This window comes from Panthera leo, chromosome A1 (assembly GCF_018350215.1).
Source record: "Panthera leo isolate Ple1 chromosome A1, P.leo_Ple1_pat1.1, whole genome shotgun sequence".
In the NCBI taxonomy this organism is placed as follows: domain Eukaryota; kingdom Metazoa; phylum Chordata; class Mammalia; order Carnivora; family Felidae; genus Panthera; species Panthera leo.
This window is the reverse complement of record NC_056679.1, coordinates 157041590-157276513: the sequence shown is the minus strand read 5'-3', so window position 1 is coordinate 157276513 and position 234924 is coordinate 157041590. Positions and strand designations below refer to the sequence as shown.

Here is a 234924-nt window from a genome sequence, read left to right as displayed (position 1 = left end):
CTTTTTTCCCTGCCTGAATTTGGAACCAACTCAGAGATATAGTAAGAGATCAAAGTGTAAATTTTAGTTAATGATAAAAATCTAGATTGGGATAGCTTAGATGTGCAGTCAAATAGATTAACATCACCTGCACTAAATTTATGTGCCCAAATTGCTGCCCTCTACCTTCGAGCTATCCATCTTGAGAGGATGGACCACATTGTACTCTCTTTAGGCACACAGATTTGTAGAAAGGAGAAGGGAAGGACTGAACTGAGTATACAGAAGAAGGGAGTGAAGGTTGTAGATTTTAAAGATTTCTTGTTCACTCTGAATTTTATCTTCCAAGTGGAACTCCAAGTCTTGGGCATCCAGCAAATGATACACATGCTGACCCTAACTCTAAGTAGGCAGTAGAGAAGGGAGTGTGGTCAGTGAACACCAGGTTGTCTGCAGTGAGCCTCAAGCAAAACACTCGCCATTAGTAGTACCAAGCCAGGCTAAGCAAATAGGCACAGGCCAAAGGGCCTTCAGTGATGTGAGCTTCAGAGTGTAGGTTGCCGCTCCTTGACCTTGAAGCATGTTTACAACATCTTCATTCCACTCCATTCATTCTCAGTAAAGGTAGGAAGGCCAAAAAGACCTCAGAAAGCAGGCATAGCTAAGGCAAGGATTAAATTGCAGAAAAAATGCCTTTTGGTACATTGACCTTTCAGACGGTACTGCTTAGAATATTTGCTGCAATTAGAGATAGTGAAGTTAATGAAACATAACTTCAGGTCCCCTCACACGTGTGGGCCCTTTCCAAGGTCCTGAGCAACCCTAGTAACGTGTTCATATGGTCATCCTTTATATCCTTTTAATATAATTTGGAAGCACTCAAAATTACAGAAAAGTAGTACAGGGAACTCTATCCCAACAGCCATTTAAGAGTATGTTGCCAATCTGATGCCACATCAGCCCTTCATGCTCTAGTATGTATTTCCTGCAAGCAAGGACATTCTTCTACGTAACCACCATACAACCCTCAAAATCAGGAATTTAACACTGACATGTTTCTACCATCTAATCCTCAAATCCAGTTCAGAATCAAGTTACATTTAGTTGTGATGTATGTTTAGCTTCCTTGTGTGGGACAGTTTCTCAGTCCTTCACCAACATTCATGACATTCACGTTTAAAGATTATGGCCATATATTTTATAGAATGTTCCCTAACTGAGGTTTGTCTGACACTTCTCTATGATGAGATTCAGATTGTGCATCTTTGGCAGGAACTTCACATAGATGGGGGCCGGAGCCCCTGTACGGCTGTACTTCTGTTCCCTTCTCACTCAGCTTGAGCCAACTCACTACACTACCATGTTGTCATCTACCCCACCGGGGCTCTGTCACTTCTCTCTAAGCCACTGCATGTCCTGCCAGTCCCCTAGCCAGCATAGATGTCTATCTATCCTGCTCTGTCCTTTCCTGCTGGCTTTAGGACTGAATTGTTCATGAAGGAAAGAGAAGAAAGAAAGGAATAATTGTCATATGTTTTTGTAAAAATGTGCAAAAGTAAGACAATTTAACTTCAGTGGATTAAGGCCATTGTCTCTTTTCCTTCTGTCACACAAGCATTTTGGGAATTTGGCTAAGAGGCATTTGAATTGGAAATGCATTTAGTTTGTGTTTGGTGGGGTATATTTATATGGTTTGCAGCCAGTTGTGGTGTATAGCTAAGTTTCTGCTGGCTGTCCCAGTGTAAAAACAACCTCCAAATATATTCCCAGTGCCCATTGTGATGGCTATCCTTATATGCTAGATGCAGGCTACGGTTCTATCAAAATGTGAGTATGGGCTCTGGTGTCTGGAACAGGGAATATGAAAGTCCTGGAGGAGAAATAAGATTTGAACAGGTAGAGCTAGAAACTATTCTATGGAAATTTTTATCTTATCATTACATTTTTGGTAAAATGGTAAGCCCAGGATTCTGTTCTCATAGATAGTACACATGAGAGATGCTCAATAATACAACATTAAAAACTACAAATTCATATATCTTTCTTGATGGGAAGCATATGACATAGAATTTATCATGATTCCCATAAATACACAAACCTGTACCAGGATTACCGTTTGTTTTATGCTTTCTGTCAATTAAAAAAAAAAAAAGATTGTGTTATAAGAAAGATCGAGTTATCGTTCTATTCTCTTTATGTAAAATGTTTTAAAATTGTTGTCATGTGAACAAATGAGTAAAGAGTAGGGAGCCAAAACTTGTAGGCAGAAAGTATGATAGTGGTGTGTGTAGCAATTAATTAATAAATGTCTGCTATTCTGTTAGGTTTTTAGTATTTGTGTTTTTTTGTGATTATTTGCCCATTCTGAATATTCACTTTAATACCTAATTATTTATTTATTATTTTGTATTCTTTTTCTTAAAGAGAGCCTCCCCCTCCCACCCATTGTGACCTAGATCTACCCTGAGCTACATTTAAACTGCAAGGCGGCTGAGCTCTGTGCCCGCTACAGAGCGCTAATGAGTATCTAACTGGAAATTGTCCATGACAGCGTGGGCAGGCGGCACTGCCTGGGCTGCTCCAAGTTCCATTTGCATTCTGGTCCAGAAAGAGAAGCATGGTAGAACTAGCCTTGGATTCATGTAGATGTCACATGCTCAGAGTCATTCCACACCATCTCTTTCAGTCCAGATGGTGCTGGAGAAAGCATACCTAGAGGCAGATTGCTTAGCCAAAGTCGCTGAAAACAGGCACTGAGGCACAGGAGTGAAAATACATGCTCCAAGAGAGCTCCATGGCACGACATAGAGGCCCTGTTCCATGAAGTAGGAGGATTCAGAATGGAAATGGCAATGAAGAGATTTTTAATTTGTAAGAAGAGAAAGACTCCTGGAGACTGGGACCTCCATCTCTGCAAATTTCTAAACTTGTGAGAAGGTGGATTCACTTGCTTCTTTTTTATTTTATTTTATTTTTTATTTTTTAAAATTTACATCCAAATTAGTTAGCATTTAGTGAAACAATGATTTCAGGAGTAGATTCCTTAGTGCCCCTTACCCATTTAGCCCATCCCCCCTCCCACAACCCCTCCAGCAACCCTCAGTTTGTTCTCCATATTTATTAGTCTCCTCTGTTTTGTCCCCCTCCCTGTTTTTATATTATTTTTGTTTCCCTTCTCTTATCTTCATCTTTTTTGCCTCCTAAATTCCTCATATGAGTGAAGTCATATGATTTTTGTCTTTCTCTGACTGGCTGATTTCACTTAGCATAATACTCTCCAGTTCCATCCACACAGTTGCAAATGGCAAGATTTCATTCTTTTTGATTGCCAAGTAATACTCCATTGTGTGTGTGTGTGTGTGTGTGTGTGTGTGTGTGTGTGTGTGTATATATATATATATATATATATATATACCACTTCTTCTTTATCCATTAATCCATCAATGGACATTTGGGCTCTTTGCATACTTTGGCTATTGTTGATAGTGCTGCTCTAAACATGGGGGTGCATGTGTCCCTTCGAAACAGCACACCTGTATCCCTTGGATAAATGCCTAGTAGTGCAATTGCTGGGTCGTAGGGTAGTTCTATTTTCAGTTTTTTGAGGAACCTCCATACTGTTTTCTAGAGTGGCTGCACCAGTTTGCATTCCCACCAGCAGTGCAAAAGAGATCCTCTTTTTCCGCATCCTCGCCAACATCTGTTGTTGCCTGCGTTGTTAATGTTAGCCATTCTGACAGGTGTAAGGTGGTATCTCATTGTGGTTTTATTTGTGTTTCCCTGATGATGAGTCATGTTGAGCATTTTTCCATGTGTCAGCTGGCCATCTGGATGTCTTCCTTGGAGAAGTGTCTATTCATGTCTTTAGCCCATTTCTTCACTGGATTATTTGTTTTTTGGGGTTTAGTTTGATAAGTTCTTTATAGATTTTGGATACTAACCCTTTATCTGACTAACCCTTTATCATTTGCAAATATCTTCTCCCATTCTGTCGGTTGCCTTTTAGTTTTGCTGATTGTTTCCTTCGCTGTGCAGAAGCTTTTTATTTTGATGAGGTCCCAGTAGTTCATTTTTACACTTGCTTCTGTCTTAGGCAAATGCATAGATGGATCTTCTCCCCACCCCCAGGGTTAACATGATGCCAAAGTAACCTTTTATGAGAAGATGTCTCCCGATTGTTATAGATTTGGACCTGCATCCACCAACTGACAGCCATCCTGGGTAGCCGAGACTAGGGTGTTTCTTATCTCATATCCTAAACCTATTCTAAAGAGTCTTTGGTGATACCAAGTACTGGGTTCTGGGAGTACAGTTTTGCTTGGCCATTGTTCCAGGAGTGGGGAGTGGGTTGTTTCCTAACTTAAGTAGGTAGATGAGGAACCAGTACTACAATACAGTTCTGCTTCCTCTTAGCACTTTGAACTCTTTAAAAGAGTGAGGCTCATCATGAAATGAGAACTGATCAAGAGAACCTGAGAGGTCCTAAAGGACTACTCTGTTTCAAGGAGAGCAGTCTGCAGCTACCTCTACTGAAGGAAGGATTCACAAATCCTCATGCTTCAGGGAACTTGCCAGCAGAGGCTATGTGGAATAGGCAATCAAGGAGGTCTTTAAGTTTTTCAGATGAGATAGGAAATTTTGCTTTTTGAACCACAGTTCTTTGGATTTTGTTATCTTTGGGCTTTAACCTGCAAGAGGATTTAAACTCTGAACCTCAGCTTCTCCCCTAGACATTGGTTTAGAACTCAAATAAGGAGAATGTTTGTTTTGTTTTTATTTTTTGTTTTGTCTTTAATTTGGCCCCTCCAACCCCAACAGTGGAGGTAGTCCAGCAGTGCTGGTCTAATTGAAGTCCCTTCATGTAAGGCCAAAGGGTAAGGGCTGTGCGGTCCCCTCTAACACTCTGCTGAGCCTGATATTTCTGGCATGTGTGTGTTGCACTAAAGGTGGCTCTATCTAGTGTCAAAATCCCCATATCCCTTGTGAGCAGCATTTTAAGTCTTGAACATAGTGTCTGACTTCTCCCCATCTTGTTACAGAATTGATTAGGTTCATGCAAAATGCTGCCAGGGATGATTCCCCAGTATTCCTTACCTCTGCTCCACCTCAGGTATCCCTTGTGGCACTGTTCTGACACTGCTGTTGATGCTTCTGGTCTAGTTCCCTCAGGTCTTAGGCAGCAAGAATACCTCTGCCACATGCTCTTCAAAACACTGCCTTATTTCAAATCTGGAATATTCCAGGCTTTCCAAAGTGAAATATATCTTCAATGCTTCCATCCCCTCAGCTGTGCCCCTGTTCCTTCTAGGGAAGCTTGGGTGAGTTTCTAACAGGTTAATTTGCTTCTTAGGTCGGTCTCTTTATCTGCCATATGCACTGCTTGCCAAAACTGAGTGCCTTCTTTCCTTCCTTTTACTTTCTCCTTGCTTTCTAGCCTAGATTCCACCCCCCCCCCCCCGGATCTTCCCATAAGAAGCACTGTACAAAAACAAATGTTCTGGATGCCAAGAGAAGATAACCTTCCATCAGATCAACATCTAAGCCAGACCTGTGCTTGCTCTGGTATTGTCCAACCTGGCTCTACTTTAGCATGTGTCATCATGGTTGTGCCTTTTCTAGGGCCCTTACTCAACACATTTCTGTTGCCCACTCCCTCGAGTTGTAGGCCTTACCAATATCCACAAGTGCAATAACTGTATCACTTCTGATACACTTCCCATGGTTCTACATAGAACCATGTAGAGGTCAGGCCAGAAAGTCCATATGTGACTGCTGGAAGCCCTGTGTGTGTGTGTGTGTGTGTGTGTGTGTTGATGGTGGGGACAATTCCCAAAGAAAAGGTTATTGTGAAGAGGGCAGAGGTTCCTAAAAGGTGTTCACTTAGAGGGTCATTTTGCACTAAGCATATTGAAGCCTCTGACAGGTACTGCTTTAACAAACCTGGTTTTGAAGAGAGGAATCAGATAGAAGATATCTCTAAGGCAATACTCAGAAAAATGCAGAATGTGGGATATTCTGCAAGACAACTGACTTGGTCTTCTCAAAAAACAGTAGTTTTTTTTTAAAAAGATCATGGAAGCTGTTTTAGAATGGAGGGGACTAAAGAGACATAACAATCAGAGACAATGTATATACTGTAATTAGATTTTGGTTCAAAAGTAAAAAATCTATTCAAGTTATGTTGAGAAAATTTGAATATGGACGGAGTATTAGATGATCTCAGGGAATTGTTAATTTCCTTAAGTGTGGTATTGCTCTTGTGGTTATGCAAGAATGTCTTAGGAGATGTATGCTCAAGTATTCAGAGATGAAGTGTAATGATATCATGTTTGCAGCTAGTTTTCAAGTTATTCAAAAACAACAATATATACTGATGTATAAAAGCAAAGATGGCAAAACGTTAGCAACTGTTGAATCTCGGTGAATATGTGGGTGTTCTTTTGTATCCTTCAACTTTTCTGAGTATTTTATAATAATAAAAAACTAAAAAGAAAGACCGATTTAACCTAGTGTTCTAAACATTTAACTCTGAAACTCTTTTTTCCCTGATGATATATTAATATGGAAGCATCTGTTGCTTCACAAAATATACTCTGGAACATGTTGGCCTAGGTCAGGCTTTCAATGGCTACATTTAAAAAATATTCAGTAATGATAAATGCTCAGTGAAGAATACAGATCTTTTTTAAAAAATTCAGAATGCACTTAAAAAATTCCATCTGGGGGTACCTGAGTGGCTCAGTCAGTTAAGCGCCCAACTCTTCACTTCATCTTAGCCAAAAGGCTGAGAAGCGATAAGCACCCAACTCTTGATCTCAGTTCAGGTCATGATCTCACTGTTCCTGAGATCAAGCCCCGTGTTGGGCTCTGTGCTGACAGTGTGGAGCCTGCTTGGGATTCTCTCCCTCCCTCTCTCTCTCTGCCCTTCCCCTGCACACACACACTCTGTCTGTCTCTCAAAATAAATAAATAAACTTAAAAACAAACAAACAAACCATGAAACTCCATCCAGCTAGCTGAAGAAACGTTTGCTACCTGTTTGCTACATCGTCTACAATGGGGCAGTTCTCATACTCTGTTAACACAGTGGTGTGACTGGCCAGAGGAAGGGAAGTTCACAGCTTGCATAGGCATTCTTGAATGTCTAGAATTGCACTGTCCAAATCCTTATAGTATAACCTCATGGTTGATGATCCAGGCTAAATTTTCAATCATCTGTATCCTTCTGTGCTTAAAGAATTAGCTTAAATAATAGATAGCTTAGAGCACTTTCAGGAATAGAGAGAAACAAAAATTTGCATGCATAATTGACAGTTCCTATCTGGGATGAAGTTTTAAGGAAACCCAATAGCTTCTTGTGATACTTCATTTTATGTATCAAGTTGAGCCATGGAGTGCCCAGATATTTGGTTAAACATTATTTTGGGGTATATCTGAGGGTGTTTCTGGATGAGATTAGCATTTGAATTGGTAGAATGAGTAAAGCAAATTGCCTTCCCCTGATTTGGCTGGTCATCATCTAATCAACTGAAGGCTTCAATAGAACAAAAGAAGACAGAGGGAGAATTCACTCTATTTGCCTGTTTGTGCTGGGATATTGGTCTCCTGTTCTCCAACTGGAACTTTATCACCTGATCTCCTGGGTCTCCAGAATGTAGATAGCAGATCGTGGGGCTTCTTAGCCTCTATAATTGCTTGAGCCAGTTCCTTATAATAAATATGTGTGTACACACACACTGTTGTTTTTGTTTCTTTGGAGAACCCTGACAAATACATTCCTTATTTCCATTTGGATGACTTTAGAGAAAACAACAACTCAAACTTATTAAACAATGAGTAAATTTACTATTTCACATAGGACAGTCAGATTGGATGGCTTAAACTTTGCTTATTTCAGCTGCTCAACTACATAATCAAAGACTTGAGTTTTTTTACCTTTCCACTCTTTGAGCCACAGATGTTGGCCTTCTCTTAACATTATCTCCCCTTTGTGGGTTACAAGATGGCTATAGAAGCTTTAGGTCACATGTACAAGCTACACCCTCCAGAGGAAGGTAAAGAATGGCCTCTACTGATATCTCCTATTTAAGGTTACAAAACCTTTGCCAGAAGCCCTTACTTCTAGTTTCATTGTCCAGAACCAATCAACCAATCAATCCCAGGCATAATGGGATTATCATGGTTGATTTACGTATCTCCCAGAACAGGGGCAGGGAGGGTAAGGGTAAGGTTATCTTCCTTGATGGCTGGTATGGCAGCTGTGAAATATGACAAAGTCTTTGACACTTCTTCCATTAGAAGGTGGGGTTTATGTCTTTGAATCTGGGCAGGTTTGTGACTGCTTCAGCCAGTTGAGTACAGAGGAATCCATGTGACTTGTGCCACAAGACCACACAAAGCCATGTGGCTTCTGCCTTGCCCATTAAAACATTTGCCCTTGGAACCTTGAGCTGCCTTAGGAGAAGTTTGACTGCTCTAAGGCTGCCATACAGTAAGAAAGCCAAAGCCACATGGAGGGCCAAGTTTAGGCACTCTGATCAATAGTTCTTGATGAGCCCGGCTTTTGAATATTCCAGCCAAGGCAGCAGACATAGGAGTAGAGAAGCTCCCAGATGATTGTGGACCCCAGTCATTTGAGTCTCCCGCTAAGGCTCCAGGTCATGGAAGAGACACAAGCCAGCCCTCCTATACTCTATCGAAATCCTGACCCACAAAATTCATAAGCATAATTAGATGGTTGTTATTTTATACCACAAAATTTGGGATAGTTTGTTGCATAACAATAGGTAATTAGAACATGTTAATTTTGAGCAAAATTTGGATTCTTTTAGTAAGGCAAGAGAATAATCAGTGTAATTGCAGGCAACCACGGAGCCTGCTCCTTTTTTGATACCTGCTCTTCTACTGATGTCCATGGATATCAGGTTTCTCTAACATACTCAACTTTTAGCTTTTTTAGAAAACAAAAAGTGTTCCCTAAGGCTAAATGACTTCCTTTGGGGCAAATAAAGGACATCCTACAGGCATGATTTGGCTTGGAATTCTTGGACCCAGGGTCCCTCCTCAAGCTTCTTAAGAGTTTCACATTCTAGACTTGGTCTAGATGCTACCATCGTTGCATTAATCTTCCATAGATTGATTCCCCAGGATCCCCTGCTTCCCTTCATGTAATATTACTGGACTTTATCCCTCACTGCCCAGTGTTAGAAAATAATACTATCATATATTGAGTACTAGGGTGAATCTGAAGGCTGACAGGATTCCCCACCCCCACCAATCAAGTATTTTACATACATTAATCCTATGAAGTAGATAACATAAACCCCATTTTAAAAAAAATTTTTTTTAATGTTTATTTATTTTTGAGACAGAGAGAGACACAGCATGAGCAGGGAAGGGGCAGAGAGAGAGGGAGACACAGAATGTGAAGCAGGCTCCAGGCTCTGAGCTGTCAGCACAGAGCCCGACGTGGGGCTCCAACTCACGAACTGTGAGATCATGCCCTGAGCCGAAGTCGGACGCTTAACCGACTGAGCCACCCAGGTGCCCCTAAACCCCATTTTTATTGATAAGAAAACCAAGACTCAGAAAGATTCAGCAAACAGCCTAAAGTCACACAGCTACTAAGTGGTAGAGATGAAATTCAAGTCTAGGTCTGTAAGCTCTACAGACTACTCTTTTCTTCATTATACTGCCTCACAACTCAGCAAATTTAATTAGACTTCATTTTCTTTATAATATCTTTCCTTTGATCAATCAGAACATTTTAGGAATAAGAGGGAAGCTCCTCCAATTTTCTACTTTCTTTTGTGTTTCCTAGGAAGTGGCTTAGAAAAAAATCCACCTCCTCTTCCACAAATGAGCTAGACTCTTCTATTTTTAGTAAATGAGTTATAGCTAGTCACTAATTGTAGTTTTAGTTACACTTCTGGCTGTTTTCTTCATACTCTCTGCTTCAAATTATGTAATAGGTCATATTTACTTATTTTAGCTGTATGTTACCATGTGGCTATTTTTTTTTTTTTAATATAGAATTCTTTGTATTTAAGCTTTAAAGTTCAGGTGCTGACATTTATATTGTCATCTATATGAATAGTGCCTCCTGGAGTCCTGCAGTCTAGGCCTGTGTGTGGCAGCTTAGTTAAAATCAAATTCCAAGGGGAACTGTGTGAGGGAAGTGGGCGAGATGTAATTTGATTCCTCCCAAACTCCAGTTTAATTTCTCCTCTGGTCATATCTTATTTGAGTGATACCTAGAAAAGAGATCAAGTCAGGGTCAACCATTCATTTACCTTTGCTGTGAAGTTTGAATGGTATGTCCCACTCAACTGAGAGTGTAATTTTAGAATAACCCTTGGGGCTTCCTCTATGGGGACAGAACTCAATCTCTGAGTTGTCTATAGCAATGCAGCTTCCTGGGATTGATGCTGATCATTCTGAGGGAATGCTTCAAATTTCTTAATCTACAAATGCCACTAGAGATGGGAACTAAATCACCTCGATCTACCTTCAAGTGTCAGATTTAATTAAGGTTAGAGAAAGCTCCTTAGCCATAGAAGTATTTCAGTATGAATTGGGCTTAACCAAATCTTCCACAAAATCTAGGGAAAGTACAGTTTAATTTCAAATTAACTACATGAATATGTATTCTGTATTTGTTTTTAATGTTTCATTTATTTTTGATAGAGAGACAGAGCATAAGTGGGAGAGGAGCAGAGAGAGAGGGAGACACAGAATCCAAAGCAGGCTCCAGGCTCTGAGCTGTCAGCACAGAGCCCCACGCGGGGCTTGAACTCACAGACCACAAGATCATGACCTGAGCCGAAGTCAGATGCTCAACCGACTGAGCCACCCAGGCGCCCCTGTATTCTGTATTTTTGACCTAGAGGGAGATTTCTCATAATTTCTAGATGGCACAGATTAAAAGTTCTAATAGATTATAAAACTCATCTCTTTAGCAGTTTGGCAATTATATAAAAGTTTAGTCTTGTCCTCATACACATTTCCCCTTCATTTTTCTTCTTAAAAGAAAAAAAAAATGGAAGTCTCATTTTTTTCACCCCTTTCCTGTGCAGCTTATATCTTCAGCTCCAGGTCTAAACCATTATGGTGGCCCCATTTCTCTTGCAATGGTCTAGATATGGATATATGATATAGTTCTGGCCAATGAGCCATGCAGGAACATCTGCTTGGGACTTCTGAGAAATGTTTCTTCATTCCTATAGAGTGAAGAAAAAAAAAAAAAAAACAAACGAGAAATTCTTCTTTTTCTGGATATTGACACATTTGAGTGTGATGCCTGGAACCGTAGCAGTCATTCTGTGACTTCAAGGGATATCAACCTTAATGTCAAGTCCACCAGCTCAGGATGGCAGAATAGAAAACTGAAAAGGAGCTAGGTCTTTGATTGTGAAGTTATGAAGCTACTCAACTAACCACCTTTGGAGCAGCCCTACCACTGGACTTATGCAAGAGAGCAGATTTAAACCAGCTGACTTCATTTTTCTGTTAGGGTGCTCTCAAATTACAGATGACAGAAAAGGTGACTTAGCTGGCTTAAATTATCTCAGTTGCAAGCATTCAAAGTGATACAACATACCAGGTCATATTTTGAGGTCTCTCTGAGCTTCTGTCTGATCCCTCCCTTTACGCATTCCCCCCTTCCCATTACTTGGTCCTTCATACCATCATTGGAATGACGGCTTCAGTCTCCTGAGGTTGTCAGATGTTCTTTTTCATGGTGACGTGACACCATGACTGGGGCCCTTGTTAAAACATATGTGATACTGTGTGGTAATTTTCAGATTGTCTCCTACATACGATTATAGGATCTTTGAGGGAAAAGATGTGTGTTATTCATCTTAGCATGTTCAACCCCTAAAACATTGCTTGGCACAAAATAAGGAATTGATGTTTATTAATGAAGAAAAATAATGATGATGAATAAAAATGTCATGAAGACCACTGTGTTCTCTCTTTGACTGACTTATTCCCGGTATATTACACCCCATGGTATCCTAAGCAGGGTGGGGATGATTAAAAAGATGAAGAAAACCTGTAACTCTAACATTTTTTGACAAAACTTTGGAGGAAGGTAAATCAAGCTTAATGAAGATTTTTGTAAATCTTGTATACATTCTATCTTTGCCTGACTCATATTATGAGTCATTCAACATATATGTGTTGAGTGCCTAGTACACATTAAGCATTGTTTAAGTGTTGGGGATACATATGGGGTGCCTGGGTGGCTCAGTCGGTTAAGCGTCCGACTTCGGCTCAGGGCATGATCTAGCAGTTTGTGGGTTCGAGCCCCGCGTCGGACTATGTGCTGACAGCTCAGAGCCTGGAGCCTGCTTCGGATTCTGTGTCTCCCTCTCTCTCTGTTCCTCCCCTGCTCACGCTCTGTCTCTCTCTCTCTCAAAAATAAAGATTTAAAAAAAAATTTTTTTTTTTTTAAAAAGAGTTTGGGATACATAGGCGAAGTAAACAAAGAAAGCCCTCAGAGAGCATTGGCCCTACAAGTGAACTCCAGCAATCATTTCCCCTTTCTGCATTTTAGTTTGACATTTGTGCTTAAACAGGAAACACTATCATGGAAAGCATGCTGATTCTCAGATGAAAGGCAATGGTAAACACATGGATATATTGTTGATAAGTGCTGCCACTTCTCTCTAGGACCAAGGACAGTTAAAAGGAGAAGGTCATCAATTAAATCTGCTTCTTTACCTTGTTCTTAGCAGCCCACACCAATAGGCATTGCCTTCATTTTTTTAAAGGTAGTTTTCTGCGTACATGCAACATTGGGTGGTTGCAGCGCCATCCGGGACAGTGAGCCCCGCCCATATGCACCACCTTGGTGTTTCCCTTCGCTAGTTTGCTGGGGACTCTGCTGAGAGGCTACACCCGAGCACAGCGTCTCAGCTGTAGAGGCTCGTGTGGGTAAGGGCACAATTTCCTACAGAAACTGGGCAAATTTGAAAGAGGGGAAAAGGGAAGCGTTTTTGTGTCCCTCCAAAACCCCAGCTTCTATTGAAGGGAAGACTGGAAATAAGTGCCTCACTGCTTTTCTTCTGTGAAAACGCATTAACATGTAACAAAAAGTACTAATTGCTCTGTGGGAAATGTTTTTATTTTACAAATACTCTGTGGCTCTGAAGTGACAGCACGATTATAGTTCTGACAGTATCGCTGGTACAATTTCCAGGCTCCTCAGGGAGAGCAATGTGGGGATTTTCCTCCTGGAAGCCAAGGCAAATTCTCTGGTCTGGAAGGTACACTTGATTTAAACACGATTCAAAATAAGTAAAAACAGATGATAACACAGCAAATAATGAAAGCTTGGCAATTTAGCTAAAACAAATTATCTTATCCAGAACACTATGGGAGCGTCAAAGAGAAATGCAAAAATAACTCTGTGTATCTTTGACTGTTCTTACAATTTCCAGTGGCTCAAACTCTCATCTCCAAACTGGGAAATGTGAGAGGAACTGAAAGGGAGAGAAGAAACTGGAAAAGTGTAGGGAAATGTAAACATTAGAAAGAGTGTAGGAAGGGGACAGCTTCAGGGTCAATCTGAGACTCTCCTGCCCGTTGTGATCTGGATAGACCCGGGCCCGCCGCGTGTTCTGTAGAGGCCGTGCGGCGGCGACGGTGACCTGAGTGGCCATCAAGCAGCTAGAAAGCGCTTTCGCAGGAGCAGGGCAGCGGCCGGGGGCGAGGCGGAGGTGGGCGCCAGCAGCCCTCTACTGGCTGCTCGCGTCTAGCGTGGTGATAATGGGGGTGGGGCCAGCGGTGGCGGTGAAGCGCTTGGTGGCCCCCCGTCCCCTCATCGTCCTCCGCTGTTCCCTCCCACGAACAGCAGACTGCGCCCAGGCGCCTCCGCAGCCGCCGCAGGAGCCGGCAGTCGCCTGCCTGGAAGAAGAGGTAAACGAAGGGATCGAGAGCGCTGTTGGCCACTCCCACGAGGTGCAGCGCGGCCGCCACTTCCTCGGCCTCCCAGTCTCCCACCTGTCCCGACGACCACACGGCCGCCAGCCGGGCAGCGAAGTAGGGAAGCTCGCAGCTCACGAACAGCAGCGCCAGCGCCAGGCTCATCTTCAGACTCTGTACCTTAGCGCGTGGCAGCGCGCTGGGCGCAGGGGCTCGGCCGGGACTCGCCCACCAGGGCGCTGAAGGCTGCGGGGCCTGGGGCGGGCGCTGCCACCAGGCGCAGAGCAGGCGACTGCAAGCTACGCCCATGACCGCGACCGGCGCCACGAAGCCCGCGACGGCCTCGTAAAGCGCATAGACCTGCAGGTGCCAGCGCGGCAGAGGCGCGAAGATGTCACGGCAGCGACGCTCCCCGGGCCAAGCGCGGGGGGCCGAGGGCGCGGCGGGTGGCGGCGAGGGGGCGCCCCCGCGCACCACGAAGGCCGGGGGCAGCGCCAGCAGCAGTGCCAGCAGCCAGCCCAGGGCGGCGAGGGCGCGCGCTGGCAGCGGCGGGCCCTGCGGCCGGCGCACGGTGCGCTGGCGTTCGAGGGCAATGAGTACCACGAGGTGGGCCGAGGCGCCTCGGCCGGACGCCTGCAGCAGCTGCACGAAGCGGCACGACAGGTCTCCCGCCGCCCGGCGCGGCTCGCCCAGCAGCTCCCAGGCCAGCTGCGACAGCGCGGTGCCTCCGCACGCGTACAGGTCAGCGAGGGCCAGCTGCACGAGCAGGAAGTCCATCTTGCGACGCTTGGGGCCGGCCCACGGCCCGGCACCCCCGCACAGGCGACACAGCACAGTGCTGTTGCCGGCCACCGCCACCACCAAGATGACCCCCAGGAAGACCAGGCGGACGCGGCGGCCGGGCGGTCCGGGAGGCGGCGGAGGCGGCGGCGGCGGCCCCGGGGCCGGGGCTCCCTGTTCCGAAGTGAAGTTGAGACCCCAGCCGGGAGAGACGGGTACGGAGACGTTGGGCGCCAGCGAGAAAGTTGAGGGGCTGAAGGGATCCTCCATCCTTAGCCTGGGGGGAGCGGAGGTAGGAAGCGAGGGAAACCCAGGTGGAGGCGAGGCTGCGAGGGGCGCTCAAAGTTTGTTGAAAACGCACACGCAACAGAGAGGGAAATGGATTCGGGTAGACTCGCGCTTAGTTGTTTTTATAGGTTGTCCTCGTCATTTGTCACTCAAATGTGGGTTGTACACTCGAGGAACACACATGATTCCTATTCTCCACCTTCTCCGTGGCTCTCCTCCCAGTCCTGGTGGATGCCCTTCCAATCTCTGCCGCGGCTCCCACAGCGCGCTCGCAGTAGCGGCGGGGACCACTGAGTTCTGGGTGCCTCTCCCGTTCGCTATTAAATTTACAGGAAGAGCACAAAACAGGGCAGAAGGTCGCTTTGCCCGGACTTTGCAAAAGCAAAAGCGCATGCAACCGGGACTAACAGACCAGAGAGGAGGGTCCTGACAGAGACTGTACCTCTCAAAAACGGTTACGGATTACGGTTACGGATTGCTAGTAGGAAAAACAAAAAACAAAAAAACACTAGTTTTGATTTAAAAAAAATATCAGGAATGGCATGGATCTACATGCACTAGCATGAGAAAAACAGGAACACAAGAAACCCAACAGCGTTTTGGGCAAAGAGGAGCCCAAGAGATGAATCTTTGATAAAGATGTATCTTCCTCTGGCCATTAGTGAGAGTATTTACTTGGAGAGAACTAAAGTAATGATGTTGCTTGGCAATTAGGAGGAGCAGTGATTTGCAGATGTTTCAAATACTCCTCATTACTTGAAGCCACGGTTCACAGCTGCTCTCTCCGTGATGTAAAATTTGCTGCATTAGTCTGAAGGGGACATTCATAGGTTTTATGCATATGGTAGTGCATTTATTGATTTTCTCCTAATATTTCCATCCAGTGGAGGATGTGTCATCATGGCTTTTCATTCTCTTGATTCTGTTTTCCAAGCAGATGGAGGTTGCTGGGAGGGAGTACGCCCCCAATAAGCCTAGAGAAAAGGTGACTAAGAGAACGATAAGGCGGCCAATTTTCAAAAAAGAAATTCAAGTCACAGGAAATGGTTTAGATTAAATGCTGTCTTTTATTTTAGTCCTATCTCCTCCTCACAAACAAATTTTACTTTTCCTGTTGGAAACATCAATTTGTCTTTTATGTACCCTCTTATATTATTTTTTTAAAATTTTTCTCAATGCTTTATTTTTAATCTGAGAGAGAGAGAGAGAGAGAGAGAGCGCGCAGAGGAGCAGTGAGAAAGGGAGACACAGAATCCGAAGCAGGCTCCAGGCTCTGAGCTGTCAGCACAGAGCCCAACGCAGGGCTTGAATTCTCAAACTGTGAGATCAAGACCTGAGCAGAAGTCAGACACTTAACTAACTGAGCCACCCTCTTACATTATTACAGTGTAAGTACATTTCCTGTGTTTCTGGCCTGGGCATCTGCTGGGGTTCATAGTCCCAGACTGAGGACACATTTGGCACTTTAAGATGCTCAGGATAAGAGGGGTTGGTAGATGCAGATGATAGTGCTGTTAGTTGCCTGGAGGAATCCTAATTCCTAAACTGTTGTCCTTTGGCCAGAGACCTTTGTCATTTTTATTATTCCTATCTCCAGTGGCTAGCACTGGGCCTGATACAGGTTAGGTATCAGTAAATATGTTTTGAATTACTGAACTAGACGATATATGACACATTTCAGATAATTTTGAGCAAATGTTCCTGCTTTGACTATAAATCCATCAACCTAAGGTAAGAAAAAACTACCTTTCATACCTATGCCAGTATCATCCAGAGGAGCCCAAGGAAGCTCTGGAAGAGGTGTAGGGATAGCCATTCTTGATGGAACACTTAAGAGAGAGGAAGAGCAATAGTCTTGGGAAATCAGACTCTTGGTTTAATTTTCACATTCTCCCCTCAGAGGATTTTGCTGGGGCCTTTTTCTTTCTAACATACACCATCCCAGCTTATGATCCACTTCTTCCAAGGAGCCGTCTCTGAGCAATACCCATAATTCAGTGATTCCTCTAAGCAATATCAGTTTAATATTTCTCAAGGTAATTCTATAATTTGTCTCAAATTTGTTGAAATGCTCTTGTATAGCAAAATAAGACTCTACCAGTGACATTACATTTCACAGAACTTTACTAAGACCTGATAAATCATTGATTAAAGAAAATGATTCTCAAAATAACACATGCACATAGTTTGGAAAGTCTAACAGAACTGGAGGGCCAACAACAATATCGTTTCCTGCACACACATCCTCACTCCTCCTTCTAGAGGGAAGCAATTTAGAATCTATTTGCTGTTTCTTCTGGCATTTACTTAATTCCAGAATTCTAAATCACAAATGTGTAATGCTATTTATTGACTCAGTGATTTCAGACACGATTACCTTCTCATGAGATACAATAATCTTGTAATTTCAGGTTAGATCTATGTTTAGTGTTTACATTATTATGAAATGAAAATATTCTCAGCTGAATGTTATAGTATATTTTGAATATCATTTTTTTGTTTTCTTGAAGTTAATAACTGCCTTAATTTTCCTTGTTATACAGCTAATTCTTCCTTTAAATGGTCCCTCAGTTCGATTTCCATAAGTTTGGTTTTGTAACATAATGTAGCAATTCCAATTTTTTTTTTTTTTGGAAACCTTCTTATCAGAGACTCCCTTCTCTCTCCTATGTGGGCTGGTTTCTTTCCAGGCCTGCTACACACTTATCATCCTGAAATATGTTTGTTGTCATCACTGAAACTCTCTGCCCTTCTCTTGGGTTGGAATTCCTGCCTCTTGGGTTTCTGGTCTTTTTTCTTGGTTTCTTCCTTTTTGGTAGAAAACATCACCTGACATGTTGTAAGGTTAAAAAGACTGTGCAGAGGCTGAGGACGTAGCTGCGGGAGTCTCACTGTGCCTATTATACCTGAGTCACATAGATTCAATCACGTTTGCCCTCCAGGACACCTGTTACCCAGGCATCTCCCTTTGCCATCATCCTAGAGACTCCTTTCATTATCTCATGCTGTTTTTCCTGCTTTCTAATTTCATGGGTATTTTTTGTTCTTTATTTCCCTCCTTGGGTGGAAAGCATCTTCAGTGGCTTCTTGAGAAAGGGTATATTTGGGGGATCTTGTATGTCTGAAAATTTCTTTATTTTACCATCATGCTTAACCGAAGTCTTGGCTGGGGTTAGAATTCTATATTGGAAACATTTTCCTTCTGAATTTTGATGGCATTGTTTCATTACCTTCTGGATTTTAAGTGTGTTGAGAAGCTTAAAGCCACTCTGGATCCTCATTGGTGTAAACATGATCATTGTTTTTTCCATTTTAGAAGTTTGATTCTTTTCTTCTCTCTGAAAAATTTCACAAGGATGTGTTTATTTGATCCACTGCTGGGCATAATCAAGGGTCATGGGTTGTATTTAATTGCGTTATGCCTCTAGTGGCCTTTAATCTAGAATGGTTTCCCAGCCTTTCTTTTTCCTTTCATGATTCTGACAGGTCTGAAGGGTCCACGATACATATTTAGTAGAATGTCTCTAACGTTGCTTTTTGTTTCCACATAATTAAATCTGAGTCAGAGTTTTTGGGCTGAAATACTACCTAGGTAATAATGTGTCCGTAGTATATCATTTCAGGGGCGTATATAGTGCTAGTTTGTCTCAATACCAGTGATGTTAAACTTGACGTGTTTTTAAAACCTAAGGTTCTAGGTTCTGTGCTTGTCCTCCAGAGGTAGCCACTCTGCATTTGTACACCTGTCCCACTGAGGGGCTCCATTAGGTCTCCAGCCCTGCCCCCAATCTTTCTCATGAGTGCTGCTTGAGGTCTATGAAAAAAAGTTCATGAGTGGAGGTGGTTTCCCTTGTGTGGGGGCTCCCAGAATTTGTGTTGTTATTTTCACCCACATTGGGCTTTAAGAATTTGTCAAAGTATCTGTTGTTTTGTTATCCACTCTTTGGGCTACTGGTTTCCACCTCCACCTCCTCTGATGTTCTGCCAAAGGTGGACCAGTTTGAGTGTATCACCTTCTCAGAGGGACTTGCCACCCTTTTGAATTCAGTTTACCAGTTGCCTTGCAACCTTAGTCACTGATAGGCTCAAAAAAAGTTTAGATGATCTAGCCTTTTTTTCTTGATTTTTGTTAATGTGGGAGGAATATTCCTTGCAACTTTCCCTTTCCTATGGGAAAGCAAGACTCTCAAAATATTATTGAAGGATGGCAATCCTTTACTATAAATATTACAAAATTGATACTTATTTTGTTGTTTAACTTCTTGAACAGTTTATTTTTATTTCCTCTTAATAATTAAAAGCCTAAGGCTAAAAATATTCTTCTGAATATAGTTCTGATTGTGTCATATGTTCTACGTTTTCTTATTTTCATTTTAAAAGTAGCATAGGGGCACCTGGGTGGCTCAGTCGCTTAAGCATCTGACTTTGGCTCAGGTCATGATCTCAAGGTTCTGAGTTTGAGCGCTGGTTTGGACTCTCTGCTGTCAGCACAGAGCCTGGAGCCTGCTTCAGATTCTGTGTCTCCCTCTCTCTCCTCCCCTTCCCCACTCGTGCTTTGTCTCTCTTCATCTCTCAAAAATAAATAAACATTAAAAAGTATTATAAAAATAGCATAGAAGTATAATTTTTTGACCTAAGAATTCTTTAGGATGCTGCCTTATAACTTTATTTTTTTAAATGTTTATTGAGTTTTTTGTTTTGTTTTGTTTTGAGAGAGAGAGACAAACCACAAGTGGGGGACAGGGAGAGACAGAGAGGGAGATGCAGAATCTGAAACAGGCTCCAGGATCTGAGCTGTCAGCACAGAGCCAGATGCAGCGCTCGAACCCACGAACTGTGAGATCATGACCTGAGCCGAAGTTGAACGCACAATGTGACTGAGCCACCCAGGTGCCCCTAAAAAAGAAACTCTTACTGAGATTAAAATCAGGATTATATGAAATTTCTACATTAGTTCTGGAGCAGTGACATTTTAAGATCTTCCTGTTCAAGAACATACTATCATTCCATGTTCATATCTTGTTTGTACACTTCAGTAGAACTTTATAATTTTTTTTATCTAGGTTTGGGCCTCTTGCTAAAATTTATTTTATAGACTCTCCTAATGTGAGTGAGATATTTTTCCTAATTCCCATTTTTATCTAGTGATTATTCTTATGTATTGATTTTTATATATGTAGCCATTTAACAAGTTTCATCATTTCTAGTAGTTTTTATTAGGGTGCCCTAGGTTTAATGAGATGGAGACCTACAAAGAGTAGAAAGGATAAATACAAAATCCACCATTTTATTTTACTTCTTTTTTTAACAGAGACAAATAAAAATGTATAAGGCTTCCAGTTGATGTGGATGTTTCTGGACTATGGTTTGAAGAACAAGTTTTCAGAACCTTGTTTCCCAAATCTCACTGCACATTAGACTCACATGGGGCGCTTTGAAAACTCTCAGTGGTTGGAGGTGGGAGCCAGTCATTAATAGATTTTAAATAGCCTCTGGTAAATCCAGTTTGCAGTAAAGTTGTGAACCATTGTTCTACACTAGCCTTAGCAAACTATGGCCCGCAGGTCCAATCCTATGTTTTTGTAAACAAAGTTTCATTCTAAAGTAGCCAGGCTCCTCTGTTTACATATTGTCTGTTGCTGTTTTCATGCTACTAGCACAGTACTGAGTAGTTGTGAAAAAGACCATATGGTTCACAAAGCCTAAAATAATTCAGTATCTGGCCTTTTTCATAGAAAAAGACAAACATAGAGGGATAGAAAGTCCCTCTGTTGACCCTTTTGTTCAGGTTTTTGCTAGAATTTACTGTTTTTGGAAGGCTCTGCTTTATTGAGAAGGGTACTCCTTTTCAGCTCTGCCCTGCCATGGCCTAACGTGTTGGTTTTCTAATCCATTGTGTTATCTGAAAAACTCAAATTCCTAGAAAATTAATTCGACAAGTATTTACTAATCTTCTACTATGTGTCAGGCACTTCGGATACCTTAAGCAACAAAAAGGACAAAAATCTGCGCCTGTATGGAACTTTCATCCTAGTGGGGTAGGAGGGGTAGGGGACAGTATAAGCAAATCATATATATAAAACATATACTATGTTGGGTGGTAATAATTTCTATGGAGAAAAATAAAGCAGGGAAGTCTGTGTGAGAAGGTAGCATTGGGGCAATGACCTGAAAGATGTAGCAAAGACAGTCGTACGGAAATCTGGAGAACCGTATGCCAAGCAGGAAGTATTGACAAGCACGAAGGTCTTGAGGTGGTACATGCCTGGCATGCTGGAAAACAACAGGGATGCCAGTGTGGCCAGAACAGAGTGAACAAAGTGGGAATGTGGGAGGAGAGCCGGTCCGTGAGGTAACATGCAGCGAGGTAGTTCAGGTGCTGTAGGCCTTTGTAAGGATTTTGGCTCTTAGAGAGTTAAGATGGGACACCAGTGGAAGGTTTGGAGTATCCAGTGAAGGGATGTGATGTATCTTAATAGAATCACTCTGGCTGCTCTGCTGAGTACAGACTGAAGAAAGTTCAGGGGCAGACTCTGGGAGACTTCTTAGGAGGCTGTTGCAAAATTCCAAACAAGAGACTATGGCTGACAGGAATTAGGGCGGTAGAGGTTATAAAAAGGAAGCCCAAAGATTGTCTTCAATCTAGTTTATAATTGGTGTGGGTTTCTCTCAGATTCTGGCATTAAGTTTTTCTTCTTTTTCTGTTTTCATGGTTGTTAGATACCATTTTGAATTAGCTTTTGTCCTTAAACACTCAGTTATACCTAAGTATGATTCTGTATCTAATATGCTTAAAACAATGTGTATGCTTGGTATATCATAACAATGAATGTATCTTGAAGAGTTTGGGTAGGACAAGATGGATTATATTTATCTTTACATGCCTATGTTTCCAGAACCACACTGCTATTATTATTGCTTTATTTTTCCCCTATAATTAGCATATTCACCCACACAGTAGCTATTTCATGTTCTTTAGGCTTAACTAGGGAGGTAGATTTGTGTATTTTCATTTTAATTGCAACAGTTTAATATTGAGATCTTTTCCATACTTCGAATGTATCTGAAGTGAAGTTTATTTCTCAGAAATTCATACATAACTGCAAAGATAAGTTCATACAAAGTCACTGAAGAATAGCAAACAAAGGAGATGAACTGGCTTATTAAGAAAACTTCAAAGGCAGTTTGAAAAGGAAGTTAGGTAAAATTATTATTTGCAGATCAGCTTTTTAACTGAAAAAAAATAAGATACCAATTGAAAAACTATTGGTACCAAAAAATATCATATTTTTGGCATAAAATAAATATATAGAAATAGAATTTGTATACATAAACAACCAGTTAGAAAAGATAATGGAAGAAAGGTCCACTTAAAATAGCATACCACCAACAAATGATGAAGCAACTAGGAATAAATTCATCTCTGCCTACACTTCAGGATCATCAGCTGGAGAGCTTCACAGAACAATAAGAATAAAACAGTGCCCAGGTGCCTTCCCTAGAATTCTAATTCTATCGGTGTGGGGTGGGGCCTAGGCAGTATTTTTTTTTAAAAGTTCCTACTTTTCTAAAAATCTCTGAAAAAAATCGATCCACATGAAGAACACTTGCATATTATGAGAGAGAGCAAAGAAGCCTTGAAGAAAGGGAAAAGTGTGCTATAGTCTTTAAAGTAACTGAGGATTATAAAGAGGTCAGTTCTCTCTAAACTAGGTGACAAATTTAATATGATTTCATAAAAAGACTAAAAAGATTTTTCACTTTTGAATTGGACAAACTTATTCTAAATTTGTGTGGGAAGCATAAGTTAGCAAGAGTATCCAGGGAAACTCTGAAAAAGTGTTGGAAAAGGACTAGTTTGGCCAGATATTGACTACCACATTAGTAAACAAAGTAGTCGACTGGAAGATAAAAAATGTTCTGAAAGGACACAAATATAAATGAGACTTTGGAATATGATAAAATGGCATTTCAAATCAATAGAGAAAAAGATGATTTCAATAAAAGGTGTTATATAATGAAGTGGCATTTTTTTAACTAATGGGACAAATGTTAGTTTACTCAATAACAGGTCATTTGGGTTGCCATCTTAAACAACAAACTAAAGTTAGATCTCTACTATGGAAGACATTCCAGATGGGGTGCAGATCTAAGGTCAAAAAATAAAACTCTAAAAGAAGGTAAATGGGGAAAGTGGAGAATACCATTCAGAATATGTATGACATAAAATCCCAAAGCCATAAAAGCAAAGATTCATAAATTTGATTGCATGAAAATACCAATTTCCACAGGTTGAAAATACCAATTTCCACAAGTAAAAAACACCAGAACTCCATCAAAAGACAAATTACAAAAATGAAAAAAAAAAATTTGCAGCTTCTCTTACAAGAAGCTAATATCTAAAAGCATGCCTAAAATAAAAAAGACCAATAACCAATTGAAAAATAGGCAAAGAATAGAAATAGAAAGATCACAGTACAGTAAAGGAAATTCAAATGGCTATGAAATATATGAAAACATGATCTTACTCATAATTTAAAAAATTAAAAATAATATATATTTTTATCAGGTTGGCAAAGGATGTGAGGAAGTGCATTGCTGGTGAGAATTTTAATGGGTACAACTTGTTTAGGGGTAATTTGCTGTAATTTTGCTAGATACAATCCTGCCCCAGCAATTTCACTTTTAGGTATTTTTAAATGGGAGAGAAAAAAAACAGAGCAATATGAAGAACATTTTGTATAGTAAGCTACTTTATGTGTGGGGGGAAAAATACAAAGTTTGTTTATAGATGTATGGTATGTCTCTAAAAGGATACTTAGGAAGATGGTTACAGTAGTTGCCCCAGGAAGGGGACCTGGGAAAGGAGGGAGACTTCATGCTCATTGTTAACTCTTTTGTGCCTTTTAAAACTTTTACCTTGTGTATATATTACCTATTAAAAACAAACAAACAGTAATAAAGTCAGCCATATCCAAGATCTGTGTCCCACCACATACTCTAAATACTCCCACCACATACATCTAAATGGTCTATGTCCCATCAGATACAAATAACTCATCAGACACCATCAGATACTCATAGATAACTATTTAATGGTTTGTAAGTAATTCTAATTGTTAAGATACTCTATATTCCATATTATTCACAGGAACATAACTTTATATTATACTACTTGCTTCCATCTTTTTAATACCTCCATTAAGTTGTTAAAAGTTGTTAAGAATGAGGTCTGGATAGTAATCATTTTTGAAAATATATAATTCTATAATGGTTAGTATTTTATTTTAAAATAGAATGCATTCTTAATTTTTTTTAATGTTTATTTATTTTGAGAGAGAGAGAGAGAGAGAGAGCACGCACATGAGAGGGGGAGGGGAGAGAGAGGGAGACACAGAATCCGAAGCAGGCTCCAGGCTCCAAGCTGTCAGCACAGAGCCTTGATGTGGGGCTTGAACCCACAGATCGCGAGATCACGACCTGAGCCAAAGTCGGACGCTTCGCCGACTGAGCCACCCAGGTGCCCCTAAAATAGAATACATTCTTTAAAAGTAACCAAAAATCAGTAAGTATTAGAACAAACATAAAAATTAATCACGACCTCTTAGCATATCTCCGTATGTTGCTCTAGAACATTATTTTCTAACTTTTGTTCAGATTTTTTTTGGGATTAGAGTGGGTGTTAAGCCACTGATCAATTGCACTTTCATACTTCCTTGGTTTTTTCAGCCAGTCCTGATGCCACCTGAGGTTCCCTATAACATTTGAATAGTTTTGCCCTACACTTCGTCTCCACTTGAGAAACTGTTCTTTGTTGTATTGGTGGACAGAAGCAGAAACCTTAGGGTAGTTGATAATGGAACGAAGCTTTTGATCCAAAGAATAAGTAATCTCTGGAAATTTTGTAGCAATATTTGTTAGTTCATCTGGATCCGAGGAAAGATCTGAAAGAAAAAAATTAAATACCGGTCAAAATATTTATCTGCTACAGAAACATTTTTTAGAATGTCATTACTCTATGACAGATAATGTATTTGAATTTATTTTTATTTTCAGTTCATTTTAGTATAAGATGAAAGATAGTATTAATGGTAAAATAATATACCAAAAGTTAAACACTCCTCTAAATGCATGTCCAGATTATCTTCCTACCACCATCCTACTGTCCCAATTTTTTTCTTATCCATTCCTGGATGGCAGAAATAAGTCAAACTCTTATCACTAGTAAGCTGGCTTAGCCCTAATTCTTCCTGGTTTTCATGCCTTGCTTACTTTGACATACATAGAAAAAAATAATAATAATGCTTATATTGTCCCATTTCAACAGTCCCAAACTTGCCAGATATAAGAATTCTTTATATGGTCAAGGCCTATTTTTCCCAACTTCACTTACTCCTAGTTTTCTATATATTTTAGCATCTCTTGTGCTCCGAGTTTTGAAAGTTAGATTTGTCAATACTGTCCACTGAGCAAATAGCCATGGAAATACGAATGTATCTTAACTGCTACCATGAAGAAAATAATGATAAATATTTTCAGAACACAAACATCCTTTTTACCTAGGTAAAAGGAAGACAAAACTGGGATGCCGATCTAATTGGAAAAATACCAAGTCAAAGATCTTATGACAATTTACTTGAGATAATAAATGAACATTACATGTTGAGGAAAAAACCTCTCTGGGCCTATTTGAGTGCATTTGCCAGAAGAGCCCTAATGACATTTGTGACTTTGTTAGGTGACTTCAGATGACACCTCTTTGGTCAGGGAAAGCAGTCAATAAACCCCAGAGAATATAGAAAAGGCAGGCTCACTCACTGATCCTTTGACTGTTACATCTGCTTTTTGCAGAACATGGCCAATGAATGAGCAAGACATGCCCAAGACTCATCAGGATAAAAATTTAAGGACTTCCTTTTGAAGCCGAGAATCTCCTGCTCTTACAGTTATGGGGAGAGGCATAGGCCAATCAGTTTGGTCCCTGAAGAATTATTTGGAATTAATAATTTTGACATTTGTAACTGGAAAGGAAACTTAGGGAGAAAAGAATATTAATAATGGTGTATTTTGTGTGAAAAGGGGGCGAAGGGTGAGTAAAGCCTAAATTTAATAATGTTGTTTTAAGATTAATTCATAGAGTAGTGAAGCTAGCAGGCATCTTTGTGGACTGGAAGGAGCATGGATGTTGAAACTTAGACCTGGGTTAAAATCCCAGCCCTGCCACTTAGCTATGAAATTTTTCATTGGTATCTGAGTCCATTTAACCCCTAGTCTTCTCTACAAAATAAGGATAATGGTGTCATCTTGTAGAGTTGAGGCAAACATTAAATGATAGATGTAGAATGTCAGGCTCCACAACATATAAGGGTTATTTCTCCAGAATAGCTGAAACCATGGTATAATGAGAGGGTGATGACCACTGTTTGAGACAGATAAGCATGAATATGAGAAGACACCTTGATCAGAGAAAACAGTGGTTTCAATCTTGAAACTCAGATCAGAAGTTTTAGGGCACTTGCTGTGGAATTCAGATGACTTACAAAGAAGCTTCACCTCAAATGGGCAACCATTTGTAGACTGTCCTGCCACAAAAAGCAGCAGAGATTTATGCATTTAACTAAAGATTACTAGATCTCTTGAACAACACTGTATAGGTCAACTCATTACATACAATACCACACTTACAAAAACATATCAACAGATTTACCAAAGAGTTGAGGCAATACTGAAGTACCATCAGAGTATGCTATATACTTCCACTGGTTAGTCCGAAGCATGTAGGTGGAAGCATTCACATTGCATCCATGGAATTCACTTAGAATCCAGGGTGGATGTAGGTTTCTGAATTCATGTTCATTCTTAAACGTTTCTGATGATAATGGCAACAACGAGTATCCACTCAGGTTCTGAGGCAGAGGAACTCTAGCAATATCTATGTAACAAAATAACACAATATTTTAAAATAACTTATTCTTTTATTAGTTATTAGTTGAAACATTCACATATGACATCATCAAAGGTTGCAGAGACAAAAGACCATATATGGATTTTGTAAATAGACTGCGTAGGTCTATTTGAAGTAAATGCTTACTTCACTACCCATGTGACCTTGGGCATGATATTAACCACTCCAAAACTCAATCTCCTCATTTGTAAAAGGGGAATAATAATCACACCCGTACTTCAAAGACTTATATTAGGTGTAAATGTGATACTTACGTAAAATTCTGAGAACAGTGCCTGATAGGAAATCCTCAACAGATATTATTTAATCAGTCATTTATTTCTGAATGATAAATGCTCACAGTTGCTTCTCACATTTGTTCTACCAGATATTAATAAGACCTATATGAAAAAGGGGCTTAGTAGTCATACATGTTTACAAACAAGGATTAAAATCAAATAGGTAAATTTTTTGTAGATGTAAATGTATTGCTGATGTATCTCATAAACCTTTAATAGTGGTATGCCATGTGTCTCAAAGTTATTTGATGACATAATATTTTACTCTCATGTAGCATCTTCAGGGGCTAGTATTTTGCAGAACATATGTTGGAAATCCTGGATTATACTGATTTAGGAAAAAAATAATTTATTTTTCCCTTATCAAATATAAATATATAAGGCATGAGAGATGTCTAATTTAAAAAGAAGTCTTTTTCGGGCATCTGGGTGGCTCAGTCAGTTGAGCGTCCGACTTTGGTTCAGGTCATGATCTCATAGTCGGTGAGTTCGAGCCCCATGTTGGGCTCTGTGCTGACAGCTCAGAGCCTGGAGCCTTCTTCAGATTCTGTGTCTCATTCTCTCTCTGCCCCTCCCTCACTCATGCTCTGTGTGTCTCTCTTTCTCTTAAGGTATTTGGAACTCAAACTGTCTTTTTCCTATAGAAAAATTACCATTAATTATGGCTGGGTACTTGGGACAGTTCCAAAATGATTTGTGCTTGCCTCTCCACCCCTTTTCTAGTTTCCATGTTCCATGGTTTTTAGGTATAATTAAATATATTCAATAAAAAATAGGAAGTAATTTATCAGCAATTCTAGGAGTTAAGCAAAATTGAATAGGAAAATTAACTTGACTGTAAGTATTTGAGGAAAAATAGGTTAATTAAAGGAGAATAAGGAAGTAGACAAAAACCTCTATAAATTTTCTGAAGGTGCATGTTTTACATATGACGTAATTTAAAAATCTGTATCCTCCATTTCCTTGGGAGGGGCATTTTATAAGTACCAATCTTCTGCCAACCAATCATAATTATGGATTTTTTTGAGGAAGAAAGAAAGAAAGAAAAAGAAAGAGAAAGAAAGATCAGAGATAACTGGTTAAAAACAAAAGGAACAAAGACATTAAAGAGGATGTGCATGAGACAAAGGAACAGCCTGAGATAAAACTCACTTGAGCTACAAGACAGTAGGCTACTACTGTGAGGTCTTACCATAAGGAACCCAAGTATTGAGGGAACAGGCTGGGTCAGGCTGGTCTGCATGGCAGCCGTTGGGAGGCAACAGAAGAGGACTTGGAAGATGATTGGAAAGCAAGGACCAATTGGCATATACCTAGGCCCATGAAGTCCCTGCATTCAGCATTTTAATAACCTTTGATACTTAGAAATACCTTGTTTCAGGGGTGCTTGGGTGGCTCAGTTGGTTGAGCGTCTGACTCTTGATTTCAGCTCAGGTCATGATCTCATGGTCGTGAGGTCAAGCCCCACATTGGGCTCTGTGCTGACTGTGGAGCCTGCTTGGGATTCTCTCCCTCTCTCTCTCTCTCTGCCCCTCCGCTGATGCAAGCATGCGCGCGCGTGTGTGTGTGTGTCTGTGCGCACGCGTGCGTGCACATGCGCACGCTCTCGCTCTCTCTCAAATAAAGTTAAAAAAAAAAAAAAGAAATACTTTATTTCAGATTTATTCCAGGCTGAATTCTCCTAAAGAAGCTCATAAGACTAAGAAAATTTACATGGGTCTCCTATGTTTATGAGAAGTCAGTAATAAACTGAGATAAGAGTGCATTTAAATATTTTTTAAATTCATTCGATAAACTAGGTGCTATTCCAGGTGTAAGGAAGCAACAGAGGACAAAGCAGTTAGCTCTCCTGGAGCTTACCTTCTAACATGGTGAGACAAATAAACATGTCAGATGGTGCTAAGTGCAATGAAGAAGAAGAAGAAAGCAGAGGAAAGGAGACAGAGAAGGATGTCGAGTATGTGTTCAGGTGCTATTTTATATAGTGTGTTCAGGGAAGCCTCTCTGAGGAGGTGCCATTTAAACCCTGAGGAAGGGCTAGGCTGAGTCCTAAAGATATCTGGGGGTGGGGGTGGGGTGGGGGATGGGGGTGGTAGAGCAACCCCTGAGGGAATAGCATATGTATAGACCCTGAGGCAGGAACCTGCTTAGTTCATTCCCCAGACACCAAGGAGCCCTGAATGGCTGCAGCAGAGTCTAAGTGATGGATGAGATTGTAAAAGAGGAGTTAGGAGAGGGAAGATATCATGTTAGAATCTCAAGCGCAATAAGAGATTTTGAATTTTTACTCTGTGTGAAATGGGAAGCCAGTAGAGGATTCTGAGTAGAAGCATGACATGTCTGATGGTGACTACTACGTGGTGAAATGACTGAAGGTGGTATGAGCAGGAGGTAGGTAGGCATCGGGAAGCTACTGTAGGAGTCCAGGAAAGAGAGAATGGCAAATTATTTCCAATCTATTAGTAGTAGTATAATATACCTTTGTAAACTGGTGAAGAATAAAAGCCATATCAAATATCCACCGTATTTAATAAATACATATTTATTTACTTTTCTGTGCTTCAGGAAACTGGGTATCCACTTCTCATATATTAATGATTTCCTCAAAAGCACTTTAGTTTAAACTGCATTTCCAAAAGCTCTTTGATCTTTGCTTAAAACTATTTTTCGTAATTTTTTTTTCTTCTAGCAAATCTGTCGTTCTAATTACATTTTAGTAAGTTTCATCTTTCTTGGTAGCGTAAGAAAGATTAAAAGTAACTGCAGGATTCTTAATAAAGTGCCTTAAAATTAAAATAATAAATAAATGGGGAAAAATGCAGACCTGGATATATATATATAATGGTCTCCTGAAGAGAGATAAGATTATATTTCTTTTTTTTTTTCAAGTTTATTTATTTATTTTGAGAGAGAGAGAGCGAGCACACACACTTGAATGTAGGAGGGGCATAGAGAGGAGGAGAGACAGAATCCCAAGCAGGCTCTGCACTGAGCATGGAGCTGGATGAGGGGCTCGATCCCATGACCATGAGATTATGACCTGAGCGGAAATCAAGAGTTGGATGTTTAACCAACTGAGCCACCCAGGCGACCCAATATATTTCTTCCTGACCATATGAGTAGATAAAGTTTTAGACTGGTATGGCAATGATGCCAACCGTGTACATTTTTGAGGGCATACCTAAGAATAAAAAATACTAATGATGATAATGTCTAACATCTAATTGTTTACAGTGTTCCAGTCATTGTTCTAAGCTATGCATTACCCACTATTATTTACATTTTATTGATAAGAAAACTGTAGACCACAGATGTTAAGTAACTTGCCCCAGGCCAACACTGAAGGAGGGATTTGAATTTAGGCAGTCTGACTCCAGGATCTCTGGATTCTTCAGGACTACAACACAAGTCTTACTTTACTGTAGTTATTCAACTTTGCAATATTTTTTAGGTAAAAAAAAAAAAAAAAAAAAAAAAGCCTGTGTAGAATGCTTCTCCCAACCCTCCATTAAGATCTTGTAACAAGGACGGGTTTGCAGTTTGAATCCTTAGCAATTAAGTATTCTTTCAAACACAACCGCATTTTTATATAATTATATTTTCACAATCCAAAAAACATGGATTTATCTTTCATATGAGAGGAAGGCAGGTGTTTTACAAAAAAGATCAACTTTTAAAAGAAAAAAATTCACATGAAAATAAGTTTAAAGTTAAAACAATTTTAATTTACTTTCATTTCTAACTGAGCCAAAAGATGTTGGTACTAGGTTATTAGAGAAGAAAATATTGGGGGAGTAATTTTTAAAGAATAATCTCTGAAATGGTATCAACTTTAATAGTATAAAGACTTCTTGTCCATAAAAATGGCACTTTTCTGCCAGTATTAGAAAATGATAATGTGAGAGTATACCACAAAGCACCTACTAAGATAAACACACTAAGAATACCCACTTTATCATAAAATATCATTTTATAGAAAAGAAAAAACTCTTTTAAAGTAACTTTTATGTTTTTCCAAGTTTTAATTTAAATTCCAGCTAGTTAACATAGAGTGCAATATTAGTTTCAGGTGTAATTAAATGCCTTTTAAAAACTATTTGTATATTCAGACTTTTTAATAAAAGCATTGTAGCCTATTAAATTTGAACAGCCTCTTCATAGTAAGGTAGGTTTATTAAAACAGGAAACCCAGCTGGTTTTTCCTATTCAATATCCTATTTGAGGTTTTTTGAATCACCAACTTTTATATGATATTTATGAGATCCAATAGACTGGAAGGGAAGAGGATGTCTGGCTTGAGGCTTTGATCTAAAAATTTAATCCCATACTCTGGGTGTAATTTAGATTCATGCAAGATAATACAGCTATGGTTAAGCTAATAAAGTGAGGGCTTTTCGAATTCTAAGAATAGATTGTCTTGTATCTATTGTAAACTCCTAATTGGTTAGCAGAATCACAAAATAAGAAGTGACTTGTAGATATGTTATTCCAATTTGTGTATATTATTTATTAAGCAGAGGTGAAATAGAATTTACTGTCCCCACAAATCTAATTTTTAAGTTAATTCTCACTGAGGTAGCTTTAAACTCTTCTAGGCCTGACCAATTTCATTTTAATTTTTTAAATTTTATTTTACTATTTTTTGATATTTATTTATTTTGGGAGAGAGAGCATCTACATGAGTGGAGGAGGGGCAGAGAGAGAGGGAGAGAGAGAATCCCAAGCAGGCTCTGTGCTGCCAGTGGAGCCCCCCGTGGGGCTTGATCCCATGACTGTGAGATCATGATCTGAGCTGAAACCAAGAGTCGATTGATTAACCAAGTGAACCACCCAGGTGCTCCGATAAATCTTTGTATATAGTTATAGGTTACTTTCTAAAATTGGAATTTTTAGGTCAAAAAGTATGCACATCTCTGAGTAATTTGGAACATAATGCCACATTGCCTCCAGAAAATCTGTGCCAGTTTATACTCCCAAAAGCAGAATAAGAGAAGGCCTATTTCCAAAATAAGATTTTCTAATTCTTTTTAAACTTTGCAAACTCTATATGTGAAAGAAAATTGATATCTTTTCGTTTTAATATTTTTCTACCAAGTTTTAATCTTTAAAGTATCTTGGCCATTTGTGTATCTTCTATTGTGAGTTGTTTGTTTATATCTTTTGGTCAATTTTTTAGTAGGGTATTTCTCTTTTTCCTATAGATTTGTAACAGCTCTATAAATATTAACCTTTTATCATTTGTAAAAAGGTTAATCTTAGATAAATGCTAATGTTGCCGTGTTGTTTCCTGGCTCCAACATAAGATTCTTCCTGTACATCTATGCATCATTCTCTTTCTACCTTATCTCTGGCTAACATCCAGTCCGTAGGATGTTTCAGTGTTTTATATAAAAAGACACATACACAGATATTCTCCTTCCTGTCTCAACCACATAAATGTAACTTTTCCCTTTTGATAATAAAAATATTTGTAATGACACATATTATAAACTGTGCTAAGCCTTAAGATGTTAATTTCCACTTTAGAATTAGACACTGATTTTTGCCTTCATTTCCTTTACTCTAGTTGGGCAGGTCTAATCAACACATGATCTAAATGCTGTTAATAAAATATATTCTGTAGGGAAATGTGATTCAGAAGGAGTCTATCACGAAGAATCAGTAAAAGATAAAAATAAGTATAAATCTACACAGAACAGTAAGTTTTAAAAAACTGTACTAACTGACAAATAGTAGGGAAAAAGCTTGCAATCAGAGAGAACTTACATAATTTCCAGAAGAGTAGGGAAGGAATGAATGCAAGGAGTTTCTGGGAATGTTTGGTTTTGGAAATGCTTATTGTCATGCAATACAAAGTAGCCAGGGATAGGCAGGTGTTCCTCTAAGTGGGTAATAAATTCCCTCATTCTAACCAAATTTATTTAGTGTTTTCTTATATAATCTGTTAGGTAAATACATTGTGAAATCCTGCAGATGACTTTTAACTTCTATGATGCATGAAATGGCAGGTAGTAATAATGGTGTATCAAAAATTATAAAGTAGAAAATTTGTGCTGTAGGCAAATGTAAAAGAATGTTTAAAGAAAATTGAATTAAGCAAAGCATATTAACCAACTAATATATTGGATGATAGAGTGACTAAGCATAGATTAAGACTCACTGCAGATAGTTTCCTATGCTTAATGGTCTATTGAACTGCTAGAGTCCAAAAGACAAACAAAATGTCAAATATCACTATGAAACATGTTGAGGGAACACTGATAACGAATCATCCCAACCTTTCATAATCATTTGGACTTTTGATCACTGTACTTCAGGAAAACAGAGAAGGCAAATTTGGAAGTGGGGTGGGGAGACCTCTGCAGGAGAGAAAACTAGATGAGGAAACTATAAAGATGTCACCATCAAGAAGCACATATTCACAAAACTATAAAGATGATAAAAAGACAGACACAAATATACATAATCATACATACATTTCTTGTCAAAACAGAAATGAGCAAGTAATAAGGGTTGCCTGAAAACTGATAGAGCAAGAAAGTGGCAGAGATATGACTAAGTGTGATAATTGCTTTGGGATAAAGGGGAGCCAGCAAATGACAACTAAGAAACTGAAGAGATTAAAAATATCACCAGACAAAGGGACAACAAAGAAGGGTGTTCAGATACAAGAAGTGATGTGAAATAAAAGAGAAAAGAAAACGATGAAAACAACTGTAAAGAAATTTAAGACCCTGGAGTAGCGTTTACTTAAATGAAGGGAAATACTCTGTACCAGAAGGAAGGAGAAAAAAAGAACTTTTCTTCTGTCTTTGCTTTTCAGATATATGTTTCTTTCACATTTTGATATATACATATTAAACATATGTTGTGTTATCTTTTTCTTTCACCAAAATCTATTTATAAATAGATGGTACTTTTTGCAATTGATGGTGCCTTAGAACAGAAGAATTTCAGTATTTAAATGTTATTTAATTTAAAGTACTCTGCTAAATTAGAAGAGACTAACAGTTCTATATAATTTCCTCTGAATTTGATGATGGTGTTGTTCTGTTATCTTCACAAAAACTGTTAACTACCTCTATTCAAATGTTGCTGTTCTTGACCTATCATTATGCTTATAGACATTAAGAAGCTAGTAAAGCACATAGCACAGAACAATCTAAAGATTCCGAGGAGAAATATGTGCATACATTAGAATTAAGAGACTTTTCTATAATACTGAACAAAATTAGTAGTTTCAAAGTGGATGGAATAATCCAGAAGGGAAATGCTTATACTTTTGAGAGGTAGTGGTAGAGAATCAAATGATACACAAATCATATCTAAAAGTTATGAACCTGAATATCTTTGGTGCCTACTGTATAGTCATGTCCTGATTGTGAATCTTTTGAAGGGAAAAATAACTGTAGAGTATGAAGGTTACAGGATCCTGAGGAGTATTATCCTCATTTTTCAGATGTGGATTTGACTCACTTAAAATTGCTCAAGGTTATGAACAAGTCAGCAAAGCCTGTATTTTTGCTTAATCATTTTCCAATATCATTACAAATAAATATTTACAGAATTGTGTTACTTACCAAGCATAGTAGGGTAAATATCCACAAGAGAAACCACATTTGATACTTGTAGGTTGGCCTTAATTCTTGGTCCCATTATCAACAGTGGAACATGAGCACTAGCTTCATACATACTCATTTTATAAAACTGACGATGTTCCATGGCCAGTTCTCCATGGTCTGAGGTGTATATGACAATGGTTTTCTGAAGAAGGTCTAACTGGTGAAGAGCTAAAATAATTTCTCCTACAATACAAATCAAGTCTTAATTAGCTTTTAGTTTGTGTCTTATCACAATAAGTTTATAACAACCCTAACTTGCAGGAAGGAGTTTGTTAGGATAACTCTTAACATCTGAGTGTCATCTAGTAAGTTATGCCAAGTTTCATGTTCCTGCTCCTCAGCTGACAGACTAGAGAGAGGAAGGAGAAAATATAGAACCAATAGAATAAGATTCTTTATCTGGAGATTATGCTGGCTTGCTTTCTATGTTTCTGTCAGAGATTGGGCAATTTTTTCCCTCTTAGTGACTTGAATGAAAAAAGAGAAACAACTCTAGATGTCAGCACTGCACATGTCTCAGACAATGAAAGGACTGATATTACCGCCACTCCGCAATTTCTGCCCAGTGGAAAATCAGAACTCCCTGCTACCCTTTCTCGAAATCCCCAATTTGCAGGTCAGACTTAGCATATTCTTGGATAGGGAATAACTGGACAGTAAAATTCCTATGACTAGTCCCTGTCTATTAGTGTCCTCTTAATCATAGATCACTGTTTTTTGAGAGAGAGAGAGAGAGAGAGAGAGAGAGAGAGAGAGAGAGAGAAAGAGAATATCCCACAAGGGGCAGAGGAAGGGAGGGGGAGAAAGAGAGAAAGAGAAAGAGAGAAAGAGAAAGAGAGAGAAAGAAAGAGAAAGAGAAGCAGGGCTCAAGCTCACCGGATGTGGGACTCAAACTCAACGAACCATGAAATCATGACCTGAACCAAAGTCAGATGCTTAACCGACTGAGCCACCCAGGTGCCCCCTCTCCTCTTCATTGTAATTAAGAGAATCCCAGTAAGGCATAGTCCAGGGAGGAATCCTCCTTCTTTTGACAGTTCCTGAATCTGGCCTACAGGGGTCTGTATTATTAAAAACAAAATCCACAGGTGATTTTGAAGTCCAGTCAGAACTGAGACCCACTGCTGTATGGAGTTATTTACCGAATACAGACCATCAGGATCTTTCAACTGGACAACTGTAATGGCTTCCTAATTGGTCTCCTTTGCCCCCATCCCCCTGCCCCCCACCTTGTACCACTCTGGTGGCTATCTTTCTAAAATATCTGATCATGTCACACCTCACCTTAAAACTTTTTCAAAACTTTCCATTGTGTAATTCCTGAGCAAGCTCAGCACCTTCAGCTACCCCTAAGCCTTTACCTTTTATAGTCCTAAATTACTTAGAATTCCCTGAACTAATAATAATTAGTTAAGACTTTCTTGCACACACTCTGCCTTCATCTGTGTTGAATGCCTTTTCTCCTGCCAGCTACTTGGCAGATTCCCATTCTTCTTTTATGACCTAATTCAAGTATTATCTTCCTGGTGAAACATTCCCTGCTCCTCCAGGTAGACTGAATTGCTCTCCTCCAAGGCCCCAACAACTTGTATATAACCGTAGTTACAACAACAGGTTATAAATGATGTTTATCCTCATTCAGTAAATGTTTCCTGAGTTCTTACTATGTGCCAGGCATCATGGATACAAAGCTAGGCATGGATGTTGCAATTCTGAATAAGACTGAAGTCACGGCCCTCATGAGGCTCTCATTGTTCAAGGGAAGCAGATGTAAACAAGTAAATAAACTTAATAATTAAAGATTATATAAACAATCAGGATGATAAGGTATAGAATAAGCAGGATGGTGGGGCTGGTATACTAACTTATGGTGGTGGGGAAGACATCCCTGAGGAGGTGATACTTGAACTGAGAACTTAAGACTGAGAATAGCCAGCCATGTAAAAAACAAATGGAGGGGCACCTGGGTGGCTCAGTCGGTTAAGGGTCCAACTTTGGCTTAGGTCATGATCTTGAGGTTCGTGAATTTGAGCCCCACATTGGGCTCTGTGCTGACAGCTCAGCACCTGGAGCCTGCTTTGGATTCTGTGTCTCCTCTCTCTCTGCCCCCTCCCCCGCTCATGTTCTGTCTCTCTGTCTCAAAAATAAATAAACACTAAAAAAAAAATTTTTTTTTTAAAACAAATGGAAAAGTATTCCAGGCAGAGGTGAAAAGCAAATATAAAGGCCCTGAGGTGGAAAAAAAGCTTAGTGTTTTTTGTTTTAAGTTTATTTATTTATTTTGAGAGAGAAAGTATGAGCACATATGGGGGAGGGGCAGAGAGAGAGAGGAAGAGAGAGAATCTCAAGTAGGCTCCGAGCTGTCAGGGCAGGGCCTGACACAGGGCTGGAACTCACAAACTGTGAGATAATGACCTGAACCGAAATCAGGAGTCGGTGGCTTAACTGACTGAGCCACCCAGGTGTCCCAAGAGCTTAGTGTTTTTTGTGGATTTAACAAGATACACCATATTCCATAAACTTTGTAACTAGAAGTGAGCTGCTGCTGCATTTTTTTTCTCTGAAGAGACTTCAAGAGGTATTCCCACACTCCCTGCAGCAACATTATATATATAAAGTATTTCACCTTAGTAGATACAGATGAATGGATAGCTGCAACCTTTAAGAAGCAATTTCCAGGGTGCAAATGGGTCAATATTCACAAACATCAGAAAATGTGAGGATGAAAGAAATTTACTTAAAATCTCATTTACATTTAAGATTGAGTAGTTGGAAGATCCTTAGGACTTTTAAATCATATTATACTCACTATATATAAATAATTTACCCATATCTTTTTTGCTTTCTGTTTTATACTTTTCTATTTTTGCCCAATGAATGCTTTTTAAGAAACAGCCACTCCTTCACTCTCAAAGTATACTTTGTACAGAAGAGGTGCTTCCCACATTTCACTAAAGCAATTCTGCTCCACTCCACAGTATAGCAAAATATGAAAAATAACTTGTTAGAAAAATAATTTTTTTTTTTAAACCAAGGGTTCTCCAATCTAAATTAGAAATGGCCATCAAGTAACTCTACAAATGAGTAGACAAAACACTTTCTTGTTAGGCATCTTATGGAACCAGGTAGGGTCTTGAGATGAGCTAGGGAAGGAAACTCCGTATGATTCTGGACCAGAATACACTGATGGGAAACTGATGTCAGGTTTAGTTAAACCTTGCTCTAAAGCGCCTGGGAAGAATGGTTTTGTTTTGAAGTTATTACAAGCTTGGGAGAAGTCACAAGAATCTGTGACTAAACACTTAGGGCCACTTAGAACCTAAGCTGTCTTACAATTACCTGTCACATGGGTCCCTCTGTTCGGTTAAACACTGATTCCTGTTTAAAGCAGGTAAAAAGTTTTATTTCAAGCAGATACTAGCCTTGTATGCTCCTATCTTTATGAACAAATCTGAGCATTTCTTAATTTATGAATAATCAAGATAGAAAAGGCTTTTCCACAATTAATAATGCACATTATCCAATTTTTATATGTGCCAAGATTTTTATAATTTTAAGTTTTTAGCATCTAAGCAACTGTTATAAAACACTGTCTAAGTTCATACAAGTCACCAACCAGCATGATCACAATTTATTGGAAAAATATTATACATTTTCTTCATTTAATTGCTTATTAAATATACCACCTACCAAGCATGGCATCTGTCTCGGCACACATAGCATAATAAAAGGCCCTAATATTCTTAATTTCTTTTTCTGTAAACTTTCCAGTGCAGTTTTTTGTATAAGAAGAGTAATAATCTACAGGGTGCATTTCAGACAGAGGCAACCATTTGGGGATTTTGATGGCATCATAAGATACCTAAAAAGGAGAGAAAAACAAGGTAGTAAATATTCTTCTCCTCCAACAAGTATGTATGGTGAACTAGACTGAGTTAATTACTTAGGATAGTAGAAGAGAATACTTATGAGTTATGTAAAAGTAAATCAAATACATAATTAGGAACAAATTGTTAATATTCATAGTAACAACAAAAGGTGTATACTAATACTTGCATATATAGTGAGACAGTTATAAAAATTATTTTATAATTATACATGACAATAATAAACATGAGCTATATTAGGCATTATTCTAGCCCAGAAAAAGTATTCAAGCTTTTTAACATAGTGTGTGATCAACTCAAAATTCCAGAATCAGCAACCTGAGAATCTAGATCATTTTCCCAGCAGTTCACTAGAAAAATGCAAATATCGAGTGAGAGAGCCAAATGTTTGCTAAAAACAAATACAACTTTTTAATACATATAAATGCTTACAGTTTTGGTGAAAAGATAGACCTAAGTCATACATTTCTTTTTTTAGTCATGTAACTAAAAAATCTCAAATTTCTACTTGCAATTTACTTAAAAGTTATTTGATTCAGTTCATTAGGCTAGTACTAATTCTAGACAAAATTTTCAAGATAGAGCTAGATACAAGTTTTTCAGAAGACATAAAGTATCTAAAAATTTTACATTGTTTCCTTTGAAACAGGGTTCACTAAACATTCCTTTTTTTTTTTTTTTTAAAGATTTTAGTTTTAAGTAATCTCTACACCCAATGTGGGACTTGAACTTACAATACCAAGATCAAGAGTCACATGCTCTACTGACTGAGCCAGCCAGGTGCCCCTAGCATTTTTGATTAGAGATTTTGTTTTTGTTTTTTAATTTTAGAGAGTGAGAGCCAGGAGGGGCAGAGGGACAGACAGAATCTTAAGCAGGCTCCATGCTCAGTGCAAAGCCTGACATGAGGCTCGATCCTATGAGCCTGGGATCAGGACCTACGCCAAAATCAAGAGTCGGACTCTTAACTGACTAAGCCACCCAGGTACCCCCTGATTAGGTACGAACTTAAATTTAACTTGACACGTTTCATAACACAGGTAGTCCTCATTTGCATGGTTCAGATGTGTATGGATTTCAGTTACCACAGTTTAAGGAACACCAGTCCCTCAACAACACAGTTTAAATTTTAGTTACCAAAGTACATTAACTGTAATTATACTGAATAAAGCACAAAATTTCACAAATACTGCTAGCTCTTCAGTCTACAAATCACTATGTAAATTACAGATGTGTATCAAGTCAGTGACTAATCAGGTCATTTTTAAAAGCGTCTGTCAGTGATTGGTCACTGCATATCTTTTCTTCAGTTATGTACCCTCAGCAAAGTGTATCCTTGTGCTGCCTCCTTGCCTCCCAGCGATAAATCCACGTGACGTTTTACAAAAATGGATAATCAAAAGAGGGGACTTACCAAAAAAGATAAATGTAGAGTAAAAAAAACAAAAATGAAAAAGTGGTAACACTAGACATGAGATTTGAATCAAACATTAATTAGAGTTATAGAAAAAGTAGCCAATCTGAGAATGCTGACACTGCTGCCATTTGATACACTCTAGCTGTGCAGCCAGAGGAGCTTGGCCAAGACACACTCGTGGATATAAAGGAGGAAGGCCGTTGCAAAAAAGGATGAGCGTGTCCTAGGGAAAGTGACACTAGCAAAAATCTGTACCTTAAAGGAACTCTCAGAAATTTATCATGACATTGAAAGTGCAAAGGGTAAAATGTTGGAAGGTGATCCATGTTTAGAAAGGAATATGACAATCTGCCAAGACGTAGAGCTGCTTGCTCCATGTCTTCTTATACAATGAGCAGGCAAGCACTGTTCAAACCCTGATTTGTTTTTTTTTTTTACAAAGACACAAAATACTTTAATTCTCAGTTTCTAGTGTTTTTAGTTATTAAACATTAGTGCATTAAACATTAGTGTCACTGTTTTTTTTTTTTTTTTTTCCATTTCCCCATATATTTAACCCAGAAGAAGAGAGGTTTAATGTTTTGACAAATGTATTTAGGAGTCCTAGAAAAATAGTCATTTTCTCAGTTGATTATTGAGATCTCTTTGTACAGTTTCAGCTTGCATGGTCACTTTTACCACCCTGACCTGTGGCAGGTGAGGACTGCCTGCACTCTTAAGACAGTATCTTTTAGTTTCTCTCTCTCTCTCTTTTTAATGTTTATTTTTATTTTTGAGAAAGACAGAGACAGAGACAGAGCGTGAATGGGGGAAGGGCAGAGAGAAAGAGGGAGACACAGAATCTGAAGCAAGCTCCAGGCTCCCAGCTGTCAGCACAGGGCCTGACTGGGGCTCAAACTCATGCACTGCAAGATTGTGACCTGAGCAGAAGTCAGACGCTTAACCTACTGAGCCACCCAGATGCCCCTAGTTTCTCTTTTTATAGGTAAATTATATGCAAATGTGATCAACTCAGAAGTAGTTTCCTGAGTTTTAATATTTATTTCTGTAAAATTGTCCCTTTGGTTTTTGTGAACCAATTATTGGTCAAGTTTGATTTACTAAGGTAAACAATTTTTAAATTTTTCTTTAAAAGTGATAATAAAAAAAACCCCTGGGCAGGTACCAATAACATACAGCTTCTAATGTTAACTTGTACTTTTGAGCACACAATAGTGTACTTACCTTTTTAAGCCAGTAAAGAGATGTGTGAAATGTTGAAGATCCAAAATTTTCTCCTGACGATGGTGAAGGATATGGATGTGGTAAATTTAATCCCAAGTATAGAACAAATGGTTGAGTGTAATTACTTGCTTCCTTTCTTAACCAATTTACTGCTCTGTCTGTATTCTTCCAGTCTTCTTCCATTATTCTGACTTTAGTCTTTTTAGGGATAAGATTAACCATAGGCCTGCCTTCTTGTCTGAGTAAGAAAGCAACATCTCTTGTCCATGCTTCAACACGATTGCTGAAGAGGTCAAAAGACAGGTGTGTTAGAAGGTACTAAAAAAGATTTTAAAAAACTGACTAAACATAAATATAAGAAATCAATATGGAAAACAACTTTTAGACTCAGTCATGTAAAGAATCAGGCTCACTACACTAGATCTCATTAAGAGGGTTACTGAGGCTTGCAAATACAAAAACCAGGAAAAAAAATGACAAAACGCAAATATTCACCCGTGTGTTCTTTAAACTAAGATAGATTATTTAGAAGGGTTACTTTTTCTTTTTTTTTTTTTTTTCATTTTAAGTGTACAATTGACTTTTAGTAGATTTGCAAAGTTATGCAACCATCACAACAATCCAAATTTTTTTTTTTTTTTTTTTTTTTTTTTTTTTTTTTTTTTAGTGTTTATTTATTTTTGAGGCAGAGAGAGACAGAGCATGAGTGGGGAACAGGCAGAGAGACAGAAAGAGACACAGAATGCAAAGCAGGCTCCAGTCTTTGAGCTGTCAGCACAGAGCCTGATGCCGGGCTTGAACTCACGAACCCATAATACCAAGACCTGAGCTGAAGTTGATGCTTAACCGACTGAGCCACCCAGGTGCCCCACAACAATCCAATTTTTTAAAGTAATTTCTATGCCAAATGTGGGGCTTGAATTCACAACCCTAGATCAAGAGTCACATGCTGTACTGACCTAGCCAGCCAGGCACGCAAACAATAATTTTAGAACATTTCCATCAGCTCCCAAGCAATTTTTGCTTTACTTGAAGTAACTCCTCATTTTCAACCCCAGCCCCAAAGTCTCCAAAGCCCATCATCAGCCCAGTTGTTTCATCTCTGACCTTAACCAGGATAACCTTATTGCACAGCTCCAGGGGATAACATTCACTTGTAGAAGGGTTACTTTTTCATGTAAGATATTTAGTAAAATAAAAAATGTTTCAAGTTCCTAATATCTCTCCTAAATTTTCTAGCATTTTGTTTTTTTTTCTGTCAAAAGAAGAGAGGATTTTATTTTTATTTTTGTTCCAGTGTAGTTAACATAAAGTTTTGTTTCAGGTGTATAATATAGTGATTCAACATTTCCATATATAACTCAGTGCTCATCAAGATCAGTGTACTCTTTAATCCCCTTCACCCATTTCACCCATCTCCCTACCCACCTCCCCTCTGGTAACTGTGTGCTTGTTCTCTATAGTTAACAGTCTGCTTTTTTGTTTCTTTCTCTCTCTCTTTTTTTTCCCTTTGTTGATTTGTTTTTTAAATTCCACATATGGGTGAAATCATAGGCTATTTGTCTTTTTCTGATGGGCTTATCTTGCTTAGCATTATACTCTCTAGCTCCATCCATGTTGTTGCAAATGGCAAGATTTCATTCCTTTCTGTGGCTGAATAATATTCCATTGTATATATATATATACCACTTCCTTTTTATCCATTCATCTATCAATGGACACTTAGGTTGTTTCCATAATTTCACTATTGTAAAGCTTCAATAAACATAGGAGTACATGTTTCCCTTTGAATTAGCTTTTTGGTTTTTGGGTAAATACTCAGTAGTGTGATTACTAAATCATATGGTGGTTCCATTTTTAACTTTTTGAACCTCTACACTGCCTTCCACAGAGGCTACACCAGTTTGCATTCCTACCAACAGTGCACCAGGTTTCCTATTTCTCCACATCCTCACCAACACTTGTTTCTTGTGTTTTGTTTTAGCCATTCTGACAGGTGTAAGGTGATATCTCATTATGGTTTTGATTTGCGTTTCCCTGATGATGAGTGATGATGAGCATCTTTTCATGCGTCTGTTTGGCCAACTGGATGTCTTCTTTGGAGAAATGGATACTAGAAATGGATACTAACCCACAGATTTTGGATATGTCATTTGCAAATATCTTCTCCCATTGAGTAGTTTGTTTTTGTTGGTTGTTCTTTTGCTGTGAGAAGCTGTTTATTTTGATGCAGTACCAATAGTTTATTTTTGCTTTTGTTTCTCTTGTCTCAGGAGACATATCTAGAAAGATGTTCTTATGGCAATGTCAGAGATATTATTGCCTGTGCGGTCTTCCAGGATTTTTATGGTTTCAGGTCTCACATTTAGATCTTTGATCCATTTTGGGTTTATTTTTGTGTATGATGTAACAAATTGGTCCAGTATTATTCTTGTGCATGTAGCTGTCCATTTTTCCCAGCACCATTTGTCAAAGAGACTGCCTTTTTCTTATTGCATATTCTTGCATCCTTTATCAAAGATTGTGGGTCTATTTCTGGGCTTTCTATTCTGTTGATCTATGTGTCTATTTTTGTGCCAGTACCATATTATTTTGATTACTACAGCTTTGTAATGTAACGTAAGTCTGCAATTATGATACCTCCAGTTTTGTTTTTCTTTTCCAAGATGCTTTGGCTATTCAGGGTCTTTTGTGGTTCCATACAAATTTTTTGATAGTTCTAGCTCTGTGAAAAATGCTGTTGGTATTTTGATAGGGATTGTATTAAATCTGTATACTGCTTTGGGTAGTACAGATATTTTAATAATATCTGTGGTTTCAATCCATGAGCATGGAATGTCATCCCATTTCTTTCACCATTGTCACCTTCAATTTCTTTCATCAGTGTTTTATAGTTTTTGGAATATAGGTCTTTCACCTCTTCAGTTACATTTATTCCTAGGAATTTTATTATTTTTGGTGCAACTGTAAATGGGATTGTTTTCTTAATTTCTCTTTTCCTGCTTTATTATTAGTGTATAGAAATACAATGGATTTCTGTACAGTGATTTTGTACCCTGAAACCTTACTGAATTCATTTATCAGTTCTAGTAGTTTTTTGGTGGAGTCTTTGGAGTTTTCTATATATAGTACCATGTCATCTGCAAATAGTGAAAATTTTTCTTCTTCTTTACCAATTTGGATGCCTTTTATTCCTTTCTTTTTTTTCTGGCTGCTGGGGCTAGAACTTCCAGTACTAAGTTAAGTAACAATGGTGAGAGTGGATATCCCTGTCTTGTTCCTGACCATAAAGGAAAAACTCTTAGTTTTTCACCATTAAGTATGATGTTTGCTGTGGGTTTTTCACATAAGGCATTTATTATGTTGAAGTAAATAAATAATAAAGTAAATTTTTTTTTTTACTTTACAAGTAAAAGTACTTTACTTTACAAGTACTTTACTTTACAAAAAAATGAAGTAAATAAAGTTTAAATCTACTTTGTTGAAGGTTTTTAAAATAATGAATGGATGCCATACTTTGTTATGTGCTTTTTCTGCATCTACTAAAAATGATCACGTGGCTTTTGTCCTTTCTCCTATTGGTGTGATGTATCATGTTGACTGATTTGCAAATATTGAACCATCCTTGCATTCCATGAATAAATCTCAGTTGATTGTGGTGAATTATTTTTTAAAATGTATTGTTGGATTTGGTTTGCTAATTTTTTTGTTGAGGATTTTTGCATCTATATTAATCAGAGATATTGGCCTGTAGTTTGTTGTTGTTGTTGTTGTTGTTGTGCCTTTATATGGTTTTGGTTATCAGGGTAATGCTGGCCTCATAGAATTAATTTGGAAATTTTACTTCCACTTCTATTTGTTGGAAAAAGTTTGAGAATCGTTATTAACTCTTTAAATGTTCAGTAGAATTCACCTATGAAGATGTCTGGTCCTAGACTTTTGTTTGTTGGGAGGTTTTTTGTTTGTTTGTTTGTTTGATTCAATTTCATTGCTGGTAATTGGTTTGTTCAAATTTTCTATTTCCTCTGGTTTCAGTTTTAATGTGTGTTTCTAGAAATTTATCCATTTCTTCTAGGTTGCCCAGTTTTTTGGCATGTAATTTTTCAAAATATTCTCTGATAGTCCTTTGTATTTGTGTGACGTTGGTTGTTAATTCTCATCTTTTGTTTCTGATTTTGTTTATTTGAGTCCTCTCCCTCTCTCTCTCTTTTCTTTTTTGATGAGTGTGGCTAGAGGTTTATCAATTTTGTTGATGTTATCAAAGGGCCAGCTCCTGGTTTCATTGATCTATTCTATTGTTTTTTTAGTTTCTATATCATTTATTTCTGTTCTAATCTTTTTTTTTTTTTTTTTAACGTTTATTTTTGAGACAGAGAGAGACAGAGCATGAACAGGGGAGGGGCAGAGAGAGAGGGAGACGCAGAATCTGAAGCAGACTCCAGGCTCTGAGCTGTCAGCACAGAGCCCAACATGGGGCTCAAACCGCTAGATCATGACCTGAGCCAAAGTGGGACACCCAACCGACACCCACCCAGGAGTCCCTCATCTAGTGTATTTTTAATTGGAATTATTTTGTTCTTTATTTCTGATTCTTTTTTTTTTATGTTTATTTTTGAGATAGAGAGCATGTAAGTGCACATGTGCACATGAGTCAGGGAGGGGCAGAGAGGGAGACAGAAGATCCAAAGTGGCTCTGCATTGACAGCAGCAAACTTGATACAGGGCTTGAACTCATAAACCGTGAGATGATGACATAAGCTGAAGTTGGATGCTCAAGTGACTGAGCCACCCAGGTGCCCCATGATTTGTTATTTTTTTTTTTTTTTATCATTTTGAATTTTTTAATGGTCTCACTGATGTCCTCTACTCTTTTCTCAAGTCCAGTGAGTATCTTTATGATCATTACCTTAAATTCTCCATCAGGTGTAATACTTGGCTCTGTTTCACTTAGGTTTCTTGTTTCTCTTGCTGTGATTTTTGTCCTTTTCTTTCATTTGGTACATATTCCTCTGTCTCCTCATTTTGCCTAACTCTCTGTCTGTTTCTCTTTGTTAGGAAAGTCAGCTATGTCTCTTGCTCTTAAAAGTAGTGGTTGGGGTGTGCACTTTTAACAAGATGGTTCTGGATCTCTTCCACAGGGTATTTACGGCTGATCCCAGAGACCCTGAAGGGCTGTCGGGGGGGGTCCACGAGGTCAAAACTACTGCCATAACAGTAAGATGTTATTTGCTTTTTTCACATTCAATCTCACATGAGTGGACAAAGGGACACAAAATTATCATGTTTCTGATAAAGGCATTCACAATATGTTATAACTTGTCCATCCTCTACCTGAGGTCTAGTTCTTTATATCCTCACTACTCCAAAGTGGTCTATGGACCAACAGCATCAGCATCACCTGGGAGCTTGATACAGATGCAGAATTTCACGTCCCTCCCAGACTCAATGAATCAAAAAGGATATTTAACATGATGCCCAGGTGATATGTATGCATATTAAAGTTTGAGATGTGTTGTTCTACATACCAGTCTAAGAATTCTTTTATGCAAAAACTTCTCAGTTTTTAGACAGGATAATCAAAATAGTATCTTCAGTAGCCCATCAATGGACTACCTTGGTTCAGTTCCAGAAACAAGGTGACGGCTAAATGCAGTATCCAATTAGCAGTTTGGTTAATTCTTTTTAACAATAAAATATCCTCCAGTATGCATGGAAAAAGAAAACCCTAACACAATACCAACAAATTTTTGCAGAAATGTACATGTGTGCCATTGCTGTGCAGGTTTTCTGTGCCAATATGCCAAATTATGCTGCAGCACTGGATACAGTCTGTCTGCAGGTAGCACAAAATTAATTAACATAGCAATCACATGTGAAAAAATATGACACACTACAATTGATTCCATGACTGTTTTCCTTCAAGATGAATTTGGAGAGGTTAGACTAACCTGCAGCTACCTAAGATAATTAACTCTCAGACTTCAAGAGTTCTATGGAGATCTCTTTTTCTCTCTCTCTCACATACACATACAATTATTGTTTCTGATGGGATTTAAACAGCTAGATGTATCTCAGATAAGTCTCCTGAACAAAAACATTACAATTGTGAATAATCCCCTTGCAAATTTTGGTATCAGCCTAACATATTCTGTAAAAGAAAAAGAAACCCATATTCCTTTCCATTAAATGTTCTTCTCTCAAACTTGTAAGAAATACACATACCATCTCTTAAAGGACTATTATAAGGCTGTCATATATCTTCCTCACATATACAAAAGCTCAAAAAACAGTCTGTTTTAGTGTAATGAATAAACTCTGGCAAATTCAGGTTGGAACATTCCTTTCCAATATATGTTATTTAAATGCTGAATATATGCATGTTTTCTCATTTGATTACTTTTATTAATTCCAACCATTTTACTTTTTTGGTGAAATCAAAGTATCTAGTGCTCCTTAATCTTTTATTCATAGAGCTATTTGTAAATAAGATGAAAATTATAGATTTTTTTTGCCACTAAATAATATTATTTTTATTAATATTTATTATATGTAACATGAAATACTGATTTAATAATGTTAACATAATACTGTACTTTATATTCTAAATAATTTCATAATTACAGTTTTTATTATCAACACATTTTATACTAATAATACTAAATAGTCAATAAATTCTCTATTTTTCATGGCTAACTGCAACAGAGTGTAGACAATATAAAAGACAACTGGAAGGATGGAAATACTTAAAGGAACACAAGGAAACTTGGAACAGATGACAAATTAGATCAATCAAGAAATTACATGAGGGGCACCTGGATGGTTCAATCAGTTGAGCATCTGACTTCGGTTCAGGTCACGACCTCATGGTTCATGAGTTCGAGCTCTGAATCGGGCTCTGTGCTGACAGCTCAGAGCCTGGAGCCTGCTTCGGATAGAGTGTCTCCCTCTCTTTCTGCCCCTCCCCTGCGTGTGATCTGTCTCTCTCTCAAAAATAAATAAACATGAAAAAAAAAAATTAAAAAAAAAAGAAATTACATGAACTCCAAAAAAATTCATGTAAAATAATCATGGGACTTGATCAGCAAGCAAAAAATCTGTTCAAGAATGAAAAGAAAAAAAAGCAGAACCATTCCAAAATAGTTGTTGTTGTTGTGTTGTTGTTGTTGTTGTTATTTACAGAACCACACCTGTATGGAGATTCTCAAATTTAGCTTACCAGATGATGAAACATGCAGGCTATTTTCTGTCAGCTGCCTGAACCTGTTTCTGAAGCCTTTCTCACATATGAAAGCTTTACCTTTCACTGCTTCCCTGCAAGAATTATGGTTTATCCAAAGTTCTCCAAAAGGTTTGTACCTTCCTACTTAGATGGCTTTGTTCAGAAGTTTCTCCCTCCTGTCCATTTTAGTCTAGTAATGTTCTACTTCTATGAGTTTATTAAATTTAAAATGCTATTAAAACTATACTGTTTATGTGTGTATGTGTGTGTCTATATACACATATACACTATTAAAAGTATTGCCAATTAAACTAAACAGAATTTTGTAATCAATAGTAAGATAAATTGCAATTTCAGAGATAAATTAAATACAGTACTTTACAGCCTTTATTCCCATCCCCTGAAAAAACATTTGAATGTGATCACTTCCTCTTTTAAACAGAAGACAACATATTTTGCCTGTACTTTAGTTATCTAGGCTTTTTTTTTTTTTTTAACCTCCTTATTTTGAGTCTCTTCAGCTAGGTCATATCTGGCTAATGCTAATGTTAAATTGAAAAGTTAAATCTCCACATTATTAGAGAGCTTTAGGCTCTTCTCAAATAGATTGAGATAAATTTCCACAAATGGCTAACGCTGGCCAAAGAAGGAGACATAAACTTCATTACAGGCAGCTAAATACATAGTGCATTAAAATTTAGTAATTAAATAGGAAAAAATCCAAGAACAGTAATGAAGTTGTAGGCTCAGAGGTATCACTAGTGTTTCAAGAAACTGATCTAGGAGTTATGGTAGATAGCATTCTGAAGATAGCTCTAGGGGCTGCCTCAGCCCAGTTAGTCATCAGAAGACTCTTCCATTATCATAAATTAATCTGGGAATGCATCCAGAATAATGCAAAGTGTTCTAGATAGTAAATTTCATTAAAGATAATAAGATGGTGGTAGTGGTAGTGTGGGTTCTACAAAGGCTTCTAAGATGACCAAAGGAATAGATGCCTTTCTCCGTTATAAGAATAAAACACTTCTTTGATATGGAGAAAACCAATGTAAAGATATATGTGATCTTAGGTTATAAAATAATAGTGGATATGAATGAGATATACACATGCTTACCACTAGGCTACAGAATTGAAAGGGGCTGAGAGAGGGCTCTACAGTTGCTATTCTGAGTTCTATCTCTTCCTTCTTAGTCGCTCTGATTCTGTTGAGAAAGTCTGTGCTTCTGATCTGAAAGCCTAACTGGGGACAGGAAGGGTGATTTCATCAGCTCATGATTTGCTTCACTTTGCTGTTTGCCAAGAGGTTCAAGCTTAAGAATTTTGCAAAGCGAGTCTCTCATTTTGGAAGTAGGACTTTATTTTTCATTTGTTTCAGAGGAATGAAAATTGCCTATTCTGACTTGGCTTCAGAAAAACATGAAGTTACATGAATTGAGAATGTAGATAAATTCTAGTAGTAGTAAGATAATAGAGGCTTTGATTTTAGGTTTTAAACTTTTAAACTTTTAGCTAGGAAAGAGAAGACAGCAGCTTGTTTAAATTGGCTTGTGATGCCTTTAGAATGTAAGTTCCACGAGTTTAGAGATTTTTGTGTTTTGATCACTACTCTACTCCCATCATTTAAAAATAGAGTCTGGCGTTCCTGGGTGGCTCAGTTAGTTAAGCATCTGTTTCTTGGTTTCACTCACATCATGATCTCATGGTTTGTGGGATCGAGCCCCATGCTGGGCTCTGCACTGACAGGGCATGGGATTCTCTCTCTCTGCCCCTACCCTGATTTCTGTTTGGAAAGTGGGGTGTCAAAACTGCCCTTGGTTGAGAATCACTGTGTTTGATATTGAGAATATACTGGCAAACAGTTTTACCTGATAGTAAAAATTACCAAAACACCCTATGAATTAAATACAAATGTTTCGGTTCAGTTGCTAATAAGATACAGCATATTTGAACTTAATCAAACATATTATAGGTATAATACATACCATGTGAGGGGTGTTAAGGAGATACATAACTTGCATAAAGTCTTATAATTAGTAAGTAGAATCTTAATGAGTACTACCACCACTACTTGTTTAACAGTTGTCTGGAAGATACAAGTGTGAAGCCTTTAAAGATCCCAGGATGGTGTAGTATATTATATACAGAAGGGACACATAGCTGGACTAGTGTTCCTAAACTGATACAAGAAGAAAGTATTACTTGATGCCTAAAAAAGAAAGATGGGATATTGTAGTAATAAACTAAAGAAATTTGTAATGCTGCCTGAAAATACAAGTAGGTTAAAAAATGGCCAATTTCAGTGGGAAAGGCAGCAGAGTTATAAAAACAAGTTTTGACTTTGAGAGTCAGTCTATCAAAATAGTAAATACCCCTATTAAATTTGACATTGAGAGACTTTTTTTTCCTGAGACCAATTTTTAAAATGGAATGGAAAATATAAAAGATAATGTGGCATAATTCATATAATTTTTGCAGATACGCTATTAACAGCTACCTTGACCTATCTGTCAGCGAAATGACTGTGTGGGTACATACAGCACTAACACAAATAATCCTGAGAGGTTATTTCAATTTTCTAAGCTCTGGTGAGATATGAAAATTAGCTACAAGCAATTATTTTACTGGAAACCATCTTTGATGTCCTAAATATCAACAGTGAAGTGGCTCTTTTCCTTTTACTGATTTTAAACCATAATTTAAACAAAACATCAATGTTTATCAAATAATAAGCTATATAGATCAATGTAACTTTCTATCTCATTCATTTCAACAATTAATTCTGTGCCTACAATGCACTGGCACCATATTGGCAGTGGGAATAAAGCAATGAAAAAGAGAAACGGTCTTTATTATCCCACTGAGGAGTAAAATTAAGATCATATTTTAACTGTGTCACATACAGAATGATAGTTACAGGGAGTATGAGGCATTCAATCTTAGATTCTTTTTATTATGGGATTGGCTGAGGAAACTGAGAAAACAAGAGGACAATAGGATAGGATAGGATAATAAGAATAGTTACATTTTACTTTGGATTAAGCTTACTTTCTAGAAAGTAGAAGAATTTTAAAAAGAAATTTGTGAAACTGCACCAAATAATTAGCAGTGCAACACACTTTAGAAAAAAGAAAGCATTATGTAAATATTAAACTATAATTCTAGTTAAGCCATTTTTATAATAATAATTTTCCTCTTGATTAAACACTTATTCTGTGCCAGGCATTGTTAAATACTTCATATTACCTCATTGCATCTTTTTAAAAATTTTTTTAATGTTTTATTTATTTATTTTTGAGACAGAGAGCATGTGCATGTGTGTACACAGAGGGGGAGGGGAAGAGAGAGAGAGAGACAGAGAATCTGAAGCAGGCTCCAGGCTTCAAGTTCTCAGTGCAGAGCCCGATGCAGGGGCTAGAACTCATGAACAGTGAGATCATGACCAAAGTTGGATGCTTGACTGACGGAGCCACCCAGGCACCCACCCCCCCCCCTTATTTAATCTTTTTACATGATCTCTTATATTAACTCATTTAAAACCCTAATCATCCAATGAGATAGGTATTATTATTAGTTTTTTAAGATTTAAAAAAGTTTGTTAGTAATCTCTATACTCAACATGGGGCTCAAATTCATGATCATGAGATCAAGAGTCACATGCTCCCCCAACCGAGCCAGCGGGGTGCACTCAGGTGTTTATTATTAATTCCAGTTTTCAGAGAAGCACACTGACACTTAGAGAAGTAACTCTCCCATGGTCACAAGGATGATAGGCGGGGAAGTTGGAGGTTTAACAGTTCTGGTGGGACTCAAAGTCTGTGCTCCTTCCACTACATTTACCTCTGCTTCTACCCTTTTCTTCTGCCGCATTACTGGACAGAGTGGGGGAGGAGCTCTGTGCACAGACTTGTGCGGTGGTCCAGAGCTAGTGAAGACACGTGAAAGAAATGAAGGAGAAACTGCATACTGAGGAGGAGAGCATGAGGTATGAAATGAGACAGGAGGCATGCAGGGACTGGATCATGTAAGGTCTTACAAACCATGTTGTGGATTTGGGATTTTAGCCTACTTACAGAGGAAAAAAAAAAACAAAAAACAAAACACTGAAAGATTTTAAGCAGATAAGTCACTCGATCAGATGTTTATTTTAAAAAGATCACTCTGGCTGCCTACAAAAGGGTGAGGTAGGGGAAACGTTAGAGGGCCACTTCAATATTTTAGGCAGGAGAGGCTAGTGGCTTGATAGAGATTGTAAGTGAATAAGCTGGAGATCTATTTTAGAAGTAGAACTGACAACATCTGGTGATGGATTACAAGACAGAGGTGGGGAGGAGATGTGAGGGTCCCTTCTGGGTTTTCAGGATGGGTATCTTTCAGATTTTGGAGGACAGAAAAGGAAAGAAATTTGACATTACCCAGAAGAGCAAGACTAATAATACTCAGATTATTCTATTTTAGTATCTGTTTACCCAAAACTCACTGTATTAGTTTCCTAGGGCTGCAGTAGCAAATTACTGCAAAAAGTGTGGCTTAAAACAACAAACTTATTTTCTCACGGTTCTAGAGGCTAGAAATCATAAATCAAGGTATTGGCTGGGCCATGCTCCCTCTGAAGGCTCTTGGGAAGAATTATTCCTTTTTTTTTCCTCTTCTCTGGTTTATAGCTGTGATCATCCCAGTCTCTGCTTCCATCTTCATTCACACTGCCTTCTGTGTGTATTTATGTCCTTTTCTTTTCTAATGAGAACACTAGTCATTGGATGTAGGGCTCACTTTTAAATTCAAGATGACTTCATCTTGAACCGTTAATTAATTGCATCTGTAAACAGGATCTATTTCCAAATAAGGTCACATTCTGAAGTTCCAGGGGGACATGAAGTTTTGGGTAACACTATTTACCTCACTATATTCACTATTATTTTATTTAATTTATTTTCTGGTTCTTACCATAATCCTTAGAATTATCATCATCACTACTACCACTGCCATAATCCTCAATTAGCACCTGTTAGGCAAGAGGTACTGCTCTAAGCCTTTAATAGGTATTTATGCCAGGGGTGACAGTGTTGGAAGACTCTAAGATCATACCCAAGTTCGCTAGGAGGATTCACAAGACTCAGCATGTAGTTGTTCACATGGCTATGATTTATTATAGTGAAAGGACACAAAGCAAAATCAGCAAAGGGAAAGGTATTTAGGGTAAGTCCATAGCAAACCACTTACAAGTTTCCAAGTAGAGTCACAAAGAGCACACTTAATTCATCCAGCATCAAACATGACAATGCATGTGAAGTGTTGTCTATCAGGGAAGCTCATTAGTACCCAAGTTGTTATTGAGGCCGATCACCCTCTGCCTACCACATACCAAAATCCCAGACTCTCAGAAGGAAAGCAGGTGTTCAGCACAAATCACATTTTACACTCTAGGTACATAATAAGTCACTTTTATCAGGGAATAGAGGGAATACTCCTGAAATTCAAGTTACCAGATATAAGCCAAGGGCCATTCTTGAAAGCAGGCCTTTCTAAGGATAGCCATCTCAAATCTGCTGTGTTAGCCTTTTTTTTTTTTTTCTGCAGATCTCATTCCATTTAATCCTCACAATAAAGAAATTAAAGTTAAGTTAGCTTAGATAATGTTCCCAAGATTGTACTACTAGAGGTCAGCAGTAAACAGAGAAACAAAGATTTATAAGTAGGGAATCCGATTCCAGATTTCTGCTCTTACCCACTATGCTTGGCTACCTGGTTTTTGAGGACTTAATAAAATGGAAAAAAAAAAGTTATAATAGGCTGACATTGGAGATAACTGACAAAAGCAAGTACCAAGAAGATTATGGTCTTTAAAAAAGATTGTATAGTGAATAAGAAAGTAGACATTGTATAACAAAAACTCAGAATAAATTTTGGACTAAACAATTTTAAAGACCTTTGATGTTTAAGAAAACAAAATTACTAGCGTATTAGCAACTTTGATATTTTAAGAAGATTAAAGAAAGGTGAGATATTAGCCAAATTAACACAATCAAGGGATTGAGAGATTTACTTTCACCTTTGTAGAAAAATAAAAAACGAAAGTCAAAAAAGAGTACATGTATGTGCTATAGCAGAGGGTAGCATATTAGATTATTTTGTTATGTATTTTTTTTACCTAATGGAGTGATGTCCTGAAGTGTAGTCCAGTTTTCCAAACTTTTGTGTTCGGTAGCCATGCTTCTGCATGATATCCATCCATGTTGTATAATTTGGATCCAGGCCCTTAAAGTTATTCCATGATTCTGTTAAGTGAGTGAAGAGGCCACTCCACATTGCTGGGGGGAAACAAAGAAATTGGGACTGGTGTAAAGCTTATTGATTTGTTTTAATTATTAAGACAATTATAGCAAGAGAAAGAATCTACTACTTTAGAGCTCATGCTGTGGAGTCAGACATAACCTGTATTAGGTGCTTTGCATAACATCTCTGGTTGTTATCTCGTATTATCAAGTGGAGAATTCTGCAAGGAGTTACTATTTCCATTTTACAGGTGAGTGTCTAAGGCTTACAGGTTAAGTTGTTTAAGGCAAATACAGCTGGAATTATGGATAAGGCCTGTTGGACTATAAAGTCTTCTTTCAATCATAAAAGTAATCACTAAGTATTTATTTTCCAAGTCAGTCAATTGAAGTATAGATCTTTTTCCAACATCATGATGGATTTTCCCCCATCCTTGTCTATGTACTGGCTTTCTATGAAAAATTTAAGTGTACTATGTCTTTGCTCTTAATTTCTACAACTATGATTGTAACCAATAAATCCTTTTTCAAGTATTAACAGACCTAAAAGGAGAAATAGGCAGCAATACAATAAGAGCAGGGACTTCAATGCACCAGTTTCAACAATGTATGGATCATCCAGACAGAAAATCAATAAAGTAGCACTGGACTTCAGAATTACACATTAGACCAGATGGACTTAAAAGACATTTACAGAACATTCCATCTAAAAGCAACAGAATATATACTCTTATTAAGTGCATGTGGAACATTCTCTAGGACAGATCATATGATAGACCACAAAAAAGTCAATAAATTCAGAAGGTGAAATGTCAAGCATCTTTTCTGACCACAAAGGTATGAAACTGGAAGTCATTTATAAGAAGAAAATCAGAAAATTCACAAATATGTGAAGATTAAACCACATGCTACTGAACAACCAATGGGTCAAAGAAGAAATCAAAAGAGAAATTAAACAATATCTTGAGACAAATCAAAATGGAAGTATAAACTATCAAAACTAATGGCATGCAGAAAAAGCATTCTAAGAGGGAAGTTCGTAGGAGTTAAATGCCTACATTAAGAAAAAAGAGCTCAAATAAACAACTTAACTTTATATCTCTAGGAACTAGAAAAAGAACAAACTAAGCCCAATGTTAGTAGAAGAAAGGAAATAACAGAGATTAGAGTGAAGATAAATAAAATAGATACTAAAAAAGAAAATGGAAAAGATCAATAAAATTAAGATAAACATTTAGGTCAATAAACAAAAGATCAATAAAACAAAAAGATAAACATTTAGCTAGATCTACCAGGAAAAGAGACGACTGAAATGAATAAAATCAGAAATGAAAGAGAAGTTACAACTGATGACACAAAAATATAAACAATTAATTATAAGGCCACTATGGACAATTATATGCCAATAAATTGGAAGACCTAGAAGTGATATATTCCTATAAGTATACAACCTACCAAGACTGAATCATGAAGATATAGAAAATCCAACAGACCAATTATGAATAAGGAGATAGAATCAGTAATCAAATGCCTCCCAACAAAGAAAAGTCCAGGACCAGAAAGCTTTACTGGTGAATTCTACCAAACATTTATAGAAGAATTAATAACAATCCCTTTCTCCAAACTCTTCTAAAAAAGAGAAGAGGAAGAAACACTTCCACGCTCATTTTATGATGCCAACATTACCCGGATACCAAAACCAGAGGAGGACACCACAAAAGAAGAAAATGACAGGCCAATATTCCTGATGAATATAGTGCAAAATCATCTACAAAATATCAGCAAACTTATTTCAACAATACATTAGAAGGGTCATATACCATGATCAACTGGGATTTATTCCAGGGATAAAAAGATGATTCAACATCTGTAAATCAATCAACATAATATACCACATTAACAAAATGAAGGACAAAAATCATATGCTCATCTCAATAGATGCAGAGAAAGCATTTGACAAAATTGAATATTCATTCATGATAAAAACTCTCAACAAACTGGGTATAGAGGTATAGAATGAACGTAGCTCAATGTAATAAAATCCATGTATGGCAAGTCCACAGCTAACATTATATTTAGTGGTGAAAAGCTGAAAGTTTTTCTTCTAAGTTCAGGAACAAGACAAGGATGCCCACTCTCACAGTTCTTATTCAACACAGTAGAAGTCCTAGATAGAGCGATTAGGCAAGAAGAAGAAATAGAAGGCATCCAAATTGAAAGAGGTAAAACAGTCTCTATTTGCAGATTATATACATATAATATATATATAAAACCCCAAAGATTCCACCAAGAAACTGTTGGAACTATTCAATGCATTTAGTAAAGTTGCAGGATACAAAATCAATATACAAAAATCACTTACGTTTCTATATACTAATGACAGACTATCAGAGAAGTTAAAACAATCCCACGTATAATTGCATCAAAAAGAATACATTACCTAGAAAAACTTTAACCAAGGAGGAAAAGATCTGTAACCTAAAAACTTTAAGACACTGATGAAAGAAACTGAAGACACAAATAAATGGAAAGATGTTCTGTGCTCACAGATAGGAAGAATTGATATTATTAAAACGTCTGTATCACCCAATGCAACCTACAGATTCAAGGCAATCCTTATCAAAATTCCAATGGCATTTTTCCCAGAAATAGAATAAACAATGCTAAAATTTGTATGAAACCACATAAGACACCAAATAGCCAAAGCAATCTTGAGAAAGAAGACTAAAGCTGGAAGCATTGCAGTTCTCAATTTCAAACTATATTACAAAGGTATAACCATGAAAAAAGCATGCTGGCATAAAAACAGACACACAGATCAGTGAAACAGAATAGAGAGCCCAGAAATAAGCCCACCCACATAAGTTAATTAATTTAAAATAAAGGAGCCAAGACTATATAATAGGGAAAGGACCGTCTCTTCAATAAATTGTGATGGGAAAACTGGACCCTTGTCTTACGCCATACACAAAATAAACTCAAAATGGATTAAACACTGAAAGTAAGACTTGAAACCATGAAACTACTAGAAGAAAACAGGGGGTAAGCTCCTTGACATCAGAATTGACAATAAGTTTTTTGCATTTCACACTAAAAGCAAAGGCAAAACAAGTAATAACAACAAGTGGAACTACATTAAACTTGAAAGCTTCTGCACAGCAAAGGAAACCATCAACAAAATGAAAAGGCAATCTGTGGAATGGGAGAAAATATTTGCAAATCATACATCTGATAATTAATATCCAAAATATAAAAAGAACTCATATAACTGAATAGCAAAAAAAAAAAAAAAAAGAGAGAGATTAAAAAATGGGCAGAGGAAATGAATAGTTTTACAAAGACATAGAAATGGTCAACCAGCTACATGAAGATATGCTCAGTATCAGTAATCATCAGGGAAATGCAAATCAAGACCACAATGAGGTATTACCTCACCCCTGTTAGAATGACTGCCAAAAATAACAAGAGATAACAAGTCATGGTGAAGATGTGGAGACAAGAGAACCCAGTGCAATGTTGTTGGAAATGAAAATTGATGAGGCCACTGTGGAAAACAGTATGGAGGTTCCTCAAGAACATTAGAACTAGAAGTACCATGCAGTCCCGCAGTCCCCACTTCTAGGTATATACCCAAAGGAGAAAATCATTATCTCAAAAAGATATCTGTACCCCTATGTTCATTGGAGCACTACTCATAATAGTCAAGACATGGAAGCAACCTAAGTGTCCATTGATAGATGAATGCATAAATGCCATGTATCTATATCTACCTCATATATATATGTGTGTGTGTGTGTGTATACATACACACACACACACACACACACACACACACACACACACACACACACATATATACAGGGATAAATATTAGTCATGAAAAAAGGAAACCCTGTCTTTTTCAACAACATGGATGGAACTTTAGTTCATTGTGTTAAGTGAAAGAAGTCATACAGAGAAAAACAAGTAGTGTATGATCTTACATGTGGAATCTAAAAAGATGGAACAAACAGAAACATAAAAGACTATGATGGTCAAAAGTAGGGGTGGGGATGGGAAAATGCATGAAAGTGGTAAACATGTACAAATTCACAGTAATAAGTAAGTTCTGGGGATATAATGTATAGCATGGCAACTACAGCTAACAATACCGGATATTTAAAAGTTGCTAAGAGAATTGGTGTTAAAAGATCTCATCAAAAGAAAACTTTTTAATTATAGGAGGTGATGAATATTAATGACATTTATTATGATAATCATTTCACAATATATACATATATGAAGTTGTTATATTGTATACACCTTAATTAATACAATGTTATATGTCAATTATCTCAAAACTGGGGGGAAAATCCTTTTCTCTTTCCATTTTTGTGTACACATGGTAGGGTTAAATAAGCTTTCTGTTCTCATCCTACACAATGCTTTCTTTTTGAGAAGTGGGATGAGGGTTACCTGGGTTTGAATCTGAATAATGCCAATGACTGAGTGACCTTTGACAAGTTACTTAACCTTTTAGTACTTTTGTTTTCATATGCAAAAGGGAGGTAGTAACAATATCTACTTCATGGAAATGTTATTATTGTATAAATTAAGACATGTAAGGCACTTAGAATATTGGCAGGCACAGGGTAATAATGCAACAAACATTAGTTTGTATTACTATTGTTCCTTCTCTGTGTTCAAACTATTCAAAATATAGTTCTTTTAGGAAAAGCATCAGCTAACATTTCTGAAACCTTTAGAGTTCATTAATTGCCATTTTATTCATTATTTTATTCATTATTTGATGCAGGGAACAACCCTGTGAGGTACACAGCATATACAACCTTTTGTAGATAAGGAAACTAAGTGACTTGCTTGGCCCACTGAAGATTATAATCTAGGACAACACCTCACCCTAGTCCATTGCTCATTCCACTTGCTCAATAGAGAAAAAAAAAAAAAAAAAAAACATACAAAACTGTTTTAATATACCTGGGCCTTCACTGAAATATCATTTAGAGTACTGGGTTTCCTTTAACCTGGGTTTCTTTTAATCACTGGTGATTACATAGGTGATTGTGCTGGCAGTGAACGTGAAGGGACTTGGGACTCAAATCACAGAGAAGATCATGTCAGGAATGTCCTGACAGATGCAAACAGTTGCGTGTGTTTTGTGTACCCCAAAGCAAACAACTGTAATCAGTTGTTTTCAGTCTGTAATCTGAAATAATATGGAAAAATTCAGAGAAACCTGATGTATGAAAATTCTAACTACTTTGTGTATGCTCTGAAGTCCCTCCCAACCCCCTCTATTCTTACTGAAAATTTTCTTAAAGATACAACTTTTCTAGGAAATAGGAGTATTTCCTCCTTGCTTGGATAGTCCAGAGATTCTTAGTCACCAGTCATAAGGAAATGAAACAGTAACACATGAACTCAACACCACTTTGGATAATAAAAATTACTACGCCTGAAAAATAAATTAGAAATTCCAATAACCTCAATACATACCTTAAAATACACATCAGTTAAATTAAAAAAAAAATTTTTTTAATTAGATGAAAAATATAACTTACTATACTACTTTTGGGCATAATCTTTTAAATTGTGAGAACATTTTTATGTGTGTGGCCACTTCCATTAATCTTGAGCGTGTTCATACCTGCACGTGATGGGCAACAGATTGGAGAGTTTGTGTAAGCATTCAGAAAGGAGGTGCCATGTGCTTTCATGAAGTTGATAAAAGGAAGTTTCACTACCTGACTTTCTGGATAAAATGTCAGCCTTCCATCCTGGAATAAAGAAATTTAATTAATACTGATTGTGTTAGAAAAGAATAAAATTATTTCCTTTAATTTTAACCATAAAATTCACAAGTAAGCAAAAGACTTCAATATGATCCTAAGGATCCTCAAAAGATAAACCAAGCATAGTGTTACTAGTATCATAATATTAAGAATTTAGTGTTGTACTCAGATTCATTTGAATATAATAAAGGACTCTCTGGAAAGTTCTTTTGGGGCATGATGGATTGATGGAATCAATATTTACTTAGCATTTACTGTGTGTCAGGTACTGTGAAAGATCCGGAAATTGAATGGTGAAAAAAAACAGAGTCCCTGGCCCTTGAAGCTTATGGTTTAGTGGGAGAAGCAAAAAATATACTGGTAAACAAACCATTAATAATTATAAATTGTGGGGGCACCTGGGTGGCTCAGTCGGTTAAGCATTTGACTTTGGCTCAGGTCATGATCTCATGGTTCATGAGTTTGAACCCCACATTGGGCTCTGTACTAACAGTGTGGAGCCTGCTTGGGATTCTCTCTCTCTCTCCATCTCTCTGCCCCTCCACTCATCCTCTCTCCCTCTCTCTCTCTCAAAATAAGTAAACTTAAAAAAAAATTACAAATTGTGGTATGTGCTTTGAAAAAAAACCCCTAAGATACAGAATAATGAGGGATATATATTTTAAATGGAGTGAACAGGGAAAGTTTCTCTGGGAAGTGCAAGAATGAGAAAAGTCCAGCAATTCTTTAGGCTGGACAAAAGTGAAGATGTCTTGGCCACTGTGGATAAATAGGCATGAAGATTAGAAGAGGTGTTATGCTTTTTGGAATTGAAGAAATCTTCTTGGTAAAGAGCAAAGACAGAAAAAAGAATATTTTAGGCCTGGAGATGTATTTATTATATATTTTCACTATGATTATAAGTAAAAATATACTTTTAAAAATGAGTTCATCCAAATATGGGATATACATAAACCCTTGATATGTCTGAGATTTCCAAATGGGTATATAAAGTAGGCTGTTGGTTACAGAGAGGAATCTGGAGCTTGGAAAATCTACTCTGGTGAAATAAACTTGGGAATCTTAAGCATATTCATGGTATTGAAAACGATGTTACTGAATGAAAGCTTTTAGGAAAAAAGTGAAAAGGAGGAAAGCAAGGAACCCTGGGGATTCCCAAATAAGAGGAGGTGGGAAACAAAGAATGGCCAAAAAGGGAGGGAGATGATACAAGACCATGAAAACCAAGAGAAAACAGTGTGTCAAGAAAGAGGTAATGTCAGCTGTGTTGAGAGGCTACCTAAAATAAGGCCAGAAAGTGCACAGTGGTATTGGTTGTATGGAGACAGGTGGTGATCTGAAGGGCACCTTAAGTGGTGGGAATGGCCAGCTAAACTAGAATGGGGAAGAGAATGGAAGGTGAGACAGCAGGTAAATAAAGCTCTTCTAAGAAATGATTTTGCAAAGGTGAACAGAAAAATAGGATGGATGTCAGGAAATGGACTATTGGCTATAGGAGAATGGGGGATTAAAGTTCATTTTTTTTTTTAAGATGTAAAAAATTAGAGCATACTTGTATCTTGAAATAAAGAACCACTTCCAGCAGGAGTATCACTGAATTCTAAGCAAATAACTGCTGATTTCCTGAACGATGAAAATGAGGAGGCCCAAGATAAAAGTGTATATTCTTCCCTCATAAGACTTTCTTTAAATCCACAAATTTAAATTCTTAGAAACTTATCTTCAGAAATCCGAAATGCCTACATGTTTTATTCTTATAATCTTTTGGACATAGGGGATAACAACCATTTGCGATCACTTCTTGGAATCTAGACAAATCCAGGCTAATCTGGTGGGAGGACTGGAGCAGGAGATCACATGGCAGATGCACTGTGATGCTATATAATTCAAAGATTGAGGACTCCCAAGTTCTGTAGGCACCATTTAAACTGGTGTAACTACCACTGCAGATGACTACTGCAGTTTACCAGTAATTCATGCATCATATTAAAATCCGTGTTAGTGATTTCTTTATGCATTTCTGTGACTGGCACAAGGACTTCATCTGTATTGAAAGTGTAGAGTGGTGGGGATGGGCAAGAGGGGGAAAGGATAACTGACCCATTTGGGGAAGTTTCTAATATGGAATGTGTTTAAAGTGATTAGAGCTATGGTGTCTTTGCAGATGCCCTTTACAGGTCAAGAATATTCTATTTCTAGTTGGTTGAGTGCTTTCATCATGAAGGGTTGTTGAATTTTGTCAAGTGTTCTTTCTGTATTTACTGACATGATCAGCGGCTTTTGCCCTTTATTCAATTAACATGGTGTATTATAAAACAACTGATTTTCAGATATTAAACCAACCTTACATTCTGGGGATAAATCCCATTTGGTTATGGTATATAATGCTTTATATATATTGCTAAATTTGACTAGCTAGTGTTTTTTAAACAAATTGTAGTATTTTATTTTTATTTATTTTTTTAGACAGCAAGAAAGAGCGAACAGTAGAGGGAGAGAAAGAATCCTAAGCAGGGTCCATGCCCAGTGTGGAGCCCTGTGTGGGGCTCAATCTCACAACTGTGAGACCATGACCTGAGCTGAAATAAAGAGTCGGACACTTAATTGACTGAGCCACCCAGGCACCCCTGACTTGCTAGTATTTTTGTTGTGGAGCTTCTATATTAAGAAGATATATTAGTCTGTAGTTTTCTTGTGATGTTATTTGTCTGGCTTTGAAATCAGCTACACACTGATCTCATAGAAATAATTTGGAAGCATTCTTCTATTTTTTGGAAGAGTTTATAAAGAATTAGTATTAATTCTTCTTTTTTTTATTTTTAAAAATATTTTTAACATTTTTATTTATTTTTGAGAGACAGAGCATGAGTGGGGAAGGGGCAGAGAGAGACAGGGAGACACAGAATCCGAAGCAGGCTCCAGGCTCCGAGCTGTCAGCACAGAGAGCCCAACGTGGGGCTTGAACTCACAAACTGACCTGAGCCAAAGTCAGACATCCAACCAACTGAGCCACCCAGGTGCCCCAGTATTAATTCTTCTTAAAATGTTTGGTTGAATTAACCAGTGAAGACATTTGGGTCTGAGCTTTTCTTTGTGGGTGTCTTAAAATCACCAACTCAATCTCTTTACTTGTTATAGGTCTGTCAGATTGTTTTTATTTTTGAGTTAGTTTCAGTAGTTTGTGCCTTTCTGGAAATTTGTTCATTTTATCTAAATTACCTAATTTGTTGACGTACAGTTGTTCACAGTATTCCCTGAGAATTCTTTATTTCTGCAAGGTAATATTCCCTCTTTTTCTTCTGATTTTAGTAAGTCAGGTCTTGTCTCTTTTTTTCTAGGTCAGTTTAGCCAAAGGTTTGTCAATTTTGTTGATGTTTTCAGTAAATCAACTTTTGGTTTCATTGTTTTTCTCTATTGTTATAATACTCTTTTTTTTTAAATTAATTTTTTTGTTTTAACGTTTATTTATTTTTGAGACAAGGAGAGACAGAGCATGAACAGGGGAGGGGCAGAGAGAGAAGGAGACACAGAATCTGAAATGGGCTCCAGGCTCTGAGCCATCAGCACACAGCCCGACGCGGGGCTCGAACTCACGGACCGTGAGATCATGACCTGAGCCGAAGTCGGACGCTTAACTGACCAAGCCACCCAGGCGCCCCGTTATAATACTCTTTAACTCATTAATTTCTGCTATTATTTCCTTCCTTCTGCTTGCTTTGCAGAAACTTGTCTGGCCTTTTGGATTGTCTCTCCTGGGATTAAACCTTTCCCCTACTAGTGATCTAGAGTAAGGGTGATTGGAGCCCTAGATACTATGTATATGCTTATATATTATACATTTTTACCCAAATATGTATAAAATATGTGTAAGTATATATAAAATATACATATATTTAATAAAGTAAACAATTACATTAATGTAGCTAGAAACCAAAATAGTATAAAACAGATAAAAGTGCAAAAATCAAATTAAATACATATACTTTCGGGGCGCCTGGGTGGCTCAGTCGGTTGAGCGTCCGACTTCGGCTCAGGTCATGATCTCACGGTTTGTGAGTTCGAGCCCCACGTCGGGCTCTGTGCTGACAGGTCAGAGCCTGAAGCCTGCTTCGGATTTTGTGTCTCCTCCTCTCTCTGCCCCTCCCCTGCTCATGGTCTGTCTCTCTGTCTCTCAATAATAAATAAACGTTAAAAAATTTTTAATAAAAAATAAAAATAAATAAATACATATACTTTCTAGATCTGTCCATTGGAAAGGTCTAAAAGCAATGAAAAATGGGAATACCTGGATTCTAGTCTCTACACACAAGATACTACAGGAAATACACAAGAAGGATGTGGAAGTCTATCAAAGGAAGCTGCTAAAGATTATTTTGAATGGGTCAAAAGGACTCAGGAACAACCTGAAGTGTCTTTCACAAACCAAATATAGGACAGTTTGAACATTAGTAAGTATAATGAATGCAAAGGATTTAAACACAAATATATAAAAACCTATGTATTCATACTATAGTGGAAAAAATATTTCAGTCATCTTTGGAAGTTTCTAGAATTCTGTGATACACCACGCGAATTCCCTTTAGGAAAGAAAGATTGCCGCTGCTAAAGACAGTTGCCTGGACCAAAATCATGTCCCTTTCGGGGAGCAGCGCACAACTAATGGCCATCCAACATGAGGGTATAAGGGCCTGGATCCCCTCACCCCAAATGGAAACAGTTCTGAAACATTTTACTAGTTTGAGAATTACCCATAAAGTCATCTGAGGCTTCTATTGAGACAGTAACAGAACTGAAACTTCTCTACACAATCCTTCTTTCTTCCTTTCCCTTTGATCTCAGGAGCACTCTCTAAGAAACCTCTTTCATGTTAATCTCCAATATTGCCTGTTCCCTAAATTTAGATAATCATAAAGATTACTTTTAATAATTTTCTCAGCAAGTCCTACGGGCATATCCAGATTATGTGACTTTAATCTTCACAGGTTAATCAATGAGAAAACCAATAGAATACAGTGATTAAAAGCACTCTTTGGTGCAGACATGCTTAATACCAACAATCTATGTGACCACAGTAACACCCAGTGATAATAAACTAGATTTATCACTTTTAACCTAATATTTGTCCAAGCAGTAGTTTTTAAATCATGGATTATACTAAAAGTTTCAGGGAATGTTGACAGTAGTATTCTTTCTGATGATGGCTTGGGGAAGTACCAAAAACTGTTGAAGTCTGGGAGTAAACAACAGCAATAACACACGCACACAATATCTTTGTTAAAATGGGGAGTGGATCAAATGACAACTATTGCACTTAAATCAGCACTAACAGGATTATCAGATAACCTGGGTGATAAAAGTATTGACATTCCTGCAAACTTGAGATGAAGTGGGAAACGACCGCTAGGAAGCTAACACCTTTTTATGGAGATGCAGAATGTTACTTTCCCCCACTATCGAAACAAACGAGAGTATGGACAGAAAGTATATTAGTAGTCGTAAAATAATTATGTGGGTCGAGGCCAGCATTAATTTTTTTTTTTTTTTGCAAAGATTCTATCAGAGTACATTTTATTTACTAGAGTATTGTTTTAAATGTATGTGGTGTACGTGCATACGTGGGACCTCAAAATAAAATGGAATTGTTACTCTGCCTCGGGGAAAATACGTTTGGAAGTCTCAGATTCTGCTCCTCAAAGCTTGCATCACAGGAAAAGCTGTAGGACGGTCGCTAGTCTGGAGCGGGACGCCCCCTCCCTTGCCTCTCCGTACTTACGAAGGAGTCGCTCGCGACTAGCACCACGTTGGGTGCAACGGGCCAAACCCCAGCAGCTCCTCGCCTCTGCCCACCTGCCCCGGGGTCTGGGGCTGCCAGCGCTGTGGCTGCAACCACCGACATCCACAGCACCAGCATTGCAGAGAGCGGCTCAGCGGCGCTGGGCCGCCGCCTCCCTCTAGGCACGCCTCTGGAGAGAGGTGGGCGGGGATCACACAGTTCACAGTTTGGTTTCCTTCTAGCGTTTTACTGGCAGAACTACAATTCCCAGCGGGCTGCGCATGGACACATGCGCACAGGGGGCATTCCTTAACTCACATTAAGACCTTTTAAGCAAATACCGAGCGTGCTAAAACTCAGCCACTTTCAGTCACGTGAGCGATGCCTGCGGAATGCGCATGCGCTCGGACTGCTGCCTTGGCGTTTGGAGGAGAAGCATCTGTCCCAGGTGGGTTTGGGTCGCTCGCTGTAGCTTTTGCAGAAGTTGGAGGCAGTACGCGGTTGAAATGATAACTGGCGAGAGATAGTGTCAGGGGCCGGGGCTGCTCATTTTGTGTCGCGCAGGCATGACTGAGTATCAGCCGAGACCGTGAACTAGGCGATGATGAGGTGGCAGCGCGTCTGTCACTTAAGTTAGATGGGGCGGTTCTTTGTGGGGCTTCTGACTCTACAGCCTCAGGTACGATGTGGATTCGTGGGGCTCTCGAATGTATTCCCTTGAGGAAGTTGCTAGCCTGCCACATCTTATTGTCAGTGCAGTAGGATTGATCGTGCTCCGTGGAGTGGGGAGCGGGGCGCGGGGCCTAGTAATCATGTTCTAGACGGGGAAAAGCTTAGGTGCATCTTGCCTTCAAAGTGCAAAGGAGAGAAGGGGAACAGGTTCTCGCAGGAAGAAATGTTGAGCTGTGTGACTAGTTGGATTAATCGGCACAGGTTCAGAATACCATTGTTCTGCTGCAGAAAAATCACTGGTCTCTCTTGACTGTTGAGCTACTTTGGAGAATTCTGGAAGAAGCCAATTTCTGCCCCAGAGCCAAATTTTTATTTCATTATCATAGTTTCAGTTATATAATTTGTTCGTCACGTTAGTCGTGTTAATGTTTTGATAGGAAAAGGAGAAATTGCGGTACTTAACATAGAATCAACTCAATTTAATATTCTCTGTGATCCTCACTTTCATCATTTTGCAGATAGGAGAACTGAGGCTTGGACAGGTTAAATGATTTACCCCAGATTATACAGGGAGCCAGTCTGAGCAGGATTTGAACTTCAGTAGTCTGTGCCCTAACTCACTGCAGTTCTCTGTTCCTAGTTATAAAATTTCATGACCTTCTGTTGAGCCTAAACTCTATTTGTATACACAAATTCTTTTTTTAAAATTTTTTTAACGTTTATTTATTTTTGAGACAGAGAGAGACAGAGCATGAACATGGGAGGGGCAGAGAGAGAGGGAGACACAGAATCTGAAACAGGCTTCAGGCTCTGAGCTGTCAGCACAGAGCCCGAAGCGGGGCTTGAACTCACGGACCGTGAGATCATGACCTGAGCTGAAGTCGGACGCTCAACCGACCGAGCCACCCAGGCGTCCCTGTATAGACAAATTCTTAAGAAGCATTCTAAAGCCCTGTGTGAGAATACAAACATAAACAGTAGTTCCCTTCCACAAGGAACTTACGCTATAGGGAAACAAAACTAACATCCATGAAATTGTAGTTGTATGGTACGGGAGGTAATGTACATAGGCTACCTCAGGATCAGGATATGTTTCAAAAATTTGTTTCGAGTTAATTCTGAATGTGGAATGCATCTTATCATAGAAACATTGTCAACTGACCTTTAGATTTGTAAAAGCTATATTTATCTGTGGTGTGGTACTATTTCTGTGAACAGTGTTTACTCTCTATGGCCTTGTTTTCACAGGACATATATTCTGAAGTCCTGGTTAGAATGACAGGAACACATCTCTTTTTTCCTCTCTCTCCCTTTGGCAGTGCCCATAGGAGCAGGTGCTGCAGTGAGTTGGAGCAAGATGGATATTTTAGGGCCCCAGAGATACAGTGCTGGAAAAATCTTAAGAGGCTTCTAGTCCTACTTCCCATCTGACATTCACTTTTTCTTGCAACATTCCTGCCAAGTGAATTGTCCAGTCTGTGCTTTTTTATCTGTAGTGATGGGAATGCACTTCCTTTGAGCAGCCCGTTCCACATTTGTCATGTTTAATTATTAAAAGTTCTTATTTTGAGCTGAAGTCAGTCTCCCTCTTCTTTTAATCATTCATTGGTCCATTTCTCTTCATTTTTACCTGGGTAATCTCCTTTTCAACAATACTTCTTGTTTCTTTCTTCACCAATTTTTTTTTTTTCCCAAGGCCTTCCCCATTTCCTTCGGCTCATTATATAACTGTAACGTTTCTTCGTCATTTTGATTACTCTTTTGTGGACATAAAGCATTTTTACAAATCAGTAACTATCCGAAAAGGTACTTTTGTGGGGTGTTTGTGCATGTCTTTATGTGTGCATATGCCTATATATGTGTCGCAGTGAGGGTAAGCATTCCATTACATGTATGTTTAAATCATCAGTTAAAGATTTGTATGTTAGAGATTTCTTACTTTTGTGAGATAGTTAACTGCAGTTCTGAAAGATCTTCAATTGAAAGGTCTTGGTATAGATTATGATTCTTTATAGTTCTTTTAATATCCATTGTACCCCCAGCACTATATTCTGCCTTAGGAAAAGGAGGCCAAGTGTGAAGTTAGTGAGTACATGGAATAAATTCAGGATTGTCTTCACCATTTGTGATTCTGTGAATATTTGTTGATTATCTACAATGTATTAGACACTGTAGGAAATAAAAGAGAGTAATAGAAATAGTCTTTGCCTCTAAGGAACTTCCAGTTTAGTTGTGGAAAACAAGCACATTACCTTTAAATTTAATGACAGTATAAAAGGTATAAAAAATATAGTTATTTGCCAAGCATACAAAAATAAAACCCAGACTATCCCAAATTATGCTTTGGAGGATGCTCATGTGCTTCAAAATTGCTGTTTGTTAAAGTAAATGTTCCATCATAACAAGTTTTAGAAATGCTAGGTTAAAATATCTTTGGGCCTTTTGGACTTCTCAGAACCTTTAGAGTGCTAATATACATTTAGAATAACTGTAAAAGACTGAGATATATAATGTGTAGTATTAACAAAATTAGTAAATGGTGTATTAATACCTTTAAGCATAGGAATATTCCTTGGAATACTTTTTGGAAATGTTAGTATAGATTAAAAGTGTTAGAAGTTCAGGGGTGCCTGGTTGGCTCAGTTGGTTAAGTGTCTGACTCTTGATTTTGGCTCAGGTTGTTACCTTATGATTTGTGACATCTAACCCCAGGTCGGGCTCTGTGCTGACAGTGCTGAGTCTGCTTGTGATGCTCTCTCTCCCTCTCTCTCTGCCCCTCCCCTACTCATGCTCGTTCTCGCTCTCTCTCTCTCTCTCTCAAAATAAGTAAATAAACTTAAAAAAATAAAAATAAAAGTGTTAGAAGTTCAAACTAGTGAGATTCATCTGAGAAGCTTTTATGCTTGACACTTGAATTTGGCTTTGATTACATGTACCATTTGAGTAGATAGAAGCAAGTATGAACAGGCTGAATGAGAGAAGCAAAGATGTATAAGTGGAAAGTATTGGGGGATAGTGAAAAAAGTAATGTGAGCTGATACTGAAAAGAGTTACTTCCTTTCTTATTTTAGCAAATTGAGAACTACTGCCTTTTGGAAGGGGGAAAACTAAATGTTTAGAGTAGGCCTTCGGAGCTGGATAATCCACCATTTATTGAGTACGTATTACTCAATACTTGTTGGGATGTAAGGAGCTCCGAAGATATAATACTTTTGTTTGGGGATTTATTGATCTGGGAGTCAGGAGACATCAGTATAGCATAGTAAAAAAATATTGGCTAAGTTTGAATTGAATAGCTCAAATAATAAATGTTTCAGTCGTTCAGAGGATGGAGTGATCTCTTTTGCAGGCTTTACTCTGGACTAGTATTCATGTGCTTCAAAGAAGATACTTGTGTTTGGTGATAGCATCTTTTGAGGAACATTGGTGAGAAAGTTACTTCTTGATACACATTAGGGTTTTTAAATGTGTAGAGAAAGTTTGTAGTAACCATGTGGGTTACGAATAGAAAAAAAAGTAGTGAAGTTGATTGATAAGGACATAAGTAGATAAGGAGAATAGAACTAATATGTAGTTGACCCTTCAACTATGTAGGAATTAGGAGTGCTGATCCCTACCAAGCAGTCAAAAATCCATGTGTAACTTTTACTCCTCAAAAACCTAATTACTAGTAGCCTACTGTTGATTAGAAGCCTTATTGATAATACAAAGTTAACACATAATTTTGTATGTTATATATATTGTATACTGTATTCTTACAATAAAGTAAGCTAGAGAAAAGGTTATTAAGAAATCATAAGAAAGAGAAAAAAATCAATTTCTAAGTGGACCTCAAACCAGTGTTATTTGAGGGTCAACTGTGTAACATATTCAGGCACTGCATTTACATACATATGAAGTAAGTGATATAATCCTCACTTTACCAATAAGGAAATAGGCTTGGAGTAGTTAAGTAAGGTGTCCAAGGTCGGGTTGTACTGGAGTCCAGATGTTTCTGATTAAGTTGTGGTTTTGTGAGTGGGTATGGTATCATGAAGGGGCTGACAAAATCTAGGGTATTTTGTAAGAACAGTGTTGAAGTGACTGAGTAATAAATTACAGTCAGGTTGGTTTGGAGCTCAGAGAAGTTAGTATAATGGATAGAATCAGGTTTTTACTTTTATTTTACTTTCCCTCCTTGCCCCTCTTATTTTAACTTTTATTTTACTTTCTTAAACATTATTTAGATCACAATACTTTTGTTTTTGTTTTACATTGAGGCATTTTATTTGCATGCTTGTATTACATCCCTAGAAAAAGAATCTCAGAATTTTACCCTCCTGTGTGTTTTCCTCTTGCTTCTTCCTGGTCCCTGATGCCAACTGAGGTTGTCAGTACAGTGAAATCAAATTGGCAGGATGGAAGCAGATTATTCTGCCGTTTTTCTAGATCTTTGAGTTGTACATCAAATCTGGAACTGATCACTCCACACTTGTTTAACCTGCTGGTGAGGTTCACAACAGTTTTCCCAGCTCAGTGATCATCAGTGATTTCAAATTTGCCAATGTAATCATGCTTCATCATCAGAGTTAGAAACCAGATGATGACTTTGGAGCATGGCCTAGTAACAACCTGGCGTTTGCCTCTCTTTTGTCATTGTTAATGCTCTTGAGCATCTGCCAGGACATTCATGAGCACCATTGTGGTGGCATGGAAAGATGGAGGAAAGAGAAGGCCCCAGTACTTTTTTTCTTAATAGTAAGACTGTTTTCTCTGGAACTAACCACTCTATTTAAGTATACTGCCAGTAAACTCACTTTCTCTTTTTTGTTCACCCCCACCTGCTTCACTTAAATTTTATTTCCTTGTTTAAAGTAGCATGGCTTTTTTTTTTTCTTTTCAGTTCTTTGAAGCCACTTCCATTCTGTCCATGAAACATTCTGAGTTAATTTTGATAGAATTTATTCCAGAGAGCCCATCAAAAGATACTTAGAATTATATCATGTTGAATTTGTGTGAATATTTCAGATGGTTATTTAGATGGGATTTTTGACATTTTAAAAAGTGCTCTCTAGTTTCATTAGATTATAAATTTAGTTACATGATGTGGGCAACGTTTTACGTATTTATAATTTTATTTTTATTTTTATTTATTAAAAAAATTTTTTTACATTTATTTATTTTTTTTAAGAAACAGAGTGAGACAAAGTGTGAGCAGGGGAGGGGCAGAGAGAGAAAGAGACACAGAATCTGAAGCAGGCTCCAGGCTGTGGCAAGTGGTCATCACAGAGCCTGATGCGGGGCTTGAACCCACAAACTGTGAGATCATGACCTGAGCCGAAGTCGGACGCCCAACCAACTGAGCCACCCAGGGGCCCCTATAATTTGATTTTTAATTTATTTTTTTAATGTTTATTTATTTTTGAGAAAGAGAGAGAGAGAGCACGAGTAGAGGAGGGGCAGATTGAGGGAGACATGGAATCCAAAGCAGGCTCCAGGCTCTGAGCTGTCAGCACAGAGCCCAACATTAGGCTCAAACCTATGAACATCGAGATCATGACCTGAGCTGAGGTCAAATGCTCAACTGAGTCACCCAGGCATCCCTACATATTTATAATTCTTTACATGGCATAAAACAGGGTCACTTTAGTGTAGTTGGGCTCCACATAGGGAGTAAATAAGTGGTATTAATTGTCCTTGATTCAAAATAAAGTAGCATAGAGATAGTTGATACTCTTGTTTTGGCTCAATTTTTTATACTGTGGTTAATGTATTTTGAGTTTCTGGAATGTTTTTTGAGCATTTTTCTGATTGCTTATGGATGTTCCTTTTATCACCAGAGTCTGTGGGAACACGGACCAATTCAGAAAAATGGGGAAAGAAGAAAAGATGAAAAATTATACCTAATTATTTCTTGTGTTTTAAATTATGAATTATGAAAATTAAACCTGAATTTGGTATGTTAAAAAATTCATAGTTTTGGGTTATCATCCTTTTTATTTGCTTAACTATTTGATGTTTTACTTTATTTAGGTGGATAATGGTCAAGGAACAATCTGAAATTCAAGTCAAAAAGAAGGTAGAAGATAATAGGTAAAAGGTAAGTGTCCAGAATGCTAAATATGTAACAGGTAATTGGAGTCTGTTTTTACTTAATGATTGTTTTTACCAATTCCTTTCAGAGGAAGTGTGGGATGATATACCTCTAGGCTGTTACTCCAGACTATAGGTCATCACAAAATACCTTTGGACTTTTGTTACTAGATTTAAAAGTATCATGTTTTGCTTTTGTGTAATTTGTTTCCATTGTCATTATTATTATTATTTATTGTTTTGTTGTTGTTACTTTTGCTGTATGGAGTCTTTGTATGTGCACAACAGAATGTAGTTGAAGGTTCCATAGCTTTAGCTGGGGTGTGTAGCAATTCATCCACCTACATTTGTTAGTTTTGAGGTTTAACATTTTGGCATGTTTGATACTTTCTAACTTTTTTAAGTGCAGCTGTTGCTACTTTCTATGCTTGATATGTTGAATAAAAACCCTTTTGGTTTGGTACTATAAACCCTTTAACTGAGTGAAAGTGTGCAAAAACGAATGCTTTTTTTTTTTTTTTTTTTTTTAAAAGAATGACATGAGATTGAGAAGAAAAAAATAGGAGAGATTGTCAGGGGAAAGTGGGTGCGGCTGTGGATGACCATTAAACACACTTTGTGGAAGAATATTAAAGACACTTAAGAGAGCTAGATTTTACTTTGACATCTTGGATGTGCTTGAAACAGAGGGAAATGTCCCAAATACAGGTGTATGTGGTTACATGGAATCATTTTTTAAGTAGATTTTTACCTTTGTTTGTTGATACCTTGTAGAAGGTTAGTACTTAGGAAAACTTTTTTTAGAAAATGAATGGATGAGCCTCTCTCTTCTCCACCCCAGCTCCCAAAATAGGAAGAAGGTTTTAGGCCTAGAAAGGGACAGATTATTTTGTCTTTTCAAAAATAGGTTAATCTCCTGAAACTGATCTATGTCTATATATCTACCTTGTCCATGTCTGTATATCTCTACCTGTATAAATGTTTTGTGAAGAGAGAGGGCCTCAGTGCTAGCATATTATGCTAAATTCCAAATCACGTGAAGGATTAGGAAGAGAAGAATAGCGATTCCACTGCAGCAAGAGTAATTGTAATTACCTGTAGGGACATATAGGGATATGGAAGGGTATTAAACATTAATTGGTTACCAATGGAACAATGGAGTTTATCTATTGTGGTCTTTAAAAATAACTCATGTAGAGGCATTTAACAGCTCTGTGTTGGCTGCTGTATTTAAATCTAAACTTGTCTGTCTGTCTGACGTTTAAGGTCTTCTGTAGTCTCGTGCTCTACATTATCCACCAAGCCTCGTTTTCTTCTTGTCCTCAGCAAGTCCCTTTTGTTCCACACTGCTCAGTTTTCTCATTGTTTCCTACACGTGTTCATTCCTATTTCTCTGCCTTGGCTAATGCAGTTGCTTCTGACTGGAGCAATCTCTTTCCTCCCAACATTCTTAAATTCTGTGTTTTCCTAGTACCCCTTAATTACTTCACATCACACTTTTCCTTCTTTGAACTCCTATTGCAGTTGTACTCATTATCCACAGTTAGTGTTTGATTCTCTAATGACTCATATGTCTTAGGTCTTTCTTTTGATTTAGATTATATTCTTTAGAACAAGAGCCCTTTTTTCTGTGTGTGTGTGTGTGTGTGTGTGTGTGTGTGTGTGTGTCATTTGCAGTGCATAGTTTGGGAGTTGCATGTAGGATAAGTGATGGCTGGTCTTACCTTGTTTTTATTGTCTTTTTAAATGTATTATTGTGAGAGACAGAGACAGACAGAGAAAGCAAGCAGGAGAGGGGCAGAGAGAGCAGGAGACACAGAATCCGAAGCAGGCTCCAGGCTCTGAGCTATCAGCACAGAGCCCAACAAGGGGCTCAACCCACAAACTGTGAGATAATGACCTGAGCCCAAGTTGGCCACTTAACCAACTGAGCCACCCAGGCACCCCAGTTTTACCTTGTTTGAACGTGCTTCCACTCAAGTGTTGGATGATAGAAAAGATGGTGATCCTTTTCCTTGTAAAGTTGAATTCTTCCGTTTGCTTTTGTTTAGACTTAAAACTGTTTTTGTTCCTTTTTAATTTTTTTTTTTCCCTCCTTGGATGTCTCTTGTAATCCCTTGCTGTTGGTCCAGATTAGTTGTTATCATCATTGATTTATCTTCTGTTTTAATCTGCAGAGTTACCTAGCCAAGATAACTTTGGTGTGAGAAAATTTGAAATCAGCATTGAAATTTATTGCCTGTTCCGGTCAAAGTCTGTAGGCTATAGAAAAAAGAAATACTGAAGTTTGCATCTATAAATGTATACCAAGATAAACTCAGGTAAGAGAGCAGTTTCTAAAATAAGAGCATATGAAATATGCTGCTTTAATGTGTAATTAACATAATTAGGCAAAAAGTCATTTTTCTGTGTATTTAAGGAACCTGATTCTAGTTGCAGATAAATTGATTTATGATATGTTAATTTTTGTATTACTTTCCACCTAACATTTTTTAAGTCAAAAGGATTGGGTTTTGTTGTTGTTGTTGTTGTTGTTGTTGTTGTTGTTGTTCTTTTGCTTTTTATTCCTTACTTTCTTAAACTCCTTTGATCTGCACTTCTGCTTTAGCCTCTTTGGGTATACAGGGTGTCACTGTACCATGTCAGTGAGCCATCTTCTTGGTTCATCTTGCTACTGTGAACATCTGCAGTCTATAATGACTTCATATTTACCCAGGTTTGTTTCCTGATGAGATTGGAGTTCAGTGGAGTTATCAAAAAATACAAGTGTTTCTTTTTTTCAACATTTAGTTGTGATTGAATTTGACTTGTTTACCCGATATCAGAGTAAGTTGTGAAATCTTAAGGTACGTTAGTTCATTTAAAATTAAATTAACTAGGGGCGCCAGGGTGGCTCAGTTAAGCGTCCGGCTTCAGCTCAGGTCATGATCTCACAGTTTGTGAGTTCAAGCCCCACGTCAGGCTCTGTGCTGACAGCTCAGAGCCGGGAGCCTGATTCAGATTCTCTGTCTCCCTCTCTCTCTCTTCCCCTTCCCTGTTTGTGCTCTGTCTCTCTCTCTTTCAAAAACAAACATTAAAAAAAGTTTTTTTAAATTAAATTAACTAGCTTTTGAGGTACCCGAGTGGCTCAGTTGATTAAGTGGCCGACTTGGGCTCAGGTCATTATCTCACAGTTTGTGAGTTTGAGCCCTGCATCGGACTCTGTGCTGACAGCTCAGAGCCTGGAGTCTGCTTTGGATTCTGTGTTTCCCCCCTCTCTACCCCTCCCCTGCTCACACTCTGTCTCTCTCTGTCTCTCAAAAATTAATAAATGTCAAAATAATTTAAAATTAAATTAACACAGCTTAAATTTAAATGAAGAAATATTTTACCTACCACTTGAAATATCTTTTTATGGTTCAAATTAGTGCATAATCCTCTAGCATTTTCATTGCCTTCATTTAAATGTGAACATCGCATTTATTCTCTCACAGAATTTATACTACTATAACTCTGCATGACACTTACCATGAAGAAAGTTAATTTATAATTTATAGAAACCAGTGTTAAAACAATATTTTCTCACACTCTTACATCATGGTTACTGAAATTTGTTTATGTTCATATTTTTATGTTGTAATTTGGGCTTATTCTACTAAATCTTGCTTAATGTAGAATTGGATTGAGGTTGATGTGTATTTTGGGTCCTGGTACATTACATCATCTGTGTTTTATCCTACTATATGAAGAATGAGTATAACTCAAGTACAACTCAATTTTAACAAGTATCTATTAATGTGTCCAACTTGTCAGATAATAGGTGCTGGCAATAATACAAAGTAGTACACAACACAACTACAGACAAAAATCCCTGCCTCCATGGAACTTATATTCTGCTGGGTTTGGGGGAACAGATAGTAAATAAAATAAGTAAAATATATAGTGTATAAGATGCTAAATGTTAGGGATGCAGTTAAGGCAATATTGAGGTTGGGTGTTGGGGGTGAGGAAGTGTTGAAATTTTAATTAGCTTGGCTAACCAAGGTTTCACCAAGCAATGACATTTGAATAAAAATCTGAAGAGGTAGGGGAATATGCTATATGTACCTTAAGGTGGAAAGAATCTTCCAGGGAGAAGGAATTGCATATGCCTTTTTCAGATAATTAAGTTTGTTGGAACTATTATAATTAGGCAGGTATTATTATAGGTTCACTCAGGGTTTTTATTTTGACAGAATGTCCAGCAAGGAAGTAAAGACTGCTCTAAAAAGTGCTAGAGATGCAATCAGAAACAAAGAATACAAAGAAGCTTTGAAACATTGTAAGGTAACCAATGTTTTGTTTTGTTTTGTTTTTCCTTCCACGGTGAAAGCGTGTTTCCCATTCACAAGCATTATGGATGTAATAAGTGTATCATTTATTGTCTAAATATAACAAAATGCCTGGGTTGTTTAGTAGCACCATTAGAATGGTTGTGCTAGGACAAACTACTTCACCATTCTTAATTTTGTCTCTCTCTGTATTGGTAACTTATCAAAGTCATGTTCTTAAAACCTGAATACCTCTGTGGTATCTTTTGATGGGGTGTACTATGGAGCACTACTGTATCATAAAGTTCTTCTTTTTTAATGGTATGTTGACATTGTGATTCTATTTGGTTTGTGAATGGGAGACTCAAGATTCTAAACCCCTTTGTATGCTGCTGATGGGAATGTGCCTGTCCAGAGGGAGGAATTGTATGTGCAGGAAGGAGAAGTAGTGGTGGAAGTGAAGTCCTTGGGAAGGGAAGAGAGGATGGGATCCCAAGTTTGATAGGAGAGTCTTGATACTTCTTCCATCTTAGCAGGAGGAAAGATAGGTGTAAATCCAGATTTGTAGATTGTCAGACTTATAGATTTGGGGGTAGGAAGAGGGGCATGTTCCCCTCCGATGTCTTCTATTTTCTTAGTGAGGTATAAGCTGAGAGTGGAAGAGCAATTGCATAGGAGGTTTGAGACGAAGGAAGGTATGAAGTAGTTGTTATTTATTGGGAAAACGAACTTACTAGTAAGGTTTGGAAAGGATTGCCAGGCCCTACTGAATGTCCATTTGAAGTTTCATGTTATTGAAGGGACATCAGTGAAGTCAGTTGTGTAGCTTCTCCCTTCATGTTCAACTTCTTAGGCTTAGAAATGGGCATGTTGTGGGTCAAGTATGAATGTTGAGAAAGATGATGGAGAAGAGAGGAGAAGGAGTTGAGGATGTTTACAAGGGAGTGATGACAGTGATGGGTCAGGGGAGTCTAAGCTGGGGAAGGAGGAATGAGAATTGAGAAGTGGGGCAGTAGTAGAAAAGAGGGTGGGGTCAACTAATCGGACATATCAGAGGTTAAAGCATTGTTAGCTTTGGTAGTTACCCCATTTGTTGGGTTTTTGGGAGGCAGCATTGTTGGATAGAATGGAATTTGTGCTATATAGATTGGTGACAGATTGCTAGAAGTGTTATGTGGATGTGTATAAAAATAATCTGGCTCAACTCATGTCAATATTCTTTTTTTCTCTAGAATATGTAAAATCTTAACTGATTTCATTTTAGCTACTAGTTTTGTTTTCTTACACTAGAACCTATTGGTTTTCTGTTTCAAACTTTTACCTTAGCAAATAGCTGTTATTTCTGAAAGCAGTAGCTCTACATATAATTTTTATTCCTGTTGACAGGTGGTGTTTAAACATTCATCACCACTATTTATTTTGAACATATTTGATATAGTTACATTGGGGTCAGTCTGCTTTCTTACCCTACAGTTTCAGTGAAAACTCTCATCTGTCTAAGAGAGGGCAATGTTGTCATAGTGAAAGAAAATGTGGGAATTGGTTAGGGTGAAATGATATGGAAAACAGTTTTGTGAATTGACCCTAAACAGTGTGGAGTGGAAGCAGGCAGGATGGTTGGGTGGTATGAATACTTTTACTCTTTTTACACAGCATTTTCAGGGAGCATGGGGAGGCATTTGATGGAGGCATCAGGATTACTTGGGCAGCTTTTAAAAAATATGACTCATATTTTTGACCTGTTACATTTATTGATCTAGTTGCACTCCTCCTCTCCTTGAGGAAACTGAAGACCAGAGACGTTAAGTGGCTTTCTTAAGATTGCTCAATGGCAGGTCCAGATTTCCTTACGCTCAAGTAGACTGTCTTTAGTTGCTTTTTACCCATTAGCTTCCAAAATTTAATGACCTGCTCTTTTAATTTTTTTAATCAGACAGTGTTAAAACAAGAGAAAAATAACTATAATGCCTGGGTTTTTATTGGTGTTGCTGCAGCCGAGCTAGAACAACCTGATCAGGCCCAGGGTGCCTATAAGAAAGCTGCTGAACTAGAGCCAGACCAATTGCTGGCTTGGCAGGTATGTACAAATTTCGTGCCCTATATTACAGTAAAGAAGTTTTTCCCCTTTTTTAAAAATATAGGTAACAGCTTTAAACTAGGCATTTAAACCTTTATTTAACCCTCAGAAGAAAAAAAAATTAAATAGGTTGGTTTTCTAAACCAGCAAGTTAGTTAAAAAAAAAAAAAAAAAAAAGATGCCAGTGATGCTGTTTTCCATTATTTAACATCCAAGCCAATGGATTATTTCTAAATGTGAGGATTAGAATTGAAATATGATTATGTAAATCTCTAACTTAATTATGTGTGTATATGAAAGACTTATCAAGAATATTCTTTATGCTTGAGGGAAACATGTATATTAATATGTTTCCTAAAAGTAAAGTATAAAAAATGTGCAGTCTGTTTTGAATACAAGTGAAATTCTTTTTTCTTATTTAATGGTCTTCATGTTTTTTGTTGGCTTCTCCAACTTCTTCATATTTAATAACTTTGTTTCCTATCTCAACCACATCTTAGAAACTGTGATTTCTAATATGTAGTAGGAGAACATGAACCTGTTTGCCTCATGTTATGTGAACAAGAACATGAGTGGGGATATCTGGTGACACACTTAGGGAGATGCCTGCTTTTATTATGTATTGATTGATTTAGGATATGTGATCTTTAATTGAACCAAAAATTACAGTCTCCACAAAACGCTTGGATTTTTTTTATTTGGCCATATAAAAGTAGTGTCATCTGGTAATGTCTTAAGAGTTAAGATTATATAATCATTCAGAAATATTTTTTGTTGTGAAACACTTCAGATGTATTTTCAGAAGTAAAGAGAATGGTATAATGAGCCCCCCTGGCTATCACCTAGCTTCATTAAAAATCCACACATTTCAGTATTTTTTCATCTATACTTTCATATATTTTCCCTCACCCTTAATTATTTGGAGGCAAATCCCAGACATATTGTTTCATTTGTAAATTATATTTTTTAATCACAAATAATCTTTATAGATTGTCACTTTGTTTAGCAAAATGAATGTGAGAATGTTGTACTTTTTGGAAGAGTAATCTCTATTGTTTCCTATTTTAGGGGTTAGCAAGTTTATATGAGAAATGTAATCACATAAATGCTAAGGAAGACTTACCTGGTGTTTACCAAAAGCTCCTGGATCTTTATGAAAGGTAATCGCTGTATGGGGAAAGGCAGTGTCTTTAAAGTTTTAATTGGAATAAACTGATAAAAACTTATATAGAAGTACTCCAGACATTTACTGGGAATTGAGAAGCATTTTTCTTTCATACTTTGGTTATAGAATTCCTTGATTGTGACTGAAACAGAATCAAAACACGATTAATAAGAGGACTGATTAATCTGGGAACTTTGATATAATTTTCAGTTAAGACCATGGAAGATATTATTTCTTAAACCTTTTATTTTTTAATGGGAGGCTCATTTTATAAAATTTTCTTGTGGTATGAAAGAAGATATGTTCTAATTTAAAGAAGATACGTTCTAATTTAAAATAATGCCTGACTGTATTACTGGGATTTATTAATTTTAGTATCTTAAGTCCTTGGTTGTTTTCAATAATCAGATTCAAAATCCTTTTTTTTTTTTTTATTCTAAGTGTTGACAAACAGAAGTGGTGTGATGTCTGTAAGAAACTTGTGGATCTATATTACCAAGAAAAGAAACACCTAGAGGTTGGTAAATGATTTGCTGGACTGGTAGACTTCTTTTAATGAAACCATTATTTAAAAAAAGCTTTCAGGGTGCCTGAGTGGCTCATTGGTTAAAGGTCCAACTCTTGATTTCAGCTCAGGTCATGATCTCACTAGTTTGTGAAATTGAGCCCCATGCATCCGGCTCTGTTCGGTATTCTCTCTCTCTCCCTCTCTCTCTGCCCCTCCCCCACTTGTGAGTACGCACTCTCTCTCTGTCTCTCTCTCTCAAAATAAATAAATAAACATTAAAAAAAAGAAAACTTTGATTTTAGCTTGAGAGAAAATTTAAAAAATTACTATGTAGTATGATATTAAAAGAATATAGACAGATAATACCAATTACAGTATTTTGGAACTTTGAAATTTTAGTTGTCATAACTTCCAAACCCTTTTGAAACTAGGCAGGGATAAATAAATAAACAAAGGCATCATCTGTAGAATTTAGTGACGTGTTTGTAGTGCACCCATAGTGGATGCTCTAAGTTAGGAAGTTTGGGGCGTGTAGTCTTATTCCAGTTTCTACTCTGGTATCTCAGTCGTACTTCTAAAGTAAGGGCTGTGTGGATTTACCTAGTCACCTTTTTTGTAGAATTCAGAGTAAATGGAGTTCTGGGCTTTTGCTGTTTTATGTATTAGCAGATGAAAGTATTGCTATGTATAGATTTTATATTTTTTGCACTGGCGTTTTTGATATTTAAGATAAAATAATGATTTAAATCTCCCTCTTCATAGGTGGCCCGAACATGGCACAAATTGATAAAGACACGGCAGGAGGAAGGTGCAGACAACCAAGAGCTTCATCAGCTGTGGAGGAGATTGACTCAGTTGCTGGCTGAGAGTACTGAGGATCAGAATAATGAGACCCAGCAATTGGTATTGACCCATTTATTCCCTACAGTTTGTGTCATGAAAATTGATCATTGTGAATTGAATTTAGCAAATGGAAACATACTAGTGTAATATAGAAAAGTGCCGTATGTCAAAATTGTTATCAGAGTTCAGTTTTAAATTGACAGAAGTTCTTGCTGACACCGTCAGAATTGTTGGCCTGCAGTCTCATACTAAGTCCGGACAGAGTGGAATTGGTACTTAGGGTATCATAATTTCCTTCCTTGTATTCATAAGAATCCACAATAAATCAGTTATGCCATCACTGTGAAAAAGAAACTATGAGCTTGGCTTTCACAAAACTACGGTAATTTCTAAAGTTGTACTTACTTAAAGATATGTTTCTTCATATTTTTGAAATAAGAGTACTGAATTATTTTGAGGCTTAGCAACTTGAGTATTTTGCTTATGGTATTTATTTAGGGTACTTATATCTAGAAATATTCCTTTTTGGTGTACAGTGTAGGGCACAGTGAAGTAATTGAAAAGAATTTTTAAAAAGATTAAAACAATTCATTGATTTTGAACTGTAGTTGGAAAATATCTTATTCTACTTTTTTATACTTCTAAGTTTAAAAGTAAACTTAATTTCTTATAATAAATAATCATTCACTGTACACTTGTAACTTGAATGGACTATTTATTTTAATTTTTTAAAAGTTTATTTTTGAGAGAGAGAGAACGTGCACAGTGGGAAAGGGGCAGAGAGAGAGGGAGACACAGAATCCAAAGCAGGCTCCAGGCTTTGAGCTGTCAGCTCAGAGCCCCATGTGGGGCTCGAACCCACAGACTGTGAGATCATGACCTGAGCCCAAGTTGGATGCTCAACCAAATGAGCCACCCAGGCACCCGAATGGACTTTTTAAATATAAGCAGTTATAGGGGCGCCTGGGTGGCTCAGTTGGTTAAGCATCCGACCTCGGCTCAGGTCATGATCTCACGGTTTGTGGGTTCGAGCCCCGCATCAGGCTCTGTGCTGACAGCTCGGAGCCTGGAGCCTGCTTCTGATTCTGTGTCTCCCTCTCTCTCTGCCCCTCCCCTGCTCATCCTGTTTCTCTTTGTCTCTCAAAAATAAATAAATGTAAAAAAAATTTTTTTTTTTAAATATATAAGCAGTTATAGACTGTAAAGGATGGGAAGTTCATTTTTTTTTTTTTGTATGTTTGTTCATTTGTTCACTCATTAATTTATTCCTTTATTCAGAAAATACTTATTAAGAACCTACTATATTTGTCAGGCAGTGTCCTAAATGCTGGAGATAAAAATAACAAAAATAAGATTTGCATTTGTCTGTGTGTTGGTTTATCTGTGTATAGATTTAGTTGTGGAAAAAATTGAGCAGTGACAAAATTAAGTGGTTTGCCAACTTCTCTCTCTCTTTTTTTTAATGTTTATTTATTTTGAGAGAGAGAGAGACAGAGACAGAGCGTGAGTGGGGGAGGGGCAGAGAGCGAGGGAGACATAGAATCCTAAGCAGGCTTCAGGCTCCAAGCTGTCAGCACAGAGCCTGATGTGGGGCTCGAACCCACCCACTGGGAGATCACAACCTGAGCCGAAGCCAGATGCTTAACCAACTGAGCACCCAGGCACCCTGCCAACTTCTCTTAAATGATATCTTTATATTATGACATCATGTAAGTATAGGTTACCAGAATATCAAACATATACCAAAATAAGTAAAAAAAAAAATTTTTTTTAATTATCTGTTTTCTCCTCTATGAAAGAGAACTAATTATACTTGCTATGTTAAGACTTGATTCTTAACTGTTAAAATATGAAAAGAGGATTTTGGCGGTGGGGTTATTTTCACCTTGAATTCTAATGATAATTTCGTTTTATTTAAATGTGTTCATGAAAAAAGACATCACTTGTTTTCCAGATGATAATTTCATTGCTATTTTTTTAAACCCCTTGTGCTAAACACCATAAGTTAGCCTTCCTTTTTTGCAAGATCATTAACTTAATCAGAACAGTAAAATTTTACTTATTTATGTAGACTTTATACCATACTGTACAAAGAAAATTGGAAGTAGTGAACTGTATTATGAGTTTTCATTATGAAGTCATGGAGATTCATCTTTAAAAGTGGTAGAACTTCTGTAATTAATTGAATAGTATCCTTTAAAATGCTTGATTTGGGTTCTAGTATTGCTTTTCTTGCTCAAATACATTTAGAAAACTTCTTTTGGTATTTTCTTCAAAATCACTTAGTAATACCAGATAAAAAGTGATTTTATTATAGTTCAGTCATATTTCTGGTTTTATTTTGATAAACTTCATAACATTTTATTTTGATAACTTCATAAAATTTGTTTTTTAAGACTGAGGATTTCCTACCACTGAAGATGTTCCAAAGGACATGCTGGTGATTTTGGTAGAGATATTTTAAAAATGATCTGAGCAGTAGCAGTTACACTGCTATTCATGATTATACCTCTCCAGTTAACTACTTTATAGGGAATAGCAAGCACTTACAAGAATGTTTTGTTAAATTCATAATGCTGATTTATATAGTTACCCTCATTAGTTCAGTGCAGTCTCCTGGCCAGTTGGGGTTAAACTGTATTCAAAAACCTACGTGCCATTTTTTTTTTTTCTTCATGAAATTGTCAAGGCCAGATAATAAAATACATTTGCAATTAGTTGAAGTTGTATCTTGTATAAGAGAGTCTTACATGTTCAACTGTTTACTACATTTGTCATTTCAATATGCTACAGATGATAGGTTTTTTTGTTTGTTTCAGCTTTTAACTGCTTTTGAGAATGCACTGGGCTTATCAGAAAATATTCCTAGTGAAGATCACCAAGTACTTTATAGACATTTCATTCAGTGTTTATCCAAAGTAAGTTGATTTTAAAAATCTCTGATGTGATGTTTATATTCTAATTAGGAAAGTGTTCACAAGTATATTTTACTATTACTTAGTTTATTTTACTTTGATATTTTCTAGTTTCCTCATGAAACTGCTAGGTTGAAGAAGGCCTGTGAAGGAATGATAAACATCTATCCCACTGTACAATATCCATTAGAAGTGCTTTGTTTGCATTTGATTGAATCAGGTAATTTCTTCTTTATTATATTGTGGGTCCTAAAAGTGTATGAGCATGTGAGAGTGATGTTGCTATCAATAAAAAAATTGTTTCAGTGCCTACAGTGTGCCAATGTATTGTTTGAATATTTCTGGACATAAAAGGAAGTACAGTATGTTGCCTTTACGCACATGAAGAGGCTAATAAATGTAGAAAAGTATAGTGACACAGAGGAATTATGAATTCCTGAGTTCATTGTAGATCATTGAAGTCTTTTGGAAGGTGGGAATTGAGGAGAGTCTTAAATTTTCCATACAAATTAGAAAAACTGGAGGAGGTGAAAGGAGCTCTGAGGGCATGAACAGAAGTATGGAGAGAGCTAGGTTGCAATTTTTCAGAATAGTAAGATAGTTTCACTTGCTCTACTGGAAGGAATAACTTAAGATAGATTTTGGTTGAATAGGTTGGACCATATTGCATAGGGCTATGAATGTCACGCAAAGGGTTTTGTGAACTATGCACATTCTCAGTGTTGATGTTATGTTGCAGTGTCACAGGTACATAGTTACACATGCTGTAATACTGTAAAGTAATGGAGCTTGTAAATGATCTCCTTTTTTAATGAAATAGAGTAGATTCAAATCAGAGATTATGTCTTAACGTATGCCTCTCCTTTCCTGAGGAGAGGAGAGAGAACTGATGACACCTAGCTTGCTAGGAGTTGTCAGAACCTGTGTCTGCCGACATCTTGTGCCCAGGGCTGGTGTTCAGTCTGTTTACAAGAGGTTAACCCAGTTGGTTTTCACACCAGTCTCTGTCCTTTCTGTCAGTATCTGTGCTAAATAGATTGTTTTTCATATAATTTGACCATCACTTTTGTCCATGCCTGTATTCAACTGATGTGAACAAAGTTCATAGAAATTAGTCACTGAAATGGAAGTAATTTGTGTTAGTGATTATAAATTATTGCAGAGCTTTACTAATTGTTTTTACTTTGTTGCTAAATGAGTAGACCTGTGGGAATGCTTTATGTATGAATAACCATCACATGTTTCATTATAGAAAAATTGTTGAAAACTAGGGCTAGAGGTAACCGAGGGAAAATGCCTGTTGGAAAAATATCATTGCCTCTATCTTGGCTCTCCACTTTAAGTTTCCCTTCTAGTTCTACTTATACTTTTTCCCGGCTGGTGTCTGAATTTAAATTCAGAACTGTTACCTTCAGTCTTATATTTTTTTGGTGAGAATTAAGCAGATCCCCTTTTCTTTAACTGACTCAGAAACAGACTTGCAAGAGCACTTTTCACTATTGTGAGAGAAGAGCTACTAATTGTTTCAGTCAGTCAACTTATGAAGTATAAAATCAAACTAATACGGTAGTATGCAGGATAGATTGTATAGAAGATAGACTAGATTGGGTAGACTAAATGATCTTGGGAATGAATGAACTGTGAACATATGTGAATATGTTCTACTGTAACAATAGAAAGTAACACCTGGATGAAAAAAAAAATAGAAGAGATTTGTTAGAGGTAAATGGAGGAAGAATATAATTTTACTTTTAGCTCTCTTGAAAAGTTGGTCTAGGGGCGCCTGGGTGGCGCAGTCGGTTAAGCGTCCGACTTCAGCCAGGTCACGATCTCACGGTCCGTGAGTTCGAGCCCCGCGTCGGGCTCTGGGCTGATGGCTCGGAGCCTGGAGCCTGTTTCCGATTCTGTGTCTCCCTCTCTCTCTGTCCCTCCCCCGTTCATGCTCTGTCTCTCTCTGTCCCAAAAATAAAATAAACGTTGAAAAAAAAAAAAAAAAAAAAAAAAAAAAAAGAAAAGTTGGTCTAATATAGAATGATCATCTGTAAGAAAGTTGAGTGGTGGAGAGGAGATGTTAGTGGACAAAGGGAAATGTCCATCTGGCTTGCAGATGAGAGATCTGTACTAAGACTAGACATAAGGTTTAGAGATCACTCGCATGTTGGTTAAAGTGAAGTGTGTGACTTCAGAGGATGACTAAAGTACAAAAAGCTGAAAATTGTCTCGGGTGGTGCTGGATGGCTTAAAGGGAAAGGGAGGAAGAAAGCAAAGAGGAAAGTAGAAAACAGAGATGCAGAGAAGTCTCACAGGAACATGGAGGAAACTGATGTGAAGTAACAGAGAAGGCTCAAGGAAAGAGCATTTCAGAAAGATCTTCATTGACATATTGAACAGCTAATTTTATGATTGGGAGGCCTTTATTTAGGGCTATTTTTTCTAACCAAGGTGATTGAATTGGAACTTAGATTTCAATGGGAAAAGAGTCCAAAGAAGTGGTTAGCAGATATTAAAAGAAGCAATCTAGGGATTTGACCGATTGTGTTTAAGGGAAAGGAGGAGGAAGGATACAAAGGGGATGGTAAACTTTTAGAGGAGTAGGAGGATTATAGTCGTGTTGCCTGCGAGGAGAGTTTCAAGAAGAAAGGGCTAGTTAACATTGTTAATTTGTATTGAGGTCAAGGAAGATGAGGCATAATAAGAGACTTTCAGTATGAGGAGCATACTTGTGAATTTTTATGGGTTTTCTTTTTCCACTGACAGGAAACATAATTCCAAAATTCACCTAGTTTCTTCAGATTTTAACATGAGACCCAATAGGTTCCCAAGATAAATGGGCTGATTTTTGTAGTTGGCCTCTGGTACCCATCCCTCCACCCCTTTTTCTACTCTTACAATTGCTATTGAGAAAGTAATGGCTGTTGTTCACCCTTTTCTCTCTATTTTCTTTCAGCTATTAATGGTTTTTACTATTCCCTTATTCTTGACCTGCTCATGGGCCAAATGGCACAAGACAATACTTGAAATTTCTTTTTGAAGACTGATTGAAAGCTTTCTCAATAAGCACATGTATGCCTATAATGTAGATTTGTTGAATAAACATGGCCCCTGTATTTCAAAAAGATTACAAAATTATAGAAGAAATTAGATCAACAAAGTCTGCAGTTTTGCACGTAAATTCAGTATTTGACAAAGCATTCTAGTAAAGAGAGCAAGTGGGTTATGCTAAATGATTAGAGAGTGTGTTGGTTTACGTGAAAAAAATCATCCTTGGTGAGGGTATTTTGTAGAACTGAAAGAAAGAGAGGTTTATATCCTGGTAAAGGGGAGTGGGTAGGTGGATATTCACACATATGGTACGTCAAGGAAGAGTTTTTTCTTTGTGGCATCTTTGGCTGTAAGAATTTGTGGGATGGAGTGGTTCAGGCTTAGGTACATTCTAAGGTAAAGCATCATTCTTGGCATAGAACTTTGACAGTTAATGCAGGACAGTAGGGAGCTGTGGTGAAAGATTTCTTGTTTTCTTTTCATTGCTTCTCTAAACCAAACTTTCTGTGTATTAAGAACTTGTGAAAATCTGTAAGGTCTTTCAAGACTGACCTATCCTCCTCCAGTGTGCTTTAGTATCTGCAGAATGTGGTACTTCACAGCAGTTAATCACTGGGTTCTCTTACACTGGGGACAAATATATTTGGTTCTCTTTTGTCCTCCTTTGCATGTTGAGACTTGAAGATTCATTTTCAAAATGACTCAGTTTATAAAGCTTCACATAACAAGTAGTGAATAGCTTTTACAGTTGTCAGCTGGTAAAATGTTATTTTGTGCTAAATGACCTCAATTTATTTTATTTTGCTTTATAGCTGAAATGGGGGAGGATGAGAAAGCTTGGTTCTTCAAATCCAAACATGAAAAAGCTCAAGATTGTGTGCTCTGGAAATATTAGAAAATCTGTATGCAAATAAATAAATGAGTACATGCTGTTTTGTTTTGTTTTTTTCCCCAAGCTAGGTTTATTTAAAAGAAAAATTCTATAGTAGTGATCAGTTTCTTTGTGATGTCAGCAATTGATTAGTTATTTTTAAAAATCACCTTGTTTTGGTGGTAAACTTTAGGAAACGGAATTCTCATCGGTATTACTGAGCATCTATCCTGAACCTCTTCAGAACACCTTTTATTCTTGGAGATTTAGCATTCATTGGCCCCAAATCTAACTTGTTTTATTGGCAAATAAAAATAATATTGTCAGACTTGTTTTCAGGTTGTTAAATCTGGGATCTTAGGCTCTTTTAAATGTTAAAAAAAGCAGATAAATAAATGATTTTCTATTCAAAAGAATTCAAGTTTATTTCCTGTTTCTAGTCTCCGCCTATTATTCAGCTAGTATTCTCAACAAGAGTTAGTATGGAGAAGAGGGGTGAGGATTGAAGCTTTGGAATATCCCTCATTTCTACATAGGATCAGTGATGTTGTTACTACCGTTGATGGTTTGGGGGAACACTAGAGAAAATTCCTCTTTGTCATATGTAGAGAATATGTTTCCCAGGGCTAGAACATAGTCTGCCCAAATCTCTTGATTTCTGTAATTGTGCTCCCAGATGTTAAGGAAAGTTTATCTTGTTTTAAAAGTTTCTCTTGTTCATCTTAGCCTTTTAGAAACTGTTTTCATCTACCTACCCATACTTTGTTTACCTTTGTAAGTTTTTAGGTACCGTGCTTATGGATGATCTTGAAAGATGCATGGTTGGCTTCTCTTCTTTCCATCACAGGTGTGTTTTCTGTAATAAGGGCAGTTTATGTGGCCAAGGTAGTCTGTCACGAATTACATTTCTATGGAATAAGAGAGTTTTGATTCAGATGGGTAGAAATTTAAGAATTTATTTTTTAAAAATGTTTTATGCATTTTTTGAGACAGAGACTTACAGAGAGAGAGTGTGAGCATGGGAGGGGCAGACAAAGAGAGGAAGACACAGAATCCTAAGCAGGTTCCACGCTGTCAGCACAGAGCCTGACAGGGGGCTCGAACTCATGATCCGTGAAATCATGACCTGAGCTGTAGTCAGACGATTAATTGACTGAGCCACCCAGGCGCCCCAGTAAAAATTTTTTTTAAAATATTTGTTTATTTTTGAGAGGAAGAAAGAGAGAGAGAGAGAGAGAGCAAGAGTGTGCATGGGGGAGGGACAGAGAGAGAATGGGACAGAGACTCCAAAGCAGGCTCTCTGCGCTGGCAGTACGGAGCCATATGCAGGACTCGAACTCAGCAACCATGAGATCATGACCTGAGCAGAAGTCGGAAGCTTATCTAAGCCACCTAGGTGCCCCTAAAGGAAAAATTTTAATAGCTATTTTATTTTCTTTTCTAGAAGGGTGAACATTTTTATTTTTCCATAGTAATTCTCAGCTACTACTTATTAGCAGACTAAGTCTTTTGGAGGATCAGTTCATAATGGTGTTCTTAAAGGACCATTACAATATTTAATGGATGTCTATTGTATACAAGATACTATGCTAGTCCCTACCCTCCAGAAGTTACTGTTTAGCTACAGGTGTAGAAACACAGGAGATATATATACATATGTATGTATATGTGTATATATGACTAATAATAAAGGTGGTCTATGGTATTGATGAATTCTATAGGCCTGTGGTTCTTAAAGTATTGTCTCTGAACCAGTAATATCAGTATCACCTGAGAACTTAGAAATGCCAACTTTCAGGTAGACCTACTGAAGTCGGAAACTTTGACAGTGGGGCTTAGCATTCTGTGTTTTATTTTTTTTTTATTTTTTAATTTTTTTTAACGTTTATTTATTTTTGAGACAGAGAGACAGAGCATGAATGGGGGAGGGGCAGAGAGAGAGGGAGACACAGAATCGGAAGCAGGCTCCAGGCTCTGAGCCATCAGCCCAGAGCCCGACTTTGAGCTCGAACTCACGGACCGCGAGATCGTGACTTGAGCTGAAGTCGGACGCTTAACCGACTGAGCCACCCAGGCGCCCCATCATTCTGTGTTTTAACAAGTCTTTTGGGTGATTCTGATTCTGATGTCTCAAGCACTGGTGTGCTTGAGAGGAATAGGGTATATGGAATGAGGCATGTCTGTTTTTGGAAATTAACATTTATGGAAGCAATAGTGAGAACACATTGGGAAAAGAAAATTCATATCTAGAAGCATAATAATAGCTGGCTCAAGTCTTTTTTTATAAGCTAACAAGAGTAGTATTTCTTCCAATTTGCTTTCATATCTCACAAACAGTACTGAAGTTTTAATTCTTTAGCTGTTATGAATTTTTTTACTAACTTGGACTGCTAAATCAATATATAATATCATGGATTATGTATTGCTGTGTATCTGGTTTTGAAAAATTTGAAACAGATAACCTAAATGGTAATATGCAAAGAATTTATCTTTGACATCTGTGACTGAAAGGGTGGCTCCACATGGGGGTATGTGTTTTAAATAGATTTCAAAAAAAAGCATCAGGCTGCTTTTTCAAATAAATTAGTTTAATTTAATTGTTTCAAATAAATTAGTTTAATATTTATTCTTCAGGTTGTAGTTTGTTGTAATTAGTTTTTAAGAATTTTCCTGTGTGATTAAACAATTTATCAAAGTGGTGAATACTATGCACAGTTTATTCTCAAGCAGAAGTCACATTTTCCACATGTTTTTATGCTTTTCTGGGAATGGAAATCCTGAGATTGAGGTTGGAGAAAATGGAAATAAAACAAAATAAATGATATTTTCTAAACTAAATTATTTTACCAGAATAAATTTGAAATTAATATAGGCATTACATGATTGTTACATAAGCTTAACCATTAACGTATATAGGAAAATAAAATTTTTGAAAGAATGCAGAAAGGTGCTACTGGACTTGTAGACTTAAGAAGAATGTGACTAAGTTTTTGTATAGTGTCTTGACAAGAAGACTGTCTTTTAATCCCAGATTCTGGAAGAACACTAGATAGGGCATCCTGGCTGTCACATCTCTAGCAGCACATGGTTGCCCAGGGAGAGAGACTGGTGAAGACACTGTCCTTAGGGATTCCTTCATTTAACAACCGAAATTGTTAGTGCTGAACAGCAAAAGGAGAGCTGGCAAGCAGGAGGCTGTGTGTTTTAGCCTAATGGCAAGTAGCAGTAGGTTTCCTGTTTGAAACCTTGAGTATGACTACAGGTTCAGTTTACCCATACTGCAGTGGGTGAAGTGGTTTCTACTGCCAAAATTTAAGATGAAGAGCATAAGTTTTTAATGAAATGTTAAAATTTTTGGTGTTTGTTGGTCTATTTAAGTTTTGAATTCCTGGAATTGATATGGTGGAAGATATGTAAAATGGTATTCGAGATTTAAGTATGTATGCTTTGGCAATTAGAAATTTGAAGTATGAGAGCCTCTGGGTGGCTCAGTCAGTTAAGCACCCCACTTTGGCTCAGGTCATGATCTCGCAGTCTGTGAGTTTAAGCCGCACGTCAGGCTCTGTGCTGATGGCTCGGAGCCTGGAGCCTGCTGTGGATTCTGTGTCTCCCTCTCTCTCTGCCCCTCCCCAACTCAGGCTCTGTGTCTCTCTCAAAAATAAATAAACATTAAACTTTTTAAAAAAGTTTGGAGTACGTATGCTAATCATTTTTCCCTTTTAATTCCAGGCAGTCTTACTGATGAAGGACAGCAGTATTGTCGCAGACTAGTGGAAATGGATTCAAAAAGTGGTCCAGGCTTCATTGGTTTGGGGATTAAAGCATTACAAGACAGAAAGTATGAAGAGGCTGTTAGGAACCTAACTGAAGGCAAGTGTACAGCATAGAGCATGTAACATGAGGTGTAGCTGTAACCAAACTCAAGGGTCTCACTGCTTGGGTTGCTTTAAATTGACCACAATCCAAGGAAGTGTTGAAAGCAAAGAACTTTTATTATTTATCACAGTAAGGAGACAGGGAGATAGCTTTCAAGGCGGTGTCTCCCCATGGGCTTTGTACAGAAAGTGTTTATTCAGTGTATTGGGCAGGGGCAGAGAGCTGGTGTAGACATTAATTTAATGTACACATATTCTCTTCCCCAACTTAAAGCTTTTCATGGGTTTCTGACTGCCCTTAGGATAACATCCAAACTTCTTCACAGGGTTTGCAACCTTCTCGAGTCTGATTTCTTGCCCCTTCCTTCATACTTTGCTAGCTCCCATGCTTCATTTTCAAATATAATGAATCCATATGCTGTTACTTAGGCACTTTGGTCGCGGTGTGTATGCCCAGTATATCAGCATGCTAGTACACACATTGTATGTTCAAAAAATGGCAGAAAATCCCATTCGAGGAAAAAAATCTTAGTATTACAATGAGCTCAAGGTAACTTCAGGATCACTCAGGTGGGCTTTGGTACAGGTCTGCAGCTCCATATCTGCTCAGACTGGCTCATGCCATGGGCTGTCAGGTAAAACACCTAGCAGACTCCTGGGTAGGTAGGAACCACTGGTTCTGCAAAACAAAACACATTCCCTCCCTGATTTTGTCCCTTCCCCTCCTCTCTTCTGCTGATAGCTTTCAGCCCTCTGATCTGAGTAACTCCGCCTTGCATCCTAGCTAACACAGTCAGTAGGTGGTTATCTTTGGGCCTTTCCTTAAGGAGTGGATATTTAAGGGGCATCTAGATGGCTCAGTCAGTTAAGCATTTGACCCTTGATCTTGGCTCAGGTCATGATCTCATGGTTCCTGAGATCAAGCCTTTTGTCGACCTCTGCACTGACAACACAGAGCCTGCTTAGGATTCTCTCTCCCTCTCTCTCTGCCTCTCCCCTGCATGCTCTCTGTCTCTCTCTCAAAATAAATAAACAAAAACATTAAAAACAAAAAGGAACATATATTTAAGATAGAAGTGGAAGAAATATGCTTATATATTCTGGATCTGCTTAGGTCTGAATTCCAAAACTGTCACTCACTAATTCCCAGACCATTAGAAAACTAATTAAATTATCTGTGTCTCATTTGTAAAATAAGGATAATTATATATGTTTTCACCCTGCTGCCGCCCTTAGGAATCTTTAACTTAGTTTTGCCAGGAAACTTTAACTTAGTTTTAGCATTTGTCACAATGGATAGACTTACATTCAAGTAGAGATCTGAAAGACAAATGTAAGCTTGGGGTGGGAGGAGCTTTTCAAGCCAAGAGCTGAAATAGCCTGAGAGGAGAGCACAGCTGGAATTCAAGGTGGTTCAGCAAGATGTGAGAAGGATGTATGGGAGCAGGAAGAGTTAAGAAATGGTAGTGGAGAGGGGCCTTGCACACCTTGTGAAAGAGTTTGCATGTTAAGGGCAGCCAGGAACCTGTGGAATGTTTTGAGCAGAGGAATTTTATAATTCCGTTTGTATTTTTAGAGACATTCTGGCTGCAGTGTAAAGAATGAATTGGAATGGGTGGCAAGCACTTGCAGTGATCTGGGATAAAGATGGTGATGTGAACTGAAGTAGCGATGGTAGAGAAATGGATTGGGGCGTGGAGTCAATGTAGGGAATGATCATGTATGAGAGACAAGGGAGAGGGGAGGGATCTGATTTGGGGGAGTAGATGGCGGTGCCATTCACCTCATTGGTCATAGTAAGTTTGGATTTTGTGATTGCTTTTTTCCTTTTAGGGTTAAAGGAAAGCCCTCTTTGCACAACGGGGTGGTATCATCTGGCCGAAGCCCAAGTTAAAATGCATAGACCTAAGGAAGCTGTTCTTTCATGCAGTCAAGGTATTCCTGATATCTGCATTGGTGGCCAACTGTTTCTTTTCATGTTAAAGGAGAAAATTGGTGGTTTAAAAAAACTCACATGCTTTATTTTGTATTTTAAGTTACTCACTAATTTAAATTTCATTGAGATGGTTAAATAATGCCTAGTGTGTATTTACTTTTAAACTAACCATGAGTATTTTTCAAAGGATTCCTTGGAATTTTGACATAGCCAGTTTAGGCTTGTGTGGAGGTGGTCTGTCTTTGTAATAAGGAAGTTTCTGGTGCATCCAGGACTTCAGGAGTTTTTGATTCCTCTCATGTAGATAAGAGCAGTCTTAGGCATCTTGGAGCCTATTTGAATGTGGTCAGATGGGTCAGGCGAGGGATAGGAAATCATAAAAAGTGATTCACTGCTCTTGACACAGCTGGTGGCCTACCTTCTGTAGTTGAGACACAGTTCACCCTGGTCCTTTTGAATCCAGCTTCTTTCCCATTCCGGTGTGCCTAATTTGCTAAGTTTGTTACCAATGGTTTGGCTAACTTTTGTTATGTAGCAGATACAGATATAGATAGCCATTGTGTTTCAGGATGTTCACTTTTATTATATGTTATGTAAAGATAGAGATTTTAAATTCAGATGTATTCTGTTTTAAATTCAGATATTTCCTTAAAGAATTCAGGGAATAATCTATCTTTAGCTCGGAATTATTCTTCATGTATATTATTTTGGCAATTTATTCTTACTGTATCTCCAATTTATTATTTTTTACCCTTAACAAGAAGAAATAAGTGAAGTAATATGGTTGTCTTCATTCAGATGTCCTTAATTTTGTCAGCTCTGAAGAACATAGATAATCTTGGTGTGTCTGGTGGCAGTCTTCATCAGAAGAATCTTTGTCTCCGTTTGAAAGCAGAGGCTTTGATTAAACTCTCAGATTATGAATCTTCAGTGGAAGCAATCTGTACTCTTGATCAGGTAGTCTTATCATCAGGTTTTTCCCTTCGACTTTACTTTTTCCAGTCAAATGGGCACCAACCACTCCCTCCTTCCACAAATACTTAATCAAATTTTGTGTTCGAGGTATGAATTCACCACATCTGCCTTTTCCACATCACACACTTGGAAACTTCCAAAGTTATTTGTTTGCCTCTTGGTTAAGTACTTACAATGTTTTTCATAGGTGTGATTTCTTTCTTTAGTATTGTTCTTATTCTCCTTTTCTCTTTTTGCCTTAAGTTATTACAACTTGATTATTTTTAATTTGGGACTCTAAATTTTTGCCTCCAGAAAAGATTTCATAGATTATTGACAAGAACAGTTAAGGACTCAAGTAGCTTCATAGTAGACAATATTATTTATTTGTTTTTCAATTTAATAAAATAGAAGGAGAATGATATTTAAGAAGGAATCCTATTTCTTAATGTTTTTAATTCAAACATTTAGAAATTCTGTGTCAAAAAACTATAAATTATGAATTATAACAACATGGTATTTTTAAACAGTTTTTTCAGATAAAGGCTATTTTTTATCCAAAATTAAAATTCTATTACCCAGTGTATCGTAGGATTTTGAATTTTTAAAATATCATTGTTTGATATATTTCAAAGGGCTTTACATTTCATTAAAATTAGAACAGTTGTTAGCATCCTTCAATAACCAATATGTTAATTTCTTATTTTCTACTTGCCTTCTACCAATAGTGTGTTTTTTAAATGCTTTGAGGTTTTTCCAATCTTTCCCCTGCCACACACACACACACACACACACACACACAAAGAAAAGTTTCTTAGAGAGCTGGTGAAGTCCAGGTATGAAACAGAAGATGTATAGGATGAGCCCAGAACATCTTAGAATGCTAGAAAGCAAGGAAACTATATAAGGCTACTAGAATTATGTTAGAAAGGCTTAGGAATTATCATGGGTTGATTGTCACTGGCTAAAGGGGAGTTTGAGCACCAGTAACTGCAGTAGATTGAAAAATACCAAATATGTTTAAATCCATGTATTCAAGATGTAAAAAATAAACAAAACATTCTCAATAAAAAAAAAAAAATCTTTGGAGGGTGCTGAGGAACCATTTGGAAAGAATCAAAATATCTTACCTTTCCTTTATGAACTGTTCCTCAGGATAATCAAATAGATAATGAGGGGAGGGAAATTTTGTTGTTGTTGAAGTATTCCATTGAATAAGGAAAACCGCCATTTTGCAATCTGATCTAACGCATTGAGGATCAGTGGTTGCTAACATTACCAAAAGAAAGTACCATACATAACAAGTGCATGTACACATGATGTAGTCTTGCCAAAGCATTAAAATGGAATCAGATTAAGCTTTCAGGCCTAACTACTAATTTACAGAAGATATAGGGGACCAAGGAACACGTCAGGACCATGAGACTCCATTCGGTAAAATCCAGACTGTGTGAAAACTGTGACAATTGGCCCATATTTTTCAACAGTTAAATTGTGAGGGAGGAAAAAAGAATGGAAGGGAGCCCTATAGATTAAAAGAGACTTAATAGACATATCAGCCTTTTGAAATGTATGTACCTTATTCGGATTTGATTAAAACAAATGAATTATTCAAATATTTTCTGAGCCAACTGAGAAATTTGAACACTTGCTAATTTTTTTGATGATACTAAGGATGTATTGTTGGTTTTGTCTAGGTGTTTATAATGGTAGTATGACTGTGTTATATAACAATGAACTTAATTTTTAGATATTCGTACTAAAGCATTGATGAGAAGTTATCTGGGATAATCTAAGCAGGTGTGTAGTGAATTGAGTGTAGATATGGATGAGAAAAGATTGGATTTGAGTTAATTTTGAAGATAGATAATGAGTATATGTGGGATTATTATACTATTTCCTAATTTTTTGAAATGCATTTGCAATTTTCTCTAATAAAAAGTTACAAAAATGAATGTGTTCATACTGATAGAAATCACTATGTCTTTATTTTGTGCTCTTCTATGGTCATTCTTTAATTAAAGCAAATATTGATGATCTGTGTTGAAAGAGACTTAACAGCAGTTCTTTACAATCATTTTCTAGGTTTCTGATGCAAATAATATCCCAGGACTTTTGGTTCTTAAAAGCTTGGCCTATCTGAATAAAGGCTCATTAGAGGAAGCTTCAAAGGTTGGTTTTTTCCATTCAAACTGGGAATTTTTTTAAGTTACAAGTTACTTTATTTGAATAAGGAATTGACAGATATCTACTTTGTAGATTATGGAAGACCTTCTCTCTTCTTACCCTGACCTAGCTGAAGTTCATGCCCTGGAGGCTTTGATTCATTTTACCAAAAAGGACTATCCACAAGCAGAGAAATGGTAAAAATACATATAGATTGCTCATAGATCTAGTCATATCTCAATTTATTATATTTCTCAAAAATTCAAAATGTGTGGATTTGATACAGATCCATTGTGTATAAATTTGATCTGTGTATGCGTGAATATTTTTAAGAAATGTATTTAGCATGTAGCGCAGTACCTGTGAGAAAATTCTCTGAGATGGATTTGAATTCTGACTAGCTGATCATAATGGTCAGTGAGCATATATAATGTTTGGTGTGTGCTCCTAAACACTTAGCACATTGGTTAAGCTGAAAGGCCATGTGCTTTTATAAACTCCTTTTCAAATAATTTCCTCTCTCATTATAATCTAAATTATAAAGTAATAACTTGTTTCTGGTTTAGCATCTTTGAATCACTCAAACTTTGTCCCAACTAAGTTTCCTACATTGTGTGTATGCATATCTTTTTACTTCCCTTTGGTGACTTAGTTTCCAGAGAGCTCTTGAGAAAGATGCTGAAGTTGCTGAATATCATTACCAACTTGGGTTAACATATTGGTTCATGGGTGAAGAAACAAGAAAAGATAAAACAAAGGCTCTTACTCACTTTCTAAAGGTAAAACATGTGCTACTATTTAATTCTTAGTTGAAATGGATTCATTGTAAAATCATAAATAATAATCTTATAAGTTAGGTACTTAAAATTACTGTTTGTTGAATTGCTTTTTTTTTAAACTGAAGTTTTTGGTGTTTGATCTCTGTCACATAAGTTTTGTGAGAATGTTATATGGGTAAGGAGAAAATAAAAATATAAAAGATACTTATCTAACTTTTTATATTTTAAAGTTTATTTATTTTGAGAGAGAGAGAGAGAGAGAGTGTGAGAGAGCGAGCGAGCACTTGAGCAAGCACAACCGGGGAAGGGCAGAGAGAGTGGGAGAGAGAGAGAATCCCAGGCTGGCTTCATGCTTAGCACAAAGAATGTGGGGCTTGATCCCACAACCATGAGATCATGACCTGAGTCAAAATCAAGAGTCGGCTACCTAACTGACTGAGCCATCCAGGCACCCCTAAAAGTTACTTATGTAAGAAACAGACATTATACAAAATGAGACATAATTATCTTTGGAAAAGACTATTGTTTTTAAGTAATTTCTACTGTAGTTTTATGGCCATGTATACTTCCAGATGTATAATTTCTCATATTTAAAATGTTTAACAAGTACCAGTGTCACATTCTTACCTTGATGCATAAAAGAGGGTGAATATAATAATAACTCTAATTTCACATTTCTTTTTAATAAAGAAATAATATTTTTGCACTTGTTTTTTATAAGCAGTGATGACTAGGTTTCCTGTTGCTTTAAATCTTACATTAAAGGACGTGTTGGCATCTTTTTCTATGTTTAATGAAAGTGTTCCATTTTTCTTTTAATCTGTGTATTTATCTTTTGTGTTTTTAAAGAGACCCACTCAAACAAACTTTAATTTTGTGTTGCTATCCATCTCTGTTTCAAAGGCTGCCAGACTGGATACATACATGGGCAAAGTTTTCTGCTATTTAGGTCATTACTACAGAGATGTAGTAGGAGATAAAAACAGAGCCCGTGGCTGTTACAGGAAAGCGTTTGAGTTAGATGATACTGATGCTGAATCTGGAGCTGCAGCAGTTGACTTAAGTGTGGAGCTTGAAGAGATGGTATGTCTAATAATCTAATAACTTAAATACCTTTTTCTTTTTATCCTGAGTATAGAAATAGAAATATTTTTATATTTGTATACTTGGAAGTTATTATTTCTTTAAATTTTTCTTTGGAGGTACAATAGAAATATTTTTGCCACTGTTTATGGAGAAACTTTTCTTTTCATTGACAGACATTACATCACTCCTCACTTATTGTTGAAACTGTAGTTCAGTATAAACTAGTATAAGTTTAAAGAATCAAAAGTGGTAGATGAAAATATATTTGGGTACTATACATAGGTGGTCTGTATTTTTATGATATTCACTATCTCTAATATTAGTCTTTCTTAATCAGTCTTTTCCTCCTTTTTTGAGGAAACTGCCTTAGCCATCCTAACGACAGTAACTCAAAAGGCAAGTGCTGGAACAGCGAAATGGGCCTGGCTGAGGCGCGGACTGTACTATTTGAAAGCTGGTCAGCATTCTCAAGCAGTGGCTGAGTAAGGCACCTTATTATATTTAAACTGTTAGACAGCCTGTTGGTTCCTTAAATTAAACTCCTGTTTATACCCAAAATGGACCTGACAAGTTTCCTCATTCCAGATTATATTTTGAGAGAAGAAATAGCAAAATTTATTTATAGTTGATTGGTTCTTATTATCTGCAAGGCACTGGAGAATGCAAAAATAGGTTAAATGATGTCCTGTTGTTAAGGGAATAGCCATTCTAATGAAGTGAAGTCTTCCTAGTGTTGTACATGTAATAGGTTCTCAGTGGAAACTTAAGGAATGATAAAAAGCCAAGGCTGATACCTTTGTTGTTCTTCCAGTGACATGCTTTATATATCCCCTGGGGGCAGGGGATACATTTGACACCTTGAAGTCCATCTGGAGCAGCTCATTTTCAGTTATTTGGTTTGAAATATACTTGAGAATAGAGGCACCTGGCTGCCTCAGTTGGTAGAGCATGCAACTCTTGATCTCAGGGTTGTGAGCTGAAGCCCCATGTTAGGCACCGAGTTTACCTTAAAAAAAAAAAAAAAAAAAAAAAGAATAAAATATATTTAATTAATAGTAAATATATAATAATAAAATATTGTAATAACTTTGTGTGATGACAGATGGTAATTACACTTACCATGGTGAATATTTCATAGTGTCTGTAAAATTCAAATCAGTATGTTATACACCCAAAACTAATATAATATTGTATGTCAACTGTACTTCAGTTCAAAAAAAAATGAAAAAGGCAAGACTTTCTGTTTATAAGGAAGTGTAACAGAGCATTGGCATTTCCTAGTAATGAGATTATAATATCTGTCAACTTAATTAGGTTTATAAGCCTTTATATAAGTTTTTTTGGTTATGCTACAAGTGATAAAATTTGTTTATTACTACAATCACCCCCAAAACTTAAAATGAATACTTAAACGTGAATGCCCACAATTAACTATAAGCCTTGTATGTTTTCTTTTTTAGAAAGGATTAGAAAGTGCCTTTTTTCTGAACCTAACAAATTGTTGTAAACAGTTATTTTTTTCTTCTATTTGTGAAAACATTAACAAATATATATATATATATATATATATATATATATATATATATATATTTGGATCAAGATAAAGTTTCTGATTTATGTAAATACCTAGGCTGCTGTGATATTTCTGTTTTGGTAACAGGATCAGTGGGAGATTACTAATTGTCATGAGGCATACTGAGATATATAGCTATTCTGGTAGGAAACTGGGATTCTTTCAGATAGTCAAGGAAGAAAATTCTGGTCAGCTCTTGTGCAAAAAAGTATTCTTATTCATTCCAAATTTGTAATAAAATTTCTTAGTATTAAAATATGAAAGTTATAAAAAAATTCAAGTTATAAAAGGAACAGGTATACCTGCTTTAAATAGCACTTTGATAAATAGAAGTAACCATGGTTGTATGTGATTCAACTGAATTCTTTATTTTATATTGTCTTGTCAAATGTGGAAGTAGTTCTTTTACATTTAGTTGTCTTACGGTTTACTGAAATTTTAGTTTACAGGCAGCATTAAGGGCAGACCCAAAGGACTTCAATTGTTGGGAGTCATTAGGAGAGGCATACTTAAGCAGAGGTGGCTATACCACAGCCTTGAAATCCTTCACAAAAGCCAGTGAGCTGAACCCAGAATCCACATACAGTGTGTTTAAGGTTGCAGCAATACAGCAAATCCTAGGCAAATATAAGGAGGCGATAGCTCAATACCAGCTGATCATTAAAAAGAAAGAAGATTATGTGCCAGCTTTGAAAGGTAATTTTTTCATAGCTCCTTTGACTTTTGTGATACTAGAGTATAAAATCCTTGTGTAAATTTCCTAAATGTATTTCATAACCTGAAAAGGACTTCTTAGTCAACAGTGGCTTCTTTCATGAACCTCTTATAATATGGCTTGTTATATAGATTTGAATATAGAGAGATCAAATCTTATTTCCTAACAGTTAATCAATAGTAGTATGATATTTAACTTTTAGACAAACAGCATGATAGCTATTTGATCTAAAAATGGATCTCTAAAACAAGAGTTTTCCTCCTGTTATATTTTGGTAATTAATTTACCATATCTTCAAAATATCTCAATACCTTTTAATTACTTTTTAAGTTACAGAAGATTTTTTTTTCACTTTTTGTTTTGTTTTGTTTTGTAATTTAAATCAGAAATAGTGGGGGCGTCTGGGTGGCTTGGTTGGTTGAGCATCCAACTTCCGCTCAGGTCATGATCTCACGGTCCGTGGGTTCAAGCCCTGCGTCGGGCTCTGTGCTGACAGCTCAGAGCCTGGAGCCTGTTTCAGATTCTGTGTTTCCCTCTCTCTCTGCCCCCCCCCCCCCACCCCGTTCATGCTCTGTCTCTGTCTCAAAAATAAATAAACGTTAAAAAAAAAAAATCAGAAATAGTGTATGTTGTAAGCAATGCATAACTTAGGCCTTGAAAACTTTTGTTTTAATTTTGTAAAACTTTCCTCAAAAGAATTCACGTTTATTAGATCTTTATTGGGTACTTTAGGAAATTGCTGTTTCATTTATTACATTTTTACTGTGTAGTTTGCTATCTAGTTTTGAATATAAAAAGATGAAATCTTGCTTCACAACAGTTAATAAATAGTAATATGATGGAGAATAGCATTTAGGTAATATCACCATTTTCAAGGCTGAGGTTTTAAGAGTTAAGTAATCTGCCCAAAGTCAAGGAAATTCTTTCTATAGATTTTTATCACTTTTAGCGCATGTTACTGCAACAGTACTAAGTGTATGCGAGACCATACTTAAAGATAATTTTTATAAAATACCGTTAAGTTTTGTTTTCTGAAAAGTGGCTTTAAAATAACACCGCTACATTTTTTAAAGTTTATTCTAAGTGTTTCTGTATGTGTTTTAATAACTATAAACTAACTGGTTTTAGGTTTGGGCGAATGCCATCTTATGATGGCAAAAGCAGCTCTAGTGGATTATCTTGATGGGAAAGCTGTGGACTACATAGAAAAAGCACTGGAATATTTTACTTGGTTAGTGTTATTCTTATTATTCATTGTGTTTATTTTCTTAGCATTATCTTAAAGCCAAATTTAGAAAATCTTCCTGTATTTTTTTCTGTGAGATACAGCAATCAGTACTCAGAATATTAAACATAAAGAATAACGGAGTAGCCAATGAATTCTGACATATTGTATTAACGTGGCACTGGGGAACAGATACAGTTTCTTGCTCTTGTTGACCTGCTGGCTGCATAGGGAAGGGTGGGAAGAAAGAAGCATTCTGCTAGAGGAGCAGCAGCTTGAATACTGTGCATCAGTGTTCCCTTGCAGGAGACCTAGAAATGCCAGTACCTCCAATTGAACTGATTGGGAACTAGGACTTGCGGTGAACAGTATGATTTATATTCAATGGTAAGGGCCGCTTCTAGGTATCTTGGTAGGGTTGAAGGTGAGGGGAAACGAGCAATCTGCTCCTGGAGAGAATCTGTGTAGTAAGAAAAAGTGATGTGTAATATTAAGGGAATCAGAAAAATTTGAGTAAACCTGGTATTTTTATTGAACTGTAAATTCACCAGCTAAGTAGAAGTGCTGTTTGTGGTAGATGATTTTAAGAAGTCCACATGTTGCACATACGTTTGAAATTTTTTTTCTTAAACACCTTTCTTGTGCTTCCTTTCCTTTCTTTTCCGACTTGTCTTCTCTTCTGTTTCCTGTTGATTTAGTTGCTCCAGAATATGAACCAAATATGAAAAGAAAACCTGAGCCTTTTTTCTCCCGAAGGTTTTTATTGCTGCTTTTCAAGTCTCACATTATATAGATCTTTCCAAAGAGGAAAGGGTATTGTGAACAGGGCATGCTTTGAACTAGTATTTAAGAGTAATTGTGAACCTTTGATGATACTTGAGATACAAAAACTGCCTTTCTGAGAATGGGAAATTTTGTTCTGGGTAGCCCATAGCTTGTAGCATTCACAGCCAATTATATGGAGGTATATAAAACTCTTAAAGTGATAATCCCCAAATTTATATTTACTTCTGGATGTAAAAGTTCGTACCACCACAATTCTTGTGTAAAGGTGATAGAAGTTATTTCACCTTACGGATACTTTATTTTTTTATTGAAAGAGTTTAGGCTATTAAAATGGCCTCTGTTTCTCTTTTCTCCTTCTATTTTCTTCTTTCACGTTGTAGATTTTATTTACTTTTATTTTGTTTTATTTTATTTTATTTTACTCTTTTCATCACAACAAGTATACTCTTTAACTCCCATTCTCTTTTCCCCCTCATCTCCCGCCCTCCTCCCCTCTGGTAACCATTGTGTGTTCTGTATAGTTAAGAGTCTGTTTCTTGTTTCTTGGTTTATGTCTCTTTTTTTCTTTTATTTTTCCTTTGCTCGTTTGTTTTGTTTCTTAAATTTCACATATGAGTGAGATCATATGGTATTTGCCTTTCTCCAACTGACTTATTTCGCTTAGCATTATCCTATCATGCTGTCATTTTTAGATGTTATGCTAAGATATTTAAGCAGAGGAACTACAAATAGTGTTGTCCTTCCTCCTGATTCTCACAGTGGGCTCTCAGTGATGACTGCAATAATTAATCTTATCTCTCAGAAAGATACTGGAAAATGATTTTTGGCTGGACTCTTTTAGTAGAAAAGGCTATGAGAAATGTTCCATCTGCTTGTCCATCTGCCAGTAACATAGCTGTTTGTGATAGCTGGTTATTGAGACTTGGCTTAAGTGAAATTGTCATGTTTTATTTATAAGATCTTGAGAAGAGAAAAATGAAGAGAAATAGTGAGATTTTTCTCATTTTAAGAAGAGGTGACCTTTATCACCATAATTAATACTTTTATTTACTCTTTTAAATTTGTGCATTCAGTCATATTTCTTCAATAAATCATGAGTTTTCACGTTTTCATATTTAGCTTTTTGGTAATCTTGGTCTTAGTAAAAATCCTTTGGACCACCAAATATATTTAACATATCACACATTTACTAGTCATTTTTATTTGACCAAAGACCAACAAGCAAAAACGTGAGTTTACAATAATTAACTGAGAGAGAGCTACCAACTTTACTACTTTGGTTACTGTTTAAAAGACAAACACAGACAGCACAGTTCAAAAAAAATTCAGTTAAAGGTGAATTGGTCCTGGAAAATGTATTGGTTTATTTATGTGATTTCTGCTACTTCTAATAAAAATGATGAAGAGTACCAAAGAGGTGTTTGCAAAATTTCTGGCATTTGAAATAATCACTTCTTTCTCCTTCCCCCCTTCCTTTCTTCTTCCTAATAAGGGAGTGATAACATGTAATTTATTTAGAAAGAATTTAGTAAAGCATTCACTGCACTTAACCAAGGAAGTAATTCTTAATCAAGATTGTAATGAGAGAGATAAACTTCCTAGGTTTTGGAAATAACTTGTAAGTATAAAAATAAAATAAACACTGTTTATTTTTTTAGGGCTCTGCAGCATCGAGCTGATGTGTCTTGCCTTTGGAAGCTAGTTGGGGATGCTTGTACCAGTCTGTATGCTGTCTCACCATCTAAAGTAAATGTTAATGTTTTAGGAGTCCTCCTAGGTCAGAAAGAAGGAAAACAAGTATTAAAGAAGAATGAGCTCCTCCATCTTGGAGGAAGGTAATTTACAAAGTTTGCTAGTTAATGACATTTACTTTGAATTAGGACATTTTAACAGAACATAACATTTATTTTTGTATTTCCACAGGTGTTATGGTCGTGCATTAAAACTGATGTCCACATCTAATACATGGTGTGATCTCGGAATTAATTATTACCGTCAAGCACAACATCTAGCAGAAACAGGCAACAACACAAATGATCTTAAAGAGTTGTTGGAGAAATCTTTACAGGTGGGGTTTTGAGAAATTTTTTATAACCTTTTAAAAAAAGAAAAGCTTTTCTGATGTTTTTGATAAATACTATCATGTTTTTACATAAAACCACATTTATCTTGATATAAATACTGATGTTCCAAGATACCAAAATTAATCTAATTTTACTTTTTCAGTGTCTGAAAAAGGCGGTGAGACTCGACAGTAAAAACCATTTATACTGGAATGCTCTTGGTGTGGTTTCATGTTACAGTGGTAAGAATTGCATAACACTTCAATATTATTAGAAGATTGCCTGTTTCAGGTAATAAAGTTCAGTTTCATCACACTCTGTTATTTTTTAGGTATTGGAAATTACGCCCTTGCTCAGCATTGTTTCATCAAGTCAATCCAATCAGAACAAATTGTGAGTGTTTTATGTGTCTGTGAAAAAGAACTTCAAAATTTCATGTTAATAACTTTCTCAGGCTGCCATGTAGACAGGGACCTAATTTTATATATACATCTTTTAGAATCCTGTTGCATGGACCAACTTGGGAGTCTTATACCTTGCAAATGAAAACATTGAGGTAAATGTGTTGTCTGTTTTGTCATGTTAAAGGACATTCTTTATATATGAATGTTACCTCTTTGTAATAGCTTTATATATGAATTTTTTATATGTGAATATTACTTCTTTGTAATAGCTTAGCTTCTTGTGGAGAAATACTTTGGATATTGTTACCTATTCAGTATGCTCACCTATATGCTAGATAATTGATGGCATTCCATTTATTATATTAAATAATGAACGTGTAAGATTTATTTTCCTTTTCATATCACTGAAGAAATTTTGGATTTATAATTATGTTTTTCATTTAAAGATTAGAACAATTTTGTTATGGTTTATTGGGGTGTTTTTCTTTTTATCTGTACATGTATAAGAAGAGTCCTGTGTGGGCTGTGTTAGGGGTGGGGTGATGAAGTAAAAGAGGTGATTAGTAATGTCTAGCAGATTAAGTTTAGCCTATGTTGGGTGATTTAGATTTGGCTTTAGTGGATATTAATTCTTTTATATGCCACAATGTAATTTGTCATACTTTAACAGTTATATATTGGAGAATTAGAAATACAGTAAGTAATTGGAAGCATGCTTGTAGGTCATGTTTAGTAGTTTCCATAAATCTATAGATAATAGAATATCTGTACTATTTTGTGTTTCAGCCATTATACTGAATATCATCCTTTTAAAATAGTTTCAGTAATACTCTCAGGGATAAAGTAAGTCAGTGCCAAGATTGCTTCAAAAGCCTGTAAATAGAATGAAGGAGAATATAAGTTAGATCTTAAGATATGTGAAAATATTTTTAAAAATTTAAACATAGCTAGATCTCAGTTAAAAAACTCTGAATGTAGTTTTATGATAGTACAACTCAGTTGCTGTCCAGGAGTTGTTGTTTTCATAAGAAAAATAAGACTGTTTCCTGTCACACATTGATTTTTGAGAAAACAGTATAAGGCAGCATATAATAAGTTTTTGTAGTAGAAAAATAAACATGCAATTTAATGGGTCCAAGTGAGGTATCTTTAAGGTTTCCTCACTGCTTAGCACATATTCATGCTGTCCATTCTTTTTTTGCCAAGTTTCAGGTACGTCTCTTTGACCTCCTTGCCGTTAGTTCAGGCCAATTAAGCTTCAGGAGAGGGCAAAAGATACTTCTGTCAAACCTGTGGCTAGCAAATGCATGGGTGATTGGTTAAAAGTTCTACGGACTATGAGGTGCATCCCTATTGCCCTTTCACTGGGGACCAAAACCCCTAAGCCTGTAGAGAGAGCTGTTGTACCCAGGAGTTTTCTAGGACTATGTAGTTAAAACACTGTTTTAAGCGTTGCTAATTGTGTTTAAACAATGAAGTTTTGGACTTGTAAGTATTTATGTTGACAAGTCTGACTTACCTTCTTCTCTTATGCTTTTTAAACATAAGCAATTTAATACTAAATTAATAAAATGACATGACATGTTAATTTTTGCCTTTTTTTTTCCTAGCAAGCTCATGAAGCTTTCAAAATGGCTCAGTCCCTTGATCCATCTTACTTAATGTGCTGGATTGGACAAGTAAGATATATAACATATAGTTATTAATAATCCTAGGGTATAAACAACCAGTTAATATAAAATGATACAAGTAACCTGTTAATAGAAATAGCAATGATAATGTTGGATAACAGGTAACATACGAGGACTTCCTTTGTGCCAGTAATTGTGATAGTCTCTTTGTATATAATTATTTCGGTTAATCTTTCATTGATCCTTTGCGATGGTGGTGGTTGTTAAACTCTTTTCACAGATGGGGAAATTGAAGATTAGAGATCCTTAGTATTGTGCCCAAGGGCATACAGCTTATAATGATTAAGCCTTGATTTGGGGGGCTTTGGGCTCCATCAGCCTGACATTATTATGCTAAAAAACCCTGGAACTCTGTTGTTTAAAGCACATTTACCAAAAATATAAACATCGACAAAGATCATTTTGATTATGTTTTCCCATTTTCTGTAAAATCTTTATATTTGATTTGGTGCTTGTTTATGAGTATTCTTCCTCTGCTTCCCCAAAGTTCAGAGTTTTGTACTGCCAGATAGGAATCCAGATACTTGGTTATGAGTGTGAGTCTGTCACTGACTGATTTTTAACATATCACTGCTGGATTTCATTTTCTTTACCTGAAAAAGATTGGACTGAGTGGTCTTCAAGGTCTTTCTAGTTGAGAAATTGTAATGAATTAGTAAGTAGTTGATTGTTTTGGTTCAGAGAATAGCAGGAGCATCACCCATATCAGAAAACCACTCATCAGAGTTTAGAATCTTTTATTCTACCTTTGACTCTTGGATCTAATTCTAGTTAATTGGTGAAGCAAGCAGAGTTAGAAAAGTAACTCCTTTCTCTATGAATTGTGGTTAGCATCTGGGCGCTAACAGCATTACTACTAATCTCTGTGTAAGTTGGATGCAGGAGGCCCAAGAATTTGCGTTTCTAACTGCTTCCAAGTGATGATGCTGATGCTGCTCCAGGGACTTGACTCTGAGTAGCACTGCTCTAGATCAGTAGATTTTGGATGCTAATCAGAGCCACCTAGTATTCTTTTTTTAATTTTTCAAGTATTTTATTCTTTTTTTTTAATGTTTATTTTTGAGAGAGTGTGTCTATGCAAGTGGAGAAGGGACGGAGAGAGAGGGAGACAGAGAATCAATCGGAAGCAGGCTCCATGCTGCAGGTGCAAACCCTGATATGAGGCTTGAACCCACAAACTGTGAGATCATGACCTGAGCTGAAGGCGGATGCTCAACCTACTAAGCCACCCAGGCGCCCTTCAGTTCTTTTTATCTAAAAATAATTTATTTCAGGAGTTAACTGGTAGATTTAATCAAAATGGTAACAACAGAAGTGAGACTTTATATTAATTTTTTAATAATATTAGTAATGTATGATAACTAAAAAAAAACCCTGATTTTTAAATAAAAGATATAGGAGCTTGAAAGTACTTTTATTTCATAGTCTATAAAGTTAAAGGCATAGGTATATTATTTAAATTCCTGACACACTTTTGAAAAATAAATATGTTGAGACTGTACTCCAGGTCTGTGGAAACTAGAAATCTAGAGGTAAGGACTTCCTTTTTTAAAAAGCTTACCCAGGTGAATCCAAGATGATCGTGTGATTAAGAACCCCAGTCCAGACAAATACCAGTATGAATGGATCAAGGGTGAAAGGGAAGGGAGAAGGTAGCACAGCTTTATCAGTGTTCTGAGGAATTTTATGTGGATTATTGCATCACTGCCTGGTTGCAGAGGGGATTCGGAAAGCATTTGTCAGTTTAAGGGCCAATTTGACAAGTTATTCTGGTCCTCTGAGCCATGGGAATGTAGTAGCCAAGATTGGAAAATAAATTAGCTGTGCTTTGAAGCACAGCTAGTAAACCTTTGGTTCTGCCAAATAATTTCACTTTAAGAACCTGTTTTTTCCTTTTATAGGCTCTTATCGCAGAGACAGTTGGAAGTTATGACACCATGGATCTTTTCAGGCACACTACAGAGCTTAGTATGCATGTAAGAATTTGAACATTATTGAGGATTCATTCATGAATAAAGTATTATTCTTGTTAAGAAAATGAATAGAGTGGTATCAGATGTTGATAACAGCAGTTGTCTCTATTCTTTATTCTATCTTAGAAATAGATTATCTTTAAAGAACTTCTCATTTTCATCTTGTGTTATCTTTCATAAGCTCAGGAAGAAGTGACATGGGATTCAATAGATACAGTAGTCATTTAGAATAGAAACTGAGACCCTAGAGAAAAATCAACATGAGATAAGGAGTAGGCCGGCATTTCTTGATTATTTACAAATGTGTTTTAGAACTCCTTTGGTAATTATTGGTTTAATCTCTAAAAATGGTGCTTAGAGAAGGAAATCAACCCATTGGGTGGGGCTCTGTTTTTTTGCACTTTATTTAATCCCATGTGATTCTTCTACTTAGGGTTGAAGCAAGTGATTTAAATATGCTCTGAGCTGTGTTGTATCACAGTGACTCTTTAATTAGAGACACTTTGCAGTTGACTTAAGACTAAAATGTGATATTTACTGTATTGAAACTTGCTGTTTTATAATTATTGGTATATTTATTATCTTATATTCACTTGTTAACTTTGTCATTTTTAAAGACCGAGGGAGCAATAGGTTATGCTTATTGGGTCTGTACAACATTGCAAGATAAAAGCAACAGAGATACTGAGCTGTACCGGTACAATATCATTCAGATGAATGCTATTCCAGCCGCACAAGTTGTTTTGAGTAAATACATAGGTAAGGTGTTCAATATTTGAATAACTCAATATCTGAATAAATTGTTGAAACAGTGGAAAGAAGTTTTAAAATTAGTTAATTCCAAGTAAAATATTAGTGTTCCTTAAGACATGAATTTGCCTTTTTTTTTTTTTCTCCAATGATCAGTCTCCTTTTCAAAATGTATAAGGCCTTTTGAAGAGTGATGAAAATTGCTGCTACCTAATGATCACAATAAAACCGATTTCCATGTTGTAGTGGAAAGCATTTTGGAGTGTAATGGGCCTGAGTTGTTGCTGTTCTGTCTCTGCCATTTATTTCTCTACAGTCTTAGGCCAAGGATTTTACTTCTTTTAACTTCTATTAACCTTGGAAAGTGGAGTTAGTTAATAATATCTAGATGGTAGAGATGTGAAAATTAAATGAGATAATATGCTTTAAATTCCAAAATTAGTGTGTTTAATCTCCCACTTTAACACCTGATTTTTCTTCAGAATACTGGAAAAATACATGTAGCCTCAGGAAAAGGACAGAATAGTGAAGTTTCATTAACCATCTATTGTAAAATTTTCCTTTCTTCCTTACTAAAACTAATAGTTTTATTACCAGTTTAATCTTGCCATTTGTAGCAACATGGATGGAGCTAGAGTGTAATAAGTCAAATTAAATGAAACAAGTCAAATAGAGACAATAGAGTCAAGTAAGTCCAAAAAGAATAAGTCAATAGAGTCAAATAAGTCCAAAAATACCATATGATTTCACTCATATGTGGAATTTAAGAAACAAAACAAACTAGCAAAGTTTAAAAAATAAGAGAGGTGACAAACCAAGAAACACACTCTTAACTATACAGAACAAACTGATGGTTACCATAGGGAACGTGGGTGGGTGAATGGGTGAGGCAGGTGATGTGGATTAATTAAGGAATGCACTTGTGGTCATGGGAGGTGGGGGGTGGAAAACTACCAGTGGCTTTTAGTCTCTGCTCCTCCTCTTAGCTATGGTGAAACCTTTGTCATATTACCGAATTGGATTTTAGTTTTCTCATCTGTAATACAGGAATAAAAGCATCTATTGCTTAGAGTTTAAATGGGATGATTTATACAAAATGATATGCAAAGTACCCTGGATGCTCAAGAAATGTTAGTTTTGCTAGCCTTTTATTTATCCCTTGAGAAATTCTAATAAAGAAGAAAGAAGTTTAAGCAGGTATATGGGCAGTTTAGTATTATGAAGAAACAGATAAACTGAAAAGCAGAAGAGAAAATTTCTCATCATAGGTATGGAGAGGATTGTAATACTCTTCCTGCATTGAGCCTGGGATACTTGAGCAGAAGGCAGTTAGTTTATAAACATCAGCACATCAGAGCACTAACATCTTACGCCATTTCCCAAAATGAATGACTCCAATAAATATCTAGAGCCTCTGTGAGAGTGTATGGATCAGAAGTTTTATTGATAAATTTCCATAAGAATGGGTAACATTTATAAAGAATTTACACAGGGGTAAATATTTACCTTTCTACAAAATTTGGATCCCTAGAACAATGAACACATAATTCCCTGATAGTTATGCGTACTCTGGTTTTTTACCCTAGAGTGGAGTCATATCTATTTGTCTGGCTGACAGTTTGCCTTAGGGTGAGTGTACTTGGAAGGCATGAATCTCTTTTTAGTGTGATTCAGTTTTGGTATTCCTCTCTTTTGTGACGTTAGGATTTTTCAAGAATAAGGTTGATTATGTGATTTTCACTTTATGCTTTGACGTTAGAGCCTAACTATCATATAAATTGTGGTTACACTGTACTTTGTTAAGCAATTTTAAGGGATTTTAAGTGATGGTTTGTTTCCCAATACTACTTTTAAGTTTTTTAATGTTTAATTATTTTTGAGAGAGAGACAGAGACAGAGACAGAGACAGAGCATGAGCAGGGGAGGGGCAGAGAGAGAGGGAGGCACAGAACCTGAAGCAGGATCCAGACTGTCAGCTGTCAGCACAGAGCCCAACCAAGGCTTGACCTTGTAGACCACGAGATCATGACCTGAGCTGTAGTCGAACGCTTGATCAACTGAGCCACCCAGGCACCCCTCTCAATACTGCTTTTAAATAAATCAGATGTGTTTCTTCTTTGTGCATTAGTAGATAGATGATGTTTTTTGACATTAAAATTTCAAAGTTCTGCACTGAAAGTGCCCAAGTCATCCCGTGTTTCCAGTGTATAATACTGAGTGAATTTTTTAAAAACACATAGAAATTGGAAGCAAACCACCAAGAAAATTGCAGGAAAGATTAAGTGATTAGCCAAAAAACTGAATTTCCTTATGAATCTCATGACTAGTGTTAATGTAAGCTACAATTTCAAATTATTACACCTTTGGGGATAAAAATGTTTAGACTTTAAGCATAACGAGAAACTATAAATACTTATAAAATATTCAATAACTTAAAACAGTTATAAAATGATTACTAGTACTTTATAGTCAAGATAAAAATGAAACCATTCTTAATAGCTGTGATCTCAGGAAGTAATCTGGTGTTAAAGGCATTGAAAATAAGACTCACATTTTACAAATACGATCAACATGCACATGTAAAGAAAAGATATTTTTGGATTTCCAGAAAGAATTCAGAATTATGCTCCAGCTTTCACAATGTTGGGTTACTTAAATGAACATCTACAACTGAGAAAGGAAGCAGCAGGTGCATACCAAAGGTAAACTCTACATTTAATTAAGAGTCGTCTGTATTTATCACTTGGCTTTTTAAAATTTGTTTTCATTTCATGAAGAAGGTGCTACACAAATGTTCTGATTCCTTTCCTGATCTCTAATTATCTATCATTACATTTTTAAAAATTCAGTTTTAAATTTTCAGCTATATTTTGGTTTCTGTTGCTCTATCCGAGAGAGACAGACAGGAGAAAAAACAAAAATCAAACTGAAAAGTCTCCCAGATTCTGTTTTAGAAAAATCTGTCTCTTTATTTTAAAAATGTGTAGGCTCATTCAGAGAAGAAATAAGAACATTATATTTGTCTGAATCGCTTTAAGATCTACTGTATTTTATTCATTCAATACATAGTTTTTGAATTGCTATGTGCCAAACATTGTCCTTGACACTAGCAATTGAGCAGTGAAATAAAACAGACACAGACTCCATTTTCATGGAGCTTCTGACCTGGTGGTGGGGAGGCATATCATAAGCTTATAGACATCTGTGATGGTAATTGCTAAGAAAGAAAATCAAAATGGGGTAGAGGGCCAGGGAGTGTTAAGGCAGGCAGTGAATTTGAGACAGGTTTAACAAGCATAGGCTTACTAAAGAGGCAGTTGAGGCTTGGGCTGCATGAAGTGAGGCTATAAGCCATTCAAGAGGGCAACAGCATTCCAGGCAGAGGAACAGTGAGAGCAAGTGCTCTGAAACAGGAATGCACTTGCCATGTTGAGAAAACAAGGACTGTGTGCTCGAGTGAAATGACCAACCAAGAGGGTGGTAGACAATGAAATCAACTTGCAGGTTTATTCTCTGCAAATTAATTGATTGGTGAATAAAAAAATGACAATGTTGGGGATACTAGTTGAAAAGTTAAAAGACCTAACTGCATGTATCATTCCCTTAAAAGTAAAAAATAGATACTTAGAAGAAACTTTGTCAGATACAAAGTCATTGAGGTGTCCCAAATGCTTTGCCATGCCCTTTCATGGATCTCCTGGCAGTTCAAAGGAGTTATCACTAGATGGTACTGGAGGCTATATAATCAAGAAGTTCTTTTTTATTTTATTTTTTATTTTTATTTTTTAACATTTATTTATTTTTGAGAGACAGAGAGAGACAGAGCATGAGCAGGGGAGGGGCAGAGAGAGAGAGAGAGGGAGACACAGAATCTGAAACAGGCTCCAGGCTCTGAGCTGTCAGCACAGAGCCTGACGTGGGGCTGGAACTCACAACCTGCGAGATCATGACCTGAGCAGAAGTCGGACGCTTAACCGACAGAGCCACCCAGGCGCCCCAGGAAGTTCTTTTTTAAAGGTATATGTGGAAGTTCATGAAAAGCAACAATTCTGTGTCTTTCAATGGCATGATAAGCTTAATAGTAAACAAATTGTAGAAATATGGTAGAATACAACAGTGAGCAGGATTTTTAAACAAAGAAGATTAACTTCAGAGTGCTTGCCATTTTATTGTATATACTCTAATCACAAATAGTGTGAATCTAACAACTAGTTACGCCTTCAAGTTAAAATAGCAACTCCACAGTCATGTGGATATGCACCAGTCTTCCTTGACCAATCACTGCTGTTGTTTTCTGCCTTAGACAAGTATTTGAGGCTTGAAACCACAAATTAGGTATAAATCTAACCAGTATAGTATAGTATAGTATAGTATAGTATAGTATATTAATGTGTAATACGGCCTTAGACTTCTTTGGCAAATATTTGTTTTTCATGTAACATCACTTGAGTGTTTCTCCCTAGATCATCCTTTTTAAACAGAAAAGAAAATAAAAAAACAACAAAATCTTACTAAATATCCAACTCCTATTAGTTGTTAAGACATTTTTCTGCTTTCCCAAAGGGGACTGAACACAAGATAAAAATGAGACATGTCACATGTTGATGTATTTATTCTAAGCCTTTAGGGACTCCTGATAAATCTTTTCTTTCTTAACTAAGTATTGCTTAAATATTTTTCTATATGTAAAAGGTAAGTGCACATGAAAGCACTCAGTTTCCTGGCTTCCTAACTTAAACCACTAGTATATAAATATTTTTAAGATTGTTTGCTGTATACTTGAGTTAATGTCAAAACTTAAAATAGTGATACCATTGTTTCCTGTATTTAGATTAAGTTTTTTTGGAATATTTAAAACTCACGTGTGATGAATGATTTCACTAAATAAGAGATCACCTTATTCAAGTTCCTTTCCTGATAGTCTAAAATCTACATATTGTTTTTGGTGTACCAACTTATTAATATGTGAAAAACTTGTTATAGCTGACATTAAAGAATTAGATGAATGAAATGAAGAAAACAAGAATCTGTAGATTCAGTTAAAGAAGAAGAGTAAAAGAATGCTGTTTCACAGAGCTAATTTAAAATACATGCCCCCCCCCTTTTTTTTCCCAGGGCAATGTTATTGTTACAAAGTGTGGAAGACCAAGATACTTATAATGTTACAGTAAGAAATTATGGCAGATTATTATGGTAAGCATATTTTTTCCCCATTAATTCTGTGAATCTGTTAGACTTTTCTGGTGAAAGCTATGGGACTAGTGAGGTGGTGATGAATCCAGAGTAATGGAACATGTAGAGATGAGTGGGCTGATGATTATGTCCTCTGGATACATAATCTCCTCAATACTGGGCTCTGTTAATACTTTCCTGTTTCTCTAACGGTACCTAGTGGCACTGTGCTTTAGTGAGAAGCAGATTTAGAACTGATGGTTGTAGACTATACAAGAGAACATTTCAAAGAGAGGCGTTGCTGTCTGTATAGTAGAACCCTTGTTAATTGGAAGAGAAATTGGACTTATTCTCATTTGCATGCTATATATATTTACACTGGGAATGGACTTTAGAGATCCATTAATATATGTATTAATGTATGTATTACATACCTTAAATAAATTAATATATTTCATTAATTTTTAATTAATATTAAATAAATAAGTATTAAATAATATATGTATGTATCCATAAACAATTTAAGGTAGCCAGCCCTCTTTCCTTCCATCAAAAAAGAAAAAAAAAAAGCCCTTTTAAAATTTTACAAAGGGGCGCCTGGGTGGCTCAGTCGGTTGATCATCCGACTTCCTCAGGTCATGGTCTCGTGGTTCATGGGTTCGAGTCCTGTGTTGGGCTCTGAGCTGACAGCTCGGAGCCTGGAGCCTACTTCAGATTCTGTGTCTCCCCCTCTCTCTCTGCCCCTCCTCTGCTCATGCTCTCACTCTTTCTCTCTCAAAAATAAATAAACATTCAAAAAATAAAATTGTGCAAAAAATTTTTTGTGTATGTATATTTTGGGATGGAGAGAGAGCTGTATAGCTTTTTCAGATTCTCAAAGACTTTTGACTGAAAAATAATTAAAAAAAAAAGATTAAAACCTAGGTATTTTAGAGAATAGAATTAGGTCTGGAGAATAGAAGTGTTATGGGGCAGTGGGGGGAAGGTTTTTGGCTTCAGTTAGAGAGGTGTTCCTCAAGCTGAAAACTGCCCCCAAATTGAATGATCAAAACTGTAGTTTGATATTTTGAGGTTAGTGCCTACATCTTTTAAAGAGGTACATACTAGAGATCTGAGGTAGCCAGTTATTTTCTTTTATATTTGTGTAACTGAAAAATATCCATAGACAGGAAAATACTATTGTTCTGACTGCTCTTCCTTCCATTTATCTTAAACTGTTTTGTTTAGGAGTTCATGGAGTTTTGTTATTTCTAAGATTTTGTTGTAGCAGAAGATAGGTTATAAGAAATTATATGGAACAAGTATCTGTTCTCTTTAGTTTTGATGTAATGTAAATATTTTAGAAGAAAATCTCTATCTCCTATTGAAAATAGATCATCTTTTTAATTTGTTTTATTATGAAATACATTAAACATGCAAAATGCAGTAAGTAGTATAGAACGTAATTTAATGAATATGAATAGTCACTGCTCAAATATAACAGATCTTAAAATTGTCCATTGTCTTCAGGGTGTTTTTTTTTCTTTTCTCTTCCCAAAGAAAAAATTACAAGTAAAGTTGAAGCCCCTTGTGCCCTTTCTAGTTCTATTCTTTTCTCTACAAAAGTAATCACATGTTTGAAGATAGTGTTTTTTTTTAAATTAATATATGTATATATCCATGAACAATTTAAGGTAGCCCTCTTTCCTTCATCAAAATATTTACCAAAATTTGAGGGTTTTTTTTTTTATTTTAACAAATTTTTTTTAAAAATTTTTTTAACGTTTATTTATTTTTGAGACAGAGAGAGACAGAGCATGAACGGGGGAGGGTGAGAAAGAGGGAGACACAGAATCTGAAACAGGCTCCAGGCTTTGAGCTGTCAGCACACAGCCCGACGCGGGGCTCGAACTCACGGACTGCGAGATCATGACCTGAGCCGAAGTCGGCCACTCAACTGACTGAGCCACCCAGGCGCCCTGGGTTTTTTTTTATTTTAAAAACCTTAAATTTTTTTGCTTTTTAAAATCTTTCACCTTTATGAGAACTAATTTTAGAACCAAAGATTGTATTTTTAGCTCCCACACACACTCCTCAAGATTAAAAGGATTTTCTAAAAAGATTTCCAATAACACATTAAAAATAGAAACAGCTTGTGATTATAGTGATGGATACCAAAAATAAGAATCTCAAAGCCACAGTGTATCATTTCCAGGTGATGGCAGCTACTCTTCATCTTTAAATAAGCAAAACAATTATTTTTTTGTTGTTAAAAAGTATTGTACTTTTATCATATGTAACAAGTTTTACTTTTCTTCCTATTAAATACAGAAAAGGTAATCTATAGTTTTATCTGTGGAATTTAGTGTATCTTTATACTTCCAAAAAAAGGATGTGCAGGTAAACACTTTACACAAAGGCTAGGTTTGATTTTGACTAGGTATTTTATGACTTTAGTTAAGCTTGTCAAAGATGCTCGGACAATACTCATAGGGTAATATTCAACCCACATATGTAGCTTAAAGAGTTCTGTATAGAAGTTAACTTCAAATTATTTTTTATAACTTGGGATTTTAGTTCAAGTTCGTTAATAAGAAAGACTCTGTAATTTAGCCAAACTAATCACTTTCACATGTAATTTAAAGGAAGCAAATTTTGAAGTTAAATTACCCCAGTGCATCTTATTTGAAATAAACAATACGCCTTTTATTTTATCTTTTCTATAGCCTTAACAGTGATAGATGAGGTAGGTGAAGGTATTAAAAGAACCTTAGTATCTCTCTGTATTTTTATGATGTAAACCAAAAAATTTTTTAATATTAAAAGTAAGTTATGTTTTGCTTCTTAGTTCCATTGGTGAATATGATAAAGCTATCCAGGCTTTTAAGTCAACACCTCTTGAAGAGTTAGAAGACATCATAGGTTTTGCATTGGCTTTATTTATGAAAGGTCTATATAAGGAAAGCAGCAAAGGTGAGTATGTTGCTTGATGCTAAAGGGCACATCTTACTTTTCTAGGGCTGAGTGGAATTTAATTACAACAAACTTACATATAGAAAGATGGAACATTGAAATGGGAACAGGACTTGCAATGTTTATTTAAATCTGACTAGTAACCAGGAATGACACTAGGTACTTTTTATCTGTTTCCTTATTTAATACATTATTTTGATGAATAGGCCTTATAGCAGTGTTATGAGCTGAGTATTTATCTTTATTATTTACGTGAGGAAACTGAGGCCAAAGATCACTTAAGGTAGAAATACACGTTACCACCTGAAAGCAGGTCTTTGCTTAAGTGTAAATTTCTGATAAATGAAGACCTTAACCGTTGTTAGTAATAGTGTGTTTTATTTTCTCCAGAAATGCTCATTGAGTACATTCTCATGTATATATAAAGACCCAATCTATGTGTGTGCAGCTCATTTTAAGTATCTACAGCTTGATGGAGTTACTGGTATGCATGTGAGAATTTTCATGATATCTCAATGGCTACAAGTCTTCACATCTCTTAAAGACTTCCCTGTAAAGATAGAAGTTGGGGAATGTCCCACAATAATCCTAACGATATGCCCAGTATCACCTTGAGCCAGTTAAACCAAGTTAGATTATTATAAATGTTTGTTCTGTGCACTTGAAAATAAGGGAACAATAACATGTAATTATAGTTAGACCTTTAAAAAATAAGATTAGAAAGGGAGAAATTTCACTATTTGTCAATCAAAATTGTGTTTATATTGTTTTGTTTCTGTTTCCAACTCTGTGTAATAGCCTATGAGAGAGCCTTGTCTGTTGTTGAATCAGAGCAGGACAAAGCGCATATCTTGACAGCTCTAGCAATAACAGAGTATAAACAAGGAAAAATGGATGTAGCCAAGACATTGCTATTTAAATGGTATGTATGGTTGACATCAACACTTCATGAGACCAGATACTTAAACATTGGATTAAAAATTGGAATAATGTAAAATGAGGCTTTTAATGTTGGATCTTTTTGGTGAACAAAAAAGATGGGACTGAACCAGTTGTGAACTGAAAATCATAGGTGGAGCTAGAGATCATGGCTTAATTCTTAGCTCTGGATCCATCCAGTCCTTCAAAAGCATCCTGTACTCTCTGTGTATTATTTTTTTGTTTAAAAGAGTAATCGAGGGGCTCCTGGGCCTCGGTTAAGCTTCCACTTCAACTCAGGCCATGATCTCACGCTTCGGGAGTTCGAGCCCCACCCACATCGGCCTCTCTGCTGACAGCTCAGAGCCTGGAGCCTGCTTCAGATTCTGTGTCTCCCTCTCTCTTGCCCCTCCCCCTCTCACACTCTTTCTCTCTCTCAAAAATGTTTATGTTTATAAAAAAAAAAAAAAGAGTAATTGATCACTTGATCTAATAAGATGTTAAATCTTTAATGAAGGCATTTCTAACTGGCTTTTTTTTGTTGGCCTCTTTGGTCCCCAAAGAGATTTCTTTCTCTTTCTTTTTCAAGTTAACCTGATAAAATAAAATTCATTTAAAATTAAAACTTAAAAAAAAAAAATCATAGCAGGGGTGCCTGGGTGGCTCAGTTGGTTAAGTGTCTTAGCTCTTGATTTCAGCTCAGATTGTGATCTCATGATCATGAGTTCGAGCCCTGCATCAGGCTTCTGCTGAGTATGGAGCCTGCTTGGTATTCTCTCTCTCCCTCTGTCTTGCCTCGTCCGTGTTCACACTCTCTCTCCCTCTTTGTCTCAAAATAAATAAATATTTTAAAAAAGTAAATAATAAATAAAAATAGAAAAATTATATCAATATATTGTACCTATTTCTATATTTTTTGGAATAAATTAATAAAATAACAGCCTATGGTATCTATGGTTATTTACATGGTTATATGGTTAATTATCTAAAACTCAAACCACAAAACGCTATTTGTACTTGTTTCTAAAACTTAGATATAGGGGCGCCTGGGTGGCTCAGTCGGTTAAGCGTCCGACTTCAGCTCAGGTCACGATCTCACGGTCTGTGAGTTCGAGCCCCGCGTCGGGCTCTGGGCTGACGATGGCCCAGAGCCTGGAGCCTGCTTCCGATTCTGTGTCTCCCTCTCTCTCTGACCCTCCCCCGTTCATGCTCTGTCTCTCTCTGTCTCAAAAATAAATAAACATTAAAAAATAAAAATAAAAAAAAAAAATAAATAAATAAAACTTAGATATAATGAACAGAAAAGAAATTTGGCTGTTGCACTGTGGAAAGCTCTTGGTATTTTTAATGCTTTAGACATTCAGGGAAATTGCTGTCCCTAGAAGCCAAGGAATCTGTTTTATGTTTATCTTAAATTTGAACTAAGTTTGGTGAATCTTTAAGTAAATTGCTTTTTTACTAAATGTTAAATATGTTTTAATACTTAGAGACTAGTGTACTTTGGCTAATAGTTAAAAATGTTTACAGCTCTATCTTAAAGGAACCAACCACAGAAAGCCTTCAAGCCTTGTGTGCTCTAGGATTGACAATGCAGGATCCTACACTGTCAAAAGCGGCACTTAATGAATTACTGAAGCACATCAAACAGAAAGACAGTAATTATCACAAGTGCCTTCTTTCTTCAGCAATTTATGCACTGCAAGGCCGCAGTGTGGCAGTGCAGAGACAAGCATCTAAAGCTGTTCACAGGTAAGTTCTGTGCTTGTGAACTTGGAATAACTATACTTGATGAGCTGATCTTTGACACTGGGAATATAAATATAAATGTAAAATCAGGTAAACATATGTATTTGGAAACCAGAACGTGGTTTTATGAAACTGCACTTAGGAGCAGTTACCTGTTAGTCAGGTAACTAACTATACACATTATTTCGTCTACAAATTTTTTTTTTTAATTCAGTTGATAAGGAGATAAGAGAACAGAAATTTTGCACTTACTCAGGTTAAGTCCTGAACCTCATTTTAATACAGAAGCCCTTGTTTATTCTTTCATTTATTTATTTTTGCCCTTATTTATGCTTAAGCTTGTGGTATTGCCCATTTGTTATCTGATACTGCCCACTTTGATGGTCTTAGGAATTTTTTGGCCACTCAAACATTCATTAATGTCTTCAAAATTTAGAAAATAGAAAGCTGTTATTACTAGTAACAGTAGTTATTTGTTTTATTTTCGGTAGTGAAGTGTTGTAAATGTAGTTTGTTTTTCCTTCCACAATTTTCATCTCCTTGTGTTTTCCTTGAACACAACATATTAAATTTCCTTAGCTTTTCTTAATCTCATGGCTTTGTAATCATCGTATTACTGATTTTTCCCTCTTATTTTCATAAGGACTCTTGATGTATATAGGAGATATGTTTTCTAAAAATTAAGGCGCTTTCATTCACACATAGACAATTAATATGAACTTGTTTTAGAGGTCGACAAGATTTTGAACTTAGGTACTAAGTAAAATGTTGGTTACTTTTACTTTTTGTGGTTAAAGTGTCTCCCATCTCTAAGCCTTCTGCTTTTGATTATCCCTGTAGTAACCCAGCTGATCCTGCTCTTTGGTCTCTGTTGTCCCGAGTAGTTGCTCAGTATACTCACCGAAGTGCAAAGGTGAGTAGTGTTCTAAATTCTGGCAAAAAGATAAAATAATTTGCGATGTAGTGAATAATATAATTTCTTAAAGTATTAGCATTATCATTCTGGGAAACAACGAATACAGCCAGATTTTCCATTAGTCATTCAACAAGCAGTACACTGAGTTTTTTTCATGCACTATTGTACTAGTTCTGGCAGGCATTATGAAAGATACAAAGAAGTAGGTGGACTTTTTAATACCTACAAACTATGTTAATGGCTATGTAGTTAGGTTATGTTTATAATGTTGCTATTTAGGGAGAATTAACTATTGTGTTTCTGAATCCCAGAAGATGGTTTTATCTAAAAGTTCCTTAAAGATAAGAAATTAAGAATGAGAGGGGCGACTGGGTGACTCAGTTGGTTAAGCGTCTGACTTCGGCTTGGGTCATGGCCTCCCGGTTCATGGGTTCATGCCCTGCGTTGGGGTCTGCGCTGGCACCGTGGAGCCTGCTTCTAATCCTCTGTATCCCTCTCTCTCTGCCCCTCCCCTGCTCACACTTGCTCTCTCTCTCTCAAAAATAAATAAACATTAAAAAAAAGACCTAAAAGGGGCGCCTGGGTGGCTCAGTCGGTTAAGCGTCCGACTTCAGCTCAGGTCACGATCTCATGGTCTGCGAGTTTGAGCCCTGCATCGGGCTCTGGGCTGATGGCTCAGAGCCTGGATCCTGCTTCCGATTCTGTGTTTCCCTCTCTCTCTGCCCCTCCCCCGTTCATGCTGTGTCTCTCTCTGTTTCAAAAATAAATAAATGTTGAAAAAAATTAAAAAAAAAAAAAAAAAGACCTAAAAAAAAGAAATTAAGAGCTGGAACATTGGTAATGTCTAAAATCTAAAAATGTGAATCACAACATGAAGTTATTCTTTTTTTTTTTTTTTAATTTAAGTTTATTTATTTTGAGAGAGAGAGAGAGAGAGAGAACATGTGAGTCAGGGAGGGACAGAGAGAGGGGGAGAGAGAATCCCATGCAGGCTCTATGCTGTCACAGGGCTCAAACTCATGAACTGTGAGATCATGACCTGAGCTGAAACAAAGAGTTGAATGTTTAACCAACTGAACTACCCAGGCACCCCAAAGTCATTGATGTTCTATGAAAGGAATTATGTATTATATTTTAGTTCATAATAACCAGATATTTTTAGGAGTCTATAAACTATTTTGTTAACTTCTGTGGTTACTAAGCCCTTTCAGAGTTACTTAACTGGTTGGTAAACATAATGGTAGTAGCTAATATATTTTGAACCTTATTACATCTAATAATTCCACTGTCTGGAGTGTGTGGGGGTCTGCTTTTATTTTTTATTCCTACTGGTTTTCACACATGGTAGTACAAAGAACCTAGAACATCATCATTATTACTAGAATAAAGTACTTATTATGTGCCAATTACTGTATATATTTTGTCCTTTAATCCCAACAATCATATGAAGTAGCTCCAATTAATGTCCATTTTATAGAGGACACATGAGATGTAGATATTAAATAACTTGTGCAAAATCACAGTCTTTGTGGTGATGGATCATCCCAGATCTAACTCCTGAATCCTCCTTCTACTTTCTGTGTTTCTTTTTTTCTTTTTAATTTCCTTTTTAAATTTTTTATTTATTTTGAGAGAGATAAAGAGAGCAAATGGAGGAAAGGCACAGAGAGAGGGAGACAGAATACCAAGCAGGCTTCATGCTGTTAGCGCAGAGCCCAACGTGGGACTCAAACTGACAAACTGTGAGATTATGACCTGAGAGCCAAAATCAAGAGTTGGACGCCCAACTGACTGAGCCACCCAGGCACCCCTGTGTTGTTTTCTTTTTTTTTTTCCTCTTTTATTTTTTTTACATTTATTCATTTTTGAGAGACAGAGAGGCAGAGCAGAAGCGGGGCAGGGGCAGAGAGAGAGGAAGACACAGAATCTGAAGCAGCTCCAGGCTCCGAGCTGTCAGCACAGAAGCCGACGCAGGGCTCAAACTCAGAAACTGAGATCATGACCTAAGCTGAAGTAGGATGCACAACCGACTGAACCACCCAGGCACCCCTGTTTTCTTTTTAATCCATCTTCTATTTGTTTTATGTTGACATATTTTTTAAAGTTTGTTTTTAGTGTTCTTTATGTGGTAAATGTGATGTGCAAAACATTTCTGATACTCCAATTCCAATATAAAATGAAGAGAACAGTATACTTCTGAAATAAAATAAAATCATTCTTATAATTCACTTTTTTTTTTTCCAGGTAAAATGTCTGGTTGAATTTTTAAAAATTAAGGATTTCAAATTGACTTTACAAAAACTATGATATATATATTTTTCTCATTTTTAGTATTGAGTTGATCACTAATCAGTGATTAGTTTCAGGCTCTCTGAACTTTGGCTATTCATTTTACTAGGGACTACAGAAATTTTTAAAATACTAATATTTCCGTGGAGTAAAACCATATTAATCTTAAAATCACTTTTGAGATTCTATGTCTCTTTCAATCTAATCACAATTGTTAGAAAACACGTACTTGTGGTTAGTATAAAATTATGTAACTTTTAGTATTTTAAAAGAGCAGAGTTGAGATCATCCTAGTAGAAAAGATTTTCTTTCATAAAAATACTTAACTTGTCTCTTAATGCAGTAATAAATTGATACTTCTGGAGTTTGGAAGTTGTAAATATGATAAAACTGAACTTTTCAAATGATTTAATGGAAAGAATTTATCAGTCTTAATTTTTACTACTTGTGAAAGTTTATCTAAATAATTATTTTCTATTATAGGGAGGTGCTGTTGCAGGAAATGTGGCTCATATTTTGGACTCAAATCATGGAAAGGTTAGTTTTCCCCAGTACAAAGGAAATGTCCTACTTATTAAATAATATTATTGGTAAACAATAACAATTTTTCTCCCTAAGTTTAAGAGGTTACATTGTACCCAATAGAGGCCTGCTTTTAGCCAGTTTGAAAGTCACTGAGCTATAAAGATAATTTGTTAACCCTCTTCTTTTCTCTTATGCAGAAGGCGTTACTGTATACTGCGGTAAATCAGTTAGCTATGGGAAGCAGTTCAGCAGAAGCTGAAAAAAATATTGCACTAAAGACCATTCAGAAAGCAGCTCTTCTTTCTCCAGGTGAATATAATATAATCCATTTCATTAATTCAAATTTTGTTGGTCTTGCATTTGAGGCTTATGGGTACAAAGTTTGTATTTTCATGAAATAAAAGGGAATTTTAAGAAAATAAGGTTTTGCATATTATTTGATTATCTACATTTGGCTGTTGATAATTAAGTGGTAATAAATTCTTGAAACAGGCTGAATGGAATATCTGCATAAGGATACTTTATTATCCTTGATTGAAAATCTGAATTCTGTATTTTCATGGAATAGTTTTATTTCTGTTTTGCATCTGTCTGGTTTAATGAGGTTTACCTATAGCTGCTAAATTATTTAATGAACATGTTTAGTCATTTTAATTATCTTTATGGGTAGTTAGCTCCTTGAGGAGTGGAGGTGTGTTCTGTGGTAATGTTGGAATGCCAAGGTGATGGCCTCACCTGAGCAGCTCTTTTTGTGTCATGTGTATACCATTGATCACACTGAGGGAGTATATACGACTGCATCAGCATACTTGCATTATCACTGCTGAAGAAATGCCCCAGAGCACTGGAATACCTGTGGGCTTATGAAGCGTACTTTTACTAATATTATTTTTAATATGACATGTAGCATTAAATAATTTATTCCCGTAGAGCACTTCAAACATTTGTTAGATCGGAATAGTTTTGCTTTTGGCTGGGGAGTGTTAGGAAACAAATTGTACAAAATAAGTCCAATGTTGTCTTCACGATAAATTATAAAGATCCTAACTAAATGGCTAAATATCTAGTAATTCAGAGATTATTTTATAAAACAAGTAAACAGACCAATATCTTATTGCTTATTCCTTGTTTCATTTATGTAATAGAACAAAAAGAGACCCTAAACATTTCAATTTGTTTTTGTTGTACATTGGATAAGTTTTTGATTTTTAGAGGTGTTTTCATGGAAGTATTGGATTAAAAAAAAAAAAAAAAGGCAGGGGGTGCCTGGTGGCTCAGTTAGTTAAGCATCTAACTCTGGATTTTGGCTCAGGTCATGATCTCAGCATTCATGAGTTTGAGCCCTGTGTGAGGCTCTGTGCTAACAGTGTGGAGCCTCGTTGGGATTCTCTCTCTCCTCTTGTCTTTCTGCCCCTCTCCTGCTTGCGTTTTCTTTTTCTCTCTCTTTCAAAGTCAATAAATTAAAAAAAAAAAATTGGATATAATTACTCTCAAGGATTTTTACTGTGAATCTAGTATGATAAAAGATCTGTTAGGTTTTGATTGTATGCGGGGCATTAAATGTTAAAAAGGTGACATTGCCCACATAAGGTCTTCTGTAATGATCTTACTTTCCCATATTATCTGGAGAAATATATACTCAAAGATGCTTAAAACAGAGCCTGAGTGATGAAGATGAATGCCTGTCTGAGACTTGGTTTTGGAGTCCAATAAAAGTAAATGTAATTGTAGTTATGGGTAGTAGCATATACCTAGTCCTTGTAGTTGAATAAAGTATAGTTTTGACAGATGGTATTCAAAGGAATCTTTTTAGAAATTTAAATATAATTCCAAGAATTTAGAATCAAATTTTTAAAAATCCAATTTCTGCTAGATTATTGCTTCTGTGATATTAAAAGATATTTTTAGCAAACTATATTTAAAAAATTTGAGGCGCCTGGGAGGCTCAGTTGGTTAAGTGCCGACTTTGGCTCAAGTGATGATCTCATGGTTCATGGGTTCAAGCCCTGCATTGGGCTCTCTGCTGACAGGTCAGAGCCTGGAGACTGCTTCAGATTCTGTGTCTCCCTATCTCTCTGCCCCTCCCCCTTCTCGTGCTCTGTCTTCTCTCTCAAAAATAAATAAACATTAAAAAAATTAAAAAATTGAGGTTTGTAATAAATATATTTTATGCTATCACTTTATTTCATAGGGAATTTGAAGTTGCTGAATAGTCTGGAAGACTAAATGAAAACAGCAGTTCTTTTGAAATGTGACAGAAGAAATTGCTGCCAACTAATGTCCATCTCCTCCCTCCTGTAATCTAAACTATAGAATACCCTAAGATCTCTAAGGGACTTCTTCACTTAATCTTAGAAATATGTCAATGTTCAGAAATTATTAACTAACTGGAATTTAAATAAAAATTTGAAACTACAAAAAAAAAAAAATCAGAAATTGAGTCTACCTCAGTTGGAACTTTAGATTTTAGACCTGATGACACCCGAGCCATCATCCAGTTCATTTGTTTTATAGAAAAATGAGTCCTGAAGGGAAAGCTGGCAGAGTTAATTAATGTCATTGTTAGACCTAAAACCCAGATCTAAGAGTCATGTGCCTTTCATTATACATTAATCAGATCCCATAAGTTCTGAGGGATGGTTCCCATTTCCTTATTCTAGAATTTGATTATATCTTTTGTTATTTAAAATAAAGTAGTCATTATTTCAGGCAGGAATTATTTTATAATATGGTGGTATGCATTTAATTTTTTTGTAAAAATTTTTTATGTGCCTAAGATTTCTAATGATTCTTATACTATTATAGCAGTAATACTGATCCTCTATAAATGAAGTAGAGAAACATTTCAGACATTTGATAGGGGATATATATTAGATGGAGCAGTTAGATACAAAATATAAAATTGAAGCTAAAATTTTTGTTTAAATGACACTCTTTTTAGCTAGCACCCCTTGTGGGATTAAAAAAAAAATTTTTTTTTTTAACCGTAGAGGGACTAACATACAGGCCATGCAAATATTAACCTGCAAAATATGACTTCTAAAATAAAAAGCAAAAAATAAAAACTCTTCTAAAGTTCCAAGTTCTTTTTCACCTTGTCTTCACAACTGCCTTTCTTAAAAAGAGGCATCTGTCTGCATAATCTCTATTATTACCACCTCAGTCTCAGTCCACTGCTTCCCCCTCTCCCCAGAAGAAGCTATCATGGTGTGAAGGAAGGAAGGAAGGAAAGATCAAATCGATGAAGGGATATATAATCATAGAATTCCTTCATTTGGAATGATAAAATGGCTTTCACAATTGGCTGTTAGAACATATGTAAATGGAGTTATCTTGAGCTTTTCCTTTGACTCAGACTTTTCTTAAAAACTGAGAAAGAGTGTTATCTTGCTTTTCCTATGATTGAACCTTTAATACAGAGATTGAATGATAAACATAAATGTCTCTTTGAGACTTGTCCTTGGTGTCCAATGAAAGTGAATATAATTGACTTTTCTTTTTTTGTTGTTGGTTTCAGTAGTAGAATTTAGTGAATCATCACTTACATGTAACCCAACAGTGCTCATCACAAGTGCCCTCCTTAATGCCCATCACCCGTTTAGCCCATTCCCCCACCCACCTCCCCTCCAGTAACCCTTTTATTTTCTCTATAGTTGAGTCTCTTATGGTTTACCTCCCTCTCTGTTTTTATCTTATTCTTCTTTTCCACAATAGAACAGTACTCTAGGCAGCTGAGCTAATCAGCCATGGAAGAGCTTAAGGATATTTCTCATCCTTTGCTGTATTTTGAAAAAAAAAAGCAAATCTTGAAGAATGAATGTAGTAATATGTCTTCTGAAAAGAAGTATAGTTTTCCTTTAAGAAAATGATTTTTTTTCTAGAGATATAATTTATTTTATTTTCAGTTTAATTTTTTGGTATTTATAAACTCCTACTCTCATTTTTGGTAGCTTTTCAGCAATATGTTGATATTAACAAGCCTTCTAACATATTTCCTGTGTTTAGGTGACCCTGCCGTCTGGGCTGGGCTAATGGCAGCCTGTCATGCTGAAGATAAACTGGCTCTAGTGGACAACACTGAGCCGAAGAGAATGGATTTGTACTTGGCCCTGTTATCTGCTGTTTCTGCTTCAAGTAAGCTTAAACAACCATTTCATACATGATGAATTCAGGGCAAAGTACTCAGAAGGATATTGACAAAAGGTAGTGGGCACACTTAGCGCTACACTAAAGGCTATTATGTTCTCATCAGACAAAGCTTAAAAACAAGCCTTGAAAAGATGAAATCATTTTCAAGGGGCTTAACTTCCTACAGAACAAAGCCCAAGAACATTACAGAAATACAAAAATGTTCAGCCTTCAACAAGGTAAAATTAACAATGTCTGGTGTCCAGTTAAAAACAGAATAGGCATGCAAAGAGGTAGAAAAATACCACCCAGGGGCGCCTGGGTGGCGCAGTCGGTTAAGCGTCCGACTTCAGCCAGGTCACGATCTCGCGGTCTGTGAGTTCGAGCCCCGCGTCAGGCTCTGGGCTGATGGCTCGGAGCCTGGAGCCTGTTTCAGATTCTGTGTCTCCCTCTCTCTCTGCCCCTCCCCCATTCATGCTCTGTCTCTCTCTGTCCCAAAAATAAATAAAAAACGTTGAAAAAAAAAAATTTAAAAAAAAAAAAAAAAAAAAAAAGAAAAATACCACCCATAGTGAGATAAATCACTCAATAGAAACAGATCCACAGGTGACATGATAGAAGTCTCTTTAAAACGTAATTGTTCAAAGCACACATTACAACAATAGCCCAAAGGATAAAAGGGGAAAATGGAAGTATTCTGTTATAAAATTACATTGTAAGTGAAGTGGTATAATATTACTTAAAGGTGGACTGTGACAGGTTAAAGATGAATACTTTAAAATTTAAAGTAGATACTAAATAGAGTTATAGTTAATAAGCCACCAAAGTAGATAAAATGAAATCATAAAAAATAATCCAAAGAAGAGGAAAAGAGAACAAAGACCAGATAAGACAAATAGAAAACAACACATTAGTTAAACCCAACCATATTGGTAGTCAAGTTAAATACCCTAATTAAAAGGCAGAGATTGTCAGATTGATAAAAAAGCAAGAGCCAACTATATACTGCCTAAAAGAAGAATAGATAAAATATAAATTTATATTTAAACATAAAGATGAAAATAGCCTAAAAAGTGAAAGGATGAAAAAAGATATTCCATGTCAACACTAATCAAAAACAGGTGAGGGGCACCTGGGTGGCTGAGTCAGTTAAGCATCTGACTTTAGCTCAGGTTATTATCTCACAGTTCTGGAGTTCAAGCCCTGCATTGGGCTCTGTGCTGACAGCTCAGAACCTGGAGCCTGCTTTGGATGCTATGTCTGCTTCTCTCTCTGCCCCTCTCCCACTCATGTGCGCGCTCTCTCTCTCTCTCTCTCTCTCTCTCTCTCAAAAAAGAATAAACATTAAAAAAAAAAAAAGAAAGTTGAAATGGCACTGCTAATTTCAGGCAAATTAGATTTCAGAGCAAGGGATATTGCCAATGATACAGAAGGCCATTTCATAATGGAATCATTTCATCAAGAGAACATAACAAGTCTAAGCATTTAAGCACTAAGTAGCAGAGCTTCAAAGTACAAAAAATCTGCATTATATTTCACAATAAGATGGGTAGAAAAAATTAAAACTTACGGAAAAATGTACGAAGCAAAAACTTACAGAACTGAAAGGGATAGACAAATCCACAATTATAACTAGAGATTTAGTAATCTTTTGATAATTGACAGAACAATTGGACAAAAAAATCTGTAAAGATATAATAAAGACTTGAACAACACTGTCAACTAACTTGACCTAATTGGCCTTTGTGGAATACTCGAATAACAGCAGAAGGCCTATTGTCAAATGCATGCAGAGCATTTACCCAAATCTTTTTTTTTTTTTTTTTATTTTTTTTATTTTTTTTATTTTTTAATATATGAAATTTACTGTCAAATTGGTTTCCATACAACACCCAGTGCTCATCCCAAAAGGTGCCCTCCTCAATACCCATCACCCACCCTGTCCTCCCTCCCACCCTGCCCTCCCTCCCACCCCCCATCAACCCTCAGTTTGTTCTCAGTTTTTTAACACTCTCTAATGCTTTGGCTCTCTCCCACTCTAACCTTTTTTTTTTTTTTTTCCTTCCCCTCCCCCATGGGTTTCTGTTATGTTTCTCAGGATCCACATAAGAGTGAAACCATATGGTATCTGTCTTTCTCTGTATGGCTTATTTCACTTAGCATCACACTCTCCAGTTCCATCCATGTTGCTACAAAAGGCCATATTTCATTTTTTCTCATTGCCACGTAGTATTCCATTGTGTATATAAACCACAGTTTCTTTATCCATTCATCAGTTGATGGACATTTAGGCTCTTTCCATAATTTGGCTATTGTTGAGAGTGCCGCTATAAACATTGGGGTACAGGTGCCCCTATGCATCAGTACTCCTGTATCCCTTGGATAAATTCCTAGCAGTGCTATTGCTGGGTCATAGGGTAGGTCTATTTTTAATTTTCTGAGGAACCTCCACACTGCTTTCCAGAGCGGCTGCACCAATTTGCATTCCCACCAACAGTGCAAGAGGGTTCCTGTTTCTCCACATCCTCTCCAGCATCTATAGTCTCCTGATTTCTTCATTTTGGCCACTCTGACTGGCGTGAGGTGGTATCTGAGTGTGGTTTTGATTTGTATTTCCCTGATAAGGAGCGACGTTGAACATCTTTTCATGTGCCTGTTGGCCATCCAGATGTCTTCTTTAGAGAAGTGTCTATTCATGTTTTCTGCCCATTTCTTCACTGGGTTATTTGTTTTTCGGGTGTGGAGTTTGATGAGCTCTTTATAGATTTTGGATACTAGCCCTTTGTCCGATGCGTCATTTGCAAATATCTTTTCCCATTCCGTTGGTTGCCTTTTAGTTTTGTTGGTTGTTTCCTTTGCTGTGCAGAAGCTTTTTATCTTTATAAGGTCCCAGTAATTCACTTTTGCTTTTAATTCCCTTGCCTTTGGGGATGTGCCGAGTAAGAGATTGCTACGGCTGAGGTCAGAGAGGTCTTTTCCTGCTTTCTCCTCTAAGGTTTGGATGGTTTCCTGTCTCACATTCAGGTCCTTTATCCATTTTGAGTTTATTTTTGTGAATGGTGTGAGAAAGTGGTCTAGTTTCAACCTTCTGCATGTTGCTGTCCAGTTCTCCCAGCACCATTTGTTAAAGAGACTGTCTTTTTTCCATTGGATGTTCTTTCCTGCTTTGTCAAAGATGAGTTGGCCATACGTTTGTGGGTCTAGTTCTGGGGTTTCTATTCTATTCCATTGGTCTATGTGTCTGTTTTTATGCCAATACCATGCTGTCTTGATGATGACAGCTTTGTAGTAGAGGCTAAAGTCTGGGATTGTGATGCCTCCTGCTTTGGTCTTCTTCTTCAAAATTACTTTGGCTATTCGGGGCCTTTTGTGGTTCCATATGAATTTTAGGATTGCTTGTTCTAGTTTCGAGAAGAATGCTGGTGCAATTTTGATTGGGATTGCATTGAATGTGTAGATAGCTTTGGGTAGTATTGACATTTTGACAATATTTATTCTTCCAATCCATGAGCAGGGAATGTCTTTCCATTTCTTTATATCTTCTTCAATTACCTGCATAAGCTTTCTATAGTTTTCAGCATACAGATCTTTTACATCTTTGGTTAGATTTATTCCTAGGTATTTTATGCTTCTTGGTGCAATTGTGAATGGGATCAGTTTCTTCATTTGTCTTTCTGTTGCTTCATTGTTAGTGTATAAGAATGCAACTGATTTCTGCACATTGATTTTGTATCCTGCAACTTTGCTGAATTCATGTATCAGTTCTAGCAGACTTTTGGTGGAGTCTATCGGATTTTCCATGTATAATATCATGTCATCTGCAAAAAGCGAAAGCTTGACTTCATCTTTGCCAATTTTGATGCCTTTGATTTCCTTTTGTTGTCTGATTGCTGATGCTAGAACTTCCAGCACTATATTAACCAGCAGCGGTGACAGTGGGCATCCCTGTCGTGTTCCTGATCTCAGGGAAAAAGCTCTCAGTTTTTCCCCGTTGAGGATGATGTTAGCTGTGGGCTTTTCATAAATGGCCTTTATGATCTTTAAGTATGTTCCTTCTATCCCGACTTTCTCAAGGGTTTTTATTAAGAAAGGGTGCTGGATTTTGTCAAAGGCCTTTTCTGCATCGATTGACAGGATCATATGGTTCTTCTCTTTTTTTTTGTTAATGTGATGTATCACGTTGATCGATTTGCGAATGTTGAACCAGCCCTGCATCCCAGGAATGAATCCCACTTGATCATGGTGAATAATTCTTTTTATATGCTGTTGAATTCGATTTGCTAGTATCTTATTGAGAATTTTTGCATCCATATTCATCAGGGATATTGGCCTGTAGTTCTCTTTTTTTACTGGGTCTCTGTCTGGTTTAGGAATCAAAGTAATACTGGCTTCATAGAATGAGTCTGGAAGTTTTCCTTCCCTTTCTATTTGTTGGAATAGCTTGAGAAGGATAGGTATTATCTCTGCTTTAAATGTCTGGTAGAACTCCCCTGGGAAGCCATCTGGTCCTGGACTCTTATTTGTTGGGAGATTTTTGATAACCGATTCAATTTCTTCGCTGGTTATGGGTCTGTTCAAGCTTTCTATTTCCTCCTGATTGAGTTTTGGAAGAGTGTGGGTATTTAGAAATTTGTCCATTTCTTCCAGGTTGTCCAATTTGCTGGCATATAATTTTTCATAGTATTCCCTGATAATTGTTTGTATCTCTGAGGGATTGGTTGTAATCATTCCATTTTCATTCATGATTTTATCTATTTGGGTCATCTCCCTTTTCTTTTTGAGAAGCCTGGCTAGAGGTTTGTCAATTTTGTTTATTTTTTCAAAAAACCAACTCTTGGTTTCGTTGATCTGCTCTACAGTTTTTTTAGATTCTATATTGTTTATTTCTGCTCTGATCTTTATGATTTCTCTTCTTCTGCTGGGTTTAGGCTGCCTTTGCTGTTCTGCTTCTATTTCCTTTAGGTGTGCTGTTAGATTTTGTATTTGGGATTTTTCTTGTTTCTTGAGATAGGCCTGGATTGCAATGTATTTTCCTCTCAGGACTGCCTTCGCTGCATCCCAAAGCGTTTGGATTGTTGTATTTTCATTTTCGTTTGTTTCCATATATGTTTTAATTTCTTCTCTAATTGCCTGGTTGACCCACTCATTCGTTAGTAGGGTGTTCTTTAATCTCCATGCTTTTGGAGGTTTTCCAGACTTTTTCCTGTGGTTGATTTCAAGCTTCATAGCATTGTGGTCTGAAAGTATGCATGGTATAATTTCAATTCTTGTAAACTTATGAAGGGCTGTTTTGTGACCCAGTATATGATCTATCTTGGAGAATGTTCCATGTGCACTCGAGAAGAAAGTATATTCTGTTGCTTTGGGATGCAGAGTTCTAAATATATCTGTCAAGTCCATCTGATCCAATGTATCATTCAGGGCCCTTGTTTCTTTATTGACTGTGTGCCTAGATGATCTATCCATTTCTGTAAGTGGGGTGTTAAAGTCCCCTGCAATGACCACATTCTTATCAATAAGGTTGCTTATGTTTATGAGTAATTGTTTTATATATCTGGGGGCTCGGGTATTTGGCGCATAGACATTTATAATAGTTAGCTCTTCCTGGTGGATAGACCCTGTGATTATTATATAATGCCCTTCTTCATCTCTTGTTACAGCCTTTAATTTAAAGTCTAGTTTGTCTGATATAAGTATGGCTACTCCAGCTTTCTTTTGGCTTCCAGGAGCATGATAAATAGTTCTCCATCCCCTCACTCTCAATCTAAAGGTGTCCTCAGATCTAAAATGAGTCTCTTGTAGACAGCAAATAGATGGGTCTTGTTTTTTTATCCATTCTGATACCCTATGTCTTTTAGTTGGCGCATTTAATCCATTTACATTCAGTGTTATTATAGAAAGATATGGGTTTAGAGTCATTGTGATGTCTGTATGTTTTATGCTTGTAGTGATGTCTCTGGTACTTTGTCTCACAGGATCCCCCTTAGGATCTCTTGTAGGGCTGGTTTCGTGGTGACAAATTCCTTCAGTTTTTGTTTGTTTGGGAAGACCTTTATCTCTCCTTCTATTCTAAATGACAGACTTGCTGGATAAAGGATTCTCGGCTGCATATTTTTTCTGTTTAGCACACTGTAGATATCGTGCCAAGCCTTTCTGGCCTGCCAAGTTTCAAAGGAGAGATCAGTCACGAGTCTTATAGGTCTCCCTTTATATGTGAGGGCACGTTTATCCCTTGCTGCTTTCAGAATTTTCTCTTTATCCTTGTATTTTGCCAGTTTCACTATGATATGTCGTGCAGAAGATCGATTCAAGTTACGTCTGAAGGGAGTTCTCTGTGCCTCTTGGATTTCAATGCCTTTTTCCTTCCCCAGTTCAGGGAAGTTCTCAGCTATAATTTGTTCAAGTACCCCTTCAGCACCCTTCCCTCTCTCTTCCTCCTCTGGGATACCAATTATGCGTATATTATTTTTTTTTAGTGTATCACTTAGTTCTCTAATTTTCCCCTCATACTCCTGGATTTTTTTATCTCTCTTTCTTTCAGCTTCCTCTTTCTCCATAACTTTATCTTCTAGTTCACCTATTCTCTCCTCTGCCTCTTCAAGCCGAGCCATCGTGGATTCCATTTTGTTTTGCAATTCGTTTAAAGCGTTTTTCAACTCCTCGTGACTGTTCCTTAGTCCCTCGATCTTTGTGGCAAGAGATTCTCTGCTGTCCTGTATACTGTTTTCAAGCCCAGCGATTAATTTTATGACTATTATTCTAAATTCACTTTCTGTTATATTATTTAAATCCTTTTTGATCAGTTCATTAGCTGTTGTTATTTCCTGGAGATTCTTCTGAGGGGAATTCTTCCGTTTGGTCATTTTGGAGAGTCCCTGGCGTGGTGAGGACCTGCAGTGCACTTCCCCTGTGCTGTGGTGTATAACTGGAGTTAGTGGGCGGGGCCGCAGTCCGACCCGATGTCTGCCCCCAGCCCACTGCTGGGGCCACAGTCAGACTGGTGTGTGCCTTCTCTTCCCCTCTCCTAGGGGCGGGATTCACTGTGGGGTGGCGTGTCCCGTCTGGGCTACTTGCACACTGCCAGGCTTGTGTTGCTGGGGATCTGGCGTATTAGCTGGGGTGGGTAGGCAAGGTGCACGGGGGCTGGAGGGGCAGGCTTAGCTCACTTCTCCTTAGGTGATCCGCTTCAGGAGGAGCCCTGTGGCAGCGGGAGGGAGTCAGATCCGCTGCCGGAGGTTTGGCTCCGTAGAAGCACAGAGTTGGGCGTTTGCGCGGAGCGAGCAAGTTCCCTGGCAGGAACTGGTTCCCTTTGGGATTTTGGCTGGGGGATGGGCGGGGGAGATGGCGCTGGCGCCTTTGTTCCCCGCCAAGCTGAGCTCTGCCGTCCGGGGGCTCAGCAGCTCTCCCTCCCTTTGTCCTCCAGCCTTCCCGCTTTCCGAGCAGAGCTGTTAACTTATGACCTCCCAGACACTAAGTCGCGCTTGCTGTCGGAACACAGTCTGTCCGGCCCCTCTGCTTTTGCCAGCCAGACTCGGGGGCTCTGCTTGGCCGGCGAGCCGCCCCTCCGCCCCGGCTCCCTCCCGCCAGTCCGTGGAGCGCGCACCGCCTCGCCGCCCTTCCTACCCTCTTCCGTGGGCCTCTAGTCTGCGCTTGACTCCGGAGACTCCCTTCTGCTAATCCTCTGGCGGTTTTCTGGGTTCTTTAGGCAGGTGTAGGTGGAATCTAAGTGATCGGCAGGACGCGCTGTGAGCCCCGCGTCCTCCTACGCCGCCATCTTCCGGAACCCTCTACTTCTGACATCTTACCCAAATCTTAAATGGGCCATGAAACAGGTCTAAATAAATTTAAAGGGCTTCAAATCATGTATAAAGCATATTGTCTTAATACAATGGAATTAAAAACAAGTAACAGAAAAATATCTGGAAAATTCTCAAATATTTAGAAACTAAATAAATACTTTTAAGTAATCCAGTTCAAAGAATAAGCTAGAAGGGAAGTGAGAAAATATTTTGAACTGAGTGAAAAGGGAAAAACAGCCTTTCAAAGTATTAAAAGCACTGCTTACAGAGAAATGTGTAGCATCAAATGTCTATATTAAAGCCTTCAAATCAGTGATCTCATCTTCTCCTTAAGAACTAGAAAATGGAAGATGAAATTATACCCAAAGTAAGCAGAAGAAAAGAAGTAATAAATAGTAGCGATCAGTGAAATAGAAAATTAACAAAAGGGGCGCCTGGGTGGCTTGGTCGGTTAAGCGTCTGACTTCGGCTCAGGTCATGATCTCACGGTCCGTGAGTTCGAGCCCCGCGTCGGGCTCTGTGCTGACGGCTCAGAGCCTGGAGCCTGTTTCAGATTCTGTGTCTCCCTCTCTCTCTGCCCCTCCCCTGTTCATGCTCTGTCTCTCTCTGTCTCAAAAATAAATAAACGTTAAAAAAAAAAAAATTTAAAAAAAAAATAAATAAAATAAATAAATAAATAAATAAATAAATAAAAGAAAATTAACAAAAGTGAAAACTTGTTCTTTGAGAAGATCAATAGAATTAATAAACCTCTAGCCAGACATCAGGGATAAAAAACAGTACCCCTGTCAGAAATGAAAGAGGGTACATCACTATAGCTATTTAAAGGCTAATAGGATCTTATGAACAAGTTTACACCATTAAATTTGGCAACTTAGAAATGGACAAATTCTTTGAAAGACACAAAACTCACTTCGGAAGAAATAAATAAACTGAATAGCTTTATATCTATTAAAGATACTGAATTTATGGTTCTAAATCTCCCCACAAAGAAAACTCCAGGACCCAATGTCTTCACTGATGAATTCTACCAACCATTTAAGGAAGAAATAATGCCAGTTCTATACAAATCCTTCCAAGTAATTTAAAACTTTGGTAACTTTTTTCTATATGGCCAACATTACCCTGACACCAAAACCAGGCAAAGACTTCAATAAGGATACTGCAGAACTACGGTGCAAAAATTCATAACACACTGTATCAATTCAAATGCAACAACACATAGAAAAGATGATACATCATGATCACCTGGGGTTTATCTTGGGAACGCAAAGTCACTTTAACATTTGAAAATGCATGTAATTTACCATGTTAACAGTTGTGAACGTGCCAGACAAAGGGGTCTATACTTTATGATTCTATTTGTATGAAAGTTTAGAAGATGCAGACTGATCTATTGTGACTGAAAAGAATTAGCGGTTGCCTGGGGACAGAGGGTGAGAGGAGAGGTAGGTAGGGGACAGAAGTGATTACAGAGGAGTAGGAAGAAACTTTTCATGATGGTGACTATGTTCATTATCTTGATTTTAGTGATGGTTCATGGATAGACGCCCATGTCAAAAGTCTTCAGAATGTACTGTTTGAATACATACATTTGTGTAATTTACCATACATCAATTATATCACGATAAATATTTAATTTTTTACAGTGAATTATTTTTAATTTTGCTGTAGATAGTGTTTTTTGTTTGTTTTGTTTTGTTTTGTTTTTATGTAAGTCACAAGTCTATAAAGTTTTAAGTTACTCAGCCACAAACATTCCTACCATGAAACTCTTCAGAAACCTGTCACGTGTCAGGATAGTTTATGGTATTTCGGTAGTACATGTAAGTTTAAAAAATTATAGATGCATGGTAAGTCTAATTGTAATACTTCTTAGCAACTAATTACTCCTTTGGGAAAATGTTATAAATCGCAGAGCAAAGTAACACTGACATTTTTGTTCACAGTTAGAGACAAAGAATTCCTTGAAAATTATAACCAATCTCTTGAAAAGTGGTCTCTCTCCCAAGCTGTCACTGGTCTAATAGACACAGGAAGACTAGCTGAAGCTGAAGGCCTCTGCACAAAGGTATTATTATTATTATGAAATTGAGCATTGAGATTTGTGGATTCTTATCCTACTTGGAAAATGACATTAAAAATAGAGTGCACATTATTTAAAAGGCATATGGTGATGGTGTGATGATAGTAATGATTATAATTACCCAACATTTATTGCGTACTTACTATAAGCTGGTCAGTACATTTAGCAGTTTGTATTTGAACTTCACAACGATGTATGACATGGATGTTTATTATTATCTCCTTTTTATAAATGAGTAAACTAAAGCTTAGAGAGGGTAAGCGATTTACACAAGAGTTTGCAGCTAGAAATTGATTGAGTTGCCATTTGAACTCACATTTGTTTGATTCTAGGACTCAAGGACTTAACAGGTCTTTGGGAAGGCAGTACCATTATGGAAGCAGTATTTTCCTTTGATTTCTGGTTACTGCCTTCAGAATGCTATATTTTCCAGCATCTCTGTATTTTTCCAAAGTTCTGAACCACATAGAATGACTATGAGGATTAAGTGGGTGATTGGAGCTACTCATTAGTCACCTTTTATAAACCTGGATTGTGGGCTCTGTGAGTAAATCCTTAGCACCTTGCCAGCACATAGTAGGGGTTCAATAAATTTCTATTGAATGAATGAATCCATTTCATAAAGCTATTTAGAAATAATTTAATGGATAAGGACAGTTTTAAACATCTTATCCTGACGTTTTCCTGAAAACATCTTTTTTTGTAATTGCTTACCAGGAAGATTTTATTTTCTTTAGAAATGTGTTTTGTTTTGTTTTTGTTTTTGAAAGAAAGATCAATATAAATTTTACAGAGAAGGAAGAATGGATCTTTGAAGATCCCTTTGGTGTTTTAATTCTCCGAAAAAGCAGAGTAATAAATTTTCTCTTTTATTTAAGAAATTTCATCTATATTCAGGACAGATTAGTATTATGCAGTGAGTGTTTAACAAGCAACTGACAGTTGGTATGTTCTGTTTGACAGAATAAGGGATACTTTTATGATTTTTTTCTTGTCATTCTTTTGTTCCAATCTCTTACTTAGAAGAAAGCAATCACATACATTTAAGACTATAACTTAATTAATAAGAAATAGAGAAGCATGAGATTGAAGAACAAGCAATAAAGAAATGTTTAAAACAATAGTGGAAGGCTTGTTTAGAGAACTTTCTTTAACTTCTCCCCCGTACAGATATATATAGGAAAGGAGATGCATATACATGTATATAATTATGGATGTGTGTGTTTTCATGTACTAATAATGGCTTAGGGAAATGGATAAATGGGTCATTTTTCTTACAATGTGTAGGAAGTCTTTGCCTAGAGAAGGACATCCAGTGAATATCTTTGTGAAGAGGTTGAAAAAGGAAAACATTTATAGCTCTTTTCTTCTTACATGGTCTAGTTTCTTCCAATAAGGCATTGTTTTAGCCTTCACTGTTAATATTATGTTTTCTTGGTTCAGCTATTTACATTCAGAACTTAAGTTTTTCAGGATATCACTTGAGAATAAAACAAGTCAAAGGGAAACTAAATCTTAAATAAATGACTTATAAACTACAATTATAGCATTACCAATTTCAAAGTTTATTTAAATGTGGAGTTTTATATGTTCATCGTTCTATTTATTTTACTTTTGCAGTTATTTTTTTAATAAGAAAAAGGTTAAATTCAGATTTTTTCCCAACATTAAGAATAGCTTAATTGCTGTTTTAACATTCAAGAATCTGTGTGATATATTTGTATTTGGGGTTTAATTTTTAGAATTTAAAAAGTAACCCTGATCAGCCAGCTGTTATCTTACTTTTGAGACAAGTTCAGTGTAAACCACTCCTGGATTCACAAAACCCTCTCCCAGATGCTGTACTTGAAGAGCTGCAGAAAACAGTCATGTCCAATTCAACTTCTGTTCCAGCGTGGCAGGTAAATTCTCTCCATTCTTACAATGAGTCCTGAATTAGGATACTTCGTGATACTAGATGAGGTTAGGCGGTATGCTCCATTTTGTTTATCTTGCCTTTAAAAGTCACCATATATGTTTCGTTTTCAATAACTGAAGCATGCTGTATTGGGATTAAGGAGACTAAGCAAGTTTAATACTAATTTAGGATCTGCAGCTACACTGCTTCAAAGGTTTTTAAATTGTCGATTATGAATTTCCTCAATTTAAAACAATGTTGAAAATACTGCCTTTTACATAGGATTGATGTAACACACTAAAGAAGTGTTTCAAACATTTTGTCATAATGGTGCTAACTCCACCTTTAGGGAGGATGTATGTGTTTTTTTTCTAGCTACCTTATAGGTAACCCATATCCAGGATTTTAATGGGTGTTTAGTGCCTTTTGAAGTAGTTATGGATGCTTGAATGAACAGACTATCCTTTTAGCTGGCTCTGGTTATCTACAGTGACAAACACATAATTATCACTATATACTTTATTCTTATCGATATTAAAACACAAGAAAACATGTAATTACTTTATTCAGTGTATTATAGTTTCCTCTCTGCTCCAGAGAAAGTATCAAAGGGGCTTTTTGATACCGATTTTACAGAAGCTTATTTTTTACTGTAATTTCTTGCTCATTTTGATGTTTCATTATAACACCTTTTTGATGTCCCTGCTTAAAAAGATTATCCTGTGGCATACAGTAGTTGGACTATGCAAGCTAAGCCTACTTTTTATTCTAATTATTGGAGAAAGGTGGTGCTTTTTTCCCCTCTTCTAAAGTTTGCCATATGAGAATTAAGATACTTTAATTCTAAGGTCAGATGGATAGTAATGATTTCATATTCTTCATCAAGACTTCATATGCTCGTCAAACTAAAAAGGAAAAATTAAAAGATAAATTACATAGTATGTAGAGTCTTACGAGATAGAGTGTGTCTTCTTTTATGATATAATTCACAAAGAATAGAGTATGAAAATCTTATAAGTACCATTCATTACATTTTTACTTACCTATATACCTATTTAGCCACCACCTATACCATGATACAGAATATTGTCAATAACCTGGTTGCCTCCCTCCTGCCTCTCTCTTTGATTTCCCCCACCTCAAATAAAAAGGAGAACCACTATTCTGACTTCTGTCACTTCTCTCTAGTCTTTCTGCTTTTTGAACATCACATAAACAGACTCTTGTTTTGTGTGTGGTTACTTTCATTCAGCATCAAGTCTTTGGGACTCATTTAGTTGTTTCACGTAGCTGTAGTTTTTTTCCGTTTCATCTTATGAATATATTATAAAATGTATCTCTTTTAAAGTTGATGGACATTTGGATTATTAACAGGTTTTGGCTATCATGGTTAATGCTGCTATGTCCATCCTTAGATATGTCTTTTGGTGGGTGATAAGGGATATGTATGTTTACTCTAGTAGATCCTATCAAACAGTTTTCTAAACCACTAACAAATTTTGAGCATTCCAATTGCTGGTATTGCTAGACATGGTTATTATTTCCCCTTTTCAGTAGATAAGTAGATAATAGTATCTTGTGATAGTTTTAACTTGACTTTACCTGAATCATGATGTTGAGCCACTTTTCATAAACTTAATGAACCTTTGGATATCCTCTTTATAAAATGCCTTTTTTTTTTTTTTTTTTTTTTTTTAGTTTTTCGTGGACTGTTTTTTAATTGATTTTTGGAATTCATTGTAGTTTTTGGATACAAGCACATTTTGAGTATTCATATTACTGCACCTAGTTCCTCATGTCTGTACCTTGGCTTAACACTCTGTTAATATTATTTTTTGATGAACAGTTCTTAATTTTAATTAAGTCTAATTTACCATTTTTTAATGGTTAATGCTTTATTGAAATTTCTATTTAAGAGCGCTTTGCCTCCTTTAAGCTCCTGAAGATATTTTTCTCTTTTCTTTCAGACATTTTTGTTTTACTTTTCACATATTAGGTATATGATCCGTACAGGATTAATTTTTGTTGATGTTGCAGAGTCAAAGTTCTTTTTTTCCCCAGATGTATATCTTACTGTCCCCGCATCATTCCTTGAAAAGACCATTCTGACCCCACAGAACTGTAGTGATGGTTTTACATGAATTAGGTGACTGTATATGTGGGTCGTATAGGGCTCCCTATTCTTTTCCATTCATCTACTTGTTTATTCTTGCTTACAGCTTTACAATTAGTTTTGATGTGTGGAGCTAATAGTAAGACCTCTGACTTTTTCTCCTTCAAGTGTCTCAGGTCATTTAGGTTTTTTGCATTTACATGTAGATTGTCAGTTACCCTGCTTTCTTACTGCCCACCCCCCAAACAAAAGCCCTGCTAGGATCTTGATTGGAATTACATGAATCTGTAATTTAATTGGGGGAGGATTGATAAAGTAATACTACTGAATTTCTCTATCCACAAATGTGGTATATTCCTCAAATTATTTAAGTTCTAAATTTCTCTCGGTAGTGTTTTACAGTTTTCAGTGTAGTCTCTTACATTTTTGTGTTAAATTTATTTCTAGGTAGTTCATGTTTTTTGTTCTATTACAAATGGTATTTTTGTCTTGTATGTTAGCTCCAAACACTTAGAAATGCAGTGATATTTATATGTTGACCATCAGCAACCTTGCTGAATTCACTTATTCTTTTGAAATGATTTTGGGTTTTCTGTAAACATAATTAAGTCATTTCTGTGAGTAGTAAAGTTTTACTTTTTCTTTCCAATATATTTATATTGATTTTTTTTCTTGCTGTATTGCATTGTTTAGAACCTTGAATAACAATATTAAATAGAAGTGGTGGTAAAATAAGTGAACGTTCTTATTTTCAACATCACATAGAAAACATTTACTGTTTCCCAATTATGATACTTACTGCAAGTTTTTATAGATATATTTATCAGATCAAGGAAGTCTTCTATTCTAAATTGATAAAAGATTTTTTATTTTTTTCATGAATGGATGTTGAATTTTAACAGATCTTGTGAGGGGCATCTGTTAGAATGGTTCTTTTTTTATTATCCTGCTAATGTGGACTGTGTTGACTTTTAAATGCTCAACTAACCTTGCATTCTTAGTAGAAATCTTACTTGGCTTTCCTGGCTATGATGTATTACTCCTTTTATATATTGCTGGAGTTGATTTGTTAATGTCTTTTTAGAGAATTTTTAATACCTATATTTAGGAGAGAATGGCTTGTTATTTTTCATTCTTATGAGGTCTCTGTTAGGTTTTGGCATCTATGTTGTTAATTCTCCTTTATTTTCTGAAAGAGTTTGTATGAGAGTGACATTTATTTCTTTAATGTTTGGAAGAATTCACCATTGAAGCCACTTGGGCTAAGGATTTTTTTTTTTTTTTTTTTAATTGCTGGTTAAATTTCTTTTCACTTCTTTAGCATTCATGAGCTACAGGAAATTTGTCCAGCACATCTCAGTTTCATGTTTATTGGCATAAAGTTGTTAATGATATCCTCTTTAATGTATCATGGGGCTGCCTGAGCGGCTCAGTTTGTTAAGCTGACTTTGGCTCAGGTCATGATCTTGTGGTTCGTGAGTTTGAGCCCCATGTTGGGCTCTGTGCTGACAACTCAGAGCCTGGAGCCTGCATCGGGTTCTGTGTCTCCCTTTCTCTTTCTGCCCCTTCCCTGCTCTCTCACACTCTGTCTCTCTCACAAAAATAAATAAACATTAAAAAAAATTTTTTTGTTCACTGTTTATATAATCTGTAATGCTTTTTTTCCGTTTTCATTCTTACATTGGTAATTTGTGTTTTCTGAATTTTTTCTTGATAAGCAATTTTGTTAACTTGTCAAAGAACCAACTTTTTGGTTTGCTTTTCTTCATTATATTTTCTTTACATATTATTGATTTATTTTTTATTTTGTTTACATTCTTTGCATTTTGGGTTTTTTTTTTTGTTTTTTTTTTTTTTACCTAGCTTCTTGACAGAGAAACTTACAGATTTTCTGTCTTTCTCCAATATATATATGCATCCCCCAGGATTTTATGTAGTGTTTTCATTGTCATTTATTTGAATATGTTTTCTAATTTCCATTGGGATTTCTTCTTTGATCCCTGTTTTTTTCTGAAGCATGTTGCAAAATTTCTAATATGGGAGAGGATGAATTTTTTAGTTATTTCTCTGTTACTGTTTAATTTCACTTAATCAGTAAACTGTATGATTTTAGTTCTTCAGTTATATGGTTGGATTTGGTAAATATTGCATACACATTGTCACTTAATGTATATACTGTGGTTACTGAATGTAGTCTTCTCAATATGTCACTTAAGTTGAGCTAATTATGTTTAAATCTTCTATATCCTTATTGAACGTTTTGTGTTTCTTTAACCATTGCTAAGATAGGTGTATTAAAAATCTCCAACTTTGATTCTGCATTTGACTATTTTTTTCATTTCTGTCAACTTTTGCTGCATAAAATCTATGTTATTAGGTAAATACAAATGTAGGAGTGTTATATCTTCCAATTAATTGATTCTTATTATGAAACAGCCCCCTTTGTCTCTAATATTTCTTGTCTTAAAGTCTACTTTATTAATACAGCTATACAGACTTCTTTTTGATTAGCATGTCTGTTTTCATAGTCCGTTTTGATTTTGTTCTTGACTTGCCATCTCAGAAGACTCTTTAAGACTGTCAAGTCAGGGGCACCTGGGTGGCTTAGTTGGTTAAAGCATCCGACTCTTGATTTCTTATCAAGTCATGATCTCATGGTTCTTGAGATTAAGCTGCACATTGGGCTCTGTGATGACAGCATGGAGCCAGCTTGGGATTCTCTCTCTCCCTCTCTCCTTGCCCTTCCCCTGCTCACACTCTCTCTTTCTCTGTCTCAAAATAAGTAGATACACATTTATATTAAAAAAAAACGACTTTCCAGTGATGTGGCTAGTAAGCTCTTGCTGATAGAACGGGCAAGATGGCTACTCCTTTCTTGACCTGTGATTTTTGTTTTTTGGGGGCACAAAATTTAGCAATAATGAAATAAAAAATTAACTTTATCAATGTGTATTGACTTTGTTGGAAGTAGAGTAGCAGGCTATGTACTAAATTGAAATCTTTTTGGTTCTTTTCTCTTTATGTTCCTCAGTGGCTGGCACACGTGTATCAGTGCCAAGGAATGATGGGTGCTGCAGAGATGTGTTATAGAAAGAGTCTACAAGTAGCATCCCAACAGGGCAGTTGGAGTGGGAAGCTGTCAAGTCTGCTGAGACTAGCTCTACTTGCTTTAAAAGCCTGCATGGTAAGATCATGTTATAATCATGAAAAATTGATTCATTTATTTTTAAGATGATCGTGCTTTCTCTCAAGTTTCTGTTGTTTTGTCACCTTCTCGTGAGGCCTCCTTATAGACTTTGTATTTGGGCTTTTGTTGGAAATAATAGCAATGTAAATCCATAGACTCCAGCAGAACAGTGTCATTGTGTGGGGAAGAAAATAAATAAAGATTGAAATTAAAAAGTTGAATTAAGGCAGAATATACATTTTTATTTCTTGTTGATAAGTTAGAATTAACCCAGCTACTCATCTGTGACAAAGGTGGCAATAATTAACATTTCAGCCCATTTCTCAGTTCAATTTAACATTCTGTAAGAGGGATTTCCAGTAAGTTTTGATTTGACATCAGATTTTTGATACAAAGATAGGTACATTAATCTGTAAGTCCTCTGTACTAGTATGGAAAACTCCTTAGATAAATGTTTAAGTGTGTGTGTGCTTTGGGGGGAAAACTGCAGAAGAGTGTATATGATATCCTAGTTGAGTGTATGTATGTGTGATACATATATTTAAGAATATATATGTCTAAATATGTTGTGTTTGTGTGCACCTGCTTATGGGTACATAGAAAGATATAAAAAGATATAAAAAGAAAATTAATGAGGGGCATCTGGGTGGCTCAGTTGGTTAAGCATTTGAGTCTTGATTTCAACTCAGGTCATGATCCCAAGGTCAAAGGATCCAGCCCCACATGGGGCTCTGCACTGAGCATGGAGCTTGCTTATGATTCTCTCTCCCCCTACCCCCCTCTGCCCCTCTCCATCCCTAGCTCTCTAGCTGTCTAAAATAAAAAATAAATAGATAAAATAATAATTAAAAAAAGAAAATTAATGACAGTTACTTTGGAGAATAGCACTGGGGGTTTTTAAAGGATGATAGAGAAGACGTTTTCATTTTATATCCTTTGATAGTATTTGAATTTTTATCATATAATGTTGCTTCTGTAATTAAAAAATAAACTGTCGTTCTTTGTTTTACATAGTTAGAAGAAATTGTCCTAGATAGGCCTGAATTAATTCATGCTTTTGTCATAACAATCCATTGCCAATGTTATTTGCTTGCTTTAACTAAGCTTTCTGATAAAGACATATAAGGATTAGGAAATGTTTTCAGCTTTGGTGAGATGACTACAGAGCACATTTAAGAGCTCCTTAGGTCGGTGGCCATGTTTTGTCCATCTTTGCATCCTTGCTTTACCACCCTGCCTTGTATATGCACATAGGAGCTCCTCAATAAATGGTTTTTGAATGAATGTGTACATAATAATGGTTGTCAAATTTGTGCTGATTTGGATGAAAAAAAATGGTGGTTAAGGATAATTGTAGACCATCAAATATTTTGTTTTGTCACATATTTATATTTAACAAATATCTTTGTGACATTGATAGCTGTGTGCTATGGAAGCCACACATAGTACCTATAAGTCTCTTGAATATGTGAACTGGAAAAGTAGAAACTCTTTTAGTCTAACATTATTTGTTAATAAATATTTTTATTTGGGGGGGAGGGTGTTTTTTTTGCCTGTTCTTAATGCTGGGAAATTAAATCTGACCTGGAATAAAACAATAGGAATAACAATAGCAAACATTATAGCACTTAGCCTGTGTTAGATAATGTTATAGGGATTTACACATATTAGTTTATTTAATATTTACAATAATCCTGTTTTACAGTTGAGGAAATTAGCTTGAAGTTTAGTAATACCCATATACACCTCATCTCTTCTACCCCCCCTCCCCCCAACCACAAAAAGTATTTTCTCTAATAGCTTTGGTTCTGGTTCTACCATGTATTCCTTGTGAAAACTTCAGCCAATTAAACTATTTAGAGTCTTTTTTTTTTTTTTTTTTAGGAGTAGTAGTAGTAAAGATGATAATACTACTTTGCTTTCTTATAGGGTTAAATATCAAGTAGAATAACATTTACAAATGCCCTTATAACACGACTCAAATCTAACCTGTTCTTATTGTAATATTTGACACCGAACATTTATTGTAAAAGAATATAAGAGGAGCACCTGGGTGGCTCATTCGGTTAAGCATCAGACTTTGGCTCAGGTCATGATCTTGGGGTTTGTGAGTTCGAGCCCCATGTTGGGTTCTGTGCTGACAGCTCAGAGCCTGGAGCCTGCTTTGGATTCTGTGCTCCCTCTCTCTCTACCCCTCTCCCACTCACACTCTGTCTCTCTCTCTCTCTCAAAAATAAACATTAAAAAAAAGAATATAAGAGATGCCACATTTCTATGGTAAACAGCTGGCAGTGTACAGAGCATGACTATATCAAAATTACACTTTTATGAGAGGCTACTGAATGTGTGATAATATATGGATCGGATATTAAACTCAGAGGTTTGGCTAAGATGCTAAGTATCAGATTTCAAAGATAACAGATTCCAAAGTAAGATATAAAATCAAGGTACAGACTTCTGCAGTAAGTAGAAGATTAACCTATAAGGAAGCTATAAATGGATTAGAAGTTAGAGAAGGAATATGGAGAAATTTTTTTGGAGAGCGCTTACCTCCCCCACCTTGATGGCACATTTCCACACACAGATGCCCACAAAAGTGAGGAAGGGAGAAAGTGTATATTTTTTGCTTTCAATCTATACACAATTGGGTTTCATCCTCTAGAGTAACTGATTATGGGATAAAAATAAGAGTAAAAAAAAAAAAAAGAATAAAACAAATCAGTAAATAAAAATAAAAAAGAACAAAAACAAAAAAGAATCTTTTTGAATTCTGCCAAAGAAAGGAAGGTTTTGATGTATGGCCTCTGAGATCCTGGAGGCACATGTCTAGTAGCATATAGACAGGTATCTGACATAACCTCAGAAGCTGTGGCTCTCCATTTGGTGTCTTAGGACAGAGAAAAAGAGTGCTTTGGAAAGTATGTGCCCTGGCAGAGAGTGGTCAGTGGTGGGTGTATCCCAAAGGTGGGTAGCAATATACGCTCGGGTACGAGACAGAGGGAGTGAAGGAGAATTCCTGTGACATGGGATTGGCAACACTCCTAGAATTTGTTGGAGCCAGGAATGAGTGGTCCAGTGGTCCAGCGTGAAAGTGGGTTGGCGTAGGAATTCTCTTAAATCCAATCCAGTAGGGCTACCTAGAAGAGTGATGGGGTTTCAGTACAAAAGAAATGAGAGGTCTCAAGATTGCTTTGAGGATGTGGAGAGTAAGTGAAATAGAGTATATTCATCTAGTGGAACTGTGGATGAACAGGACTGCTTCACAGGTGTGCATTCTGTGCAGTTGCTCAGGGCTCCACTCTTGCTTTAATCCTTGTAGTCACCATCTTGAAATTCTTAATTATTTTTGAACAAAGGGCCATACATTTTTGCAGTGATTTTGCACTGGGCTCCACAGAGTACATAGCTGGTCCTGCAGATAAGACACTACCCGTGAAGTTAGGATAAAACCAGGAAAGTCTGGATGAGAAAAAGAGATTTAAAAACTGTCAGGCCTAGAAATATCATCTTACAGTGACACCAGTCAAATACAGACTTCTAGTATTTCAGTAGCAGTTTGAAACTGCAATTAACAAGAAAAGGTAGGAGTGTTGGGAGGAAGAACAGGCCAGCTGCTACTATCTGTAACCATATCCAATCTGGGAGCTGTGGTGGGATCGGGTGCAAACCGTACCTTTAAATGAAGATTGAAATACTGAAAAGAAGAGGATATTCTAATTAAGATTATTTGTGATGACTGTAAGAAAAATGGATATCAGAGTCATGGAACCTGCTGTAATTTCTATCCAGGGAGAGAGGAAAAGTGCTTTCTCATATAATCAGTTTTAAAGACACAATGGAAGTCAAAAGTGTGCATTCTACTGTTTAATATACCAGTTATGCATAGAAACTTTTTCCTTCTATAATAATCTTTGGGCTAACTTTACAGAATATTTTATGAGAGTACATTATAAAAGTAACCAGTGAACGTTTTGTATTACTGGTTTCTAAAATATATTAGGGATTAAGTTTGTTAGTTTGGGCTTTGCCTTATTTTCTTTGCCAGATGTATCCAATGGTTCATTGCTTCCATCTTTATAGAAGATGCCTTACTACCTCTGTCCTCTGTTTTCAGATTTATTGTCTTTATAGCTTCCCCTTCCTTGATTACACTAATGTACTGCATGCACTGTTTATTGTCCTAACATTAAAACATTATTTTTATACTTTAGTGTTTGAAATGGACCATGTATTGACTCATTCTATTGCCTTTATTAAAATGTGTATTCTAGATGCCTGTAATTATGAAATCTTAGTTAAATCTGAGGGTTTTTTAATTATTTAATATTATTTTCTTAATTTTTTTTAATTTTTAAAAATTTATGTCCAAATTAGCATATAGTGCAACAATGATTTCAGGAGTAGATTCCTTAGTGCCCCTTACCCATTTAGCCCATCCCCCCTCCCACAGCCCCTCCAGTAACCCTCAGTTTGTTCTCCATATTTATGAATCTCTTATGTTTTGTCCCCCTCCCTGTTTTTATATTATTTTTGTTTCCCTTCCCTTATGTTCATCTGTTTTGTCTCTTAAAGTCCTCATATCAGTGAAGTCATGTGATTTTTGTCTTTCTCTGACTAATTTCACTTAGCATAATACCCTCCAATTCCATCCCCATAGGTGCAAATGGCAAGATTTCATTCTTTTTGATTGCCGAGTAATACTCCAGTGTGTGTGTGTGTGTGTGTGTGTGTGTGTGTGTGTGTACCACCTCTTCTTTATTCATTCATCCATCGATGGACATTTTGGCTCTTCCCATACTTTGGCTATTGTTGATAGTGCTACTATAAACACGGGGGTGCATGTGTCCCTTCGAAACAGCACACCTGTATCCCTTGGATAAATGCCTAGTAGTGCAATTGCTGGGGCATACAGTAGTTCTATTTTTAGTTTCTTGAGGAACCTCCATACTGTTTTCCAATGCACCAGCTTGCATTGCCACCAACAATGCAAAAGAGATCCTCTTTCTCCACATCCTCGCCAATATCTGTTGTTGCCTGAGTTATTAATGTAGCCATTCTGACAGGTGTAAGGTGGTATCTCATGGTGGTTTTGATTTGTATTTCCCTGATGGTGAGAGACGTTGAGCATTTTTTCATGTGTCGGTTGGTCATCGGGATGTCTTCTTTGGAGAAGTGTTTCTTCATGTCTTTAGCCCATTTCTTCACTGGATTATTTGTTTTTTTGGGTGTTGAGTTTGATAAGTTCTTCATAGATTTTGGATACAGTCTGAGGTTTTTAATGAAAGATTTTAAGTGTGTATTTTTTTTCCTTCTAACATAATTCAGCAGACTGTTCACCATATTTAACTCCAGTTATTATTCCTTAGGAAATACTTATCTATTATTTCTGAATCAGCCCATATTGTAAGACACTAAAGTTTGCCTTAACATTTTCCTTATAAGGTGAAATTCTTAAAAAAAAGTTCTCAGTATTGATGAGTTCAATTTAATTCATTGTGCTTTGTACCTTTTTTCTGTGTTGGGATTTTATTAAAATATTTTATTTTAGTCTTTTCTTTCTCCTTAGATAATTTTTGAATGTGGGACTTTATCACTACCTGTTGAAGTCATGTTAAATTGAGTTTTGTATATTTGGTAAACAAGAGGCTTAGTAACTGATAGATTTTATTCACCTATATAGCAGAATAGTGCATTTTGTTTTAATAAATATTTTAGTATGTTTTAAGTGATGTCTCCTCTTTGAAACCTTCCTTTATTCTAGTCTGCCCTGTTCTGTAGCTATTTAAGGACAGAAATCAGATCTTAATCATTTTGTAGAATCATGGTCCCTGTAGCATTTACATGGTGACTTGGACAAGTAGGCACTCAATAAATGAGAGTTGAATTGCATCCTTTTAAGGTAAACATCTGGAAAGTTTTGATTTAATATGTGTCTTATATTTTTGCAGGCTAATATTCCCAATAATCATTGGTCATCTTTGGTTCAAGAAGCTACAACTGAGGCCTTGAAACTTTGCTTTTGTCCATTGGCTGTCTTTTTACAAGCTTTGTTACAATTCAACCGCAAAATGGGGGCAAGGTATGAAAAATCGTTGTTCCCTTTTTTTCTTGGAAATGTTTCTTCACTTTCAGTCCTTCTAGGAAACAGATTTAAAGTTAGTCTAACAAACTTGGTGTTATTCATATATTTGTTACTACTTTGGGAAAGGTGTTCTAGTACCATATAAAGAAAATAAAGTCTTACATTTGTTTTACAAAAAATCGTTTGGTACATACAGTATGAGAGGTTGGGCATGACAGGATTTCAAGTAAAGAAGGGCTGGGAGTTTTGCTGTCTTAGGATGCACCAACATTGTAATGTGGATTCTAGAAACCAAAAAGACCCAAGTTCATGCAAGGCAATAAGCTGTGAAAAACTGATGAATATTTAAAAGATAGAGACATGTTATAATAGTGTGGTTCTTATATCTAGAAAAGCTTGAAGCTTCTGAGATTAAAATATAATAATTTTGGTGATCTTTTTATTGGAGGGTGTGGATGGGGTCAGAAATAAATTTGAAGAAAACTACTTAAAAGTCCATATGGATGAAAAAACAAGCAAGAATATTTTGAAATTCTGAGAATAATATCTCTCTCTAATGGATATCACACATAATACAAAGCAACTGTAGGTAAGACAGCCATTTAGGAGCATACGTTACTAGAACAAGATAGGTAGTGAAGATATAGAGCTTCATACATATAAATATGTGGCAAAGGGCACATCAACATCCCAAAATAGGAGTGAAGGAAGAACTAAGACTAATGGCTCCTCACCAGTTCCAGCATCATTTATGATTTATTTATTCTTGGTCATTTTTTTATATGGCAAATTTCACCAAGAAATGTTTTAGCCTATAATTTATACTTCCTCATGAACTCTTTCTGCTGAAGCTCAGTGTAGATTACTTAAAGGCCTTAGTCTCCACCTGCCTGTAATCTGTTAGCACATCCCACAACGTGATCACCACCAAAAATCAGCCCGAATCAGCACAGGCTCAAAGAAAAAAGTGTGTGCTTATTATATGGTGATTTCTATGTAGAAGCATCTTCAAGACAGGTTCTTTACTTTCTACCTCAAACCAGTTACTTCTTATAAGATCCTCCTATTCAAAACTTCTGAAGTTACAATTTGTGTTGTTTCTACAAATACGGAAGTCTTTGGAGTCACAGATGCTAGTAAATTAGGAAAGAAAAACTTAGAACACAACTGTAAACCACCCTGTTCTATTACATGTGTTCACATATTGTATACATCCTTTTAAAGCATATACTAAAAAGCCTGATGTAATACACTTTTAGTCTTGTGTAAATTATCTTTGTATTTTGTATTTTAATTGTTTTCCATCTGTTTTCAAAAAAAATTAGAGGATGCTCTAATCAGAAGTGCTCATAAAATAGGAGCCTTTCCCCTCTTCTATTTGGAATGAGCCATACTTTTCTTATATGCAAAGTGGGAATAGTAACAGCAACCTAACCTTACAAGTTGAATATATTAAATGTGACCACATGTGTAAACCACTTAGCATAGTACCCAACATGTAATAAACACTTAATAAATGTTAGCTATTATTATTACCTTTATTCTATGAAAAAAATCATGAAGTAATCAGTACCATGTGTGCAAAAGAATGAGAAAGATAATATGTGTGAGACTAGTAAATGAAATATCTTGTGTTAATTTAGATGCTTTGAACTCTTTTTCAGAGAGACACGGCGACTTTTGGAAAGAGTGGTGTATCATCAACCGGGGTTTCCCAAGTCTATTGTATCAACTGCACGTTGGTACCTGCTGAGACACTTACATGCCAAAAATGACTACGAGCTTATTGATGTAAGGCATTAATTTTATTCACAATATTTCATTTCGGACCTTTGTTGGAGGAGGGGTGAGGGTTCATGTCCTGGGCGTTGTAGGCTATTGAGCAACATCCCTAACCACCCTAAATGCTAGATGCCAGTAACACTGCCTTCCTCCCTTTACCCAACTTGTGACAACTAAAAATATCTTTAGAAACGCCAGATGATACCAGTAATTGCCCCTCGTTGAGAGCCACTGATTTAACCTGTAGGAAATAGATTCTCCTAATGTGTCATGCAGAATAAGAAAGTATTGATGAAGGTGCTAGGTGCTGGTTATAGTATATTTTATAAGCATTGCCCTGGAGGCAAATAGGGTAAGTTTGAACGTTAGCAGAATTTAATGGGATCTTCATATTATCTTTGGAAATACTATTTTACTTCTTGTTTTTTCTGTAAGATACATGTGACAGTTTCTACTCCTCATAGCATGGCACTAGTATCTAAATGTATAAACATATTTGTTTGTATATCTAAAATTCTTTTTAAAAAGGTAGAGTATAATAAATAAATAAATAAATAAATAAATAAATAAATAAAAAGGGGGCACCTGGGTGGCTCAGTTGGTTAAGCATCCGACTTCAGCTCAGGTCATGATCTCACGGTTCGTGGGTTCGAGCCCCTTGTCAGGCTCTGTGCTGATAGCTCAGAGCCTGGAGCCTGCTTCAGATTCTGTGTTTCACTCTGTCTCTGCCCCTCCCCTGCTCGCACTCTGTCTCTCAAAAATGAATAAACGTTAAGAAAAAAAAAAGGTAGAGTATATTAAAACATACATTGTTTTCTCATAACTTGAGCCTGTAATTTACAAAATACAATGAATATAAATGAGAAGCTTTTTAAATACTTACAGCATTTGAAATACTGTTTGCCTTTCAGTGAAACTTATAATCTTAAAGAAATATTAATAAAAACAATGCTTGGAGAAACGCATTATAATTATCCTATTGCAAACCAAAAAGGTAGAACTTGTATGAATGCTGGGAGTTCTCCATGATGTTCTTGTATTTCTAAACATCCTGTGAGCAGATGGCCTGACTGCTCTTTGTTCCAGACCATCTTTTCAAGGATGTTTTTATAGTGACAGCCTTGGGAGACTGACATAAGTGTCCTACAGACCAGAGGGTAGGCCTATTTATTGCCCATCATAAAAGATTCAAGTCTCGGGATGTGTGGGTGGCTCAGTCGGTTAAGCTTCTGACTCTTGATTTTGGCTCAGGTCATGATCTCATGGTCATGAGACTGAGCCCCATGTTGGACTCTGCATGGAGCCTGCTTGGGATTCTCTCCCTCCCTGTCTCTCTCTCTCTGTCCCTTCCCTGCTCATGTTCTTTCTGTCTCTCAAAATAAATAAATAAACATTAAAAAAAATTAATAACAAAAATAAAAGATTCAAGTCTCCTAGGCTCAGGATTTTTTTCTTGTAATGTGATCCAGCATGTATGTGGGAAACTATGTGCATCCCTACATGTCACCCCTGTGAGTCTTAGGGGCTAAGGGAAACAAATGTAAATGTCTTGATGTTCATGCGGTTTATTGTACCATGATTGATAAAAACTTTTGTCTCTGACCCAGGAGAGCCATGTCTTTTGGCAGTATCCACGGCTAACTTGTTAGCTTGCAAATAGATCAAAATCTCAAACCCTTCACAGTGTTTGAAAACAGAACAACCAAAAGTTTTAGTAGTCAAATGAACAACCGAAATTAAATCTTCTAGTTTGTAGAATTGGTGAAAGAAAACCTTGCAAAGTTTCTTGATACAGCCTAGAATCTAGAACCTCGATTCTAAACTGTGGTTTTAAAGGAGAGGAATATCACTTGCACGGTTCTGTGTATAAAATGGTCTTTTTGGGTAAGGGTTTAGAGATAACAGCATTGTGAACAAAACCACCAAATGAAACCTTCAGTTTTATACAGCGCTGACAATGGTAACAATCAAAATATTGCATCTTTACTAATTGAGCATTTGAATAAATTGTGCTTATCTTTGATGTTGGCTTTGGCTGAACAATTTATTTCAGCAAAAATGACTGGAAGGATTTCACGTAGTCCCTTTTTCTTGTGTTGTTTGATATTGGCTGCTGCCTTTTGGCATACTTGGCTTCCATGGATTTAATTATTGTTATTGTGAATAAACAAAATACTAATATTTCTGTATGTGATTTCCCGTAGGTGCTGGTAAACAATGCCAAAACTCATGGAGATACAAGAGCATTGGAATTGAATCAGAAATTGTCCTCACAGTAACAATGCATTATTTTATAGTAAACAAACAAAGAAAAAGCTGTTAGAAAGAATGAATCAATGAATCAAAACTTTCCCCAAAGCAACATTTAAAAACAAACAAACAAACAAAAAAAAAACCAGAATTATAATCACCCATTCCTATTTTGAATCTGAAGACATTTAAGTTCTTAAGCTAGGGATTTAATTTTCTGAAAACTCTTAATGTAACTTTAATTTGAAAAATATCTTTGATTTTGAGAAATCCATAATGAAAGGAAAAAACAGGATTCCCTTAGGTGGTCATCAGTAATTTGTAAACCATTCTTTTCTCCATCTTGCATTAGGCACAATAGGATATTTTTTGTACCCCTCTACAATAAAGCCTTAATAGCCATTTTCCAAATAATATGCAAAAGCAGATTAGCACAACGCTGAATTTTATTTGTTAAAAAGTAAATTCAAAGATGTAATTCCTTCTGTGACCTCTGGAGTTCAGCAGACCAATTCATCATCACATCTAAATAATCTTATAGTCTGTTTTACTAGTGGCTCATCTCAGATTCTGTTGAAGAAGCATAATGTAAATGTTGGTGAGTCTTAGACTGCCATTGGGTATGTTTGTGTAATTCAGAGCACTCAGGTGTATGGCTGCATTAAAAAAATTAATGGAGAGTTTTGGAAAACAATGCTGACAATGTTTAATCGATCATGCAGTTCCTTCAATTATGATGAAAAGACTTGAAGTTTCTGAAATGAAAAAAAACCTAGTGTCTTATTTTCTTTACAGTATTAAAATCAGATATAATTTCTAAGTTTCAAATTTTAAAACTTGAGAGCACATTTACCTATTTTATTTTTTCAGAAAACCTTTTATATATCTGAAGAAGCTGTATGTTGCTTACTTTGGATTTGTGGTTTTAAAAGATGTTTTCAGACATTTACATATATTATTTGTTTTATGAAAATGTGTGGTTGTACAATTCATGTGTGTAGTTTTTTTAAGTCAGCTTTGCGTGTTATTTTGTGAAATAATATAAATTGACAATGTTCTGTAATTAAATTTTACTCCAAAGGTTAATCTAATCTATTGAACTGACTGTAATTTGATGAATTCCCAAATTTAGCTAAGTGTTCTCATTATTCAGACCTATGCAATCAGAATCTTTAAGGAGAAGGGCCTAGGACTCTGCATTATAAAGGCATGCCTAAGAGATTCTAATGTTCATTCAGGTTTCGAACCACTGGATTACTGCAATGATGATTCTTCCCTTACTTTTTCTTTAATAGGATCAGGCACTTGCCAGTCTCTGCTCATCTCTTCTTTACCCTAACAACCGATGATTCAGTGCTTTTAACAGCCTGGCCCACAGACTTAGCCAGAGGTGAGCACGAGATGATCTCTGGTGCCCATGCCCTCTTGCTTCCTCTGGAAAGTACTTTAGCCCTTATCCCAAAATGGGCTGGATCCATCTGGTTAAATGCTTAGAAGTCATTTCTTATTTTCTATCCACTTTCTGGGGTGTCACTTGCTTCACAAGGTTACTTTCATCTACAGGGTGGATTTGGTCAGCCTTTCCTCCAGGCCTGTGACCTTTTGACTAAGTGACCTTTTGACTAAGTTGCCTAGTTCTGGCCTTCAGTGACCTCAGACCCAGGTTTTCTAGAATGGAAGGTTCGAAAAGATGATAGTTAATACCATCTCAGGTAATTCTTTTTGCATGGATGTATACACATCCTCTCTTTTGTTACCTTCTCTTCAGGTTACTGCCCAGTTATCGTGAGTCTCAAATAATAAACGTATGATTTTTTATAGCGCTTACTGCATACCAGACCTATGCTAAGTGTTTTAACATTGTCATGTAATCCTAGTAAGTAAAGAGAATAGTGCTAAACAGCATGCTTAAAGCAAAGGAAACCTGAAATGGAATCAGTGTTATCAGAGTCTAGGAACTTTAAGGTAGCTGAAATTTCCCTTCATTTTATATGTAAGTTTAGAGAAATTACATAAAAAGTTATTTCCTGAAGTGTCATTTAGCATTCATAGTGTTTCATTATTTGAGAATTATAGTGCATTTTCTGCTAATTTTTATCTACCATTTGGCTATTATTGTTTAATTAGGTGTTTATAGACCAGCTTGGTATCTGGTGATCATTTTCTGTAGAAAAAATATATTTTGACTTATAATTAAAGTTTCAAAACACAATCTATTTGTTTGAGATCACTTGTCATATTTCTAGAAATGTCCCTTGCACTAATTTCTAGTCAGGATAAAAAATATAAACTTTAGTTTAAAATGCTGTACTCTTTCTTCACTTACAAAATGAGTTGACAAACTTCCTTTAAGTTAGGAATCTACACAGAACAGAATTGGACAGGGGATTAAAGGTACAGTTATCTAAACTAACATGAAACATTAGATGAACATTAAGTAATATTATTGATATGTAATATATGAATATGAAAACCTCCATGTTTGCTTGCTTCATAGAACATTTGATACTTGTTTTGGGACATTTTATATGGACACAAAAATGAAGTATATTTAATGTATGAGTGAGAAGGGCTTGTAGATCTATTCCCATTTTTGCACACTTTAAAAAATGTGGAAACTGTTTTGGCAAAGTTGACCCTTGTCTCTCTACAGGTCTTCTTTCTTCCACTTCAGTTGCTAGTGGATAGAAAGCTTCTCAGACTCCCATGTTACTTGTTATAAGGTGTAGCATGCAGGGGTCGGTTGTAAACTGACCGTCAATTTCAGGAGAGGTCTTTTTGTTTTATTGTGTTTTCCACTAGAAAAATATATTTGTGTATCAGATACAAGTACAGTAGTCTTCCCATATATTTGTTTTTTAAGACTTTTTATACAGAGAAGGTAAAAAGTCAGAAAATGCCCTTATTTAGAGTTTATACCTTATTTTTGGTTTAGAAAATAGAGTCACTTAAGACCTATTGCACTGAAAGTCCGCTCAATGTGTCTAGCTGTCCCTTTGCCATATAATAATGGGTTTTTTCTCTTTTTGGCTGATTAGAATAAGAACTTTTTGGATAGCAGTGTTTTAAAACCCTATACAACTAGAATTTTTAAAATGAATGCTAAATTATATTTAGACCTCAAAATGCTTCAGAGAAACTTAAGAATAGGGTCTCTTTAACAAACAGCTCTTATGAAACATTTGAAATTCTTTTTTTTTTTCTTTCTATTTTGGACTTAGAATTGAAAATACCTATTTGTTTTAGTGAAGGGAAATGATGCCAGGAGAGGGATAATTAAAATTGGAGTATCCCATGAAAATTGGGTTTCATATGACATCACTCCAGTTTTGAAATAATTTGCATGCCATGATCTCTCCTGAGTTTGAATCAGTACAAAAGTTCATTTGGGCTACATACTTCCCCTGTATATAGTACCTATCATAAGAAACATTTAAATTACATGGATTTTTCTGGAAGATGGACAATAAAAAAATGTTTATCTTGCTGTTTCTGCTTATATGTAGGCAGAATAATGGTCCCCAAAGGTGTCATGCCGTAATCACCAGAACTTGTGAATATGTGGTAAAGGGGCTATGCAAATGTGTTTGAGGGTATAGACCTTGAGACAGAGAGATTATACTGGATTATTGAGTGGACCCAGTTTAATCACAGAAGTCGTTAAAAGTGGAGAGCCTTTCAAAGAATGACAATGGAAGGTCAGAGATTCAACATTGCTGGCTTTGAAGATGGAGGAAGGTGGGTCCATCCTTGGACTAAGGGCAGGCTCTAGAAACTGGAAGAAGCAAGGAAACTTTCTCCACTGGAGTTCCCAGAAAGGGATGCAGCCCTTCTGGGACCTCGATTGTAACCTGCTGAGACCCGTGTTGGACATGTGACTTACAGAACTGTAAGGAAATAAATTTATGTTGTTTTAAAGCCACTAAGTTTGTGGTAATTTGTTATGACAGCAGAGAAAATTAGTACATTGCCCATTGTGTTTATTGTTAAAATGAATTTGCATTCCTTTGAATCTGAATTTTACTAGATCACTGAAATTGGGGATTACCATCTTAATTGTCATAAAAGGGGTCATCAGATAAAGATGATGAGTTATTAAAAATGGTTACTGTGAAAATATAAACATCATAAGAATTTGACTCTTAAGAATGTGTGGCTGTTTATTTCTATAATAGTTTCTGAACTATTCTCACTCAACATGCTGCTTAGAGTACAGTATCACCAATGTAGCTGACCAGGTACTTCACTCTCATCCTCTTTAAAAGAACTGCATTAAACTATACTCCCAGAACCTCAGTGGTACATTTCATTCTCGGTTTCACTACTGAATGGGTATGTAACTGGTAAACTTATGTCTTGACCTTTAATTTTTATGTAAATTTGTGAAGTCAGGGCCTTCAGCTAGATTTCTAATGGCAGCAATATGTTGTTCTAAGGTCACCAAAGTTTTCCAGGTCTAAAGTGAGCTGGAGCAAAATACTGAAATCAATTGCTTGGTGCAGCACCTGTGAAGCAGCACCTCTGATTTCCACTAAACAGGGGGCCCCTCCTGTGCTTACCAATCTTAGGGTAGAACCCCCCCCTTCCAAAGAGGCCTCTGCTGTAGAAAAGTAGGTAATCAGTTCCAAGTATTAAGACTGAGCAGGAAAGCAAACCTACGCTCAGAGAATATTTTAATGGAAGCCAGCATCCGTGAATGGTTGAGTGTAATTACATGTGACTTCTACATACCAAATACGCTTCATACAGAAAGAGCACCCACATTAAATAAAATAAGCACATTGATTATCTGACTCTTAAATAACTTGAGTTTCTAAGACCCTGCCTTTTTAAATGTCATTTCTTCTCCTTTAATCATACAAAATATGGTTGTTGCTTTCTCTGTGAAAAAATATGCCACACAGTTAATATCATTCAGGAATTTTGGGGGGAAAATCACTATATAGTAGTTTACAAAGTCCTAATCTTAATTCTGTTTAATAGATCAAGAAATAGTGTCCAAATAGTTTTTAGAAAAGGATTATTTGCTGTCTTCAGAAGTTTGGAAATTAGCCTAAAAAGTCAGGTGGTGTGAGGAAAAAAAAAAAAAAAAAAAGATGGTTATAGGTTCTATCTTTGCAGGCAGAGTTATGTATCTCTGGGCACAAGAGAAAAGCCAGACGGAGCAGAAGATTTTTCGTGTGCAAAGAAGGAAATTAGAGTGAAAATACACTGCTGAGAAGGCAAATTTATATTGTTATAAGCAGCTTCAGTATTTGTTTCTGAATTGCCTGAGGCCAGCCCCGTAGTGCCTCAGAACAAGTGCTATTTATATGTGGCTGGAAGGCTTCTCTGTCCAAGGACTAGGCTCAGAATAATTTATTAACTCACTAGAACCAGATTTACAGTAAGCAATGGTGAGTACTTTGTGAACATGGGGAAATATGTAGGCAGCAATAAGATTTTATGCAAGTCACGTAGCTTCTAACGAAGCCAAATAAGATCCAGCATTACAGAGCATCTTGGCACCATCTTTTGCTTCCGCAGAGGAGCATTCTGTGCTTCTGGGGTGGTGATCATTACCCACCAGGGCTTCAGCAACCAAGGACTTAGAGGCAGGGGTAGATTAAATGATTTGCCAAACTCTTTACACCATTATTACCTCATTTAATTCTCACATCATTTTTTACAGTAGATGCTAATTTTACAGACAAAAAGAAGAAAGAAAGCTCAGCTTTTCTCTATATTCTTAAGCACATAGAATCAGGCTCCCAAGATCAATTCCAATACTACTGTTCAATTTTTTTAACAATTGGTGACACCTCGGGAGAGAGGAGAAAATGGATGATGGGCATTGAGGAGGGCACTTGTTGGGATGAGCGCTGAGTGTTGTAAGCGATGAATCACGGGAACCTACCCCCAAAACCAAGAGCACACTGTATACACTGGACGTTAGCCAACGTGGCAGTAAATTATATTTAAAAAAAGAAATTGGTGACACCTCAAAGACTTGAGGTATGTATCTTTGCGACTGACACAGTTACCCTACCAGATAGTATGCTGAGGCTGCCATTTACCTAGTGCCACTATCTGAATTCTAGAAAGAACCTTAGAAGGAACCTCCTCCAAAAGACTAACTTGGCAAACTTATTTTTCCCTTACCTTTATTCACAAATTTAAACCTATGCAATGATAGGGAGTGCTCCACCCTTGTTAGATTTTGAACTTAATAGAAAGTTCAATAGAGAGGCCACAGTGAGCTAATTGTTTCAGTTAGTCCTTGATAAAATCACTTGGTTTTCTCCTTGGTGTTAATCTCTCTTCCATCAACTTCCTTTCAGCCCTCTCATGTCTTAGTTATCTAGCACTTCTTAGTTTTTAAAGACCTCTTTTACTTACCAACTAATCCCTGCAGAGGAGATAGTTGATAAAAGTTCCTGGGTGTGTTTTTGTTCCTTTTTGAGGGTTTTGTGTTGGTTTTGTGAATATGTAAAAGCCTTTAAGTGCTCAGCAGTGGAATTTAGGCATAAGGACTAGATAGATTCCTCAATATGGAGTTGTTCTGAGTTGCAGAAGTAGGTTTTGTCCACCCCCATTCACATGTCTCCATATGGGCCCCACCCACCTGAAGTCCATCCCTGAGTGTCTCCCTTGTGAAAGCGGTGCATTACTTTTTTGGAGAAACATCTGTTGGATACTAATGACTTTTACCTGACAGTAATGGCTCTTGGGTAGGCTTTGGTGGCCAGAACCTACAGAGGAAATCTACTTCACAGGATGTTGGCATCAGCACCTTGCCTGCCTCCAGTCAATGTCCATAATGTTTCTTCATTATGTTAGCCTCCCTCCCCAGAGACCGTAGAAAGAAGTGCTTTTAAAGTAGAGAAATACTTCCTCATTATAATTTTGTTCCAGGAGAAATCTATATTTTGTACTTCTTTCTGCTTTCGTCCATTGCTGGAATTATTGCTAGCCAAGGTATTTCTTCTCACACATAGTGCAAGGACCTTTATAAACTCAAGTATTTTTAGATACTACTCTGAATCAGAATTGGATGAAAGAGTACCATGGGACTTGTCTTTCCCATCAAAATCAAAAGCTCTGTTTATTATTAGTAATCGGTACCATTTATTAAGTACAGTACCTACTATGTATGTAATACCACATTAGATGGTCTACATATAGAGAAACAATAGAGCTCTTCTCTGGACTAATGAGTTCAAATTCTGGCTGTACCTCTCATGAGTGGTATAACCTCACAAAAATTACCTAATTTCTCTGCATCTTAATAATAGACATCTCTTTGGAGGATTAAATGAATTAATCCAGGTAAAGTGCTTAGAGAAGTCTCTGACAACTGGTAATAGCTCAACAAATGTTTTTCTAATTCTTCCAATAACCTACAAGGTAGGTGTAGTCTTGTCCTCATTTTAAGTGAGGAAACTAAGACTCCAAAGTTAGACAACAGATCCAAAGTCACACAGATAGTGACTGGTGGGACTCTGGTTTTAAACTAAGGTCTGTCAAACCTCAAAACCCCTCAAGACCTAGCATAGATGTTTGGATTATTTTTCTGTTTCCTCAGTTTGTGTCTTTGGGACTGTAAAAGAGGACCTGGTTTCTGACGTACTGCTGAACACATCAGTCATTTTTTAGTCACAACGTTAGTCACATGTGTAAATACCTTCTGAAAATGAAGTTACAGAACCAAGGAATGGGTTTATGGAAAATTTAGTCTTTGAAGTTAGAATATTTCATGACTGTATACTAAGGGAAAGATCTGAAATAACAACTTTACCACAAATGAGTGTGACTCTAATCTCCTGGAGAGGAAAATGCCAAACTGGGTAGGGGCCAAAACAGTCTAATATTTTTCCTGATAATAATCCTGCCTCTCTCTGGGAGGGCTTACCACCCTCTCTGCATCTGAGAAGGTTCAACACATTTATTTCATGCCTGGAAGGGTAGTCAGGAAAGCATTGACAACTGTTTTCCTACTGCATTGTGTAATGAACCCACTTTTGGACAGGGTTCTCTTCAATAGGTGGGGATCTAATGCTTGGTCTGAAATCATTACTGAAAGAACTTCAAGTTGACACCATCTGCCAGCAGGAACTCACCGAGAAGACTGAAATCCTCAAGAGATGATGTTCCCTCTCCTACTTTGCTGTCACTGTCTTCAGATGCTCACCTAGGAACTTCTAGATTCCTCCTCTGCCTGTCCCCTCAGTGTTAGGTGTCCTCAAGGGTTTCCCCTGGTCTCTGTTTCTCACTGAACGCTTCATGTCCTCCACTCCCCCCGTCCCAACTCCAGGCTGTCTCTTCCTCCCTCACCCATGAAGTCCAATGACTATTTCCATGCCAGAGCTTCAGTTTAGATCTCTCTCATGCTCCAGGTCCTCTTTCTCACTCGCCACTGGATACCTCCACCTGGACATCCCATAGATACTTCAAAATCAATTAGTTTAAACCTGAGCTAATTATCTCCACTCTTCTCCTTTATCTCTCCCCTTTCCCATCCAGATTTGCTTCTCACACTGTATCTGTAATCTATTCTCCACACTAAAGCTAGGGGGATCTCTCTAAAATGCAAATCTGGTAAAGTCACTTGCCTATTCAAAATCCTTCAGGGGCACCTGGGTGGCTCGGTCAGTTGAGCGTCTGACTTATTTCAGCTCAGGTCACGATCTCATGGTTCATGAGTTTGGCCCCCCATCCGTCTCTGTGCTGACTGCGTGCAGCCTGCTTGGGATTTTCTCTCCATGTCTCTCTCTCTCTCTCCCCTCTCACACACTGCTTTCTCAAAATAAATAAACTTAAAAAAAAAAAAAAACAACATTAAAATCCTTCAAAGCTATTCTGGACCCCGAAGATCAAGCCCAAGTTCCTCAACACGAGTTATAAAGTCCTCTGTGATCAGACACCCTACTCCCCCTAATCTCTCCAGTCTTCCTTTTCATTATTTACATCTCAAACCTTCTCTCCCACCTCCCACCACATACAATGTATCTTGCAGTTCCTGCCGTGTTCTAGTCTCTTAGCCTCCAGGTGTGTGCCCAGGCTGCTCTATCTCCGAGCCCCCATCTCTACCAATTATCCCCCTTTCCCTAGGCTAACGTCTGCTTATACTCCAGAGGTCTCAGTTTAGATATCCTTTCTTCTGGAAGATCCCTCTGCCTGATTCCCCAACTTTTCCTAAATGCCTCTTTCAGGTGCTCCATCACACCCTTTCCTTACCCATGTACTGGAAAGTTTAATTATTGGTCTTTTCCACTAGATCATAAGTTCTCTAAGAGCAGGGTCCATGTTTAGTTTACTCAACATGGTATCCCCAGTGCCTAGCACATGAATGAATGGAGACTTCAAAGATATGAAAAGTAGTATCTCACATGGGTTTGGAGATCCTTACCTTCCAAAGGTAAAAAACACAGATATGTATGCACGTGTATATATTATAGTTTTCCCTCGATGTTTTTGGGTGTTACTTGCTGCTATCATACCGATAGAAGTGAGAAGACATTTGGTAAGTTTCTGTAGAAGATGGGGAAGCTGCTAATGTCCAGTGAACTCTGGGGATTTTTTTTTTTTTTTTTTGACCTAGGGCCTTATTGCTCTCCTGCCTATCAGGTGGTGAGCATGTCCCCCCACCATGGGGCTGAGAAGGTGTTAACCCATGTAGCATAAGGTGAGGCATTTGTCCTTCACCAAGCAAAGTACTTGGAACATTACCATTTAGTCCTCAGTGTAAATAATTTCATATGATTTTTACCCCTAAAAGCAGGTTGCACAAGAGGAAGGAAATGGCAGGAAACACTGGGAGGCAGCAGTACCCTTGGGCCATCCAAACCTGTTTAGGTGGTGTTTGTGCCTAAATTGAGAACCCTCAGAGATAACTTAACATATGCCCCAGGTCCACAGGGCGGATCTGGATTGCAGACTCTGTGATGTTCAAACATTCTCCTGTATTTGTGGGAGAGAAGTCTGACATTTCCCAAGGGATTAAGAGTTGCTGCTTTACAGAGAATAAAGTGTATACTGAGGTTCTCTAGGGGGATTGTTCGTCCTTGTCATCTTCGTGGATCCGTGGCAAAATAGATGCAAAGGAAAAGAGTCCCAGGGTTCCACTGGTCCCTGAGCAGAGGTGAATTTGTTGAAAACGGTGGCTCTTAAGCTCCAGGGTGCCTCCCTTACTTAGCCCTAAAAATGTGTTTACAAGGTTGTAAAATATGAAGAAATGAGACACTGTAACTACAATAAGGCCAGTGATTAAGATCATCATCTCAACTCCCCCTTCCCTTGATGTCAGGTACCCCGGGAGGGGCTATGGGCATGTCTGGATCCAGCAAAAGAGAAGTTGAGTTGGGGAAACATTGGATTAGAGGGACATGTTTCTGTTGTTCATAGTCACTTCTGTAGGGAGGTAAGTTGCGGCTGCTCTGAGGTAGCCATGGCTTTCAGGAATATTCCTATAGACTTGTGTGCCAATTCATCAGGATGGGGCATTAATAGTAAATCAAGGGGCGCCTGGGTGGCTCAGTAGGTTAAGCCGCCGACTTCGACTCAGGTCATGATCTTGCAGTCCGTGAGTTCGAGCCCCGCGTCGGGCTCTGTGCTGGCAGCTCGGAGCCCAGAGCCTGTTTCGGATTCTGTGTCTCCCTCTCTCTGACCCTCCCCCGTTCATGCTCTGTCTCTCCCTGTCTCAAAAATAAACATTAAAAAAAATTTTAAAAAAATAGTAAATCAAAACTGTATAAGCTTTAAGCCCTACAAAACCTGGATCCACCTTCTCACTAGGCATAGCTCTCAGGTTATCTAGCATCTATGCACACCTGTGAACACCTCAGCTTGGGATTCCAAGCAAGAATACTACAGAAGACCCCTTGATTCCCCTCCTATCCTCTTGCATTGCATTCATTTCTACATGGTACTACCCTGTCGCCACCAGTGAGAGAGATCCATTCTGAAAACCCTTTGGCTTGATTATAGGATCGTTACAATAATAGTGTAGTTATGATTTCAACTTCAATTTAGAGCATTTTTGCTCACAAGGTAAAAAAAAACTAGCGTAAAAATGGGTATGAGTGAGATGACTTGGCTGTCTGGATTCCTAATTTAACCCTTCCTACAATCACTTATTTTGTTCACTACAAAGAATTACTCTTTCAATCTAGTAGTGTATTTGTTGTGGTGAATGTTTTTAAAATATATTTTTACTGGAAACATTAATGTAAAACATTAATAAATTCTTATGTAGAAAGCAAAGTTCTTCATAATCCATTCACAGCTAAGTTTGTTGTAAATTCCTACATTTTTGCATCATAGAGAGTATGCATATTCTGTTTAACATATTTAAAAACATATATATTTTTAAATGCTTATTTATTTTTGAGAGAGAGAGAGAGAGAGAGAGAGAGCCAAGCAGGGTAGGGGCAGAGAGAGAAGGGAACAGAGGATCCCAAGCAGGCTCTGTGCTGACAGCAGAGAGCCTGATGCAGGCCAAACCCAAAAACTGCAAGACCATGACTCGAACTGAAGTTGGACATCCAACCAACTGAGTGACCCAGGTGCCCCTAAAAATATTTTTTGACATAAGTGGGATCATACCCATATTGCTTTTCAAGTTACTTTTTTTTGCCTAACAGTGAATCTTGGATATCTTTTTGTGTTCTTTTTTTTTTTTTTTAATATTTATTTATCCTTAAGAGACAGAGACATAGAGACAGAACACAAGTGGGGGAGGGGCAGAGAGAGACACACACACAGAATCCAAAGCAGGTTCCAGGCTCTGAGCTGTCAGCACTGAGCCCCACGTGGGACTCAAACCATGAACTGCAAGATCACGACCCGATCCAAAGTCAGACAATTAACCAACTGAGCCATCCAGGCACCCCTCTTTTTGTGTTCTTTTTAAGGGTTGGATAGCATTTTTATCAGTGATATCATTAATTTAGTCAGGCAATTCCTAATATTTGTGTTGTTTTCACTTTGTTTTATTATAACAAATGGTGCTGTAATGAGCATCCTTCGTCATACATCTTTGCATATTTTGGAAGGTTTTTTATTCCAAAATAAATTTCTAATACTAAAGTTTCAGGGTCAAAGGATAAATACATTTTAAAATGTTAATAGATGTTTCCAAATTGCCCTGTTAGTCACTCTACCAGTTTATAGACTAACCTATAATATAGGAGTGCACATTTCTCGATAGCCTTGCCAACCAATATTATCAATTGTTTTAATTTATGACAATATGAAAATGGTTCCTTTAACTTGTATTTAATAGGTTGAATGTCTTTTCATATCTTCATTTATTATTGTATTCTTCTGTGACTTGCCTGTTCAGTATTATTATTTTCTTATCAACTTATAAGAATTAATTAGTATTACTTGAGGTATTGACCCTATGTCTTAGCATGACACTTGTTTGCAAAGAATACTTCCTATTGCATTTTAAACTCTTAAATTCTGCTATGAAAATCCCGTGAACTATAGTCCACGATGCTTTGTGTAAATTAATAAAAATAAATGGAGCTGTTTCATGTAATAGGTTGGCACTGGTCAAAATTTTATTTGGAAGGTAAGTTTGTACTTTCTTAGGGGAAAAGTTATCACTTCTCCCTAAACCAAGGCAGGAGACTAAGTCTGAAGCAAGGGTCCTCTTACCAGATTTACAGAAAGCTCTGTGATTAAGAATTAGTCTTTGGGGGTATCTGGGCACTCAGTCAGTTAAGCATCTGACTGGATTTCAGCTCAGCTCATGATTTTATGAGCTAGAGCCCCTCATTAGGCTCTGTGTTGACAGTGTGGAGTCTGCTTGGGGTTCTCTCTTTCCCTCTCTCTCTCTGCCCCTCCCTGCTTGTACATGCGCTCTTTCTCTAAAAATAAACTTAAAAAAAAAAAGGAAATAGTCTTTGTTTCCAGCAGACAGTATAAGACATGCATAGCTTATTTTTACCTTTAATGATTTTATTGCCTAATACTAGACTCTACATTTAACATATATGTCTAGAAAAATTAGAAATATTTTAATTTTATAGGAAACTAATTTGTGTTTTTGAAGTACTCCCGAATTTAGCACCTAGATCAAATTATGTTCGATGATTTTTCATGGAAACTGGTGTATTTTCTTATTTTGCATAGTTAGCTCTTACTTGCTCATATTTCTGATATGAGTACAATGAATCAATCATTTAAATATGAATAAGTTAGACTTGCTATAAATATTGGGATTGTTAGAAGACAAGAATCTCTGGATTCAAAGTTGCAATTTGATAGCCTGCTAGTTGTATCTGTCCCGCAGATATTCCCTCCTAGTGTAAGAACTGTTCTGAACTAGTTGCTAATGCTTATAAATGGCTTCATATAAAACCAGATTTCTAGGGGCGCCTGGGTGGCTCAGTTGGTTAAGCAGCCGACTTCAGCTCAGGTCATGATCTCGCGGTCCATGAGTTCGAGCCTCACGTCGGGCTCTGTGCTGACAGCTCAGAGCCTGGAGCCTGCTTCAGATTCTGTGTCTCCCTCTCTCTGACCCTTCCCCGTTCATGCTCTGTCTCTCCCTGTCTCAAAAATAAATAAAACGTTAAAAAAATAAATAAATAAAACTAGATTTCTAGTTTCTCTTGAAAAATGAAATCTTGGCACCAATGGATTATATGCATATTAATGATGAACCAGGACTGCATGGTGGCTATTCCTTTGTAGACAGGGTAAGTGGTCCAATTTGCCACAGTTCCTGCCCTCGTTTTATGTTTACACCAGTCCCATTTCACTTGTATATGTACATTATTTGAATGCTCTTTTCTATAGGCAAATAAAAATATGAAAAGGCATGTATGTAAAAAATTCCTTAACTTTTTCATTAATAAATTAGTGAAGACATCATAAACTTCTCTGCTTTATTGGGTTTTCTGGCACATTCGTTTCCTGAAAAGGGTGGTAAGAAATACAGAGGTATAAGAAGCAGTCAACATCCCAGAGATATTAACTTCTTCCCAACTTTTGCCAGCAAACCACTATATTGGCTGGTGAAAAAGATGACAGAAAAGTTTTATACTTCCTGGAGTTCCACTATCTTACGCTGTAATTTCTTTAGGTCTTTCTGTACTTTATATTTCTCTAAATCCATCTTTGTTTTCTGTATTTGTTGGAGGGAGCTGAGAGAGTCATGAATTGATTTAAATCCTGGAAGAGGATATGAGAAAAGGTATACTGAAATTAAACAATGCATTGGAATTTTTTTTTTAAACAAAAGTTGCTAATCAGCGCTTCTGCCATAATTGATCATCATTTAAAGCATATTAAATTCCATTAAGACCAGTGTAAAAATGTACAATAACCCATTTCTTCTATATCATGAAGATATATTAGCGATAGTGTTTCCGCTTGTATCTGGCTTCATCGGGAAAATTTAATTCAATTCCTCTCCTTCTCCTTGCCCAAATGTATTGCATAACTAAATAATTCTATATTTCAAGAGAGAAATTTAAAATATTTTCTTCTCTCTGTATGCTTTAATAAGAGATTTGGATGATCTCTTTTTTAATCCTTGTTTACCAAATTGAAGATAAAGAACACAGGTGAGATTTTAAAACTTCTCAGAAAATGACCTGTTGAGGGACCTAAGGAGTGGCCACCAGCTGTTCCCCCTGCACCCCCCACCGCCAGCACCTTCTCTTTTATGCAGGTCTAGTCACTCATGACCACAGACCCACCAGACTGCAAGCTTCTTAGGGTACAGCCCATTTCTTATTCACTGGGCCTTTCAAATAGTCATTTCTCAACACATTTTTATTAAAGGCATAAAAGAGCACACCATTAATTTGAAATTCCCCTTTCCTAGAACTTCCAGTTAGTAAAATGCAGAAAAAAAGCAGAATGCAAATTCCTCTTTGGCTCATCCTGGGGTTATACTAATGGGATGAATATAATGAAACCTCTGGTATTTAAGTAGAAAGCAGGGACCTAAAACAAGGGCGAGTTAAGTTTGGAATGTGATTCCTGACCAGATAATTCATTATTTTGGTTTGACAATGGGAGATGGGGATAGGGGCAGTGTGGGTCAGATTTCCAGGCAGCAAATTTTACTTATATGCTACGAGCATCAAGCATCGGGGAGAATGAGACCATAATATCTTCCCAAGACACCTTCAAGGCATCTCTGTACAGGATCAACATTTGAGAGAATTTGCAGGCATTTTTCTGAGAACTAGAAGACGGAAAATGAATTGGGACTTTCTTTAATAAAGGAACCTCTGGTTCTGGTAATTTGCTCAGAATTGTGACTGGAGGCAGATGGCTGCTCCCCAGCTCCTATCCCATGTCCTTCCCTTTGACAAATTAGATGAGCCTTTCAAATTAATCCTCTTTGATGTTAGCTCAGCTTGACACTGCTGCCATTAGCCTCCTTAAGAAGAAAAGCAGTCATTATACCGGACTCTGTTAATTCATCTCTCTCTCTCTCACTTGTAAAGGTCAGGTCTCCAGTCTGACATCCGTCCAGGCTCATTACCTGCAGTTCAATGAGGGGCATTCGATTTCAAGTCCTGATTTCATGGCATACCACAAGTCAGGTCTTGATCTCAAGGACGTTCCAAGTCTAACAATTCTATGATTCTATGATCTCCGTAAAAAAACAAAAAACAAAACAAACAAAAACAACCTCACAGTGTTGGCAAGCTTGTGACACTGCCCAGTCTGAATGAAGAATGTGAACTTGTTTATCTACCTTCCAATGGCACGCTGACATTCTATGGGATAGTTAGAAAAGTGAGATTAAATACGGAAGGATATCAATAATGACAAGACTGATCCATGGCCATGAGCTCCAAGTAGACAACTCTGAGGAATTGGATAAGCAAGAACTAGTGTTCTTAATCAAAGGTGTCTGCTCACCTGATTGATATTCAGTCTGAATTTTCTCTAATTCACCCCAGATGTGCTTTTCCAGTTGGTTCATCTTTTTGGACAGTTTATTTTCTATATGCTTTACTGTACTTAGTTCTGCTTCCTGTTTCTCTGTGTTAATGAAATTCTCTAATTTGCTTGAAAGCTTCAGTAATTTCTCTTCCATTTTATTTTCAGACTTTTCCTATAAAAGATATCATGAGATAAAATTCTGCAGAAAAGAAAACTTAGATGGATATGTACTTCAGCTTAAGGAATGTTTTTAACAAGTTCACTTTTATTTATTTTATTTTTTTAAATATTTATTATTATTATTATTATTTTTTTTTTTTTTTTTTTTTTTTTGAGAGTGAGAGCGAGAGCATAAGCAGTGAAGGGGCAGAGAGAAAAGGAGGCACAGAATCTGAAACAGGCTCCAGGTTCTGAGCTGTCAGCACACAGCCTGACTCAGGGCTCGAACTCATCACCCGTGAGATCATGACCTGAGACAAAGTCAGCCACTTAACCAACTGAGCCACCCAGGCGCCCCAACAAGTTCACTTTTCCATATTAAACATGAAAATTCCAACCAGGTTCCTTTGTATCTAAAACTGTGTTCACACGTGTGAGAGTTCATCCCTTTGCTTGACCTTGTTTGCAGTTTCTAGAATTCTGCATGTGATAGGAAAAAGAAAAGAAAGGACTGTGGTTTTGCTGAAATGCCTTGAGGAGTTGGAATTACAGTCTAGTGTTTAAAGAATTGTGGTCAAGGAAGGCATTTTATTTATTTTTTTAATCTTTATTTTTGAGAGAGAGAGAGAGACAGAGTGGAAGCAGGGGAGGGGCAGAGAGAGAGGGAGACACAGAATCCGAAGCAGGCTCCAGGCCCTGAGCTGTCAGCACAGAGCCCTATACGGGGCTCGAACTCACAAACTGTGAGATCATGACGTGAGCCAAAGTCAGACGCTCAACTGACTGAGCCACCCAGGCGCCTGAAGGGAGGCATTTTAGACACTGCTTTAAGCTCCTGGGTCATGTTCCTGTTACACATTCCTATTCCCTCGAGCTTCGTATCTCCACGTGGACAGAGTTCAGCTAGAATAGTGATTCTTGACCTCTGTTATCTATTGATATCACCTGGACCATCACACAACCACTACCACCACCCCACCCCTCACGAAACTGATTTAATTGGTCCACAGTGGACCTCAGGAATTTATCTAGTTGAAAAACTCTCCAGATGATTCTAATTGCAGTGAGGTGGGGACTTCATGGATGCCCCAGGCTCAGGAGCTTCTCTGCTCCTTCTTACCCTTCTCACAGGGAACTTGCCAGCAGGAACTGGGTGACAGTGACTTGGCCCCATTGTTCCTCCTATTTTTTATTATTATTTTTTTAACATTTATTTATTTTTGAGAGACAGAGAGAGACAGAGCATGAGCAGGGGAGGGGCAGAGAGAGGAGGAGACACAGAATCTAGAAGCAGGCTCCTGGTTCTGAGCTGTCAGCGCCGAGCCCCACGCGGGGCTGGAACTCATGAATCACCAGACCATGATCTAGGCCAAAGTCGGAGGCCCAACCGACCGATCCACCCAGGCGCCCCCCTCCTATTTTTGGCCCTGCCTGCATCGGGGAAGTGGATTCCAGCCTCTTTCTTACTTGTGGTGGAAAGCTTCTGCCTGCAGGTGACCCTGTGGTCACCTAGTGCTGCCTATAACTGGTGGAGGAGTCTGTCTAAATCCTAGAGAACTAGCAGGCCCTGTTGGCTGCATGTTGGACCACACAGACTTCAATAGCCTTATCAGTGATAAAGCTGGAATGGTTATCTACATCTCTTGGACTCCTGCCTCTGTCAGCTGTCTACAAACCTAGCTGCCCAAAGCCCCTCTACCGAAATTCCAGAAACATCTTATTTGAATCACCAGCAAGGCTGGCAGTCACTGATGACACGGATGGGCCTGTGTTGCTCTCCCATTGGGGCCAGCAGCTGGTTGGATGCACTGCTTGGAGTGAGGGGTACCTGCAATCAACAGATTTCCCCTCCATCCTGGTAGTCTTGCCCCAAAGCTGGGAGTTTCTCTATGAGGTTGCCTCTGGAAAAGAAGTTTTGAAAACCTTTGATTGACGGATGGATCTTCAGAGAGGTAAACTGGCTTGTCTATGGCAGAAGTTTTCAGGCTTTACTGTGTCTAAGTGTCCTCCAGGAGGCTTGCCTAGGCGCACAGATCTCCGGGAGAGGCCCCAGGGACCTCAGCTCTGGGTTGGAACCGAGAATATGTATTTAAAAAAAAAAACAAAACACCTCTCTTTAGATTATTATGGGTAGAGCACACTCAGGAGTGTGGGTTCCCGGAGTTGGAGAGTAGCACACAGAACCAAAAGGCAGGCCTCTGGATTCCCATTCTGGTGCCAGAAAAGGTTAATTACTGACACAGTGAAGGTTACTGTGAATGTCCTAGTGAAACTTTCAACATCCAGACAATGACTATGGAGCTGTTTACTTACCAGCTTCTCCTGTAGGAGCTTCAGACATTGATTTACATAGCCAAGGTGGTCTTTTTCATAGTTGAGGAACTGTTTCTCTGTCCATTTTTGATGGTTCTCAACTGCCTCATATAGGTTGTTTGAAACTGAATTAAATCTAAGGGGGAAAATAGTTATATTTTAATAAAGTAAATTTAAACATAAAACCAAAATTTAGTATTGACAAACTGCAGTTTTTCAGATGATGAGGTTCAAGATGTCTAACAAGTACTTATGGGTTGATGTGGGAGGTAGGGAGCAAGGGAGCACATTTTGGGTCCCTGCCCCAAGCTGCGACCCGGCTGCTGACAACACCCCTCTGCATACCTTAAAATACACATATACACAAAGACAGACACATGGACACACAGAAACACATGTATCATCCATCCATGCAGGTTTCCTCTTAGGGCCTGGGGTACATTGTATATGTGGAAGAAACACCTTGACAAGCCACTTGGATGGCGATATCACTCCGGGGTACGTAGGGGTCAGCAAACTTCTTCTATGAAAGGTCGATAGTAAATATTTTAGGCTTTGTGCGCCATATGGTCTCCATTGCAACCAGTCAATTCTTTAACCACTCAGTGCTGCCATTGCAGTGGGAAAGCAGCCACATACAATACAAACAAATGAAAAAAGAACTTGGTTGTCTAATCTAACTTTACATACACTGAAATTTAAGCAACAGATAATCACATCATGAAATACATTTTCTAATGTAAAAAATTAGTAGAAAGTATGCAAATCATTCTTAGCAGTGGGCAGATTTGGCTAAGGGTGGAAGTTGGTGGAATCTCTGTCCTGCAAAGGTCACTACCCAGCTGGGGGAGGAGCTGGTCCAGAGAAAATCATAGGTAGGATGTAGGGAAGGGAGCAGGAAGAAAGACCCAGAAGGACTTTGGGAAAGCAGAGTGCCCATGGGACACAGCCCTTGGTTGTCTTTTCTGTCTCAGGTGATATCCTCAGTAAAGTCCCCTTTGCCTCCAGTGGGTCTCTGTGGATTCTTTAGGGAGTAGGGTTCAGGGAGGGCTTAAAGAGGTACTGAGTTACTCATGTGGGGCAAAAACAGATATATAATACGCTAAGGTGCAGGAAACGACCGCTGGCATAAAAATGATGCACCATAGGAATATTAAATAACAGAGAATGAATGATTTTTTTAAAATGGAAGTGGATGTTATTACAGAGATTGAAAAGATTGGAATCATATAGCTTCAATATGAAAAGTCACTCTAGAATGGCTGAGGTTTGAGTAAAAAGGAGAATCCATAGCTGGAATGACTGAGAAATATGGTCTGAGAAGAGGAAGGATGAGGATGGGGACTGGCAAACGGTCTCTGTATGTTTTCTGCATGTGACTAGCTTGTAGTAAAATGTCAATTTCAAATTCCCTTCTAGAGTAGGCACTATATTAGACAGGCAGGAGTACTGCATGTTGTTTATTATTGAAAATATTCAGACTAACTTACAACATGTGGATGGCTTGAAGTAATCATTGCTATAATACTGTAATTTTTCAGGAAAAATTATATTTCGATAATTTTGCAGTATTTATCACTGGAAATTGCTTAAGACATGCTGGACATATATTGCATGTATGTGTCTCTAGCTTCCTTGAAAAAGTGTTTGGACTAGTATTTGGAAAAGACAAATTATATGAGACCATTTCCAGTTTTTATTTAGAGCAGTGGCCCTCTAACAACGTACGGAGACATTTTTGGTTGTCACAACTTGGAGGTGCTACTGACATGTGGAGTGTGTAGACGCCAGAAATACTGCTAAACATCCTACAATGCACAGAACAGCCTCACAGAAAAGAATTACCCATCCCAAACGCCAATAGTGCCCACGTTGAGAAACCAGAATTTAGATGATGAAATCAAGCAATGGGAAAAGTTAATTTTCCAGTAGCTGTATTAGCTGTGGTATAATACCTGAATTCTAATCTTCATCGCTTTGAATTATCACGTTTTGATACGGAGAGAGATACTTTTCACATAGAAAGCGTATCTTGATTCAGGTGAGTATTTCCACATCGAGAAGATACCATCGGCCACAGTTCCTGCTAATCTAATCATGATTTCCAAACACCTGTGCTACTGACTAACAGCTGATGGATCTCAAATAAGTTCCCAACTGACACATGGACAGCCTCATTTTAGCCAACTGTTTTCTATGTCTGGAACACTCTTCCTTAGAATACCCAGTGGCTCCTGCCCTCATTTCATTCAGATATCTTTTCAAGCACCATTTCTCTCCTTAACATAGGACTGACTTTGTTTGTTGGTTTGTTTTTATTTTTATTTGAGAGAGAGCATGCAAGCACACAAGTGGGGGAGGGGCAAAGGGAGAATCTTAAGCAGGCTCCATACCCAGCAAGGAGCCCGACTCAGGGCTTGATCTCACGACTGTAAAATCGTGACCTGAGCAGAAATCAAGAGTCTGATGTTTAACTGACTGAGCCGCCCAGGCGCCCCAGGACTTTTTAAAACCACACTTTAAAAAAAAATTTCTTTTTCCCCATCTGACCCTCCCTTATTCCTTTACCCTACTTTATTTTTTCCAAAATGCTGATCACCATGTGATATATACAATTTGTGTGCTGTCTACTTCACTAGAATCTAAGCTCCATGAAAGCAAGGAATTTGCTTTGTTCATGGCTGTGAACAGTGGCTGGAATTTAGAAAGCGCTCGATGAATAGTTGTTGAATAAATGATTCATTGTTTCTCATTTAATACCCTTTACTAGAGCTGTTCACAAATAACAAATTGTACATTTGCTTAGATATTTAGATATCTAATCTTCAATTTTCATCTTGTCTTTCCTATCTGTGGTGGAAATATTAATTAATAGTGATTGTTAAGAGGGACAGTAAATCCCCAGATAATCAAGAGGTAGCTTTGCAATTGGAAATCCAGCCTTCAGTGTGCACTTTTACTGTGTGTGTAAATAGGAACATTTACTACTGATGTGATATTAACATCCCTCTGAAAACCAGGGAACCATTAAATGTGACCAAGTAATATCTCCAGAAGTGCATATCAGTAATTAGAATTCTGAAATTAAAATAGTCATAAAGAATGAGTTATTACCTGTGATCATTTTATTATAAGGTTTTGCCTGCAATTAGAGACTGACTTTACTGGTTACCATGAAAAGTCAGAACTGGTAGTTTATGAAAATATGAAAGCATTTTTTAAAAAGCATTCTCCTTGAAAGATAAAAAAAGAGAAGCTAAAATAAAGGTTTATATACGTCTCCTTTACTTAGACTTTCTCCTAACATAATGGGCATACTTTCCATGAGAGAATGACTTTTCTGTGAATTACAGTATTTATAATTAAAATTTCAACAGGGTGAAATATGACATTCACATTTTAGTTCCCAAATCCTCTATTCCAATAATTACGGTAGTATTTCTATCAGATGTAGATAGATATAGGGTGCCTGGGTGGCTCAGTCAGTTAAGCGTCCAACTTCAACTCAGCTCATGATCTCACAGTTCGTGGGTTCCAGCCCCACATTGGGCTCTGTGCTGACAGCTTGGAGCCTGCTTCAGATTCTGTCTCTGTCTCTCTCTGCCCCTCCCCCACTTGCACACTTTCTCTCTCTCTTTCAAAAATGAATATTTTTAAAAATATGTAGTTAGATATAGATAGGTAGGTAGATAGGTAAGTAAGTAGGTAGCATAGATAGCTGATTTTCTTTTTCAAAAAACACAAAAGTCAGACTTTTAAGTTAATACCACAGATCTTACTAGAATAATGTGGGATACAGTTAAAAAAAAATTTTATATTGGTGGAATCAACTTAATATACACACCAAGGGCAATTATAAGGGAGAAAGTCACAAAAGCATAAAATAAAATTTAATGGGGAGTCATAGACACAGCAGATGGCTGTGATGAACATGAATGGTGAGGACAGAGTGTAGGGCTTGCAACAGTCATCCTAGTGACCGCTGTGGTTATGGTTGACATACATAAATGAGGACATAGCTCCAATCTGGGGCTTTTTTTTTTTTTTTTTAACCAGTTCTCTTAAGTCTCAAACTCATTGTCTTGCATTTAATAATCAATTGAACTTTTCCAGAAGACATGAAAAGTTTGATTTCTTGAAAAATGTTACTCTTAATAGGCTCTCAAGAATTCAGATAGTGGCTTTAACCAAGTCAGTTTTGGAGACTGAACCTAAGATTTTAAATTTCATGTCAGAAGAAAGAAATTAATTCTAAGAAAATTATTTCTACTAAGTTTGTGCCTATCTACTTCAACTTCTTCTTTATGTCCTAATGACGCAAGTAAAGAGCAACTCCAACTCCATTCTGATAGGAAGCTTTTTGCTTGTTGTTACATATTGTACTTGAGCTTAAATCCCAATACCTTCATAGCTTCTTACCTTCATAGTTTCAAGCAGATGTGATCTTCCCATTCCCTAAATTTCTGTAGTACAATTAGCTTACTAATGGCTGGAGTTGTGAGATGGAGGTGTCATAGATTGACAAAACAACCTGAGGTTTGGAGTCAGATATTTTCTAGTGATGTGACTTTGGGCAAAGTATTTAATTTCTATGATTGTGTTTTCTCATCATTAAAATGGGGAGAAGACTTACACTGCAGAGACGGACGCACCTGAATATCTTGGTCACTTAGGGATTGGTAGACATTCAGAAATAACAATTAGTACATTTCTTATTTCTGTCTACTGATCTATTTCCTCTAACACTGTCTTAACTTTTACTTCGTGTTTAGCTTTTCACTTATTTGTATATTTCCTCCCAACTGTATATGGCTATGATGTTGTCTTTGAGTATTCCAAAACACAACTTACACATTATTGATTTTCAAAATATTCATTGGCTATTTGCATCTGAATGTGCTGGGTGCTGAGAATACGAAGATGGATGAGACGTATCCTCGACTTGAATAGTTTGTAACATAATACTGTGGTAGCATTTTCAAAGCTGTATGGCAAGATTTGAGTCTATGCATTTACTTCATTGACCATATACTTTTTCTTTTCTAATAAATCACTATCAATTAAACATTGTCAGCAGCAAGAACTATCTAGGGAGTGACTAATAGGTACTTCCCCTGCTAAACCCTTCCTAAAAAGATAGCCATATTTTATGATGACTAAGACTCTTGCTCTATAAGCACTAAGTGGTTAGCTTAGGAAGTTATTTAGCTGAACATGTGACTAAGACCTTTCTGGAAAAAGGAGTCTCCATATTGGTGTTCAGATGAAGAGCCTGTGCATCTCCTTTGTTAGGTCTAGTGTTGAATGCCAAAGTCCTAGGAATTCACTAGAAAACCACAGACAGTATTGGGGCTTTTAAGTTGTATATAAGACATAAATTTAATTGGCCATTAAACTTGAAATTGTTAAAGTTTCTAAATGGTAACACTGTCCAATTAAACACATTTTTGAATGCTATTAAATTTTTTTTAAATCCCTTTTCTCAGAGACAGTAGTTTCTTAAAAAAGGAAAAGCAAATACTATACCCCATCTATTTTAATTGGAGAAATGCTCTGAATGGAAAAGAAAAAAAAGAGAGCCCTATTTGCCTTACTTTCTCTTTGAAGAAAATATATTTGTAATAAATATCTCAGTCAAAGTGTTAATATCTCTAATGTGAAGGAATCCTACAAATTGATAAGAATATGAGGAAAGTCATGATATAAACTTTGACAAATGGTAAGAATGGGTAATTCACAGAAAAGGAAATTCAAATGGTGAAGGGAAAGCAAATAGAAACAAAACATTCAATCTTCATCCTTGAACTGGCACATATTAAAAAGAACATCCAGTGTTGATAAGAATGTAGAGAAAGGTCTTCTCATATATTGCTGGTGGAAGTGGGCGTTGCTACATTAAAAAAATAATAATAATAAATTTATAAAAATTAATAAATGAACTCTTTGACCTAGGAATCTTGCCGGTAGAAATAACATCTAAATTTAAGGATATTTAAAGATATATACACACAATAATTTTGGGGTTTGTTTGGGATAGCTGTAAACTGGAAAGAATCAATATAATAAGTGATTGAATTAGCTATAGCACATCTGTAAGTTAAAATATTACACAACTATTAAACTAATGTTAGAATAATACTCACTGATCTAGAGAGATGATTACAATGCACTATAAAAAAGCAAATTATTGAGTAATGTGTATAGGGTGTATTTTAAAAAGCCATGTTCTTTCTATACAAATAGTGTATGATACATAAAATATATATAAACATCCTTTTTCTGTTAGATATTTGTATTAACAAGGAGGACAGTGTGGGAGGACATATCTCTGGTGTTAGCATTGGTTACTTTAAGGAAGCTGAGATGGAGAACTTTTTTTCATCTTTGTTTTATTTTGTTACTTTTTATTTCATTAAAAAAAATTTTTTTACGTTTATTTATTTTGAGCGAGAGAGAGCGTGAACAAGGGAGGGGCAGAGAGAGAGGGAGAGAGAGAGAGAATCCCAAGCAGGCTCTGAGCTGTAAGTGCAGAGCCTGATGCGGAGCTCAGACTCATGAACCACGAGATCATGACCTGAGCTGAAACCAAGAGTTGGACGCTTAACCAACTGAGCCACCCAGGCGCCCCTTTTTCTAAATTTATTTTTAATTTTTATTCTTGAGACAGAAAGAGAGAGAGAGAGGGTGCAAGTGGGGGAGGGCAGAAAGAGAGGGAGACACAGAATCTGAAGCAAGCTTCAGGCTCTGAGCTGTCAGCATAGAGCCCCATGCGGGGCTCGAACTCACAAATCCGTGAGATCATGACCTGAGCCAAAGTTGGATGCTTAACCAACTGAGCCACTTAGGTGCCCTGATTTTCTATTTGTTAACGTACTTCATCCATTTAAGCCAGTATTCCATTCCAGATTATAAGTCCCTTTTCTCCCCCAGGAAAATCATTTCTTAAAGTGTACCTCTAGAAACAGTTTACTCTTCTACTTGGAACACTTTATTTAATTCTAAGCTAATGGGATTAGACCAAGCACCACGCAGATATTTACTGGGCATCCTCATTGTACTGGAATTTAAGTACCTAGACATGCTTTTTTATTGTATGAAGTAAGTGGCTATATTCTCTTTACACAAGACATTTACTTCTTTGAATTTTAGAGATGAGTATAGTTTTCCATCAGTTTCTAGGACACACGTATTTCCCAATTTAACATCTCTGAAATCAGGAGGTATCTTAAAAATTAGATTTGATGAAATACTGTAAGGATGGGGGAAAATGGAGCAAGCAGAGTATATTCAGAACACTGGATTTGACCAAGTCATTAAACCCAAGTGGAAAATCCAAGAGGAAAAAGAACAAGGAGAGAAGAGGCAGTAAGGTAGTATCATCCAAGAGACTAGAATTTTCCTTTGCCTGTTCCAGGATTCCAGGAAATGGTGGTCTTTTATACAAGAAAGGAGGATTGGGGAATAAGGAGGCCAATAATTTGAATGTTTGTGGAGTCTTGTCTCTTTTACTGTGCGTAGGGGAGAACTGAGTGAAGATAGGACAGAAACCGGTCTTAAAAAAAGGATAATGTAAAGAAGGTAGAGAATCTTAGAAGAAATTTTAAAAAGAAAGCTTGTAAATCAAAGTTGTTTTAATAATTATTTGGTAGTCTTGGGGAATTGATGTATATTCAATGAAGTGTGTTACACTGAGACATATAGTTGATGATAAGTTCAAATTATCATCATCCTTTTTCTTTGGAAAAGGTCAGGATGTATATCAATTCAGTTGCAATACATAAACAAAGAGAATGACAATATCCATTCTTTAAAAAATTTTTATTTAAATTCCAATTAGCTAACGTACAGTGTAATTAGTTTCATGTGTACAAATTAATGATTCAATGCTTACATATAATGCCCAGTGCTCATTACAAGTGCCCTTCTTAATCCCCGTCACCTCTTTCACACATCCCCCCACCCACCTCCCCTCATATTTCCTTTATTATGAATATTGTATGAATTACTTTAGTGTAGAGTATTCTCTCTAACAGTTTGTTGCTTTATGTCTTGGCCAGTTTCAAATTCCTGGGATAGATTTTCATTTAAAGCCAATGCTTTCATTAGGCAAAACCTTTTGGAATGTACTTAACAGAATTAAAAATCTTCCATTCACTTACTTGAACTCCAAAAGGTTCATTTCATGGCGATAATCCCCCTGGACCATCTTTAAATTTGAGGTTTGCTCAGAACTGGAAGCCTCAATCTTTCCTAAGAGCTGCATTACCTAATGAAAGTACAAAAGGGAGCTTGTGTGTGTGTGAACAAAATCACTAGCACTTAAATTAATTATACTTTATTCCTAAAAGAGCCAAGAAACAGACTTGATCCTAAATTAAAGCATATTTGCATTTGAAAATGATCTTTTCTAAAGGAATGATTCAATAGTTACAGAACTATCTTCAAGGAAAGATTTATAGGGAAGTGTTCCATTCTGCTGTCTATAATATTCATCTTGATAATAGGCTACCTAATGATATAACAAAAGGCTGCTATTGATATTGGTTTATCAATTGTTTAATTTTATTGCTTCTTTACTTTTCCCCCAATTACTGTGTAAGCCGGTATGTATCCTCGATCACCACTACAACCTTAGTGCACATCAGTTGACCAATGATAAATATCCACCAAATACTTATTGAATACATGTTTAAATGTACAATTAATTGGGCTCTGAGGAAAACACATGAGTGGCCTAAGATTAGGCCTTAGGAATTTCCTTAGGTGAAATGACTTTAGAGCATAGAAAGATAGGAAACAACAAGTTCCAGGTCTGGAAGTTAGGATAAGAGGGTCTTCTACACATCCAGAAACACTGAGGAAGTTCCTTTAGGTAAAAGGACTGGTTTGGAAAATAGACACAGAACTGTAGCACATAATCACACGTAAACTAATCACTGTCTAGGGGAATGAAACTACATGATGGGCTTTGGCCAAACAGAATTCAGCTCCTGAAACAGTCGCAGGGAGGAAAATGGGCAGTTAACAAAATCTAAGTTTTGTTTTTTTGTTTTTGTTTTTTTAATTTAAATTCAAGTTACTTAACATACAGTGTAGTACTGATTTCAGGAGTAGAATGTAGTGATTCATCAGTTAGATATAACACCCAATGCTCATCCCAACAAGTGCCCTCTTTAATGCCTATTACCCATTGAGTCAATCCCCCAACCCACCAAAATCTAAGTTCTCTTAGAAAAGAAAGAGATGGATAACAGAAGGGTTTGAATAGATAAATGTTGGGTGGGCAACCAATAGCACATGAATGGCTATTTATAGAAGATTCACTTAAAACAGGCTCCTTATAGGAGGTATACTTAAAGGCAGAATTCTTAACAATAAAATAACAGGCAAATATATCACTGGCAAAAGCAAAGGAAAAGAAAGCCAGGGGCGTCTGGGTGGCTCAGTTGGTTAAGCATCTGACTCTTGATTTTGGCTCAGGTCATGATCTCACATTTTGAGTTCAAGCCCCATGTCTGTGCTGTCAGCATGGAACCTGCTTGGGACTCTCTCTCTCTCTCTCTCTCTCTCTCTCTCTCTCTCTCTTTCTCCCTCCCTCCCTCCCTCCCACTCTCTCTGCCCCTCCTTTGCTCTCTCTTTCACTCTCTCTCTTTCAAAATAAATGAATAAATAAATAAATGTAAAAGAGTCTTAAAAAGGAAAGCCAGCAGAACAATATTGTTAGATAAAGTGTTATTTGAGGCAAAATATGTTAAATGAGACAAAGGTGGTCATTTTTACAGATGAAGAGTAGACTGCACAGTGAAGAAGTTTGAACCTTTATTTACATTATATATTGACTAAAAAGTAACAGCTATAGAATTACAAGGATAAAGGGAGATGATATATTAATGATTTTAAATGATTTCTCTGTCACCAACAAAGGCCAAATAAGTAAAATATAAATAAAGATATAGGAAAATATGAAAAGTATAACTTAGTCAATTTATATACCAAGCAATCCAACTTGCAAACAGCAAGAAACACTCATTCTTTCCCAGTGCCCAGTCAGCCTTTGCAACAACTAAGTAGATATGTGACTATAAAGAGCTCACATTATTCCACAAAGTGGGAAAAGTACAGATCATGACTCTATACTGCCCAGAAAGTAGAAATTAATAAGAAAAGTATAAAGAAACAAAAATCTGACAATTTGTATTAAAAAAAAACAAACCTCTTTTAATTCTATTGTTTAATTCCAGTGTTTCACATGGAAATGTGCCTCTCAGATCCCCTACTAGGAGGAGCATAATTGGCCAAGGGCCCGACTGCTATGTTTCATACATATTACCATGTGTGGATATCATACTTCCCATTGGCTGCTTCCAGTGAGTGTCTGAATAGTATTCCTATGATGAGGGACTTTGGTTCAAAGAACTTAATGAAACTATTAGAATGGCTGTCTAAGACCTTCTCTCTTTTTCACTGGAGTCAGAACTATTTTGTAGTCTGATGGCTCTTTCCATCTCTTCCAGCTCTCTCCCCATTTTCCTTCACAGTTGTTTTTTTTTTCCTTAGTAAATCTCTTGCTCATCAGCTCTTTTATGGCATTTGCTTCTCACAGGACTAACACAAGTGTCAAAGAATAACTCAACTCTGCAATTACAATTTACTTAGGAAAGGATAATAAGACATTATATATCAACAGGACACGGCCACATCTATAATCAGTGGTAAATTTGTGGCATTAAATGTTTCCATAATTACATAAAAGGCAGAATAAAGCTATGTAAACCAACAACTAAAGAGAATAAAGCTATGTAAACCAACCATTAAAAAGGATAACAAACCTAACCAAGGGAAAGCAGAATGAAGAAACTGACAAATTGTGATAGGTGGACTGGCTCCTTTAAGATGTCCATTCTCTAATTCCTAGAACCTGTGTATATGATATGTTAGATGGCCAATGGCATTTGTAGCTGTAATTAAGGTTACAGACCTTGAAATAGAGAGATTATCCTGTCTTATCCAAGTGGGTCCAATTAAATCACATGAGCCTTTAAAAGCAGAGAACTTTCTCCAGCCAGAGTCAGAGAGATTTGAAGCATGACAAGGACTTGGCCTGTTCCTGGAGAGAGGCCACATGGAAAATATGAGAAAGAAGGCTGGCATCTGGGGGAACATGTCTCCAACTCCAGCAAGAACCTCAGTCACACAACTTCAAGAAACTGAATTTGGCCAAAACTTGAATGAGTCTGGAAGAGAACTAATTCCCAGAGCTACCTCAAAGAAACATAGCCCTGCTGATATCTTGATTTCTGTCTTGGGAGACCCTAAGCAGGGGATTTACTCTAGCCCACCAGGCTTTTGACTTGCAGCAACTATGAGATAATATATTTATGTTGCTATAAACTACTGAGTGTGTGGTCATTTGTTATGGCAGCAATAGCAAACTAATATACAAACATTAAAAAAATTGAGAAGTAAAAAAATTATAGGATTGATAGGTAAATCCCAGGGTTGTTTCTTTGAAAAGGTAGTAGACAACATTTTTCTTGTTGTCTTTTCTAAACGTAAACTTTTCTAAACGTAAAGAAAACAAATAAATACTAAAATTAAGAATAAGGAAAAATAGAGTAGATATAAATACGATCCAAATAATGTAGTGAGAACATTCACAAAGCTGAAGTGATAGACGAAATGGAAGCCAAATAATTATAGATTTTAATTCACTTTTCTCAATCCAAGACAGAAGAAAGAACCAAAAAAATACGTAAGGATACAATAGACCTAAACAATAAGCAATGTTTTACATAGCGACTGAACTTTGTGCCCTAAAAATACAGAATATATTCTTTTAGAACGTGTAGAAAATTTTTCTATCCAGATGCCAAAATAAATCCCTCAAAGTATTCCAAAAACTCAAACGGGTATATACATAAAAATTTCAATTACAGGGAGATAAAACTAAAAATGAATACTAGGATAACAAAAAAATCCTTAACTCAGGAAAAACAACAACCCCTCTTAATCTTTTCAATCAAAGGGAAAAATACAATATACAACTGCAGAATTTCTAGGAAACCATGAGAACACTATATCAACCCTAGGAGATACAGGGAAGTAAATAAATGCTCAGGGAAAATTCATAGTCAAAAATGATCCTGTCAGCAAAAGATTACAAATATTTTTGGTTCAAAAAGTTAGAAAATTAACAGCAAAACAAATCACAGGAAAAGGGAAAAAAAGACAAAAACTTGAATTGCTGAGAACACATGGAGGACAAAATAGAAGAACTTAAAAATACATAAAAAGAGTGGCTCAATGGAGAGGAATCAATATAATTATTAAAGCACAAACACCTAATTAATCAAAAGGTCAAAAAAGCACAAATAAAATGGTGAGGGGAAAAATATAAAAGCAGAAGGAATGAAAATAATCTTCATAGTATTTTGCACAATTTATGCAAATTAATTTCGAAATCTGGATGAAAAAGGTATTTTTTTCCAAGCAGAAGTAATTTACTAAAGCTGACCCTTGAAAAGATTTTCCATGGAAAAAACTGAGCAAAGATATCAAAGAACTTTTCTTTCCACTAAATCATTAGGCCTAAATGGCTTCAGAGGCAAACTACTGAATCTTTAAAGAATAGGTCATTGCAATGTTTTTAAAACTGTTTCAGAGCATAGAAAAAGAAGGGAAACTTCCAAATTATTTTCATGAAGTCAGCAAAACATCGATTCTAAAATCTGAAAAAGGTTGCACAAAAAGACTAATCTTGTTTATAAATATTGATGCAAACTTCTTAAATAAAATATCAGCAAACAGTATCAGGACAGTTTTAAAAACATCATAATCAAGCACAATTTAATTTTTAAAACAAGAATCGTTTAATAAGAAATATATTAATACAAATAATTATGCCAGCATAGTTGAGGAGAAAGCTCACATGATTATCTCCACAAATAATGTTGAAAGGCATTTGACAAATTCGTAATCATTCTGGATTACAAACAAAAACTCAGTATAATAGCAATAGTGCATCAAACATGTTCACTGAGGAAACTAACTTCCCTCACCATAAGGGAAACCCTGGGGGAATTTCCATTAATGTCAGGAACAAGAGCAGGATGACCACTATTCCCACACTATTTAATACCATACTGGAGTTATTAAGGCAATTATAGCAGGGAGAGAAATTGTGTGTATGAAAGTGAAAAAAAATGAGTAAAATTATCATTTAAAAATCATATGATTGTGTGCCTGGAAAAACAACAACAAACTGGAAAATTTCTATAATCAAGAGGAGAATTCCCTAACAGAAGATGAAATTAATATAGCTTTCATTATATACAACTAACAATTCATCAGAAGATATGATGAGACCCCACTACAATAAACTAAAAAGAAAAAAGATAACAAAATCCCAAAATATATTGAAGATGATGTGAACATGAGGAAAATTTCAAACTATTCTTGAATGATAGAAAAGCAAACCTGACAAATAGGAAGCACACTATGTTCTTGGATAAAACACTCAGCATTATGATTCAGTAAATTCAAAAGTTAATTTATGATTTAATGTGATTTCAATAAAAATTAAAAATGAGTTATTATTTGCTGGGAATAGACAGACTGATTTTAAAATCATATGCAAAAACAAACAATTATCACCAGGGAAAGGGAGAAAAGAAAGCAATGAAAGGTACTTGCTGTACCAGATACTAAAAGTACTATAAGGTCTCAATGATTAAAATAATAATTAAGGCACATTCTATATTAGAAAAACTCCAAATGGATCAAGAATTTAAATATAAACAGTAAAGCCATGAAAGTGCTAGAAGAAAATATGAGTATTTTGAGAGGGGGAGACAGACAGTGCAAGTGGGAGAAAGGCAGAGAGAGAGGGAGAGAATCCCAAGCATCTCCATGCTGTTAGTATGCAGCCCAACATGGGGCTCAATCTCATGACTGAGATCATGACTTGAGCCAAAATCAACTTAGCCACCCAGCACCCCTAGGGAATTTCTTTTTAAGTGTGACTTAAAAGAAGCTACAAAAAAAAAAGCTGATAAATTTAGCTATAAATATAGAACATAAGCATGACAAAAGTCAAAAGAACATATAAAGAGCTCCTAAAAATTGAGAAGAAAAAGAAAAACAGACCAATAAGGAAATGGATAAAAGAGATGAACAGATAACTCGCTGAAAAAGAAATGAAAATAGCTCTTGAAGATGTGAACCTCATTCACAATGAGAAAGGCTAAGTGAAGGGGTGCCTGTGTGGCTCAGTTGGTTAAGTATCCGATTCTTGATTTCAGCTAAGGTCATAATCTCATGGTTGTTTATCAGTTTGAGCCCCATGTTGACCTCTGCACGGACAGCTCGGATCCTACTGAGGATCTGCTCTCTCCCTCTTCTGCTGTGTACACGCTCTCTCTCAAAAATAAATAAATAAATAAATAAAATTAAAAAAACAGAAAGGAAAGGCTAAGTGAAACACAGAGATTTTAGCTTTCTTTTTCCTATAAGAGTGGCAAAATTCAAAAGTCAACACCATTGGTGAGGCAATATGTAAAATGTCCTCATTTTTACATTTTACATATCGCCGATGGCTATGTAATATGATCAAAACCCTACAGACAGCAAGATACCTGAAAATAACAAACATGTATTTTGACCCAGCAATCACACTTCTGGTAATTGATCCTACAAACATACCTATGGACATACACACAATGACATAGGTGCAAGTTACACCTTGCAGCATTGTTTGAAAGAGAAAAATACTAAAAATGTCCAAATGTCCATCTGTGAGAGATTGGTTAAATGAGTGAGCTATTGAACACAGAGGAGAATATGCAGTTGTAAAAAAAGAATGAGGAAGCTTTCCATGTATTAGTATGACTGATCTCCAGGATGTATTTGTTTAGTTAAAAAAAAATAGGTACATATTAGTGTGTGTGTGTGTGTGTGTGTGTGTGTGTGTGTGTGTGTGTAATATGCAACCTTATTTGTAAAAAGGAGAAAAAAAGAATATATTTGCATTTGTTTGTTTCTGCATAAAGGCATACTGAAGAATCCACAACAGAATAATAAAAATGGTTTTCAGTGAGGAAATGAAAGAATGTGATAATGGTGACAGAGGTGGGCACGAAAATTCTCAGTGTATATTTTCTTATGTAGTTTTGATTTGTGAACCATACATATCATCTGTATTACCTTAAAAAAAATAACTAAGAATAAACTTCAGTCAGTGTCACTTTTTTGAAAAAGTTTTTAAGTTTATTTATTTAGAGAGAGAGAGAGCGGGGGAAGGGGAGGGAGACAGGGAGACAGAGAATCCCAAGCAGGCTCCCCACTCTCAGCACGAACCCCAATTCAGGGCTCAAACTCATGACCCATGAGATATGACCTGAGCTGAAATCAAGAGTTGGAGGCTTAACTGACTGAGCCATCCAGGCACCCCAAATCAAATTTTGAACCTAGGTGCAAAGTCAAATGCTGAATGATTACACAATGACTGTATGGCAGAAATGCAGAAATGTTTCAGTATTGGGAAATGTATTGACATAGCACATTAGAAGTCCAAAGAAATAAACGAGTGAACAAATAAAAACCCAAATTAAAAAAACCCTGATATGATGATGTAAGCATTTTTTGATGTCTACAAGGCATTTTTTAAGGTGAAATGTTCAGTCCTAATAAAAACTGAGCACTAATTAAAACTACTGGAAGTAAGTAGGAATTGAAGGTTACTTTAACATGGTTAAAAATATATCACACCAACATCCAAAAGAAAACAACAAAGACATCTCCAGTATAATAAGAAACTAGATAAATTGCCTTCTATGACCACTTTAACAATCATCTGGAAGATCTGGTCATGGCTTTAAAGTATTTAAAAAAAAAAAAGTACTGAGGTGTTACATCAGAAAACCAGAGGTAACATGGTTATGATTTATTTTTGATATGACTAGGTATTTTGGAAAACAAAGAGACTCAACCAAAAAACTATTAGGACTTAATTAGATGGGCGCATAGGTGTGGGCAAGGTGAGCCCAATGGGATTGGAGTAATCTATGTGCCCCTTTGAACCTTCTGCTCTTGATTATTTGGTCCTATGAACAAATAATCATACACCAAACTTACATGTCCCCCTATTCTCAAAGGATTTCCACTTTGTTCTGCCTAAATGACTTCAGAGAAGTGCTTATTGTCACATAAGGTATATGACAAAGTAAGGCACAGAATACTTTGCATTGGCTCTTTTAGTTAAGCCATTGGGAGGGTGAAAAAGGAAAGGCATTTCAGGCAGAAAAAAAGCACAAACAATATGGAGCCTGTGTAATGTCTTAGAATGAGTACAGACCTACCTCCAGATTGTTCAGTACCACTGGGTATGAGGGGTGAACCAGGAAAAATGGGGTGAGCTGAAAAGATAAGCAGGGGGCCAGTGTAGAGATGGCCTTTAAAACCAGGGCAATGGATTTGTACATTATTTTGTGAGAGATGTAACCTATTGTAGGGATATAACATAATCAACTCACATTTAGGTTGGCTATTTAATAATAATAGTCCATGAAAAAATGTTTTGCTTATAATCTTTGGTTCTACAGTCTTTGAGGAAATCCCAGAGAGTAAAAGAATAGCAACAGTGGAATCAAGTAGCACAGGCTTATAATGGGTGGCTACATTGGAACATAGGAGGTACTCATTAAAGTTTTGTTAATTCAACTGACAGTGCTCATGGTATATATGCATGCCTGTCATATTTAAACACTTTGGAAGTAAAGAGTTCTTTTGAAAAATTTCCACCCGACTAGGCATTTTGATAAGCTATAATGATCTTCTGGCAATAACACATAATGTAAGAGTTCCAAATATTTTCGGTTACCTTCATATCCAAGTTCTTAGAAACAGTTTCTAGGGCAGACATGAAATTTTGAATTGTTTTCTCAATTTTCTGGTGCTCATGCCTGATGAACTGAATGTCTCCAGAAAGCTTCACAATGCTGGAGTCACATCTAGTGGCAAGATGAAAATTGGTTGTGAGATCAATAGGCTCAAACATTTTTAATAGTACAGTAGGATGTGTGCATTCATTCATGGCAAAAGCTCTAAAGTTCTTTGAATAAGGAGTTAGTAGACGTAGGAACATAAACAGAAATCTTCACTTTTCTCTCTTTTTTCTGATGAGAGAGAAACCAGGTTGGATAATGATACATCAGTCAAAATCACACAACTGGGTTGGGGTAGATGAAGACATTGGGAGAAAATGGGGGGAATTTTTGATTTTCAGTCTGATATATTAATACGGTCATAGGAGTTCCAACAGGTTTTGATATTGGGGGAGTACTCCCTACTGCCTGTGGTTAGGTAAAATTGAAACTTTATCCTGTTCTATATTGCATTCTGAATCCACTTTCCTCTAGTCTCTTTGTTGGATCCAAGATTGTCAATTCTCCTCTGGCTACAAAGAGTCTTAGCTCACCATCATCTTCCAACCCATCTTCAAAAACCAATTTCCCTCCTCTTAGCCCCAGTCACAACTCCTGCTCCTGGAGTGGGCTCAGTCAAGTGTTATATTAGGACAAAAACAATTCACAGTAACATGTGAATGAAGTTTTGGTTCATAAAGTTGCACATGGTATTTTAAGAAGTAATTCTAGTGAAACGGGGTTGGAGTTGAAGATTAACCATCTTTCCAGCATGTCAGGGAAGCCCACCCCATATCACTACTCAAGGCTTCTCTTGGGAGACGGCAGGTTACGTACTTTGTTATCAGTTTCAATACACTCATATATGCATGAAATATATGCACTCATAAATGCATGGAAGATATGGAGAATGCTGAAGGACTGTGTTTTTTGTGTAAAGTTATCAGAGATCACTGTTAAGTTTATAATTTTATAAAACAATTCTTTGTCCTCAAATAATATTTGTTAGGAACTACATTTTCATGCTATTATGCAAAGTGCTATAAATATAGTTTATTTTATGGCTGTCAATATTTTTTTAGGATCTAGAAATGAATTTTTTTTTCTTAAGATTTTTGGTACCAAAGTTGAGCCCAAAATGAGTATGGTGGTAATTTTACCTGAGAAATCCTTAGAAGAGAAACCAGGGGACTGTGGTAGGGGAGGGGAGACTGCTGGGAGGAAAAATTAGGAATTAATCTGATCAAAAATGGGAGCTGGCTTGTATTGCAGCAAAGTCACAGGCAAAAGCCATTTCACACATTTGTACATAAAACCTGTTGTCAAAACAAGCTCTGTTGTCAGTTAATTAGGCTACTATGTGAATCCACATCAAGATCCCCAAAGATTACATAGAAACAGTTGCTGCTATCACTGCTCCCAGCCACTTGTCACCCAACTCCCTCCTTGTTCGACCTTCAGAGACAGCTGGCCTGTACATTGTAGGCTAACGGTTAAGAATTTGTCTCTGATGTCACATTGACCAGGCTTTGAATCTGGCTTCTGCCGTTTCCTAGCTTTGTGATCTGGGAAAAATTTCTTAACGGTCTATGATCTTCAGTTCTCCTTAACTGAGAAAAGGGAGTAATGACCCCAAGACCACTGAACATAGCTGCACGATTTGTCTACCACACAACACCAGACTTGCCAGCTACATGGGCAGCATGAACACAGGAGCCATAGATAGTATCTCCTGGAATGCTTTACGCTCAACCTTCAAAACCATAAGTGGCTATCCTGAAAAAAATGTCACTTGATACGGTTATTTTAAGATGAAAGGAGGTAATGAATCAAATGATTTAGCCAGCACCTAGCACTGAGGAAGCACCCCTACAAGATCAGTAGCTATTATTTATTAATTCCTATCTCCCCATGCAAAAACACAGACTGCCAGCCTAACACCACATGCTGATTTGTTTGGTCCACCTGGTTGTCTAAGGATTCTTTATTCCTGATGTTCAGTAACTTCAACCAGGATTTTTTGTTTGTTTGTTTTGAGAGAGAGAGAGAGAGAGAGAGCACACCCTTGAGCACGAGTGGAGGAAGGGCAGAGAGAGAGGGAGAGAGAATCCCAAGCAAGTTCCATGCTGACAGCACACCAGCTTGATCTCATGAACAGTGAGATCATTACCTGAGCCAAAATCAAGAGTTGGACAGGATGATTAGCCAACTGATCTGCCCAGGGGCCTCTCAACTGGTATATTTTGATTCAATTGTTCTTATAGCAATTTTTCTTAAATTCTAGTTTTGATTTATGGATTCAAATCTCCGTTTCAAGGAAGTTCTCTTTTCTTATACCCATTCTTTTTTCCTAAAGAATTTTTTCTCTTTCTTCTTCAGGCAGTCCTACAGAGTCTATGTTGAATGAGTTTTACTTGTCTGCTATACACATCATTTTTCTACAACAATTTTTATGTTAAAAAAACATTTTCTTTTCATTTTTTGTGGTTTTCTCATGTTAGCATTTAAAAAATAATTATTTTTAGTTGTATTTATTCCATGGGGCGGGGGCGCCTTCCAAAACAGATTTGATCTCTGTGATATTTTAATTTTTTTTCCCCACCTTATCCCTGAGCAATTCCAGTATATCCATCTCATTCTGTTAGGTGATGATCTCTGTTTTGGGGAAGGCCTTTTATTTCGTATTTATTCAAAATTTTTATTTTTTCAAAGTAAAACATGCCTATAGTTTAGAAGTCAATAAAAACTAAAAGGCTAATAATAAACTGCGGGAATTAAGCTTAAGAATTCCCTGAGCTTGCGCTGAAGGGTTAACAAGGCATGAAGAAATAGAAAGCCACAGGATGAAAGTATCCAAGAATGGGTAGAGATTAGGTATTCAGGGCAGCAGTGCCCCCCAATTTAGTACAATAGCAGAAAACTGCTTTCATGGGAAGGAAGGATCAAAATAGGTAAACAGGTAAAAGGGGCTAGAGACCACCCTGGGCAAAGTTGCCAGGAGTGGAGCTAATTAGCAAAAGAAAGGTGCCTTGTTGACCCTGAGGTAGCATGTTCTGTCCTTCTTGTCCCCCTAGGCAAGTTTAGGTAAACAGACAAGGCGCCTCATGTCTGCTGTAAACAACCATCTGCTCAGCACCTGGATTTTGTTTTGTATTGACCCAAACCCCTAACACCACATATCTTCAAAACCCCCTTTCCATCACGCCCGTGAATTAATGTTCACAATTTCATTGTCTCTTTGTGCATGTCCATCATGCTGATAAATCTTCTGATCCTAATAAAAACGGAGCAAGGACACTTACTGGGAGCTCTTGTCTCCTCTCGGACTTGGAATATTAATCCTGTGACTTGCATATTAATCCTGTGTCTGCTCTCTTGCTGGACAAGAGAACTCCAGACCCAGAGTCTACGACAACAAACTACAGTGGCTCTTTGCTCTCCCTCTTCCTGCTTTTCCCAGTTCTCCCTAGAGACAAGAGCCTGTCTTTACCTAGTTTCAGAGTTTCCTAGTGCTGCCAACACCTAAGCCTTTTGAGAATTGTGTGGTGTAAAACCAGATCATTCTCAGTTTATCCCACAGGTTTAAAACTGGTTTTATTACATCTGCTAAGTCAGTTTCCACATGTCTGTTTTCTTCGTCCCAACATTTCTATGCTGATATCCTCTGTTTTGGTGGGTCTGTTTTAAAGAGAAACTTTTTTTTTTTTTTTTTTTTTTGCAGTAGATTTAGTGGGACTTTGGGAAGGAGCAAAATTACTGCTGATTGCTGTTCAATCAGCAATCTGCTTTAATCTTTTTCCTTTGTTCTTAACTTCTTTGAAACCAAGAGAACCTCTGATTTGAACCCCTCGTGTGTTTTTCTGGGTAATTCCTCTCATTGAGGTTTGCACATCAGCCTCATAGTTTTCTCTGTCTGACTATCGATATTGGTGGTGCCGATTTTTACGCACAGGCTAGATTCTACCTATCATGCTTACATCTTTGGCTGATTCTGACTACCTACAGAAGATCACCAAGTGTGTGTGGGGGGAGGAGTAGACCACATCCTCCACTCAGGCTTGCAGTATCAAATCTGTTCTTTTCTTAAGCCCTACAGGCTGTAGGAGGGCACATCCCCCCCTTTCCTCCTCAAAAACGGGATTGGTGTGTTTTACAGCCAATCACTGAATCCTAGATTTTCTGTAGTGACGCTATAGGCCCGCTCTACTTCCTCTGCCTGTAGCATGTCAGCATTTCTCTCGGGTATGAATTTGCAAGCACAGAGCTTCTAGATGATAAATAACACAGATGCATCCTCAGCTACACTCCTCAGCTGCTCTGTGTTACTGACCTGATTCCCTGAAGGGACATTTCCTGTGTGTCCTGTGACCCGCCTGAGCCCCGAGTAATGGAGTAATATTACTCCATTCAAATTATTTAGGATTACGACTCTTGTTTTGGCGCAAGTCATTATATCTAAGGTCCGAGGAAGACAGACATGACGGTATTTGTAAGTGTACTCTGTTTGTGGTTGTGGTTAGCAGTTGTGGCAACTTCCAAGTTCTATTAAAGATGGAATTTTTAGGGGCGCCTGGGTGGCTGAGTCAGTTGAGCATCCGACTTCCGCTCAGGTCATGATCTCGCAGTCTGAGTTCAGCCCCGCTTGGGACTCTGTGTTGACAGAGCCTGGAGCCTGCTTTGGATTCTGTGTCTCCCTCTCCCTTTGCCCCTCCCCCGCTCATGCTCTATCTCTCTTTGTCAAAAATAAATAAACATTTTTTTAAAAAAGATGGAATTTTTGCTTCCCTTCTATTTTTAACTGGCTTTAAGACGTCGCAAGTGAGAGGAGTGGCATAAATATATCTTTATTCAATTATCTTTAACCAGAAGTTTCTACTCTTAACTTTTCAAAAGTTGACAATATCCATGATATCATTCTTCCAAAGAATATGATTTTTGCTTTTAATTTCATATCAACACAATTTGTAATTTTTTTAATAAGAAAAATCTGCCTTTGGGTCCCAAATAGCCAAATGTAGCTGGAAGTCCTGCGTCCTCTGACTGCTGCTGCAGACTGTAAATCATGGCCATCTCTATGGATGTTCTTTACATACTTGCTTTTCCTCATTTGCACCTGAGATTATCATCTACTGAATAGAGGAGAGGGTATCAAAAGCAGACCAGACGCCTTTGAGAACCTCGTCTCATTGGAGTTACTTGCTTTTGCACTGCCCCTGTTTTGGAGTAGGAAATACGGTGTAAAATTCAAAGCACGTTGCCATTATTAAATATTGAGTTTGATTTATGCAGCAGTAAAATGTTTCCTAGGAATTATGTTAAAATAATCAACTTAATCTCAGTTATGCCAAAATACTCATTGGAATTAAGGTCAATATATGTGGAAAGACAGTAATTAATCTGTCTCAGCTTGTCTATTAGTCCCTTGCCTGGCAAAAATACACAGAATGGGAGAGGAAGGGTGAATTTAAGTCTCATGGCTTTTAGCCAGATTCTGTCTCAGATTAGCGAATACAATAAAGAAATTTTCATACTAAGAAGATATTTCAAGGAAAAATAAGACCTCGTCCTAAAATCACTACCTAAGATTCAAGGGGAAGGTAAGCAATTGAAGAATAAAATGGAGGGATAGGAGGCTCTTGGTTTCCCCTTCTCTGGATGTACCAAATAAACAGCTACACAGAGATCAGTTTCCTCTGAGAAAAACCCAGAAACTAATTTAAAGACTCTTGCTTATCAGGCATCTAAGAATATACCCACATTGAAATGGGCAGGAAAGCTGAGACACATTCATGCTGTAAACCCCATTCTTGGCACAGTGCCTTCCTTACAGTTGGGAGGGGACCCCCAAATCTTAGCTTCCTCCTGAGGAGTGAAAGGTTTGGACCATACATCGAGCACTTCAACTTTTACAGCTGCCACCTGAGAGACTGGCTTCCAAATCACCTAGCTCTGAGAGCTGATGGGACTCATTTGCAAGTCCCCTAGGACCACAGAAAAAAGAAGTAGCTGTAAATGACCACAGATTAAAAAATGGACAAATGTGGGGGTGCCTGGGTGGCTTAGTCGGTTAAGCAGCCCCTGACTTTGGCTCAGGTGATGATCTCACAGTTCGTGACTTGGAGCCCCACATCGGCTCTCTGCTGTTGGTGCAGAGCCTGCTTCGGATAATCTGTCCCCGTCTCTCTCTGCCCTTCTCCCATCTCAAGCTCTCTCTCTTTCTCTTTCTCTCTCTCTCTCTCTTAAAAATAAATGAATATTTTTAAAAAACGGGCAAAGCATCTGAATAGATATTTATCCACAGATGACATACAAGTGACCAGCAAGTACATGAAGAGGTGCTCAGTGTCACCGATCATCAGGAAACTGCAAATCAAAAGCACAATGAGATATTACCCTTCACCTGTTAGAGTGGCTATTATCAAAATAATAAAAACATAACAAATGTCGACTAGTAGGTAGAGAAAAGAAAACCCTTGTATATTATTGGTAAGAATGTAAATTGGTGCAGCAATTATAGAAAACAGTATGAAGGTTCTTCAAAAAACTAAAAATAGAACTATTACATCATTCAGCAATCCCTGTTCTGGATGTATATCCAAAGGAAGTGAAATCAGTACTTGGAAGGAATATCTGCACTCCCACACTCCCATGTTCACTGTAGCAATATTCACAATAGCCAAGATATGGAAACAACCTAAGCGTCTGTTGACAGACGAATGGAAAAATAAATTGTGACACACACACACACACACACACACACACACACATTCCGAGTATTATCCAGACTCAAAAAAAGAGATATTGCCATTTGTGAATACACAGATAAAATTGGAGGACATTATGCTAAGTTAATTAAGATAGACACAGAAAAAAAAAACCTGCATGATCTCATATGGTACCTGAAAAAGTCAAATACTCAGAAGCAGAGAGTAGAATGGTGGTTACCCAGGGTGCAGAGGTAGGGGAGATGGGGAAATGTTGGTCAAAGAGTACAAAGTCGCAGTTAAATAGGAAGAATATGCCTAGAGACCTAATATACAGTGTGATGACCATAGTTAATAATGTACTGAAGAATGGAAATATGCTAAGAAAGTAGATTTCAGTTGCTCTTATCACACACATAAAATGGTAACCATGTGAGAAGATATGTTAATTAGCTTGACTGTAGTAATCATTTTACTATGCTTGTATATATCAAATCATGTTGTAGACTTTAAACAGAAACATTTTTTTGTTTTTAAAAAAGGAAACAAAAAAGAAAAAAAGAAATTGAAGCTGATCCATCTTGTTCTAGATATGATTCCATTCATATCTTGGTTTCATTGAAATCTGTTATTGTGTCTTACATGTAAGGCAGGATTTAGAAAAATTGAATACTGGGTTTGTAATGGTTTGCAGAAAAAATAAATAGTTCACGTGTCATCAGCACGCCACCAAGTGGAACCAAATTCCAAGTTTTATTCAAGACAGACGTTTGGTATTTGTCTTTGAGAAATCATGGCACATCTAAATAGGATGGTGGGTCTGTTCGTGTTTGTTTTATTACCTTGCTTCAAACTTACCCAAATACTATAAACTTTCTTTTGTGTGTATCAGATATTATATAAGGAAATATATAATTTTGTATATTTTGGATGAATAAACATGTACTTATACATAGCATAGTTACATATCTATCTGTGTGTGTGTGTGTGTGTGTGTGTGTGTGTGTACACATAGGTACTATTCCTGAAGATTCTGTTTTCCTAATGTTTGCTACCTGGTCTGGACTTTCATGGCTAGTGTGTTAGTTTAGGCCCTTGACATTTCCCACCTTGACTGCTGCAGTAGGCTTCCTTTCATTTTCATTTTTCCTTTTTGTACCCCACCAACTTAGCTAATACTAGAATGTTCCTATATATGTCATCCCTCTTACTTATAATCAATCTTCCCATGCTTACTTATAACTTTCTATATAAAGTTCAAACTTCTTACCTTGACCCACAAGATCTCTCAGCATCCAATTTGGACCACTTGTAAGCTTCATCTCCCAATCTCCCATCTCTCCCTAAAAGCAAACCCCCAAATACCAAAACTAAAACACTCTTCTTACAGGTAGCTCTTTGAACATGTCTCAGTAATTCATCCCTCAGTTCGTTTGCACTTATTATCCCTCCTATGTAAAGTGCATTTCCTGTTGTCCTTCCTTGTCTAGATATCTGCTATGGATCCTTCAAAACTAATTTCAGTGTCACCTCCTCCAGGAAGACTTCCCTATGCCTCAGTCTGATTTGGATATTTCCATAGCACCTCAAACTTTCATTACATTGTTTATCTAATCACTTACATTTGGAGCTTGTTTTCCCAGGTAGACCACAAATCTGGGGTCATGAGGAATTGGAAATGGACCATGTTGCTGAATCCCCAAATCCCATACACTGCCTGGCATGTGCTTATAGGGCATGAAGCTTAATACCTTTTTGTTGTTGTTGAATTGAATGGATAGATGCTCTAAAAGGAGTTCGTCTTAGGTGTTAATCACCTAATTGTTATTTTGTCATTAACACTACAGAGCAGATTAACAAGATGGAGATTGAGTATTCCAGGAGAGAGTAAAGATGTGCTGGCAGAAGATGCTGAGTTGCAAAGGTGACTACAGTCAGCCATTCACAGGTGATCTTTGATATTTCTACTAGAGTGGTCCTGCCATTGTCAATACCCACAGGTTTTTGTTAAACTGTATAGCATTAATTCTTTTGATTTAGAAATATCATATGAACCATATTTTTCAAAATTTTATCGATTTGGAAGTAAATTCCTTTTGTTAGACTTTTATATGTAATTCTTATACATTTTAAAAATTTTAATTAATTATTAAATTAAATTAAAGTATTTTAAATATTTGTAGGTGTTCTTGAGGGTGTGTCTTTGTATAGATATTGGCATTTAGACAGTTGAGGGCTGCAAATATAATATGATTCTCGTCACTAGCAGACAGAACCAAAACTGGACATTCTGTAAAAGGGGCCTTTTAGAGAACCCTTGATTCTCAAGGTAGCATGAAGCTTTCAAGGTGTATCATAGACTTTCTCAACCACCACCTCATCAGTTTAGCGTAAAGACAATATCTACTTTTTTACTATATGGAACTTAGTTGGGAATGAGAATTCAATGGGCAAGAACTGACTGCCATTCATTGATATGCTTCTTCTCACCTGGCTACTCTTCCTCGAAGATCTCCAACTCCTTGAAGGTGTCTGGTGTTTAGCTCCTGTACTGCAAAATTAGTTCCTGTGGCCGCCTGGTCTCGCGCTCTTATTTGGTGTTCTAAAATCTGTAATTTTAAGTGAAAATTCCCATTAATTTCCTACCCCACATGATAAGAAAGTATAATTTAAAGCAGAGGTTCAAAATCAAAAGACTTTCCTAATTAGGCTGACAGTATAAATGAGTGAGAGAGTCCTATGTCAGAGAGAGGCAGTCCCTACTTTATCTGAGGAAGGTAGTGATGGCCTGATTCCAGTTGATTATTGCCAGGTAGGAATGATGGCTCAACAGTGTTTCAACACAAGCCAGAAATCTAGATTTTATGTTAAATCTTTCAATTTTTAAATATTGACATCTTAGTCAAAATCTTACATAAACGCACTACGGGCCAAATAAAACATACTTATTGCGCTGTTATGGCCACGAGTTGCCATTTGGCCATCATTGATACAAAAGCTTTTCACGAAAACCTATCTCAGAATTGGTGGCAGAGTTTAGAAAGGGATCTTTACTACGGCATCAGGCAAGGCCCTTTGCAGATTGAATCAGAACCACAGTGAAGCTAATACAACTAACATGAGTAAATGTGAATCAAACTGTTCCACTCAAAAGGAGTGAAGAAGGTTTATTCTAGATTTTTAGAGAACATGAGAGATTTATGGCTTGAAGTATACTCAGATTTTGTCCTTGGGTATTCTTAGTCATGTCTTAGGTAGGTCTTGGTATTCTGAAATAGAGCTATCTTATACTACCAGGTCGGTGGTCTCAAGAACAGCGGCTTAAAATTGTTTCACACTTAACATGTAAGCATTAATTTAAAACTAAAAAAAAAAAAAAAAATCTGCTTGTCCATAGCAAAAATTTCTATCTTAGTTGACACTCAAGCAAAATCCAAAGTAAAGTGAAGACATATATTTAAAAAAAAAACATATTTATTTGTAAAATAAGTGAGAGTATACGACAAGTTCAGGATTTGGGGAAGCATTAAAGTTTAGTTACTATATTTGATCAAGGCCTGAACTATGTCTAAATTTATGTTTATCAATTTTTTGAGGAAAGAAGGATTTTTGTAGCAAATGAATCGTAGAAATTTTAAATACCATATACAGGATCTTTCTCATTTGTAAACTGGCAGATTGAAACAACCCAAGAGCAAAAACAAACAAAAAAACCTTTAATTGAAAACTTAGAAGTATCAAGAATGCTAGCTGGAGTTTTTTTGTTTTCATTTGTTTTTGCCTGACTCTAAGTGTCTCAGTCCATTCACGTTGCTCTAACAAAATACCACAGACTGGGTAGCTAATAAACAACAGACATATGTTTCTCACAGTTCTGGAGGCTGGAAGTCCAAGGTCAGGGTGCCTGCTTGGTCCACTTCTGGTGAGAGCCCTCTGCTGGGCTGCAGACTGTCTACTTCCTACTGCGTCCTCAGGTGGTGGTAGGAGTCAGGGGTATCTTGTGGGAGGGCACTGGTCCTAATCACGAGACCCCACCTCCTAACACCATCACATGGGACGTTAGATTTCAACATATGAATTTTGGAGGAGCGGGGAGAGACCCAATATTCAGACCATAGCAAAAGATGTTACTTTTCTTTGTTTTGGTAAAGTATAGTGAAGAAAAGGAATTTGCCCTACTAAACACTAAAACATATGAGATGATAATAAATACATAAGTGTAGCAAAATGGATCTGCATATGTAAATAAATCAATGTAATGTAATGAAGACCTCGGTAAACGTAAGAAAGAAATGTGCTGGGGCACCTGTGTGGCTCAGTTGGTTGAGTGTCTGACTTTGGCTCAGGTCATGATCTCGCTGTTTATGAGTTTGAGCCCTGCATAGGTCTTTGCGCTGACAGCTCAGAGCCTGGAGCCTACCTCGGATTCTGTGTCTCCCTCTCTCTCTGCCCCTCCCTCACTCACACTCTGTCTCTCTCTTTCAAAAATAAATAAACATTAAAATATTTTTTAAAAAACGAATGTACTATACTTGAGGCTCACAAATTAGTGGGGGAGGAATTTCACGAATGGTGTTGGGATCTCTGGTTGTTTATTCAGAAAACAATCAGTTTAGATCCTTACCTCATGACACATTTTAGAAAAGTAGTTTAAAAATATAAATAGTTAAGCCATAAAAATAACAGATAATAAAGGTGATTATTTCAATTCTAAATGAAGAAGTTTCTATTCTTAAAAATAATGAGAGGAATCACAGAGCAAAATATTGGAATGCTTAACGAGAGCAAAATAATGGAAAGTTTAACAACCTTATATAAAACTTGACAGAAACATTGTAAATATAACTGAGATATAAACAATGAACTGAAAAAACATTTATAACAAATGTTACTGCCACAGATTTCAGTCTAGTGCTGCAATCATCATGCATTTGTTGGTGAAAGCCAGTTGTGCATATCTTTTCCCATCTTTGTGTTTGGTGTTTTGATGTTTGAAATCAATCACAGTGAGACTGTTAACACCATGGAAATAGGCAAACACTCCAACCAAGTTTTTATTCTCCAGAAAATATTTGCTTGCTGGTTGCTAACCATTTGCCAAGCTACCAGCAGCTATTATCCTCAATTAATAAAAAAGCTCATCAAATCAATAAGAATTAAAAAGCACTAAAACTCCAAAAGATAAATTGGCAAACGACATTAATAGATGATGGACAGAGAAAATGAAAAGCGTTATAGTCACTTTTAAAAAGTGAATACGACGGGCGCCTGGGTGGCTCAGTCGGTTAAGCGGCCGACTTCGGCTCAGGTCATGATCTCACGGTCCGTGAGTTCGAACCCCGCGTCGGGCTCTGTGCTGACAGCTCAGAGCCTGGAGCTTGTTTCAGATTGTGTCTCCCTCTCTCTGACCCTCCCCCGTTCATGCTCTGTCTCTCTCTGTCTCAAAAATAAATAAACATTAAAAAAAAAAAAAATTAAAAAGTGAAAACGAGAGAAAGATCTCATCTCTATCCCATTAAATTAGTGAAGTTAAAACAATACATCTCAATGCTGGTGTAGGCCCATGAAAAAGCACTCTTGTGTAATGCTAATGGAAGTGTAAGTATAAACTTTCCGGAAACCAATTTGGCAACATGTATCAAGAGCCTTTACAGTGTCCACACTCTGGAGTTCTACTTCTAAGAATTTATACTATGGAAATAATCCAAATACAGACCTATACTTATGAGCAAGGGTATTTTAATATTAACAGAATGACTTAGCAAATCATGGTGTGTGCACTGTACAAAGAACCTTTAATCACGTGAGTGTATGATATAATTTTATATTAAAGATTATGCTTACAAATGTAGTCCCAGCCTCCTAATGGAATATGTGGAAGGACTTGAAGGTAATGAATCTGGGTGTTTGTAGAAATTGCCATTTGGTAGTGGAATTGAGAATTTTTTTCCCCAGGTTTAAACATTTTTTTCTTAAGCTTTCAAAATAATTACAATGAACAAGTATTGCTCTTACAAGTTGGTGGGAAAAAGAAACAAAATAAATAAACAAAATAAATGTGATACATAAAATTGTCTTTCCTTGAGTTTAAAATAAATTAATTTTAAAATTTGTAATTAGCTGCCAGCTTAAAAAACAAATAGTTTGAATATAAAAAGGAACAAGCATCAATCAGGAGGAAATAGAAAGCTTGAACAGACCCATAACCAGCGAAGAAATTGAATCGGTTATCAAAAATCTCCCAACAAATAAGAGTCCAGGACCAGATGGCTTCCCAGGGGAGTTCTACCAGACATTTAAAGCAGAGATAATACCTATCCTTCTCAAGCTATTCCAAGAAATAGAAAGGGAAGGAAAACTTCCAGACTCATTCTATGAAGCCAGTATTACTTTGATTCCTAAACCAGACAGAGACCCAGTAAAAAAAGAGAACTACAGGCCAATATCCCTGATGAATATGGATGCAAAAATTCTTAATAAGATACTAGCAAATCGAATCCAACAGCATATAAAAAGAATTATTCACCATGATCAAGTGGGATTCATTCCTGGGATGCAGGGCTGGTTCAACATTCGCAAATCGATCAACGTGATACATCACATTAACAAAAAAAAAGAGAAGAACCATATGATCCTGTCAATCGATGCAGAAAAGGCCTTTGACAAAATCCAGCACCCTTTCTTAATAAAAACCCTTGAGAAAGTCGGGATAGAAGGAACATACTTAAAGATCATAAAGGCCATTTATGAAAAGCCCACAGCTAACATCATCCTCAACGGGGAAAAACTGAGAGCTTTTTCCCTGAGATCAGGAACACGACAGGGATGCCCACTGTCACCGCTCTTGTTTAACATAGTGCTGGAAGTTCTAGCATCAGCAATCAGACAACAAAAGGAAATCAAAGGCATCAAAATTGGCAAAGATGAAGTCAAGCTGTCGCTTTTTGCAGATGACATGATATTATACATGGAAAATCCGATAGACTCCACCAAAAGTCTGCTAGAACTGATACATGAATTCAGCAAAGTTGCAGGATACAAAATCAATGTGCAGAAATCAGTTGCATTCTTATACACTAACAATGAAGCAACAGAAAGACAAATGAAGAAACTGATCCCATTCACAATTGCACCAAGAAGCATAAAATACCTAGGAATAAATCTAACCAAAGATGTAAAAGATCTGTATGCTGAAAATTATAGAAAGCTTATGCAGGTAATTGAAGAAGATATAAAGAAATGGAAAGACATTCCCTGCTCATGGATTGGAAGAATAAATATTGTCAAAATGTCAATACTACCCAAAGCTATCTACACATTCAATGCAATCCCAATCAAAATTGCACCAGCATTCTTCTCGAAACTAGAACAAGCAATCCTAAAATTCATATGGAACCACAAAAGGCCCCGAATAGCCAAAGTAATTTTGAAGAAGAAGACCAAAGCAGGAGGCATCACAATCCCAGACTTTAGCCTCTACTACAAAGCTGTCATCATCAAGACAGCATGGTATTGGCATAAAAACAGACACATAGACCAATAGAATAGAATAGAAACCCCAGAACTAGACCCACAAACGTATGGCCAACTCATCTTTGACAAAGCAGGAAAGAACATCCAATGGAAAAAAGACAGTCTCTTTAACAAATGGTGCTGGGAGAACTGGACAGCAACATGCAGAAGGTTGAAACTAGACCACTTTCTCACACCATTCACAAAAATAAACTCAAAATGGATAAAGGACCTGAATGTGAGACAGGAAACCATCCAAACCTTAGAGGAGAAAGCAGGAAAAGACCTCTCTGACCTCAGCCGTAGCAATCTCTTACTCGGCACATCCCCAAAGGCAAGGGAATTAAAAGCAAAAGTGAATTACTGGGACCTTATGAAGATAAAAAGCTTCTGCACAGCAAAGGAAACAACCAACAAAACTAAAAGGCAACCAACGGAATGGGAAAAGATATTTGCAAATGACACATCGGACAAAGGGCTAGTATCCAAAATCTATAAAGAGCTCATCAAACTCCACACCCGAAAAACAAATAACCCAGTGAAGAAATGGGCAGAAAACATGAATAGACACTTCTCTAAAGAAGACATCCGGATGGCCAACAGGCACATGAAAAGATGTTCAACGTCGCTCCTTATCAGGGAAATACAAATCAAAACCACACTCAGATACCACCTCACGCCAGTCAGAGTGGCCAAAATGAAGAAATCAGGAGACTATAGATGCTGGAGAGGATGTGGAGAAACAGGAACCCTCTTGCACTGTTGGTGGGAATGCAAATTGGTGCAGCCGCTCTGGAAAGCAGTGTGGAGGTTCCTCAGAAAATTAAAAATAGACCTACCCTATGACCCAGCAATAGCACTGCTAGGAATTTACCCAAGGGATACAGGAGTACTGATGCATAGGGGCACCTGTACCCCAATGTTTATAGCGGCACTCTCAACAATAGCCAAATTATGGAAAGAGCCTAAATGTCCATCAACTGATGAATGGATAAAGAAATTGTGGTTTATATACACAATGGAATACTACGTGGCAATGAGAAAAAATGAAATATGGCCTTTTGTAGCAACATGGATGGAACTGGAGAGTGTGATGCTAAGTGAAATAAGCCATACAGAGAAAGACAGATACCATATGGTTTCACTCTTATGTGGATCCTGAGAAACATAACAGAAACCCATGGGGGAGGGGAAGGAAAAAAAAAAAAAAAAAAAAAGAGGGTAGAGTGGGAGAGAGCCAAAGCATAAGAGACTGTTAAAAACTGAGAACAAACTGAGGGTTGATGGGGGGTGGGAGGGAGGGCAGGGTGGGTGATGGGTATTGAGGAGGGCACCTTTTGGGATGAGCACTGGGTGTTGTATGGAAACCAATTTGACAGTAAATTTCATATATTAAAAAATAAAAAAAATAAATAAATTAAAAAAAAAAAAAAAAAAAAAAAAAAAAAAGGAACAAGCAACTGCTGCAATTATGGTTGATTAAAAACATTTTTTTCTTAATTCCTTTCATAGGCCCAAGTCAAGCTTCAGCTCACACTTGAACCTGTCTTGCTGGTCAGTTTGCAATGGACTGAGCTCGTTAATGAGTTTAGGCTTTTAAAAAATACTTGAATAGCACCTATTTCACTATAAAGAGCACGTTATAGTATTAGTTATTTACTAAAGGTAGCCTAATAGTTTCTTCTTTATGATGTTTAACTATGTTGTCTACAGACTTTAAAATATTTTCTAATTCATTTTCCTCATAGACCAGTCCTCCTCATCTCCTTAACAGGATGGCATATATTTTGAGATTTTATAGTTTTGGGAAAATATTTTGTCTTTTTTTCAGAGCTAATCTAAGACAACCAATTATTATAGGGAAAAAGCCCTTAACAAGATTTCTAATGGGGTGCCTGGGTGGCTCAGTCAAACATCCAACTTCAGCTCGGGTCATGATCTTGCCCTCAGTGAGTTTGAGCCCCACATCAGGCTTTGTGCTGGCAGCAATCTCTCTCTCTCTCTCTCTCTCAATCAAAAATGAATAAATGTTAAAAAAATTAAAAAAAAACAGATTTCTAGACTTCTGGAAATAGTTTCCTTCTTAAAATTAAGATTATTTTACTGAGGTATAATTAATAGGTATTAAAAGGTACCAATCAAAGTATATATCTGAATGGATTTTGACAAATATAATCAACATGTAACAACCATTTCTCATTTCTGAGAATGCTACTCTCTTTTCAATTACCAGCAAGTTTTGACTTTTAAATTGGTATCTTGTTTAGTGCGAGTGCTATACTTGGTTTGGTCATCATGTCAAAGGCACTGAGCCGCTAACCTCATCATTTTCTTACCACTGTTATGCTGGAAACATCTTTGACCACTTTGAGAAGTGGTACTGACTTTTAGGCACTGGGGTCAATTCAGTATGTGCTAAATACCAATGAAGTACCTTTTAAAAGTTCACTAAGATTTTTTTTTTTAACTTCCATACTCCCTCTAATACATCCTGGGGTTTGCCAGACCCTACAGATGGAAAATAAATTAATAAATATCCTTAGCTTTATAAACAAAGTCCTAAGGAAGTCTTTGCTGATGTTAATTGCATGAGTTTTGTTTGTCTGTTTGTCAGATCCACTATATTATATTCCCTGACAGTAAAAGAGGACATTTGTTGTGGGAATTTTAATGATAATTCTGCAAATTTTTAGTCAGTTTCCCAAAGTATATTCTCTGGGACTCTTGCTTGAAAGTTTCTACCCCAGATTCATCATGCCTATTGGCACCTTAAAAATGCTGAAAGACTTGTAGTGAAAATCTGTTTATTTTGGTTTAACCAAGATAGATATTTTCTTTTGTGAGCAGAAATTCTATTTTCCCTTTAACATCTTAAACATCATTCATTTGGGAAATATGTAGAGTGCTGACTACCTACCATGTGCTGTTGTCATCTGTTGTGTTATTTAATAATGAAGAAAACAGAATCTTTACCATTATATATTAGAATATATATATATATATATATATATATATATATATACACACACACACACACATACATACATACATATATAGGTATATACACACACATGTGTATATATATTCATATATTAGAAGGGGAAAACAAGCAATTAACAAATATACACTATGAGTTTGCTTATCACATGGATACGTACTATGAATATCTATAATGTAAGATTTAACGAAGATTGTGACTGCTGGGTAGGGAAGGGTGCCTTTTTACAGAATGCTGAGGAAGTCCTCTCTGATAGGGTGATAACTGAGCACAGACTTCAAGGCAATGGAGAACATTTCACAGGAATGTCTAGGGGAAGATGATTCAGCCAGAGTGAATATTAAGTGCCAAGGCCCTGAAACCAGAACATGTTTGGTGTGTTCTAGGAAGAGCTGGGAGCCAGTGTGGTCACAATGAAAGAAGTGAGGGGGTGGGAGATGGGGAGAGAGATGGCTTGGGTCAGACTGTGATGGGCCTGTGAGCCATCATTGCCAGTGCACCATGAAAAGCTCTATTTGAAACAATTACACAAAAAGAATCTCAGAAATTGAGATTAAAATAATCACCTTAGCACAATGTCTGACATACTGTTAAACAATTCTCTCTGCTGTCACAAAATAGATATTAAATGCTTTTTGAATAGAATTTCCTTCTACTTTTTAGCATACATGAGCAGTTGAAAAGTTGAACTGTTTTCCTCTGGGGCTACATGTTGTAGTCATTTAAACTTAAGCTCTAGTGAGTCATTTCTGTAGTTGAAAATGATATTGGTGGTTGATCATCGTTGTCAAACAATGATGCCAACGTATGGGAAATGAAGAATTACCTCAATATTTTGGCTCAGTTTTTTGACAATGCTCGTGATGGTCTGGATGTGGCTTTCCAGTAGCTTCCTGGCAAGCAACTCCTCTTTTTGAAAGCCATGGGCCCCTTGAAGACAAGCAGAGATTTCCTCCTTGATGCGGAAGGCTTGTTCAAGGAGGAAAGCGATGGTACGCTCCTGGGTGTTCAATCTGTCTTCTAGCTGCCTTCTCTGGGTGTTTGGAATCACAGGAAGAAAAGAATGACCCCTAGTCAGGAACAGGAAACAACACCAGGGACGTTACAAGAATGAGTTGGAGGAGCCAGAACCAGAACTTGTCTCTTCACTTAACTTCTGTACCATCTCCCCTGTGAGAGGTTTGGGAGGACTTTATAGGAATCGGCCAGGTTGGATTCCCGGTTTGTCTCTCATCTCACAAGATCTGACTTCTGCCTTGGTCTTACATTATGCATTTTTCATGTTTCTAAGCAGGAATAATTTTATATTTTACCCACTATTCTAACAAGCCAACTTGGATCCACAAACATTTAATACTTGAGAATTCTACATTGAGGAGAGTGCTGCCTACTAACTTGGAAGAAATGATAGTTCAAAGGCAGAGATTCATGAAAGAGTCAGAAGTTCAGTGAAAAAGTAAACACAATAAATGAGAAAAAGAAATAGGCTAGAGCTGTTAAGAATTAGGGTAAAGTAGCATGTAAAATCCTGATAGCCCCTATTGGCATTAGTATATTACTCTTTCCCTTCACTGATAAGCCTCTCGAAGGACAAGCTACTTTGTTGTGTCTTTTTTCTTCATTGAATTCACTTTGCTTGGTTCTGTGACCCAGACTCTGAAGAAAGAAATGAGTTTACACAGTTCCTCAGGAGTAAAATTTCCTGGGTGTCCTATGGTCTTGACCAAAATGCTCAGCTAGCATGACTGCTGGTTTTCTATCCTCTCTCCCTCCTAAAACCTTGGAGTGACTGGAAAGAAAAATTAGAAAACTGCCCTCCTTGGGCAGCAGGGGCTATTTTAAACTGGTGAGGGTGTGGGGTGGTGCAGGGGGTGCCCTGATGTGCCCCCCAGCTCCCTTTTCAGGAAGGCGGGACTTATTTTCCTAAGTGTTGGGTGTGCTGCTGGCTGACAGCCCTCAGCTGATAGCTTCTCTGGGAACCGCCTTGGTGAAGACAGTCACTTTGCTCAAGGCCATGCCCATTTCCTGGGGCAGCGTGAAATCAGTGATGGGTCAATGTATAGCTATAAAGGCCTGGCACACTTGCTCTATCTCAGAACAAGTTGGAAGGACCATCCCAGCTTCATGGCTCCCTGTGGAATTGTATCACAATACTTTTTTTCCTTCCTTTCCTGGCAGTGACCCCAGAGCACTCCTTAATGAGCCTTCTGTTCACCAATCTCTGTCTCAGAGCCTGTTTCCTGGGCAACCCAACCATAGTCAGGTGGCCGCTTTGGCCTGGGGCAAGAGAGAATTCAGCAAGGCTGTGGGAGGGTAAAATGGGGAAGAAGGACTGTTGTATTTCTACTCTTGCTTCTTCTAGATAGCCTTGGGATAAACTGCTCTAGTTGTGTGAAATTCAGATTCTTGTTTAAGTGTCCTCAAGAGTCAGATCAGGCAAGGCAGAAAACCTGTAAGAACCTCAAACAACAGTAACAAAAAGCTTGGGGTAAAAACAGACCTGCAGCATTTGCTTTTATACCTTCCTACCTCCACAGGCTCCAGGGGTGGGAAAGCCACTGGTCTCCTAATGCTACTTCTTTCTGAGGAACAAAGGTGAAAACCTGACAGGACAAGTTATTTCGTAGGATGGGGAGGTTTTACTGGGCCTGGGGCTTATCCGTGCCAGCCCCCTGAGTTTATTGGAGATGACAGGACTCCAGTAGAGACCTGGGTCTGGCCAAAACCCCCAGGGGAAAATTAATTCACAGGCCAAGATAGCAAGACATTTGAGGAGCACAGTCTCTTCCAAAACCAACTAGCCAACAAATAATCTACTGGATTATAGATTCCTACAGAAGATAAACACCAAGATATATGCAGTAAGACATTTTTTAAAAGGCTAATAAACATTAAAAGAAGGGAAGATGTTAGCAAAATGAAAACAAAAAACTAGAAAATGTTAAAAAAGTAAACAAGTGAAAATATAATGGTTGAAATAAAGAAAAAGATGGGACAATATGAAGGAGGAAATAGCTGAAGAATGAACTAGTGATTTAGAATACCAGAATGAAAAAAATTAATCAGACAGAAGGAAGGGTCACACAACTTAGTTATGTCAGGGTCAAACTTTGAAACTCATCTGTGTGACTCCAAAATCCAATGTTAAGCTTAACTCTCCTATATTCCTAGAATTCCAAGAGATAATAAGCAGAAGCAGGGGCCTCACTTTGATGCTACTCATGTGACCTAATAGAGTGGCAACAGTGAGGACACACAGAAGTGTCCCCAGGCTTCATATACACTCTTTCCTTAGTTGTCTCTTCCTTTCTTGGTCCTGACCGCCATTATCTCCTCTACTTCTGCATCTGAACAAAAAGTGCATCCTCCACATGGAAGCTAGAGTGGTCTTTCTCAAAGTCTGAGACCCTCCAATGGCTTATCCATTTTCTGAGAATAAAATCCTTGTTCCCCTTTCCAACCCCATCTCCTCCTGCTCTTCCATCCGCTTACTCTCATTCAACCACATGCATCTTCTTTCCATCCCTCACCCATGCAAAACTAGTGCATTGTTCAGAGCCTTGGCGCTTGCTGTTCTTTATGCTTAGACTGCTCTTCCCTGAAGTCACTTCATGGCTGCCTCCTTCTCATTGATTTTTGTCTCAAATCCAGTATCCCCTCCTCAGACAAGTCTTCTCCTAGGTCACTTTCTATCATAATACCACATTTCTTCTTCTCCCCAGCATTTGTCATTATCTAAAATGATCTTAATTGTGTTTATTTTCTGCCCTCCATCACTAGAATGAAAGCTCCCCGTGGACAGGTGCTTTATCTAAGTTGTTCTTCACAATGCCTCCAACACTGAGAAGAGTGCCTGACACATAGTAGGTCATCAGTAAATGTTTATTGACTGATTTTTCTGGCTGTACTGTTTGTTCCCTTAAGGCTCTGTTGTTGGAAATTGGGGGTGGAGGAAGGTACAATGAAGACTACAGTTGTTAGAGCTTCAAGATTTACAGTGTCTTCTCTTGAGCAGTACAAAATAACCTCAGCCTGGGTGAAGTTCCCCTTTCCTGTCATCTGCACATTTTAAGAACAAAGAAGGCTTTGTTAAGGGTTTCATTAGATTCCCTCTACCACTCATTTGGCTTAAAAATGTTCTTCTGGAATATTACCAAATGGATATGGGGATATATATATATATATATATATATATATATATATATATATTCCATTTCTCTAAAACCCCAGCATGCTGACAGTGCTCTGTCGATTAGATGTATGAGTCACAGGCAGAAGGGAAGAGGATGTCAGGCCCTGCTGATGGTGACACATAGCCTAGTGGCAGACGGCAGATTTACTTGTTACCTTCCTTGAGCTAGTGCTGCTTTCTGACCTCTCCACAGTCTGCAGCCTGGATGTGCCAGGGAAAGTGAAGTTGGTCCTTAGCCATCAATCCTATACAGATACTTATAAATTATGCTACATTCTTCTCAAAATTTAGTATTTGTGTTCTCTTAGATGTTCCCAGTGTGTCAGGCATTGTTGGTTAACTTCCTGATAGTTAACCCCCCAACCCGCACCACCACTGCCTGATTTGGTTCATCCTCCCACCACCCACGTCATTTGGGAGGGGGCAAATTAATCATGGTGGTCTTATTCTTCTGGGTTGAGATGAAGCTGGTTTAGGTAGGACTGACCTGGCCAGTCAGGTGAAAGGAAAAACCTATTGTGGGGTTTCTGGATGATGTTTCTTTGCTTTCAAGAAAAAACACATAAGAAGAAACTTCTCTCTTGTTTGCTGGATGTTGTCATGCCTGTGTGTGATGTCTGGAACTTCTGAAGCCATCTTGTGACCATGAGGGAAAAGAAGATAGCGGAAAAAAAGGATAGAAAACACTTGCTTGATGATGCTAAGCCTCTAACTAAACTCTAGATTTTTAGAAATGTGAATTAATCATTTTGGTTGTAGTTTTTGTTCTGTGTAGCTGAAAGCACTGTATCTATATCTAACAATCTACCGATAAAATTTCAGTTAAAATAAAACTCTATTATTATTTACTAAATGTATACTCTAGTCCATGCATAATAGATAATGGTCTGTCCCTCAAGGAACTTAGTTTAATTCAGGGTTTCTCATAAAGAAAATTGAATTAATATCATGGGGGTGGAGAAGGGAGGGAAGTTGTTACAATGCAGATTCCTTAGCTCTGTCATAGATTTTTTAGATCACAATCTTGGGTGTTGAGGGGGACAGAGCAAGAATAAACATTTAAAAAAAAAAAATTTTTTTTAAACGTTTATTTATTTTTGAGACAGAGAGAGACAAAGCATGAATGGGGGAGGGTCAGAGAGAGGGAGACACAGAATCTGAAACAGGCTCCAGGCTCTGAGCTGTCAGCACAGAGCCCGACGCGGGGCGCGAACTCGCGGACCGCGAGATCATGACCTGAGCCGAAGTCGGCCGCTTAACCGACTGAGCCACCCAGGTGCCCCAAGAATAAACATTTTAAGTAAGCACTTAGATGATTCTATGTCTTCTAAATATTGAAACCCATTTATTTATTTAAAACTGGTCATGTGAATCAGTGAGTGATTCTCAGTTTGTGATCAGTGATTGATAAGGCAGAATATATAAAGTGCTGAGGTATGAAATAGAGAATATGAGCTCTCAAGTTATATGGAGAGTCAGAAGCAATTTAGCAAGGTGGTAGGCAAGACAGACTGATGGTAGAATACAGGTTCCACCACTGACCAACCAAGTGTTTCAGTTAATTCATCCTTGAATGGGGCTAACAGGCCTACTTCACTGTGTGGTTGTAAATACAGAGATAACATGTGAGAAGCATGTGGTAAGGGTGGTAAAACCAATGCAGCCCAGGGTTATGGGGAGCCCCCGTTCACTCACTCTTTGGGTGTGCTATTTATTGGCTGGTGTCAAGATTGTGTCCAGAAAGAACTTGAGGAATCAGACCTAAGGTGGCAGAGGGACCAGTGGAACAAGGCTGCCACCTCTGCTCAGATGCCAGTCTGTGGTCCCATTTGTCATGATTGGCCTCAATGATGTTGCTATTTGGCACATGGAAGGAACCCAGTAAGAGGGCAGCACCTAGTGTTATGCAAATGTATTTTCCTGCAACAATAGGGACATTAAGTGACTTATGATATATATGATATATATCATATATATATATAGATATATATATGATATATATTGATATATATATCAATAGATATGTATATCGATTGATATATATATCAATATATATATTGATATATATTGATGATTATATATCATATATATATGATATATAAACTATATATATGATATATAGTTTCCTTTAGTTTGTAAAATTTATTTTTAGAAGTTATTTTATATTTAAGTGGAAAGCATTCCTTTTTGTGCCTAAGGTTTACTATAAATTAGGAGTTTTATTATTTTTTATTAATAAAAAATGCTTAATGAAGCATTAAAGATGAAGCTTAATGATGCTTAATGAAGCACAAAATAATGCTGTTTAGTTCTATTTACACAATTCCTGAAAGATAAACACAGAGCTTATATATTTTTCCATTTCCATTACTATAACTAAAGAGAATATCATGGGGGTGCCTGGGTGAATCAGTCGGTTAAGTGTCCAACTCTTGATTTTGGCTCAGGTCATGATCTCTCAGTTTGTGAGTTTGAGCCCTGCATTGGGTTCCACGGTGTGGAGCCTGCTTGGGATTCTCTCTTTGTCTCTCTTTCTCTCTCTCTCTCTGCCCCTCTCCCATGTGCATGTGTGTGTGTGTGTGTGTGTGTGTGTGTGTGTGCTCTCTCTCTCTCAAAAATAACTTAAAAAAAGAGAATGTTATTTTGCAATTGACCTTTGTAAATCAACAACTGGAAAGACACACGTATGAACGGTCTCAGTCTTCTAAGAGAGTTTCCTGATACCATTTTTCAAAGACCATCCAAATGGTTAAAAACTGAGTAACAAGATGTGGTCACTCTAATTTTCAGTAAATTAAAAAAAAAAAAGAAAGCACTGTTTTATTAGTGTATTGTATCAGTGGGACTTACATCTAAATTTAACTGTGAAAGGAAAGAAATGACTGAATATTCCAGACTAGTCCAGATGGAGTTACTAAGCACAGGAGAAAGAATTCCCAGGGGGCCTTTTCAGAGAGATATTTGGGCTTTACATAAATCATTGATTATGTAGCTGACAACTGAATCTGAACAGATTTTCCACAAACTCTGAGTTCTGTTTCTCTGTGATTCGGTATGACTTGTACCAGCTGTGCTGTTGCTGGCAGAGGCATCCGTACCTAGAGCCTCTCACTTCTCTGCCTGTTCTGTTCTTGTGAATCGAGCACTAAATTTACTTAGGAGATTCTGATAACTATTTTGTCAGCCTGTGATACTCAAGATGCAGAAACTTGAAAATTTGAGTTATTTTCTAGAACAATGAAGAGTATAACTGAAAAAAATTTTCATTTTTGGGAGATCTTCTATGCCTAGTTCCATTCTCAGTGCATACAGTCCTGCAACACACACAATACACACACACGTGAAGTGAAATTTTAGAGAACATTTTGATGCCTCACAAAAATAACCTGTAAGTTTATGGAACAATGAAATTGAAAAAAATGTTTTCTGTAGTTTCTCTGTTGCTTATTTCTAACCACCCTGGCGAATGGATTTTGGCAGCTAGACAAGCCTCCATTTCTGGGTTTTACACAAGACTGAATGCTTTAGGATTGAGATGGAGGCAACTCCAGGTTCATGGGTACAGGTGGGGAAGAGGCAGACCAAAGCCAGTAGGGTTGTGCCAGCATGAGGTCTGCCTAAAGGAGCCTGGAGGAGAGGACTCTAAATAAGGACATGGCCAAGAGACACTGGAGAAGGAGACTGGTTGTAGATAATTTCTAGCAAAATAGTTATATGCTATATGAGGCAAACACTTTGTTAGTAAAATTTTCATTAAAATTACAGAATTAATGATGCACCTGTTGTGATTGGCTTCCTTGTGGGAGGCATTCAGTTGGCAAGTGTTCCAGAGTCTCTGTGTGAATGAGGGCATGATGAGTTATACTTATAGGCAAAGTGTATGTAAACTGCTCTAGCAAGTAGTTTTGATGATATTTGGAGTTCTTACAGCATTTTGTAGTTATTTTGTGACACTTTTCCATATTGCCTTGCTATTTTGGGGATGTACGTGTTATTTATGTCAGTCTCCCGGGTAAAGAATACTGTATTTGGAGTCAGAAGACCAGGGTTCAAGGGCTGTCTCTGCCACTTATTATCTTTAACCTTTCTTAGGTTATCCAGAGGAGAGATCTTTGTGTCCTGTGGAGATCATGACTCCTGCCCTACCAATTGACTGAAGGATATCAATTTACTTAATGTACTTGAAGTGCTTTGCAACGTCTATAAGTGTCATATACAAATGTTCTTACCATAATTATTAGTAATTATTAGATGGAATTATGGGCTGAATTGTATCCCCACAAGGAGATATGTTGAAGACCTAATTCTTAGTACCTCAAAATGTGATCTTATTTGGAAGTAAGGTCATTGCAGATGTAATTAGTTAAGATGAGGTCATAGAGGGGAGGGTGGGGCATAATCCAATATGACTGATGCCCTTATAAGAAAATGGCTATGTAAAAATGGAGACATATGGAGAATACCATGTGAAATGGTGGTAGAAATTGAAGTGATGTATCTAGAAGTCAAGGAACACCAGCAATCACCAGCTGTCACCAGAAGCTAAGAGAGAGGAATGAAAAAGATTCTTCCTCAGAGTCCTCAGAAAAAAACCAACCCTGATGACACCTTGGTTTTAGACTTCTAACCTCTAGAAATGTGAGGCAATAAATATCTGTTGTTTTAACCTTCCCAGTTTATGATACTGTGTTATGGAAGCCCTAGGAAACTAATACAGATGGTAAGTTATTTAAGGGGAGTTCCTAGCCATGGAGAAATGTAAGGAATTTATTATTACACAGTCTTATTTTTATATAATGCTCATAGTGTACATGTCATTTAAACAATTTTTTTTAAGTTTATTTATTTATTTTTGAGAGAGAGATAGGACAAGTTGGGGAGGGGCAGAGAGAAGGAGAGACACAATCCCAAGCAGTTTCCACACCATCAGCACAGAGCCCGATGGGGGGCTTGCTCTCACGAACTGTGAGATCATGACCTGAGCTGAGATCAAGAGTTGGATGCTTAACAGACTGTGCCACTCAGGTGCCCCTGACGTGTCATTTTTATATACATCATTTCATTTCATCCCCACAACTACCCCCATGGCATAGGTAAAATTTTTCTCAATTCAGATGGAAACGGAGACTTGGAGATTGTCAGTCACTCAGCTGGGAAATATTTTAATTTGCTTCTTTGACTCTTTGCTACATCACAGCAGCTTTGCTTAGACTACTTAGTAGCTCTTCCTGTTATATTGTGTTACCTCAGAATACATTATGTAATTACCAGTTACCTTTCCTCTGCTTGGCTCACATCTCACTGTGGAATCCTAAGGATCCTCACTGAAGCCCAGAGGCTGGAGGGGCTCCCTCTCTGCTCTAGAGAACTGAGTCTGGCTCAACCTGACCTCATTGCATTTCTCAGACTTGAGCAGAAGCTCATAGGTGTGGCGGGAATCCAGGGGGCCTCCTGGGGTGGGAGGGACGGAACTTCATCTGGGCAGGCCCTGCCTTGAGCAATATGTGGGTGTTGTGGGTTGTGCCCAATTCCTGTAGCTGTGTCCACCCACAGCCAGAGTCTTGCCCATCACAGGTTGTGGGGCAGGCAGTGAGTAGATGCTAGAGAGGAATAAGAGACTGCACTGTGGCTGATGGCAGCACCTCCCAGGCACAGCTAGGATGCTGTGAGTCCAGGTTGGCCACTCCTCCCAGAGGGGCCCTAGTGGAGGAAGATCAGAAATCTATGGTTGAATCACGTCTTCTATGGTCCAGGGATGGGCTGGAGGTGAAACGTCTGTGTGTGTGTGTGTGTGTGTGTGCGTGTGTGTGTGTCTTGAGAGGATAGCTGGCAGGGAATGTGGATAGAGGGGTGGTTAAGAAAACAGGCTTTGGAATAACTTAGACATAGATTTCTGGATTAGAATCTTGGTTCTGTCATAGTATTATGTGCACTTGGACAAATATTTGACTCCTTTGAACCCCAGGGTCTTCATATTTAAAATAGTGACACTATGCCGCTGTTAGGGTTATTGAGAGGATTAAATGAGAAGATTAACATGGACTAAGAACTGGACTCTTTAACAACAAATATGGTCAGTGAGACCAGGGAGTTGTGCAGGGTGCAAGAGGGTTTGCCAGATCATAAAAAACCTTGCTAATGAACCCAGAGTGCCCCATGTATCCCTTCCTTCCCAAGCTGCCCAGACTGTTTTGAGCTTTCTCACCTGGGAGCTGGTTGCCCTCAATGATGGATATGATGTTGCAAAACAAAACCAGAAAGTCCTCAAACCTAACATGACCTATCCCATAGAAAGCTCAACCAACAGTGTTTTGTCTTCCTTTCTTTTGTACTGTAATGTGAAATATCTATCATCATCTTGTACCAAGAAAAGAAATGCATCACAATACAATAAAATGGTAGTAAGAGAAAACCTTGAAATAAATACTTGAATAAACCTTGAAAATAAATACTCCACAGGCCCTGAATGCCATATCCTACTCACAAGGAGAAATCATCAATCATGTATGCTTTTGCCTATTTCACTTAGAGTTTTATGTATCCCAATTTTAAATACCATTCTTTGGTTGTCAGCCAGACCCCTCATCTTCCCAAACTGTACTCCTGAGAGAATTTCTGAGATATGTACTGGACAACTCCTCCATAACAAACAACTTCATTTCCCTGGCCCAGGGGGCATGGTGGTTCAAGTTTATACTTCCCTCTTTTTTTTATTCCAGCCATCTTTGCCCCCTTGCCTTTTCAGCCACACCTCGGGAAGGTTCCTGCCTTGGAAACGTTACTCTTCCCACACATGTCCACATGGCCAACTCCCTCATCTCCTAGTTTTTGCTCACATCTGATGTCTCAGTGAGGCCTGCCCTGACAGGCTATCTAACAATGTGTGTCCCTTCCTCCTGCTAGAATGGAATCCCCGTGAGGGCAGGGATCTTTGTTTTGTTTGCTAATGACTATCTAAGTGCCTAACATAATGCCCAGCACATAATAAATGCTCAGTAAGTATTTGTTAAGTGAATAAAAGGAAATAACCAGTTTTAGAAGACCAAAGAATTTGAGGGATGGAAGAGACCTTAGAAATTATTGATTCAGTGTTAAGAATTTTTTTCCAGCAGTCAGTTGAAGAAAAATAAAAAGAGATTTATAGGCAGAATTTGTTTTTTATTCAAAATTAAATCCCAAGGGGTAATAATCCATGTTCTTAAATCTTAGCCATTTGCCTTATTACATAAAAGAATGCTTATGAGAAATTATGGCCAGAGTTGAGAAAGTAGCACATAGAGGCAGCTTTCTGAGCTGCATCCTGGAAGTGAAATCTGGATTTGATTTTGAACACAGACAGCCCTTGGGACTCAGGCTGCTCATCATCACTTAAAACTCCATCCCATTTTAGAGAAGAGGCATTTCCTTTTTCTCAAGGTCCCATAGCTAATTAATGAGAGGCAGATCCAAGAGCGGACCTGAGGCGCCTGGCCTCAATGCGGTGATCCTTCCACCAGCAGGGACAAAAAGAAGAAAAAGAAAAAAAAGGCTTTGGTGCTTTCCTGTTCAATGAAGCTTAAATGAGCATTGGCCACACTGCCACTGTGAATCCACGAACACATTGTGGAAATCAGAATTATTTACTGCCTTTAATATAATGTCACCGTACTTGTCCTATAAATGATTGCAAGCATTCCGCCTCCCCCTGTTCCATGGATTATTAATATGACCTAATATTTAACAAGTACTATAATGTGTGGGTGTTGTTCCAACTGCTTGAGGCTGGGAAGAGCCTTGTCAGTGCTTGGTCTGCCAGGTCTTTTAATGTGCATGTCTCTAGACAAACCTTTTTCTTAGGGTATGTATTACCCATTTTATTGCTCATTCTCACTTTTTTGGGGCTGTTATTATTGGTTTTGTTGTTTTTTTTTTTTTCCAGTATTTCCTGTAAATATTCCCATATAGATTTGTAAGGCAGAACCTCTGAGAATATGTAATATAGATTCTGGTAGCTTAAGTTCATAATGACTTTTGCTTCTGTTATTACCCTCTCTGCATATCAATAAATCTGTTGTCACTCAATGAATACTATGACTTGAAGGATGAAGCTATTTTTTAAATTGTTTTTTATGTTTATGTTTTTGGAGTCAGCATGTCAGTTCGAAGTACCTTCACTGATTATTAACATGCCTGTGTGCCACCTTGCTTTTCCAGTTAATCAGCTACCCAGGAGTCTACTGCATGAAGCAGAGTCTTAAAGATTCAGCTGTTCCACTAGACTCTCCATTCAGTCCGTCCACTATGGTTCTGCAGGAATCAATATTCAATACTCCGTGATAGGCTACTACTGTAGGGGGGGAGATCAGAAAGCATAATATCCTATAGTCCCTGCGTTTCGGGAGCTTGCAGCCTGCTCTGGGAGATTAGAGGGGAAAGATCAAAACAAAACAAAAAAAACCCAACCATCTTAGGTGGTACCTAGGAGTTATAGATATATGGCTTAGACCGCAAGAGAGGGGTTTTGGAGGAGATCAAGGGAGAAATGAATGTTGGCACCAGATAATCTTCATTATACTTTTGCTTTGAATTACATAATATTTCTCCCCTTTTGTCTTAATTTTAGTTTCTCTGGAATCCAAGAAAGGGCAAAAATTTCCTTGAATTTCTTTGTAGGTTTGTCATTGTCTTCCAGAAATTTGTTCTGTCATCTCCTGGTATATAGGTCACCAGCCTGGGCTAAAGAAATCCACGTGGGTTCATACTGGAATTTGACAGATCAGAAGAATGATTTCTATTTTCTATTTGTCATGTGTAGATTCAAGTAAGAATAAGTCTCCCATTCCTCCTTGGATGGCAAGTGTAGCTAATATGTCCCTGTAAAATAATTATTTTTATGCACACCACAATCATTGTCCTTAGCTCAGAAAAAATGTCACCTGTCCAAATACTGTATTTTTAAACATTAAAAAATCCTTTTCCCTTGTTTGGTTTCATTTTCCCTTGATTATGACCTTATTGTCACCTAAACAAGTACAAGTTATGGGCAGCATGAAAAGAGGGGCTGAAATATTGTGGTTGAACTCTGTGTGGTGTGTTCATTCGATTGGCAAAGGATCAGGAAAATCCTTCATGTGAACAGACTGTGATAAAAAATCAGTGAATTTAAAATGTTTGTCATCTTCAAAAATTGTTTATCATCTTCATTGTTAAAGGTAATTTAAAAAAATGAAAATTCAGTATTTAGACTTTTCTCATGTTGTTTGATCATTTCTTTTGTTTGATAATTTTTCTTGTTTGTCATAATGTATATTTTATGACCAGAATTTTTTAAAAACTATAGTGGGTCCTAAGAGCTTCTAATCAAACCTCTTCATTTGGCAAATGAAAGAACTAAAGCCAAGACACATGATGGGCCTGATTGAGGTCATACAGACAATTAGTGCAAGTCCCGAGACTAAATCCCAAGTGTCCTAAAAGCATTAATTGTTGCATCAGACCAAATCTCCTGACATACAAAATAGAAAACATTTCAAACAAATATGCGTTGCCTCTGTGATCCCACCTTTACAAACTAGAGTTCTAGGATCTTTTGGACATTGCACTTTCATTAATAATATGTCCTATTTCCAAGTCCCCAGAGTAGACCCTCTTCTGCAGTCCTTCCCTGGATGAGCTCCAGGTGTGGCACTGGACAGCAGAAACAAAATTTTCTGATGATTAATTTAACATACTTACAAATTCTCTGAGTTTTAATCATGAAATTGTTAATAGATTTATTGATTTACTTTGAAAGTCATAGGTACCTATATCAATCTTTTCATGTCACTCGTGTGGCATTATTCATAATCTATAGGAACCTATGGAAGTTATTTAAAGAGGAGGCTTTAAATAAATTAATAAAATAAAACTGGCTTGTTTTCTGAATCAGAAAGGAATAGCATAGAGAGGTTCATCTTCTGACATGATTTAATGTGTCTCTTCTGAAAGCAGAGAACTAGTTTAGATGAACTCAAACATCTCATTCAGGCACTTGAATCTCTAGCTGAATCACTAAATATAGTAAGTAGTTAAAACACGTTGTAATTTACCAACTTACCTGTCAACATATTCAACTAGATCCGTAGAATTCTTAGCTGACATTGTGGCTGGAGATAATCTTACCTAAAATAAAGGTCACGGGTTTAAAATGTATCATCATCTACTTTATACGGAAGTCTTATCCATATTATTTTTATATAAATATTTTAGTTTTAAACAAAATATATACCATAGACTATCAGCCCAGTTAAACTTGCACATGTCCCATCTGTGTTTCTGGAGACTAAAACCAAAGTCAAGTTCTGGAAAGATACTAGAGAGCTGCATTTCATAGATTGGTATCACAGTCAGAAAAAACTTTTTAGACAAGTCAAACCATGGATTATTCTTAGAAAATTTTTAAAGTGAAATATCCAGTGATTATTGGCTGAGTTACTAAAGAAGTTCTCACGGAGTAAATTATTCCATCATACCAATTTCTGCGGGGAATCAGCTAATTTTCAAAAACAAACTCCAAAACTAGAAATCTGGTCTATCCAGATAACTTTGTTTTCTAGGAAACCTGGATGTCAGATTATTATAGTCAATGAGAAATAAAAGTAGAGCACAGTTATGTACATTACTTACTAGTATTAAATAGAGCTGACTGTATGAACACTTACCTAATTCAATAACATGGTGCTACTAGAAAGAAAGTTCCACTGCATCAAAGTTCATAATATTGCAGCATTTCTGGGAGGAGAGAGTTCACCAAATGCACTCATTGTTTGGCATATGCTAAAACTGTTTTAAACTCTAATGTTCTTTATTTTTAAGATTAAAAACAGGACACAGATTTATGTTCATTTTAATAGCCCGTCACTGAACTGGATTCAATAGGGAGAGTATGAGTAGTATTCCACCTCTCCTTAAAACTTAAACAAAATATTTTCCTGGGATATTTTGTCTTGGTTTATATTATTGTATACTGTAATGGTGAGCAGAGTAAAATTTAAGACCTACATACAGGAATCATTCGTTTTGCAAATGCCTAAGGAATTACCACGTCTTACTTCTTGATGTAGGGCCTAAGAGACTTAATTGGAAAGCTCTCCCCTCCAATAAAACTTAAAAAAAAAAAAAAAAAAGAAAAAAGAAAAAAGAAAAAAGAAAAAGAAAGAAATGTATTATCAAGGAAGCTAATAAAGAATCCTGACGATAGGCTCTCCTGACCCTGCTGACTTGCTATTGGTCAACCAGCACAGGCTCGAGGATGCTCAGAATGGAGCCAGTGATCGCCATGATAGTGCTGTAGGCCCTGCCTCCCCTTTGCTGAATGGAGTCTGCAATGGGTCTGATGGCCTGAAGCTGAGTCTTCCCCTAGAGGATGTATATACACTGATCCACAGGGCACTCAGGTATCCATGTTATGGAAACCATCCTAACTCCCTAGAGAACATGACTGGCCTTCTGCCCTGGTTTGTGTTTTGACTCCAGTTTTGAGCTGGAACAGCGCTGGGTCCTGGGCTCCCGACCTGTGCCAGCTCTTCCTTTCTCACCTTGCCATGGCTGTCCTGGCCTGTGTGAGGGAGTCTGTGGTATTTCCTCAGCAACTGGCTGGTCCTGGGCCTTACATGTTTGGCACCTGGTAGTTCTTTCATTCCCTTTTGTGGGATGAAAGAGTCTGTGACTATTGTGTCCAAGGACACTAAATTACTGGTCTATTGTTTCCTTCCCCCTTCTCAAGTGAAACAATTGGATATATATCTTTTACTTTTATATTATTAATTTTTAAGTCTTATTTTGAAAACTGTAAATAGCACCTCTTAAAAACACAACTCACATACTTTTATTTTTTTTAAAAATTTTTTTTAACGTTTATTTATTTTTGAGACAGAGAGAGACAGAGCATGAACGGGGGAGGAGCAGAGAGAGAGGGAGACACAGAATCGGAAGCAGGCTTCAGGTTCTGGGCCATCAGCCCAGAGCCCGATGTGGGGCTCAAACTCACGGACTGTGAGATTGTGACCTGAGCCGAAGTCAGACGCTTAACCGACTGAGCCACTCAGGCGCCCCTCAACTCACATACTTTTAAAGTAATAAATGTTAAACCTGATAATGGAGAAGAATTTGGGAAAATATAGAAAAGTAAAAGTTACAGAAAAAAGAAATCTTATTGTAATTGTACTACTTACATAGAGCACATTGTGACATATCTGTTTCCTCTTTCTTCTCTGCAATTTTTGATGTATCTAAGGTAATATGTAAATTTCTATATCTTTGGTAATTGAATATAAGAGTCAGCTCTGTTTCATCCCTATTTCTACAAGCAAGAATGTAATTATATTAACAATTCTCAGGAACAACATGGGATTTTTTATGTGTGTCAGTTTTCATCGGCTTTATAAGAATACCTTAAAATGCTATGATCCTTTATGGCTTAATGGCCTATAAAATGGCCTATAAAATACTTTCACTTTCACATAGGGGTGCCTGGGTGGTTCAGTGGGTTGAGCATCCGACTTCGGCTCAGGTCATGATCTCACGGTTTGTGGGTTCAGGCCCCACGTCAGGCTCTGTGCCGACAGCTCAGGGCCTGGAGCCTGCTTCGGATCCTGTGTCTCCCTCTCTCTCTGCTACTCCCCTGCTCATACTCTGTCTCTCTCTCAAAAATAAATAAAGATTAAAAAATTAAAAAAAAAACCCTTTCACATATATGATGTCCTATAAGGTGGGAATCGTAGTTACTAAGATCCTACTTCATCACAGAAAAATTTAAGATGATTATTGTTTTTTTAAGTTTATTTATTTTGAGAGAGAGAGAGAGAGAGAGAGAGACAGTGTGAGAGAGTGTGAGTGGGGGAGGGGCAGGGAGAGAAGGAAGGAGAGACTGATAATCTCAAGCAGGCTCCACAAGGAGCCCCACATAGGTCTCAAACTCACGAACCCATGAGATCATGACCTGAGCCCAAACCAAGAGTCAGACCCTTGAACAACTGAACTGCCCAGGCACCCCTAAGATGATTATTTTTATAGGTGAGGAATCTGAGGATTAGAGAAGTAGTGGACTTGCTCAGGATCCTATAGATGATGATAATAATTACATATAGCTATTGATGGAGTCCCTTTTACTTGCTAAGCCCTTTTTCTTAGGGCTCATTCAAATCTCACATCTTTGTATGTTAGGCCTAATTAGCCCATTTTGTAGAAGAGGAAACAGAGAAGTTAAGTAACTGCTAAAAGTCACACAGCCTGGGTATGGTACAGCCATCAGATACCAAAGATCAATGTTTGATATTGATATTGTGCTAGCTTTCCAGTGCTCTTTCTATCACAAGAGGCTTCATCCACTGATGAGGGCTAAAACTACTGCTTCTTTGAATGTTCTTTTTCATTAATGACAAGTACCAATAAAAGAAACCTATTTAGCTCTTCTCTTTTTCATGTTAGAGATAAAGTCTGTATCTCGAATTTATCATAGTTTCCTTTGAATCTTTATAAAAAATAATTGTCAAATTTTGTTAATACCTAGCCCTGCCTATTAAAAGTCAGTCCAATGAATGTATCCACAAATTGAGGCCCCTTTTCTTTTCAGCTTGTGCTGTCATCAGTCACTTTGTAAAAGCAGAACAAATAAGAAATGTAGGTAGAGTGAAAAGAAAAACAACACTTCTAGGACCCCTTAGAACTCTCTGAATAACGCTAAGCTTTAAAGAAGCTGAACAAAATATTCTATTTTTACTATGAATGTCTAAAAGTACTTGCTTTCTTTTCTTGGTCACTGACTGAGCCAGGAAGGTGGCCATCAGGTTCATTCCGCTGTTCCTCTGCAGTCGGAGAGGCATTTATGTTTACATCTGTATCTAGGCAACCAGAATGCTGCATTAGATCAGGAACGAAGGCAAGTGAACTTTTGCAGTGGTAGTTAATCTTCTCTTTAAAATTAAGGGCAGTTTCTGTACCTATGGCAAAAGTTCAGGGAGGCTTCTTTTTTTTTTTTTTTAATGTTTATTTATTTTTGAGACACAAAGAGACAGAGCTCTAGCCAGGGAGGGGCAGAGAGAGAGGGGGAGACACAGAATTTGAAATAGGCTTAGGCTCTGAGCTGTCAGCACACAGCCTGACACAGGGCTCAAACCCACTAACGGTGAGATCATGACCTGAACTGAAGTCGGCAGCTTAACCAACTGAGCCACCCAGGTGCCCCAAGGGATGCTTCTAATTGGTTTTACACCCTCCTCTTCTGTCCTCCCCTACATCATTTCTTCACCAGGCCCCCATCACACCCATAGTCAGCTACAAAAATTTATCATCCCAGGTACTTCCATTAGACATTTAGGAAATTTTGTTGAGACACACTCATTTAGATCAAACTGTTATGAAATAATGGGAAAAGATTTCTCACACTATTGTGCCCAAGCCACCCAAGGATCTTCTTTGGGATTTATTACCTTGCTTATATGTAATAAGAAATATAAGTAAGGTAGTAAAGAATGAGAATTTAGAGACCTTGGGTAATCCGTGGGTTAAATACCTGCACTCATGATGCTTGATTTCCTGGCTTTATTTTTTGCTGATTTGATTTTTTTTTTAAAGGGAGCAGAACTTTTTGTTTTGTCTTTCAGAAAGCCAGAGCACTAAAGAAACTGGATTACAATCTGACTAATGTCTTTATGTTTCCAGGGCATCTTCCCGGTGTGGCTCAGTAGCATTGTGACTGCAGGAAGGATCTGTGATGTCAATGGGGTTGACCCCACACTTTAAGTCAAGCCCCCAGGGATTCAGAGCTTCAAGGGTTTTCATTGTCATAAAGTGCTCATTGTCATAAAATCACTAGGTCCTTCACCTCTTGGTCTCATTGGATGGAAAGTGGTTATTTTTAGGCTGACATTCACACCTTCCCCTGATTTCACCTTCCCATTTGATGGAAGACCAGTTTCCATCAAATTAGATAGACAAAGAGAATGAACTGCTGCCATACTCCCCAGTCTTCCTCCAAGTGTGCTCATTCAGGAAGCTAACTCTTGTAGGCCACTAGGGGGAGTCTCACAAAAAAATGCAGCAATAATGACGGGAGTGGTAGATCCTGGCTTTAAACAAATTAAAATCTTGAGTTTTTTTGTTGTTTGCTTTTTGTTTTTTTGTTTTTGTTTTTTTAATAAATAAAATCTTGAACTTTGGCTCTGTAGAGAAAGTCTTGCTTGGTTACTTGGTCAACAAGATGTTGATTGTTTCAGCTCTGAAATATTCTCCTGAGTTCTAAAATTGGAATTTGTACATTTTGGTAATACTACTTGGCCCTCATATACAGAAATTATATTATTGGTTGAGTTACTTTTCAAATTATGGTGCCAGATTTGCCTTGCTCTGAGGACACACATAATGTTCAGGATGCCAAATGACAAACTTAGATCCCACAGATAAATACTGCCTATGATTTTTTGCTTCAGGGGTATGTCTTCTAGTGCTTAGCCCTTAACACTTAGAAATACAGTATTTCATGGTTTGTAAGCTGTCCAAACAGCTCATTACACCATCCTAATCATCATTTTATCAAGCACCAAGGGAAATGGCACACCATGAGTGAGAGTCAATGGCTATGGATACCAAGAGAGTGGGTTAGAACCCTGACTCCTCAACCAACTGGCTACTTGGGCAAAATGACTTCACTTTTTCAAGACTCAGTTTTCTCATCTGTGAAGTGAGCTAATAATATTGATCTCATAAGGTGGTTGAGGATTAAACGCAATGATACACTTAAAGTACTCAGCTGAGTGCCAGACTGGGAATTCACTAAAAGGTAGCTATTATTAGTGATTATCTCTCAAGGTGGCAATTATCCAAGAAATAGATACAGGCTCTGTGTGAGAAAGGAAAACTGGATTTGACCTTGCTAAGAAACTTTTTGTGGTTCTCTCTCTCTTTAAATTCAGCTTTTAGTCGATAGCACTTGACTAGGAAAATGGACTCCAATGAAATAAGAATCTAATTTGTTTGTTCTCTAAATGGTTGCTTGGTTATTAACATAGCAGTGCAATAGGATATTTGTACCACTGGATTCCCACCTGACCAATGTGTATGTAAAATCCTTCCTAGAAGGCAGTAATCTTCTAAGATCTATTCTAATCCAGGCCTACCGAGAGTAGAGCCCAAAAGCACAAAAACCAATAACATTCAGTTTAGATCTTAAAACTTAAAAATGACATTATATTCTGATATAACTCTAAATATAGGCATAAAGAAATAATTGTGATGTGGTGGGCAGTTAAAGGGGTTGGTGAGTGTTGAGGGTCAGTGGAGACAACCACTGTGTGCTATGCACGACACAACCCTAGGGGCATCTTTCACGCGATAAAACTAGATTTCCTACTTTTTACAAGTTTTCACACGTAAAGAAAATGTTTTCTTCTCAGGGCACCTGGGTGGCTCAGTCAGTTAAGTGTCCGATTTTGGCTGAGCTCATGGTCTCGCGGTTTGTGAGTTCAAGGCCCGCGTTCGGTTCTGTGCTGACAGCTCAGAGCCTGGAGCCTGCTTCAGATTCTGTGTCTCCCTCTCTCTCTGCCCCTCCCCCACTCACGCTTTGTCTCCTCAAAAATAAACAAAAAAATTTAAAGAAAATATCTTATTCTAACAAGCTCAGTATATCAGGACAATTTTCTAGTAATCTCTGTTGTGTTGAACATTTCACAGTTTAGAAGATGTTCCTCAGGTGCCATCTCTTGAATCCTCTGAGGAAGGCAGTGCAGACACGAATATCCCAGTTTTACAGATTAAAATGCAAGGAAGTTCAGAGAGATTGACTCACATATGTGGATGGTGAAACCCTGACTGACCAGACCCCAGGGCGGCTAACCCTTAGCCTTGTGTACAGCCCCCCTGCGATGATCATACTGGATTCTGCTAAGCTGTAAGTGTTGGGACTTCCATTGTAAAGGATGCTCAATGCAAAGGGAGTCCTTAATGCTCCCTCACAATTATATTGGATTTCCTCTCCACAGGACTCTCCTACTCTTCTAGATGACTCTCTTACCTTCCCTCTGCACTCAAACTGCCATCGGCTGCTGCCATCCTCACTCTCAGCTCATGACCTTTCCTTTATATGTAATCAAGAAAACAGAAGTTATCGGAACAGAATTTTGATGAGCCCACATGCTACATCTACAGACCCACGTGCATCTCTGTCCAAAAATTTTGCCCTCGCTCCTCTTCCAGCAAATGAGCCATCTGTGTTCCTTGTTCAGGCCTATCCCTCAGTTGTTCTTAGGTCCTACTCCCTCTCAACTATTCAAGGACCGGCTTCCCAATTTGCTAGATCATTTCCATCAGGATACAAACACATTTTCCCCCCTTCTATCCACCTTAAAACAAACAAACAACCTTCTTTCAATCCTATATATCAACTACCACTCCCCCTACCTTTTGTGGACAGGAAAACTCCCTGAAAGTGTTTTTATTTTTCTCATTCTAATTTCTCTCTTTGATGTGGTCTAAACTGTGTGTCCCCTACTTCTTCCATCCCCTTCATATGTTGATGCCCTAACCTCAAATGTGACCCTATGTGGAGATAAGGACTTTAAGGTTAAATGAAGTCATAAGGGTGAGGTCCTAACCTGATAGGATTGATGGCCTTATAGGAATAGAAAGGAATCTCAACCTCTCTGTCTTTGCAGGCGTGCACACACACACACACAGAAACACACACACACACACAGGAAGGTGAGAACCCAATGAGAAGGTAGCTGTCTGCAAGCTAGGTAGAGAGGGTCCTCACCAGGAACTGAATCTGTTAACACCTTGATCTCAGACTTCCCAGCTTCCAGAACTATGAGAAATTAATTTCTGTCATTTATGCCACAGAGATTATGATATTTTTCTATAGCAGCCTAAGCAGATTAAGACCCTCTCGTATCACCAGAATCAGGCTTTCTGTCCCAGGTGACTTCCACTAAAACTGCCTTTTCAGGGTCCCCTGTGACTTCTCTGTTGTCTATCCAGTGGTCAGCTGTCAGTCTTCCTGTCATTTGCCCCATCAGCAGCATTTAACAGAGTTGAGGGCTGTGTGTTCCTTACTTGGCTCCCCGGGCAACGTGTCTCTCATCGCCCTGCTATTCCTTCCCATGGGTTTCTCATTCATCTCCCTGACCTCTGAACAGGTGATCAATGATTTCAGTTTTCTCAGAGGCTTCCTGAAGGTCCCATGTTCTGGGAATCCTCAGCCTTGGGAAAACCAGAATAGCTGGTCACCCTTCCTGTGAGTGTTGTGCCCCAGAGTTCAGTCCTTGCACTCCCACACTCACCACCTTAATGTGTTCAGCCAGTCTCATGGCTGTAAGCTGGTGATCCCTCAAATCTCTTCCCTCTCCCAAAGTTGCTCCCCGTACAGCCGTCCCTATTGCAGTAAAAGGGCACCAGGTTTTTTCTAGTTGCTCAGGCCTCAAACCTTGGAATTCTCCTTTACTTCTCTTTTTCTTTCATCCCCTATGTTTGTTGCACCTTAAAAATATATGCCTCCTCTGCTGCCACACTGGTCCAAGTTATCATTGTTTCTCCTTTGGACTATGCCGATGGCTTTCTAAAACCAATCTCCCTTCTGTCAATCAAACTTGCCACCCGTTAATTATTCTCAACGAAGTAGCCAGTGATGTTTTCAAAGTTAAGACCAATCATGGAATTCATCTGCTCAGAGTCAATAGTTTTCCATCTCATAACGGATGAAACCTGTGTTTAGGTCTTGTGTCTACGTGAATTTTCCTGCACTGTAGCAGTGCTAGGGGAGCTTTCTCCTCTGGAGACAATTGCCTCAGCTCCTAATTACCATCGGCACCTCCCCCAAGGCCACACCACATCCTACTAGGAAGTCTCTCCTCAGGTGCCACCCATGAATGTGCTATCATTCTTAGCTTGCCGGTTTTTTTTTTTTTTTTTTTAACGTTTTATTTATTTTTGAGACAGAGAGAGACAGAGCATGAACGGGGGAGGGGCAGAGAGAGAGGGAGACACAGAATCGGAAGCAGGCTCCAGGCTCTGAGCCATCAGCCCAGAGCCCGCGGGGCTTGAACTCACGGACCGCAAGATCGTGACCTGAGCCGAAGTCAGACGTTTAACCGACTGAGCCACCCAGGCGCCCCTCCTACCTTGCCGTTTTTATCCGTCTGCTCCTCCTCCTTCCACTTGCCGGCAAGGCGCCATTCTTCCTTCTTCGGTTTCTCGTTACCCCTTCTGTCTCCCCCACCTCTGAACAAACAGCTTCTCCCCAGACACCTAATTGTAGCCAAGCTCTGTGGTGAATTCCCACCTTGCTTAACTATGTTTCCTGCCTACAATTCCCTCTGCCCTTTGTCTGACTTTGGCTGATATCAGCCAAATGAGTTGACTAGTCAAATTAAGAAGTGCTCAACATTCAAATGTAGGAAGTTTGAGGATTACAATGACATAAAATGGCAAGGGAAAATATATACTCAGGAGAAGGGGACTCATCTTTGTATGTCTAGCACACATATTCATACGTATAAATAGAGTTTCAAACTAACAAAGAAGCAAAACACAACACCTAAGAATACTGACAAAATCCCACGTGGCTCATAATGCAGAACCAAGGTAGGTAAACTAATACTTCAAAGGCAATGACAAGTGAGGGCACCTGGGCGGCTCAGTTGGTTAAGATTCTGACTTTTGATTTCGGCTCACATCATGATCTCACAGTTTGTGGGATCAAGCCCTATGCTGGGCTCTGTGCTGAGCATGGAGCCTGCTTAAGATTCTCTCTCTCTCCCTCTGCTCCACCCCTGTTCTCTCTCTTGCACTCTCTCCCTGTAAACTAAAACAATAAAATAAAAGCATGAAAAGTTCTAAATAAAAAAGGCTATGACAATGTGAGTGAAGATTTATCGTGTTGCTGCCAGATATGGGAGCCATAAATTTTGGTGGAAGCAATAAAGGCTTGTGCTCATTGTTAAATTAAAGAATCTTTATGATACTGGCAGCAGGAATGTTTATTCTTGCTGCTCTAATCCCATGGCTTATTTTCCCTTTTTCTCAGCAAAAAACTCTTTTGCTGTGGCAAATTTTCTTGCTCTGCCAGGGAGGCCCCGAGTGAGGCTTGTGGATGCAGCATTCTGCTCTAGAAAACTCACCTTGACGTCTCTGATGGTGCCAGCTCACCAGGAACAGGCTGTGGTGGGCCGCCCTCCCATGTGTGGCTCTAATGATCTCAAAGAGCTGATTTTTGTTGTCTAGTAAGACCAGTGTTCCCAACCATCCAGCCTAACATGAGCACCAGTGCTTCAAGGTGAACAGAAATATCTGTTTGAAAAGCATATTAATAGAGTCAAATCCCAAAATCGATGAATGTATTTTTGGTTCTAGACATCCACACATTTAGCCAAATGGCTCTAGGACAGAATTTAATATTGCATGTGTTTGTCTCATCAACAGAAAGGGTAACGAAACCCATAAGAGAGTAGTTTTCCTGTGTTCTGGGAATACTTCTTTGCTCTGTCATTAAAGTATATAAGGTGAGTTCTGTACAAAACTCACCCCTGAGCGACCTCTGGGGCCCCTTCCTTCAGTATGGGTCACATTAAAAGCATCTCCTTGTGGTTGTGATGCCTAACCTTGTAAGAGTTTGGGCATCTTCCCTTTACTGTTAGAATGACTTATCTTGAAAAAATTATAGTAAACATAATTTTATCCAGTGCATTTTTTCTTATGAATTTGTGACCAGTTTTTCATAGGTATCTAAACAACTAGATCAAACTGGAAGGGGATAGGAAAAGGTCAAACATTCACTGAATGCTGGGGCGTCTGGGTGGCTCAGTAGGTTAAGCTTCCAGTTTAGCTCAGGTCATGATCTCATGGTTCATGAGTTTGAGTGCTGCTGTGGGCTCTGTGCCGACACCCACAGCCTGGAACTTGCTTCATGGATTTGGTATCTCCCTTTCTCTCTGCCTCTCCCCTGCTCATACTTTTTCTCTCTCAAAAATAAATGAAACATTAAGAAAATTTTTAAAAAATTCACTGAATGCTTACTACATGCAAGGCACTGTGTGTGCATTTATAAATATAGTTCAGTTAATTCTCAACCAAATGAGTATTATATCCCATTTTACAAGTGCAAATTGAGGAACTTTCTCAAAGTCATGTAGCAGTTTCTGGTGAGAGTCTATGCTTTTTCCACATTGCCAATCTACTTATCTTTGAAGTCTCTCTATATCTGCTTCCTTTTCTGCCTCCTTTTTGGCATTACTTCTGCCCCTTGCTGGATACCTTGTATTTTAGACACTGAAGTTTTCTGCTGAATCCATTCAATCATTCATTGACTCGCTGATTCTGTAAGTCAGTCATAGAAACATTCAAACATTGATTGGGTACCTCTAAGTACTTTTCTGGACACTGGGCATGCAGCAGTGAGCAAAACAAGAAAAAAAATCTGCCCTTGCTGACTTTTTAAAAGGGAGGGTATAGTAAGTACACAAGCATTCAAGATGAAGTGTGATGAGTACAATTATCAAGAATTGCAAAAGTGAAGGCATGCTGACAG

General features: G+C 37.4%; 4 protein-coding genes, 1 long non-coding RNA gene and 1 pseudogene across 11 annotated transcripts; 1 reads left to right on the top strand and 5 right to left on the bottom strand.

Moving 5' to 3' along the window:
- Positions 1-13653: 13653 nt before the first annotated feature.
- On the bottom strand, positions 13654-14958 carry GPR150 (G protein-coupled receptor 150). The gene has a single exon (XM_042943832.1). The coding sequence runs from the start codon at positions 14956-14958 to the stop codon at positions 13654-13656; it is 1305 nt and encodes a 434-aa protein (XP_042799766.1).
- Positions 14959-24508: 9550 nt separating this feature from the next.
- On the bottom strand, positions 24509-66594 carry ARSK (arylsulfatase family member K). Its single transcript, XM_042943821.1, has 8 exons — positions 66427-66594; positions 60509-60638; positions 54738-54897; positions 41370-41652; positions 38532-38703; positions 34800-35024; positions 26684-26908; positions 24509-24920 (listed from the first exon to the last, which is right to left on the bottom strand). Exons 1-8 carry the CDS (start codon positions 66562-66564, stop codon positions 24619-24621), a joined length of 1635 nt encoding a protein of 544 aa, XP_042799755.1. The 5' UTR covers positions 66565-66594; the 3' UTR covers positions 24509-24618.
- On the top strand, positions 48661-160837 carry TTC37 (tetratricopeptide repeat domain 37). 4 transcript variants are annotated; one of them, XM_042943792.1, is made up of 43 exons: positions 48661-48717; positions 73111-73177; positions 75348-75491; positions 77385-77475; positions 79393-79536; positions 80605-80696; positions 81143-81218; positions 81972-82112; positions 84872-84970; positions 85079-85187; positions 92610-92750; positions 94589-94690; positions 95509-95648; positions 97731-97817; positions 97905-98008; positions 98464-98590; positions 99494-99673; positions 100034-100158; positions 101692-101945; positions 103093-103195; positions 105634-105810; positions 105899-106043; positions 106202-106280; positions 106370-106431; positions 106538-106594; positions 108053-108121; positions 110035-110109; positions 110724-110865; positions 113465-113558; positions 115972-116049; positions 118856-118980; positions 119779-119902; positions 121426-121647; positions 122485-122557; positions 125333-125386; positions 125572-125683; positions 129380-129508; positions 139251-139372; positions 141130-141288; positions 146429-146581; positions 152533-152663; positions 154331-154457; positions 156653-160837. In XM_042943792.1, the coding sequence occupies exons 4-43, from the start codon at positions 77386-77388 to the stop codon at positions 156725-156727; spliced, it is 4698 nt and encodes a 1565-aa protein (XP_042799726.1). In that variant the 5' UTR covers positions 48661-48717; positions 73111-73177; positions 75348-75491; position 77385; the 3' UTR covers positions 156728-160837. The 4 variants fall into 4 exon arrangements, with proteins under 4 accessions (XP_042799726.1, XP_042799735.1, XP_042799715.1 ...); XM_042943801.1 differs by lacking the exon at positions 48661-48717 and adding an exon at positions 66791-66874 and having other exon boundaries at positions 77385-77470; positions 79454-79536; XM_042943781.1 differs by lacking the exon at positions 48661-48717 and adding an exon at positions 66791-66874.
- LOC122223002 lies at positions 71388-71778 on the bottom strand (annotated as a pseudogene).
- On the bottom strand, positions 107144-109815 carry LOC122223008. The gene is made up of 2 exons (XR_006203980.1): positions 109695-109815; positions 107144-107315 (listed from the first exon to the last, which is right to left on the bottom strand). It is a non-coding gene; the product is annotated as an uncharacterized LOC122223008 (long non-coding RNA).
- A 9721-nt stretch (positions 160838-170558) lies between the features above and the next one.
- Positions 170559-228039, bottom strand: FAM81B (family with sequence similarity 81 member B). Of its 4 annotated transcripts, none has more exons than XM_042943739.1 (10): positions 227920-228039; positions 227151-227248; positions 223465-223529; positions 210024-210267; positions 201178-201296; positions 191941-192070; positions 183224-183330; positions 175065-175200; positions 172569-172764; positions 170559-170858 (listed from the first exon to the last, which is right to left on the bottom strand). In XM_042943739.1, the coding sequence occupies exons 1-10, from the start codon at positions 227927-227929 to the stop codon at positions 170725-170727; spliced, it is 1239 nt and encodes a 412-aa protein (XP_042799673.1). In that variant the 5' UTR covers positions 227930-228039; the 3' UTR covers positions 170559-170724. The 4 variants fall into 4 exon arrangements, with proteins under 4 accessions (XP_042799673.1, XP_042799682.1, XP_042799692.1 ...); XM_042943748.1 differs by having other exon boundaries at positions 227151-227242; XM_042943758.1 differs by having other exon boundaries at positions 227151-227264; positions 227920-228036.
- Between the last annotated feature and the right edge of the window lie 6885 nt (positions 228040-234924).

Bases quoted from the DNA above. Each gene is read 5' to 3' on its own strand.
- GPR150 (XM_042943832.1), bottom strand. From the start codon at position 14,958: ATGGAGGATCCCTTCAGCCCCTCAACTTTCTCGCTGGCGCCCAACGTC.
- ARSK (XM_042943821.1), bottom strand. From the start codon at position 66,564: ATGCTGGTGCTGTGGATGTCGGTGGTTGCAGCCACAGCGCTGGCAGCC. The intron at 41,653-54,737 runs GTAAAAAAAATA...TGACCTCTTCAG, and splicing joins TCAGGACATCACTCCATTAG to CAATCGTGTTGAAGCATGGA. The intron at 24,921-26,683 runs GTAAATCTGTTG...TTTTTCTTTCAG, and splicing joins AGTATTGCCTCAACTCTTTG to ATCTTTCCTCGGATCCAGAT.
- TTC37 (XM_042943792.1), top strand. From the start codon at position 77,386: ATGTCCAGCAAGGAAGTAAAGACTGCTCTAAAAAGTGCTAGAGATGCA. The intron at 98,591-99,493 runs GTAAAACATGTG...TCTGTTTCAAAG, and splicing joins CTCTTACTCACTTTCTAAAG to GCTGCCAGACTGGATACATA. The intron at 110,866-113,464 runs GTAAGGTGTTCA...TTGGATTTCCAG, and splicing joins TGTTTTGAGTAAATACATAG to AAAGAATTCAGAATTATGCT.
- FAM81B (XM_042943739.1), bottom strand. The intron at 201,297-210,023 runs GTAATTCTTCAT...TTAAAATTACAG, and splicing joins AACTGAGCCAAAATATTGAG to ATTTTAGAACACCAAATAAG. The intron at 170,859-172,568 runs GTGAGCAGACAC...ATCCTCTTCCAG, and splicing joins TCAGACTGAATATCAATCAG to GATTTAAATCAATTCATGAC.